At 43.5% G+C, this 247,532-nt stretch overlaps 1 protein-coding gene across 1 annotated transcript; it reads left to right on the forward strand.

The window, feature by feature from the left end:
- Window positions 1–12,347: 12,347 nt before the first annotated feature.
- On the forward strand, window positions 12,348–222,187 carry LAMA3 (laminin subunit alpha 3). The gene is made up of 78 exons (XM_090039823.1): window positions 12,348–12,575; window positions 18,588–18,740; window positions 52,805–52,922; window positions 53,825–53,943; window positions 56,824–56,994; window positions 64,595–64,692; window positions 68,690–68,805; window positions 75,453–75,571; window positions 79,906–79,996; window positions 80,829–80,960; window positions 83,593–83,655; window positions 84,847–84,885; window positions 85,013–85,150; window positions 86,924–87,058; window positions 91,124–91,258; window positions 95,062–95,199; window positions 96,741–96,787; window positions 97,339–97,438; window positions 101,726–101,778; window positions 102,084–102,189; window positions 105,328–105,427; window positions 106,278–106,434; window positions 110,235–110,373; window positions 113,736–113,878; window positions 114,587–114,687; window positions 114,807–114,960; window positions 116,024–116,184; window positions 121,859–121,967; window positions 126,823–126,920; window positions 129,786–129,954; window positions 130,342–130,468; window positions 130,547–130,686; window positions 132,291–132,406; window positions 134,798–135,009; window positions 135,832–136,036; window positions 138,644–138,788; window positions 139,762–139,902; window positions 144,503–144,667; window positions 148,671–148,772; window positions 150,450–150,533; window positions 151,738–151,968; window positions 158,014–158,127; window positions 167,896–168,005; window positions 171,781–171,861; window positions 173,007–173,113; window positions 177,116–177,166; window positions 177,560–177,711; window positions 178,251–178,361; window positions 178,470–178,581; window positions 178,916–179,083; window positions 180,351–180,547; window positions 181,971–182,087; window positions 182,359–182,513; window positions 183,587–183,728; window positions 184,166–184,265; window positions 186,955–187,071; window positions 187,155–187,334; window positions 188,109–188,251; window positions 190,826–191,002; window positions 192,949–193,100; window positions 193,203–193,362; window positions 193,615–193,748; window positions 194,281–194,428; window positions 197,634–197,756; window positions 200,714–200,838; window positions 201,172–201,292; window positions 203,483–203,623; window positions 204,737–204,867; window positions 205,859–205,990; window positions 208,630–208,777; window positions 209,618–209,781; window positions 213,180–213,369; window positions 213,845–213,985; window positions 214,783–214,942; window positions 215,051–215,181; window positions 216,875–216,968; window positions 217,381–217,500; window positions 218,417–222,187. Exons 1-78 carry the CDS (start codon window positions 12,348–12,350, stop codon window positions 218,560–218,562), a joined length of 10,293 nt encoding a protein of 3,430 aa, XP_089895949.1. The 3' UTR covers window positions 218,563–222,187.
- The last annotated feature ends 25,345 nt before the right edge of the window (window positions 222,188–247,532 follow it).

The following is a 247,532-nucleotide window of genomic DNA, read 5'->3' on the forward strand; positions in this document are numbered from 1 at the left end:
TGATTCCTAGGTTAGATCAGTTATAGATAAATTAATCTATACAGTTTTTTGTTTATGAAATGCCACCATCTGTTTCTAGTCATACAGCTGAAAAGTGAAGTGATTTATCACAGACAGAATGATTCCATGTGACTATTTCCTTTCTTTTACATTCCCTATTTTCCTTTTTCCTGTGTATTTTTTCAAACACAATATAGAAGGAGAATGACAATTTACCAGGGTTCAGTTCTCTCATAGATGGACTTCGTTTGGAACAATTTACTCATCAAGTTTAATAAATTACATTAATGGACAGTGGGGAACATCTAGTCCACATGAAACTAAATGATTTTGAAAGCAGGGGAACTTCTTACACTGACATAGCTGCCACCAGAAGACAGCATTAGATAAGACTTTGAAACTTGTTAAGGTGAAGAAGAATAGTCCTATGATTAGGATAACAGCCTTGACCTTGTAAACACCGGTGTTCTGTTTCCTACTCTGCTCATTCTTTCTGTATGACCTTGGGCAAGTCACAAGACCAGATCAAAAACTGTTTTTAGGTGCCTAAAGTAGAAAGGAAGTGACATTTAAATGTCTAATTCCAAGTTGTGATGCTAAAAAAGCCTTGCTCAGTGGACATATAACTGTTTGGGCAATTTATATAAACATTTATATAAACTGGGAGTGGGGGAGGGGAAGTGGGGAAGGAGGAGAAAATTCAGCCTCGTACTAGTTCAGCTAAACAAATTAATGCTCCTATTGTTTAACCAGAGGAACTTTACATAGAGATAATCTTATTTCAGTGTAATTGCAACTATAGGTGATTGGTACCTCCTGAGTTGGGGGGGCTCTTGGCCCCCCAGTGGCCAGTCAGCGGCTGGTGGGGGGGGTTCCCCCATGGCCAATTATGCTGACTGGGTTGGGGGTGTTCCCCCGCAGCCGATCACACCGACCCAATTGTGCTTCTGGGTCAGTGCGATAGGGTGTGGGAAACCCCGCACCCCCAGTAGCCGCGATTGGCCACAGGGATCGCTTCTTCTGGTGCCCCCACTCCCCAGCCAGCACTCTCACAGGGGTCTTGTCTGCCCCTGCTGCCTGTCGCCTAAGCAGGGAACGCTGCTGTCAGGGTGCACACCAGTGCTCTCAGGTGGTGCACGTTCACCCCCATGCACCCCCTACATGTCGCCACTGATTGCAATGTGGTATATTTTCAGTGTAAGATAGAAAAATGGGAGTGGCAGAAACACCATGTCATAGACCAAATAAAAAAATTGAGCACCACCCACCCCACACAGAAACACATGTCTGAGCTGCAGTAGAGTCTGTTGATCCTGGATAGGCATCATCAGTCATCTTTAGACACACAGATAAGGCAATCATGGAACGTAATCATCCTCTACTGTGAAGGATTGCTGAAGAAGCAGCAGCTACTCTGTGAAGACCATCAAAAATACATGATAGTTTAGGACAAGAAATGAAGAATGACTTATGTGATGAAACTACAGGACACAATTAGGGCTTGAGTCTTTCAAGTCATGTGTTCACATCCTAGCCCACCCAAGTGGTCACCTGATAAGAATTCAGTGGGAGATGAAGGAGCTCAGGACTTTGCAGGAGGAACTTAGCACCTTTATCCATAGAAACTTAAAATCACAGCATTGGAAAAGACTTTGAGGGTCATCTAGTTCAATTCCCTGTACAAGTGCAGGATTTGCTAATTCCTAAACTACTCTGGAGAGGTGCCTATCCAGATTCCTTTTGAAAACTTCCAGTGAAGGAGATTCTACAGCTTCCCTAGGTAGCCTGTTCCATTGTGTTTCCTGTTCTTATAAGGATTGTTCCTTAAGGATTTAACCCTTGGAAACGTATAACAGAGAGTGTAGGACTGTCATTTTAAGGGAGATAGAGCCAAGGGAGAGCCCTGCAGAGGAGGCAAGACACAGCTGCAACTGGGTTGCCAGGGAGCCCAGGTAATGAGCCTAACTAGAGGGCACCTCCAGCCAACCCTGGGCAGGGCCTGAGAGAGAGAGAAAAGTCAGGGCAGGAGTCTGGGTAGGCAGTCTGGCTCTGGAGATTGAAGAGGGATGTGGTTTGTGGGGAAGTTGCCCATTGCTGGGAGGCAGACTGTGAGTATGCTATTCTTGGACAGTAAGGGCTTAAGGCTAACAGCGGGCTAAGGCTCATAGATGGGGTAGGAGTTGTGATGTGCAGCCAGGAGGCTAGAGATTTAGTTATAGCTAGAGGGCTTATGCATTGGTTGCAGTTTGTTCTGGTGGCTTGGGTGGGAAGGTGATAGGTGGTTTTTGAGGTCCCATTAGTGCCTGAGAGGTACACAAGCACCTTGAGCCCTGCCTTGGGTAGGATCAAGGCACAGACTGGGGCCAGAGCCCAGAGCAGGGGTATTCTTGGGGGTCAGAGGGCCTGGAGTCTGAGAAGGGCAGACCTGGGGGCCAGAGGGCCCACAGCCCAAGCAGGGCAGAACTTGGGACCAGAGGGTCTAGAAGCCTGAGAGGAGGCACAGGCAAAAGCCCGAGAGGATAAGATGAAATGTTGGAGACCCAGATGCTCAGTCCAGTACAGAGGGCTTGAGCTAGAGGGCTCAGCAAAAAGAAAAGGGAAGAAGCCAAGGAGGGAAACGATTGCATGTAGCAGTTCTTAAAGCTGCGAGTGCTTTGGAGTGGTACAGGAGGTTAGGATAACCCACTGTGCCCAAGAGGGGCAGAGCCAAGGCTAGAGTAGGGTCCTGGAGGGACCTGCCAGCAATTGGGCAGATTAAGTCCAGCTTTGGCACCCTTAGGTAGCTTCCCTCCCAATAAAACAATACATCAGAGCTGTGGCAGGAAAGTAAGGAGGGGAAGGCACCCTAGAGTTGGAGCTGGGCAGGGGTTTCATGGCTACTAGGGCATGTCATGGCCAGCCCTGGAAAATGAACATGCTACAGTAAGCCACACTATAAATACCAGATATGAAATGTGACCAGTACACAAAGCTCAATGAGATGAGAAGTGGTTGGAGCAGGGGTGGCAAAGTCTGGCCTGTGGGCTGGATCAAGTCTATGGTGGACTCCATTTCCTAGCAGCACTTCCCCACGCGGCTGCGGCTGCGGCTGGTTTCTGTGGAGACACCAGGAGCAGCAGGGCCATGATGGTGCAGTGCCAGGATTTCTGTGGAGACCAGCTCCAGCAATACTGGCAGAGTGCACAGCTTGGTGGGGAGCTGCTCCTGGGCTGGGATCTTGCAGCAGTGACAGCGTAGCCTGGAGCTGGGGCTGAGATGCAGTCCACTGGCCGGATGACCAGGGCAGGGGTATGTGGGTAGTGGATCACTGCTCTTTCCTGGCTCTGGACCATGTTGTCACTATTGCCAGATCCAAAGCAGCTCTCTGCCCAGCCGTGCACCCTGCCAGTGCTGCTGGGGCCAGTCTCCATGTAAACCCTGGCCCCATGCTGTCATGGCGCTGCTGCTGCTGCTGCTGCTGCTGTGGTCTCCATGGAAACCAGCGCACTGATACAGGCAGGGGCTGCTGGGAAATGAAGTCCGGCTGCCAGCCGGAGCCACCTCTGCCGACCCCTGAGTTACAGGTTCCTTTGTCTCATCTGAAAGACCTGCAAGTTCCTTGGTTCCCAATTTTTCTCAGAAGGATAAGCATCACTTGCAGAGACCCACTACTTCAACCGCTAACTTGCTGCAAGACTTAAGACAGATCATGTGGTACATTAGTTTAATTTTTCTACATCTTCACATCTGGATAGTTGCTACTTTGTAAACGGTTTTGAGATTTATGTATGCAGAATGTAATCTAGGACTTAAGTATGATTGTTAGTATACTGGAGTCTCTGTCTGCAAATTTCTTTTGTGCAAATTCGCTTGTATGAGGCTACCTTATTTATACCAGAAATTCACTTTGTGCATTGGTCCCCACTACCGCGCACACTTCCAAGGGGAAGGGGCAGATGCTTGGGTACAGTGGGCCCAACTCAGCTCTTTTCCTTCCCTGGTCCCAGAGCCCCACACCTCGCTGCCCTGGCCATGCGCTTCCTGTGTGGTGCCAGGCTGCGCCCCTGAAAGAGGCAGCGCAGGATGAGCTGCCGCCATTCCCTGCCGCCCTGCTTCCCTGCCCCAGGTGCCTCTCCAGCCTGGTGGGCATGATTCAGCATGGCTGGGAACAGTGGGGCTGTGCAGAGAGGCTATGAACCCCCTGCTGCAGCAGGTCATGCCTACTGGGCTGCAGAGGCACCCGGGGCAAGGAAGCAGGAAATGGTGGGGCCACATGAAGAGGTGCTTGCCACGTGCTGCAAGCAGTGGCATGGGCATTGGGTGTCTGGGGGGCCCTGGGCTGGGAATGCAGTGCTGGACTGTCTCGCTCTCCTGTGGCACAGGCAGGGACCCAACTTAATTCATTTGAAAACCTAATGCATGTAAACACAGATTTGATGCTCCAAAGCGTAATTTGTTTGAAAACACAGATGTAATGCTCCAAAATAAACAAGTTTAAATTTTATAAACCTTTTTAATTTAATGAGGATTAAAAGGCATGGAGTATCAAGGCACATGGAGTATCAAGGCACATGGAGACCAGGTCATACAAGGAGCAGTTGAAAAACTTGGGACTGTTCTGCCTGGAAAAGAGAAGATTCAGAGGGGACTTGGTGGCAGAGGATACATCAAGGCCTGGGGGAGCATCTGTTCACCAAGGCCCCCAGGGGAGGAAAAGAATTAATGGGCACAAGCTGACTGAGGATCGCTTTAAGCTAGACATAAGGAAAAACTTCTTTACAAGTCGAGTACTGAGGGCTTGGAACAGGATTCCCCAGATCATTCACCCTGGCAATCTTCAAAAAAGTGTCTTGACGCCTATCTTGCTGGGGTCATATTATCCCAGCAGTCTTTCCTACTCAAGTGCAGGGGGGGTGGACCTGATGATCTGTAAGGCCCCCTCCAGCCCCTAATAACTATGAAACTATTGTAGTCATCTTTACTTATCTATTTCCACTGGGTTCACCTGAACTCTTTGTATGAGTAAGGATAACTCTCGTGATCAAGCTGGATCACTGCTGGGGGGGAGACATGGGGCCCCTGGGACTGATCCCAGTGTACAGGGGTGGTATGGGGCCCAATCTGGCCTGCAGATCAGTACTGTGCCATTCCTTTGGTTTTCAGGGCCAAAACCATGAGCACGATTGTGTTACACCAACCCCTTGGGCCTCTTCAACAACAGGGCACTTGTTAGGTAAAATATGGCCAAATGTCAACACTAAGTAATACTTTCAGGGGTAAAGGAATTCTTCCTGGACACTGCAGGCAATAAGAAGAACACCTAAAGCATTATATTAATGCAACATAATGTGGAGGATGAACAAAGGAAGGAAAGCTAGTCCAGAAAGGCCAGGCAGTCTTTATTTGCTCCTGTGAACTGTAGAACAGCTGTAATCTAAACTAAAGCATGTTTTAAAAATACATCTCTTACCTCAAGATAACTAAAAATCTATTCTTATAAAAATAATGCTAGTTTATGTTTTTTGGCAGGCTGACTTCCAGGATGTTAGCATGGTCAAATTAAAGAAGGTAACAGGGTGCCAGATATTTGTTTGGCATAGTTCCCAATCCTGATATCAAAGATCCCATGTCCTTAAAATCAACAAATCTGCCATTGGAATGAATCACATTTGTAGGAACCTGCAAGTTGCACTGAAAATTAAAAAATAAAAGAATTTTTATCCAAACTTTTGTGCAGATCCCGGTAACAAAGCACACTGAGTCCTCAGTGAAAGGAAGAAATTCAGACAATGTGCTGTAGGAGCAACATTTTTAAAAAACTGGTAGATAAAATGCCTAACCCACAGGATCTGACTGAGCAAAAAGAGCTAGTGATAATTACATAATACTTGAAAGTGGGCATTTCATTAGTGCTTCTTTTTATCCTGCTTGAGAATTATGTGCTGGGTTTCCATAAATCACCCTAGCTGCCATGGCTCACTTGTAGAAGCCTTGCCTGCCATGCAGGAGACCCATGTTCAATTCTGGGATGCATATATAACTACAGCTATTGAGGCACTGAACATCTGGACTTAGTCTGGCCTTTGAATACTGTCTCAGTGGTCTAAAGTGGTGATGGAAGGTCTGAGAAGCCTCAGTTCCTTCATACTCCTGCCTAAGGGTATGTATTGAAGGATATATCTTTGTGATGTGGTAACTGATTCCATAATTTTTGTTGCTTTGAAGTAGCATGCATATTTCACTATTTTTAAGTATACCTTACATGTTTTCTGTCATTACTCACCATATCATTTAGATCAGGAGCATCAAGCTTGTTTAGTTTCATAGGCCAAGTCTGGATCAGAGTCCTTCCTGCAGGCTGGAGAAATGGTGAGTGGCAGGATTAATCTCCATGGCTGCTGAAGCTGCTGTTTCAGTGCAGCTCCAAAACCATGCGAGTCAACACTGCTGTCATTTGCCCTTCCTTTTCCACAGCTGCCAGCCCTAGTCACCAGGAAAAACCCTGATTTTGGCAATGGGTAAAGAGTGGGGTAGGAGGCAAATGGAACTAACTCCCTGTTTTCTAAAGCCATGCTGAAATAACAGCTCCAGAAGTGGGGATTAAGTCTGCTGCCACAGAGGCTCCAACAGCTGTAGTAACAAGGCCTGCAGGCTGAACTGAGCCCTGTGGGCTGGATGACACACCTCCCTGCCTGCTTGACACCCTTGATTTGGAGCTCTCATTCAGGAGCATGTCTAAGAGAAGGAGGATTGGTTTACATGTGGGATTTTCTTAATAATTATGCAGAAACAAGTGTAAGGACATACTGAGGCATAAGATGTAATTGAATAGTGTTTGCCATTACTTTTGAAATGGCAAGTCTATAATAGCCAATAAAAACCGCAGAGAGCGACCAGTAGTTCAGCATCACGTTACAGTTAGGAATTATGCTACCTGATACAGATTTTTATTTTTTCCCATTCCATTTATTAGTACAGTCTTCTGTTTGCATTATTTTATTAGGGAAAGGCTGTGCAAATAATAGGAATCTATTGTATTTTTTCATAAGAAGCTAATACTTTTAGCCTCCAGTACTGTTGGGCCAAGTGGAGTGTCACCAGAGTTTGTACATCATGAACATGTCAGCAGACACCTCTTTCTTTTGAGTGTCAGAATAAAAAGAGTAAAAAAAAAAGTTTGTTTCTCTAGAAACTGACTTTATTGGCAGATAGAAGGACATTAGATTCTGTTGTGGTCAAACGAGCTTCACCCTACATTAAAAAAACAATATTTTTTGTGTGTTAAAGATGCATCCTCTCTCAGAAAACATGCTTTTATGTCATTAGTGCTAAGTTCTATGGCACAAGCCCAAGATACAAGTGTGTGGTGATGTTTGCTCACAGCCAATTTGTTGGTGCTTCCTGATGCCTTGAACTGAGTGTTTTGTCCAGAGTCCTAATGTTGTGTGACATGCAGCAAAATTCTCACAAAGTTGTGAAGGACACCACTCCTTATGAATCACTATTAAAGCATTAGAAACATGCACACATTAAGTATTGAGCAAATGTCTGTGAGAGATACCAGCATATTATTAGTAAAATAAGCATTTTTGTATGAGAGAAATGAAATTAAACTGGGATAAAATACAGCATGGTAATGATACTAATGCAATGGTGACCTATATAACAATATGTTTTTTGCCCCTACAAAAATAAAGTGACTTATACTCCACCTCTGGCCAAATACACTCACAAGATAAAAAAGGCAGAATTCTTGCATTCCTGCTGGATGAGCAAGATTTGCCTGCAGACGGTGCCTGCACAAGACTATGCACCCTCTGTGCACTTGCAGAGTGGTGCACTACCCTCACAACAGCACAATTTTCAGCAGTCTGTTGGAAGAGCAGCAAGCAAAAGGAGTGATGGACAATGTAGCTCTGGGGTAGGGAATTATTTTAGTTGGTGAGCTGTTGAGGGCCATACATGTAAAATACTTCATAAGATACAATTTTAACAAATTATAGATAACAACAGATCATTTACTAAAAATCAAATGTACTATTACACTTCAATTTTATTTCAAAAATATTTTTGTTCTGATTTATGTGCGTTTTGAGTAGTGTATACAGAGGCGATTGCATAATAGCTCAAAATAAAGTCTTAGTCTTGTATATTGTTTGTGTGGGCAGGTGTGTGGAGGGGTGGATATGTGCATATGTGTGGGGGAGCTGCCCATGCACTAGGTCCTGAGAGCCAGCCAGGGAGGGAGGGAGGAGGGAGCAGGGGGCACAGGCAGCAGAGCTCACTTGGGCAGTATGGTGTAAGTATGTTCCACCCCTTTTCCCTCCCCCTCCCTATGGCCCATGGCTGCCCCTGCAGGCCATATTTTGTCCACCCCTGTAATCATGGGCAAAGAGGTAGGCAGTACTGACTCTCAAACAGGAGATGGGATCTCCAGTAAGGTATAGTTTGTACTGTGAAAAAGTGTGACACCCTGTAACACATCAGGGTTCCAGGGGTGGCCATGATGCTCCCTAGTGGCTCCGTGACCATGCTCCACTCCACTCCTAGGGCGCTCTCCTATCTTTCCTGCCATGCCTTTATGTTGTTTATAATATATAGGGAGGCTACCCACAAGCCTTCACCAGACTTTAGTCCCAGTGGACCCTGCCAGTCTCTGCCCGTGTCCTGGGCTTCCCTGGTCTTTAGGCTCCTCACTGGGCCTCATTCTAATCTGCTGCACCCAGCAGGGCACCCAAAACCTTAAGGGTTAATTGGATGGCTTCAAATCTTTCCCTTTACCATGCCCCAGGCCCCTGTCTGCCAGGCCCCTGTGTGGCTGCACCCTCTCTGGCAGTGGACTCCTGGCCACTGCGCATTTGCATTCTCTTCCCACAATGGGCTCAATAAGTGCTAGAGCCTTGAGTCTGTGCTTTGCAGGGCTCAAGGTGGTTGAGTGCCCCCGGGCATTAATGAGGCCTCTATACCTCACCTTCCAGCCTCATCTCAAACCACCAGTAGAAACAGTAACATAACTCATAAACTCCTGGGCTGTAACATAAACAACAGCAATGAAAGCAGCCCTCTGCCCCTTTAAGAAGGCAAACCTTCTTTCTTCTCTTCTGCTGGTACACCTCCTAGCAAAGGCTCCTTGTGAGCTCCCCGAGCCTCAGTGTTCATACAGGCAACAAAGTGATCAGACCAGTGTCCCTGGGTGCTTCTCTTGAGCAGGAGCTCCTAATCCTGCAGCAAGCTCCAAGTTTATATGTACCCAGGGCTCTGCCTACTTCTGGTCAGGTGACTTCCTGGGCTGGCTAATTGCCTCATTAGCCCTGTCCAGAGCTCCCTGGCTGAGCTGCTTTTTGTCTTAAAGGAACAGAGCCCCAGGCTCTCTGTTACAGACCCCCTATTATATGAAGTTTATTTAATAAAGAGGATCAGATTCTAATTGGTGAGGAGTAGATCCTGCTCCATAAGTGGCCTCATTAACCTTGTTCAGAGAGGCATGAGCTTTCTTAAGCAACATTGTCCTGTCTCAGATAGACCTGATAAGCTTGCACCTTTTTGAATCTGTGTCTAAGGTACAACTCTGCCCTGCCATCCTCCTGACTTCAGACTTCACTTTGTTGGTACTGGTCATCCTGGAGTCAGCCATTACTCAGTGAGAATAGAAGTGTCAGAATTTTGGCCAAAATGCATATTGTTGTGGTAGTGGTAGAGTGATATTCATCGGCAGATCTAGGATTTTGAAAAGGGGGGCTCAGATGGTGTAGTGCATCATCATATATAACACAACATGTATTTTCTGTAGTTAACAAGAAACTAAAAGCTAATGCACTAGGGGGCTAGCACAATATTACTCATATGCTAGAGGACTGGCACAGTATTACTCATTTTAAGTTCAAAGCAAAAACAAATGTAATTATTGGCATGTGCACAAATTTGCTACATTATATATAAATGTTTAAAAAAACTGGGCAAAAAATTGTCACAATATCTTGTGACTTTAGTCCTGTCATTATTACAGTTAAATATATATTTCTTATTTAGATTCCTAAAACAAAATCTAGCTGTCTTTAGCATCTTGACAGTGCCTCCAATACTTCACTGTCAGTCATTTCTACACATAAGTTAATATTATAGCACCTGAATAAAAGTTTTTAGCTAGAGCTAAAAGCAGTCTGCGGGGCTGTGAAGTAGGAGAGACACTACTAGGAATAACATTACCAGGACCTGCATCAACAGTGGGGCAATCACTCAATTTAAGGATGATCTCTACCATGGCTCATTGATGGGTTTTGAGGTGGCTTAAAAGTCCAATCCTTGTACCACAGATGTGTCCATAGAAGTTGCAGTTCCTTCTGTAGAGGATAGTAGGCCATAGGCTGGGATTTCTTTCCTTTTTCTTCCTCCATTCCCTCTTTTCTGCTTTGAGGGCAAGACACTTTATCTCAAATTAGGCTGCTGCTTGGTTAAGGTTGTAGCACCATTGGAGTCGGCTGATAGCCAGCTCCTCCCAGTTCTTGATATCGGCATCTGTTTTCTTGAGCTATGCCTTCAATGTATCCTTGTAGCATTTCCCCTGGCCACTGTGAGATCTCAGGCTGTTAGGAAACTGGAAGTAGCAATCTTATTTTTGGGAGTCAAGAGTTGGGCATCTGCACGCAGCATCCAGTCCAGTGATGTTGGTGCTCAAGGATCACCAACTCAATGCTGGTAACACTAGCTGCAGCAAGGAGTTGGTTGTAACTACAGGACTAATGACATAATATCTTTGGGTGATTTTGACTACTGTTGTGGGTTTTTTTGGCCTAAAGTGTTGTGTTTTTTTAATATTATATATAAGCTAGCAAATCTGTGCACCTTCCAGTGATTAGACTGTTTTTTTGCTTTGAACTTAACCTGAAGTATACAGCATTTGCCCTTTAGCTTATTAGTAGAGCTTCTAGTTTCTCTTTTACTGGAGAAAGTGTTGTGCTATCTATCTATTTTTTTCTTGCTTTGATCTTAACCTGAAGGATATAGCACTTGTGCTCTAGCATATTAGTAAAGCTTCTAGTTTCTCTTTCACTGGAGAAAAAAAGTGTTGTTTTAGCTGTGTGGCTGTCTGTCTATAGGTATCTATCAATCTCTGTCTCTCTGTCTCTATATATAATCTATCTATATATCTACCTATATATATGTATCTCTCTCTATACATATATATATCTTCAGTCTCTGCAAGAGGAGACTGAGGGGGGATCTTGCGGCTGCCTACAACCTTATCAGGGGCCACCAGCAGGGACTCGGGGAAAGTCTGTTCACCAGGGCCCCCCTTGGAGTCACCAGGAACAGTGGCCACAAGCTGAGGGAGGGTAGGTTTAGGTTAGATATTAGGAAGAACTACTTCACTGTAAGGGTGGTCAGAGCCCTCCCAGATAGGCTTCCCAGAGGGGTGGTGCTCTCACCTTCCCTGGAGATCTTCAAGAAGAGACTGGACAGGCACCTGGCTGGGGTCTTATGACCCCTCCCACCCCAGTGCTGATTCCTGCCCACAGCAGGGGGTTGGACTCGATGATCTGTCTAGGTCCCTTCCGACTCACTGATTCTATGAGTCAGTGATATCTATATAATCTACCAATATCAATGTAATCTATCTCTACTTCTATATATCTATCAGTATATATTTAAGCATCTATCAATATCTATCCTAAGCATCTATTTATCCATTTCTACCTCTATATCTATCTATATATGAATCTATATATTTATCAATATCTAAGTATCTCTCTATCCATCTCTACCTCTATATTTACCTTATATATATGAATCTATATATCTATCAATATCTATGTAATCTATCAATACCTATCTATAAGTATCAATCTCTCTCTCTATATCTGTATATCTATCGATCAGTATCTATCTATATATCTACCTATATATGTATCTATATCTCTATATATGTAGTTATATAATCTACCAATATCTATCTCTACTATCTCTATAACTATCAGTATATATATCTAAGCATCTATCAATATCTACCCTAAGTATCTATCTATCCATCTCTACCTCTATATTTACCTATACATAAATTTATCTATCAATATCTATCTATCTATAAGTATCTATACATGTATGTATGCATCGATCTATCAACCACCTGTAGCTGTGTATCTATCAGTCTCTCTCCCCCAGGCCTCTTCTCCAACTCTTAGACACCCCGCCCCGCCTCCGGCCGGCTGAAAGTTGCGTGCCCCGGCCCCGGCCCCTGGGGTGGGGGCGGCGGTGCCAGGGGATGCCCACCCCGGCTCGGCTCCCGCGGGCGCCGCCCCGCCCCGCCCCGCCCCGCCCGCCCAGCGCAGCCTGGCTGCGTCCCGTCGGCCGGGCGCGGCAGACAGCGCTCGATGGCAGCGGCGGGGCGGCGCGGCGCGGGGCTGCTGTGGGCGCTGGTGCTGTGCGGGGCGGCCCGGGCGGCGGCGTTGGGGCTCAGCCTGCACCCGCCCTACTTCAACCTGGCGGCGACGGCCGGCATCGGGGCCACGGCCACCTGCGGCGAGGACGAGGGCGGCCGGCCGCGCCCCGAGCTCTACTGCAAGCTGGTGGGGGGCCCCGCCGCCGCCCCCGCCATCCAGGTACCGGGCCCGAGGGGCGCGCGGCGCCCGTATGTTTGACAGGACGTGGGCGGGCAGGTGATGCTGCGGTTGCCTCAGGCCGCCAGGTGCCAGCGACGGGCTTGGGAGCCGTTGGTCCTGGGGTGCCCTGAAGCGGCGTGAGCACCCTTAGGCGCCAAGCCGGCTTCACTGCCTCTGCCCAGAGCTTCCCAGTTGCAAGCCGCAGCCTTGAAAGACTCCTGCCCTGTGTGGGACTTTCTGAGTCCTTTGTGACAGAGGAACAGCTCTGGTAGGTGGGTAGATAGATGAGATACAGATTTATATACCCACATAGATACGTGTAATGGAGCCTGTCTTCTGTCACAAAGATCTCAGCCCCACACAGGACAGATGGGCTAGACACAAGGCAAGTGCAAATCTGTCCACCGCAGAAAATCCCTCAAATGCCAATTACTGTTATCATTGTGAAAATTCAAATTGCCATTACACAGTAAACCTCCCCTCCTGCCCCAGATGGCTTGCAAACCCCCAAGGGTACGTGCACTACAGTTTGGAAACCTTGGGTTTAGAGGAAACCTAAGGCAGTGTTTCTCCACCTTTTTCAGACAGGAGAGACTCCAGGCACCCCTTAGAACATGCCAGCTCCACCTTTTCACTTGATTGTTGACTACAAAATCTGTCTGTCTGTCTATACCCATCTATATCTACCTATGTCTGTCTGTCTACATAGATAGATGTTGTAGTTAACAATCAAGTGAAAATGAGCTGGCATGTTCCAAGGGTGCCTGGAGTCTATCCTGTCTGAAACAGGTGGCGAAACACTGCCTTAGGTTTCCCCTAAACCTGGGGTTCCCAAACTGTGGTACATGTACCCCTGGAGGTATACAAGACATCTCTGGTGGGGGGTATATTGTGTCATAGCAATTGTAATTTTCAGTATAGTTGGCATTTAAGGGGTTAAAATATAAAACATATGCTGGTAGGGGTATGCGGGCAGCTGGTACCTCTGGACCGGAAAACGCAATAAGAAAAAGTTTGGGAGCCTCTTACCTTTAGGCTCCCAAGTAGCCTAATAATTTTGAAATGGGGATGGTTTGGGCAGAAGAGAGAAGAGGAGCCAGGATTACCCAAGCATGTTGTTGCTTGTAGGGCAAGACTTGAACGCAGAGCTGGGGAAAAAGAAGTTTTCCTTCAAGCCTTCCTGTGCTTTTTCTGTGGTGATTGAAGAGTGGACGGATTTGCATTTGTTTCCCACTGGACCCCAGCTTCTGTATAGAAGGGAAGGAGTGCAGCCTGCTGCATTATTAACTTCTGCACATGCCACTTCCTCAGATTTCCTTACAACAGATTGCAGAACAGCTACCCTCACTTGACTGACCTGGAAACCTGCATAGTGCCGAGGGTAGTGTTCTGGGATCACCTGGCATTCCTCACCTTGCACTGAAGAGCTGAGGGGAGGGCAGGGGAGATCAGATGGCTGATGATGACTTTAACCTTTTTCCAGAGTTCTGGTTCCTCAGTATGAGAGGAACTGCTGCATTGTGGATGGCAGTTCTCTGGGCTGTTGAGGTCCACAGGGAAGTTTTTTTCTGATTCAGTGAAAAGACACAGCATATGTTATGGTGTTTGCAACTACTAAATCCTGAGCCTGGTAGTCTGCCTCTGAGCTGCTTGTGAGGGTGATGCCAAACATTTCCCCTGCCCCGCCACTCCCAGCAGAGAGTTTTCAGGTGGTATAAAAGAAAGTTGATGGTGATGAAGCTGCAGCTGTTTTGCTGACCGTAGTTACTCCTGAGATGCACCTAGGTGCATCTTATGGCAATTGGAGGAAGAAAAATAGATAGTGAAATTCCCAGTCATGGGTTAAAAAAATATATATTTCCCCCAGGTGCTGTTGGCAGAAACTTGTATGAACGTGTCTATTAGAAGGGCAAGGAAAAAGTAACATTAAACACTGTGATCTAGTGAAATGGACATGCAGTATCAGCTCTATCAGTACATTAGACAGGGGCAAGAGCATGCCAAACACGCTTCAAACTTTCCAAAGGAATTTGTTTTTGGTGAGAGGGAGGGAGGAAATTGGAAAGGATGTTACAGAAACTTGGGGCCCAGTTTATGATGCTGGGCAATACAGGAGTTTCAGTCCTGTATTGCTTCAGGTGTTCACCACTGATATTTATGAATCATTCCTGTTGGGAGGGAATTTCTCTACATAGTTTTTTGCAGGGGAAAGAGCACGAATAATATGCTACAGGGGTGTGTGTGTGTGTGTGTGTGTGTGTGTGTGTGTGTGTGTGTGTGTGTGTGTGTGTGTGTGTGTGTTGTGTGTGTGTGTGTGTGTGTGTGTGTGTGTGTGTGTGTGTGTGTGTGTGTGTGTGTGTGTGTGTGTGTGTGTGTGTGTGTGTGTGTTTATATATATATAAAAAAATGCCTTTACTGGGAAAAACCTCAATATGCTCTACAAATAGTAACAAGTTGCATAACATTCTGTTTTAATAATGAGTAAACTAGATCACAGTAGGCCAAGATTGCAAAGGAAGTTTTTGTCAGCCAGGAGCAGCTTGGCTCTTAGTCCTGTGCTTTAGGATTGAATGCTGCTGCTTGAAACTTCATTAACACAAACACTTCATCACATGAACAAAAAATACAGCCATCTCTCATTATTTACCAGTAATACTTCACTAGCAGACTGGTTACTGAGATTTCATGCCAACATGCTACCATGCTACAAATAAGCAGAGATCATGAAAAGCAAATGGCAAATAAAGATAATCAAATGAATAGAATTCATTCTAGGAAGCAAGAGTTTGAATTTTTATTTTTTTTGTCTTTGTCTTTTTAGGCAGTTATTGAGGTTTTACAGTAGGTTGGGAGAAGGTACAGAAAAGGAGAATTCCCCTTGTTAAATATTTACCTGACAGGTCCTAGGTTAGAGGCTAGTTGTGGTTTGTTTCTGATCCAAGTTCCGGGAAGGATTACTGATAGCTCAGCCCTGGCACAAGGAAGCATGTGCTGCTTCCAGGCTTTGTATAAACGGGGATACAGCAGCTTCTTTCTCCAGTTTTTAACAAAGCTCCATTGAAGCACATAACATGAATACTTTTGTAGTTTACCAGTGATAGTTGTGGGTCAAGAGGGGTTGAAAATTCTTTCAAGAGGCCAGGGAAATCCAGCCATGGAAACAATGTACACATAAAACCACTCCACCTCTCAAGTTCAAAGATATTTTAAATAAGGGAAGAGAGAGAATCTCTTTCCTCTTGTGTTTGGACTTGCAAAAAATGGATAGAAATGAATTAAATTTCTTGGAAGTTTGGGCTCACATCAAAAGATTTAGCAAGCCTGAGCACACACATGCATGTGCTGCGTCTTAAAAGCCAGAAATCACACCATTTACAGGTAAAATTAAGTCTGATATATATAACAGCTACAATTGCAAGAAAATTCCTAGATAAGGCAATATTATGCACCATTGAGCACTTTCCTATTGAGATATATTCAGGATTGCAAGTAATTGACCCTGCATACACTTGCAGTTTGGGCGTAGAGCACAGGGAGCTGCCTTCACTTCATGAGCCATTCCAAGTAGGGCAAAAAAAGAGAGAATAGCCCTAACCTTATTTTCTATAGTTAGGTTGGCACCTTTGTGCATTTTTTCAGTGGGTAGCATATTTTTTGCTGAAGGCTGTGCTTCTGTGCAACTCTAGAGGGAATTCCTGGTAGCTCACCCAGAATTCTTCTGGTGCAGGGGTCTAAAATATTTGTGTGCACAGAGTGCCAAAAACACCCACAACCTCAATTTGTAAGATGTTGGTGCGCCAGGGGCAGATGTTGGGGAGCTGCGAGGGGCCTAATCCTTGTTGTGGCAGTGCAGCCCCAGCCCGTTTTTGTCATCCGCACTGAGGCACACATGCCAAGCAAAATGCCTTCATGTGCCATGCTTTGGCACCTGTGCTGAAGGTTTCTTACCCCTGCTCTAGTGGCTGTACTGCACACTCAACACAACTCAACCGCTAGGGAGAGGCTGAACCTATAAAACAGTTCCCAACCCATGGTGTTCCTCCTGGTGAGCTTTTTTGTTAAGTTAGAGTCAGAAGGATTTTATCAGAAGGATGTTCAGTGAACATAGTGCAATGAAAGGCATTTCAGTGATTCAAATCATGGATACATGGCATGTCTGGATTTGTCTAAAAATCTGTTCAGATGAGAACTAGTGTTTGGTATCACAAGTATTCTGTTGTGGGACCCAAAACTGCCAGGCATTATTATGGTGTAACCAAATTTTGCAACATGGTACCTCTGTTTTGTAAATGGATCCTTTACCTTTTAATGGGTGTAAGTTGTGAACTTTGGCATATACAGTATATGTATAGACTGCTTATGGCATTTCTCAGTTTTCAACAGATTTTACCATTCAGAGTCAGAACTGTGGGAGACAAGAAAATGGGATCTCTAGAAAATTCACACCTGCTCTGGCAGTGAATTCCAGCCCAGATTAAACAATATCTGGAGACTCCATCTGGTAGAATTGTGGACGTGTACTCTACCAAGCAGGCTTCAGTGTGGCATATCTACAGATATTGCTAGTGGAAAGCAAGGGAGAACGCTATGTCCAACAATTTATTTTCCTTCATTTCTTGCTTGCTGGCTTGTTGGCAGGTCCTGTGGAACGTACTTTAAATAACTGAAACTCCAGCTGTTTCAGGATAATTCTTTGAATCCTGAACTGAAAAACAGTTATGTCTTGAACTTAGATCTTTTAGGTGCTGCAGCTGTTACTTGCACACTTCTAGGTTGTCCACTCTGAAGATTATTTTTCCTAAGAACTTTGTTTTTATAGCACTAGAAAACCATGCAGTAGATCCTAAGGTATCTAGTACAGTTGTGGCACTGGACCAAAGCTGATGTATATGTATGAACAAAAAAGTATTATTTACATTCTGTTGACTGTCCTTTTTGCTTTCAAAGTTTGGGTTTTTTGTACTTAAATTTTGCAACTATGTGATCCTCCAAAAAAAAAAAAAAAATGAACCACACTTTAGAAAATCTGCTGTTAAGGACCTGGGTAAGATAAAGTAGTCGGAAAGCAAAAGGTCCTGGACTTAAAGGGGGAAATAACAAACTAATATCTGAATCAGGAGGAATAAATGAGGGAAGCTGGATATTGTAGACAGAAAAAGCAGATGACTGATAGAGAATGTGATGGTGAAAGAATTGTTTTTGATTATTTAACAGAAATGTTGGTAGATTATGTAATATAGTTTCATAAAAGGAGAAACACTGTGGGTGGGGCTAACCAAATTGTTAAACTAGAAGCCAATTAGGTTTTCTATTACTGCATTGCCATATAAAGGACTTTATATGCCAGAGAGAGACAGACATGGGGAAAGACAAGGCCTCCAGAATGTATCTTTTTAATTATAGAATGAAGTGCTAGAGAGCAGCATCTGTATGTAAATAACTGAAGATACCTTGGAATGCTCTCCTTATCCTAAAAGACAGCTTTCCAGATTTATATGTCCAATGTATTTGTCATGGGGTGTGCTTTTCAAAGTAATTGACTCAGCAGAATGGCATAATATGCTATATAGCATAGGCAAAATTTGAGAGGATATTATGGATGTAAGTCAATACCAACCATAGGTTTTATTTAAGTTCTTTGTCAAGACCAGTTCACCAGTAACCGTGTCATGGTTTTCTTGTATAGGTTATAGTAGAAGTAAGTCTTAATTTTGCTAAGGTAAAGTTATTAATAGTGAAGTGACCTGCTTTGATTTCTTTGAAAAGAGGTTTGTTTCAATTTAATCTCAGTATATAAATGTGAATGCTTACGTGATTTGATTTTTCATTCCATTTTAATTACTGGGCAAATGATCCTTATGATAAAGTTCACAGAAGGAGAAACAAAACTTCACCACTTAACATAAATCAAGATTATCAGTAGTATCCATCATTTGTAATTTACTGGCAAGGTGTGCTGCTTTCTCATACAGATCAAACTACACATAAATCTTTGATTTTATTGTCTTTCAGGGGCAGTTTTGTGATTATTGCAATGCTGCTGATCCCAATAAAGCTCACCCAATAACCAATGCTGTAGATGGAACTGAGCGGTGGTGGCAAAGTCCTCCTCTCTCTTTAGGCTTCAAATACAATGAAGTGAATGTTACTTTAGATCTTGGACAGGTGAGTGTGTAAGCTGCTTGTCATGCCAGGTGGCAATAGTTTTGATAATTTTCTGTGTCTGCATAAAGACTTGGAGATGGAAAATGTTTGAGATAACAATCATAGCTTTGCCTGCCATACTATTTTTTATATTCTGTATTTTAAACTTAAGTGATTAACAGATTTAACTTAAGTGATTATCTTCATCATGAATGGCAACTGTATGGATTCTTGCTGGTTGCTCTGAAATGCTATCACTGGAACTTGATAGTAATTCATGAACCTAAGACTGTCCTGGACCAATTCCATGAAACTCAAGCTCTTTCTCCTATTCCATTTCCTTCTCCTCCTCTTCCATAGTGCTCTTTTCTTTTATGGACAATATTTAGGAAGTACTTACTTCAGTTTCAGGTGGATTCTATTGGTTATTGTCACGGGTGGGGCCTAGGAGTGGCCGTGATCTCACTAGCGCCCTCTGCCGTGTCAATCAGGCAATCCAGCACCCTCTACTCACCTGCCATGTCTTTGATGTTATGAGTTCAGTTATGGGAGGCTGCCTACTTGCACCTTTGACACTGTGCCGATGTTATTCCCCATTCCGAGTGGGGTGCCTCAATGCACCCCTGCCTTACGGGCGTTGAGTGCCTCCTACCTCCCCTTTAGCACGCCCCAAGCCTCAGAGCTCTTTCTGGACATTGTCTGGCTCTTAATCTTCCACACCCTACCTGGCACCCCTGGGCGTGTCTTGCCACCAGTGTCCCTCTCCGGCACCCTTGGGCTCGTCACGCAACCAGTGCCCCTTACTCCCTATTAGCCCAATCGGGCTCCCTAGGGATGTTCTTCCCACTGGGGTTGTTGGCCTAAGCCTTTCCTGGCCCTTTTGGGTTCCTGTCAACACTAATTATCCAAATCCTATCCCCGGTTGGGACTCAGGTGGCCATAGCCATACCTGGCCCCCTGGACCACCATCTGGGTCTATTGCCTCACTAGGGGTCGGCGGCCTAAGCCTTGCCTGGCCCCTCTGGGTTCCTGTCAACACTACTTATCCACTTAGGTTCAGGTGACCTAAGCTTTACCTGGCCCCTCTGGGTCCTGTCAATAATAAATATCCAGATAGCCTCAGGCGGCCAGAGCCTTACCTGGCCCCTTCAGTTCCTCGGGGTTCCCGTTATCCTGGAAACCCTCCGTAACGTTTTCTAGGCCCGCACCCTTCTTGGGGTGACCGTCAATAATCTATGCCCCTCTTGGGGTTGCTTTTTATTACACGTGCCCCGCCTGGGGCCTCTCTTCTACATGTGCCTGCACCCACGGCTTCTCAGCACCTTCTCCAGGCTCTCTATAGCAACTGACTCACCCTCATTGGGCTAGTCGCCTTTACAGCACCCACCCTAGGCTTTTATCTGCGTAGCTCCCACACCTGAAACCCAACACGAGTCCCTACAGGCTTCGTCCTGGTGCTATGACCCTTGGGCGGGGTCCTCTACCCTGCTTGGGCCTCTCACTATTGCCCACACAGAGCTACCCGCTGTGCCACCTCGGCACTGACCAGCTGTGCCGTCCCAGGCACCACTCATCTGCCCACACAGGGCACCGGGAACCCCCCAAACCACTGGGGAGCTCCTGTGAGGCCTCCTCACGCCCCTACAGCCTCACCCAGTCCTCCGATGTAACCATAACCAAACCGTGAGCCAAGCAGCTGCAACACAAACAAGAAGCTTACCGGCTTATAACACAAAGCTTGCACTCACTCGACTCCTTAGTCATGGTCTCTTATAGGGTTACAGTTGCCCGCATCACTGCAGCCGATCAGGCTGCAACTATCAACTAAGGCTGCTCAACTTCCCCGCAGAGCTCCTGCTCCTGCAGTGGCCAGAAGGGAACTGCTTTCTGGGCTCCACCTGGGCTGTTTATAAAGGGCTGGCCCTGCCCCCTTCCGGTCACATGGCCTGCCCAGTTGCCTCAGCAACCGGCACCTGAGCTGCCCCTGGGGACTGGCAGCTCCACTTCTCCACTTCTTAGGAACAGGGCACCTCAGTGCTCCTGTAACAGTTATCTGCCAGAAGTCTTCTGATTTCTCTAGCATTAGAAGAGAAGCTTGAAGCAGACAGTATCTTAAACCAGGGGTTGGCAACCTGCAGCCTGTGGACCAGATTTGCCTTGCCCAAACCATTGTATCCAGCCTGCAGACATGGGGCTTTAGTGACATTTGGTGGGGAGAGGCTTTGGCTGTGGACAGAGGCAACCTGTGCAGGGCCTGCGACAAATCAGCCCTGCCCCCACCCCGATCCCACCTGCTGCAGACCTGAAAAAGCTGCTGCCACCATTGGATGTATAGATACCTGTTCTTGTACCCACCTCTGACTCAGGATGGATCAATCTGGCTTGCAGCCAGAAAAGGTTGCCTACCCCTGTCTTAAACTATGGGGCAGAAAATTGTGGAAACACTTTCTGTCAGGTGGAATTGGAGATAACCAGGAAGCTGAAAAGCACAATAGGCCTTTTCACAATAGTGCTTTTCTCTGAGTTCTGAGAACAGAATGATAGGCCTTGGCTGTACTTATAGACGCATGATTCTCTAAGCTTTTGAATACAGAATTAGGGTTTAGATTCATCAGTATAGACTTAAAATCCTTGCACATGAGATTTACATCTTGAAGAAATCCTCTTAATTTGCAGCTTCACTGATTTGTATGCTTTTTGTATATATTTTTCAAAAGTTTTTTTTTTGCATAAAGCAGGTAAATGTAATAGCCCAAAACAGGACAGGATAATGAGAAAACGCAATTAAATATATTTTAGATAGCAGAGTTTTTTGTGATGCATGAAAACAACTTGAAAGCTAAATATTATATGTTTGAGGTAGGCAAGGTTCTTTGGACAGATATGATATCTTTTATTAGACCAACTAAATAGTTGGAAAGAAGTTCTTTGCAAACTTTCCAGCACAAACACCCTTCCTCAGACATAGGGAGACTCTGCTGGTGTTGTATATTATTCAAGGTAGAAAAGAAAAGAAGCTATTTACAACATACAGGTCTGTGAAAATGCAAAAGTGGAAGTTTGGAGGACAATGGGTACAGATAGGAAGGGAAGGGGGGAAGGGAAGGAGATGTGTGAAAGAATGCAAGTGGTCAGCTGGAGGCAGGTTACCTGGGGTATCAGATGTGAGGCAGGTTATAATACATTTAAGGTGACACTGATCATTTGTGCCTTGATTTCCATATGTCGTGCAAGATAACTGCTGTGAAGACAAGTCATATATACATGTAACTCAATCTCTGCCTTCTATTCCATTTCCTTCTCCTCTTCCATGTTGCTACTTCTTTCACAGCCAATATTTAGCAGATGCCTACTTTAGTTTCAGGTGGATTCTAATGGTCATCTGCAAGAAGCCTTCTGATTTCTCTGTCATTAAAAGAGAAGCTTGAAGTAGGTTGAGATACTTTTGCTCTGCATGTTACTGTTGTTCTGCAATAGAATTCACTGCGTATCCCCATCTATCATTGACTTCATTTGAAGTCGCAGATCTCAGAACTTTGGAAATCAGGTCCAAAAGGTCTCAAGCTAGGGGCTAAAAATCAGTCTTCTCCCTTATTTATGGGAGGTGGAATTGTTGGGTGGTACATAAAATGGTTTTCTTTTGGAATATGGTAGCTGTTCATTGACATTGCTCATATAAGATGTTCAGTTTTCTATTTAGTGAGGTTTCAAGTGGATTGACAAAAGGGGAGTGAGCATACTTCAATAATTAAAGAAAAAAGATAATTTTTATATGAGAGACTGCTTCTGTTTCACTATGTGACCTTGGGGAAATTACTGCATCTTTCTGTGTATTAGGCCTCTGAGGCAAGTGTGGGCCTGCTGCTGAGAATCACACTCTGCCTGATCATTCCTGCTCAGTGCTCGCCAAGTCCTAGGAATTAGACACTGTAGCTGGCTTAGAGTGGCCTTGAACATGTGCCAAAAAGCACTCCCAACAAGTAGCAAAAGAGCACCACTGGCCCACTCAGGACCTTTTTCTGCTGGTAGTATTACCTTTTTCTAGCCACCTAAGTGGAGAGAAATATATAGTTAGTCTTCACTGGAGAGTTTTTGTATGATCAGCACCCAGGTCAGCCTGCAACATTTGAGAGCTGAGCTATACCTGAGTTACTGTGCCCCCATTGATTCTGCATATTTTGTGGTATCCCTTTGTGGTGCTGTCAGCTGAGCTGCTCTGTGATTCTTTTCCAATGAATTACAGAATTTTGTGGGTGGGGGAGGAGTCAGTGGAGGACCATCAGTACTTGACTGGTTTAGCCTGCATCACTGCTGCAAATAAGAAATGAGATCCCAGGTCATGTGAGCGCCTCATTTGAACGTCAGCCTGTACCCCATAAAAGGCCAGCTGTATGCTGTATGAAGATTTTGTGTGGTTGGAAAAATGGGTTAGGGGCAGCAGTTAAGTAAGAGTCTGAGCTCCTTCTGCAATGAAGATATACCCATTTGAAATCTAAGACTTTTGCTGTGCTCTGCTTACTAGTGATAATATTGTCTAATAATTATTCAATTTAAGACTGTATCACAATAATAAAATGGACTGCAGGAGACCTCTATTGAGTGCTGACCCTGAGCTTCCATCTGCTTCTGATATACAGGATTTGTTTCACTCCACCAGATCCATATGCTTGTGAATGTTATAAATATTTCTTATTTTCATTCTTTTCTCTATTTTGTTTTTTTTAAGTTTTAATTAGCTCTTTTTGCTAGACAAATAGTGACTTTGTGAGAAAATTGCATTCTAGCTCTTAGTCCCATCGTTTTCATTTAATAAATTAAACCTCAGTCTTAGGATCATTTTGATCACTTTTAACATTAGGTATACTTCTAACATTCTTTTTTATGATACCCACACACCTGCTCAACATTGGTCTGACTTGTATCAAATCTTTTAACAAACACTATCTGCTGATTGTAGGCCCCATCTACACATTATGCTTAAGACATGTTTAACCAGTTAGTCATGTCTTGTCATCTAGCCACATGTTCAGTCAACTAATGGCATGATAAGAGGAGGAATAAACCACAAAGTTATTCCACATAATTTTGCATAATAACTTTGTGGCTCATTCCTATCATAACATTAATTGAACCTGTAGCCAGGGTTCCCTGTGGCTGGGAGTCCCATCAGCTGATTGGGGCTTTGAGTTGCAGGAGCGCTTATCCCTGTGGCTGGGAGTCCAAAGCTGATGCTGAATTGTCCCTTCAGCTAGGAAGCCTGTGTCAGCTGCAGATGCCCAGCCCCAAGGGTGTCCTAAGCACCCAGGAGCCTATGTCAGCTGTAGACTCTTAGCTGCAGGGACTCCTGGGGTGCCCCTGCTACTGGGAACCTGGGTCAGCTGATAGGACTCCAAGCCATGGCAGTGCATGGTGTGTCCCCACAGAAGGGAACCTTGTAAGCTGAGGGGGCTCTGAACCATGGGAGCTTGCTGCTTGCCAGTGCAGGGGGAGCCCAGGATCATGATTATGATTAATCTTGATCCCAGGCTCCCCCTGCACTGGCAGTAAGGTGTTGATGGGAACTGATTTCTGATTTCACAATTATACCTCCTGCTGTACACATGTGGCTTGGCAGGAAGTACAGCCTGTGTGGATCCCATTGTGCCTTTACCAAAGGTCCAGAGGGGCCTTTAGTAGCAAAAGTTCTTTCACCCCAATATACCAATCTACTTAAGTGTATACAACCTTCAATGTGATTTGATACATTGGTTTCAGTGGGAAAACTCAGTTGCTTAAAGGTAGTCATAGTTTATGTATTGTGTAGGTCTGGTTGCTTGAAAAGAAGGGAGAAATGGAGTTAACCATCCTGGAGAATAGTTTCTGCATCCCTTTTTTTTAACCCAAGGGAAACTTCCTTGCAAATAAGTTGAGAAAAAATAGGTATATTTATATGTGGAACAACAAAACTGTTATAAATTGGCCATCAAATACTTACAATTAGAGGAAGCAGAGTCAAGCATAATACAAAATGCTTTTCAATTGTGTGTTCCTGCAGTTATATCACTTGGACTCTCAGTGGCGTCTCAATAGAATCTGTAGTCAGTTGTGAGTGGACTGGAATTCACCATCCAGCGCAAGGTGGCAAAGGCCTGCAGTAAGGCAGCAGCCCTAGATTTCAGGAGGGCAAACTTCAACGAGCTAAGGAGGATAGTTGGGGAAGCGCTGAGGTCCCAGAGGGGGAGGGGAGCTAGGTGTCCAAGGAGAGTGGTCGCTCCTTAAGGAGGCGATCCTCCAAGCCCAAAGGAAGGTAATCCCAATGAGGATCAAGGGGAGCAGGAGGGCATACAAGCCTCCATGGCTCACCAAAAGCATCCAGGAATGTCTCCTTGCTGAAAGGGTGGCGTACACCCAATGGAAAGAAGGGGACATCACCAGGGATGACTATACTGCAGTCGCTCGGGGATGTAGGGGGGCAGTCAGGAAGGCCAAGGCAGAGATGGAATTAGGGCTAGCTTCCCAGATTAAGGACAATAAGAAGTCCTTTTTTAAATATGTAGGGGGTAAAAAGAAGGTTCCGGGTAATGTGGGGCCCCTGCAGGACACGTTGGGAAATTTGGTCGTCACACCAGACGACAAAGCTAACATGTTTAACAATTTCTTTGCCTCTGTCTTCCTAAGTAGGGACCAGAACAGTCACCTCCCTGATGGGCCCCCCTCGGGCCCCAGGGGAGGCACATCTGGGCCAAGGGTTAGTGAGGAACTAGTTAGGGAACTTCTGGAGGGACTGGACGTATTCAAGTCACCCTAGAGTACTAAAGGAATTGGCCGAGGTCATTGCAGGACCCCTGGCACGGCTTTATGAGCACTCATGGTGTTCTGGTGTGGTGCCAGAGGACTGGAAGAGGGCCAATGTGTTTCCCATCTTCAAAAAGGGGAAGAAGGAGGACCTGGGAAATTATAGGCCAGTTAGTCTTACCTCAATCCTAGGCAAGCTGTTTGAGAAAATTATTCTGGCACACATCCACGAGGGGCCAACTGGGGACTGCATGCTTAGGGGCAACCAACACGGGTTCATCAGTGGCAGGTCCTGTCAGACCAACCTGGTGGCCTTTTACGATGAGATCACCAAATCATTAGATGCAGGGGTAGCAGTGGACATAGTCTTCCTGGACTTCCGGAAGGCTTTCGACACTGTCTCTCACCCCATTCTCATCAAGAAACTGGGGGACTGTGGTGTTGACACCCACACAGTCAAATGGGTCACCAACTGGCTGGAGGGCCGCACCCAGAGGGTGGTAGTGGATGGGTCCTTCTCAACCTGGAAGGACATGGGCAGGGGGGTTCCGCAGGGCTCAGTCCTTGGGCCCTCACAGTTCAACATCTTCATCAGTGACTAGGACGAGGGGGTAAAAAGCACCCTGTTCAAATTTGCTGATGACGCTAAGATGTGGGGGGATGTGGGTACGCTAGAAGGAAGCAACAGACTACAATCGGACCTAGACAGGTTACAAGGGTGGGCGGACAAGAATAGGATGGGATTCAACACAGACAAGTGCAAGGTGATGCACCTTGGGAGGAACAACCGGCACCATACCTACAGGTTGGGGAACTACCCTCTTGTCAGCACAGAGATGGAAAAGGATCTTGGAGTCATCGTTGACTCCAAGATGAACATGGGCCAGCAGTGTGGGGAGGCAGTCAGGAAGGCCAGCTGCACCTTGTCATGCATCCAGAGATGCATCTCAAGCGGGTCCAAGGAGGTGATCTTCCCCCTATAGTTGACACTGGTCAGGCCGCAGTTGGAGTACTGCATCCAGTTCTGGGTGCCGCACTTCAAGAGGGATGTGGACAGCATGGAGAGGGTCCAGAGGAGGGCCACTCGCATGATCAGGGGACAGCAGGGCAGGCCCTATGAGGACAGGCTATGGGACCTGAACCTGTTCAGCCTCCAGAAGAGAAGGCTGAGGGGGGATCTTGTGGCCTGTTATAAACTAGTCAGGGGGGATCAGCAGGCATTGGGGGGTCACTGTTCCCCCAAGCACTGCCAGGAGTGACCAGGAATAATGGTCACAAGCTGGCAGAGGGTAGGTTCAGGTTAGACATCAGGAGGTGCTATTTCACAGTCAGGGCAGCTAGGGCCTGGAACCAACTTCCAAGGGATGTGGTGCAGGCTCCTACACTGGGGGTTTTTAAGAGAAGGGTAGATGAACATCTTGCTGAGGTCGTTTGACCCCAGTATTCTTTTCTGCCATGGCAGGGGGTCGGACTAGATGATTTACTCAGGTCCCTTCCAACCGTAGAAACTATGAAACTATGAAAATAGTTGCATTATGGTAAAATTAGTGATCTAGTTCAAACAGAAAACTTCACTTTGGTGGTTCCATTTCACAAAAGAGTGAGATGAGGATGAAACTCTCTAGGGTCTGCTGTAAAATTTTCTGCAAAAAACATGCTATACTTTCTCCTCTAACTTAATGTATTATAGTTACATAGCTATAAGTCTTCTGACAGTGAACTCTCACTGTTTCCATTCATCACTCCATCAGACAGATTCTTCTAATTTTGTTTTCTCCATATTTTTTTTCCTTCTGAATCCAGAATGTCTGCTCAAAGTTCATGGAGCTGGACATGACTTTCTAGGTTGGCTCTGGATTTAGCGACTTGGATGAGGGGGTGTCATCAGCGACTTGGATGAGGGGGTTTCATCAGCGACTTGGATGAGGGGGTGAAATGTACTCTGTCCAAGTTTGCAGATGACACTAAGCTATGGGGCGAAGTGGACACGCCGGAGGGCAGGGAACAGCTGCAAGCAGACCTGGACAGGTTAGACAAGTGGGCAGAAAACAACAGAATGCAGTTCAACAAGGAGAAATGCAAAGTGCTGCATCTAGGGAGGAAAAATGTCCAGCACACCTACAGCCTAGGAAATGACCTGCTGGGTGGCACGGAAGTGGAAAGGGATCTTGGAGTCCTAGTGGACTCCAAGATGAACATGAGTCGGCAGTGTGACGAAACCATCAGAAAAGCCAATGGCACTTTATCGTGCATCAGCAGATGCATGACAAATAGGTCCAAGGAGGTGATACTTCCCCTCTATCGGGCGCTGGTCAGACCGCAGCTGGAGTACTGCGTGCAATTCTGGGCGCCGCACTTCAAGAAGGATGCGGATAACCTGGAGAGGGTCCAGAGAAGGGCCACTCGTATGGTTAAGGGCCTGCAGGCCAAGCCCTACGAGGAGAGATTAGAGAAACTGGACCTTTTCAGCCTCCGCAAGAGAAGGTTGAGAGGCAACCTGGTGGCTGCCTATAAGTTCGTCAGGGGGGCACAGAAGGGAATTGGTGAGTATTTATTCACCAAGGCGCCCCCGGGGGTTACAAGAAATAATGGCCACAAGCTAGAGGAGAGCAGATTTAGATTGGATATTAGGAGGAACTTCTTCACAGTTCGAGTGGCCAAGGTCTGGAACGGGCTCCCAAGGGAGGTGGTGCTCTCCCCTACCCTGGGGGTATTCAAGAGAAGGTTGGATGTGTATCTAGCTGGGGTAATGTAGGCCCAGCACTCTTTCCTGCTTATGCAGGGGGTCGGACTCAATGATCCATTGAGGTCCCTTCCGACCCTAGCATCTATGAATCTATGAATCTATGCCTTGTGTGGTAGGCCAACAGGGCATGTTTCTGCGCTGAGCCACCCACCTCACTGTGCCGGACCACCTACCAAGCTCCATGTGTCTCCCTGGGGGCACCTCACACCTGGCTGACCCCCTTCCTAGAGCACACCTGCAGTCTGGGGGTAATGCTGCCACCACTCATGAGTCTTGATCTGTTATTGGCTCTGTGCCTTGTGAGGTACACAGGCTTTATAGACCTGAAGGGGGTACTCGACCCACTGTAAGAACTTAAGGTGCTTCTCTTGGTTTGAATCATAAATAGTAGTCTCTCTTCAGACCAAGGGGGCCCCAAGGCATAATCTAGACCCTCTCTCAATAAGTCTCCCATAATAGGTACAGAGGAGAACTTTATTGTTTACAGGAAGTAAGTTCAAAATAGGGTACGGGGTAGAACAATATCTGAGAAATACTTTAGAGCACATGGGTTGGCTGGGTAGCCTTTGATTATGCATCTGTGTTACTGTAAGCTATATCTAGTTAGATTTCAAGTAGCATGCTCACAAGTATCATCCGGAGGCTAATAGAGCTTTTCCCTGGAGGCAGGCAGTTTGTAGGGTGTCCATGTGTTGAGAGAGAGAGCTGCTGAGGTGTGGCTACTCTCAGTGTCTTCATCATGGCTGCTGCCCTTCCTCCTGGGCAGTCTTTAGCTTATATAGATCTAATGATTTCATTTACCTAATCCAATGAAAGCCAGCAGTTGTTGGCTGCCAGCCAGTCAAATTGAAATGCATCACTGGTTGCCGGGTAGACTGTCAGGGTCTGTAGCCCTCCCTCCCAGTCATGATGTCATTGTTTAGGACAATGGAGAGTTTAAGCACCCCCCCCCCCCCCGGTGTGTGAGGCTAGTCATGTTGGCAAAGGTAGCAGGTTCCCCTTTCCCTCAGAAATGTATCCAGCTTAGGTTACAACACAGGGTTACCTGAAGCAGATAGGGGCAGGGGTGCCCCCCCTGCAGTGACCATGGTAACCAAATTGTCAGATGGGTAATAAGCCTGATAGCAGAGTTTGGGGAGAGACTGAGATGGCATTCTGCCACACCTTGTTCCAGAAGGGACTCAACCCTCAGACCAACCCATGACCTTGCCATTATACACAGTGATAAAAGAAAAAAAAGCAATACAAGCAACGAAGCAATTCCATATATCTACCAATCCTAGGGCTGTCGTCAGAGTCAAGAAATGTCTGGCCAGGATGCAGGCTTCACTCTAAGGCACTCTCTTAGGTGTCAGATGTCAGCAGCCTGGTGTGGGATGCTGAGACTCCTCTCCCCACCCCCCGCTGGGGTGGATGAAATGGGCTGGTGGTGTGTCCTCTGTCCATGATGGACACAGGGACCCCTCCTGGGGGATAGGGATGGGGACCCTTCTCAGGGACCCTCTTGGGGAGAAGGATGGGGAGGAGGACCCAGGCCCTTTGTTACTCTCAAGTCTCTGCTTTTGTATTCTTTCCTTCTCCTGGTGACTCTTGATTCATGGCTATTGCTGATTGGTCTCTCTGTAATCATCACACTGTCCACATTCTGTTTCGTCAATACATTCCAAGCTCATCACATGTACACCTTTCCCAAAACAGGAATTTCAGGCCCCACTCTTTGGCCTTGTGAGCTGGTACCACCTTATTTCATATTATAGAACAGTGTGGTACATGCTCCCAGTTTCTCAGGCTGTGTCCTTGTTTGTTAGTCAGTCTGTCTGCTTCTGAAGGCTGAGAAAACTGTGCAAGACCCAGGGGCTCTTAGAAATTAGTTAACCGCTGCTGCCCGTCCTGAACAGACACCTATAAACCAATTTCCCAAAAACAAACCTTTACATACCATTTTCAAGCCATCAACTTTTAGCAAATGTGCTTGTGCTTTATTGACACCAATATCATGCTTAAAAGTTCCAAATTAGTGAGGTTTTATGTTTGTGTATTAAATAAAAAAATGTTGTATAACATGCTATTTAGTGATCCTCTTAATAAACTCCTATGGAAAATAGAAGGTATCCAGTGGTAAATGATCTCCAAAATAGTTTCCTCCCACCCCTTTCTTTGCAAGTAAACTATGATGAAGAGTTTAAACCACAGGTTCTTTACCGCTGATAACAGACAAGTTTCTGAAGGCCATGACCATACACCTTTCCTTTTATGGGTAGATGGGAAAGACGTCCTGAAACTTTTTTCTATTGTAATGAGTTATGGTTTGGATAAGCTGGAGAACCTCTGCTAAAAGCTGATTTCATCTGTTAGTGCTAATCTGTAGAGAATATTTAGAAACAAAACAGTGTATAGTCAGGTTTGGATTAAAACCTGGTCTGATTTATGTTTTATCATTTACACCAGTCTTTCTCAGACTGGCTCTTATATCAGGGGTGGGCAAAATATGTCCCGCAGGCCACATCTGGCCCACAAGGCCATTCTTTCTGGTCTGTGGGACCACTAAAAAATTTAGAAAATTAATATTTATCTGTCCTTGGTTCCTGTCAGAAATGACAGGGGCTTCTGACCTGGGACCATGTGAATGCCCTGGCATGGGAACCTCAGGTAAGGCAGTGGGGAGGGGAGGGGAAAGGGCAGGGAAGGAGTGTGGCTAAAAGAAGCCCCTCCCCCGCCCCGTGGGTGGTGCTCCCTTCTGCAGCCGCTTGCAGCCCACGCGGGGCTGTTCAGAGCAGGCACAAGCAGCCCCAGCGCGGGTCACCGGGTACAGGGCAAGTGAGGATCCGCTTTTCCCCCCTGTGCTCAGCACCAGCTTGTAACCTGCCCCCGCTGCCAGCCTGGGCCCTGTGCTGGCTCTGGGCTCGCCTGTCAGGGCCTGGCTGCAGCAGCTGTGGCCCCCCTGCTTGCTGCGCTGGGGAGTGTTTGCTGCTGCTCCCCACCAGGAGATCACGTGCTGGCCAGCCCAGCAGGGGCCAGTTATAAGCTGGTGCTGAGTGCGAGGGGGAAAAGCAGCCCCTTGCCCACCCCATGTCAGTGTCCTGTGCTGCACTTGCTCGCAGCCCGCCTGGGGCTGCCTGTGCCGGCTCAAAACAAAATGAGGGCAGGGGATACATGCCAGGATGTCCTGCTTGCCAAAACTGGGTAAGCAGTCCTCTGCCTGAAATAATTGCCTGCCCCTGTCTTAAGTGTACCCCAGGAAGTATGTGGTAAATCTGTGGGGGAGTGGTGCTTAACCTTTTGTCCCTGTGAACTGAATGAGTGGAATAGGGCCATTTTAGGGAAATGGTAATGTGTAGGGGGTGCACGTGCACACCCTGAGAGTGCTGGTGTACCTTCTATCAGGCTGCACTCCTTACTTAGGTGATGGCCGGGGGGGCAGGCAGGAGCATCAGTGCACCCCTGTGAGCACCTGTCAGAATGAAACGCTGAATGAAGTGCTGTGGCTGCTACCAGGAGCTCTGCAGCTGCTTTTAGGTGAGTGAAATTGGCCATGGGGGGATCCCCCTCCCCCCACAATTGTCGAGATTGGTTGCAGGGGACCCCCTCCGGTCGCTGACTTGTCACTGTGGGGGACGTGTCCCTCTTGACTCAGATGGCACCAGTCACCCACGGTCTAGGGGCTGGATGGTATGCCATGTGCCATGTTTGGGTCCCTTACCACCTCCATGCAACGTCAAGCATCTGTACCAGGCCTTGCAGTGCCCTCTACCACCCTGCTTGCTGCCCTGCACTACCCTGGGTGGCCCCAGACTCTACCCTGATTTAGTCCCTGTGGACCAGCCTGATCAGCACAGCACAGCACTGCCTGGAACAGCCCTGCATACCTTCCAAGCAGCTCTGCTCCACCCAGATTGGCCTTATGCACTGCCCTGCATGCCACCCTGTGCCTTCCCGATTGTCTGCAAGTGCCCAATTTCAGGCATGAGGTTATGCTGTCTGGCCTGTGAGGCCCTCCATAAGTCTGGAAATTTGGCAGCAAAGGAGTGGCTACTAGCTGTCACAACTTCCTTGCTACTAAATTTCAGATCTGTGGGGAGCCCCAAAGCCTTGATGACATGGCTGTGTTGTCTGGATATTGCCTGTGGGCCATGGGTTGAGCACCCCTGCTCTACAGGGTACACAAGAGGAAGTAATGGAAAAACAGGAGAAGGTAAAGAAAAGTATAAATGGAAAGAAAGAAAAAAATTAAGAAGAAATCTACAATCTCTCCCAGGATGTTGGAGAGATTAGTTTGGTTGTATTCATGTAAAATGGCGATAGGCAACCCCTGGCACCAGGGGCGGTGCTAGGAGAGGGTTTTGGGGAGCTATAGCCACCCCAAAATTTGTCTTATCCCCCATGTAGCTACCCCTCCCAGAGCTACTGCTGCAGTGCCACCTGCCCCGCACAGCTGTGTCTGTAAAGGTGCGGTGCTCCTGGCAGGAGCAGTGCCAGTCTCTTCCTGATGGGGAGACTGGGCTCAGAGTGGGCAGCAGTGGGACAGGCTCAGCTGCACAGGGCGGGCTGGCAGTGGTGGCACAGGGAGGGGTGGTTAGGGAGGGAAGCTGAGGTGAATTTTGGGGTGGCTATGTGCCCACCAAGGCTTCCCTAGTGTTGCCTCTGGCTCCCAGCTCAGCCAAGCCCTGCCCTGGCCCAGCCCCCCCACCAGGAAGAGGCTGGCAGCACCCCTGTCCAGCACATGTGCCAATTAGTGGCACATGGAGACATTTTCCTTGGCATGCCAGGAGGTGTGCTGAGGAAATTGTTTTAAAAAAAATTGTTTTAAGTTGCAGCTCCAGGTTCTCCAGAGCAGCCACATCTCCCAGTACCACGGCAGGCACCAGGGATGGAGAGCAGAGGCAGGGATGCTGCCTCTGTTCTCTTGACCTCACCCCCAGTGCCTGCCACGGCGCTGGGAACTTTTATGAAGCTGCCTTAGGTGTGGGGGAAGAAATGTCACTGACACAGCACCTAGAGCTGACACTGAATGTGGCAAGGTATCATGAGGGGGGCACAGGGGAGCATGTGCCCTTCCACCCCTGTCTCCCCAATTTCCACCAAGGCCTCTGGCAGGGGCCCAAGCACCCTGAGCCACACTGCTGGTCAGGTCTGGAGCTGGGGGTGGGGCTACAGCAAGCTGCTTGAGCCCAGCCACCATGTCACAAAGCAAGATGGCACTGCCTCTGTCCCCACCCTTCTGCCTGCATTGCTGGGGAGCCAGGAGGGGAAGGGAAACAAGTGGCAATACCCATCGCCTCATGGGCCTGATGTCCTTTCTCTCCTTTTTTTTTCTCTCCCCTCTTTTTCTCTTTTTGTCTCTTCTTTTTTCTCTCTCTCTTCTTTCCCCTTTTTTCTCTTTCTCTCTTTTTTCCTCTTTCTTTTCTCTTTTTCTTTCTCTTTTTTCTTTCTTTCCCTTTATTGCTCTTTTTCTCTCTGCTTTCTCTCATCTCCTTTTATCTCTTTCCTCTTTCTCTTTCTTTCTTTCTCCCCATCACTCTTTTCTCTTCTCTCTTTCTTTCTTTTTCCCTCCCATTTTCCTCTTCTTTTTTCTTTCTCTCTCTCTCTCTCCTTTTCTCTTCTCCCCTTTTTTCTCTTTTTTCCTCTTTATCTTTCCCCCTCTCTCTTCTTTCTCTATTTTTCTTTTTTTTCTCTCTGTTATCGTAACATGCTTAACAAAAAAAAGAATATACAACAACAAAGGTAGTGTATGGAGTTTTAGTTATTGTCAACAGGTTTCGAATTTTTTGAAAACTTGGTATTTACTGTAAAAAAAAAAAAACCCCAAAAACCCAAAAACCCAACATTTATGATTATTAACTGTAGTAATATGCAATGCATCCTGCCATGTACCCCCTTTGTTTTTGTGATGGGCTGGCACTACGGCATGTTACATGATAGACGTCATGGTTTTCTCAGCACTCCAGCCAAAAATGTTGCCTACCCCGATGTAAAATGTTACTCTGTTGTCATCTGTAACATAGAATCACAAGTAAACTTAAAAGGGTAAATAACACCCAAAAAGTCAAGAGATCTACTGATCTACTTTAACTCTGTTTTCATCTATGTAGGTTTATTGTAGATTTCCACTGGATCACTTCCCCTGTTCCTCTCCTTCCCTACCCCCCCCACTTCAAGAATTTATTTTATCTATGTGTGCATACACATAGACGTCCTCATCTCCCCCAGGTTAAATGTTAAGGCTGAGTTGAATAAGTAGAGAGACATGGTGGATCTAAATCTTCAGAAAGAGAGCTGATGAGCACTTGGAAGTTTACTCTTAAGTGTGAATTTTAAATTGATGTTCTCCAGATATTATTATGGCACATTTGGCATGTAAAGAAATGCAAAGAAAGAAACACATACAATTTTCACTTTGCACATTGGACAAGTTCGTGTTTTTCTTATTCCTAAGTGCTTTCTGAAAAATCTGTATGTGCCAGCCACCTATGTGAGAGTCCTCTGCAATGAGCAATGCCCCTTCCAGGGGCTGTGGGAAGAGGATGGTGGCTCCTGCCACTATGCATACCCTGGGAAGGCATGGGGGCATGTGCCCCCAGATCTGCATACAGGGCAAGGGCAGGCTGCTGCTGCGGACTGGGGCCAGGGGCAGTGTCGGGCTCTTCTTGGCGGGGGGCTGGGTTGGGGCTACACTTGGGTGGGCGGTGGCTGTGCTGGCAGGGGGGCTATGGTAAATTTTGAGGTGAATGAAGCCCACACCCATAACCTCCCTCCCAGCACTGTCACCACTTGCCCCAAGTGCAGCCTGACCCAACCCCCCCCCACCAGGAAGAGCCCAGCACCACCCTGGCCCCAGCCCACATTGGCAGCCTGCCCTTACCCTGTGCGCACATCTGGAGGCACAAGCCTTCCATGCCCTTCTGACGTACATGCAGTGGCAGAAATCCCGCCCCCCTCCACCTCCACACCCACCAGGCAAGCCACTTGTGCTCCATCCTGCATCCTGCCCTGCCCTGCCCTGTCCCAGCTGTACAGCACCTGCTCCTACCCCAGCCCCAGTCCCACTCCCTCCTTTACTGCAGGGGCCTCAATCTGCTCCCCCCTACACCCCTTCCCCTCCCTCCATGTCTCACAACAGACTTACCAATTGGATGCTGCTCTCCAAGCTGTCTGGCTGCATATTGGCAATCAGACCATTACTGGCCAATATGGTCCGTTAAAAATTGGCCATTGGTGTCTGCCCAAAAAATCTCTATCAGTGCACTGTGTTGCAATACAGCAGTTAGGATTTTAGAGATTTTTTTTTTTGTCAGTGTAGTATCTGAGCCTTTCGTTAACGAATTAACCTTACAATATCCCTAAGAAGTAGGATGTATTATTCTTATTTGTCAAAAAGGAAAAGGAGGCATTGAGAGATGTGAGTAAGTTGCCCAAGGTCATACAAAAGATCTGTAGCAGAGCCAAATACAGGAAAGCTCAGTAACTCAAATTCAGCACTTGGTTTTCACTATGATCTAGTTTTACAGCTGAACAGCAAAATAGTCTATTGATTAGTCATCATACCTATCTGTCATAAGGGGGGAGGTGAAAAAAAAAAGAAAACTGAGCCATGAACTTTAAGCTTTTATGTGATCTGATGATAATTAACTTTTTAAATATTTAAACATTACTCACAAGTTGGCAAATGTTGTGAAGTGCTTTTACATAAAGCATGTCTCATAGATAGAACATGTCTGTATGTTGGTAACCCTTTACTTGCTCGGATTCACAAGACTGCTGAGAATATGAATCAACTATTCCTAGTTGTGGCTATGTGACTTGGTTTAAAACAATCTCTTCTCTTTTGTAACAAATCTGACTTTTTATATTCATTTGTTCCCAAAATTACGATAGCTGTAATAATCATTGTTTCAATAGCAAGTGTCAAACCATGCAGTCTTTCCTCAGGCAAAGATCTCAAGGCACCAGGAGATTTGTCTGGGTGAGAAATATAGGATCCAGTCTATTAAAATAATCATCATATCCACAGTACCTGGCAGCTGAAGATTTCACAGCATTTTTCAAGTAATTAAGCATCACAACTCCTTCATGAAGTAAGTGATAAGTGGGAAGCACCTTGTTCACCACCAAAGTGCAGCCAGTTCTGGTATGGAATCCATTAGTGCTCCATCTGTACAAAGGAATTTATTTTGCATGCTCATTAGGACAGAAATTGAAGAATTTGACATAAATCAGAATGCTCCTTGGGACCTCTTGTGTACCATTGCCTTCCTTTCTGTTTCCATCTTGGTTTGGGATCCACATGGTAGCACTTTTGGAGATAAGAGCAGATCTGGGAAAGCTGTAATATTGCCCCACCTGCACCCAAAAATAGGCAGAAAAGTTTTTTAAAAAATCCTCCCCCTACCTTGTCCCCTTCCTCACTTATCAGGAACATTTGGTTCTGAGAATTTTAATCTGTAGAGGAAACCATGTCAGTGCTTTCCAAGTAGATCATATAAAATGGTATGGTTGAAAGCCAGTTTTTATTTTACCCAATCCTATGTCTCAACCTGGCTCTCTGACATCTCTTCCTGAGCATGAATATTTGTTAATGTAAACTTAAACTGAATGTAATCTTTGATCTTTCCTTTCAAATGTCCTCATGTTGCTGTGCTTTCTCTCAGTGTTAACAACACTTGCGTTACCCCTCTCTCCAGAGCTGAGTCTTCATTATAGAGTCTGCACAAGTATGGGATCAATCCTTCAGATCCTTACTTGTATGAATAGCTTCAATGTTCTCTGAAGGAATAACCAATAGGGAAGAAATTGTGTGCATTGGGTTTGGCCTCAGTCCAGTTTCCAGTGGAAAAGTGCTTGTATAAAAAACTCCACAATGATATTTGACGTTAATTGGCCCATTTGATGGCCAAGGGCTGAATGGACCTGGATACTAAACTATGCCTTCACCTCTAAAAGCATTCCTTCCAGAACATGAGAAAGTCCTATTATCCAGGAAATAAAACTAACTTCACTCTACTGTTGAGTGTGAGTGAAGGACTGCAAGTTGTGAGGCACATTTCACAAGCACTGAATGCACACAACTATATTAAAATAAAGACCGTACATTTTGGCAGGAACAAAGAAATGTCATTTATAATCACTGACTTTATTGCCTACAACATAGCCTGACATGTGCTCCAAAGACAAAGCAAACTGTGCAGCAGCTGCTTCTACTCAGGGCTTTCTTTATTGACCTAGCATCAGCAGCTAGTTTAAGTGGTAAAATGGCATGAAAGTTGCAAGCCTAGTAAATCTTGTAAATGAAAACACAAGTGGGTACTTGAATCCTAATGACAGGAATTTTCTCTTGCTATGGTTTTGGCATATTCTGCTTTGATTTTAGAATTAATTATTTCTGGGTGAAAAAATGTGGTGAGAACACTGGTTCATCTCATCCTGAGTCAGTGCCTTTGTACTATAGCATCATCTGCAAACTTTGTGGTTTGGAATTTGACAAGCATTAATTTTAACCAGTAGTAAACATTTCTTTGGATAGGTGTGGTGATCCTTAGAATTTGATAAGATGTCAACAAAGAAAGATGGAAATAACCCTGGCTCCATCCCAAAGAAAGTTTGGGATATTAACTAAAATGTACAAGATAATAAATGGACTACATTTAAAGAATTATTGTTTTCAAGGACTGATCTTAAAATTAAATTTTGGTAGTGCTGAAGACCTTGATGCCCTGTTTCAGCAAAGCACTTAAACATAGGTCTAAAGATAAGACTATGCCTAATACTCATTGAAATCAGTGGGGCTAAGGTTTATGGTTGGACATCACTGACATTGGAGCCTCAAATCATTTCAGTACTAAGATTCCTTAGCACCTCCCAGGAGGTGCTCATCACTTTTCAAAAAATTTCTTCTACTTGGGTAGTCTGGTCTATGTGTATAAAGAATCAAGGACTAAATATTGTTGATATTGGGTTTATGACACGTTTTTAACCAACTTCTGAATTATTTCAGTACAAGGAAGGTGAGATTGACCCTTCTCCCTTTTGATAGGCATTGATCTTCCAGTAATCCACTTTTCTCCTGCTAATTGTGTGTTTGCTACCCATGGGAATTTCTTACCTTTCTCCTCTGCTTCCTGTGCTGTGGCAGAAGTTATACATAAAACAATTTAAGTGATCAGAAACTGGTTTAAATCTGTAATAGAACAGTTCAGTGCACATAAACCAGTGCAGAACAGAAAAGTTCAGTCCGCATAAACCAGTTTGAAAATGGCCAGAACCAGTTTTAGATAAACCTGGTTGAATGTACTATCAGACTTAACTTATTTTGGTCAAACTGGTTTGTGGAACTTCCAGACCCCTTGATGGTTTAAATCACAGTCCCCCAGCATCCCAGCATGCTCTGCAGCCCTGGGCTGTGCTTTCTGCTCCAGAGAGCAGGGCTGGCCCCACCCCTCTGCTCTCTAGCCAGAGCAGGGGTGGCATGTGGCCAGACACCGATCCAGCATGGCACCCTAGGGTAAAGGGTGGGGGGGTGTTATTCCCTTTTCTGTCCCCCTGGGGGACCCTAAACTGCGTCTGCCTGGCCAGGGTATAGCAGCCCCTGTTAGGCATTCCTGCCCCCCATCACTGCTTGAGCAGAGCAGGCGGGGGGGCATGGCCAGCCTCATCTGCAGTCTCAAGAAACGGGGATAGAGGGTGGTTTAATTCCCTCCTCCTCTGTCCCACCATCACGGAGCTAGCCTGGGGCAAAGCCAAGCTGAGCATGCAGCTGGGGGAGCAGCTCCTGCCTGGCAGCCCCTTCTACCCACTGGAGAGCAGGTCCTGGGCCGGCTCTGGCCCCGGCAGTGGCACGCATGGTGCGAGCTTGCCCTCTCAGCCCAAGTGCTATTACCTGTGGTTGCTGGGCGCTCAGCTGGGTGCACCCTGCTCACTGGTTCCCTATCTGGTGGCAGTGATGGTGGTGCAGCATGGCCCCATGTATCAGGTACCAGGCACAGCGTGCTACCCTTGCCGGTACTGCCATTGCTGTCATGGGGGCCCATTCTGACCATACTAGTAGGTACTGCCTGTGCTGCCGAACTGCGGCTGGCCACTGGGCAGGCAGATGGTGGCTGTTGCAAAACTGAAGGGGTAGCAGTCCGCATCTGGTATATGAGGTTGTGCTGTGCCTACAGCTTTCCTGCTGCTGCTGCTTGCGGTATGGCCAGATACCGGCTTGGCATGGCCCCTCTTAAGGCAAAGGGGGAAAGGAGGATGTTTATTCCCCCTCCATTCCCTCTCTCACCAGGGGACTGCAGCCGGGGTCTGCCAGCCCTGGCCACAGCTGCTGCTGCTCACCCCTGGCCAAGCAAACTCCTGCTGGGGTTCCCAGTGGGGAGAGGAGAGGTAGGGGGAATAAACCTCCTCTCTGCTCTACACTTCTTGGGACACTATGATGGAGGATGCTGCCCTCTCAGGGTCCCCCACTCCCCTAAACTGCTCCAGTGGCAGGGGTGGGGGCATGGCCAGACACCAGCCAGCATGGTGTCCTGAGGCGAAAGGGGCAGGGAGGGGGTTTATTCCACCCTCCATCCTCTCTTCCCTGTGGGACCCCAGGTTGAACCTGCCTGGTGAGGTGCAAGTGGCGGAGGCAGTGGCCAGGGCTGGCAGACTCTGGCTGCAGTTCCCCAGTGGGAGAGGGGATGGAGGGTGGAATAAACGCCCTTCCAGCCCCCTTCATCTCAGGGGGCCATGCTGGGTGGCATCTGGTCACACCTCCGCCCCTGCCACTGACCAGTGAGGGGAGGGACCTTGACAGGGCAGCAGCCTTTGTCATGGTGCCCCTGGAGCTCAAGCAGGGTGGGTGTTTATTTCCCCCTCTCTTCCATGTCCCACTGGGAGCAGCCCCTGCAAGGCATCCCTCCCAGCACCAACGGCGGGGCAGGGATTTGGCCAGACACTGGTCCGGCATGGCCTTCTGAGGCAAAGTGGGCAAGGAGGGTTTATATTCCTCCCTCTGTCCCCTCTCCCACCGAAGGACTGCAACTGGGGTCTGCCTGGGTGGGTGGAGGTGGTGGCTGGGGCTGACAGACCCTGCTTGTGGTCCTCTGGTAGGAGGGGGGATGGATGGGGAAATAAACCCCCTTCTTTCCTCCTTCACTTTAGGGGGCCATGCTGGGCCGGCGTCTGTCCACGTCCCAATCAGCAGTGGCTGGGAAGCTATAGGCACAGCATAGACCCGTGTACCAAGCATGGGCCACTACCCCTATGGCTTCCCCACCTCTTTCTGCCTGCCCAGCAGCCAACCACAGTTGGATGGCATAGGTGGCACCTACCAGTATGGCCAGGGTGGGCCCTCCTGGTGGCGATGGTGGTCGGGAAGCCATAGGGTAGAATCTGGTGCCTGGTACAAGGGCCGTGCTGCACTGCCACCGAGCAGGGTAATGGTGAGCAGGGTGCACTCAGCTTGGCACCTGCCCAGGGGATGCAGGTAGTAACACTGGGACTGATGGGGCAAGCCCATACCATGTGTGCCACTGCAGAGGCCAGGGCTATCCTGGGTATTGCTCTCCAGAGGGCAGAAAGGGCCACTGGGCAGAATCTTTCTTTTATGGAACTTTGCTTCAGGGCCCCTCCCATAATGTCTTGCATTCAAAAACTTGTCTAAATTTATCCCAACTATGTAGTTTGTCCAATAAAAGATATAACCCTAAGAAATTCTTGCTTCTCACATAGAAACTCTTCATACTGTTTTCCCTGTAGACAGTAAATAAAATCAGATCATGCGTCTGCTAGTAACTACTTTTAGCACTACTCTTGGTAGTGTTTGTACAGTGTTGGTAGTGTTTGTCTTTAGTTTGTATGAGCAAGGCACATATGCTGTTGTCTTTCAGGAAGCATACAATGCCAAGTGAAAAATGATCGCTCTACAAATTACAATGATATTGCTGAAAAGAATACAAGAAGAGTTGTGTTTTAGTTTATCCAAAAGTTCTGTTCCTCAAAAGCATACAGTGTATTTTGTTCTCAGTTATTTTCAAATTATATGGTAGAAGTTTCTGTATCATGTTACGCAGTAAACATATTCTGTTGCCCACATATTTAAGCACTATATAGAACTCACATCCTGAAAACAAGAAGTTGTCTCTGATGTCTAACATCAACTTACCTGGTTTGAAATTAGTTTCCTTCTTTCTACTATACGGATCTAGCCAGACCTTTCAGCAGTTCTTATTGTTACTGGAAGGTAAATTGGTGTTGAACTTAAAAAAAAAAAAGTTTGAACTAGTTTAAAGAGAACAGTTGTTACGCCTTTCTTCCAGCACTGTATGAAACAAGTACAATGCTCATTTAATTTATGCCACGTTTTTGTTGTGTAATGTTTTATTTTCAGCATCAAATGAATACAGTTTTTATTATGTTAAATTTCTATATCTGGACAAAGGGTTAGGGATGTAGAAAGGTTTATGCTAAATTTTTGGTACATTGAATTGTAGGAGATCAAAGCCATATATAGCACTTAAGGCTTAATACACACTTGCTTAAATTTACATATGTGAGTAGTCCTATTGATTTTCTTAAGACTATTGAAATGTGTGAAATTTCAAATCTTTTTTTTTCTGTGTCTTTCTGGACTCTCACCTGGCCTTCTGAAGTTTGTCCAAAATGTTTCTGGTTCAACATTTCTTCCCTTTTTGAATCTCTTTGGCCCCTGTGGCCCTGTACTGCCACATCACATTTCTTGTTTTCCATTTCAAGAAACAATCTGTCCCAGTCCCCTCTCTGACCTTATCTCCTACCACATTCCTTCTCTTGCCTTGCCTCTCCTATCTGCAAATTACTCCGTCATTGTTATTGCCTCTTTTTGTTCTCTTGTCTGAGGCTAGGGGCAGAAATTACACACAAACTGGTATAAGTGATTGGAAACCAGTTCAGATATATAACACAAGAGAAAGTCAGTGCATATAAACCACTTTTAGAATGGCTGAAACCAGATTAAGACAAGCCTGGATGGTTGTAGTATCAGACTTCACTGATTTAGGTTAAATTGGTTTATTGAACTTCTGTCCCAGATCTCCTCCAGATTCAAGTTAACTCACAACCCCCCCAGCATCACAGGATGCTTTGTACCTCCCCAACAAACTCCCCTTGCAGGGTGGGCAGGCTAGCCTTGGCCTAAACTGTCTGCCCCAGTTGAGCAGGGAGGTGTGCTCTAGAGCAGTGGTCTCCAAAGTGGGGTGCGCGCACAACAATCCATTGGGGTGTGGGAAGAAAATATTAGAACTTCTATTTCTAGTTCTCTTTATATAAATATACATATATTGGGGGTACGTGCTCAAAAAATTTTTACTGATGGGGGTACGTGAATATAAATATACACATATTGGGGGTGCTTGCTCAAAAATTTTTTACTGGTAGGGGTGCGCGATCAAAAAAGTTTGGAGACCACAGCTCTAGAGCCCCATAGCTTGTGGCCTGAGCCACTGCAGGCATGTGGCTGCATTTCTGGAATCAGAAGTGAATGTCTGTTCACTTGCTTATTGGTTCAGTCTAGTTTAGACTAAACTGCAAAGATTGAATCAATTCATCCGCAGGCTTTTTGACTATCTGTACTTAGCCTAGCTGTTTTACCAAGCCAATCCTTATGCATGGAACTTGGTATCAAAGCCCCAACCTTGTTACTACTGGTCATTCAAACATGGATAGTTTGAATGTTTTAAATTTCACTTGGACTTTTATTAATAAACAAATAATAATAACAACATTCGTTAACATTTATCTATTGGATTGTATCATACAGATCATTAATTCATTCCCCACATCATCATTTATAGAGCTTCTTAATACATTTATTTTCATAGGAATACCTATATTTAGATATGAATTTGTATCTCCAGATGGCTCTTGTCACTACTGAACATATTGCAGTAATACTTGTCCACCCATGTTGATCTGGACAGATTGTCTCTTAAGTAAAAGGGAACTCAAATTACTTACTGAATAATGAATCTGTGAGATTACCAACAAACATGTATCCTCTTTTCAAGCATATTTTTCCAGAGTATATAGTTTCTGATATCAAGAAGCTGTCCAGCTAGGTCACTGGACTACTTTAATGAACTTTCTCTTTAGTGTTTCCACAACAAGCTGCATGAATCCTAGAAGTGATATGTATCATTTTAATGTGCAACTTTCCAGCTGGTGGTTGTTGTAAGAATACAGGTTTCCCTTGCTTTATGCTGTACATGCCAGGGAGGTTTGTAGTGGTGGCAGCAAACATGCACCAGCCACCTGAGCAGCAGGGCTTCTCCATGCCTCCCTGCCTGAGGGCAAAGAGAGGCAGGGTGTCACAACGGTGGTGCCCCCCCGCTGCCCTTCCCCAATGCCCTCCAGAACAGCTGTCAGGGGGTGGGAGGCGGGGTGGGGGGAGATGAAGAGGGGTTCATGCTGGTGGCTGTTGTCAGGGCCAGATGGCAGGGAGTGAAGGAGGGAGGAGATCAGGAAAGGGGCCCCCAACAATGTCTGGTAGGGAGGAGGAGGCGGCAGAGAGGGAGGGAGGCTATGCAGGCCCAGGCAGGCACGGGATGGGGGGAGGTGGAGAGAGGGGGGTCATGGTAGCAGCTGTTGTCAGGGCCGTGCAGCAGGGAAGGAAGGAATGGAGGGGAGTAGGAGGGGAGGAGAGGGAAGCAGGGTCACAGTGGCGGTGCTCTCCCCCCACTGCTTGGCCCCAACAAGAGCCAGCAGGGAGGGGGAGGTGGCGGAGAGGGGGGAAGGGAGGGAGGGAGGCAAGTGGGGTGGGGAGGGGAGACGGGGGGAAGTACCGCTGCAAGGCAGAGGTGGAGGCAAGCCAGGGGAGGGAGCCCCTGAGCCAGAGACTGGAGGAAGAGGCAGCGGCAGAGGGAGTCTTTACATGGCTGGCCCCAAAAGGTGAGTGGGGGGGTGAGGGGAGACCATGTAAGCACTCCCGGAAATCTATCATTCTTGATGGGCAATTAGCTAATATATATATGGATATAGTTAAAATGTACTTAATTCTTCAGGTTCTTTTCTGTTCTGTTCTGTTCTTTTTGTATTTAGTGAATGCAGAAGTTTCTACCTTATTCAGTATTTGGTGTCAGATCACCATTAGGTTTGGGTAGAGGATACTTTTCACCAGTATGCATCATTCTGATTTTGGCCACAACTGCAACTGAGTTCTCCCATTTTGCCCATTTGTAGAGGGTGGGTGCACAGAAGTCTTAGCTGATCTGCAGACTATGGGGCTAAGCAGACATTAGGATTCATATAGAGTCAAAGAGAATTAGGGTTGGGAGGGACCCTAGGACGTCATCTAGTTCCAACCTCCTGCTCAAAGTAGGACCATCCCCAGCTAGATCATCCCAGCCAAGGCTTTGTCTAGGCAGGTCTTAAAAACCTTCAAGGATGGAAATTTCATAACCTCTCTGGGTAACCTGTTCCAGTGTTCTACTATCCTCCTAGTAAGAGAGTTTTAACCTAAACTTCCCTTGTTGCAGCTGGAGACCATTGCTCCTTGTTCTGTCGTCTGCCACAACTGAGAACAGTCTAGCTGCATCCTCTTTGGAACCACCTTTCATGTGGTTGAAAGCTGCTCTTAAATCCCCTCTCAGTCCTATCTTCTCTGGACTAAATAAGCCTACTTCCCTCAGCCTCTCTTCATAAGTCATGTGCGCCAGTCCTCTAATCATTTTCATTGCCCTCCATTGGACTCTCTTCAATTTGTCCACATTCTTTCTGTAGTAGGGGGCCCAAAACTGGACATAATACTCCAGATGTGGCCTCACCAGTGCAGAATAGAGGGGATCTGCTGGCAACACTGGATCTTCGATCTGCTGGCAACACTCGTACCAAAGCAGCCCAGTATGCTGTTGGCTACAAGGGCACACTGTTGACTCGTATTCAGCTTATTGTGCTCAGCAACTCCTAGGTCCTTTTCTCTACAGCTGCTTCCTAGTTAGTCAGTCCCCTGCCTGTTCCATTGCATGGGATTCCCAAGTGCAGGACTTTGGACTTGTTCTTATTGAACCTTGTGAGATTTCTATTGGTCCAATCTTCTAATTTGACTAGTTCTCTCTGAATCATAACTCTAACCTCCAGTGTATTTACTGCTCCCCCCAGCATGGTGTCATCTGCGCATTTGGTGAGGGTGCACTCTGCCATCTTCTAGGTCATTGATGAAAATATTGAACAAAACCAGCCCCAGAACCAACTTCTGGGGCACTCCGCTTGATACCAGCTGCCAACTAGACATCAAGTCATTGACTGCACCCTCTGAGCCTGATGATCCAGCCGGTTTTCTATCTCCGTTACCTCCCACTCATCCAGCCTGTACTTCCTTAGCTTGCCTGCAAGAGTGTTGTAGGAGACCATGTCCAAAGCCTTGCTAAAGTCAAGGTTTATCATATCACCTGGTCTCCCTGCATTCACAGACCCATTCATCTCATCATAGAAGGCAGTCGTGTTGGTCAGTCATGACCAGGGATCCGGGTTTTACGTTTTCTATGGAAAAATGGAGAAAACCATGGATTCTCTGTTTTTATCGGAAAAAATGTGGATTTCCCTTTTTAGCAGAGAAATCCATGGATTCTCCACTTTTGCAAGGAGCTCTTGCAGTCTAGCCCAGCTCCAGCCTGTAAGAGCTGAAGGCAGAAAGGGTGGGAAACCCCCAGCCCTGCCCGGAGTGGGAGAGAGAGGGGGGAGGGTGGCGCCTGAGCCTCTGAGGCAGCCAAGGCTGGGCTCAGGCTCAGACTCACCCTTCGCCTCTGGAGCCTTGAGGTAAGTGGGGCTGTGAGGCAGGGCTGGGAAAGATGGTTGGGGGCTAAGGGAGCAGGTGGTGCTGCCAGCCCAAACGGCACAGCACAGCTGGGACTAGGGCCATGGGGTGAGGGCAGGGTTGCACCTCTGTGGGGGGCTTTGTGGGCAAGCGATGCGGGGCCATGTGCGGGCTGCACACATGCCACCTGGCCACCTGCCCAAGGGAGGAGGAGAGAGACGCTGGCATGTGGCCGGAGCACAGCTCCGTGGCCGGCTCTGCAGCCATGGCGAGGGATGGGGGCGCACACTGAGGGGGTGGCCCTTACCTGCATTGGTAGAGCAGTGGGTTCCAGGGTCCTGATGTAGTACTTACATGGTCAAGTATAGTTGGCTGTCAAGTAGCTGAATGGCACCATGCTGCTATCCACCTTCACTTGCATAGCAGACGGCAAGCATGGACCTTCAGAAGGTTAATGCAGTGACACCCTGTGTTGGGCCAGCTAACTTATTTAAAAGATCATTACTAGACTACTATCTGACTTTGACAGCTCTTTTATTTAGGTTGTGTCAGAAATTACTGGTTCAACGGTAGGTTCAGTTCTTGGGTACGGAGGAGTATTGCAAAGATGGAATACACTTATCATTGTCTTGGTTGCACTTGATTGAAAGTGCCACCTGCTACAGTATTTGTTTGGATTAACCATATTGACATTCAGGGTGGCATCTAGGTCAGAAAATGACCCAGCTTGAGTGCTGAAGTGATATCAACTGTGTAAATGAATTTTGTGAGTAGGTTAGCGAGTGGGTCATTATTGTGAATCTTAAAAAATATAGATACAAGTGCAAACTCCTGTGGAAGAGACTGTTTGTTTGCTTTACCCTGCACTTGCTGTATTCTCCTTTTGTGCTCTAAACTCTCTCTGAAGGAGGAACAGTTCAATAATGTCAGCCACCAACTCTTAACACCTTGAACAACATATCAGATTGTGTTGTAAACAGCTATCAAGGCCAGAATAACAGCTTCAGTCTTTCTGTTTTTTTCTTGAAAGCTATTTGATATGTGTAGTCAGTACTAAAACTTGACCACAGGTGCTATGGCCTTGACAAAATCCAGCTTTTCCAGAACACAAATGTTAATCACCTTTTTGATGATGTGTGTTGAAAGATGAGATGCACCAGCACCTTGGCATGTGTAGAAATTAGTCAATAGTTGGTTGATAGTTTGCTGTGTAGTGTTCATCTTAGCTTGATTTTGTGGCAGAAAAGTGATCACTGATAGATCCCAGATCTTTAACAATTTGCCCTCTTTTATAACACAAATGAAAAGCAAGGCCAGCCAGAAATGAGCATACAGGTCAAGCTACTTCAGAAACTTCAGACATGTATACCTCTGGCAGTCCTAGATATCATATTATTCAGCAGTGTGCCCAGTTCAATGACCACGAATGATTCAGCTCAATTCCAAGAACAGCCCTGCCAGTGGAAATGCTACCATACATTGTGAACATATTGCTTGACACCTTACCTATTGGAGGTTTGCTACACATGAAAGGTGACTGAATACCCGATTTGGCGCAGATGGTTAGTGAATAAGTGACTCTAGGTGTTCCAAGTTGCTTTAGTAAGTTCCAGTGCTTCTTGCTATGTCAGATGAAGTCAAGTATTTCAGTTACCTATTCCTGACAGGCTTACCTGGAAGTGTTCAGCAGAGCATTCAGATGGTTGGCTATGTGAGGGTCACTCCATGATTCATATTGCTGAAACACTTCAGCACCTTCTGAGTCAAAGCGCGGAGCATGGACGTGGCACCATCCCCAAGGGATAGTTGTACGCGCTGCTTTAAAGATGGTACCACAAAACTTGCTATTCTCTTCTTTAGTTGAGAGGCAATGCGGGGGGGCATGGTCAGAATAGTATATTCCAATATGTCCCAATATTTTCTCAGTTTGTTCTTTGAAAGGTTCACCTCAGTTTATTAATGCTCCTGATGACTGGAAGAAATGACTGGCTAGGCTGCAGTACTTCTGAAAAGGGTCTTCTGAAACTAGGGGTAATAAAGCACTGTAATCTCAATATGGTGTACCCTTTTTGCAAAAAAAAAAAATCAATGCTTAGCTTACAGGGTTTTATTGATAGAATTGCCACTTGCCAGTCAAGGAAAGTGATTCTTCTGTTTTATTCAGCACTAGGGAGGACTCACCTGAAGTACTGTGTCCAGTCTTGGCCCCCATGTTTCAAGAAAGCTTTGGACAAATTATAAGGAGTCCAGAAGAGAGCAGCAAAAATGATTAGAGGTCTCAGAATCATGACTGACATGGAAAGGTTGGAAAAACTGGGATCTTTTTAGTTTGGAGAAGAGAAGATTGAAGGAGAGGTGGCTAGCAGTCTTCAAATACCTGAAGGGTTTTTGTACAGAGGATAGTGATAGACTATTCTCTGTGATTGCAGGGCCCAGGACAAAAGTAACATTTTTAGATTGCACCAAGAGAAATTTAGATTTGACTTTGGCATTTCAGTAGTCCTGTTGACTTCAAGTTAGCCAAGGCTGAAGTGCTCAGTGGTTAGCTGAGGCTGAAGTGCTCAATGCTTTTTTTGCCTGTCTTCATAGGCAAGGTCAGCTCCCAGACTGCAACTCTGGGCAATAAAGAGGTGAGCAGCCCCCAGCAGTGAAAGAACAGGCTAGGGACTACCTAGAAAAGCTGGATGTGTACAAGTCTATGGGGCCGGATGGGATGTACCCAAGAGTGCTAAGGGAGTTGGCTGAAGTGATTGAAGAGCCTTTGGCTATCATCTTTGAAAACTTAAGGTGATCAGGAGAGGTCCCAGATGATTGGAAAAGGGCAAACATAATTAAGTATTTCAGAAAGAGAAAAAGGAGGATCCAGGGAACTATACACCAGTCAGCCTCCTTCAGTCCCTGGAAAAAACATGGAGCAGATCCTCAAGGAATCCTTTTCTAAGCACTTGGAGGAGAAGAACATGATTAGGAATAGTCAACATGGATTTACCAGGGGCAAGTCATGCCTGGCCAACCTGATTGCCTTCTATGATGAGACTGGCTCTGTGGATGCTGGGAGACAAGTGGATGTGTACCTTGATTTTAGCAAGGCTTTTGATACACTCTCCCACAGCATTCTTTCAGGCAAGCTAAGGAAGTATGGGCTGGATAAATGAACTGTAAGGTGGATGGAAGACTCGCTTGAGCATCAGGCCCAGAGAGTAGTAATCAATGGCTCAATGTCTAGTTGACAGCTGGTATCAAGTGGAGTACCCCAGGGGTCAGTCCTGGGGCCGATTTTGTTCAATGTCTGTCAGTGACCTGGGAGATGGCATAGAGTGCACCATCAGCAAACCTGCAGATGACACCAAGCTGTGGGGAGCAGTACATATGCTGGAGAGTAGGGCTAGTATTCAGAGTGTTCTAGACAAATTGGAGGATTGGGCCAAAAGAAATCTCATGAAGTTCAACAAGGATAAGTGGCAAAGTCTGGCACTTAGGACAGAACAGTCCCATGCAGCAGTACAGGCTGGGGGCTGACTGGCTGGCAGCAGCTCTGCAGAAAGGGATGTGTGGGTTACAGTGGACGATAAGCTGAATATGAACCAGCAGTGTGCCCTAGTTGCCAAGAAAGCTAACAGCATCCTGGGCTGCGTTGGTAGGTGTGTTACTAGCAGGTCAAGGGAAGTGATAATTCCCCTCTATTCAGCATGGTGAGGCCACCACTCCACCTGGAGTACTGTGTTCACTTTTGGGCCCCCATTACAAAATGGATGTGGACGAATTGGAGAGAGTCTAGTGGAGGGTGACAAAAATGGTGAGGGGGTTGGGGGACATGAATTGTGAGGAAAGAGTGAGGGAATGGGCATATTTAGTTAAGAGAAGAGGAGAGTGGGAGGGGACTTAATAGCCTTCAATTACCTGAATGGGGGTTCGAAAGAGGAGCTAGACTGTTCTCAGTGGTGGCAGATGACAGACCAAGGAGCAATGGTGTCAAGTTGCAGTAAATGAGGTTTAAATTGGATATTAGGAAAAACTTTCTCACTGGGAGGGTGGTGAAACACTGGAATAGGTTACCCAGAGAGGTGGTGGAAGCCCCATCCTTGGAGGTTTTCAAAACCCAGCTAGACAAAGCTTTGGCTGGGATGATCTTGTTGGGGATGGTCCTACTTTGAGCAGGAGGTTGGACTGGATGACCTCCTGAGGTCCCTTCTAACCCTAACTTTCTGTGATTCTATGTACTTATAGCCCTTGCTGAATTTAAGCCTTATTTCATTGTGAATGCACTGCAGCATTTCATTTTACTTAGAGCTGCCATGCTGTCAGTTCTGTGCAGGAAGTTTAGACTGATGATATAGCTAGGGAAATGACAAATGCAGTTCATCATTTGAATGAATGAGAAAAGCAGGTGGTTTTCAAAGTAATCTCAAGAATGAATTCAGTTTTTTAAATGAAAATTAAAAGATTGGTTAAAGTGCATTTTAAATTTTCAAAATGTAAAGAGCAGATTTTACCATATTTCATGGGAAAGCAAGAGATTTTCCAATAGGGATTCCAGGCACTACTTGGGTTTGTGCTTTTGTTCCAAGCTCTCATTATCATTATGATGGAAATGGCATCTTCCATGACTGCTAATTATTCTGCGTGGTGTAAGGTCTGATTCTCCTTTGCCTTACTATTTGTACACTCATTTACACGTGTGCAAAATATGCAACATGTTTCTATTCTGGTTTGTACACTTCTTATTCATCCACTCTGATTTGGTGTAGAGAGCACTTGATGGTGCATTTGGCTGCAATGCTATTGTATGTATGTGGTAATGAGCTTTATTTATGTAAGTGATTTGATCAAAAAGTTCTAAAACTTGATGTTCGGGGTATTGTTCATCAGGAATTTGTACCAAGTGGTCAAACAATCAGGCCTTTTATAAAGAGGTTTTGATTCGATCGAGGGATAAAGTTAGAAGAAACTGCCGCGAGCTGCGTGAAAATCGTCAATGGTTTCTGGACCATGACAACGCTCCTACACACACTGCTGTCTCCATTCAAGAATTTTTGGCTGAAAAAACCATTCTTGTGATACCACACCCTCCGTATTCACCTGACCGTGCCCCATGTGATTTTTTTCTGTTCCCAAAAATCAAAATGAAGCTGAAAGGGATGTGTGGGTTACAGTGGACGATAAGCTGAATATGAACCAGCAGTGTGCCCTAGTTGCCAAGAAAGCTAACAGCATCCTGGGCTGCGTTGGTAGGTGTGTTACTAGCAGGTCAAGGGAAGTGATAATTCCCCTCTATTCAGCATGGTGAGGCCACCACTCCACCTGGAGTACTGTGTTCACTTTTGGGCCCCCATTACAAAATGGATGTGGACAAATTGGAGAGAGTCTAGTGGAGGGTGACAAAAATGGTGAGGGGGTTGGGGGACATGAATTGTGAGGAAAGAGTGAGGGAATGGGCATATTTAGTTTAGAGAAGAGGAGAGTGGGAGGAGATTTGATGACATTGCAGCCATCCATAAGAATGTGAAAGCGGAACTCAAAAAACTCACAGTTGAAGACTTCCAGTGTTGCTTCTGAAAGTGGCAGGAACGTTGGGACAAGTGCATATCATCTGGGGGAGATTCCTTTGAAGGGGACAGCTCATAAAAATGTTGTTTGTACACTATTCTTTAAAATAAAGGCTAAGTCTTAGAACTTTTTGATCACCTCTTGTACATTTAAATAGCATTTTCCTTCATAGAAGACCACAAACCTTAATTTTTTGATTGCCACTTTATTGATGATACTTATATCCACTGTATGAAGTGTTTTATGTTTATATTTTAAATTAACCTTTGAGATAAATGAAGACAGCCCCAGGATATAAATCGTGCTCAACCTTTTGTATAGTGTGAATTTCTTGGAACTTGACATTGTTGAAGTTCCATGACTGTTGACTTTCCCCAGAATTGCTTCACAATATTTAAATTACTTGCAGTAGGGTTTCTTTCCTTTGAATTCCTTTAATTTCTTGTGTCTGTGTGTGTGTGTGTGTGTGTGTGTGTGTGTGGGGTGGGGGGGGGTTGGTATGATGTTTGGGTGCTGAGTATATCCCTCCTTTCTAGTCTTTTGTGGTCTAACTGTACAATCTCTGGCTAAAAAGATGCGTGAGAATCTTTGAAGCTTGGGGAGTTTCACACCTGACTCTTCAAGACCCTTCAAGAGACAAACCTCTTCAAGCTTGGTCTTGGTCTCAGAGTAAGTAAATAGAATGTTGATCATAAGAGTGCATTGGGGAAGAACAGAAGACGTGTCATTATCAGATTGTCTTTATTTCATGGCAGTATCTGGCTCAATGTGCTGTTTTTACACTGAATTTTACTGATTTCATTGTGATTTTGCTTGACTACATTATGATGAAGTTAAGTTGGGATGACATAGTTATTGCAGCAGGATGCTGCTCCATGCTTTGTTATATTGTGACTGTCGATAGCGATGAATCGACCATGCAGTTTTTCAACGTTGAATACCACTACTCGTAACACATCTAAGTAGTTAATCACATGCTAGATTGAATTATTTTGGTATGGAAGAGAGGGCATTTAGCAGTCACATTGCAGCTTCTATCTAAATGTAGTGGGCTATAAGTGATGTAGGTTGATATAGCTCCCTGGAAGTCACCATCTAAGAATCAAGCCTTTTTTCATGGGAACTGAACAGGAAAGCATAAACTTGCTTCTTCTCTACAAAGGAAAACTCCTACTTAACATTAGTTCTTACCTATCCAATTTTACAGAATTTAACAATTTCTGTTTCTTGCTTTCAGCTGTGTTTAATATTTACATGTTTTGTTCCTAGCTCTTCCAAGTTGCATATATCCTTATCAAGTTTGCAAATTCTCCTCGCCCAGATCTCTGGGTGTTGGAAAGATCAGTGGATTTTGGAGGAACTTACATACCTTGGCAGTATTTTGCTTGTGAGTATTTTCTTTAATCACTGCACTTTTATAGGACAAAGCTGTGTTTTACATAATCACAGCAAAATCACCAACAGACTTCTCTAAAGGTTTCAGCTGTAATGAAGTACAGTGATCTGAGATATGTTTGGAAATATTCCTGAGTTGATCCCTTGTTCTAAGGCCTTTTGTTTTCAAGATGATGAGTGAGAGGTTGTGCATAAGCAAAATTTGTAGTTGAAAAATTTAGAATCTTTTTGATGAAATTTGTTCCAAGATTTTTTAATAAAGGACGGTAGAGTAACTTTCACTTGGAGAGCCATCAGAAGAACTATTCTTGAAGGTGTCCTCTCTTCAGAGAGAAATCTTTGACAGGATCCATTTTCAAAGCAGGCCAAAGTAACTTGACAATACAGCTTCTGATTTAAATTGGTGTTGATCACATCATTAAAATGTACTTTGATACTGTGGAAATGTAAACCTGACCTCAGTATTTGTCTTTTTCAATTTGTTCATGTCTTTTGTATATTATAATGGTGCCTTTCATCCCTATACAAAACTAAACCAAAATACAAGCAATCCACCTTGAAAAAAGCCATATTTTCAGTGATATTTCAAAACTGTTGCCAGGACATTATCAACAACTTTTGGGATAGGACGAATTACTTCCTATCCCACCTATTTACCTATTCACCTATTTCTAATATTGTCAGCATTTTTCTATAATAATATTTCTGTTTGCATAAAGAGATAAGTGAGCATTGACATAATTTGATTTAGTGGGATACTTAATTTGAAACCATGAGGGGACAATTCTTTGTCAATTTATGTGAAAACAATATAAAATATTGTGTGTAAAATAAAAAATATAAATGTAAGTAAATATTTCAATATGTCAGAAAATCAAATTCTTACTTTACTAGATTCAAAAGCAGACTGTTTGGAACATTTTGGAAAGGAAGCCAATGCTCCTATTAGGAGGGATGATGATGTCCTTTGCACTACGGAGTATTCTCGGATTGTACCTCTTGAAAATGGGGAGGTAAATGCTATTTAGAAACGGATGAAAATGAACAGCATTATATATGGGTAGCTTAGCATGAAAACTTAATGGCTTTGATTAAAAGGTACAATTTTCAGTCAGTTTACAAACCTGGGTGCTTAAAATTAAATTTGTAAATCCTTAGGCAGTTATGGCAATGGCCTGATTCATATAGAATATGCTGAGAAGTCTACACTTGCATTGCTATCTGAGAGAAGAATGAGTGCTAAGAACCTATAAATTAGTCAACTCATTTAGCTTCTGGACTATGGGTAGGGGCCTTATAAGAGTCTTAGAATTTTGGCCTATCTTTGAATTGCCACACTGAATGTAATGGGCCCAATTGTTTGAGACTTACTTATGAAAATAAAGGTTATAGAGTGATGCATTGACATTTCAGGAGAAATACCTTCTATTGTTAGAAAGATATTTAAAAAGGCTATAAGTGTACACAACAATGTAGTGTCTGTAAAAACTAGTGCAGATTGTATTTCGTTGGTTGTATCAAGCGGCTCCTTAGCGGTGAGAAACATATATTTTTATTTTGCCTGGAACTATTGTGGGTGAGGGGCTGTGTGTATAACGTTTTCTCATATAGGTTTATCTCCAGTTAAACATTATGTCAAATATAAATGCAAACTTCCTTGATATTAATGGTTGTTGGAATTTGTTTTTCATGGATTAAGTCATTACCAGGGATCCTGGTTTTCCATGATATAACGTCACAAATTGTCTGATAAAAAAAATCACAATTTCATAATAAAGCCCCCAAAATCTGTTATTAAAATTAAAGGCTTCCCATAGCCCCCCGCCCAGCCCTGCTTATGCCTCTCATTCCCCCCTACAGCTTTGCTGGTTCCCCTTGCCCCCCACCCACAGCCCCTGCTTCTCTAGCTTGGCTGGAGGGGGCCTCCAGCTGCCAGGGCTACAGACCCGAGTCCTCAGCCCCCTACTTCTGCTCCCCTCTGCTGCAGGGGGAGGGAGGCTGACTCCCTGCCACAGCGCACACTCCTGAGGGGGGCAGAGGGGACCCGGGCAGGTGTGGGCACAGGCTTCTGTCCTGCTGCCCTCCCCTGGGTCCTCTGCAGCCAGGGAGTGCAGCCCGGCATGGCAGGGAACAGTGGGGCCGTGCAGAGAAGCTGCTTGCCGCTGTGAGCTCCATGCTGCCCTGGCGCCACGCCTCCTGCAAGTGGAGCTGCAGAGGGGGCACTGGTGTGGGGTTGTGCCCCTCAAAGTAGGAGGCGCGTTGCCAGGGTAGCGCGGAGCTCGCAGCAGCGAGCAGTTTTTCCGTGCAGCCCCGCTGTGCTCTACGATGCTAGGTCGCACCCACTGGGCTTCAGAGGCCCTGGGAGAGGGCAGCAGGGTGGGAGCCCATGCCTGCAGGCCATGCCTGCTCCGCACACAGATCTGGGGGGTGCAGGTCCCCCCTGCCCACTTCAGGAGTGCACACCATGCAGGGAGCCAGCCCCATCCCACTGCCACCCTGGGGGCCTGTTCTGCTCCCTGCTGGGGCCCTGCAGCCCTGGGCCCCAAGTGCCACCCCCCCACCCCCCCACTCGGCTGGGCAGCAGCCCCAGCCCCAGCCCTACCCAGCTCCCTCCCAATGGGGGCATTAATTCCCCTCTTTCCCTCCCCCCCACTGCCACTTACCTGCAGAAGCTGCTCTCACTGCCTGAGGCCATGTGCATCGTAGATGCATATGGTGCCCTTGTTTCACTGCCCTCCTCCTGCCCCGTCCCTGCTCCATGTAGGCTGAAACTCTGCCAGCCTGCAGGGAGCTTATTGCAAAACTGGAAAGTCCTCGGGTTTCTCTGGTAAAATAATTAATCTGCATTTGCCTCTGACAAAAGGTAGAATCTGCTGTTTACTCTATTTTTCCATGGGAAACTGAAAACCAGAATCCCTGGTCATTGCATAGAGATTCTTTTGATGAAGCTGCTAAACTTCTTTAAAGTTTGGAGGGTTTGGAACTTACTGTTCCAGTTTAGATTTACAATAGTGTTTTCAGTTAACATTTCTGTAGTGATCCAAACCACATTATAAAAATAATTTCTTTAGATATTTGTTGGCACTATTCTTTATTACATGCTATGATTTTCCCTAAAGGAGTTGTGTAGTAATTGGGAACTTCAGCATTCCAGTATTATGTAGTTATAGTTTATAATAGCCAGTTGGAAACCTGAATATGAAGTCCATTCAGTTATAAATAAATAAACAAACTTTTACTCAGTTGCATGCTCATGACTGCTGGGCTGCTGTAATCAGTTCCTTTTTCTTAAGAAGAGTGTGGAAGCACTTGATTTGGGTTAGTAGATAAACCTGCTTCCATATGTAAGGAATTCTAAAGCAACATAATGTACTTTCTTTGAAAAGATCATTAGCATACCACCAGGCATTGGACCTACTAACACTAATTTTTTCCAGAAATATTTATGTCTTAACCTAAAAATGTATGTCCTGAGTAGGGGCCAGCACTTCAAGTTCTGATGTGGGGAAAGCTCATACTGACATCATGGGCTCTTAGCAATGGAATTAATAACTGACTATGACTGATCTTTTCTGTAAAAGAGCATGTATCTCTTCAGTGGCTTGTGAAGTAAGCCATTCAAACAAAATGATTTAGTTTATATAAATGTATAATGTAGTTTATCATGTAATAAGTGTTCAATCATATCTTGGATCACTGAGAATTTATTTAAATATCCAAGTTTCAATATAGATATCACCAGAACATTTTTAATGGAACAATGTGACTGTTGTTGCTCTAGATATAATTAGACAAAATAGTAAATTTTTGGAGCGCCACAAATAATTTGGCTGTGGGCCCATTGCTAATAATGTTTGATGTATTCTGATGAAAAATATTTGGTGTTTTATCAGATTGTGGTGTCCTTGATAAATGGCCGTCCAGGAGCAAAAAACTTCACTTACTCTCCTACTCTTAGAGAATTTACCAAGGCAACAAACATCCGCTTGCATTTTCTTAGAACCAATACACTTCTTGGACACTTGATATCCAAAGCTCAACAAGACCCCACCGTTACCCGCAGAGTGAGTAGCTTTTTCACAGACAGATATTAAACAGCTGTCTTCAACGTGTTATAATGAATAAAATAACTTGAACTTTTCAGATTTGCACAACAGTAACCGCCAAAAACTGGTATGCTCATGCCAATGACTCTTTCCAGGTCTGCTTGTAAAAGAAAAGTAGCTGGAGTGAATCAGAATTGAGAGACACTGAAAAGGGCAGGGAAGATTTGCATATGATGGGGTTGCAGAGCAGGGCATTATGCAAAATGAAATGGGCTGTAGGGAGAAATATCTTTCTCCTTAAACCTGTAAGCATATTACAGCAGAAGATAACCTGGACTATACCAATACTATTTTAATCTGTTTTTCCTCTATTATTTATAGTAAAGAGGGGCTTCAAGGAAATCACTAGTAGGGAGTCTATGGGTCCACAGTCCTTTCTGAAGGAAAGGGAGTCAAGTGGGCTGCTTGTACATGCCATGGGGGTTTAATTCCGTTTAGTTCTCCCTAAATTGAAACAGTGGATTTTTAAAAACACCACTTCAATTTAGGGGGACTTAAACTGAACTGGGGCAAGAGGGCACAAAAGCCTCCATGGCTTACCAAAATCATTTGGGAACGTCTCCTAGCTAAAAGGGAGGTGCACACCCAATGAGAGGGAGGGGCCATCACCAGGGAGGATTATGCTCAGGGCAGCAGGGGAGCAGTCAGGAAGACCAAGGCGGAGATGGAACTGGGACTAGCTACCTGGATGAAGGACAACAAGTAGTCCTTTTTTTAATATATACGGGGCAGAAAGAAGGTACTAGGTAACGTGGGGCAAGACACGCTAGGAAATCTGGTCATCACACCAGATGACAAAGCTAATCTATTTAACAATTTCTTTGCCTCCATTTTCCTGAGCAGAGACCAGATCAGTCCCCCCACTGGGACCCCTGCAGACCCCAGGGGAGGTGCACCCAGGCCAAGGGGCAGTGAGGACCTAATCAGGGAACTTCTGGAGGGACTGGATGTGTTTAAATCAGCTGGTCCTGACGAGCTCCACCCCAGCGTGCTGAGGAAATTAGCAGAGGTCATTGCGGGACCTGTGGCATGGCTGTATGAGCACTCGTGGTGCTCTAGTGTGGTGCCAGAGGACTGGAAGAGGGGCAATGTGGTTCCCATCTTCAAAAAAGGGAGGAAGGAGGACCCAGGAAACTATAGGCCAGTTAGTCTTACCTCGATCCTGGGCAAGCTTTTTGAGAGAATTATCCTGGCGCATGTCCATGAGGCGCCAGCAGGGGAGGTTATGCTTTGGGGCAACCAACAAGGGTTCATTAGAGGCAGGTCCTGTCAGACCAACTTGGTGGCCTTCTATGGCTAGGTCACAAAATCCTTAGACGCAGGGGTAGCAGTGGACGTAGTCTTTCTGGACTTTCGGAAGGCCTTTGACACTGTCTCTCACCCCATTCTCATTACGAAACTGGGGGACTGTGGTGTTGACACCCACACAGTCAAATGTGTCTCCAACTGGCTGGAGGGCCGCACCCAAAGAGTGGTGGTGGCTGAGCCATTTTCGACCTGGAGGGTTGTGGGCAGTGGGGTTCCACAGGGCTTGGTCCTCAGGCCCGCGCTGTTCAACATCTTCTTCAGTGACTTGGACAAAGGAGGTAAAAAGCACCCTGTTCAAATTTGCTGATGACACTAAGATGTGGGGGGATGTGGGCACACTAGAAGGGAGGGACAGGCTGCAATCAGACCTGGACAGATTACAGGGGTGGGCAGATGAGAATAAGATGGGATTCAACATTGACAAGTGCAGGGTACTGCACCTGGGGAGGAAGAACCAGCAGCATACCTACAGGCTGGGGAACTCCCTTCTCGTCAGTGCAGAGACAGAAAAGGATTTTGGAATCACTGTTGATGCCAAGATGAACATGGGCTGGCAGTGTGGGGATGTAGTCAGGAAGGCCAACCGCACCTTATCATGCATCCACAGATGCATCCTGAGCCGGTCCAAGAAGGTGATCCTCCCCCTCTAGGTGACACTGGTCAGGCTGCAGTTGGAGTACTGCATCCAGTTCTGGGTGCCACACTTCAAGAGGGATGTGGACAACATGGAGAGGGTCCAGAGGAGGGCCACTCTCATGATCAGGGGGCAGCAGGGCAGGCCCTATGAGGACAGGCTATGGGACCTGAACCTGTTCAGCCTCCAGAAGAGAAGGCTGAGGGGGGATCTAGTGGCCTGTTACAAACTAGTCAGAGGGGACCAGCAGGCACTGGGGGAGTCCCTGTTCCCCCAAGCACTGGCAGGAGTGGCTAGAAATAAGTCACAAACTGGTAGAGGGTAGATTCAAACTAGATATCAGGAAGCGCTACTTTACTGTCAGGGCGGCTAGGATCTGCAACCAACTTGCAAGCAAAGTGGTGCTGGCTGCTACCCTGGGGGTCTTTAAGAGGAGGCTAGACAAACACCTTGCTGGGGTCGTTCGACCCCAATACTTTTTCCTGCCATGGCAGGGGGTCAGACTTGATGATCTGCTCAGGTCCCTGCCGACCCTACCAACTATGAAACCCTCATGGCATATACGTAAGGGTAGGGGCTCAATCATTACCTGCCTTTCTGATGGCGGGGTAGGGTGGGGTGGAGGACAGAAAGCTGAGGGTGGGCCGAGCAGTCTCTGAGCTGTGCGGGGACCTGGTGCTTTCTTCTGTGGCTGCAGGGAGGCTGGTGCTTCTCTCTGTGGTGACGGCTGCACCCCCCAGGCCGTACCCATCACTGGCACCCAGCCCAGCACCACAGCTGCAGAGGGAAGCACTAGACCCCCATGCAGCTCAGGCAGGCAGTCAGGCTCCAGGAGAAAAAAAAGATCAGGCTCTTTGCCACGTTTTTTTTCTTCAGTCGGCTTTGCTTGCATGAGCTGCAGCCAGGTCACACAGTGGCAGGAAATGTCTGTGAGGATGATGCATGGGGTGCTGGAAGCCTGCCAAGTCCCGGGCATGTCAGTTTCCAGTGCCCAGTGCACTGTTGCACTTTGTAAGGTAGCAAACTAAAACACCTCAAGGGTGTTTTATCTTGCTACGTTATGAAGTCATTAAAAGTGGAATATGTCGCTGACCATGCAAAAAGCAACACCATTAAAGTGGTGCAAAAGGGCATTTATAAAGGCCCATAGAGTTCTGCAGAGACACTGAACTGCCATTCCAGTGCATCAGCAACCCTCCATGGGTTAGGTGAGATTATAGGACTTTCTTGTAGGCCTTGGAAGAAAAAGCCTCTTCCATTTTTTGTGGGGAAACAAGGTACAACAGTTCAAAGGAATCTCTATGAATTACAATTCTCCTGGTTCCATGTGGTCATTATTTTTTTTTAATTTATTTATCTAAACTTATATTGCTGTAACATTTGGGGGATCAGCCCTCCTATCGGCTAAGGAACAGTATAAACTCTTTGTAGGCTTCTTCAGGAAAAAAATTAAACAATTCCAGCACACATTAAGTAAGCTTATTGACTTAAGTGCATCTGTAAGATTTTGCCTCAAGCTATTACTTATAGGCTAAAACAAATGGAGCACTTATGATATTTGGTGAGTAGCATAGCTTCAGCGTAAGAAGCTCCGTCTCATTAGCTAGTCATAGGACATATGATAGGTAAATGAAAGGTAATGTGTTTGGTTAAACAGCTGACACCAAGAGCCAACGTTTTCATCTCCAGTGCGCTCGATAGACAACAGTACTTCAGCATTGCGGTGAAAGGCCATTGTGATAAACTTGGCATGTGGATAAATTAAAATCAACCCAGACAGTAGAAGAACTGAGTGGGAGGGCAAGTGAGGCACAAACCCCAGGTGCCAACTATGAGGGGGTACCAGAATACCCTTCTCCCACTCCAATAGTCTTTACTATAGTGGGTGCAGCCCTGTGCTGCCCAGCCATGAGATCTGGGTAGGCACAACCACACATCTAGCAGTATATCTGGGGGATAGTTTCAGAGTTTCATAGTTGGTGGGGTTAGAAGGGACCTGAGCAGATCATCTAGTCCGACTCCCTGCCATGGTCAGAAAAGAACGCTGGGGTCAAATGACCCTGGCTAGGTGATTATCTAGCCTCCTTTTGAAGACCCCCAGGGTAGGAGTGAGCACCACTTCCCTTGGAAGTTGGTTCCAGATCCTAGTCACAATGATTGAATTAGTGCCTCCTGATATCTAGCCTGAACCTACTCTTGGTCAACTTTTGGCCATTATTCCTTGTTACTCCCAGTAGTGCTCGGGGGAACAGGGACTCTCCCATTGTCTGCTGGTCCCCCTTGACCAGTTTATAGATGGCCACCAAATCCCTGTTCAGCCTTCTCTTGTGGAGGCTGAAAAGGTTCAGGTCTCATAGCCTGTCCTCGTAGGGCCTGCCCTGCTGCCCCCTGATCATGCTAGTGGCCCTCCTCTGGACCCTCTCCATGTTGTCCACATCCCTCCTGAAGTGCGGCGCCCAGAACTGAACACAGTACTCCAACTGCAGCCTGACCAATGCCATATAGAGGGCGAGGATCAACTCCTTGGACCTGTTCATGATGCATCTGTGGATGCATGACAAGGTGCGGTTGGCCTTCCTGACTGTGTTCCCACACTGCCAGCCCATGTTCATCTTGGAATCTATAATGACTCCAAGATCCTCTTCTGCCTCTGTGCTGACAAGAAGGGAGTTCCCCAGCCTGTAGGTATGCTGCTTGTTCTCTCTCCCTAGATGCAGTACCCTGCACTTGTCAGTATTGAATCCCATCTTATTCTCATCTGCCCACCCCTGTAACTTGTCCGGATCCAATTGCAGCCTGTCCCTCCCTTCTAGCACGCCCATTTCACCCCACATCTTAGTGTCATCTGCGAATTTGAACAAGGTGCTTTTCACCCCCTCGTCCAAGTCGCTGATGAAGATGTTGAACAGTGCGGGCCCGAGGACTGAGCCCTGGAGGCCCCCCACTGTCCACATCCCTCCAGGTCAAAAATGGCCTGTCCACCACCACTCTCTGGGTGCAGCCCTCCAGCCAATTGGCAACCCATCTGACTGTGTAGGCATCGACACCACAATTTCCTAATTTTTTAATGAGAACGGGGTGAGAGACAGTGTCAAAGGCCTTCCGAAAGTCCAGAAAGATGATGTCCACTGCAACACCTGCATCCAAGGATTTTGTGACCTGGTCATAGAAAGCCACCGAGTTGGTCTGACAGGACCTGCCTCTAAGGAACCCATGTTGGTTGCCTTTAAGCATAACCTCCCTTGCTTGCCCCTTGCATATGTGCACCTGGATAATTTTCTCAAAGAGCTTCCCCAGGACCACGGTAAGACTAACAGGCCTATAATTTCCTGGGTCCTCCTTCCTCCCTTTTTTGAAAATGGGGACCACATTGGCCCTTTTCCAGTCCTCTGGCACCTCATGAGTGCTCGTGAAGCTGTGCCAGGGGTCCCACTATGACTTTGCTAATTCCCTCAGCACTCTGGGGCAAAGATCATCAGGACCTGCTGATTTGAATATGTCCAGTCCCACCAGAAGTTCCCTGACTAGGTCCTCTCTGACCCTGGGCCTGGCTGTGCCTCCCCTGGGACCATTGGGGAGCCCAGTGGGGGGGATGACCTGCTCATAAAGATGGAGGCAAAGAAATTGTTAAATAGATTAGCTTTGTCGTCTGGTGAGACCACCAGATTTCCAAGCATGTTCTGCAGAGGCCCCACATTACCCAGATAAGTGGGAAGAGTGAAATAATGCTTCCCCCTGCTCCCCACCTCAGTAAACCTTTGCTAGTGCAGACACAGCCCTGTACCCAATATCATATCTTGGGCCTAGGAGGAGCAAATGGCACCATGAGCAGGTCCTAAAGATCCTGCACCATGGGGCTGCTGCTGATGGAGCATATGCTGTTACAGCAGTAGTGACTACCTTCAGTATGTGGAGATCTAGGAGCAGGTAAGACTTCACTCCCCGACTTCTGTCACCTCCTGCCCCAGTTTCCAGTGGTCAGCATAGCCCCACTTCCCTGACCTACCACAGTCACAGCAGAAGCTTGCTTTAAACCCAGCTTTCTGCTCTATCCAAGTAATGCCCATGCTTCTTCAATTTATGAGCTGATTTCATAATGTTGGGAATTATCTTTACTATAGGCAATGATGTTTCTGAATTTTTACAGTTGGACATAGCACAGTCCTATACAATTTAATCCTCCAAATTAATACAGTTTAATCCTCCAAATGGCCTTCTGGAAAAACGTAGAAGTAAATACATTTGCTTACTATGGCATTAACACAATGTCACATACTGTTGGAGAAGGGGGCAGTAACCATTTTTAACTGTGACAAAGACAACCAGATCATACATTTTAAATGTGGAGAATGATAATAAACAGTCAGCACAATTAGACATGAATGCATATGTCCAAAAAGAGCCAGTCCAAAAAGTTAAAAAATAATATGGACCAGATTCTCCAGTCTGCTAAGGTCAATTTATCCCATCCACACAATGCAAAGTAGTCTTAAAACAGCTGGCGATGGCCAGCAGAGAAGTCTTCCTCTACAGGGAGGCGCTGTTCAGCCAATTCTCCTCCTGTCTGGAGAGGGAATGGACATTCTGTGGGTGGTGTGGGCAAGGGGAGTGGGCCTGGTGGAGGAAAACTCTGATATTCCTGACCTTCCATTGATGTAAGGTAGAACTGCCTCTCCAACTTGGCCAGGAGCCAAGTATTTGAGGGACACAAATTTGCAATTGGCTTTCTTCGGCACTCCCATCTACCAAGCAGAGCATGACTGGGGTGGGGAAACTACTCTTAAGTTTCTTAAACATACACACAGGTTACTATAAATAGTCAGTGAGTCACGCCAAATGATTAAATTTTATCTGCGGTAGATAGAGATGGTTGCAAGGTGTGGTGATAAGGTATGAAGTTTTCTCACTCTAGATCATTAGTTCACATCTAGGTCATGTCAGAAGTTATGGTAAGTCAGCTGGGGAGTCTCAGTTTGATTGCTTGAGGTCATATCATGTCATCATTACAACTGGTACCCTTGTTAGCATGTCAGAAAGGTCATCGTAGATGGGAATGGAGATTGAATTAGTAGCGTGGCCATTCCCAAGCACAAATATTGCTCACTGAGATGCACCTGACCTAGCTTTGAACTAGCTGATAGCAGTGGAGCTGTTACAGTACAGGCTTCACTACAAGCTCCACAAGGCTGCTTGGGGCTCTGGGTAAACATCATGCCTCTGCTGCTATTCCACTATCAGGGCTTGCATTAACTAGTTAAAAACTAACTCATGTAAGTCTACAGAGGCTATAGTTGCACGTTTATATTGCAGTGCAGAACTACTTCAAGATGCATGAGCAGGGCAACATGGGGAAAAACGAAGTACCCCTGTGTGTTGTTGCTGGTTAGTGGATAATACTTACCCAAGTAATAATTGGTTTGGTTTCAGTCTGATGGATCTGCTCTTTCAAAACAGATGTCAACAGGAGTTTGACCTTTGGCTAACTGAATTGGGACCTGTGTGAATACATGTGTTTAATAGTCTGATAATCAAACTTTAATGAGACAATAGTATCTTTCTGCTGTTATTATAATGCCCATCATACATGCATATATACTTCTCATTTTTGTTTCATAGTATTATTACAGCATAAAAGACATCAGTGTGGGTGGACGATGTGTTTGCTATGGTCATGCTGAAGTATGCGATGCGAAAAATGTTGAAAACTTGTATCAGTAAGTACTCTGAACAGCATACTTCTTTCACTGGCATTTTCAAAGTAACATTTTGGATTATAGTGAAATGCTGATCTCTTACACACTTTTCTTCATGTTATTTTTAAAGTGAAAGCTTGATAATGCATTTGGTGATATATTGAGTTGTATTGCATTTAAATAGGACAATAAATTACCTTTTTTTCCATGAGAATGAGGGAATTTTTTTGGTTACATTAAACCTGGTTGAGATAAGCATCAAACAACCAAAGACAATAGAGTTACTCTAGTTTAACAGCAGTAGAGCTGAAATCAAAGACGTTCCAGTACCTTGAAAGGTACCAATCAGAAAAGAATGCTCAGTGTCCTATTATCCTTATAGTTAGAGTGATGATATAATCTCTTAACTGAATTACTGATTATAATATCAAAGAAAAGCACGTCCATCTGTACCGTATTCTCAGTGTATTTCTGAGCAAGCAAAAAGCAAATACAAATACTTTTTTGCAGTCATTTGGAAATACATCTAGATGTTTGAGAAGTGTCTTCATTATTATCATAGATTTGAGTGATTAGAACACTTTAGAGGGAAGCTATTTTTGGGGGAATTAAAAGATTTGACAATAAAGACAGGCTTAGTAAATTATCCTTATCTACTTTTCTTTACAAATGTATGTTTCCTGTGGATTAACTTGAATAAAAGAGGTTTAGCAACACCAAGTATTCTATACTCACAAATAGTACTGCAGGAAAGATTCCTTGCTCTATGATACTTTTTGATCCTCAAAAATGTCTCTTTCCCCCAAAGTTAGATTTTACCCCCTGGGAGTCTGTCTGTCCCAGGAAAATGCTTCTGGAACCAGGTTCTTTAAAGCAGGGGTGGCCAACCTGGGGAACCTGTGCCACAAGTGGCATGGGCAACCTCTGTTTATCACATGGCAGATTGGGGAGGGAGCAGGCAATACAGTGATAGATCAAGGAGGGAGCAGAAAGCAGAGCAGTGGATTGATAAAGAGACAGGGATTAGAACGGCACTTGCAGAGGAGGCAGAGCTCAAGTTGTGGCATTCCTGCCAAAAAGGGTGGCCCTTACTGGTCTAAAGCACAGAGCCATAGTGAGGCACTTTGGTGCCTAGTTATGCAGAGTGCCCCCCTAGGTGCTACTATGTAATAGGGATGTCTGATGCTTCAGTCACTGTTTTGATTCAAAAGAGATTTGGCCCAATTCGGTGCCGAATCTATGAATCTGAATCAAACCAGGAGATCCACTGATCTCTCTGAATCAAATCAGAAGCCTCCAAATTGATTCAGAGAGATTCAGAGAGACTCGTTGATTCGGACACAGACACAGCTTTATATGTTTTTTCTACAAACCCCAAGGTACCAGGCAGTTTGTGAACGCTGAGATGCTGGGGTGGATGGAGTGTCCCATGGGAGTGTGTGTGTGTGTGTGTGGGGTGGTCCCCAATGCGCTCAGTGGTGGGCCTGGAAGTGGACCAGAAGCACTTCCGGTCCATTTTCAGGCCCACCCTAGAGCATGCGGGGGACCCTCCACACCCTAGCTCGGTGACTGGTGCCTCCTGGGTCTGGGGGGGGCACTCAGGGTCCCCCCACCCCATGGCTGATCACCAACCAGTTGCTGTGTGGGGAGGGTCATCCATTCCTGAGCATGCCGGGGGAGACCCCCACGCTCCTGTGGGATGCTCCATCTGCCCCACCATCTCAGCATTCATGACCTGTGCCTGGTACCTTGAGGTATGTAGAAAAAACATATAAAGCTGTGTCTATACCCAAATCACTGATTCTCTGAATCAGAATTGAATCTTTAGATTCGGATTTGGCCAAATCAAATCAGGATAGTGATCTGAATCAGTGAATCAAATCACTGTCCCCCAAATCGAGCTGAATACGAATCTGAATCAAATATAGCCCGCTTAGCACACCCCTACTATGTAACATTACTTCCATTTAATTTGGTACTATCTTATGTGAAGATAATGGGTGTCTGCCCACTGGCACTGCCCTTGCTACAGTGCTGCTAAAGCATACTTTTACCCTGTTTATAACACTGCTCCTCCTATTAATCAAGCATTTTGACAGGACCAAGGCATGTTCAACAAAATTCCATGATCAAGTGATGGATATTTTTGTATGTATTTTTATAAAGAAGGAATAAGAAGATAGGACCCTTTCAGTGATTATTTTGTCTTGTACAGATAATTTAACTAGTGAAAAAAATGAGTGCAAAGTGGGTGAAAATATTACCAAATCAGAATAATAATACAGGGAAGTGCCTAACATCTACATTCCTGTCTATGGCACATGGTCACATGTTGTTTCTGAAGTCCAGTTTCTTTCCGTTACTTAACATTCTCTAAAAGTTCTCACTCCTTTTTAATCAGGAAGACTTGCTGTTTGTGACAGCTTGAAAAAATACCTCTTTAAATTCCCTTATGTTATCAAAACACTTTAAAATGCAATCTCTGGGCATGGACAGAAGTAACTTTTTAACCCCTCAAAAGGAATGGAGAAGTTACCACTATGGGACATCAGCTGTCACCCTGTAACTATTACCTCTTGGTACTCTTATAGCAATTCCAAGAGCTAAATCGTTGCAAATTTAACCACGAATGAAAAGGCTGTACAGGTATTGCTGTAGAAGTGTGCAGCAGTAACAGTTACATAATACAGCTTACAGTCAATAGATTTTCTCTGCATAACTGAAAAATTCGGATGCAATTAATGCAGTTCAGCATTCTCTAGTATGTTGTACTCACTAGGTGTGTCTACATGAGATGCTTAATGTGCAGAAGACTAATTCTACTGCACATTAGTGCAGCGGGCAAAGCATGTACTAATGGGCTAATGTGCAGTAGCTTTAATTTAATGCACAGTAGAATCACAAACCCCCCCCCATTAATCTGTGTTAATGAGCAGTAGCACCAATTACTGCACATTAAGTTAGTACCTGTCATTACAGGTACTAAACTTTGTGCCGTAATTACAGCTCATTAATGAACATGTAGACGCGCCCAGTTTGAACTGATGTAAAAAGCCACACCAGGGTCAGAGCGACTATGAATCAAGTCCTCACAGTGTTAGGGCTCTGTTCTTCAAGCATGTACTGTAGTAACTTCAAAAAGACTATCTACTGTAGTGAGATCTAGGTAGTGAGATATAATCATGAGTATTTGCAATTTGTAAGTGAACCTTTTAGGAAAGTTATTTAATTAATCAAAATAAGCACAAAATATTTTTCTTTTGGTAGGTTGTTGTCTGTTGCTTTACTTTTTAATTATTTCTGATTTTCAATATTCCTTTTTGCATTATTTTATGAGAAATATGATGAAGCAATGATCTTAGATATACTACAGAGCTCTTATAAAAAGTAGTAAAAAATAATGGAAACTTTTCAGTGCAGAGTTTAATGGTGACATATGTTTGGACGTACTATTAACAGTGGTTTTCAAGTTGTGTTACACAGAACCCTGATGGTCTGTGATAGGTCATCAGGGATTTCGCAAAGAGATTAATGCAATAGTGGAACAGGCTGGGTCACCTGGCTCCACATCAGGTTACATGGCCCACAGAGCCAGTGGTAGGGGTTCTGCAGCAAATGAAATTATGTGAAAGGGTTTTGTGATTATAAGAAGCTTGAAAACCACTGCTGTAGAACTTTGAGTTTGAGCCTTGGGCTGTGACCTAAATTAAGATTTGTTTTCAATTATTGTCTTTTGAAGTATCAAATTTTTTAATTCAATCTTTATTAATTCTAAGTTAAAAAAGATCTTTTTATATAATTTGTGCTCATAGGTTCAAATTCATTTGGGTGAGGTAATCTACTGTGAAGTATGCTAGAAAAGTTGTGGAAGAATTTGGTGTTACATGTTGACCTCTTTACCCATGGAGTTCAGGTCCTGACATATTTCACATTAGGTGTAAATTTTGGATTGTGATAAAAGAAGAAAAATGTAGTTTACATCTTGTTTTGTTTAACTGAGAATTTATTTGCTCTCCAGGTTTCAGTGTCAATGCCAGCACAACACATGTGGGGAAACCTGCAATCGCTGCTGCCCGGGATATAATCAGAAACAGTGGCAACCTGCAACAGCTGACAGCACAAATGAATGTGAACGTGAGTAGCATAAAAAGGTGCTGCTTTAAAAGCCACAATCCCCGAAGAATTTAATGTATAAATGGAGCTTATCTACAGTGCAAGTGTGTTCATGCATTATAGCAAAGATGCTACAAGTTTAACACCTGTTTTATTTACTGTGAGCATTCTTCCAGTCTAATAGTATAGACTGAACAGTGCACTGAAATATTTTTTGTATTGTCCTCTTGGCCTTGTTAAACAATGACAATAATTATTACTTGAGCTACTGCAGGACATTAGGGTTCTTTTCCTTTGGGAATCTGGAATATAATACAGACCCTTATCTTCCTGAGGATTTTATGGTACTGCAGATGCCGATGGCATGCTGGCCAGGGCTGGGGTCCTCCTATGTAAGAGGGTGGGAGTAAAGTGTGCGGGCTAGGCAGGGTACAATTAATTGGTGGGTGCCAGTGGGCCAGATGAAATCACGTGGTGGGCCGGATTGAGCCCACAGGCCATATTTTGCCTGCCCCTGTCCTAATCACTCAGCTACTGGGGCTAAAACACAGGAAGGTTCTCCCCTCTCTCCCCTGACTTATACTTTAGTACACATGCATGTGCCTAGCTAGTGCATAACCTGATGTACATGCTTAATGCATACTTACACATTTCCATTGCAAGAGTAAGTGTAAAAAATGCCCAGTATGGAGCTAGAATAATATAAATTAGATGCACAAAGGGAAATAAAATTTTGGTCAAAGAGTGCAAATACTATCATCAACATTGGTACAGTTTTCTTGCTGTAAGACTCTGTGGCAGAAATACAAACCCATTAGCATCCAAATGAGGACCCAAGATGTCCTGGCTCTTGATTTTCTTCCAAAAGAATGAAACATCTGAAAGGCAGGAAGTGAGGACCCAGCTGATCATGCCCCTTAGAAGCACAACAGAACTTACGGAGGCAGGAAGGCTGCACCAGGACCTTACATAAGAGAACAGGTTGTCAGAAAGGGTGGCTGGTGCTGCTTTGAAGAGAACAACTCTTCAATCCCCCACGAAGGCATTTCCATGACTGTAGTATTGTTCTAAGTGAGTACATTGAAGATCCAGGAATCTTATGGGATGGGTCTCAAAATAAGAAAGCGTACCCCTTTCCCAAAAGAGGGATTTCCTTCTAATGCACCTGGTCTACAAGATGGGTCATGTAGCCAGTCAACAAGCAAACTTGTGGACCAGGGATTATGATCAGTTAGTGCACCTCAAGACAACCTCAATTGCGAGGCTTTTCTCCACAATTTAAAACAGAGTTTCCCTGACAAAACTCTGGCGTACCTCCTCTAGGGTACATAAGACATTATTGCATTCTTCATTAAGAGGGTATTTGAAGCTGTCTCTCTCTGACTTCTTACCATAATGTGCTAACCACCACAGATTAGGCAGTATCCAGACTCTTCTCCAACAATCCTTTTGAACCTGAATGACTGCCCCTTATATTTAATAGTCATTGAATAAAATGGATGGAGACTAGTGCAGAAGTGTCCACCCCACTGGAAGGAAGTGTCCAAGCTAAAACCTAGGGGCCCTGGGCAGCAGCCATCCCGCTGAGCCACATATTTTTTAGTTTGCACTGTTGTTTCTAGCCTCTGTATTTTTCTTGTCTGCCTAGTGGGCCAGCTTCAAATGGAGAGCTGGAAAATGCCTAAACTGCAGTGTGGTGGTTAGAGCAGCATGCTGGAAAGTCAGAGAAGCACATACTTACATCCCCTGAGTGAGGAGGACCTGGATCCCAGGTCTCCTGCTTCCTGAGGAAGGGCCCTAACCACTAAGTTTAGCTGCATTATTTTATGTAGCTGCACACCTGCCTGGCCAGCGCATAGCCTACAGTGCACACTCAATTTATGGATGCATGCTTACATGTACAAAGTGCAGGAGTAATACAATTTCCATCTGTCCATAAATGCCAAAAATTTCACTGATGTAGTTAGGAGCAGTTAGGAAACTGCCATTAAGGTGCACACATGAGAAATAGAATTCTGCCCTTTGTGTATTTCCCTATTTTGAGCAAACGTAAAAGATCCTCTTCTCCCATATCACTTTGGCAGGCCCAAATACAGGTGTTGTGATTGCAAATCCTGTAATTTAGGCACCCCTGTTCAAAAGTCAGGTGGATGTACATTTATATAATCAAAACAAGCTATAAAAAGGCTGTATTGAGGTGTCATTTTAATCAGAGTTCAGAGATGGCCTGCCAAGATTGCTACAGCAAGAAATCCAAACCAAAAAAGGTGATACAAACTTCTGATGAGAGTTGGACATGTTGGGACTCAGTTAATGAACAATATCTGAATTCCATTCTTTAAAGAGAGAGAAATAATCGAGGATCATAAATAATGTCAGTCTTTTAAAAGAATTAGTGAATAAATTATGATTCACAAGATTCCAAGCCAAAATGTGTTTAGCGTCTAACTACATCAGAAAAGGGGACTCTTACTGCCTGAAAGCTTATGCATGTTTTAAGTTATTAACTGAGGATAGTATTCCCCAGGTGCAGACAGCTTTCATTTCCAGTTTGTAGTGGGAGATTAGTGCACCCTTTCAGCGTTTCACAAAAACTCTATGTCTCTTTGTAGAAACTCTTGACACTTGTATTGAAAATGTCTGGGTCTATAGGAGACTGTGGGTACATTCCATAGCCCTCAGGTTATTTCATGGCTCCCCAGTATTGTACTTTAAAGCATGTAGTTGAAAGCTCCTAAAATTGTATTAGGGAGCACAAAGTTTGTTTATTCACTTGATTGTTAAAATGAATCAAAGCAGGTAACTTCACCGTTCTCACAGGTACACATTGATGGGCTATGGGTCCTAGATGTTTTGGGACATTAATAGCAATGAGACTTTTGGACTCTAGGTAATAGAAAATATTTGTTTCCGTGTCTGTTTCCTCTCACTTTGTTAGTTAGGTGGCTTAACAACAACCAAACCTCCTCTTATTTATATGCCATTTGTTCTGCTCCATCCCCATTTTTTTCTTGTTCATCTCCAGCCTTTTTGAGAACAGCACAGCCAATGACATCTTTTCCATTTTGGCAGTTCTTTGTGTCATGGCCTCTTGCACCTGAATCTTGTTTTCAGTGTCTTGACAAAACTCAGAAAAAAAGGTATAAGCCCTAAGTTTTTGAGCTTGCAAACTGAAGCTGTGGTTTTTGTCAGCCCTTCAAAGATATGGCCCATGGCTCCTCAGCCAGGTTTTGTAGTATCTAAAGGAAAAGCTTCTGGCTCCAGAGACCCTTAAGGTTCAAGAAGCTGGAGGAACGTTAGGATATGGAGGATGGTTCAGTTTCAGTGTATCACTTTCTTTGCTTAGACAAGCAGATAACAACATTTCATAAGAGAGGCTTCATTGTCATTCACTGTATAAAGTCCTGGAAACATTGGATATTTCAATGAAGAGGATGATGAGAAAAACTTTATTTTAAATAACTCAGGAAGATGATGATGGTCCCCTTTTTCCAGGTATGCATAAGTTGAAATACCTAGGGGTTTTAGATATTTTCCACTAGGATAATTCATGGCTTTTTTCTAGCCAAAAAAAGGAGCTTGTGGAAGCTATTGTGGCCTTAGCTTTAGTTTCTAGGCTTCTTTGCAAGGAATCTGTGCCTCTATGACTGACATTTCTTGGCTAAGAGAAAGGGAAGCATTTTCCCATGTATGAAACTGAACCTCTGGAATTCTCCAGGTAGGTTTGCGTGGAGAACTGAATTATCTGTATTTAAGCAGGTCACCTAACTCCACTCATATGTAAATAGAAAAGAGACCATCACAGTCTTTCTGAGTTATTTAAAACAATTTTTTTCTGGTCATTCTCTTCAGTGAAAAAATAACCAAATGGATCTAGGTGGGCTAATAAGGGGTGAAGAATAGGGACTTGACTAAGGCAAAAGTGGAGGCTGGCCTTTGGTTTGTTATATCTTTTTCCTGTTGTAGTAAGTATCTGCTCAGACTAAAGTCACAGTTACAGCTGTTTTCAAAGTGAAGGAAGAAGAGGACAAATCTTTAAATTGGGGTACTCAACCTGTGGCCTGCAGGTCAGATCTGAACCATGGAGCAGTGTCATCTGGCCCACGGGGCTTCCCAAGGGTCTGGAAATTTGGTAGTAGAGTAAGCAATTGCAGTGTTAATTGCTGCTCCCATGCTGCCAAATTTCCAGACCTTTGGGGAGCTCCATGGGTCAGATAACATGACCCTGCTTGTCAGATCAGGTTGGCAGAGGGCCAGATTGGCTGGTACATGGATCAGATTGGAGGTAGTGCATGGCTGGATCAGGTGACACAGATCCAGATTAGAATGATACGTGGCTGAATCGGGCAGCATAGGTACAGATTGGGGAGGGGGGCAGCTGGAGTGGGTGACTGGGGTCGGGATTGGGTAGCACATAGCAGGATCCAGTGGCACAGGTCTGGATTGGGGCAGCATGGGGCCAGATCAGGGCCATACGCAGCTGGATTGGGGTGACAGAGATCTGGGTCAGGCAGCATGCAGCTGGATCTGGCAGCACAGGTCTAGGTCAGGCCGGCACAGGTCTGGATTGGGAGTTGTGGGTCCGAATCAGCGTAGCACGTGACCAGATTGGGGCAACACAGGTGTGGACTGGAGCAGTACATGGCTGGATCTGCTAACACGATTTCAGATGAGGTAGCATGCAGCTGGACCCAGTGGCACAGGTCTGGATTGGGAGGTAGGGGGTCCAGATCAGGGTAGCATGTGGCTGGATTGGGGCAGCTGGGTCCGAATCAGGGTGGTATTTGGCCAAATCAGTCTGTGCAGGTCCAAACCAGAGCATGTTGGATCTGGCCCATGGACTGGTACAACATCACTGATCTGGCCTGCAGAGGCAAAAGGTTAGATACCACTGCTTTAGATGAATGGAGAAAATGGAGATAAGAGATAAGTGTTAGCTGATATTCTGCTAGATGGTCAGTTTAGGATGTGATGATAGGATAATGTTCACATTAAGTTTCACTGCTGTAACAGATCCAAAGGAGACAATTACAGAATATACAATTCTCTCCTGAATAGGTCCATCACCCCTTAGCCAAAATATTTTCAGGAACTATTCAATACTTTGCATCTCTGGCAAATAGGGCCAGAATTTTTTGTCCTGTTGTGGGAATTAGAATGTCATAGACTTTGCCAAAGGGAAAGTAATAAAAGGCTGTTAAACTTACCAACTTCAATAACCAGCTCTGTAATGCTGTTCAGGTTACAAAGGCAGATGTTTATACAAGGCTACAGCAGATCATATTCTGCCTCAGAATCTTTTAAACAAGTGAATAATTCTTGCTGCTCATGATAGTGTGTATTAGGCTGATGTTTGTGGCATAGAGAGGCAGCACATTTATTCTCGTGGTCCATGAAATATTGTCTCCTGCTCTTCTCTTCTGGTATCATGATGTTTGCTAGATGAACAGCAACTTCAGTCAAAAAGATAATAGTACACACTATTTCTAGAGTTAGTGTATATTCAAGACTGGTAGGAGCAAATGCAACTCCGTTGCTTTTTGAGTCAAACAAAGAGAGAGAGAGAGAGAGAGAGAAAACCAACAACCTGCCATGCACCTGAATATGATGCATCACAGCTGAGATATTAAACCAGTACAGAGGAAAGTTTCTACAGGTACTTTACTCATTTCTGGAATAATTGCATCTTTTGTTACATTATCACATAAATCTTCCAGCTGAAGTCACAGTGTTTGTCATCAGCAGGAGTAGAATGAACTCACAATGCTAGTCAATATGATAGTCTCTTTGATTAAACATTTCCATGTAAAGAACATATCCTAGGTAAGAGTAAAACTGTGTGTGCTGTATCATTGCTGTTAGAGCTGTGGGAGTTGCTCATTGTAAGCCTTGGTTCTTGTGTTCAGCTAATCCATAAGTACTTGTTCTCTAAATCAATGGTGCTCAACCTGTAGCCCATAGATCAGTTCCAGCCCATGCAGCTGTGTCATCTAGCTTGTGGGACTCCCCAGGGATCTGGAAATTTGGAAGCAAGGGAGCAGTGGTATCATTAATTATGCTCCCCTGATACCATTTTCTGGACCCATGGGGCACCCCATGGGCCGGATGACATGGCCCTGTATACCGTGATCACACCAGCACACTGTTGGGCCAGTGTGTGGGGTTGCTTAATGGCTGGACCTGGGTGCATTAGGTCAGGCCAGTGTACAACCAGATCTGGGCAAACAGGGTCTGATCACCATGCGGGTATATCGGGGCACATGTGACTGGGCTGATGTGCCAGTTTGCATCCTTGGACCAACTCCACATGCCAACCCCATACTAGATTCAGCCTGTGGACCAGCCCCACATCATTCATCTGGCCCAGAGGCCTGAATAGATTAAGCAGCCCTGTTCTACATTTTTGTAGGCTCTATGTTATACACTTAACTCACAAATACATAGTTTTGAGATGGGGACTACTGGTCATCTGTTGTCTCCCTCTGATGAGCACGGTAGCCTGGTAGGACAAGGGACCAAGTATTTAGAGACTCTCATGTTGGCCCTGATGTGAAAGAACCTGTGATCTGAAAATATCCTTATATCTAAGTTTGATCATGCTTTTTAATGTATATAAAATAAGGTTTTACATCAATATAATAAAAGCTGATGTGTTATTACTTTCCCAGCTTGCAGCTGTCACAGACATGCCACTGATTGTTACTATGATCCTGATGTTGATCGACACAAAGGAAGCTTAAACGTTTATGGGCAGTATGAAGGTGGAGGGGTCTGCATTAACTGCCAGGTAAAAAGGGGCTTTCATCAGTATAAATGAAGGAAAATAGGATGGTGGGCATAGAAGAATTACTATTCCAAAGGTGATCTTTTTGCAGGATCATTACAGTCAAATAATTGGTCATGCTCAAGACAATAAAGAAGAGTTAATAAAAGTAACTCATGTTGTTGAGGCCTAAAAAGCAATCACACAGTTATGACGATCCTGCTTTTAGAAGGATCCCACCACTACAGTCGTTTTGCTCCAATAATTAAAGCCATTTGAAAGAAGGAGGAGATCTGACACTGCAGGAGGAAAGGGAGTTGAGGGGAAGCACTTCCCCCTCGGGCTAAGCACTGGATAGAGGGAGCTCTCACTCTCCATTTGTTTGAAGAGGGAGCTACAGATCCCCTTTACTTTAACACCTGCATTTCTTTAAAAGATAAATGAGACAGTTGCCATGAATTCCACCAAGAATAAGATCAAGGGGGAATAAATTAGACATGATTAAAGTGAGACTGGGGCTTAGAAAACAGTTTCTAACCATCAGAGGAACGCAAGTCTAGAGTGGATTTCTAAACTAAGTACTGAGAGCAAGGAGAACTTAAATCATGTCAGTATGGAGATTAATAAGTTCATGGAAAGGATAGTATGGTACATGGTACAGTGTGGATGATTTTGGAGTCAGGTGCTTGCGTTGTAGGATTGAAACCCAAAGCAGGGGTGGCAAGAAGTGTGTTCAATATGTAGATAGCTCCTATAATAAGGTGTTGCCTAGTGGCATGGATCTTTGGTTTTGTTGCTGCTGCAAGCAGGACCTAAGCCAAAAAATTCAGTCTCAGGGGTGAAACATGGCTTTTCCACCCTGGGTGAGACTGACTGTTGGCAAGGTTTTTCACACGGGATTAGCAGATTTGCAATATTTTAGGGTTTTAAAGGCAAGCTTGTCTTTCAAAGGCAAGCTTTAGATTATAGCAAATTCTGTGGTTTGTTGGTGCAGGTTGGGTACTCACAAGGGCCTTTTCTAAACTGGGGGCCAAATTGACCTTATAGACACCTTCACTTAAGTGTCACAGCATGTAAAAGATAGGCACCTTCTATAGACCAGAGATCCGTATTGACAGGATTGTGCATCTAGGCTCCCTATCCAGTGAATTGGGAGATCAAGGGACTCCCAGTAAGACAATCCAGACTGTTGTAATGTTGAGCAGAGTGTTGAGTCGATAATAGAATGGGGCAAACTTCTGCTTTTTTTGTTTTCTCGAAGTTTAGGTATTTGTCTCAGGGCACCACAGTAGGCTCCCCAGCCATTTCTCAGGATCTACAGCATCAAGAGGGGAGGCAGCATCTCCAATTCCCTCCTGAATGGTGGTGGTAGTGCTCCACATTTGCCTTGTAGCTAAGTAAGAGAACTCTCGTACAGAAAGAAAGTTGTAGGTTTTAGTTCCTAATTACACTGAGCAGACTCAAACCTGCATCTCCCATGTTCTTGGAGAGCTGTCCATGTAGGTTATGCTCTGTAGAGGCAGGCATTCCCCTGGTCAGGGCAGGTGGGAGGTGTTATTTCTGATTTTTAGTTAATGACTGCCTAAGATTCTCACTAGGGTCTGTTTCCTTATTATGTCCCTCATTCAAGACAACTGATTGGTAATTTACACATTACAACTTCAGGTGCTCGGACTGCAATATAGCAATCAATTTAACTACTAATTGATTAGTAATTCAACTAAATTGAGCACAGGGTCAAGAAAATGATCTATAATGAACTCTGCCCTTTCTCCCATTTAATAAAGGGGGAATGTGAGCCTCTTACTGACAGGCCAACTCAGGCCAGTCACATCCTTAAGTAAATCAAAAGCCTTGAGGCTACCTTGCTGGCTCCCATGCTCAATTGGACTGTGTGCGTGCTCGTGCGCGTGTGTGTATGTAACAGCTGCTCACCACAGGGAGTCGGTCCACACCTGAGTACACAGCTTATTCTTACTGCAGAGCCTTGGGCTGGGCTGAATTGACAGGTGATACAAACCTGGAGTTAATAGCCCTCCACTGCAAAGGCTACTACTGAATGTTAACCAGTGGGGAAAGGAGACGGATGTCTGGTATCTTAGACAGCTTTTTCTTTTATCTGCTCAGTTATTCTTGGGGAAGATACAAGCATTAAACTGTTCAGATTGATTTGGAAGACAGTCTTCTCTTTGTTATTATCTGATACACATGCTGACAATCAGCTGAGCAGTTTGACACACAGGGAAAACAATTGTCACCCTACCCAGATTTTCATGAAATAGTTATATTATTGTTGATACATTATCACATTATTAATTAAATATTTATCTTTGCTGCCAACAAATAATGACAAGAAGAGGAAATGTTCAATACAGCTATATAAAATATATCCTGGGGTGGGTAAAATACAGCCTACGAGCTGTATCTGGCCTAGAATTGATCCTATCTGGGCCTCTGGCTACCTCTTAGAGCCCGAAGAGAAAGAGGTGCACCCCTTGCTACTCCACTCTGCTGAAGTCAGGGCTGGGCAGTGCAGCACATAGATTCTGCACCCCCCTCCATCCCATCCTCGGCCCTGCCTGGCTTTCTGTCGGTCCTGTGGCTGTGCGGTCCTGAAATTGTGGCTGCCGGCAGTTGGGTCTGCACAAGACGAGGTGTGATACGGCATGCTGAGTAGCTGTCCTGCCTGCCCACCTCAATGAGCTGCTGCTTCTGTGGCTCCTCTGGGAGGTAAGTCTGTGCTGGCTGTGGAGTTGAGGGGGCTTGGCCTGGGGCAGCAGCTCCTGACTTTCCCATTGTGGCGCAGCAGGTCATCGTGTGTGGTTGGGATGGCTGCTTGGTACCCTGCATTGTGTTCCATCTTGTGCAGGCCTGACTGCTGGTGGTAATGGTGCTGGGACTCGAAAGCACCAACAAAAAGCAGGTGGGGTCTGTGCTGCACAGCCTGGCCTGGCTCCAGCTGCGGCAGAGCAGAGTGGTGCAGGGCTCAGCCCACCCTCCTCAGGCTCCCTGTGGCAGATAGGATCAATTGCCATCTCCCCTCAACACCTCAGCAAAACTCATTAAGTGGCCTTCCAGCCCAAATAATTGCCTGCCCCTGATATATACACTTTTAATCTTATTGCTAAGTTAAAGTTGGATAGTGTACAAAAGTCAGTTAGGAGCAAGCAAAATTATCACTAAAGAGAAGAAAAGCTCTTTGTTTTCCACTGAATATGCGCTATGAGGAGCTTTGTTTTCCCAATATTCTAAGATTTGTCATATTGGTGCTTCCTATTAGTTATTTATTAATGAAAGAACATATTTTCTAATTTCTTTCAGGATATAAAGAGCAAAATTGACCTAAATCTATGAGGCTCAACAGTGGAGCTGATGTTGGTTGTCTGTAATTTGATTTTGTGGAAATTAAAGTGGGTTTAATGAATTAAGCATGAAATCTAATTATAGCATGTTTTTCATAGATTAGGCTCATGGATTTTCCTTTGCTTTTTCCATGTGTCATGGAAAAAGTGCTGGAAATGTATGCCTGAATGAAGAACTAATAGAAACTGAAGGATGACACAAGGATAGATATTGTTTCTTTCAAATCTGATAACAAAGCCCTATATATTCTGTTCTGTATATCTTTGTCAGGCAGTATATTACAGAGTTAGTTAAAAAGGGAGAACTGTACTTTTCATCTCAGCTTGTTACTTTACCCAGTACATTGCTTTAGAAGCAAAAAAAAAGAAGTCTGTAAGGGATTTTGTCTTCTAACACAGAAAATCTATTGCAATTCAGAAGTTGTGACATTTTCTGTGTTCATAGAAGATATTTAAACATTTAAAAGGCTGTCTCTGACTTGTAGAAGAGCATATTTTTGTGTTATTTCTTTTCTTCTAACGTGATCACATTTTGATTTAATATGAAACTCCTATTTTTATTAGAATACTGTATTCACAAAAATACACCTTTCAGTATTCTATATGGAAAAAGCCCTCATGGTGCAATTGTCTGAACTATGTAACGATAAGAAAAGATTATTAAAAAGGAGTTAAATAAACATCCAGTGGTAATCATGGTTAAAAATGGTATCTTTTTCCCTGATTTAAATTAACGTTTTGGCCAACTAGCCTTTTCTGTTGTAAAGTTAACTTTGATCTTGTTTATCTGACACTATCTTGGTTCTTAAAAATATCCACTATTTGGACAGTTAACAAAACCATTTTTGGGAGGCTTTTTTCTCAGGCTGATCATGACTGTTGTGGGGTTTAGGAAGAACCTAAAAAATCCACTTTTAGTTCCTTCTTGGCTTATATATTTTCCTGCTTGTTTTTCTTCCTCATTTCAATATTTTTCTCTTCCTGCATTCTGTACAGCATAACACAGCTGGTATTAACTGTGAGAAATGTGCGGAGGGTTACTATCGTCCTTATGGCATCCCAGTAGAAGCCCCTAATGGCTGCATACGTAAGTCTTTATTGATATTATATCACTGTGGGGTTTTCTGCCTTAATCAGGGCAAGGACTGGGTCTTTTTTTGGGAAAAAATTTCCAAAGTTCTCAATTAATTTAGGAGCCAAGTCAAATTGATTTTTTATGTAGTTTAGTTGCTTTAGAAAATGTTTATACAAAGCCTAAGGTATTTAGTATATTAAGTAAGTGCTGAGGAAGTGGAACTAAGCAGAGGAGAAGAACTGAATTGCGAGTAAGTTTGTAGCAGATGACAGAAGTGTCTGCCACTATGTAAACGCAAGAAGTGGGAGAAAGGTAAAGATAGTCTGTAATGTTAGCTGAAGCAGACCCATGGATGGTTTTAAAACAGCTAGGATAATTTTGCCTTGGAGTGACTAGAAAGCCAGCAGAGCTGACAGAGGGTAGGAGCAATGTACTTGCACTTTTTCACACATAGGAGAATGTGTCCTTCTGCCAGAATCTGGGGCCCTAAAAAGGTTAATTGCTTCAGACAGAGGCAGATAGATGAAGGTTGCAACCCATATGGAGAGGAAGTAGTGACTTCCAAAGAGCAGTAATTTTGAAGTAGTTAGGGAAGGCTTAGCTGCTGTGAATTAAGATATCTGTAAGTCTTTTAATAATGCTACTTTTTATGGCTGTTATAAAATATTTATATAACACTTTCAAGGTGTGAAGTAATATGTAATTGCTCATTTCTAATATTTATTTAAATAATGAGACACATGCAAGTACCATTGAAATTCCTGTATTAACAATGTTATATTGCTTTACCAAAAAATTAATCAAATCATTTCAAGAAAGTGTTTGACTGATGTTATTGACTTAGCTTGCAGTTGTAATCCAGAATATTCAACTGGCTGTGAGGAAGGATCTGGTCACTGTCATTGTAAACAAAATTATCGGGGAGAGAGCTGTGAACAGTGTGCTGAAGGATACTATGGTTTCCCATTGTGTGTCCGTAAGTGAGACACTCCTATCTTTGACAAGGTTCCTGTCATTTTAACGTGCATCTGAACAAGAAGTAAATATGCATTGTCCTGCACTTTCAAAGTATTTTAGTTCAAAAGCGCTCCACTGCCATTTTCTCAGCGCTGACACGCATTTCTCTATTTATACAAATGCCCCAAATGCTCAGCAATAAAACACATGCTAAGTGCCTAAATATCATAGCAAATTTACAACTTTTCATTGGAGGATACCTCCAACTGGTGTTAAGTAACATATGTTTAGCTCTGGTCAATCTTCTCTATGGTGGTAATACAAGTACAAGATTCCAGTGTGGTACAGAGCCTGGGACTGAAAATCTGCTGATTGTTGGTCCCAACTCAGGCACTGTACTGGGGCTGGTTCAGGACTGCCAACAGCAGAGAATCAGCTTGCCCCATGAATGCAGCGATAGGAGTGGCATCTTGTCCCAGATTTAGTTCTCCCTCCTCCCTTTACCAGTTCCAGAGATCTGGCTTGGCCTGGCATGGCAGTGGCAGGCACTTCTGGCCTAGGCAGTGTTGGGCATGCAATGGGGAGGATGTGGGGCTCCAGACATGGGGCATGCATGTTCTCACTTATAGATGTGCAAATTGTGGTGCCCAGTGCTGGGGTCTTTGTGTGTGATTGGAGGTGGGGGTTAACAAGTAAGCAAATAGATAGGTATTAATTATCATCATCTCCATTTTACAGAGAGGTTAAAAAGAGAAGGGAAACTTAGATTCAAATCTCAGCGTTTGAAATGTATTTAAGAAATGGATAGACAGTTTATTTGTAAGTTAAGAAGTCATGAATTCTAATCCTAAAGCTGTGGACAACTCATTTAAGTTTGGCTCAGTTTTCCCAACTGTAAAATGAAGATTATAACACTTTAAACTCATATGACTTCTCACCTGTGGAATGTGACTGAGAGAAAGGGGGCAACTAGCCAGACATTGTCCTTGAGGGCCTCTCAGCATTGGAATTTTTCCCTATTCACCGTGATCCAAAATAACCCTTATTTGTTGACTTTCAGGAGAGACTGAAATTAATTGCTTTACAGTGAAAGATTAGGAAGACACATATTTAAGAAAGATCTTAAATATGTTGGGTTGTTTGGTGTTATAGATACATTAATTAATTATTTGAAGGAGTGGTTACAGCATTGCTAATGAAACATAATGCAAAAGGTGCTTGTATAAATCAATAGAAACAAAAATGGAATGATAAAAATGCAGCTGATTATGTTTTTATTCAAAATTGTAATTAAGTTATGTCTGGATCTATCAGTTATTAAAACAATAAGCTAATATGAGCAGTTACAAAAGTTGAAATATTGTATGGCATCTCAAAATAGCATGGGTTTTTTCTCCAAGAACATGCAAAATATGAATTCACAAAACATAGAATGCCAAAAATGCATATTCATTGCATAAAAGCAATGGTATTAGGAACAGATTCAAACAAAAGAGAATTGTGTTTCTGTTAGTTGATAAGAAAACTTTTGCCTGGGATTTGGGACTTCGGTTCTGATTCACTGCAGTGGTATTCCAGTTTTACACCAGTGTAAAACGATTAAAATCTGTGGAGTTATTCTGCTGCAAAACTGAAGTGAGAAATTGGTCTTTTTTATGAGCAGAATAAGAAGCAATCGTCAAAAATTGAATGGTGATGAGTTCATCTTCTGCAGTAAAACCTCCCAATAAAGTGTAATTTAACCTTTCCAAACATTACTAGTCTAACATCAGGAGATGTGCTGGACAAGCTTTTGGGCATCAAGTACCCAATGTCAGGTCTAAGAAAGTACCTCTTAGACCTGAGGAATGGAACTAGAAGTCTGAAAGTTTTTTTTCAACAGTTTTTTCCAACTATATAGTTGATCCAATAAAAGATGCCACAGAAAATTATCACCTCTTGTACCTTTCTTGTCCCGTCAACGTGGCAGCAACACTCCAATTATGCTAAACTAAAGGTGCCATATTTCTTGACTTTCAAAGACACGTCGCTTAGATGGATCCTGATCCTGGGACACTGAAATTCATAGGTGTCTTTGAGTGAGCTTCAAGTGAGGCCCACAATCAGCTGGTGGAGGTGAATCTTCCTGGGGGGCATATCCTGCATTCCTAACCTCATAAATTTCCAAATGGAAATCTGCCAGGAGTCACTGCAAGCATCTTTACTTCAAGAACGAGGAAGAGAGAAAGGCATAGGCACAGGAAATAGAATTAGTGGCAACAAACAAAGCTGCAACACTGAAGCCTAGAGTTTTGTTTTTTTTCCTAGACAGCAACATTAGAAATCTGTCTATAGAAGGGGGGTCAGCAAGGTAAACTTACTGAATTTGCAGCTGACTTTTGGCCTTCTGAGGCTTTTTTTTTGAGAGGGAACAATCAGATCCTACATTTGGACTTGGATAGGGGACAGAAGGACTGTTTCATCTTATTGCTGGTTCCTTGTTATCACTTCATAGAAAACAAAAATCAAAACTGAACATGGTTTCTGGAGTCTTCTAAAGATGATATAGTATTTTTATTAAAAACAGGTGTGTTTTTGGAATGATCTTACGTGAAATAAATCATCCATTAATTTTTTTAACTGGTATTCCTATTTGCCTTTTTGTTTATAAGGAATTCCTATTTATACTTTTACTACTCCAATTCCAGAAGATCCTTTGGCTGGACATATAATAGGCAAGTTATTTCTCTTTATTAATTTTTAAGAAATATTTGTTCAATACAGTACAGTACAGTATAATGTTGCAATTTTAGTTCTATTGCAATAGCATCTTTCTCAGTATTTTTCTTCTTACCAGACATTCAACACACATTCATGTTTGCATTTAAAAATCTGATAGACTACATTCAGAATGAAATATGGGTAAAAAGAAATCTAGAAAACTTCAGGAAAACACCTGCAAAAGAAGGGGACCTCCTTGCTTGGTGCCTTCATGAACAGACCCATCACAATTTTCTGATAAATATACAGTTTGTCAGCTGCTCACCAGTAGTAATCTCTTTACTTAAGGCCACCTCTTCTCTGCTTATTGAACTGGAAAATATTATGTCATACCCTTAGCAATACAGAACTTTTGTAAGAGCTATGGATTTTTTATTTTAAGATTTTATAAGATTATATATTTCTCGTTTAAAGGTCTCATGCAAAACCCATTGAAATCCATGGAAAAACTCTCAGTAACTTCACTGGTCAAGCCCTAACTGAAGTAATTTTTTTATTTTTCAGTATAGATTTTCACATTTTAGAACTGAGAAATTATCTTAAATGGGCTCACGTGGATAAGTATTTGCACTGCATTTTGCTGCTAGTAATTTTAAAATTCTGATCTTTGCAAAATACTAGAAAAGGTATTTTTTTCCTTATATTTACTAGCATTGTCTGAGCTTCAGTTTGTTTGCATGTAGAACAGGTCTTGTCTCTTTGAAAAGCATTACCTTGTTCGCATATGATTAAACATAAATCCATTTACATGTTTCCAAATCCTAATCATTTTTCTTAAAACTTAGGCAAACTACTAATTCCTGCTGTATTCATGCATAGACTTGTTCATTCACGGCCAGTTTCTTTTTGATCTGACTGGGAAGAATGACTTTAGATGCATACTTGTAATAGCTGCAAGTTTGTATTCCTGACAATTAGGATTATAAAAGAGTTTGTCAGAGAAACGCATGAGTGTACACAGTTATTAAAATGGAACTTATGTATGACTACATGAATGACATGTAGTTAAATATGCTGATTAAAAAGGAAGAGTTTGTTTTAACTAGAAGTGACTCCTGATCAGTTTTACTGCACATACATATAAGGATCTTCATGTGTATTCACTGAATGCATTTAACTTTTTGTTTTTCCTTTTATGTTTGAAGGTGGCTGTAAACCAGGATTTTTTGGCCCTCAGTGTCAGCGTAAGCTCCATCATTTCTTTTGTTTGCTGCCCAAATTCCATACAAATGGCAACGTATTATATCCAAGTGTAATGTGAACTGCAGTACTGTAACACTGTCATTTTTCTTTCTTAAATGTTCTGTGTAGCTTGCCAGTGCTATGGCTCAGGAGTTTTGGATGGTGACTGTAATGAAAAGACTGGACAGTGCAGATGCCGGGCTGGATTTCAGGGATTTTCCTGTGACACTTGTGCAGTGGGGTATTTTCATTACCCTGTCTGTCAGAGTAAGCAACGGTATTCTCTTTCAGTAAATAAGAAGGTGCATCTGCATTCACAAGCATATACCCTTATCTGTGTAGAGTGATTAGGCTGTTTTGGCAAGGTTGGGGCCTTCATCAGTGAATCTGCGTAGACCAGGGACGTCAAACATGTCTTATGGGTCAGAGAATTTGGGGGCATTTGAATTTGAGGAACCCTGCAGTCTGAATATAGCCACTGGCAGAGAGTACTTCTCTGGGCACTTGTACCCGTGATGGGGTTTAGTCCTCAGGGTTTTATTTTATGCCTCCTAAATTGAAACAGTGGGTTTTTAATTGAAACTATAATTTTTGTCATGTTACAGTGAGGGGCCTGTTCCTTTGTTTGGTTTTTTTTTTTGGTGAGAGCTGGAGCCTCCCCCTGGCCAGGGGGCTAACTGCTGGCAAGCCACCCATCCCCTTAACTGCAGGGGGGCCCCAGTTCTTCCCTCCACAGTGGTGGTGCCCCCCAGGGCCACCCAGGTGGGCTGCTAGCAGGCTGGGTGCTGCTCCAGCTCAGAGGCAGCACCTGGTCCAATCCAAGTCTTTCCTGAGCCTGCCTGCTGGAAAGCCCGTGAGCGCTGTTCATTGAGCCCACCTAAGGCACAGCACCTGTCAGTCTTCCAGTGGATGGGGTTGGGAGAGATTTGGGTCAGATCCAGTGCTGCCTCTGAGCTGGAGCAGCACCCAGCCTGCTAGCAGTCCACCGGATCCAGCACTTCCCCGAGCCCACCGGAGCTTCTAGAGCCCTATGCACCATCCCTGCTTCTTTCTTTGGCTGCCAGCACACCCAGCCACCCTCTTGCTGCCTTCCTGCGCTGCCCCAGGGGCAAGCCAGCCCATTCCCAGATGGCCCCAGGTTTTCTGCCAGCTATGGGAACCTGCTGAAGGCAGAAGTGGCAAGGGGCCCGACCCTTTTTTTTCCTGTGGAGTCTGCCTGCTTCTGCCATGACCAGAGGGCGAGCTGCCAGCTGCATCACTGAAATTTGCAGCATTGCAAACTAAACTACATCCTCATGTAGTTTAGTTTGCAATGATGCAAACTCATCTAAACCCCCCAAAACTGGTGCATGTGTAATGCCATTAAGTTACACAAATGACATTTTCGTCATGTGTACATTGTGACGACTGTCATGTGTACAAGCATCCTCTAGGCCTAAACTGATAAGACGGCAAAGGTAGAAAAAGGTATTGAGAAGGGATTTTCTGGTAAATCATAAAAGTTAATTTACAAAACCTTTATTTTGGGCTTAATTTGTCCTGACAACCTCCCTTTGAAGTATTGTGACAATGAGTGCCAGAAAGGTATTAGGTTTTTAAAATACTTTTACTGTCCACTTGTGCCCTAGAGCTTCTTCTTATGTATTTTCCTAGTCCTTCCCAGCTGCAGTTCTGAACCCAGACTATGACTGCTTACTCTGAAAATAGTGGAACTATGGCCAGCATAAAATACTGTTCAATGTGAACAGTAAGGGTGGTGGAATCCATCACAGAATGAGGATGCTGTGGTAGTGCCTTGATAGTGATATTTAAAGTAGTAATCACTCTGGGTCAGATCCTTTCAGGCTTATACAGATAGCCTAGTCTCTCCCTTCATCAATAGTTGTGTTGAGTCACTAGAGCTACTACTGAGTAATTTGAATAAGGGCGATAGAATCTGATTCTTTGTATTGGAAATAAGGCATCTGGGCATGTTTTCAGAAAGGGGGAATAAGAGTGATTGTGCAGATACTGCCCCTGAAATTCTCTTCTTGTTTGTAGTGTGTGAGTGTAATTCAGCTGGTGTCCTTCCTGAGATCTGCAATTCTGCTGGAAAGTGTCTCTGCCGTTTTGGGGTGGGTGGTCCTCAATGTGACAACTGTCATCCTGGCTACCATTCTTTTCCCACCTGTCAAGGTAAGGGCATAGATAATAAGTATAACATTGAATTAACCACTGAATGGCCATACCATCATGATTATACCTCCTGTCTCTTCTTGCCTCGACTAAAAAAGAATTTACTGTTGCAAACATGTAAGAGTCTCTCTGGTTCTTCATGGTGAAAGTTCACAGTTTCCCCATATGGAGTTGCTGCTCCTGAGTTTTCAAAGTAGAGAAGATTCATTTGCTTGCTTTCTTTTTCTGCTCAGCATTCCCTAGACAAATTGAGGCCTACGGGGTGCAGATGAGCATCCTTATAAACGATCAGTTTTGCAAAAACTTACAAATAAGACATTCTTTATTTTGCAAATGAGAAACTTTCATTTTCCCATTATGAGCCATCTCTTGTTTATTCTGAGATCTGGGGAAAGATGCTGGATCAGTCTTTGTTCATATTTATACCCTAAAATCCCTTTGACTTCATAGATAGATGATGTGAGTGAAGTTGTTCATTCAAGGTATAAGTGGGGCAGACCCTCAGTGCTGAGGTGAATTTTACTCTGAGAATGAATAGGTGAAGTCTCTTGTTGCCATAAAATTTCTGATGCATATTTACACACTCACATGAATGCAGGTATGGGCTATAGATGACTGCTTCCTACTGAATTACTTTTCTTGTGTTAATAACTATAAATATAGGGCTGTCAAATTATTTAAAAATGTGATCATGATTAGTTGTGCAATTAAAAAAAATAGGCACAATTGCAATTTTAATCGCACAGGTAAAAACTCAAAATTTTGCAGAATTATGTGCGTACTTTATATGGCTGGGGGTGGGTTTGGGGTGTGTGTGGGGGGAATTTGTGAAGATGTGGGGGGCTGTGGGCATGTATGTGGGGTTTGGACCCTGGAGAAGGGGGACCTCAGCACACCCTGGCAGAATGTGAGATACTTGGGTCAGGAGTGACGAGCAGCAGCAGGGCTGGTGGGGCTGTGGCTTGGGAGTGAGGGACAGGGGCAGGGCATGGGCATATGACTGACCCCTCCCACAGTCATATTACCTGTCCCACAGATGTCCTCTTTTTGGAAACTGGAAATATGGTAACCCTACAGGAATGCAGCCCAGTGGCATATGGAGCAGCACTCAGCAGATAAGTCTGTGGAGGGAAGGGGCAGGGGCAGGGGAGTGATCGAGAACCCCATGGTGAGGGAGGCAGTGGGGCAGGGTAGGGGCTGCAGTGAGTGGGACCATGGCAGCTCATGGGATGGAGCTGCAGGAGGCTTATCCAGGAGTGCAGGGTGGAGGCTGATCCCATGCTGCTGCGCACACCCGTGGGGGAGGCATGGGGAGCATGTGCTCCTTGAGTATGTGTGTGGGATAGAGGTGGGATGCCTGTTGTGGGCTGGGGCTCTGCACCCTGCTGCCTTTGTCCCAGGAGTCGCATGACACCATGTTGTGCCTCCCTCTGCTAGGTGGGCAGGGGTCACACGGCCAGTGCACGGCACCCAGGGCAAAGGCAGCAGGGCATGTAGCTTCAGCCCACAGTGGGCAGCCCACCTCTGCCCTGCACACAAAATGGGGGGGGGCATATGCCCCCCCATACCTCCCCCAGGGATGTGCACAGCAGCAGGGACCCTCCCCCACCGATGCACCCCTGGACAAGCCTCCCATGGCTCCGTCCCACAACCCACCGTAGACCTGGCCCCAGGGTCCCATTCATCCCAGCCCCTGCCCCTGTCCTATTCTTCTCTCTCTCTCACGATGGGAGCCTTGATCTGGCTGCTCCACCTCCTCCCCCCCTCCCCCTCCCCCTTCCTCTCTACAGACTTATCTGTTGGGCACTGCTCTACACACTGCCAGGCTGCATTCCTGGCCATGTGCATGCTGTGGCTGTGCGCCTGCACATGGTGTCCTGATATGGCACCAATATATCAGTACCCCTCCCCACCCCCATTTCCTCCTGCAGCAGCCCAGAGTCCACGTTGCCATGTAGGTCCTCTGCACTGCCATTACCACCCTGCTGGGTGGCCTGGAGGTGGTGATGACAGTGGTGGAGAGAAGCCTGGAGGCAGGCTCCAAAACCACATGCATGATTAACACATTAAAAAAATTAACGTGTTAATTGGTTCTTGTATTAACTGTGAACATTAATGGCAATTTACTTGACAGCCCTAACTATAACTGGAGCCTTCTTTATGGGCTCTGTATATTTGTTATATGCCCTGTGAAAGGACTGCAGAATCCTTTATGCTTTTAGAGAAAAAAATACAAAATAATAAATTTAGTTAAAAAAACAAAATGGATGGAATGAACAATTACTGTACTGCTGTGCCTTTTTGGATCTGGAACACATTAAAATTCTAATGAAAAACATCAAATCAACATTCTTCATTGGTACATGCAGCTCAGTGGTTTTAAAATACTAACCCTGTGCAATATATATTTTTTAACTTGGAAGTGAATCAAGTAGCAATCTAGTAGAGCAAATGAAGCCCATATTGAACTAGTTTGAACTTTTAACACTGAAGCCTGAAATTAAATGTAAAAGGCATAAAATATCATAATAAAAACAAGTCACAGAAGAGACTAAAGAAAGATAATTGAACGGAACAGAGAAAAGTTAAATGAAGATCCCAAGTACACAAAAGGTGTCAATTTCTCCTTTACCATTGATTACTTAAATATAATCATAATACAAAAGTGAGAATAGATGGTAGGACCATAGGCAATAGTTTTCTACATAACATATTAGCAGAAATACTTAAACTGATCATAAAAAGAGTTCTCCTTAGTACCCAGCATTATCCATCTGTGTGCGCACCCCATTTGGAAACACATCACTGTTCTCATCAATTATATGCACTAGTCTGGGCTAGGTTTTCTTCTGTCTTATAGGTTGGTCCTGCCTAATTGAAATCAAAAGGAGCAATTCCCTTATTTTAATGGAAGTAGGATCAGAGTTAAACACTTATATTGATTCAACTCTATTAAAGTGAGATGGAGAGTTTAACCATCTGCCTTTCACCTGATGTACAGCTGCAGGCATTGGTGCTACAGAAGTAGGTGTGTTTTATGTTTTGAGGAGAGGTGGATGTGGATTTGCTGGGGTAGAATTCCTAGCTCTCACTGAGTACGAGCCCTACTACTTTCCTTGAGTATGTGAAGTGAACACAGAGTAAGACAGAATTGGCTTGTGGAGAGAGAGGTACTGAAAGGGGAACCAGAAACAGAGACGTGGAAGCAATACACAAATAGCATGTGCCTTACTTGGTTTCATTTCTATTTGTCAGAACAGCAGCAATGATGGGACTGAATTAAGTCTTTCCACTAATTTGTTTTTGTGGTCTGATATTTGCCAAGTGTTTGAACACGACCCCTTGGCTCAAGCTTATGACCACAGATTCCTAAGTGGTCTTAAATACTAGCTATGTCCAGGACTGTTTTGCTTCTGAGATCAGGCAAGAGCAGGTGCATTGGGTCCAGAATATTAGTAGATCTATAACTGCTGTAAAAGCACCAACCCAGACAACAGTTACAGCCTGACAGTGTGATTCATGCCCTATACAGCAAATAAATCAGCTGTTTTGCACTGTGGCAGCAATTCACATGACATTTTGTTGAAACAAAAGTAGGTCAGCAGTTTTTAATACGTACACTTTGTATCCAGTGCTTAGGCTGATAAATTGCTTGTTAGTCATTATGGCATACCAATCCAGATAGAGTCCTACTTTATGAATACTTATTTTTTTTAAGATTTTAAATACTTAGTCTCATGTTTTCAAAGTAAATTGGTTTCAAAGTAAATTTCTGTCCCTTACATGTAGTTTGCAAAGGATCAGACTAAATGTTTAAACTATAAATTACTGCATCACAGTAAGAACAAGATTATCGCAGTTAAGACGGTAATTGCATTCTAAGTTCCTATTTGAACATGTTTATTTTTTTGCTGGTAAAATTACGGTTTTGGTCAAATTCTTCATGCTTGTTTTTGAGCCAAAGGTGAGGGTTTTTTTTGTGGGGTGGTAGTTTTGTTTTTTAAATAACTGCTGGTTTAGTCAAGTAGCTGTGTGGGTAGTTATTTATTATTTTTACTTTGGCAGAGTGTAGCTGCAATGCACTTGGCTCAGTGGACAATGGATGTGGCCCTAGAGGTCAGTGCCAGTGCCATCCCAATTATGCTGGCCTTAGATGCGACCAATGTACTCTGGGCTATTACAGTTACCCCAGCTGCTTACGTGAGTAACAGCTATTCCTCCTTTTGCTCTGCTTTTCTTTTGTTTGCTGTTACACAGGAAATCAGTAATTCCCTCAAAAGCTTTTCCATATAAAACTTTGAATCAGGTGAAGGTGCAGGTCAGTAGAGGCAGGAAGAGTGACAGTTCTTCTTCCTTCTGTTTACTGTAGGAAACTCTGTAGGCCAGATATAGAGATTATACTTTTACTGGTATAAGTAATTAGAAACCAGTCTATACCCAGAACAGAACAGAAGTGTGGTGCACACAGACTGGTTTAAAAATGGTGGAACCTGATTTAAAATTTGGCCTCCCTGCAACCAAAGTATGAATGTGTGCTCTTTTCGCTACTCGTCTAAAGTGTACCACTTACAGAAAACCGCGTAAGTTAGATCAGCTTCACCTCAGGGTTTTTGAATGTACCTAGCCTGTGGGGCAAGTAGGTGAGGTACCACCTATACTTCCTGAAAACCTCCCTACCTGATCAGGCCTGGTTTCAGCTCTAGGGTTTGTGTTAGTGCCTACATTGCAAAACGAAGGTATGACTGCATCATGTGTAGGCATAGCAGGTTGAGCTTTAAACTAGCAAGCATAGACAGAAATAGCAGTGAAGCCACAGTGACACAGGTATCAGAACTTGCTTGCAACTACAATATGAACTCAGAGTCCCTTCAGGGGTTTCACTCTGCTAGTCTTTGCTGAGGCCTGTGCTGCCATGTCTTCATTGTTGTTACTTGTGTGTGTTGTGTTGTTGCTTATGCTGGATTACAGCAAGCATAAGTTTGCCGGCTGCAAGTGCGCCTTAATTCTATTGTGTAGACCTATTCTGAAAGTCCAGTATAAACAATGGCCACAACCTTTAGCAATTCTACCTTGGTCAACTAAAACCTTAGTCAAGAAGCTAGGTTTAACTCAAATAGTTTGCCTTAAAGTAAATGATGCATTGTAGATTTTTTGAGGTATATTAGTCTGTGGCTAGTTAACACATGCTGTAAACTTTCAGTCATGTCAGTAGCTTTACTGGTATGAGCAGTTCCATTGATTCAGTCCAAAATCAATTACTTGGTTAATATCACACACCCAAGATAAATTACAATTATCAAGTAGATGAATTGTTCAAGCTGTGTTTTTAAAATCAGACTAGCTGCAAATAGTTTTGCATAATTTCATGATGGTTGTCATGGTCCCCATGTTATTTGACCATCATGAACATGAATTTTTTTCTCTTGAGGATCAGCTTATTAATAATTTGTTTGCAATTTGCAATACCTGACAAATTATATTGTTTAAAAGCTTGAATAAACCCACATCTCTGGAAAAAAACCAAACAAAAAAAACAATTGATTTTTTTTTTTTCCCCTGTCTGTATATGGCCCTCTCTATTGAGGAAATGAACTTCTATTTTATAAAAACAATTGTCATTGGCAATTTCATCTTTGTAACCTGGATTTTATAGAGCAGTGGTTCTCAACCCACAGCCCAGCCAGCAGGCTACTGTGGCCCATTTGACAGCCTGTTAAAAAAATGTAAAGATTGTGGCCTGCAGTTTGTTAAAGTAAGACAGAAAAACATAGGAAATGGCAAGTTTCCCCTTGCAGGCTGGCAGAGTTCCAGCTTGCAAGGGGCTGCTTGCAGCTGGGGGGAGGAGGAGGAGGGTGATCAGAGCCAGGGGGAACCACATGCATGTGTGCATGCATACATACATGTGGGAGCCAGACAGTGTGGAGATCAGCTCCTGTAAGCTCCCTTCAGGTGAGTCTGTGTGGGGTGGGGCAGATTGAGGCCCCCATGGTGAAAGGGGGGAGCGAGTAGAGTAGGGTAGGGCTGGGCTGGGGCCAGGGCCAGTGCATGGGGCCCAGGGCCAAGGTGGGAATGTACAGCCACGGGGCCCAGCCAGGGTGCAGGACGAAGCCACAGGCAGCTTGTCCAGGGGCAGAAGGGAGGGCTGGCTCCCTGCTGCTCCACAGTCCCTGGTGAGAGAGACATGGGAGAGCATGGGGGAGCATGTGCCCCTCATATCTGAAGCAGGGGCACAACTCTGCTTCACCAATGCTGCCGGGCAGACAGGGGGCACCTTGCCATGGCAGTGCAGTCGGCTCAGGGTTCCCAGTAGCGGGACCAAGCCTCCCTGCCCACTGATGCTGGGTCCCGCCCACTGATGCTGGGTCCCACCCACTGAGCTGCAGAGGCCCCAGGGGAAGGCAGCAGGGTGAGGAGCCTGGAGCCCGCAGCAGGCAGCTCTTATCCATCCCCTCCCCATCGATTCTGCTTCGGCCATGCCACCAGAGGCTTGAGGGGTGGAGAGCCAGGCTCTGCTTCAGCCCCAGCAACTGCCACCTCATCTGGGACTAGGGGACATCATCTAGACAAAACCACAACCTCAGCTGGGACCAGTACCAGGGCATGGAGCTGGGGGACCCCTCAGCTGTGTGATGTGGCCCACATAACATATTGAGAGCTGTAAATGTGGCCCAATATAGCAAATAGGTTGAGAACCACTGCTGTAGAGAAATGCTATCATTAGTTTTATGAGTTGAGTAGTTACATTCACTTCACTGGGATTACTTATAGGGCATAAACTCAGAAAATGGACAGATGAAGAAATTATACCAAGTCAAAAGCAAAGAATAGCGAAAGACTTTTGGAAGCAAAGAGTTGGGGTAGAAGCGTTAACTCCTATCTGCTAAACCATGGTAATTTAGTCTTATTCTATTCAGGGGAAAGCTGTCCTGCTTTAGGAGCAGACACATGGCAGTTATCATTCTTTATCCCCTTTAATGAGGTATAATTTGTTTGTCTGTCCCTCCTTTAAGTATATGTTAACATTGTGGCAAGACTTGTGTTTTGTGGACAGAAATCTGAAGATAACACCAAACCAAACTGTTTTCATGGTAAAATTCTTCTGTTGCAAAGAACATGGGAACACTACAACAGGCCAGAATGTTTTTAATATTATGGATTCCTATTTGAAAACTTTGTGTCTATCTTATGAATCAAGTTCGCACGCATAATATTGTTGATGTTGCATGGCAACCCCCAACACCCTTGAAAGGATTCTCGAGGCACCTCAGGGTGCCACGGCACCTTGGTTGAAAATCATTGGTCTGGAGTATGATTTAAAGGTGAAAAAAATATTTAGTTTTTTATGCCATGTCCTGCTGTCACCCCTTTAAATCCTCATCTAGACAAAACAGTTGCTTTTGTTTTTCAGTAGCGATATGGAAACACAGGCACACAAACTCTTTTGTTTGCTCTTGGAATGTAAGAAAGAACAGAAAGATGAGTGAACTGAAATTTCTGATAACCCTACCAGTTATTGTTTAGAATAAAAAAGAGTAACCAAATTGATATGTCACCACATGCACAGAATTGCATGCTTTGCATAAGGCACACAGACTTTATGGTGATTAGTACAATATAAATGACTACCTAGAACACTGATTCTCAACCATGGTGCCATTACAGTTGTTGAAGGGTGCCACTGGGAGAGAGGTTCCTGTGACAAGATGAGTGCAAGTTTTTTCCTACCACCTGCTGCTTCTCCTTCCCCAGCCCCTCTTCAAGCAGATGAGCACTATAATAAGTTAATTTTTGACATAGGGTCCACATAATTCACAAAGGCAATGGACAGGTGCCACGAGTCAAAAAACATTGAGCCCATGACCTAGATAGAGCACTATTTTTCAGTGAAAATCCAGAGAAGTAATGATCACAACTTTTAAAGCATCTCAGTCTTGAAACAAGTTATTTCCCATTACAAACAACCTGAATCTTATTATCTCTATAAATAATTTATTTTTGTTCAGCTTGTCAGTGTTCTCCACATGGTTCCTACCATGGCACATGTGACCCAGCAACAGGGCAGTGTGAGTGTCGAAGAGGCATTACAGGACAAAAGTGCGACAGGTGCCTTTCAGGAGCCTATAATTTCCCCTATTGTCAAGGTATGGTTTCTGATGGAAATAAAATTATTTTATTTAGGCAAATTACATAAATGTCTACCACAAAGCACTTTAAAACACTTTATTGTACATAAGTTACATAGAAATCCCACTGAAACATGCAAAGAATACCTTGGGAATATAAATCAATCATGTGAACTAGTGCATCATTTTTTTTTCTCTCTCTCTTCATACACTGGACTTTGTGAATTTGACCTTTTTAACTGGTGGCATAGTTAATTTAAAAAAATAGCCTTAATTCTCAGTGTTCTCTCTTTCCCTTTCACTCCTTGGCTAGGGACAGAAGTTACACAAACTGTTTTAAGTCATCAGAAACTAGTTTAAGACTGTAACAGAACAGAAGTTTAGTGCATATAAACAAGTTTCAAAATGGCTGAAACTGGTTTAAGATAAACCTGGTTGAAGATAGTATCAGACTTAACTGATTTAGGTCAAACCAGTTTATGAAACTTCTGTCCCAAACACCTTCCAGTTTCAAGTTAAATCACAGTCCCCCAGCATCCCAGCATGCTTTGCAGCCCTGGGCTGGGCTGTCTTCTCCAGAGAGCAGGGCTGGCCCTGCCCCTCTGCTCCCCAGTTGGAGCAGTGAGGGCTGCCTCACTGGCTGGCTCACTGGCCCTCCCAGGCAAACCCTGGGGGCATGGGGGGGGCTGGGTCCAGGGATGGGGTTTAAACTCACCTTCCCCTGAGCTGCCCTGTCTGGCTGGCTTACTTAGTGCTGGCTGCAGCTGAGGAATATAAATCCCAGAGGTACCCAGAAGCAGGAAGAGGAAGTGATGAGCAACCCTACAGAGTCCTGCTGCTGTGAGTCTAGACTACAAATCTCAGAGACCTCAGAGGCAGCAAGCATAGGTGGCAGAAGGGTGGGGCTAACGGGGTTTAGCCCCTCAAACTAATTTTGTGGCAGCTGGTGACAGGAGCAGCGTCACTGCCACACCCTGCTGCCACAGTGTTGTGCATAGCACCCTTGCCATGCTGTCCTCTGCAGCTTCCGTGTACATCGTTAGTGCACACCAGCCTCACAATGGCCCAGTGGGAGGGAGGGGCGGGGATTGTCTCCCCCCAGTAATATTTTCTCCTGCCATCTATGGCAGCAGGAAGAGGAAGCAAATGCACAGCCCAGAGAGCCATAATCTAGCACCCCCGTAGCTTCTGACTTGAGCCACTGCAGGCATGTGGCTGCATTTCTTGAATCACAAGTAAATGTCTGTTCATTTACTTATTGGTTCAATCTTTGAAGCTTAGATTAACCTGCAAAGACTGAATTAATTCAGCCTCAGGCTTTTTGACTGTTTGTACTTAGCCATTTAGCCTGACATATCTGTGCAGATGAATGTGATAACATTATATCAAAATAAATATTCTAAACTATTCTAAATACTTACGAATACCATGATCATTAAAATTTTCAATTTGTTTTAAAGTTAAATTTAAGTTTCTAAAGTATACTTGCTTTTGTTGCTTTTGTTTGGTTTTGTGGGTTTTTTTAATACTCAATATGTTTATTTTTTACTTTTGTAAAGGAGCCAGCAGTGACTGTGACCCTGCAGGTACCCTTGATTCTCATTTTGTAAGTATTATATTATTGATGTTAAAATATATGTTAAGAATTGCCCCACCATACGTGTAATTATTGAATACAATGGGTGCATATGTGGTTTGGTTTTATACTGTGAAAAAAGTTGCACAAGTTGATCTGGTAAAACAGGTGTGGGTTTTTGCAGGGGGGGTTGTATCTGAACAGATACATTCTGGTAGGTTTTTGAAATATGTGAAAACATGCTTTTTCCCTCAAGCATCTATTTTCTGATCATTTGTTGAAATCTTCAGCTGATAAAAGTTCTAGGTAGTTCAGATAGCAAAATTTCAAGACCTAGCAGCTGTAGGTTAGCAGAAGTTAGTTTTCTTTTGCATCCTATGTGAAGAAGTATCCTTCCTGAAGATGGAATGCAGCAAAGCAGTGTTACTCATAATTTAATTACCATGGATTCCACGGTAGGGGGAAAAATAATTCTTCAAAGGATATTTCTTTAATGCTATCTATCTAGCTATCTATCTTTATTTATTTATTTAAAATCTGTGCACTGGAACATACCATGTTTGATTCTTTTCTACCATGAGGGCTACTGTCAGTGCTTGCAGCATGTTGAAGGTCCTTCCTGCAGCAGATGCAAACCACTTTACTGGAATCTAGCCAGAGAAAACCCTGATGGATGTATAGGTAAGCCTTGACATGACTTTCTTTCGGTTATTAAAGATATTAATCTCTTATCATTAATCATTAGTTATGATAATGATACAAAACATTGTTAGTTACTGTAACTACTGTTGGTAAGAATGCATTTTTATACTGCTGACACTTTCATACCAGGATTTCTACAGTCATTCTCAACATTCAGCTGGCATTAGTATTTAAAAATGATTTTTATTCTGCTCTCAGTGGGTGTGGTTACATGTGCACTTTACTGTGGAGTAGACTAATTAGCTTTGCAGTAAAGCATTATTGTCTACCCATGCACTGGCAGTAAGGTGCAGTAAACTAATAAACTCCACCATAGGTAGGAGTACTTTACTGCACCAAAATCCATGTGTAGACAGTGACCAAGGGTGTAAAATTGCACCTGATCAGCTCAGTCAGCTGGGGGCCTGCTCCACCCCGGTTCAAATTGCTGCTGTCCCAGGCACATGTGTAGATGCTACACCCAGGAGCAGTTAACTCTGGTACAAACTGCCCCAGAGTTTATTGAGTTCCATTAATTTCACATGTAGATGCATCCACTTACACTGAGATAAATCTGGTGTTAACCCTATTTTTATTTCATTGGAGTTTTGTGTTAAAGTCCTTGACTTCAGAAAAGCCGACTTTGACAAGCTCAAGAGGCTAGTCGGTCAGGCCCTCAGGGACCATGACCCCAGGGAGTTGGGAGTTCAAGAAGAGTGGTTGCTTCTCAAGGAAGAGATCCTCAGTGCACAAGCTAAATCTATTCCAACGCGGAGGAAAGGCAGCAAGAAGGCACAGCAGCCCCCCTGGCTCTCCAGAGACCTAGCGGACCTACTGTGGCTAAAAAGGAAAGCCTACAAAGGATGGAGGACGGGATTCACCTCCAAGGAGGATTACTCCACGCTGGTCCGGTCCTGCAGGGAGCAAACCAGGAAAGCCAAGGCTGCAACTGAACTCCAACTAGCTTCAGGCATCAAGGACAACAAAAAGTCCTTTTTCAGATATGTGGGGAGCCAGAGGAAAAGCCAGGGCAATGTTGGACCCCTGCTAAACCAGATGGGGCAACTGACAACTGACGCCCAGGAAAAAGCCAACCTATTAAATAGGTACTTTGCGTCAGTCTTTCATCAGTCACACGGGATGCCCATGCCTGCTATGGGACAGGGAAATCTGGGTGAGGGGGATCCCCTACCCTCCATCAATGCTGACCTCGTGAAGGAACACCTTGAGAAGCTGGATACCTTCAAGTCAGCCGGCCCTGACAACCTGCACCCCAGGGTACTCAAGGAGCTGGCGAGCGTCATAGCCCAGCCCCTGGCACGGGTCTTTGAAAACTCCTGGTGCTCTGGTGTAGTGCCCGAAGACTGGAAGAAAGCCAATGTGGTGCCGATCTTCAAGAAAGGGAGGAGAGTGGATCCAGCTAACTACAGGCCCATTAGCCTGACTTCTATCCTGGGGAAGATCTTAGAAAAGTTTATTAAGGAGGCCATCCTTGAGGGACTGGCCCAGGCTAACATTCTAAGGGACAGCCAGCATGGGTTTGTTGCGGGTAGGTCTTGTTTGACCAATCTCATTTCCTTCTATGACCAGGTGACCTATCACCTGGACAAGGGAGAAGAGATTGATGTCATATATCTTGACTTCAGAAAAGCTTTTGATCTGGTATCCCATGATCACCTCTTGGCCAAACTGCCCAGTTGTGGCCTTGGCTCCACCACGATCCTCTGGCTGGGAAATTGGCTTCATGGTCGGACCCAGAGGGTTGTGATTGATGGCAGTCACTCATTGTGGTGCCCTGTGACCAGTGGGGTCCCTCAAGGCTCTGTCCTGGGACCCATACTGTTCAACATCTTCATTAACGATGTGGACATTGGAGTCAGGAGTGGACTGGCCAAGTTCGCCGATGACACCAAACTTTGGGGCAAAGCATCCACGCCAGAAGACAGGCGGGTGATCCAGGCTGACCTGGACAAGCTCAGCAAATGGGCAGACGAGAACCTCATGGTGTTTAACACCGAAAAATGCAAGGTTCTCCACCTTGGGAGGAAAAACCTGCAGCACCCTTATAGGCTTGGCAGTGCTACGTTGGTTAGCACTACAGAAGAAAAAGACTTGGGGGTCATCACTGACCACAAGATGAACATGAGCCTGCAATGCGATGCTGCGGCTAGTAAAGCGACCAAAATGCTGGCGTGCATCTATAGATGCTTCTCGAGCAAATCCCGGGACGTCATTCTTCCCTTGTACTCAGCCTTGGTGAGGCCGCAGCTGGAGTACTGCGTCCAGTTTTGGGCTCCACAATTCAAAGGTTGTGGAGAAGCTTGAGAGAGTCCAGAGGAGAGCCACGCGCATGATCAGAGGTCAGGAAAACAGATCTTACGATGACAGGCTGAGAGCCATTGGACTCTTTAGCCTGGAAAAGCGCAGGCGCAGGGGTGATCTGATGGCCACCTATAAGTTTATCAGGGGTGACCACCAGGATCTGGGGGAACATCTGTTCACCAGAGCGCCCCAAGGGATGACGAGGTCGAACGGTCACAAACTCCTGCAAGACCGTTTCAGGCTGGACATAAGGAAGAATTTCTTTACTGTCCGAGCCCCCAAGGTCTGGAACAATCTGCCAGCGGAGGTGGTTCAAGCACCTACATTGAACACCTTCAAGAGTAAATTGGATGCTTATCTTGCTGGGATCCTATGACCCTAGCTGACTTCCTGCCCTTTGGGTAGGGGGCTGGACTCGATGATCTCCTGAGGTCCCTTCCAGCCCTAATGTCTATGAAATCTGTGAAAACTGAGAAAAGACTGTGGCCCAAAAGACTGTGGCCCTTTGTTTGGAGAAAATGTTCCGAGTCATCTGATGGTGAATTCTAACCAATTAAAGTTACCAAGAGTTGAAAAAAAAGTTGTATTGACTTCAGAATTTGGCTGGACTGCTTTGGCTTATGTCTAAGTTAATTTTGATCAATATGTGGTTGCAGCTAGTTCTCAACAGATAGCAATGCTATGGTATGCTCTCTGTTTTTAAATCCTAGAACAATCTCTTATTCAATATGTCTCTTTTCCAGTGGATTATATTGCAGCAGTAATCAACTGGGTGTAAAGATGGGATAAATGGCCAGTTCTAAAACTATTACCAATATTATTGCAGGACTAAATTCAATGCATCTTCTCCCCAGAGGCCAGTTACCTCTGCTTTTTTGGAATGTGTCTGTTCTACCTCCCAGCCAGGGAACAATAGTCCTATCGTCCTAGCTCATCCGTGGCAGCACAAAGCCTCTCTGTCAGCAAGAGCAGTTCCTGTAATATTTGTTTCATTTATATTTCATGAAAAAATGTTGTAATGGTCCCAGGGGTAGTCTTGGAAAGTACAAAATAGTCAGGCAGGCTGGCAGAAACTGTTGTTTACTCCACACAGGCACCACCAATAATCAGAAAAGTTTTGGTATTTGGCAAGAGGAGGAGAAAAGGCAAACAATTACAAAAACTTAAATTTAAGCCTGTTTTGTTTTTTTTTGTAAAATGATTCGGGACTATTCTGTGGATGACACCTGCAGTTACACAAGGGAACAAAGGCTACAAGAAACTGTCACTCTTGGTCCTTTTTTTTTTATCTTTGTCACTTGCTCCAATTCTACCCCTTAAGCTAGGAACAGACACTGCACTTGTCCCTGGGCAAGTTGCGCCTGTGTTTGTCTCAGAACAAACATGTTCTGAGATTGGCATGTACACATACGTTGTGCTTCTAATCAGAGTTTAATGAGTGGCTGAATGCACTGCTGGTTTTCTGCCATTGATTAAAGAATGCAGTCTCAGGAGAACTGTTCCCATGTACTTTGCCATATGATGGGATAAACTATTGCTACTTCTTATCCCATGAACCTTTTTAGGTTTTATTTTAGGACAGTGGACATGGACATCTAAATGATTGCACTTTGTCCCATGATAAAATGGTTTATCCTGGGATAAATGCAATGTTTATTTGTAGCCTCAGGAACTGGCCACCATTGCAGTTTCTGTGTATGGAAGGGATCTCTCCCTGTTAGTGAGGTTTATAGTGCAAGCCTTATTCCTCCTTCCCCCTTTCCTGGCCATAAAGTAGAGTGTATTCTGAATCCCTGTGAGGTGGATTTGTGCTCTTCTGTGCTTTGAAACTCCTGGAGGCATTGTGGCTTCCAGAGTAAAATTTGCATTAATGCTCAGGGCATTGTAATTTTGGGTTCTGCTGACTTTTGTCCAAAGCCTCATATGAAGTTGAAATGTAGCTTATCAGTATGTCTGTCTCTGCAGGTTGCCATTGTGATGTGACTGGAACACTAAGTGGAGTTGGAGAGTGTCGACAGGTGAACAGAAATTAAGTTTGTATACAGTTATATTGTTTTAACCTTCAGGAAGGTTGCAAAGATAGAGTTAAGTGTTACCTTTATATGGGCAAATGACTGGTGACATTCTAGACATATCTGATATAATTTTCCCTGAGAGTTTTTTAAGGCTCTGGAGTATGATGATTTAATTTGTCCGTTGAGTAGGATAGATGGCAGTAGAAATAACTTATTTGGTCAGATCAGGATTTTTGTTTCCTTTCCTTTAAGAATAAGAAATAATGAAAAGAATGTTGAAATAGTTTTGACCAAGTTTTTTTCCCCAGGAGGATGGTCAGTGTTATTGCAAGCCTAATGTTTGTGGTGATCCTTGTGATACTTGTGAAGCTGGCTATTATGCTGTGGAAAACAGGAATTATTTTGGATGTCAAGGTAAAAAGGAAAATGAATATTTCCATTAGCACAGAGTGAATAATAAATAATGTCTAACAGGATGCTTTCATGTCGTGTAAATGTCTTTAGGATTCTATAGGCTGTACTTTTAAAGCATGGTATTTATTTGCACACCAAATTACATTTATGTGTAGTTTTTTTCCACTGTTGCTTGTGATTGCTCATTGTAAATGCACAAGTAAAGATCCCAATTTGTGCACATATAGTGAATAGGCCTGTGCGAAGCGGCTAGTGTTTGCTTTGGCTTTGGCTTTGGCCAATTTGGGGGACAGTGATTGGATTTAGTGATTTGAATCACTGTCCCGAATTGATTCAGCCAAATCTGATTCAGAGATTTGGCTTCAGCTGAATCTCTGATTCACCCAGGCCATGCCCGTTCCCTGCCTGCTCTCCCAGGCCGGCAATGGCTGCCCCAGCTCCCAGCACTTTGAGAAAAAAAAAACCTCAACTCAGCAGGTGCTACCGGGCAAGGGGGTGATCCCAGCTGCCCCTCATCATCCCACACTGGATGGGGGGGGCCTGCTCCCCCAGCCCCTCCCATGGCTGCCCCGCCTGCCACAGCTCCAGCCCTTTAAGGAAAAAAACCCTGAGAACCCCGCCCCCCCGATTCATTGTTCGTGCTGGTGGGGGGAGCAAGCCCCACGCCATGTGGGGGGGCTCTGCTCAAGACCCCTGAAGCCCCAAGCCACTGCAGGGTTTTCTTAGGTTTTTTTTTCTTAAAGGGCTGGAACTGGGGTGGGCAAGTCAGCCTTGGGGGGGCTGAGGGAGTGAGGGGGAAGGTCGGGGGGGTCATGGCAGAGACCCCCACACAGTGTGGGGCAGTGGGGGGCAGCAGGGATTGCCCCACAACCTGGCAGCACCCGGTGAGTGGAACTTTTTTTTAAAACACCAGGAAATGGGGCAGGGCAAGGCTGGGGGAGCGGGCATGGGTTGGGGCCTGGCAGGGGTCCCTCTGTGGTCCCTTCCTCCAGCTTCCCCTCCCTCACCTCCTACTTACCGGCTCCGAGTCTGGCTGCAGCTCCCTGCTGCAGCTACCAGGGACTGTCCGAATCACTGAAGCTCTCCAAATCTTTTCCGAAGATTCTGACCTTTTCATTCAATTCGGATTGGGAGATTTAGCCACTAAATCAGGCCCAATCTCCTCTAAATCGAATCACCACCTGAAGCTTTGCACAGTCCTAATAGTGAGCTAAGAGCTTTGCTTATGAATATTCCCTCACTTTCCCTGAGGACCTCTATACCAATGGTACTCAACCTAAAGTCTGTGGGCCGGATCCACCCCCTAAAGTAACTGCATCTTGCTTGCAGCATGGGGGATCAGCGACAAGCACCTCAGCTTGGTATTTCTCCTTCTTTGTCCTACGCCATGCTACTGATCCCCTCTACAGCCCTTTGTGCTCTTTCCCTAAGCACCTGGCTCACCAATGTAAAAAGGCTGAGCTTCATGGCCCTTTTCAGTCAAGCCCCTTTTGCCCTCTAAAAGAGGTGGCAACAGGGCCAATTTTCCACAGTGCACACTTCCTTTCTGACAAAATCTCTTCCCTCTCTTTTGGAGGAGCAATATGGTTGTAAACAAAGTTGAAAACCTTGCTGTATATCTCTATAACTTGGTTAGTTTATCCTTCAAAATACCTAACTAATCACAAGAAAGTCTTTTTTATAACTAGATATATTTGAAAATTATTTCTTCTTTCACTTTTCTTCTGGGACCTGAGGTCAGAGTTATTTGTTTTTCTTGCAAGAATTAATAATAGCATTGATACCTGCATGAATTGCATTCTGCTCTGTTTAGTTGTTTGTAACATCTGCAGGTGCTGCAGAAAAAAACATAAAAATGCTGTATTCAGGTCCTGGCTAATAATAAACCAAATAATTTTCAGATATAGTTTCTGTTTTAAAGCTTTTCTGTTAGGGCCTAATTCAAAATATACTGGGCTTTGTTAGGTTTTAAATAACATGAGGTTCTAAAACGTAGTTTTGAATCATGTCATTTCTAAAGATCCATAGGCTTACTGTGCAGAGGTAAAAGCTATACCTAAGATTTTCAAACCTAATTTCCAAACCAGGGATCTACATGAGAATAGTCTGAATTTCAAAGTTGCTAAGCACATGCAGCTCCTATTAATTTCAATGATATATCTGAATACTTAGCACTCCTGAAAAACAGGCCCACTCATATTTTAGAGGGAAAATATAGGTTTAGACAGGCACTTAGGGTGCCTATACATGTGACCGAAGCTTGCAGTTATGCATGCATCAGGGCAGACTTGATTAAGCTAATTAGTGCACTCCAGCAACCTTGGTGTTGCATGTATTCAGCATCCTTGTGCTTCAAAATGGCAGCAGGGAGCTTTAACTAAAGCCCCTGCTTCTCCTTTGAAGCCCGGGATGCTGAATACATGAGAGGCTCTGGAAAGCAGCTCTAATTAAAGCACACCCCCTCTCCATCTCTGAACTCCTGTAAAGACACCCATACCTGTGAAAATTTTGACCCAGTGTATTTATTCCTTAGTTTGACATCATACACATCATTTTTAGGGATGTCATTTGTTGTATGACAGAAATCCTTTTTCTGGTATCAGCTCCATATACAATATATTTTGTCCATTTGTTTTTTAAGAAATGTAAGCATGTACTACGATACAAATCTGTAATCGTTGCCTGTGTATAATTTTTGCTCAACAAATCAACATTATAGTTTTAATCCATCAGACATGAACATTCTGAATGTTTCATAAGATGAAAAATAAGTTCCCACTCTTTGTATCACTCATCTCTTTTAAAATCATTTTTTCAGGAGCTGCTCCCACTGAATAGAAAATCTGAATAGTTACACTTTTAAAACTTTATTCATAGCTAAGTATGAGGCATGGCTTTCTTTATTACTTAATGTTTTGACCAGGAAAAGAAATTGCATGTATTAAAACATCCTTATGAAATATTAGAAATAATAGAAATATGCACAAATGTGTTAACTTTGCTTTAAAGTCTCAGGGGAGAGTTCAGAGGGTTTAGGAAGAGAACAGTTAATGGCAGGCTAATTAGAGAACTGTATTTTCTGATAACATTTATTACTCTTTCTGATGAAAGCTTTGGCTTCTGATCTTTGCCTGACAGGCTGCCAATGTGATGTTGGAGGCTCTGTCAGTCCTATGTGCAGTGAGCCATCGGGTGCTTGCCAGTGCAGAAAGCACATAGTGGGGCTGGCCTGTCGAGAGTAAGTCTGGCTGTGATGATTAGTTTGTGTTAAAAAAAAAAAAAAATTAGAACTGTCCAGGGCATTCCATGCTCTCTCTTAGGACATGATCATGAAGTTGTTGGTAATATGAGCCAGTGAGTTACAGTATTAACTACATTACTGTTTTGTTGGTTGTTTTTTTTAGCCCACCAGTTTTGTTTCAACTTATGTACACATTTTAATAATCATGTAGTTAACAATTCCATCTTTTGTGGTAAGATATTGGGTGTTATTTCAAAAGAAAACAAAATGAGCAAAGGTTGCTTCTCTGTTATACCAGTTAAATTTAACTGAGAACAAATTTTAATTTATTAATAGAAACATTGTAAATCCTTCCTATGATCATAACCTGAATTATCAGGACTTAATTGTAAGCCCTTAACTTGGAGCTTCATTTTTATCATACAAAGGTCAGATAGAAATTAGATAATGTCTTCAAATTGCTTTGGAAGGTGAAGATTTTTTCTATTCTGCATAGCAACATGCCTCCTAGATATGGAGGTGATAGCTGGGTGACAAACTGCAAATAAACTGGTGCCATAAATTTATAATGCATTTTTTACTTACATGATGATGTTATTAAAACTAACATCAGAATGAATTTGTGTCTTTTTATGTACTAAGTAATTGAGTGACAAATACATTTGGCAAATAACCTGAAACACAGTTAGTTCCAAAATGAATATTTGAGACGCAATCAGAAATTGCAGTTATATTTTTATTAGTATGATGGCTGACAGCTAGGGCATTAATTTTCTTTGATAAGCACAAACCTAAACACTCAGGGAAACTAAATAGATCACATATGGGGGTTTTTTCTTCTTGAAAGGCCTGAAAAGAATTACTTTTTCCCTGATCTACACCATATGAAGTTTGAGATTGAAGACGGTACCACTCTTAATGGAAGAGGAATTCGGTTTGGCTATGATCCTCAGGAATTTCCCAACTTCAGCTGGAGAGGTTATGCAAGGATGTCTTCTATACAAGTATGTCACTGACTAAATGCTACTGAGTACAAAAGCAGCCTTTGGAGTTTGTTCTCTTGGTATTTCTGTACGAGTGTGATATTATTGGAAGAATTAAAAACAAATGATTCCCATACATCATCACAAAAACCTCCCAGGAACCTTGTAGTTTGCAGTGGGTGAGGAACAGGAAAACTATATATTTCAGCAAGATAGATGCAGCTGCAAAGCAGTAGTATGATCAATAGATTATTGGCAAAAGCAACAGCATCCAAGCAAAAGCGTGAGTGGATGCATATGTTTCTGTCTTGTAATGTTTTACAAGATTGTTGGTCGACAGCAGAGAGAGAGAGTTAAGAAAATGCAGTGAAGAAAGAATATATCCTTTGACATTGTGTTTAGGGCAGAAGATAGAACATTCCAACTGAATTATGGAGCAAAGAAACTGTGAATTACAAAATAGTTTATTTGAGGAATAAGGGCTGGCTGGTCTGTCACTGTTCTTGAATGTGTTCCTTGGGTATCAAAGTGGTGCAAATCAGATTCGCCAGTTCCTGGAACTACTGATGGCTGGAAACCAACTGGGTGCCCATAAACTAAGGGACAAGTACAGAATGACAAGTTTAGCCATTTCATTTCTGCTCTTAATTTTTCAATCTTTTCTTCTTTGTTCCTTTTGCCATCTTAGGGGGTCTTTTGGTTTACTTTCCTTTACATATTCACAAAGAAAACTTTTTTTGAAGATGTGATTTCTTCACTTCCACTCTGAATTTTCATCTGTGTGTTTTCACAAGCTTTTCCTCACCCATCTTGTGTTTCACATGCTTAACATTTTATGAAGAAGGTAGTGGAATGAAGGAATGGTAGTGTGTTCATAACTTGACTTACACACGTAAAGCTATACTTACAGGTAAGTATTTGCAGGATCTGCACTCCAGAGAGTTGGATAGCTGAATTATTCCATCTCTTTATTTCAAGAGCCATTCTAAATTTTGACAAGTTTTCCATGTCTTACAGGACATTGAAACATTCATCTTGAAATTTCTTCAAGGATGACAGTCACAGTGCTTCCCTCAATGTAACAGTTTTTTTTCTTGAAGAAGACAATATAAAAGATTGCATGTTGTTCAGATGAAATAACTAGTCAGTGCGTGACCTCAGTGGGAACTATGGATGCCATTAATATAATTACTTAAATTTTGAGCCAAGGACATAAAATTAGGCACTCAAATTTTAAAGTGGTGATTTGAGTGACTTGGCTAAGCCTGTAGCAAAGCTTGAGGAACTATCAATCGTCTCCCTTCAAAAAATAATTGTAAAAGGTTCCTGCATTTGTCCATACTTTTTGTTGAACTCTTCTCTCTGCTCTAGTACCCTTCTACTATATGCTGTACTTCAAATATACATGGCAAGTGTATAACTTTCCCATCTCTAGCTAGAATTCCACTCTCTTGCTTTCCTTTTTTTAATAAAAGAAAGGGGCGCTATAAAAATACTTGTCCCCTCCAGTGATGACAGATTTTAAAAACATGCACCAAATACACCATAAAAAGCCTCTTCTGTTGGTATTTGCTTTGAACTAACTCTCAGAGAGCCAAAAAGGTGACATCTTCAAAGGGATAAGCTCCCCTGGACTTTGTTCTGAGAGGCAGGGAATGAGAAGGGAGTGTGTCCTTGAGAGAATTAATGTTTTAGAGAGGGTGTGTGGAGGGAGAAGGAATAGGCATGTGACATAGTGAGCAAGAGTGGGTTACGAGGGATTGGTTATGAAGAGAGGAGTGGTAGAGTGGAACAAGAGAAGGCAAATCCTTGAGGTTGTGCCAATTTTTCTCTTTTGGTACCCCACCAAAGATCCCTGAATGCTTACCATCAGGAAGTGTTCCCCCACCCCTTGTTGCCAGTGTTCTGCAAGCACTACATAATGCGTTGTGTAGATTGTATCTTCTGAGGACCTCGCTGCCCAGTGATTTCAGAGAAGTCAGTTCAATTGAAGGACAAAGATTTAATGAGAGCCAGCATGACTGTATAGGCTAGGAGATCTGCTGGAGATCGGAAGAAAATTCAGTGACGTTCTGAGATTTCCATATGCTTTTAGAATTTGTTTGGGATACAGGAACTGGAGAAGCTGCATTATTATCCTGGAATTCACATGTGTGGGCAGCTCTTGTGATAGCAGACCTGCTGTAGGACATTGGCTAAACAGTTAAATGCTTTATGACCTCCCTCTTGTAATAGCCATATGTATCTGGACTCAGCTTTTCTGGCCATTTGTAGATGTGCTCACCCTTTTCTAAACCATGTTACCTGATTTGCATCACACAGTTCAAATTAAGTGTTAATAGAAGATCAATGGGGTTTGCCCCCTTCTTACCAGAGCAGTAGCCTGTGTGCTAGGGCAGGGCTGGGTACTTAGTTAGGATACTGATATTTAGTCACCATGAGGTGTTGTTGGCACATTTGACTTTGTAAACGTTAGGGCTGTGCAAAGCTTTGGTCACTGATTCAATTCAGCAGAGATTTGGCCTGATTCAGCATCTGAATCTCTGAATCCAAATTGAATTGGGAGACCCTTTAATCTCTCCAAATCAAATCGGAACGCTCCAAATCAATTCAGAGATTCAATGATTTGGACACGGACACAGCTTTAAATATTTTTTCTACATACCTCAAGGTACCAGGCGGCTCGTGAATGCTGAGATGGTGGGGTGGATTGAGCGTTCCACAGGAGTGTGGGGGAATCCCCAGCGTGCTTGGCAATGGACCTGGAAGTGGATCAGAGGCACTTCCAGTCCAGTTCTGCATCTGCCATGGAGCATGTGGGGGACCCCCCCAACCCCCAGCTTGGTGACTGGTGTCTCCTGGATCTGGGGGGCACCTGGGGTCCCCCTGCAGCTGATCACCGAGCTGGGGAGGTGTGGGGGAGTCCCCTGTGCGCTCAGTGGCAGACCCAGAAGTGGACCATAAGTACTTCCAGTCCACTTCTGGGTCTGCCACTGAGCGTGCAGAGGGCTCTCCCGCACTCCTGTGGGCCACTCCATCCACCCTACCATCGCAGCATTCACGAGCTGCGCCTGGTACCTTGAGGTATGTAGAAAAAACATTTAAAGCTGTGTCTATAGTCGAATCGCTGATTCTCCACATCAGCATCTTCAGATTCGGATTCAGCCAGATCAAATCAGGACAGTGATCCAAATCAGCTAATCGAATTACTGTCCCTGATTCGGGCCAAATCTGACTTGAATATGGCCTGTTTCACACACTCCTAGTAAACATGTTACTTTGTCCATGGTAGCCTCTGTTGTATTGCAAAAACCCAACTGAGTTTTCCTTGAGGGGACTGATATTTGCAATGTTTATCTGCATTCCTAGGGAATGCTTATCTGAGTTCCTAAAGACTGTTTATTCCTAAAAACAATGCCGTATATACTTGTTAATTAATACTATTTAAATTGCTTAATTCGGACTGTCCTAGGCTACATTAACTTTAATCCTCATTCAATGAGGATTAGTTCATTTGGACTGGAGCCAATTTTAATTCAGACTACAGATGTCCACATGTATATAGTGACAGCTGTAGTCCAGATTAAACCTAGAAAAACATAACATCTGTAAACATCCTCCATGTCTAGCTGGTGAAGAATTATTCAGTATCAGTGTTTTCCCTGAGATTGTTTTGTTCTGTAAGTCCATGTTAACTTTTCTTTCCTGTTATGAGGTTTATCTTTGCCAAATAGTTTCTGTATTTTTTCTCTCTTTGGGTGCTAGTCGTAAATAATGTACTTTCCTTTCCTCCCTTTTCCCCCTCCTTTTATTTTTCCCAGCCAGAGGTGGTTGTACCTGTCACTGTGACTTCCCCTAAGCTCTTCCATCTAGTACTCCGTTATGTCAGCCGGGGTTCAAAAAACTCTAAAGGGAGGATCTCAGTTGCTGAGGGAAAACATTTTGACACTAATTGTACTTGTAAGTGAATTAATTTTCTTGTTAGGCTTGCCTGTCTTCCTCCCTCCTACACCAGCATTGCTGTTTCTCTCTGTATTTATCTGCATGTGTGTGCATTTGTGAGTGTTTATTTCATGTAGGAATTTAGTGGAATGCTTGCATGGCTTCTAACTGTTTGTCTATTCAGCTTTTTATGGCTGTTTCTGTTTATTAACTTCCATTTTACAGAAGGAAGTGAGAATGATTTTGAATGTGGAAAAATCAAACCTCTACTTATTTCGCATTATCCTAAGATACATTAACCCTGGAACTGAAATGGCATCTGGGTGCATAACTGCTTATCAGTCTCGGCCTGAAACAGGTAGGTTCAACTTAGCAGCACAACAGAACAGAGGAATATAAAGCCCAGGGAATGTTCAGCCAAGTTAATAATAATGTCGTTTTAAATGTATGCATTTAATAACAACAAGTGCTGTGTGTGTTTTCTAGCATAATTCACTGTAACTAATGCTGCCCAAGTTTGCATGATTCCCATTGATTTCACTAGCAGTAAATGTTTGTTTTTATATATTTGTTTTACCAATTTTTTTCAGTACTGAGGAAGGTAGCTTAGAATGGCATTTTTTTGTGATGCTTTCAATGAATTTTAACAGGATTTATTCTTAGTTGCTTTGATTCTGAAAATGATTTTTTTACTCAGAAATGGCATCTGTCTTGAATCAGTGAATAAATAGTATTTGTTTAATGACAGACTTGATCCACAAAGATTGGGTCCAATTACAGACCCCTAACACAGTTAGCATTTTGGTTCAATATATTATGGAGTTAAAGGACTCCAGATCCTATGTGTTTTTGGTGAGGGGCACAAGGATAGATCTAATTTGGAGGATTGGCTTAGATCAGGGGCAGGCAATTATTTTGGGCGGGGGGCCGCTTACTCAGTTTTGGCAAGCTGTCAAGGGCTACACGGGTAGCCCTGCCACTTGACAGGTGCCGCACCCCCTGGTCACCATCTTGGGACCAATCTCCCAGTGTCCTGGAACCAAAGTCTCAGGGCCAGCACCAGTGGAGCCCAGAGTGGGGTACAGCCTGGCAGGGGTCTGTGAAGTGAGGCTGGACTGCACCAGCAGGGAGAGCGGGGAGCTAGCCCAGCTCTATGGAGCCCCTGCCAGCCGGGACCCCTGTACTCCTGTCACCCTACTCTGGGCCCCGCCAGCGCTGGCCCAGGGACACTGGTTTGGGCCCTGTGAACCTGCTCACTCCGAGTGCCCCCCATCCCCGCGGTACAGGTTGGGGGGACCATGCAGCCCTGACCCCCTGCTCCCGAGCAGGGAAGGAGCTGGCGCTGGGTGTGGGAAAAAGCAGCCTCTCCCCCACCCTGAGGCCAGCACTCCCTGCTGCAGCTTCTCATAGTCCATGTGGGGCTGTCCTGAGCAGGCACAGGCACAGGCACCCCCATGCAGGCTACAAGCAGCTGCAGTGTGGGGCGCCAGGCATGGGGCAGGCAAGGGGGCACTTTTCCCACGCTCAGCATCAGCTTGTAGCCAGCCCCTGCTGCCAGCCTGGGCCCCATGCCGGCTCCAGGCTTGCCCGTCAGGGCTGTGCAGTGGCAGCAGCTGTGGTCCCCCCACTTGCTGCGCTGGGTGGTGTTTGTTACCACTGCCTCTGGGCTGCCCAATGTGCAAGCTCTGGGTGGGTAGCAGCAGCAAACACCGCCCAGCATGGCAAGGGGGAGGGTCGCAGCTGGTGCCATTGAGGCACATCCCTGATGGGAAAACCCAGAGCCGGCACGAGGCCCAGGCTGGCAGCAGGAGCAGGCTACAAGTTGGTGCTGAGTGCAGGAAAAGTGGCCCCTCTCCCACCCTGGGGCCAGTGCCCCGCACTGCAGCCACTCACAGCCCACATGGGGCTTCCTGTGCCTGCTCAGGACAGCCGTGTGTGGGCTGCTAGTGGCTGCAGCGGGCAGTACCAGCCACGGGGCCGGGGGGTGCTGCTTTTCCCTGGGCTCCGTCCCTGCCCGGAGTCCTGCCCCCCTGTTTCCTTGCCACTTACCTGAGGTTCCTGTGCAGGTGCAACCACATGGTCCCAGGCCAGAAGCCCCTACTGGGGCTCCCGACTGGGGAGGTGTGGCCGTTTGGGCCCTGCTGTTGCAGGAGCCTGCTGGGCTTCCCATGGGTCTTCCTGCCCCTGGTTCCTGTCATTTTTGACAGGAACCAAAGACAGATAAATATTAATTTTCTAAATTTTTGGGGTGGCCCCACAGGCTGGATAGAATGGCCTCATGGACTGGATGCGGCCTGCAGGCCATATTTTGCCCACCCCAGCTTAGATTGAACTCTGATTTATGCTTATGTCTATCATTTGCATTATTTTACAGTAGTTACTATAGTGTAGGCATCAGTCCTTTTTATAACTTGGAGCAGACATATGGGCTGCCTCTATATACATGCTAGGGAGTGGAGTGTGGGGGGGAGCATGTTAATTAGAGCAGTTCCTGAACATCTGCTTTAATTAAAATGGCTCACCATCATGTGTATTAAGCGTCTGCACATTTCAAAATGGCTACGGGATGTTTTATCTGAAGCTAATTTGACAAAGTTTACATAAAGTGTCCCTGTGGACATTTTGAAATGCATGGGGCATAATGGTGAGGCAATGCTGGAGTGTTCTAATTATATGTGAACAAGCACATCTATAGGCATCCTATGGAGACTCTTGTGATATTAGGTAACATAGACTGTGTTAAACAGCTGGAGAGAGAGAACCATAGAGAAGTCCTGTCTCCGTCTAATGGTTTCACTAAAGAAAATCCTTTATAGTTTTTACAGTGAAGGAAAACTACAGTTATGTTTTTGCTGTACATTAACTGCCAGCAGAAGTACTTTTAACTGAGTGTTAGATACTAAAAGATTTAGATGCTTGTCAGAATCTCCTGACTTTTCAAACTTTGCTGGAAAGCTCATGAGAACCAGCTGTCTCAAGATGTCTATTACCTGCTGCTTTGGATCAGCTGAACAAACCACAAGAATGGTCTTTTGCTGTGTTTATGAAGCCCCTGCAGAGACAGATACAGTGAAAAACAATGAAAATGTTTCAAAGCTTTCCAAAACTGGCAAGTGGTCAGAGGAAGAAAGAGATGTTTCTGATTTTTCTGGAACATATTTTCTGAGCCTCATGAGAATGAGTAGGACAATAGTCACATTGATCCATAGCTTAATATGTATTGTAGAATATATTCCAAACGTGTATTGAAAGAGCAGTACTAGTCAGTTGCTGTCAAGTCTAATTTTTGTGAATGAAAGCATTAGTTCTGAGAACTGGGATGGGAAAATGGAGTCATTTGACATAACCCAGTATTTTTATTAATTCATTTTTTGTGACAGGGGCAACACAGAGCAAAGAGATTGTTTTCCCACCCAGCACGGAGCCAGCTTTTGTCACTGTCCCAGGAAACAGCTTTGCGGAAACATTCTCACTTATTCCGGGAACGTGGATTGTCAATATCATGGCAGAGGAAGTCCTGCTGGTAAGCAAATGAATGAGGAAAATAAAGGACTTGTAGTTTCTGAGAATTGGGAAGAGAATGATAGAATTGTCCAGAGTTAGTTGCCAAGTATAGTCTTATAAAGGATGTGAAATTCAGCAGTAGGGGAGAGCAGGAAAATGTTATTTTGAAAAAGAAAAATACAATGTTATAGTTTGGCATTTTACCCCTCTCTCTCATCTGAATTTCACCTGCTTAATTTTGTGTTTCACACTTCATAACTATGCCTAGAGATAAAACTAATACTAATTATACAACTCAATATGCTATGGCTGGATTTTTTAAAATCCACAAATACTAATAAAAAATCAATAATCTTCAGATTTTAGCCAAATCTGAGTGACTTATCCAAAGTTGGCCTCAAGTCCAGTTTGAAACTCTTTCCACAAATAACACTGCCTATATATGTGCTCTGGAGTGGAGGGTGGGGGCTGGGGGGCCTGTGGCTTTTTAATTAGAGCAGCTCACAGGATCCGTTCTAATTAAAATGCCCATTGTGTCTTGTGTATTCAGAGTCCTGTGTTTCAAAATGGCAGTGGGTACTTTTAACTGAAGCTCATTCAACAAACTTCAGTTAAAGCGACTCTGCCACAAAGCTGATTTTGATTTTCCATCAATTCATTGTAAAAATGGAGATACTTACTTACTTTTTGTAATCTTTTGCGTGGTCTGAGCATTCTTTGTTCCTAGGATTACATGGTACTATTACCTAGTGATTACTATGAAGCATCCATCTTGCAGTTACAAGTTACAGAGCCTTGCACTTATTCAAGACGTGCTACAAGAGATAAGTTAATATATACACTTTTATAATAAGCCAATTATTTTAGGTAATTCTAATGTTACTGTTTTAATTTTATAGTTGGTAATCATCGTCATTCCTGTGTTTTTATTTTTGTTTTTTTTTAAGCTGCTTACTTTATCAGCATTTGCCACTGGACAGATTTTCCTGTGTCCTCAGTTCAGAGGCAGCATATTTTATGCATGGGGGAGAATACAGAAAAATAGGTGTTCAACAGCCAACTCCTGAACATCCAGTGATGTCGCATATCTACGGAAGAGAGGTCAGATTCTTGTAGACCTACTAATGGATGTTGATTTTAGTCACATCTGTATTGCTAATTAGAAACCTCTTGGGAGAGATTCTGCTGGAAATTCAGAATAGCTCCTTTGGCTTCTGTGAAGTTACTTGGGATTCACAAAATCAGGACTTAGAATACAGTTCAGTGTACTGACTGTTCTTACACCAGTCCTGCAACAAATATGAAACTATGATTTGAGTCAATATTTTAACCTAATGAAGGTAAAAAGTTTCCTGAGAATTTGTTCTCTGAAATCCCTAAGTTTTAGATGAGGTACTGTCAGATCATTTCCAAAATAATTACAAAGTTTTTCAGAAATCATGGCTTAAAAAGGAAATTTTTTAATTCATAATTTTTCTTAAATGCATGTGTACACAGTTTACTAACATGGGCATTTAAAAAAAACCCAAAAAAGCTGAACAATTATGCCATCATCAACCCCGTAAAACAGTCATGTTTTATCCTATATTGTTTTATTACAGCAATACCATTATGGGAAAAAATAACTTATTTGATCTAATAACTTGTATGGGAATTACACAAAAGACAATGACCAGCTTTGTCTCCTGTTAATGTTCTGTTCTGCAGTTTGTTCTTGAAAATGTGTACTAAAATAGTAACATCCTATATCATAGGCCCCAGTTGCTCATATACTTACGTTTGTAAGTATTCCTGTTGAACTGTGACTAATCAGATAAATAGAAGTGGATGCTTACGTTTTCACAGGATCAGGGGGTTAGAGAACAAGTCTGTTTAGCATTAGGATTATAACTTCAGTTATACAGCATCTTACAACAAAAAGAAAAACACTACAGCTGTATTACATTTTTCACACAGCTTTCCCAAAGCATTATAATAAAAAGATTTTTTTCAAACAATTTGCATGAGAGAACTCGAAAGATGACCGCAAGTTTGGTGGTAGGCAAAGTAATCTTTTATGTACACTTTTAACTCCACAAAGCCAAGTAAAGCTTGTGTAAAGTGTTCTATAAACCTAATGATTGTTTTCAGTGAGATTCAGATTTTTTTGTTCAACCTCTAATAGATCGATTTACAGCTGACACTGAACATTCCCCAAGTTGGTCGCTACGCAGTAGTGCTTGAATATGCCAATGAAGATGATCAGTTATACACTGCTAATGTGGTGATAAACAGCCCTGAGCCTGTTATGGAAGCCAGAGTGAACATTTATAGTTGTAAATACAGGTAGGGATTTCAGAAATAATCATAGAATGATTAAATTATCAGTGGGAATAGTGTGATATACTTTTTAATAACAGATATCTTTCTGATGTATATGAATGTACATTGATGTATAATTTGCTTTTTTTCCCCTAGAAGTTTTAAATCTTCTGTATTACTTGTTCATACATTGAATCATACTTTTTTTTTTCATTCTTTCTCTTTAATCTAGCTTCTCAAGCTACACTCTGTACCCTGGTATCTATGCACTCACTATTTGCTATAGCAAACTGGGAGATGGATATTCACACAAAATTTTGCATCTTAGAATGCTATTGTAAGTCTCTATTAAGTACAGCATCCTAGATTTTGAACACGTACTCACACAAAATGATCTGTGTGTAGAGGAGTCCACCATGTGGCAGGATAGTTGCACTGTCTCAGTTGAACTTATCAGGAACAATTAGTACAGCCAACAGGCTCTAGGCCAGAGGTTCCCAAACTTTTTCTTACTGCATACTCTCTTCCAGATTTGCCAGCTGCCTGTGTACCCCTGCCAGCATATGTTTATATTTTAACACCTTAAATGCCAATTATTATTATAATAAAAATTAAATCATTACACACTTTCTCCCACGTACACCCCGGTCAGGTTTTGTGTATCCCCAGGGATACACGTACCACAGTTTGGGAATCCCTGCTCTAGACTAACAGATTATAAGGGAATGCAGTTTACTTTGGTTGTCATGCGAGAGAGTTCTCTTGGTGCTAGGTGCTTGGACTGGCTATGCCTATTTAACTCAAAGCACATCTAGGTGACACTAGTAAAAATATTAGCAGCCAGTTGACTGTAGGATCCCTCCCAATTCTTACAGCAATGGAGCTTCACCACTGAGTGCCTAAAGATGGACGATTTTCCTGAAATTTTCATTGTAGATGAAATGTTAGGTTACCAGATTCGTATGTATTTATTTATAACAATATAAATATGTATGTGTAACTTCTGAAAGAGTGTGTGTGCTGTGCAACAGGTAAGCTATTCCTGAACTGGAGTATATGGCATATGACATGTAGACTTCATAGATTTCATAGACATTAAGGGTTGGAAGGGACCTCGGAAGATCATCGAGTCCAGCCCCTCGCCCAAAGGGCAGGAAGTCAGCTGGGGTCATAGGATCCCAGCAAGATAAGCATCCAATTTACTCTTGAAGGTGTTCAATGTAGGTGCTTGAACCACCTCCAGTGGCAGGCTGTTCCAGACCTTGGGGGCTCGGACAGTAAAGAAATTCTTCCTTATGTCCAGCCTGAAACGGTCTTGTGGTAGTTTATGATCGTGCGACCTTGTCATCCCTTGGGGCGCTCTGGTGAACAGATGTTCCTCCAGATCCTGGTGGTCACCCCTGATAAACTTATAGGTGGCCATCAGATCACCCCTGCGCCTGCGCTTTTCCAGGCTAAAGAGCCCCATGGCTGTCAGCCTTTCGTCCTAAGGTCTGTTTTCCTGACCTCTGATCATGCGTGTGGCTCTTCTCTGGACTCACTCAAGCTTCTCCACATCCTTTTTGAATTGTGGAGCCCAAAACTGGACACAGTACTCCAGCTGCGGCCTCACCAAGGCCAAGTACAAGGGGAGAAGGACGTCCCAGGATTTGCATGAGAAGCATCTATGGATGCACGCCAGCGTTTTGGTCGCTTTAGTAGCTGCGGCATTGCATTGCAAGCTCATGTTTATCTTGTGGTCAATGGTGACCCCCAAGTCTTTCTTCTGTAGTGCTAGGAAGCATAGCACTGCCGAGCCTATAAGGATGCTGCAGGTTTTTCTTCCCAAGATGGAGAACCTTGCATTTTTCGGTGTTAAACACCATCAGGTTTTCATCTGCCCATTTGCTGAGCCTGTCCAGGTCAGCCTGGATCACCCGCATGTCTTCTGGCGTGGATGCTTTGCCCCAAAGTTTGGTGTCATCGGCGAACTTGGCCAGTCCACTCCTGACTCCAATGTCCACATCATTAATGAAGATGTTGAACAATATGGGTCCAAGGACAGAGCTTTGGGGGACCCCACTGGTCACAGGACACCATGATGAGTAACTGCCATCAATTACAACCCTCTGGGTCTGACCACGGAGCCAATTTCCCAGCCAGCGGATCATGGTAGACCCAAGGCCACCCTATAATTAACTTCAGCCGGTGTTAGTAGTAGATGATACAAACTAGGTCCTGGAAACACTTATTCCCTGGTGACCTACCCAGAAGTGTAACATAACAACTGAATGCTCCAGGTAATACTGCCATGTGGAGCAGCATGACTGACTGCATTGCTGGTGGCAGAGTAGTGGCTGGTCCAGTAGCAGCCACTTGTGTTTTTTCACCGTCCTGCCCTTGGTTACATTACTGTAGAGACCTTCCAACATGCATAAATTTACTCACAAGGGCAAATGTATGCAGAATGTTTGGGTCCCTTTCACTGCAGACAGTTGCCTTATTACAAGCCTGGTATAGAATGAATGCTAATTGAGAGATTAGAAGGATACGTAGTAAAGACATGGTTGCCTCTGAGGTAAGATTTCATGTTTGCTCTGCCAAGTGAATGAGAGAAATTTAAAAACTTTTTCTTTTGGTTTATTTTGGATTCCGGTATGTTTTATATATTTATTTATAGTACATTGGGTACATTCATATTACACTTTAAGGACCTGCTCAAAACATACAGATAAAGCTCTTCAAGCCTTTTAATAGAGCTTGTCCAATAGAAGTAACTGTCTTTTGCTGACACTGTAGGTAGATTGTTGTCATTTACAATCTTTACATTTTAAATTAAAATTTACTCTAGGTAGATTATTATATCATTTACAATGGTTAAAGTAGATTATTATATCATTTACAATGGTTAAACTGTAGGTAGATTGTTATGAATAATTGTACTGAAATATAAAATACTCAGAAAATCACTTTGAAAAGTAATCACAGACTGTCAACAGCTGAAGTGAGTCCTTAGAATCATAAAGGAACCTCAGGAGGTCGTATAGTCCAACCCCATGAATCAAAGCAGGACCATCCCAACTAGATCATCCCAGCCAGGGCATTGTCGAGGCAGGCCTTAAAAACCTCCAAGGATGGAGATTTCACCACCTCTCTAGGTATCCTATTCCAGTGCTTCACCACCCTCCTAGTGAGAGAGTTTTTGCTAATATTCAACCTAAATTTCCCCTGCTGCAACTGGAGACCGTTGCTCCTCGTTCTGTCATCTGACACCACTGAGAACAGTCTAACTCTATTCTCCTTGGAACTGCCCTTCAAGTAGCTGCTATCAAATCTCCCCCTCAGCCTTCTCTTCTGCAGACTAAATAAAAGCCCAGTTTCCTCAGCCTCTCCTCAATAGTCATGTACCCCTACCCCTAATCATTTTTGTTGCCCTCTGCTGGACTCTCTCCAACTTGTCCAAGTCCTTTCTGTAGTCGGGGACCCAGAACAACACAGGACTCCAGATGTGGCCTCACCAGTGCAAAATAGAGGGGAATAATTATTTCCTTTGATCTGCTAGCAATATTTCTACTAATGCAGCCCAGTATGCTGTTAGCTGCCTTGGCAGCAAGGGCACACTGCTGACTAACATCCAGTGTATTGTCCACTGTAACCCCCAAGTCCTTTTCTGCAGAGCTGCTGCTTAGACAATTGGTCCAAAGCCTGTAACAGGCATGGGATTGTTCCATCCTAAGCACAGGCCTTTGCTTTTGTCCTTATTGAGCCTCATGAGATTTCGTTTGATCCAATCCTCCAATTTGTCTAAGTCACTCTGAATCCTAGCACTACCCTCCAGCATATCTATTATTTCCCTCAGCTTGGTGTCATGTACAAACTTGCTAAGGGTCCATTCCACCCCATCTTCCAGAACATTAACACTTGCTGTGGGTGCACTCTGCCATCTTCCAGGTCATAGATGAAAATATTGAACAAAACCAGCCCCAGAACTGACCTGTGGGACACTCCACTTGATACTGGTTGCCAACCAGACATCAAGCCATTGACTACTACCCTCTGAGCCCAATGATCCAGCTAGTTTTCTCTCCACTTTATAGTCTATTCATCCAACCCATACTTCCTTAGCTTGCTTGAGAGAATGTTATGGGAGACTATCAGAAACCTTGCTGAAGTCAAGGTATATCGCATCCACTGGTCTCCCCACATCCAGAGAGCCAGTCATATCATCATAGATGGCAATCAGGTTGGTCAGGCTTAACTTGCCCTTGGTGAATTCATGCTGACTGTTCCTTATCACCTACTTCCCCAAGTGCTTAGAAATGGATTTTTGAGGACCTGCTCCCTGATTTTTCTAGGAACTGAGGTGAGACTAACCAGTCTGTAGCTCTTTGGATCCTCCAACTTCCTTTTCTTAAAGATGGGCACTATATTTGCCTTTTTCAAATTGTTTGACCTCCCCTGATATCTGTAGAGTTTTGAAAGATGATGGCCAGTGGCTCTGCAATCACATTGGCCAGCTCCCTCAGCATCCTCAGGTGCATCCCATCAAGCTCTGTGAACTTGGACACATCCAGCTTTTCTAAATAGTACCTAACTTGTTTTTTCACCACTGAGGACTACTCACCTCCTCCCCAAACTGTGCTGCCAGGTGCAGTAGTCTGGGAGCTGACCTTGCTTATGAAGACAGAGGTAAAAAAGGCATTGAGTAGTTCAGCCTTTTCCTCCTCATCTGTCACTAGGTTGCCTTCCCTGCTCAGTAAGGGACCTACACTTTTCCTGATCTTCCTTTTGTTGCTAACATACTTGTAGAAACCCTTGTTATCCTTCATGTCCCTTACAACTCCAGTTGTGCTTTGGCCTTCCTGATTTCATCCCTACATGCCCAAGCAATATTCGTATTGCTATCCCTAGTCATCTGTTCAACCTTCTTCCATTTCTTTTAAGCTTCTTTTTTGTGTTTAAACTCACTGAAGAGTTATCCGCTAAGCCAAGATGGTCACCTGCCATATTTGTTATTCTTTCTGCACATGGTCTGTTCCTGCACCCTCAGTCAGGTTTGTTTAAAATACAATTAGCTCTCCTTGATGACTTTGCCCCTCAGAGTGGCCTCCTGGGGGTTTTGCCCATCACTTCCCTGAGGGAGTCAAAATATGCTCTTCTGAAGTCCAGGGTCCATACTCTGCTGTTCTCCTTTCTTCCTTTTGTCAGGATCCTGAACTTGATCATCTTCTAGGGGTCACAGTCTAGCTATGTAGGGCCAGATTCTGCTCTTTTTACTCATGTTGCTCTACCACTAATATCAAAGATCACATGGCCTCTGTAGGGTGCTTGGTTCTAGAAAGCAGCAGTGTTCTTTACCACTGAAGAATGGTGGCACTTTAAAATGTATTTACCAAGTACCTGAGTTTTTTTGTTATCTATCCTGTTACATGGCATAAAATACATAAAAAAGACGTGGAATTTTTCAGTCTGCTTACAATGACTGTTCAAGTGGAGACATGAACAGGAATCTAGGTTTCAGTTCTGGATACAGTACACTAAAGTACTGTCTTACATGTGGCTCCTCTCCCCTTTTCTTTATCTGGTCTTATCTGTTGATAAAGGTATTTGTTGCCTTTTGTCTAGGTGAATAGCTGGTATGTTCAAACAATGGACATCAGCATGGGAAATAAAAAAGCATGAAAGAGAGACTAATTTTTAATTCTACTTTCTCCTGCAGCTTTCTTTGTCGTAGTGTGGTGGTTGATAATATGAATCGCATTGCAGTCTTTGACCTTCTAACTGATGCAAGGTTACATCTTATGGCATCATCAGTAAATTTTCTTTTGGTAAGTGGCTTTCTTTTATTCTAAATGTTTTTCTTAGGCAGGAAAGAAAGACCCTTTCCTCAAAGTTTGTGTTTTATACATTGAATATTTAGGGGTGTGATTTAGCTGTTTGGGTTGATGATTTAATAACAAAGGTCAGCAACCTTCTAAAGCTGCCAGCTGGATTGACTCAGTTTTTTTTCAGATGTGGATGAGTGGGCATTAGGACCCAGCTCCCACTTTTCATAGAACAGAATCACAGAAAATTAGGATTGGAAGGGGCCTCAGGAAGTCATCTGGTCCAACCCCCTGCTCAAAGCAGGACCATGTCCAAGCATCCCCAGCTACATCATCCCAGCTAATGCTTTGACTGCCCAGGTCTTAAAAACCTACAAGGATGGAGAGTCCACAGCCTTTCTGGGTATCCTGTTCCAGTACTTTATTACCCTCCTAGTGAGAGAGATTTTCCTAATATTTAGCCTAAACTTCCCTTGCTGCAACTTAAGATCATTGCTCCTTGTTCTGTCATCTGCCGCCACTGAGAGCAGTTTAGCTCCATCCTCTTTGGAACCATACTTTAGGTAGTTGAAGGCTGTAATTAAATCCCCACTCCAGTCTTCTTGTTTCCAGACTAATTAAGCCCAGTATCCTCAGTCTCTCCTCGTAAGTGGGGACCGCTGAAATTCATGTTGGAAGTGTGCTTCATGGTTCCTTTAATCTTGCAATTTCCCCTATGCACCTCCCCCACTGCTGATTGTCAGAGGGGCTGTGCTACTGATCAGCAGGGAGGCAAAAACTGCAGTTTTAAATATGCTGCAGCGTTTGCTTCCTGCTGCTGATTGGCAGAAGGGCCCCAGTGGTCCCATGGCTCACTGCTGACCAGACCATAGGCAAATACTGCAGCATCTTATAAACTGTGGATTTCGCTTCCCAGGCATCAGGGGCAACTGGCAAGCTCCTCTGCCAATCAGCGATGGGGGGACGTATGTGGGAAACTGCAAGAATAAAGGAGCCACCATGTAGTACACTTTCAGCATGAATTCCAGTGGTCCCTACTTATACATCATGTGCCTCAGCCCCCTAAGCATTTTTGTTGCCCTCTGCTGGACTCCACCTTTCCAGTGATGGCACAGGGAAAATGCCCTCAGTCATCTCCCAGCAGTGGGACTTTTCCCAGCAGCGGCATCGGGAGAGAGACTGCTGCAAAAGTATCTTCACCCCTCCCCCCGAACGTCACCAAAACCCCATGTCCTTGGGCCATGTCCAGATGGCATTGTGGGCTGGATCTGGCCTGTAGGCCATAGATTGCTAACCCCTGATTTAGAATACAGTTTGGCAAAGTACTGGCAGTCAAAAATCCTGGGGCTGAAACGATTCAATCTTTGCAGGTTAGTCTAAGGCCATTTGTAGACAAAACAGGAGGCGTGTGTGCGTGACACTTTAAAGTGGGCTAAATGCTTTTGTACCACTCTAATGGTGTTTGCATGCCTTGGCAGTGTATTGCTCATTAATTCTGGCCACTGTAGGAAATTCGGTGGTACAATGTGCCTTAAATTACTGGGGGTGCAGCAAATTAAAACCCCTTTGAGGAGTTTTAGTTTGCTGTCCCTACAGCCGCAGAGCAAAGCACTGGATTCCATGCAGCTCCACAGTTCTGCAGGCACCCCTGCAGGAAGCCAGGCAGCAGCCCAGGAAAGCAGCTCTGCCTAAGAAAAGCAGTGAGTCTGATCTTTTTTTTTCCTGCCCCTGGAGCCTGCCTGAGCTGTGCGGGGGCCCAGTGCTTCCCTCTGTGGTTGCAGTGCCCCCCAGGACTGCTCAAGCCAGGTGCCAGCAGGTGGGTACTGCCTGTGCGGGAGGGCTGCCATTGCCCCGGAGGGAAGCACTGCCTCACCCACCCCCAGCCCAGGAACCACTCCTCCTGCTGGCAGCTTGCCCTCCCCTCCCCATCAGAGAGACAGTTAAGTCAGCGGGGTGTGTGCATGACACAGGGGTTTAATCAGCCCTAAGTTTGAAACAGTGTTTTTTAAAATCCATCACTTGAATTTAGGGCCTCCGATTTGTCTACACTTGCCCTAAACTGCATAGATTGAACTGGTAAGCAAGTGAACACGCATTCACTTTTGATTCTGAAAATGCCTGAAGTGACCAGGCCAGAAACCAAGGAGTACTAGAGTATGCCTCCCTACTTGGGCCAAGACCAGCCCTCCCACACTGTGAAAGAAAGTTCACAGGGAGGTGCAAAGCATCCTGGAGCAGATGGTGAGTTAACTTGAATCTGGAGGGGATCTGGGACAGAAGTTCAGTAAACCAGTTTAACCTAAATCTGTTAAGTCTGATACTACATCCATCCAAGCTTATCTTCAACCTGTTTTGACCATTTTGAAAGTGGTTTATTTGCACTGAACTTCTATATTACAGGTTTGAACCAGTTTCTATCCACTTATTCTGGTTTGTGTGTAATTTCTGTCCCTAGGCTTTGAGAATTGCTAAGATGCATATAACTATCAAACTGAAGCAAAAGCATTTTCCTTTCTTGGCAAAGGCATCACCAGCATGCCTCTGCCTGGTTTCAGTTACCAAATTTCCCTTTTCTGCAAGTACAGTTAAAGGAAACCTCTTCTAGTAGCTTTTATACTTTATCAGGGTATCACTTATTATTCTCCCCTACTTTTTGACCTTTTTTAACATCTTAATGAGATTTTTCCAGTGCTTTCTCAAAATCTCATGGCCTTGCAAGCTTTCACTTTTGAAACAGCCTTTGAAAACTTGTAATTAGAAGTAGAAAGCCTTCACTGCCATCTTTTGGTCATATGTATGTTCTTTTTCCGGGTTGACTTTACTTCCAAGTTGTTTCTTATGTTTCCGATTTTAGGGACAATTTTGACTATACAGCTCATTAAAATCCAGAGTGTAATCACAAGCAGTTCCAAGAAAGTAGTATGAATAACAAAAGAATCTAGCCACAAATTATTGTATGCAGCACAGGATGACACTTTCTTTGTTTACTCTTGTTGTAGGGCATTATTCAGACTTAATTAAGACCGTATGGAATATCTGTTCTCTCTCAGCAGTGATTCCCATGCTATCATGATTGATAGACAAAAGATATGGACTAACATGAACTTCTGTTGTACTGATTTAGAATGCAAACTCCTCTGAGAACAAAAAATACAGACCTTGCCCCATACTTTTGAATATTCTCTTTAAATGCAGGAAATGTGATTTCCAAATACTAAATGTAAGAAGAAAATTCATTAGCAGTTAATCAAGTGGAAGGATGGGCTGCCTTTGCTATGCAGTTAATGCTCTGGAGTTTGTGAGCTGAAGAGCCTGACAAATCAGGTTACAGGGAAGAGAGATACTGGAGAAGCCACTCCCATTTTTTTAATTCAAAGGCTGGTCCAAATAGTAAATGCAAACAGTAGTTATGTGATCAGAGTTCAGAGTTTCTTGTACTCTGTTTTTGTTCCTCCCATAGTGATATGAATGAGGTGTCCAAATCCAGACAGTGACTAATGTCTACAGTTCACTTTTTTACTAGTTCCCCCTAAAGGTGTAGTTCAAAGCAGCTGAGCCTAGCCCTGTTCCACCACTAGCTGTGTTTCCTTCCATCTTTACCAACCAAGGTAGACATCTGCAGCTGACTCTTTGCTTGTGAACAAGGATTTTATTTCTCTGCCTTGTATCTACTTAGAAGGCCTCACATACCCCATTAGTAAATCCTAAAACACTGTCCTAATATTTTCTTTTAAGCTTTATTTTTCACCACATTAAGCAAAGGTGTCATCCTCCTATAAAGTTGTTTTTCATTATTCAAATGCAGTTACCTTACTGCACATCAGGGTATTTTGGTCTTCCTTTTTAGGTAATTCATGTACAAACACATCCTTTACATATTTTTATTAGTTTTTTAATGAAAAACTTAAGTCAGGTTGCTCTAGTTTTGCCTAGAGACAAGCTCTTAATACACAAGAGTGATACTTTAGCCCTATTGAAATAGAGCTTATATGTATATCTAGGCTAAGTACAGACAGCGAGAAGGCCTGAGGTTAAAATGATTCAGTCTTCGCAGGATAGTCTAAGCTGCATAGATTGAACCAATAAGCAAGTGAATAGACATTCACTTTTGATTCTGGAAATGCAGCCACGTGCCTGCAGTGGCTTAGGGAAGAAGCTAGTGGGCACTAGCTGGAGCAGACACCTTGGGCCAAGGTTAGCCTGCCTACCCTGCAGCTACCCTGTGGGGGAGGTGCAAAGTGTCTTGGGAAGCTGAGGGTCTATGAGGTAACTTGAATCTGGAAGAGATCTGGGACAGCAGTTCAATAAACCAATTTAACCTAAATCAGTTAAATCTGATACTACACCCACACAGATTTATCTTAAACCAGTTTCAGACATTTTGAAAGTGTTTTATGTGCACTGACTTTTGTTGTGTTACAAGTTTGAACTGGTTTCTGATCACTTATACTGGTTTATGTGTAATTTTTATCCCTAGCCTAGTGTCCAAAAGGGCATACGACTGCAAGTGAGGGTATTATGTCTTTATGTCCTTTTCTCTCAACCTGTCCTGTGTGCTCATTGGCCGCATAACTGAAGAGTTTTGTCCTGGGTACTTTTTGATTTCATTACTACATGTGTCTTCACAATCCTACTGGGTATATGGGGAAGTAATATCTTCTCAACATTATAGTTAGAGAAGTCAGGCACAGAAATCAAATTCCTGCTAAAAAGCCCTAACCACAGGTCCAAACATTTTTCCCCAGTTTTTGTCATATTGCATATGTGCGAGGAAACAACGTTACGATTTATATGCAGCTGACTAAAAGGGTAAGAGTATTAACTGACTCATACCTGTTTACTATTGTTTGCTTTTCAGCACAAAATCTGTATTATATCAGCTGAAGAATTTTCTCTAGAATACGTGGATCTTGAAGTACGCTGCATAGCTACTTATCAAAGTTCTCTTAATCAAAGGTAATTTGCCTGCCTCTTTCCTCCATTCTTCCTGAAGACCTTGAAAGAGAGACATATGTATAGAGTAATATTTTATTGCCTTTATGACTCAAACTTTGTTCTGTGACACACAGCTGATCCTGAGCCAATATATTTATGGGTAGTGCTTGATAAAGAGATAAAGTCTTTGTGTTAATCTATGCGGTCTTTATTTAGGATTTAGTTAATACCGTCACTGGCAGGTTCCTGGGCTGTCTGCACTGTCTTATGGTATAGCTTTAAGGAAAACATGGCTATGTGTGTATAGATCTGTGTGTATACTGATATAAAATAAAGCTGCAATGCCTAAGTCAGCTTTGTGAATTTAGTTCTCAGATATTTTCTGATATTTTAGCAATGTAATAGGGTATTAAAGTGAGAAAAGCTATAATCAATTTTTTTGGATGGTAGAAAGGAATTGGTGACTAAATCCAATGATTTTCAAATACAGGAATAATATCAAGATACTTGGCATTTAAGACCTTTTAAAACATCTAACATATGACCTTTTTTTGGTTTCCACATAGTGCACAGCATTTATTTCCAATTTTGTTTATCCTGGAGGGATTAGATTATTACACCTGGTACTAATTCTAGCTGCCTAACTACAATTGCTGGCACTCATACATGGTTTAGGATTTTATTTTGCCCTGAAGTAGAATCAGCTTGGACACATACCTGTGGGAAATGAAATGTTGGAAGCACTTCCCACTTTTTAGCTCAGTAGAGCACTGCTTGGGTACTTGGCCAGGAGGAAGGGGAGGAGGAGGGGAAGACCTGTCTAGGCCCATGTCACCCAGATGAGGTTTGACTATACACTTCCTGCTTTCCAGCAAAGTGTTCCAACTACAAGGCCATGGGCCCAGCATTTCCAAGACTCCTTCTCCAGCCTTCCTCTTGAAGATGAGCCATTGGGCAGGCAAGAAGAAGATATGTAGGGTTAGGAGGGTGTGTGGCTTGATAAGATGGCTGCTGCCCTGGAAGGGAGGGGTTTCTGGCTTCTACTGGAGGCCCCTGCGCATCTTATGGTAGAGGCTTTCCCAGTGCTGTTTGCCCAATGAAAAGTGTAGCTGGCCAGCTTAAAATATGTCATAAAATAAGGCAGGTGAAATTATGTGTCTGTACCTTTTATTTGTGGTTTTGTGAATATACATTGCTTTTTATAATTTTCATCCTTACTGCTGTTCCAACATAAATCATTTACTTGAATGGTTTTGTTCTTTTAAAAAGACATTATTAGCTGGCTTTATTTTTAATTTTATGATTGGGTTTATTGTTTACAAAATGGAGAGATTGGCACAGTTTATTCATATTGTAAGCAGATGTTTTGCAAGATTTCCCGCACAGGCCTGGCAAAGGCACCTCAGCTCTGGGCCTGAAACCCACCAGCCATTCTAGTTCTGGGCTGTTCTTGAGCAGTGATTGATGATTGTCACAAGAAGTGAATAAATACTCTGTTGAAATCCAGTTAATTTTCACTTACAGCCATAAATACAATTTTTGGGTCAAAAGTAAATGTACTTAGAAAATGGATATTTAACATATTGTTTCCACTGTGGAGATATGTTGTTCATATTCTTTATCTTTGTTTCAACAAACAGTTAGGCAGAATTCGTACTTGGCTTTTAAATCTATGATTAGCAGGTCTGTGAACAGCTAGTATTTGCTTCAGATTTGGATTCAGCCGATTCGGGGAACAGTGATTTGACTCGGTGATTTGAATCACTGTCCCAAATTGATTCAGCTGAATCTGATTTGGAGATTCAGCTGCTGCTATATCAGCCGCATCTCTGAATCGCACAGGCCCCATCCTGCTCCCGCTCTCCCAGCCCCAGCTGGCCCCAGCTCCCGGCTCTGTGAAAAGAAAAGCCCCTATTTACCGGCTGCTGCCAGGCGGGGGCGGGGATTCCTGCTGCCCCTCACTACCCCACACCACGTGGGGGGGCTCTGTCATGCAGTGGGGGGCAGTGGGGATGCCCCCCTCCACCTGGCAGCAGCCAGTGAATAGGGGTTTGTTTTTTTTTAAACAACCAGGAACTGGGGCTGGGGCTGGGCAGGACAGCTATGGGGGGGAGGGGAGGAGACAGTGGGCAGGGTTCAAGGGGGAGCTTGGGGGTGCCAGGGGGCCTGGCAGAGGTCCCCCCATGGTCCCTTCCCCCCTCCTCCAGCCTCCCCTCCCCTCCCTCCTACTTACCAGCATGGAGTCCAGGTCCAGCTCCCTGCTGCAGCCAGCAGGGACTGCCCAAATCACCAAAGCTCTCCGAATCTTTTCTGAATCGATTCAGACCTTTTAACTGGTCCCCTGATTCAATTCAGATTTGGAGATTCAGCCACCGAATTGCGCCGAATCTCCTTTGAATCAAATCAGTACCTGAAGCTTTGCACAGCCCTAATGATTAGTCCCATTGTTTTTTATGGGGAAATATTTCTAAATTTACAATCATGCACATATGCAAAAATTTGTAGGATCAGGACTTTCAATATTAATTTAGATTCTTTTCTTTGTGACTTGCTTAGATGGCTAAAATTTACTTTATATTGTTAAGACACCACTGGTTATATTTGCATCTTGTTTCACAAATCCTTAACAGTTAACCTATGTATCATATGATAGTTTTGAGTAAATACAACTATTATATTTACATTGATTTAATTCACTGAAAATAATCTTGTTTTTGCTTAATCAATATCAATCATGTAGAATCCCAAAGAGTGACATTAGTTATATTTCATTATTAAGTGTTCACATTCTAATGTATTAACTTCTACCACCATGCCTGATTTCTATTTATTTTACTTGAGAAATTTTCCCCACCCCACAAATAATTAATATAATTCTATTTTTAGTGCTTCATGCATTCCCTCAGTGTATGAAACTCCGCCAATGGCCTTGCTTTTGGACGCACTCAGGGATGGGAAAATTTCAGAAGTGCAGAGAAATGTACTATACGATCCATTGAGTGCTCCTTTACCTTCTGCTAACACAGTTAAAGGAGTAACCTTGACATCGGTACAGGTAGTTCATATTTTGAATGTTATTGTTTCTAGGGAACACAGTCTATTGTGAGTAGTTAAGAAGACTGAGCACAACATGAAAACTAAACTTAAATGATATTTTACAGCCAAAATATGGAGATATGTTATGCCCAGTGGAAAAAGTGCAGAGTAGAAACAAAAGAATTGGAACCAAGCTTAATTCTAAACATAGTATAATAATTTCACAGATTGTGAAAATGGAATATAATCACTCTGAGGATGTTAACATAGGGACTGATCCTGGAGGAGGCCCTTCTACTCCTTAGAGGTTCTGTGCTTTGTCAGCTTTCATTGCAACTGGCCTAGAACATAATGACAATGCATTCACAAAACAAATGCATAAACGTAGCTGATTTTCTTTCTCCAGAACCAGATTACCTTGAGTGGCAGAGTGCCACATGTGGGCAGATATGTATTTGTTATACATTTTTATCAGCCAGACCATCCAACATTTCCTGTGGAGGTACTTGTGGATGGGGGACGTCCCTGGTCAGGTTAGTAGCCCCTTGTATTAATTTAACTTTTTCCCCTTTTCAGCAGTTTAGCACACTAGACCTTAACATTTCTTTTAGGTTTTGTCAATGCTTTGTTCTGCCCTCATGCATTTGGCTGTCGAGACCAGGTGATTGCAGAAAACCAAATAGAACTTGACATTCCTGGACCTGACGTCTCTGTTACTTTGAAGATTCCCAATGGCAAAACATTGGTTTTGGTATGTTTGTTAAATGTATGGGTGTGGTAGTATTCTTTTTACATTTGCTATTTGTTTAGAGAGAGAGAGAACCAAAAATAAGAACCTGTGATATTGGGGAATACATATTTTCCCATATTTTGGTCCAAATATGACCCAAATCCACTTTCTGTCAGTAGACAGGTAAAGAGCACTTATGCAGTTAACTTCAGCAACGCATAGGCATTCAGGGCCACACTCAGATTTTAGATCCTACTTCCCCGTGCAACTTGCCTTGTCCCTCAGGACATAATCAGCAGGAATCCACTCTGCTCCAAAGGACAAGGAGTTAAGCTGGTTTTACTCGGAAAGGAACCACTCCATCTGTTTGTGCCCTATTGCAGTCCTGTTCCATCTAGGAAGACATGTAAGAGTGTAGTTAGACATTACAATTACTCTAAGGAATATTAGGCTGTGTTAAAGTTAGCACATGCTTTGAGCAGTCACACATTAAGATTTAATATCCTCTCTAGTATGCACTGCTCCATCCTGTTCCTGGAGGACTGGTGAGGTGTGGTTAGGAGTTAACTCCATCTTTGTCTTGCTCACCTGCTCTCCAGGGTACTGTATATTCCAGGAATGGCCCCACAGCCTGGATCAGGCCTGCCAGCCCCTGCCTGCCAAGATTGGGTCCTTGCTGGTCCAGATTGGGTCTCTGCCAGCTCTAATCAGAACCACCAGCCCCTATGTGCCTGGATTGTGTCCCTACCAGCCTAGATCAGGCCCGTTGACCCCCTTCCTCCATCCCAGGGCCAGAATCTAGTCTCTGAACACCTGCTTCCTGCCACCCCCAACTCCCCCCAGCTTCCTTGCAACTCTCCACTTTCCTGTGGCTGCTGGTATTGTCCCGGGGAAGCAGACAGAAAAAGGGAAACCATTCTGCCACTGCCATCACCACCACTGTCTCAAGCCTGGAGAGCAGTAGTGGTGGCAGCAAGCAGATGGTTTCCCCTTCTCTGTCTACTCCCCCAGGACAACACTAGCGGGGCAGGGAGTGAACCCTGAGGGACTGGGGGTGGTGGTGGGGGTGACCTCCAAGGGACTGGAGGGGTGGGGAATGAGGAAGCCCCAGGGTGGAGGGGAAGGGAGGAAGAATCCTTACTTCTAGGGCTCCCCCAGCTGCCATTTCTGCTGTCATTCTGTGGCAGGATAGTGTCCATGTAAGGAAGGCTGGGAGCAGGGCCTCCTGGGATAGTGGAGGTCTGTTTCCAACTTGTCCTGGCCCCATGGAGCAATCTAACAGGTCTGCAGCAAGAACTGCCCAAAATTAGAGATAATCCTCTCTGGAAGAGAACTGTCTGTGACAGGCTCAGGTATTCTGTGTTTTCCAGACCTAATGCATGAACATTCCTAATTCAAGAGCCCTTAACAAGTGTGAAAGATAATATGTAACAACACCCTAACTCTCTGTAAATGTTAGTCCTCTAAGTGCTATTTACCCATTTAAAGGGTAGCTAGATTTGTCTCTTAGTGTTTTATAGGAAATCCAAGTAGAGAATGGAAGTACACTTTAATATATAAATATATTAGTTTATTGCTTCTGTTTTTATATGAAATATTAAATCGAATTTTCTTGCTGTTTTAAGGAACATGTTTTAGTCATTCCGGCAGATAGCTACAGCCCTAACATTCTTCAGATAAGAACTGTGGACAAGTCATTTGATTTTATCAACCAATGTGGAGGAAACAGTTTTTATATTGAGTAAGCGTCACTTTCTGAAACGATGAACATTTTACAGAGTGACAAGTTGTTGTTATTGCTATTTCATAATGCAGCTCTTAAAAATTGTGTCATTGTGCTATGTGGGTATGTATTACATAACTGATTCTGGACCATTAAATCTCTATGCGGAATTAAAATATTGCCCTATAGCTCTCCGTGACTTCACACTGTAAATCAAGTCTAAAGGAAGAATGTTATTGTTTAGTGTACAGAAACAGAAAATTGCTGCTGTCTATCTTTCATATTTCTAAAATGTCAGTCACCAGGTACTTTCTTTGTATACATGTACTTCTTTGGAAGAAAAGTATTGGATAAACTGGGTTTTTGGACCAGTTCAAGTATTTTCATGCATGTATATTTATATATTGCTGTTGTTCCAGAGACATATTTTAGAGAGAGGACTTTTAATTAAGCCACTACAGAAAGTAGTGAGGTATTATTCTTTGTGTGATTATCTATGTGAAACTCCTCACTATGGATATGCATGTGTTTCAGGCACTGGTTAAAATAAGTTTTTCCACTGCAATGTCAAATGCATTGTAGACTCACCCCTCCTTGTGCCTTCTGCTGTGGGATTAAAGGGTAGTTTAAACTTCCTACTTAGCAATTCTTTTCAACAGCCTTGGTTAGATCTGGAAAACTCTTCAGCCATTTTTTGTAGCTTACATACCTGCTAGAGGTCTTCCTTTCAAAGTACTGCTTCATTAGGGATGTACTTATTTATTACTCCTTCTCTTTAAGCAAAAGGAAAGAGAGAATATTGTTTTGTTAGCCTACTTTTGCTTTGGTACAGTTTGTCTCCTTTCAGATCCTCCTGTCACACATGCTTTAATTTTGACTCTCTTACTGGTATTGGTATTTTGATTCTCAGTCTTTTCCTCCTGTAAGCCTTCCTGCCCAAACCTTTGATCCTACAAGCATGCTGCGAGAGGAGACAGAGCTCAGTCCAGAGAATCAGCTTAGTCCCTGAGTGGCTGAGACAGTTTTGGTACTAAGTCATTTGGCTGATGTCAGTGAAGAACTGCAAGGTTCTGTCACTGGTCTCAGATCTCATTTCCCAGGTCAGAGGGAGAATGCTTCACATAGCAGGAAGGATTCCACATGATGTGCTTACCTAGCTAAGTGGACCACATTTTTCAGCTGGTCTCAGGCAGAAAACCTTAGCCTTGGCTAGTCTTCTACCGCAGTTACATTAGAACTCTTCCTAGAGCTAAAGCCTGCAGACTTTTCCATAAGTCTGTCAGAGTTCACCTCGAGACTATCTTGGTCCACCTGGTTCATAGGCAGCGCATATTTTTTTCATGTAAACATCTTGAGATTAATCAAGGACCTGACCAGGTTTCTCCCTATTTCACAGTGGGTGCGTCTACGTGAGAGGCTACTGCACAGTGGTTGCTGCTTATTTATTTGGTACTTCTACATATAATACAAGTACTAAATAAATGCACAGTAACCAAAGTTACAGCACAGTAGTGCTGGCAAATGCCATTTAAGTAACACTACTGCACAGTAGCATTTTGGCATGTTTTTTGCCATGCAGTGCTACTGCGCAGTAGTGTCAGGCTACTGCGCAGACAGTGTCTCATGTAGATGTGCCCAGTGAGATCTAAACTTTATCATTAAGGGCATTTTTACACATGTAAGTGCTGGCTCTGCGATGCTTGCAGTTGTATAAGCAGCAAAATGCACATCAGCACTGACAAAATGGCAGCGGCACACATTTGAACTAAAACACCTTGGAGATGCTTTAGTTCAAAAGCACATTACTGCCATTTTATGCACGCTAACGTGCATTTCACCACTTATACAACTGCACACGGCACAGCGCAGTTCTCCTTATCTCACATGCAGAGCAGGCTTGATTTAATAGAGTCTGCTCTGAAGTGGCAGATCTCTCTGGCGCATCGCGGGGAAAAAAAAGTATGAATTTACTCTGCAAGAAAGATAGGTGAAATCCAAACCCTCTTGGCAATTCTTCTGGTACTATCCTTTACCATGACAAGGCATCAGTTGTCAAAGAAGTTGGTTACTAAATTCCACCCCAGCAAACTAGCCAATTTGGTGCTGAACTTTACAAGACATTGTGCGATTGTGGAAGCCTCCTAAGTAGATGCTATGTTTGGTAAGTTGGTCCTTCAATTACTGTTTACCCAGCTCTTCAGACATTTGTAAATTGCTATGATGTCTTCTCTTAATTGCATAAAAGAGGGCTGGGGCTACAGTATATCCTACACACATTGTTAAGGCAAAAAGTCTTGCCAGTGCTTGAAGTATGTGCGCACCCACAGTGATGATGCATAAATAGACAACACATCTCCAGATCCCGGCAAATAACTTCTCTTTATATAATTTATACTTTTATTTCAATAGCCCAGTAACTTCACCATCATTTTGTAAGGATTCTATGAGATCGCTGGTAGCTTTCTACAACAATGGAGCATTGCCTTGTAATTGCCACAGAGCGGGTTCCATTAGTCCAACTTGCAACCCTTGGGGAGGACAGTGTGATTGCAAACCTAATATTATTGGTCGTCAGTGTAGTAGATGCCAAACTGGCTACTATGGATTTCCATTCTGCAAATGTAAGTATATTCTATGAGTATATTGTGATCTTATATATTACATCCTGCAGCTTCATTTTGCACATTAGAGTTTGATTGTACATGGTGCTGATTGATCTAACTCTGATTGAGCAGAGCAGCTGCTTCGCATCAACAAAGGAAAAACCCTATTCACTTTAAACTCATGTCCTTAATATGAAGTAGGCTTTTAAGTGCTTTTCTGGATTGGGGCCAGCGTGTTCATAAACTTGCTATTACAGTCCGTAAAGTCACTCCTCCAGAGATGAATGGTTTATTCTATATTCAATATTAAATAAACTTTCTGAAGTTTATTACCAGCTGTTGTGTCCCAGCTTTCCCCAGCTTTTTCATAAATAAGCATATGTGGCATTAAACTAATAGCATGGACAGATTAATTAGTTACTTTACACAGCCTTGACAGTCTGCCTCTCCTGGATATTATATTATACATTAATTGTATTGAAAACATGGTATCAAGTCCACCAAAACTATTGTTTGGTCAGTGTTTAGCAGACAGTGCCAGAAAATGTAAAACAATACTGGATGTGTTGAACTCGAGGAATCGTTTTAAGGAAAAGTGCAGAGGTTCCAGGTTACTGCTTGAAATTGCAGTTACTGTTACTAGTTTTCACAAGCCTGAAATTCCTCTGACGTAAACCATTGCAGCTGTTGGAGCCAGCTAAGTGACAAAAACATAATGCTGGTAAAATATAGAGAAGAATGAGGCCCCACACACTTGTCTTGTTTTATATATACATTGAGTAAGAGTCATTTGTTTAAATCAAATACAATTAATTTGTAAAACATTTTCTCTTGCCCTAGTATGCAACTGCGGTCGACGTCTTTGTGATGACATAACTGGTAAATGTATTTGCCCCCCTCAAACGGTGAAGCCCAAATGTGAAGTATGTGAGAAACAGTTCTTCAGCTACCATCCTGTTGTTGGCTGTGAAAGCTGCAACTGTTCAAGCAAAGGAGTTGTGAATGTGGCAAACCCAGTATGTGATAAAAACAATGGGCAGTGCAAGTAAGTTTGCACTGTTGGGCAAAACTTGTTTATTACTGATGCATTGGAAAATTATTACAAGTGCTTTGGTTCACTTCTCTTTTTGCAGAAGATGGAAACATATTCTTATGTGGCTATATACAGTTTTATCCCATGCTAACCAATGGTTAGAACATGGGTTTCTCAAGGAATCTGTAAATTTTTAGTTGAAACTTGGTTTGCTCTGGTAGCTGGTTGGTGGGAGTGGGACTCCTGGGCTTTATTTCCCTTGATTACTGACTTGCTGTGTGATTTTTGAGTAAATCATTGAACCCCTGTGTATCTCAAAGGACATGTCTGTACTGCTTCCTCACAAGCCATGTTAGCTCACATACACCATACCTGGAAATGAGGTAGTGAACTCAACCTGAGGGCACAACCCATCACTGCTGTCCAGATCTTTGTCTTTTGTGTGCTTGAAAGTGGTGACAGCAAGGGACACCCTGAGGGCAGTTTTGCTGCCTCATTTCTGTGTTAGATGTGTGAAGTAGGGCTGGAGGGGAGTGCTTCTCAGTTCTGGTCTCAAGAGCACATATAAACCTAATCAACATTACATAGCAAGTTAGTGGCAGATCCAGGACTGTAAACCAGAATTTCTGACTACAGGACATCTACTTTTATCTGGATACATTCCCTTCATATTCTTAAATTGTTAATTTTTTACCCCACATGGTGCTATGAAGCCCAAGTAATGTTTTTAATGCTGATGAAAGGTGTTATATAAGCAGTTTATATTGCTCTGTGGCAGGTGAAGGGGCTAAGCACCTTTGAAATTAGGCCATATATGCTTAATATCCGTTCGCTGACATGAGAGTACACTCCTTAGATCTATCCTCTTATTTAGGTTGTACGAAAGACAACTGTAGAGAATTCTCTTAAATGCTAATGGTTGTCGGTCCTACCATTGTCACAGTTCTTTTCATTTCCCCGGGAAGATAAGAGCTCCTAAAGGCAAGCATGACTCCTTTAATAGGCAGTAGGGTATTTTTCCTAACTCTGATATAAGTGCTGGTGGAATACAGGTGTTCAAAGGCAGCTGAATTTGATTTGTCAATTCTGTATGTTGCTCCCAAGAATGGGTCTGAGCTTTTCCAACCCATAATGGAGTTTCTTAACAGAGCCTTAAGTTTTATAAAGTAACAACATATATCACTAGGGACCTACTTAACTCAAGGCAAGAGAGAACCATTTTTGTGGCTTTGTCACAGCACAAAGAGCAGGGATTTCCCAGTAGCCCCACCCCTTGGCACTGATCGGCAAGTGAGGCCAGAGCAGGGAGGTGGGGCAGCTGCCAGCTTGTCTACTGCCCTTTTTATGCCGACTTGCCAGTCAAAGCCTTCCTGTCCCAGGTGGGCCTGCTCAGGAGGGGAAGACTTAATAAAAAATTATTTTTAAGGGGTTTTTTTTATTTAGTTTTTGGTGGGGTTTTATTGTGGATTTCATGGGTGACCCTGGATTTTGCAGGCAACCCCAGATGTTGCAGTTTCTGTGAAATCTGTGAAACCGTGATCTGGGTTAGTCCCTATATACCATTTCTGAATCTTCTGAATCACTTCATTTTCTGAATCCAAAATTCTGTACCTGGAGTTATAGCCCTTTTTATACCAACATGATTGACCTCAGGACAAAATGGGAAGCTGTATCCTCTATGTCCTTATGAAACTGTATATCTAACAGGTTTTATTAGGGAAACTCCTTTTATTTGAAATAAATTCAGGGTAACTCTTCATTTTGCCAAAGAAGTAACACATTTTTCTGGGTTATCTGGCTGTGATTGTGATTTTTTTTTTTTTTTACTTGGGGCCCAAGTAGTGAAAAGCTAATGAAAATAAATTTTGTAGACAAATTCATTTTGAGGCAAAACCTAATGATTTGTCAGATCTCTCTGCAGAACACTAATCACTGAAGAGCCTGGTTAGCCATTTCCTTCTCATTGAAATGTTAGTTCTGTGGATTGTAGCAAAGTCCAAAGTTCTAATTCTTTATGTAAATTTACTTACTGTTATTGGATATGTGGGCAACATGCCTAGAGATTGTGACAAATGTTGGTTGTTGAGAGCCAGAGGAATTTAATTGCTGCTTGCCAAGGGGTTTTAAAAATGGTTTCAGCCCAGATAGACTCTTAAGATAAAGATATTGGGGGTTTACTTTACAAAGAACATTTGGTCTCTGAAATAATGTATTAGGGTTGTAGAGGAAGACTGTGGTAGGTGGTGGTTAGCATGGAGTTTAGTGACGGGGGGGAAGGTAAGTCACAGGATCCACATTTCTGTAGGTTCAGGTGCTTCACCACACTGTGCAGGTCCACTCCAGAGACTGAATTAGTAGCCACAAGGTAGAAGGAAGTTCTTTATAGTCTCATGTTCTGGTTATGTTTCAAAGTCTGCTGGCAGGCACTTCTGATGACTCAAATTAGAGAAGAGTACTTGCCTGCAGCTGCTGTTCCTGAAGGGTGATGCATTTATTTAATGATCAGAGGCTCACTTCAAATCCAGCTGCTTTATGCTTTACTTTTTTCCCCACCTCTGTGACACCTTCTCCCTACACATTAAAACATAAATGTTCCTGTGTTTTGTTTTGTCAATAAAGATGCAGGGCAGGAATAACAGGGCGACAGTGTGACCGATGTGCTCCTGGTTCTTATGATTTTCCAAATTGTGTTCCCTGTAACTGTAATAGAGATGGAACAGAGCCAAATGTTTGTGATCCACAGATGGGAGTTTGTCTTTGCAAGGTCAGTTAAATCAAGTTACTTGAAGCTTTGTAAAGTTTCCACATCAGTACCTGCTTCATATTTTTAGTAACAGAAATTTGCCATTTACAGAACATACATAAGAATCAAATATAATTATGGCAAAAAGCCTCATAACATTTGCACAGAATTTAAAGAATTTTTAAAAATGCACTTAATTTTAATTAGTTTCACAGAGCAGCAAACACTTGGGCAATGGATTAAGATATGACATTATTTCAGTACATACCTGCTCTGAAACCATATGTACTTGAAATAAATCTGCTTTTTGCAGATGTTTCTTTTTTTTTTTATTTCAGTCAGGCTTCAGGCGTTTTTTGCCACGTGGTGTAGGTTGACATTTCATCACATGGATCCGTAGAGTTTTCTGTTGCTGTGATTTGCATAAATTAAGCCCTATAAATGTGAACTTTCACAAGTATCCTTTTCAAGTATAGGTTTGGAAAAGTCAAGATGAGGATTCTGGCAGGGAAATCACTTAGTTTTATTGAGAGCTGGACCTGACTAATACTCATTACTCAATAATGTGCCATATAGTAATTCCACTACATCTTTTTGCAGATTAAGTTGAAAAAGATGTCTCACAATTTAACATAGTTTGTCATTGTTACACTTCAGTCTAATATGTTTTATATGTACTCCAGCAGCACTGGTAGTGTTCATTTGGGTCATACGTTAGAAAGCAGACCTGTTGTGTATATATAAAAGGTGAAGTTAGGAATAAGTTACTAGAGCAGAAGTTACCTTTCCAAAGGAGGCCATTTCATCTGCATTTGGAATACTAGGTATGCAAGAAGGCCATAAATAACAATTTTAAATCTATATTATCATGTATTTTATAATTATTTAAATAAATGTTGTTGCAGAAACTTTGTTTTATGTGCAGGCTATTTTGGGAGACTCACCAGAAACATTTGAAAACTTTTGCAAACTTCTTTTCATTTTTCTTTAATAGGAGAATGTTGAAGGTGTAAAATGTAGTATTTGCCGTCAAGGTTCATTTTATCTGGATCCTTTCAATCCCAAGGGCTGTACCTCTTGCTTTTGTTTTGGAGCAACCAACAACTGTCGCAGTACAAGTAATCGTAGAACTAAGGTATATTTAATGTGGTTTTTGGTTATCATCATGAACATGTACATATTTTATTAAGAATTTTTTTCCAAAAGTGACAAACTGCATGCTGAAAATATGGAAATGTTCTATGGAAGCCAATGAGAAGTGTTGTTTACCCCAGGAGATCCTACCTCTGCTGGAAACGGTGAAAATTCTGGACATTCTTTAATGAGACTCACTCCAGAGTCATATTAAGGATCACTCCCAGTCAGTGCAGCTATCACTAGATACTTGGTCTTTCAGACTGGAGAAGTCAAATATAGCTCAATGTGATCATCACTTCTTTGCACACTGCTGATTACAGAAGTTGAAGTGCATTAACCATGCTGGTCTGACACACCATCTGGATTAAGATGAACCTTTGCTGGTTTAAGTTAAACCAGACTCCCCCAACATCCCAGTATGCTCTCTGGGCTGGGCTCTTTGCTCCAGACAGCAAAGCTGGCCCTGTCCCCCTGCTCCCTGGCCAGAGCTCTGGCAGAGACTGCAGGTACAGCAGGTCTGCTTGGCTTCCCTCTGCCAAGGTCTGCAGTACCAAGGTCTGCTTGGCTTCCCTCTGCCCCACTCCCCCTTTCTGCTCAAGCGGGGACCTCCCTCCCATTTTTCACAGCATGGACCCTACCAGAGAAGTGGTGCTGGCTCCTACCCTGGGGGTCTTTAAGAGGAGGTTAGATGTACACCTTGCTGGGGTCATTTGACCCCAGTACTCTTTTCTGCCATGGCAGGGAGTCGCTACTCAGGTCCCTTCCGACCCTAGAAACTATGAAACTATGACCCCAGCCCTACGGCCCCTAGGCATGTGGTATGCTAGCTAATGCTGAGAGGTCTGTGTCTCCAATTTCACTGGGACAGCCAGACAGAACAGTGTTCGCTTAAGGGTTTGTGGAGCTAATCAACAGGTCAGCTTGTAATTCCTTCCTTGGAAACAGCTGTTTAAGAAGTGCTGGAACTAATGGAGAGAGGCTATTGTTTTGCTGATGAGGTGATAAACACTGTTATCACCCCCTTGCTGGCTTGCTTTCCTGTCAGTTTGCTGCAGATACTATAAAGAAGCAGGGAAGGAGATTAAAAAGCTCCATATCATCAACAGATGCATGCACTGTACACACCCCGCTTGCCTCAGAGTGCTAGCCCGGGGCTGCCATCTGGCAACACTCCCAACCCTTGAGCAGCCAGCGGGGAAAAGCCTGGGATGATGCAGGCAGACCTCCCTAATCATAGAATCATAGAAGTAGGGTCGGAAGGGATCTTGTAGATCTTCCAGTCTGACCCCCAGCCTGAGCAGGAGAAAAACTGGGCTCAGATGACTCCAGCCAAGTAGGCATCAAGCCTCTTCTTAAAGACCGCCAGGGTAGGAGCCAGCACCACTTCCCTTGGAAGTTGGTTTCAGATCCTAGCTGCCCTAACTGTGAAGTAGTTCTTATGGATGTTTAATCTAAACCTACTCTTCAACAACTTGTGGCTATTATTCCTTGTTATGCCAGGGGGTGCTAGGGGAAACAAGGTTTCTCCCAAACCCTTCTGGTCCCCCCAAGTGAGTTTATAGATGGTCACCAGGTCCCCCCTCAGCCTTCTCTTGTGAAGGCTGAACAGGTTCAGGTCCCGCAGTCTCTCATTGAAGGGTCAGCCCTGTTGTCCCCAGGTCATTCAGGTGGCCCTCCTCTGGACCCTCTCAATGTTGTCCATATCCCTCCTGAAGTGGGGCACACAGAACTTGACACAGTACTCCAGCTGTGGCCTGACCAGTGTCATGTAGAGGGGGAGGATCACTTCCCTGGCCCTACTTGAGATCCACCTGCGGATGCACGACAAGGTCCGGTTAGTCCTGCCAACTGTGACCTTGGATTGTTGCCCCATGTTCATTTTGGAGTCAGTAATGACTCCAAGATCTCTTTCTGCCTCCGTGCTCTCAAGAAGGGAGTTTCCCATCTTGTAAGTATGCTGCTTGTTACTACTGCCCAGTTGCAGCACCCTGCACTTGTCAGTATTGAAACGTATCCTGTTTTTGTTAGCCCACTCCTGCAACCTATCCAGGTCTTGCTGCAATCTTTCCCTCCCTACTAGCGTGCTCACTTCACCCCAAATTTTGGTATCAACAGCAAATTTGAACAGGTTGCTTTTCACCCCGTCGTCCAAATCACTGATAAAGAAATTGAACAGCGTGGGCCCAAGGACCGAGCCCTGGGGGACTCCGCTGTCCTCTTCCCCCCAGGTCGAATATGACCCATCCACCACCACCCTCTGAGTACAGCCCTTCAGCCAATCTGCAATCCACCTGACTGTGTAGGCATCAATGCCACAGTTGCCTAGTTTTTTTAATGAGGATGGGGTGGGAGATGGTGTCAAAGGCCTTGCTGAAGTCCAGAAAGACAATGTCCACAGCGACACCTGCATCCAATGCTTTTGTGACCTGATCATAAAAGGCAGTCAGGTTGGTCTGACATGACCTGGCCCTAATGAAACCGTGCTGGTTGCCCTTGAGCATCATCTCTGAAGCTGGCCCATCACAGATGTGCTCAGTGAGGATCTTCTCAAAGGTTTTCTTAGGATTGAGGTAAGACTGGTGGGCCTATAGTTGCCCAGGTCTTCCCTCCTCCCTTTTTTAAAGATGGGGACCACGTTGGCTATCTTCCAATCAACTGGCACCTGGCCCGAGCACCACGAGCACTCGTAAAGCCGTGCCAAGCGCCCTGCAATAACCCCTGCTGCTCCCTCAACACCCTGGGGTGGAGAGCATCTGGACCCACTGATTTGAACGCATCCAGCTTCTCCAGAAGCTCTCTAACCCAGCTCTCCCCAACCTGAGGTCTGGAGGTGTTCCCCTCAAGTCCGTCTTGCATCATGGTGGGGAAGTCCCAGTCCCTGCACAGGAAAACGGGGGTGAAGTATTGGTTAAAGAGGTCTGCTTTCTCCTCTGGCGTAACCACCAGATTGCCCAGAGAATCTTGCAGGGGCCCCACATTTCCTGGTGCTTTCTTCATCCTCCCTATATATTTGAAAAAGGACTTTTTTTATTATCTTTGATCTTGGATGCTAGTCCTAGCTCTATGTCTGCCTTAGCTTTCCTGACAGCCCCCCTACAACCCTGAGCAGAGGAGGCATACTCCTCTTTGGTGATAGCAACCCCCTTCCACCGGGTGTACACCACCTTTTTGGCAATCAGGCATTCCTGGACACCCTTGGTGAGCCAGGGGGGCTTTCAGGCACTTTTGCCCTCTTTGCTTCTTGTTGGGGTGGTCACCCCTTGGGCCCTGAGTATTGTCTTCTTAAGAAACGACCACTCATCTTGGGCACTTAGTTCTCCTGCTCTCGAGAACCCCAGTGCCTCTCCCACTAATCTCCTCAACTCGTTGAAGTTGGCCCTCTTGAAGTCTAGGGCTACCGCCTTGCTGCAGGCCCTTGACACCCTGGATGGTGAATTCCAGCAAGCCATGATCGCTATCATCCAGGTGGTCAAGAACCTGGAGGCCCCTTATCAGGTCATCGCCTGTGACCAGGACCAGGTCCAACAGGGCATTTCCTCTGGTGGGACTGTGCATATCCTGAATTAAGTGGAGGTCCTGTATCTTGGCCAGGAACCTCCTGGAATGGTCCGACCTGGCTGACTGTTCCTCCCAGAGGTCCTGCCTGGGCTGGCCATGCCCCACCTCAACTCACCACTTGGTAAGGGAATGGAGAGCTGCTCTAGTACCCCCTGGCTTCTAGCCTGAGCCACTGCAGGCATGTGCCTGAATTTCCTCAGTCCAGAGAGAATGTCTATATGGTTACAACCCAGTTCAGCCTAGCCAGATTAGACTAACCTGCAAAAGTTGAATCAGTTCAGGCTCAGGCTTTTTGAATGTCTGTCCCTAGCCTTGATGGCTTTAAGACTCCTAAAAAAAAAATCTGAAATGGCCCTTTTCAGCTGTTAATTTCCAGGTAACTAGATGGAGCAGAAGTGGAACTTGCCCTGTGGCTATAACCACCAAAGGCACTGCTGATATCAGGTGACCAGTTACAGTAGATTTATGAAGCAGCTCTTTTTTATATCTGGCTTGTGGAGAACATGCATTATGGTTATATTTTAACCCTAGAAAATGTTTAAAAGAGCCCTATGCTCATACTCAACTTGAGTTCCCCATGAAAAAAGCCTCCTCTCTTTTCTTTTCCATAGGCAAAACATGCTAAAGGGAGGGAGGAGGGGTGTAATGTTGATGCACTTAAGTGGTAATGAAAAGGAAACATTTCCACTACCTAAAACTACACGGGGTAATATTTATTGAATGTTACAGGAAATATTTTTAGTAACAGCAAACAGGAGAATAATTTTCTAAAGGCAGATCTTAAGTCCTAATATTTCACGATGTTTGGGTGATGCTTTGATGGGACTTCACTTCTGTCCCACTTACACCCTGTTTTGAGGCTTTTTAAATGGGATATGAGTTGTACATAGCTTTGTTCTAGCCATCTGTGCTTGGATGACTTTCACCCTCAGTGAATCGTTGAATCAATACCTTGTGTCCTGTAAATAACTCCGTCCATCAACACAAGAAAAGTTGCAATAAACAAACAAATTTCAGTTCCCACATTTGTTTTTTATTAGTTTTCTGACATGAGGAACTGGCGCTTGGAGACAATGGATAATAAAATTGACGTTCCGGTAACCTTCAATCCAGGCAGCAATAGTGTAGTAGCTGATGTTCAAGAGTTACCTCCCTCTGTGCACAGTTTGTACTGGATAGCACCACAGTCTTACCTAGGAGAGAAGGTAAATGACTCAGCAATTTGTTTTACTAATATTTGTTCTGAGACCACCTGATGATGTTTATGGATGTTTGTTTTCTTTCTAATATATTTGTAACTTTCTTCTCTGACCTTCCTAATATCACAGTACTCGACTTTCAGTGACAGTGTTGAAAATACAGCCAATAATAATTCTGGAGTAATCACTTAGCTGAGTGTCAGGATGTTCACATAAACTATTTGCAGATGGTGTCTTGTTATTTCTAAAACCAAGGACTGTCATAAATATCTTGCAAGTGCCACGCTCATCTGGATGTGCCCAAACAAGGCAATTTCCTTGCTCACAGCCCCAAAGCAGAGCCCTGCTTGCAACCATGCTTTTCATCCTGCTCCAGCCCTGCTCATTTCTCCTGCCTTATCATTTTTTCTTACATTTTTTTCTATTTTCATCTGCAGAAATGGAATTTATTTTTCCTGCTTCTGCCAGCCTGTTGGCAAGTCCCACAGTTCCCAGGGATGTACTGCTTCCCTTGCAGGTCTCTACCACAAGATTCCATCAGGCTGAACCTACCCACCATAGGCGACTGGTAGGGGATGCATGGGGATGGATGTGCCCCCCTGACGGGACCGGTGCCTCCCCTGACAGCTGACACTGAGGCTGTCGGGAGGGCTGGTGCCCCCACCCCCAAACAGGGCTGCCGCCATCAGTGGCTTCTGCGGGTGTCCTCGCTCTCCCAAGATTCAGGAGGCACCAGTCACTCATGTCACCCACAAAACTCTCTCTGAGGGTGAAAATGTCTGGCTTGTCTAAGCCAGTGTTTACCAATCCATGGGTTACAACCCAAAAGTGGGTCACAAGAATATATGGAAGTGTCATGAACAAACTTTAAAAATGGATTCTCTTTTAAAGGAGAAAAATGTGGGAAACTGTGGTTTTTCCCTTTCAGGTTGTCAGAGATCCAGCCTGCAAAGGGCTGCTTAGGCTTCTCCCCACCCCCCATGCCCCACACACACCCCTGTGCCCCACATATCTACCCCCACAATGGGGACAGGGGGCACCAGATTTGGAGCAAGGAGCACGGGGTCAGGACTGGCCATTGATGTTTACAAATGGGTCGTGGCACAAAAAAGGTTGAGAACCACGCTTTTCCTTTCAATGTGTACTTCTGCCTCTTTCCCTTGCCCTCCCACGCAAATACTCTATTCAAATGATACCTATAGAAGCTCTCTGCTTAGATCAGGGGTTTTAAACCTTTTTTAAGGAGTGTACCCCTTCTGGTGGAGCAGGGGGGTAGGGAGTGTGGCGGCAGCAGCTGGACACAGAGCAGGGGGGCACTTGCACATGGTGGCGGCAGTGCAGGATAGTGGATGGCCATGGCAGCCACCACATGTGAGCTCCCCACAGTTGCGTCCGGCTGGCCAGGCAGTGCCTGTACAGCCTGCAGAGGGGAGCCACTGCCCTTGCTGCCCCCCGCCCCGCCCCAGGCTCTGTTTCTGGGATGTGGTGGCACACCATGGTGGGTGGTGGCGCTCCATCCATGCCTGCCCATGTGTACTCCCTAGCCCCTTTCCACATACCCCCAGGGTTACACGTACCTCAGTTGACAACCCCTGGCTTAGATTATTCAAAGTCCTGAGTAGACTTGCCAGTGCCTTTGTTTTGAGCAGTGCCATAAGCACATATTTTATCATATTTACTTGAATTTAAGATGAGATTTTCTTTCCCCATCAGCATGGGGGAAAAGGCTCCTCATCTTACAATCACATACAAGAAAGCCTTATTAAATACACTGTCATTTTTTAAGCCACTGCTAAAAGCAGCATATACTCAGTAATGGAAACCAGCTATGAAATTGATTAAAATATAGCCAACACTAACTGTGGGTATAAAACACAACATCCAGATTTGGCAAACATACTTATGTAACACTTTTTTTTTTCTGTTTTTTTGCACCAGTCCTGGAAGCACTCAATACCAGGTCAATGCACGGAGTGGATGGAGCAAGCTCCGGTTCCACCACCCAACACCAAAAAGAATCTGCTCAATATAGACATCCAATGGAGGACATATCAGAGACAATTACCTGCCCTGGGAAAACCACCTGATTGATCATGGTGTCTCCCCTGCCAGGAACACTTTTTTTTTTTTTTTTTTGGCACCGGTCCTGGAAGCACTGTTATACCAGGTCAATGCATGGAGTAGATGGAGCACGCTCCAGTTCCACCACCCAATACCAAAAAGAATCTGCTCAATATAGAGCAGAATGCAGGGAGAGACTGCAGGGCTTGCCAGGAACACTTTGGACTGGTCCTGGAAGCACTGCAATACCAGGTCAATACATGGAGTGGACAGAGCATGCTCCGGTTTCACCAACCAATACCAAAATCTGCTGTTCAGTCTTTTTTTTTTTTCTGTTTTTTTGCACCGGTCCTGGAAGCACTGTTATACCAGGTCAATGCATGGAGTGGATGGAGCACGCTCCGGTTCCACCACCCAATACCAAAAAGAATCTGCTCAATATAGAGCAGAATGCAGGGAGAGACTGCAGGGCTTGCCAGGAACACTTTGGACTGGTCCTGGAAGCACTGCAATACCAGGTCAATACATGGAGTGGACAGAGCATGCTCCGGTTTCACCAACCAATACCAAATCTGCTGTTCAGTCTTTTTTTTTTTTTTTTTTTTTTTTTTTTATTAAAAACATTTTATTAGTAAAAGCTGTCACTATGAAACACATTAAGAAAAACTACAAGTAAACAAAACGCACCTGAGGTTTCACAAAGTTAATAGAAACTCACTTTTACAAATTTTCCTAACATTCACAGAACAAATAAAATCACTTGTGACTTCCTGAAAACCCATTTAGAAATCATTTAACTTGTTTCTTATATAATTGCAAGTATCTGCTCTTCAGTCACATGGATAAATTAGTGCAGGTCATATGAATAAGATACGTAGTAGTGTTTGTTGAGTGCAGTCCCCCTCAGTGCCAGCTCTTTTAAAAGTAATTGTGAGCCACTATATTGAATACATTTCAACTTCCTTTTTATTCCCACAGCTGAACTGCGTCTTTCTTTCTCTTTTCCAGTGATTCCAGTTTCTTTACCAGCCTTAAATGCCTGCCAAATGATACCAGGCAGGGCCCTAAACAGTTCACCCAGAATCCCTCTGTTGCATATGATTAGTGAAGGTTCGCCCTCCGTAAAGTGAAGTTAGACCAGGTTGCCCTGCACCCCATTTGCATATACATTTTTGGAAGATCCCAGGCCTCATGACCAGAACACCCAGTTTCAGTCATGAGTGGGGAGATAATTACCACATGAATCCTTTGTGTGGTGGGGGAGGTGTATCCAGAGTACATGCACATACTGAGCAGTGCTGAGCTATGGGGTCACCATGGCTTGAAACTCTGACTGCTGGGGCCCAGCCCAATGAACTGTAGGGTAAATCATGAGTCTTTTGGTGTTGTACTAATATCATGCATAGATTGTACGTGATATAAAAAGGCACAAAAGTACTGCTTAAAAGTATGTTGGTGGAGTATGCATCAATTTATCTGACAGTGTTTTCAGATTTACTTTCCATTTCTATATGCTCAGGGAGAGTAAGGTCTGATAGTAAGGAGCAGGGAATGGGCTGCAGAGGGGGACAGGGGGCAAGGGGGCCACCTATCTCTCTTCCCCTATGTTTATCTTCCCTGTTGCACCAGTGGGAGGGGGGCATATTTCAAGGAAAACCTCCAATAATTTGAGGACAAAATCCTTAGATAAAGACACAATTTTCAACTTGATGGAGGCCATTTGAACAAGTGTTATATAAACCAACTATCACAGTAAGCTTGAAAGTGATCTTTTTTTTTTTATTCTTTCCAGTTTTTGTTTCCAAGCAATACCTGTTCAAACATTAAAGGGAAATGAACAAAGAGAGAATATTATTTACAGCAAAGGTGGGGGGGAAGCGGGAGGGGGATACACTGTATTTAGTAATGCTTAGATAAACTCTTTATCACCTTGAACTTGTTGTTACAGCTTTCCTCATATGGTGGCTACCTGAGTTATCAAGTGAAATCTTTTGGCTTGCCTAGTGAAGGAATGGTTCTTCTAGATAAAAGGCCTGATGTACAGCTAACAGTAATTATCATATTCATTCTTTCTTTATTCCCTAATGCTCTAAAATACACTCTTAGAATAGATTGTTCCTTAAAATAGTTTGCTAAAAGTTATAGCATCCTAGTTCTGCATTTCTACAAAAGTTATTTCATTACATTTTGCTCAACATATTTCTGTTGCCAAAGCAACTTATTACACATATCTGACTTAAGAACAAGATAAAAACAGAATTTCCCTGGAAAATTGTACCCAATAAAAAGATAAATTACAGCCCTGCGCTTTTGCTGCACAGATTTGGTTCTGGAAAGATTTATTTGTGTGTTTAATTTTACACATGGGATCAACCTCATTGATTCCAGTGGGATTTTTCATTTATGTAAAGTTAAATGCATTGATAAAACTTTACTGGCTTTGGGTCAGAGTTAACCAGATTTGAATTTAACTACATATGTGCCAAAATTGGAATCTGAAGTTTTCAACTTAACCCCTATATCTGAACTTCTTGGCTGCATCCAGAAAAGTGCAGATGTGTTACATGCTACAGACCCATCTGCTGCACCACACACCACTCATGCAGGTGTTCCCTGCGCTACTACCTTGCAGTACTGGGAAGGAGTGGGGTTTGACTCTGGGAGATGCTGGGGTCGCAAAAACCCACACCAAAAAAAGTGGGGCAGCACACATGGTGCCAGCATGTACCACCCAGAACCAGAGCCTGGCCAGCTGGAGCCATACTCTGGCGGTCAGCCAGGCTTCTTGCCTGCTCCCACAGCTGCAGCTCCCTGAGGCCCCAGCATCCCAGATAAGGTTGCTGGGTCCAGCAACAGTGCTGGCCTCAGCCTTCCCTACCCCACCCAGGGTAACCTGCCATGAACCAGAGTGTATGTGGCATGGGTGTTCCACAGGGACAAGAAGCAGTGGCACAAGGTGTGCTGCTGCTACTTGTCCCTGGGGAAACGCATGTTCCCACTTGTCTGGATGTGGTCCTTGGTTTTATTTCCTGAATCAAAAACTTGGAAGGGAGCTTCTTTTCAGGTTCAAATGCAGCTGAAATTTTGCAAAAGAATCTTTTTTTTTCTCTTGAAATTCCCATTCTATCAAGTCCAAATCAAAATCAAGGTGCTGTCTTAAACGTGACAGGAATCTGATGACAGCCTTGTTAGCTGTTCGGTAATTTGCATTCAGCCTTCTAGTGTTCTAGCTGAGAAATATACTGCATGAAGAAATCTAATAATAACCAATATTTCTGGACATGTCTACGCATGCAGTTGATGATCCTGAATTTACTACATAGCAGTTTGCTCCAGGTCAGTGTCTACACATGCAGTATGGTACGTTAGTTTACTACACCATTTTCTAGTACCTATATCTATCAGAACAAGTAAATGGCACATTAGACTAATCTAATACTCAGTAATTGCTGCATACACGTAGACGGTGACACTTTACTGTGTATTAGATTAATCTTGCTCAGTAACGCATCTTGTTTAGATGCACCATCTGTGCATCAGAATTTAATGCTAATAATGCTTGCTTCTGTGGTATATTTTGGTTTTACTTCCCTGCTTATCAAGACCCCAAACTACCCCATTTCTTTGACCAAATTCCAGAAATTTGCTTCCTCAAATGATACTGCATTTAAACACTATGACCTTAAAAGTATTCAAATAATAGTGTTAAAACATTTCTCTTATACAGGGTCTGCAAATGAAAATAGTTTATGTGGATCCCAACAACCCTTTGCCTGACCGACAGTATTATGGCCGTGTTCAGCTACTCGAAGTAAGACATATGAAAGAAATGCTTTGCTTCCATATTTGTCATTAATAATCTGTTTTCTGTTTCGTGTGTTGTTTATTTTTTTGTATAATGCAAAGATAAGGACATGATATATAACGAAATTACACAAATGAAGCTGAGTTTACAAAATAATTGAACTTACAAAATAGTTGATACGTTTAATGAACACAAAGGTTGCAGATATGATTGTGAAGATCTGGGTTCTGATACAGACTTCTAATGTGATTTTTGAGCAAGTTACTAAATGGAAAGACAAATGTTTTGAAAGCATGAGGAATTATTACTATTATGAAAAACTGTGGTTCTACTTATATGGCTCGATTCTGAAAAGCAACCTGTGAAAACTTATGGGGTAAAAGGGTACCATATTGTCTCTCAGCAGTTTCCAGGTTGAATATATTCCATTTACAGATAAAAATATTCCTTTTTTTCTAACCACCAGCTCTGCAGATTTAGCCAGGGATCCTAGTCTCACCAAAGGGTCTTCAGGCCAAATTCCATCATTGACTAGTGATGATATGGGACCATTAAAGGCTCCTTTTGCAAATGATTCAACATTAAGAAAAGCCTGCATCTATGAAACAGAAACTTTCACGGATATTTTCCTTTTAGAGGAAAACTTCCCTTGGATTCCTATTTGGTCTGGTTGGTTACCCCTTCAGTGAATTTGGATGAGTTTGGCTCTTTAGCTCTTTCCACTTGAGACTGATCCCTAGTTTTCTCAGGTCAACTTCCTTCTAGGCCTCAGCCAACATCAACAGCTCTGTGTTGTGCAGTATTTTTCCATTTCCATTCTTCATGCCCCAGAACTATTTCTGCCCCTTGAACTGGTGCTTGACCATTCCATCATGCATGGGGAAGGCATGTTCTTGCTGATCGTGTGCTTCCCTCCTAGGTCTCTTATATTCAGGTGAGGAATTGACACATGATCTCAATTGCTATAAAATATACAAAAGATGCATCGAGTATTTCTCACCTCCCTTGTCCAGGTTCCCTCATGCCTTTCCCCACCCTTCCTTTCTATATATTCTCCTCTGCCCAGTCACCCAGGTTTGCAGAAAAAATTGCCCTCTGATTTTTTTTTTCCTTTTACTGTATCTTTTTGTTGCAAAGTATCCATTTCCAGCAAGCTGACTGGAGATGAACTACTTCCAGGGCCATATTTACTTTATATCTTAATGTACAGGGAAACTTCAGACATGCAAGCAGCAATAACCATGTATCTAGAGAAGAACTGATGATGGTCCTGTCTAGACTAGACGGCTTACACATCAGAGGCCTTTACTTCACAGAGACTCAGCGGTTAACCCTGGGTGAGGTTGGGCTGGAAGAAGCCAGCAGCACAGGAAGTGGAAGCATTGCATATAATGTAGAGACATGCTCCTGCCCCCCTGAGTATGTAGGTGACTCATGTCAGGTAGGAAATTTTTCTTTGCCTCTTCATTATATCATACTTGGCATGTTACTCAGAGCTGCATTGATGTAATTATAGGAACAAGCCTAATTGTTAGCAGTACACTTTACTGATAAGTATATGTATCGTAATGAAAAGTAAAATCTTTTTCTGTATTCTAAGCTAGGGAGATGTCCATTGTAATTCCTTTTTGTGGAATTTGTGCTCTTAATTGCTGCTCTGCATGGTGCATGTACTATATGAACTGTCGGGCCCTCTGTGATATACAGTGAGAGGCTATAGCTGGTCAGTCTGCGTAGTTTATCTGAGCAGTTGAGTTGCCTTTACCAGAGTTGGTAGGCACCTACATGTGCAGAGTATTTCTGATAACAGAACTTAGTTTTAATGTAGTAAATACATGAGCTGAACATTGTAAAGGGAGCTAAACATTCAGGCTAGAAATAATTTGTACATTTTAACAGTCAAGTAAATTAACATTTGGAACATTTCAGTTAAGGATGTGTTAGTGTTCTACCTCAGGTGAAATCTCTGAATTAAAAGCTGGTGCCTTTCTAAATTTATGTCATAGAAGTAGTTCGGGGCTCCATACAAGAATTACTGGGTGAAATTACATAGTATGTGTTAACTGATCATAGCGAATCAGGGGTTGGCAACATTTTGCCATTCCAGGCTGAAGCTTGTTAGGTGGCTCCCTTCTAATAGGGATATTGACATTTTCTTGTGAATATTTTCAGATTGCTTTGAGATCTTTCTGTGCAAATGCTAAGGAACAAGGCTAGGCAAAGCATTACTGTTACTTGGATAATGAGAAAATGCTACTTTCTGATTGCATTTTGTATCCCAAAAAATGCCCTACAGAAGTGGGGCTCAACCTTTTGGTCCCACAGGCAGGAGGAGTGGCACGGAGCCAGTCCATGAGCCAGACTGGGCTCTGCAGTGCCCCTGCCTGGCTCTGCATGCCCTGATAAGGCCCTGCACCATCCTCACCAGCCCTGCATATCTAGCTTGGGCCCTGTACTGCCTCCACCTGGCCCTGTACACCCAAATCAAGCCCCATGCTGACTCAGTCCAGCCTCGTGCATTGGAATTGGGCCTCATTCCACCCTGTGCATTTGGATCAGTTCTGCACATCCAGATTGGCCCCATGCTGCCCTGTGCACCTGATCTAGTGCATAGGGCTATGCTATCCAGCCCACAGTCCTTCCCCCAAAGTAGGAAATTTTGCAGCATGGAAGTGGCAATTATAGTTTCATAGTTTCATAATTTCTAGGGTCGGAAGGGACCTGAACAGATCATCTAGTCTGACCCCCTGCCATGGCAGGAAAGAGTACTGGGGTCAAACGACCTCAGCAAGATGTTCATCTAAACTCCTCTTAAAAACCCCCAGTGTAGGAGCCTGCACCACATCCCTTGGAAGTTGGTTCCAGGCCCTAGCCCCCCTGACTGTGAAATAGCACCTCCTGATGTCTAACCTGAACCTACCCTCTGCCAGCTTGTGACCGTTATTCCTGGTCACTCCTGGCAGTGCTTGGGGGAACAGTGACCCCCCAATGCCTGCTGATCCCCCCTGACTAGTTTATAACAGGCCACAAGATCCCCCCTCAGCCTTCTCTTCTGGAGGCTGAACAGGTTCAGGTCCCGTAGCCTCTCCTCACAGGGCCTGCCCTGCTGCCCCCTGATCATGCGAGTGGCCCTCCTCTGGACCCTCTTGATGCTGTCCACAGAACTGGATGCAGTACTCCAACTGCGGCCTGACCAGTGCTGCATAGAGGGGGAGGATCACCTCTTTGGACCTGCTCGAGATGCATCTGTGGATGCATGCCAAGGTGCGGTTGGCCTTCCTAACTGCCTCCCCACACTGCCGACCCATGTTCATCTTGGAGTCAATGATGACCCCCAGATCCCTTTCTGCCTCCGTGCTGACAAGAGGGGAGTTCCCTAACCTGTAGGTATGGTGCCGGTTGTTCCTCCCCAGGTGCATCACCTTGTACTTGTCTGTGTTGAATCCCATCCTATTCTCATCCGCCCACCCTTGTAACCTGTCTAGGTCCGATTGTATCCTGTTGCGTCCTTCTAGTGTGCCCACGTCCCCCCGCATCTTAGCGTCATCAGCAAATTGAACAGGGTGCTTTTTACCCCCTCATCCAAATCACTGATGAAGATGTTGAACAGCGCAGGCCCGAGGACCGAGCCCTGGGGGACCCCACTGCCCACGTCCTTCCAGGTTGAGAAGGAAGGACCCATCCACTACCACCCTCTGGGTGCGGCCCTCCAGCCAGTTGGCAATCCATTTGACTGTGTGGGTGTCTACACCATAGCCCTCCAGTTTCTTAATTAGAACGGGGTGAGAGACAGTATCAAAAGCCTTCCGGAAGTCCAGGGAGACTATGTCCGCTGCTACCCCTGCATCTAATGATTTGGTGATCTGATCGTAAAAGGCCACCAGGTTGGTCTGACAGGACCTGCCACTGGTGAACCCATGCTGGTTGCCCCTAAGCATGCAGTCCCATGCTGGCCCTTCCTGGATGTGTGCCAGAATAATTTTCTCGAACAGCTTGCCTAGGATCGAGGTAAGACTAACTGGCCTATAGTTTCCCGGGTCATCCCTCCTCCCTTAATGCTGCCACTGCTTCGCCTCTGCCAAATTTTTGGACCCATGGGAAGCCAGGTGGGCTGGGTGACATGGCAACAGGGGTTGTATCTGGTCTGCAGGCTGGGGGTAGAGCCATTAGCATGACAATGAACCATCCTACTTTCTTGCGCCTTTGTTTTGGGTGTCATTTTGCTTAGCTTGTAGCAACAAGCATTCTGCGCACACAATCATTTGAAACAGCAAAGGGAAATATGGGAGAGAGAAACAAAGAACAGATTCCACAGAATCTGCAGAATTTGTTACTGTAAGAACAGGCTTTAGAGTTACTGTAAGGAAACAATTCCTGTATTAGCCATATCAAATACATCTTAAAATGTAAATGGTGGAATAGCAAATAAGTCAGAGCAACTGCATTTCTGATTTGGTCTAGGTGCTTCTTTTTTTCCCCTGGCCTCCTGTCATGACATTTTATGTATGAATATCATTTTTTAAATATTTTCAGAAATGTATTTTTCATACATTTGATGTTCTGTACCACACATTAAACTGATTAATTTAGACTTGAATTCTCCCACTCCTGCCATAGCACCTGCAATGTGGTGCCTTTATGTGCTGTCTGTTTTTCCTGCACTGATGAAAAAATATAGCCCAGAGGAATCAGTCATACCACTGACTTGCATAGCTCATAAACCCTGCTTGTTTTTGTAGCATTACTCAGTCTGTGATATGCTGCTGTAATTGTCTAGCTCTGTCTGGCTTTGTTAGGTGTGGAGAAGGTGCTTCCTGCCACGCCTGAAGTAAGATATTCACTCATGTACAAGAAGTACAGAGCTGTTTGTTAACCTCAGGAACTGTTATGTGTGTTGTACAACCTGACTCGCATATAAAGTTTAGAGGTGGGGCCCTTCACAGCACACAGCCTCACTTACTCTGAGTCAGAAGCTGAACAATAAAGAGGAGTATAAGAGAGAGGATTGAATAGTGAAAGAAAATTGTACATTGACAGTCAAATTGGGAACCAAGCAAAATGATGGCCAGAACACAGAGGCCGAAGAAAGTAGCATGGTTAATTTTGTCATTTGTAGCTATGGGACATTGTTTGGGACAAGGTGTGCAACAGAGGCTATCATTTCCTAATCCTCAGGAGAGAGGTCAACAGCAACAAACTAATTGGGATTTTAAACCAAGACAGGTAATATTTTCTTACTCTTGTGATTTGTCCTGTTGATTTCAGGGCCTCTTTCTTTCTTTGTTCATTTATTTGTTTGTTTGTTTTTGCTTTTATTTTTAAATGAATTTATTTTATACCATGTTGTGCAGTATTTTAAAGTAAAGCAATAGGAATGCTAATTTCTTTCTCTGTTGAATTGCTTTGCTGCTAATAGTTATTTGGAAGAACTTTCTTCCAAAATGTTACTTATCACTAAACATGAAGAGCTAGAGATTATGTGCACTTTTGAGTGCTTAAGAGCTTTATGTTCATATAGGGTAAATATTGCAAAATGAAGATTATTATCCTTAAGTGTTTGAGTGGTCCAGTATGTATGTTGATGTTGCTTCAAATTTTAAATTTAAAGAGTTAACACTGGTAAAATAAAGAACTGCATAGATTTATTCAAATGCGTGTGAATACACAGCAAAATAAGTTTATTCATTTTTTGCTTTGCCTGTGAAAATATTTGTGATAAATAATCCTTAGCTGAGCTATTTAAAATATTAATGGGACTAGTCTTTCAGAACGTTTGTGGAGTGATTGCCTGTTGAACTGTAATGGAGATTGTGTGTCCAGGAGATAAAGATCCTAATGCTTATTAAAATGTATCTGAAAAATGTCAAGCAGTGATACAAATTATAAATGCAATCTGTGCTCCCACTGAAGTCAGTATTAGAACTCTTTTTTGGCATCACTGGTGCAAGATCGGCTCCTGTGTACATTTGTTTCATTAGTCCCATATATTGCAAAAAACAAGGTTTATTTTTGCAGAAGTAATTGTTTATGTATCATCAGGTTTTTTTGTCTGGTATCCCTTTAAAATCCTATTGCAACTGCTAATATTGTAGGGTTGTGGTTTACCTCTGCCAAATAATTGTGTAATGAATATGCCAGTTAGTTTTCCTAATCCACATGAAGAAACTTGCACTAAATACTCATGGCTAAACTAAACTAAGCACAGTTGACAGCCCTGTTCTATAAACCCTCACTCCTGTGATTTGGTTCTGTTGATCTCAGTGGCAGTCCTGACATGAGCAATTACGTACATGATTTGTAGTTCATATGTTGCTTATTTATTAAAGGTGTTTGGGGCCAGGTTCTGCCTGTTAGGCAAAGGTGTATGGAGGGAAGTATGGAACATATGGGGCAACTTTAGGAGTTATTTTACTGAAGGAAAGCAAAGTTGAGGAAAGTTCTTTGTGCCTTCCCTATTTCTGAATCTGGTCTTGGCATATTCATTACCCCCTAAGTGGTATAAGCTAATGTTTTTGACAATTGTATCTATTATTTCCATTTCATCAGGTCACCTTACTTTAGCTCTCTAGTTTTTTTCTTATTTCAACTTGACTTTAAGCTGATGCACAGTATTTCTGTTCATATCCTTTCAATTGTTGAACATACTTTGCATACTTTATAGGTCTCTAGGACAAGCCTGTACTTAAAATCAGACTGCTATATATTTTATAAGGTTGTCTCTGTCTAAACATGGTTTCATATAGCTTCAGATGCAGCAATTCTGAAATCATCATAACTTAACACAGAAGGTACATCCTCTGAAGTGTTTCTAAAGAACATACTATAGTTAATTTCATAATTGTTTTTATATAACCATTAAGTAATGTTATGAGGCTTTTGTATGTAGCTCTTTAAGAATGCTCTAGTGTAATTCTACATTAAAACCTTCATAAGGCTTAATTTGGCTTGTAAGAAAAGTAGTGAGCAATCCTATTGAGATTAACAGGAGTGTTCCCATCATTCATGTCAAGCACATGCACAGGGTTATGCAGGGTCAGAGCCAAGCATAGGCTCTGGTAATGGCCATTTCCCTCTCCCCAGTGCATGATTTTATGGTTTGGTCAACAGATCTTCCTACAAACATAAACTGGATCTTACTACACCGAGTTCCCAGAATCTGAGAGATGCAATTACATCTTTAAACTGTATTATTTTTATAAAATGAATGGAAATGTTTGACCATGAGCTAATGCACACCTGGAACCTCTTTCAGACAATTAAGTCTCCTTTTAAATTTGCCATTGTATAAGATAAAGCATTCATTAGTAAGAAACTAACAGTTAGCTTTAAAAGTTTCTCTGAAAACATTTGTCACTAGATTTTTCTTGAGTGAGGCAAACAGAAAAATACAGATCCCTAGAACATGTAGAATCCTTCTTCCCCTCGCTTTTACTTACAGATGTGCTTTTTTTGTTTGTTTGTTTTTTTCTCTGCATATACTTATTAGGAATGTAGTTCTGGATTTTATCGTGAGAATAAAGGATTATTTACCAGACGCTGTGTTCCCTGCAATTGCAATGGAAATTCCAATAGATGCCAGGATGGTTCTGGAATATGTATTGTAAGTAAAGCATTAATGCTGTTGAAATTAATGTGGAAAAGGAATAATCTCCAAACTGGGTAATGCATAGTATAGTTGTTTTCCTAATTAGCTATATAATTATCTTTCTATAGGTAATTTAATTATTTCATTAAATTATATTACCTAATTTTGCACTGTATATACATTTAGTCCCCAAACCAGACACTTACACGCATAGGTGAGTATATCCATAAGATTTAGCTCTCATTCCATATCTTCTGTCCCTCATGACATTGGTTACCCATGCCCCCCAGGTCCCCTATATTAAACACATGTAAATGTTTGCTGGCTTGAAACCTTTGCCTTATAACATAGGGGATTTATACACGTGCCCCAGGAGTAGGGGAGGTGGGTGCTTTAACAAGAGTGGCTCCAAGAGCTCCTCTAAATGAAGTGCCTGGAGCATCTCATGTATCAGCATCCCATGCTTCAATATGGTAGCAGGGGCACTTTATCTGAAGCTTGTCAAACATGCTTGTCAAACATTTTGAAGCATGAGGATGCTGATACACGAAACATGGGAGGCTGTTGGAGCAAGGTAATTGCCACACTAGCAAGCTCAATTAATCAAGTCTGCTCTAACGCGCTGGAATTATAGTGCGTCGAAGCAGCCACCCTGCTTGTGTGTAGGCACCCATAGTGTATAATCCTCTCTTGAGTAGTCTTGGCATTATTCATGACTTACCAGTCATAGAAGCTGGCCCACAATCAAGAGAGAGAAAATATTTTTGTATGTTTCTTTTTGCTTGCTTTGCAAACAAAGTAGTAGTAGTAGTAGTGCCTAGCTATTATTTACACCAGTAAATCTCAACTAATCTTAAATTACAGTTATATGGATAATCAATAGTAAACAGGGCCAGGAAAAAAAGGAATTTAGTTAAATTAGAAAATTTTAATTGTATAGAAGATAAGCTGGGGCACATTCTTCTTGCAGATTCCCTATTTTAAAACAGGAGTAGCCCCAGAGACAAAGTGTTACATTTAGCCTGAAGCAATTCTTTAGCTTATAACTCTTGATATTTTTCTGATACTTTCCTTTAAGCTGATGATCTCATGAGGTCCCTTCCAGCCCTAACATCTATGATATCTATCAGATAGTTTATTCTGAAAAATCCCCAGTAATTAATTAATTACTTTCAACAGTGTCTTTGTTACTTAAACAAGCACCTTCCCAAATTCTTTTCCAGAGTTTCTTTTCCCTGATGTTTCTTTTTGTTTGCAATGAATTAATATTGCCTGCAGTGCATTCCTTTGCATTATGAAATTCCCCTTGACTTTGTCTCAACAAATCTTTTTGGTTAAATGGAAGTTTAAGCCAGTTCAGCATGTTCTGGGGAATGATTCACGGTATGCTTTATTGGTGAGACAAGACAGGTCATAACAGGAAAGAGCTGCTGCTGAGATACTGAGATGAGGATGTTTATATTGTGTCAAGATTATAAAGCTAAAATATGAACACTTCACTTTTTCAAGCAAAAATATATAAATTGTCTTCCTTCCTCAGAGCAACATTAGCCGTGCAAAGCAGGATTAGCTTGCACAGGATAGAATATACTGTCCTGAATCACAGAAAATTAGGTTTGGAAGGGACCTCAGGAGGTCATCTAGTTCAACCCACTGCTCAAATCAGAACCATCCCCAGCTATCTCATCCCAGCCACGGCTTTGTTAACCCAGGTCTTAAAAACCTCTAAGAATGAAGACTCTACAACCTCTCTGGGTAGTACTTTACCACCCTCCTAGTAAGAAAGTTGCTTCTAATATCTAACCTAAGCTTCCCTTGCTACAACTTGAGACTGTTGCTCCTTGTTCTGTCATCCACCACTGAGAACAGTTTAGCTCCATCCTCTTTGGAACCACACTTCAGGTAGTTGAAGCCTGTTATTAAATCCCGCCTTTGTCTTCTCTTCTCCAAACTAAATACTCCCAGTTCCCTCAACCTCTCCTCAGAAGTCATGTGCCTCAGCCCCCTCACCATGTTTGTTGCCCTGCACTGGGCTCTCTCTGATTTGTTCATATCCTTTCTGTAGTTGGTGCCCAGAACTGGACACAGGACTCCAGATGTGTCCACGTCTGTGCTGAACAGAGGAGAAGAATCTGTGGCCAGTGCTACTACTAATGCAGCCCATTATGCCATTAGCCACCTTGCAACAAGGGCACACCCTAGGCTCTTATTCAGCTTATTGTCCGTTGTAACCCCCATACCCTTTTCTGCAGAGCTGCTGCTTGCCCTGTCAGTCCCCAGCCTGTACCAGTGCATGGGAGTGTTCCATCCTAAGTGCAGGATGTTGCACTTGTCCTTATTGAACTTCATGGTTTGGTCCAACCCTCCAATTTGTTTAGGTCTCTCTGAATCCTAGCCCTACCCTCCAGCATATCAACTACTCCCCCAAGTTTGGTGTCATCCGCAAACTTTCTGAGGGTAGAATCCATCCCATCTTTCAGATTGTTGAAGATATTCAACAAAAACCAGTCCCGGGACTGACCCCTGGGGCACTCCATTTGCTACCACATTGAGCCACTGAGTTACTAGTCTTTGAGCCTGATGATCCAGCCAGTTTTTTATCCACTTGATCATCCATTCATCTAATTTGGACTTTTAGCTTGCTGACGAGAATGCTGTGAGAGACTGCATCAAAAGCCTTGCTAAAGTCAAGGTATATCACATCCACTGCTCTCCCCACATCCACAGAGACAAGACAGGTTGTTGGATAAGCAACACGATGCAGGAAAACTCAGTGACAATGAAACTTTCAGGGAGTATGATCCAGAACCTATTGAATTTGGTCTTTAGACAAGGGCCCAAAGGTTCCAACTTGTTGACCCCATTGGGAGAAGCAGCAAGAGACAAAATCTCCAGTAGCACAGACATCTCAACATCTGTGCAATAGAACAGTGTTACGTAGTGCTCCATTGACCCTACAGCCACTAACTGCGTAGCTGAAGGGGGTCAGACAAAACCAGTGGAGATGTGGATGACTGGAAGAAGAGGTGGAAAAGGCAGCTGAGCCTGTTGTCCTTTGCATAAAGGAGAATCTCTCTGCTACATTTTGTTCAGCTCTGAACTACAGGAACATGTGTCCAGCTGGCACCTCAGGGCACATCTCACCCAGTATGCTGAGAGAAGGTTAGGAGCCCAATACCTAACTGGGAGAATTGGCACAGGAGTCTATAGCAGTGCTGCTTTACGTCAGCTGAGCACAGCAGGGGCAGGGGTGGCAACTACTACAATACATGCAAGTAATGAATAAGGTTTGTATCCTAGGCCAGTGTTTCTCAAATGTGGTGGGCATTCTCACATCTGCCCTGGGTCCCTCAAGTTGCAACACTCAGATGCCCATTTCCTCCCCAGCGCTCCCTGATTTATACCAATGGCTGCTCTTACACCCCTACTGCAGTCATTGCTTACCTGGCAAGCTGCATGGAATAGGCAGAGGGGGCATCTAGGAGAGTACAAGACTTCCCATTGGGTTTGGAAAGTACTGAACCAGGGCACAAGTAAGTGGAGGGGACTTGGAGGTGCCCCTCTAAATTGCCACCTGGGGCTTGTGCCCCCACCTTGCTCCCTCTAATTATGCCAATGGACCTCCCTTCAGGCTGGGATACAGCAGAGCAACCCCTTCTACAGGAACTGCTTCCCCAAATAGCATCTCCAGAAAACAAGCACTGGGACAGCTCCACGTGGCAGCAGACCTCCAAAAAGGTCTTAAAGAACCCCAGGGTGCCACGGGGCCCCGTTTGAGAATCACTGCACTAGCCAAATGCGTTTTTCCTCCATCCATCTGTTTTCCTGCCAGTACTTCTTCAAAAGTCCTGCTACTGAAGGCCATGTCTCATACACCTGCCCAGAGCCCTTGTCCTCCTGTATTGCTCTCTAATGACCCTCTAATTTGTTCCTCTTATTCAAGTTAAGTCCAGTGTTACCAATAACCCTATGCTATTTAATGAATGGGTCACAAATTGTAGATTTTGCTGCTATGTCTCTGCTTGGGGTAATTTATATTTATCTGGCAGTGAGCAGGGTATGCAATTGACTTTCACTGTGAGGAACTGGACGGGTGGTAGATTGTACTTTGTAACTGCATTGGAAGTGCTTGTGGTAATGACAAGTATGTATGGGTGTTAAGATTTATGATATTTCACTGGTTGGGTATAAGAATAGAGGCTGCTGTGCATGCAAATATTAGTGTTGTTGGTCATCTCCTGGATTTTTAAGGCTGCTAGATAGTGACTTTAAGCAACTTCAGCTGTAAAGTGGAATCTTATTTTGTGTATGAGAATTTTAATTGAAGAAATCAGTGTCATTCCCTCACTATTTTTTCCTAAACATACACTAGATGCTATTGTGAATGTGAATGTCTCTAAAACAAGATGCAAGAGGCAAGGATTTTGGGGGGTGATATCTTTTATTGGGCCAACTATATAGTCAGGATGAAGTCAGGCAAACTTTTGAAGAAGAAAGCCATTGCCTCTGCTTGCATCTGTGAGGTCTGTCCAGGCAGGACCACACATTGTCAAGGCTTCCACTGAGGTCCTGGTTTGGTGCTGTGGAGACTGCAGCTTGCAGTTTCCTTCCAGTGATATCCAGGTGGGGAGTGCATGCGGTGTGAGTGGTGCTTCCTCATGGTGTCCCTCAGGGAGCAGGCAAAGGAGCTACAGGAGGAGGTGACAAAGCTCCAAAGCATCCTCCACCATGAGGACTTCATTGATTTGATGCTGAAGGAGACCTCTAGGACAGTGGAGGAAAGACTGCCAAAGGCAGCGGTAGAGAGGGGGAGAGTACATGGACTCTCACAAGCATGGAAACTGGAAGCTTGTGACCTCTGACAGCAAGCAGAAATCTTCATCACCACCTGCAGAAGTTTGCCTGAAGAACAGACATGGAGTCCTAGCAACAGAGGAGGAAAACATTCCTTGGTGCAGGAGGACAGGACAGGCCTCCCCAAGGTTGGAAGGACCAAGGCCACTGCCCCTAAGAAGAAGCAACAGGTGGTGGTGGTGGTTAAAGACTCCCTTTTGCAGAGGACTGAGGCATTCTTCTGCCAGCCTGACCTGTTGTCTCGGGAGGTCTGTGGTTTTCCCATAGCCCAGATCCAAGATACTGTGGAAGGATTACTGAGACTCATCCAGCCCTTTGACTACTACCCCATGCTGCTCATGTGGGCACCAGTGATACTGCCAGGGGAGACACTGAGCAGATCAAAAGTGACTACAGGTCTCTGGGTGGAAGCATGAAGGGGATGGTGCCTCTGGTGGTGTTCTCAATCCTTCTAGTCAAGGGGCTGGGCAGGAGTGGACTCACCCTGCAGATCAGTGCATAGCTGCACAGATGATGTTGCCAGCAGGGCTTTGACCATGGGACGATGGTCCAAGAAGATTGCTAGGAAGAGATGGGATCCACCTGACAAAGAAAGGGAAGAGCATGTTCATAGACAGGCTTGTTAATTTGGTGAGGAGAGCTTTGAACTAGGTTGTCCAGGGTATGGAGAACAAAACCTTGAGGCAAGTGGGGAAGTGGGTGACGTGGAGGAAGCAAAAGCAGGATGGGGCAACAGGGGAGGCCTTGTGATTCTTCCTGGGAAAGTAGAGTAGTTAACTCAGGTGCTTGTACATGAATTCATGAAGCCTGGGAAACAAGTAGAAGGAATTGCAAGTCATAGTTTCATAGTAGCTAGGGTCAGGAGGGACCTGAACAGACCATCTAGCCTGACCCCCTGCCACAGGCAGGAATGAGTGCTGGGTTCACAAGACCCCAGACAGGTGATCATCCAACCTCCTCTTGAATTTGCCCAAGGTAGGGGTGAGGACCACTTCCCTGGGAAGCTGGTTCCAGATATTGGCCACCCTAACTGTAAAATATTGCCTTCTGATCTCTAACCTAAACCTATTCTACATCAGCTTATTACCATTGTTCCTCATCACCCCAGGTGGTGCTGGGGAGAAAAGAGCTCTACCTATTTGCTGTTGATCTCCCCTGATGAGTTTGTAGGCAGCCACCAGGTCCCCCCTCAATCTCCTCTTGCTGAAGCTGAACAGGTTCAGGTCCCTCAGTCTCTCCTCATAGGGCCTGTCCTACTACTCACTCACCAAGCAGGTGGCCCTCCTCTGAACCCTCTCCAGGCTGGCCACATCCCTCTTGAAGTGCGGCGCCCAGTGCTGGACGCAGTACTCCAACTGTGGCCTGACCGAAGTCATATAGAGGGGGAATATCACCTCCCTGGACCGGCTTGAGATGCATCTTTGGATGCATGACAAGTCCTCGTATAGTCGTGCAACTATGATGTGATTAGAATAACAGAGACTTGGTGGGATAGCTTGCATGACTGGAGCACTGTCATGGATAGGTATAAAATGTTCAAGGAAGACAGGCAGGGGAGAAGAGGAGGGGGAGTTGCACTTTATGTAAAAGAATCATATGATTAATCAGAAGTCCAGTATGAAACTGGAGACAAGCCTGTTGAAAGTCTCTGGGTTAGGGTCAGAGGGGAGAACAACAAGGGTGATGTTGTGATTAGTGTCTGCTATAGACCACCAGACCAGGAGGATATGGTAGATGAGGCTTTCCTCAAACAGCTGGTAGAAGTTTCCTGATCACAGGCCGTAGTTCTCATGGGGGACTTCAGTCACCCTGATGTCCACTGGGAGGGTAATGCAATAATGCACAGGCAACCCAGGAAGTTTCTGGAGAGTGTTGGGGAGAACTTCTAGGTACAGGTGCTGGAGAGCCCAACTAGGGGCCATGCTGCTTGACCTGCTACTCACAAATAGGAAAGAATTGGTGAGGAAGATAGTAGTATATGCTAACTTGGGCAGCGGCGATTATGTGATGAGAAAAGGAAGAAGAGCAGCAGACTATGAACCCTGGACTTCAGAAAGGCAGACTTCAGCAGAGTTTAGGGAACTCATGGGCAGGATCCCCTGGGAGGCCAGTCTGAGGGGGAGAGGAGTCCAGGAGAGTTGGCTGTATTTTAAAGAAACCTTACTGGGGGCACAGGAACAAACCATCCCAATGTGCAGGAAGACTAGCAAGTATGGCAGAAGACCAGCTTGGCTTAGCAAGGAACTCTTCAGTGAGCTAAAACACAAACAGGATGCTTATATAAGAAGCAGAAACATGGACAAACAACTAGGGAGGAGTATAAGAGTGTTACTTGGAAATGCAGAGATGAGATCAGGAAGGCCAGAGCACAACTGAAGTTACAGCTAGTAAGGGACTTGCAGGAAAACAAGAAGGGTTTCTACAAGCATGTCAGCAACAAGAGGAGGATCAGGGAAAGTGTGGGTCCTTTACTAAATGGGGGAGGCAACCTAGTGACATAGGATGCAGAAAAGGCTGAAGTACTTGATGCCTTTTTCACCTCAGTCTTCACAGGCAAGTTCAGCTCCCAGATTACTGAACCAGGCAGCACAGTTTGAGGAGGAGGTGAGCAGCCAACAGTGGCAAAACAATAGGTTAGGGACTATGTAGAAAAGCGGGTTGTGTACAAGTCCATGAGGCCAAACAGGATGCACCTGAGAGGTGGTTGGCCAAGGTGATTGCAGAGCTACTGGCCATCATCTCTGAAAACTCATGAAGATCAGGGGAGGTCCCAAATGATTGTAAAAGGGCAAATGTAGTGCCCACTTTAAGAAAGGGAAGAAGGAGGATCCAGAGAACTACAGATCGGTCAGTCTCACCTCAGTTCCTGGAAAAATCATGGAGCAGTTCCTCAAGGAATCCATTTCTAAGCACTTGGAGGAGAAGAAGGTGGTTAGGAGCAGTCAGCATGGATTCACCAAGGGCAAGTCATGCCTGACTAACATGATTGCCTTTTATGATGAAATGACTGGCTTTGTGGAAGTAGGGTCCAGTGAATGTGATATACCTTGACTTCAGCAAGGTTTTTATAGTCTCTCACAACATTCTCACAAGCAAGCTAAGGAAGTGTACAGGTTGGTTGAATGGACTGTAAAGTGGATAGAAAACTGGCTGGACATTAGGCTCAGATGGTAGTTATCAATGGACTGATGTGTTTTTGGCACCTGGTATCAAATGGAATGCCCTAGGGGTCAGTCCTGGGGCTGGTTTTGTTCAATATTTTCATCAGTGACCTGGAAGTTGGGACAGATTGCACCTTCAGCAAGGTTGCAGATGACACCAAGCTGGGGGGAGTAGTAGATACACTGGAGGGTAGGGCTAATATCCAGAGAGACCTTGACAAATTGGAGGACTGGACCAAAAGAAATCTCATGAGCTTCAGTAAGGACAAGTGCAAAGTCCTGCACTTAGGATGCAACAATTCCATAAACCACTACAGGCTGGGGGCTGACTGGCTGGGCTGGGGACAGTAAGCTGTATATAAGCCACCAGTGTGCCCTTATTGTGAAGAAGGCTAACAGCATACTCGGCTGATTTAGTAAGAGCGTTGCCAGCAGATTGAGGGAAGTGATTATTTCCTTTTAGTCTGCACTGGTGAGACCGCATCTGGAGTCCTCTGCCCAGTTTTGGGCTACCCGCTACAGAAATTGGACAAATTGGAGAGAGTCCAGTGGAGGGCAATGAAAACTGTTAGGAGGCTGGGACACATGACGTATGAGAAGCTGAGAGAACTGGGCTTATTTAGTCTGGAGAAAAGAATACTGATTAGGGATTTAATAGCAGCCTTCAGCTACCTGAAGGGGGTTCAAAAGAGGATGGAGCTAGACTGTTCTCAGTGGTGGCAGATGACAGAACAAGGAGCAATGGTCTCCAGTTGCAGGAAGGAAAGTTTAGGTTGGATATTAGGAAAAATGTTCTCACTAGGAGGTGGTAAAATACTGGAACAGTTTACTGAGAGAGGTTGTGGAAACTCCATCCTTGGTGGGTTTTAAGACCCAGATAGACAAAGCCTTGGCTTGGATGAGATAGTTGGGCATGGTCCTGCTTTGAGCAGGGGTTGGTCTAGATGATCTCCCGAGGTCCCTTCCAAACCTAATTTTCTCTGATTCTGTAATTGAGGTGAATTATCTAAAGCAAGATTTCAGTCTTAGGAACCTCAGTTATGCAAAAAAATTGCTGCTATGGTACATTTTTCTTTGAGCATTCCTTATTAATTATTAATTTCAATTAGCAAATTAAATACAAATTACTTGCACACTGTGGAAAGATACATGGAAAAAAAAGATCTGAATTCCTCAAGGGAACTAGTCTTAAAATTAATTTTATGGTAATTGCATGGAAAATTTCTGGGCTCAGTTAATTGTATATTTTTAAAATTGTGCATAATTATCCATCATTTTTAATTTAAGTTAGAATGTAAATTTTAAAATGGCATTCAAACTGAGTGCATGTTTAATGGATTCACTAGAAAAATAGAGACAGATACACATGTAAGAGAAACATTCATTAACTAAGTACACAGATTATTTGAATGCTGTATTTGCACAAATCCAAGGCAAGGTTCCCTTGTTTAACATGGGGATCCTGTTAAATTCAAAGTCAGCTTGGATTCAGGTAAATACAGATAAGTTTAACAGGATTTGTGTATTCTGTTGTCCTCAAATAGTAATGGGAGAACTCTGTACTCACAGCTAGGCAAGAAGTGGAACAAATGTATTACAGTAACACAGACAGTTTGGCAATACATGGTTCACTGTGAGTAAAAATAAAAGTGTTCTTGTAGTTTTGGAACAGATCAGCTCTAATTTCCTAGTCGTAAAGGTAGTAGTAGCAGTAATACCCTACAAAATAAGGATAGTGTTAATTGTCTGGTTTTTTTTCTCTTTTAAGAACTGTCAACATAATACTGCTGGGGAGAAGTGTGAACGCTGTAAAGAAGGTTACTTTGGAGACGCCACACAGGGTTCCTGTAGGGTGTGCCCCTGCCCTTATACAAACAGGTACTAGACTCCATATAGTATCAAGTTAAAATGAGGCCAAGTTCCAGAAAGTGGGTTGGGACTATGACTTACTCTGTTTGTGTAATATCTAGCACAGTAGGACACCCATCACAGGCACTAGTGCAGTATAAAGAACATTAAGTGAGTGCCTGATGTTATTTCACTGTCATTAGTAAGTTCAACTGACCACATGAGGACACACCACTGATCACATGGGGAAAATACACTGTTACTATGCATTCTCAATAGGCTGTGCACCAGCTGTGTAAGTATGCAGTTAAGTATGCATGTACAGAAGACAGAAAACTGTAGCCAGACAAAAATCCCATGACTACTGGGTGTTAGACACCAGAGGGGAAAAAAAAGCATTTTCCCATGTTTCAGTCTCACTAGCTGAGTACTGTATTTACTCAAATCCAAGACAAGGTTTTTCTCCCCATTGTAATACAGATGGGACCTGTTGTCTTGCATTTAAGTACAAGGTAGGGGGGAGCAAAGTGCCTGCTGAGACACTGGCCTCAACCTGGGGTCAGGGTCAGAGCATCAGCTGCTACCTGCCTCTCTACAGCCTCTGCTTGCCATCTATCCTCCCCCACCATCTCCTCCACAGCCTCTACCCCACCACTGTCTCCTCGACTCACCACTGCTGCCACTTACCCTCTGGCTTCAACAGGGCTCCAACCCTGCTCCAGCTCTGGGTATGGAGCACGGGGTTGCAGGGTGACGGTGGGAAGGTGGGTGGGAAGGAGGGGCACAAAGGTTGTGGGGACAGAGGCAGCAAGGGGAAGAAGGTGGTAGCAGGGGAGACTGCCATTGGAGGAAGGTTCCGGGGGGGTTCAGGCATGGGGATAGCATATAGCAGGGGGTAGACGGGGCAAGTACCAGAAAGAGGCAGGGACTGGGGTTCAGAGGCACAGGGTGGGGCAGGCAGCAGGGGAGGGCAAGTGGTGGGGATGATAGGGGGCAGGCTGCTACCCACTGCCTCTCCTACTGCCTGTCCCCCGAGAGTCCCCCACCATCTTCCCTCTTCACTTGCCCTCTACTCCCTCCTCCACTGCCTCTGCTTTCCTTGCTGCAGAGGTGGTAGGGTGGGGGAATGACAAATTTAAACAATACTCCCAGTAATGAAATTCTATACATAGAAAGTCATAACAAATTTATGCATGTTGTATGTCTAGAATCTCATTACTGGGGGTTGTCTTAAATTTTGTACATATGGTATTTAGGGCACTTGCCTAGGAACAAGGACAGGTTCTAGTTTTCTGTTGCCCAAAGGGGGCTTGAATTTCTAATTTCTCTGACTTTCAACCACAGTACTCTCTCCTGCTTTCCAGAGGTCAGCCATTGTCTCAGTCCCTTGCCAAGACTTCTTTGGAAGATGAGCCACTGTGCCTTGCACTTGCTAATCATTGGATAAAACAGATGGCATACAATGGGGAAGTTTCTGCCCATTAGGAATAGTGGCCCAAGCTAGAACCCAGTGCCTGTAAATTTTCCTCCAGGTAAAAGGAGTCTGGAACTGTGGTCTCCTGGGCAAGTGCCCTAACCACTCATCTGCTGTGGCTAAAATGTAGGATGGCCCTTGTCCTTCCCCGGTGTCTAACACCTGGTAGTCATGGGTCTATGCTGAGTAGAATTTTGTCACTTATGTGTATGTGTAGTTGTGTACCTGCCCAACCCGTATGTTGCCTCTTGAGCATGTGCGATATATGTGTTTACACTTGTATGTCCACACGGCATGGATACTTGTATCACAAATTATACATAAGTTCATAAAAAGCCACATATGTGGCCAAACAGCTGCTATTGAGCAGGTCTCCTTCAGGGTTTTGCATAGGCATGATCGATTACCTATGAACTGTTTTGCTTATAGGCCATATTCAGAGGGTACTCATCTGTATATGTGCTTCTTAGTACTTTACTACATACCATTCACTTTTAAAAACAAATGTGGTTTCAAAAGATTTTCTCCGTCATAATCCAGACTCTTACCCCTCTAATGGGGTGATCAGCAACGTTTTGCAGCAGTGGGTTGGAATGGCCCAGCTCATGTCTTAGGCAGGCCAGGCCAGGCCAAGCCAGGCAGAACACTTCTTCCTGCTGCCACTTCTTACTGCCACCCAGCTGTGACCAGGCATGACAGAGCACACTGCTGTCTAACCACCCAGCTGCAGGGCAGTGCAAGCAAAGTCCCCACTGCTGAGATCCACTGCTGCCAAATGCCACCAAAGCCCCAGCTCTGCAGGCCAGATCCTGTGGTTCTGTGGGCTGGATCTGGCCCACGGACTGTAGGTTGTTGATTTCTGCCCTGATGAAAAGCCATATTCTTGAGTCAGTGCGTGGAAATTACTTTTGCTGTGATATTTAATGTCATTACTCTCAGCTGAATCAAACTGCTGAGGAGATAAGCAGCAATGAGGGAACAGACCTTTATGTGAATGCAGAGAGAATAAATAATCTGCATAGCTCACACCAAGAAATAATTGAAACTTATAAACATGTAAATGTATGTGTATTTATCTGACTATATTTGAAAGATTTCACTGGCTTGTCAGATGAAAGCCACATTCAGAGTAAAAACGGGCTCATCAAACTACAGCTTCAGCAAATGCTGCTGAATGGTAAGAAAAAATGACGTTTTCTAGGATCTTAGTAAGATTGCTGGGAAGTTGTAAGTGTCGTTTTGAGCCCTGTGTTTGTTGGAACATGTACCTTTTAAAGAAGAAATATGCAGCTCTTTTAAAACCTGAGCACCTCTTTGCTAAGAGTATCACATAGCATTTGCCAAGTATAGAAGCAGGGGCTAGTAACCTTTAAGTAAGAACTATTCACTGGCAGTAGATAGGTTTTTCATATATCATAGTATATCTGATGGATCTATTTGTGATAGCTTCTTGTCTACATGTGTTTGCCTGAGGCTGGCTAAACATAGTTAGATGACCTCTGTTAGAACAAAGGACAAATCAAGCTAGGGAAAAATGGAATTTGATACAGAGCTGAGTATTGATTTAGGAGATACTGTTCATCATACAGAAAATAGCTTCCACCCATCATTGCCAGAGTCACCACTTTTCCTCCAAAGTAATATTGATGTATTTTTTTGGTATGGAAATCAGATTGTAGATTTCAAAGATAAACATGCCTGATGCTTCTGGATGGTCAAGTGATGAAAAGGGCCTGCTTCACAAACCTACACTACAGCTAAGCAACTGTAAACCCTTCAGAACATACCTCAAAATTAGCTTAGTGTGCCAGAAAGTTCTCCCAGGTTACTAGGGAGCTCAAGAGCCAGCATCACTCCTAGATCTCTCTCCTGGGATGTTCAAGTCCATACAGCTTCCATGCAAAAAAACGCAAACCACATGGTAGACTTTGATGTCACCCTTTCATATTCATACCAAAAATGCAATCCTGTTAAGCATGAATGTGGAAGGGCTGTGCAGTCGAGAGAGATTTTTTTTTCATAATCTCATTGTTAAGAAGACCAGTTGTATGCATTCCTTCCCAAAATGAGGCATTTGTAATTCTGTCAAGACTGGTTCAGGAAAGTATTTTGAAGAGTGAATTTAGAAGAAGAATTTGAAGCAGCAGAAATATTTGGCTAGTGATTATGGAACTAAATCTTGAGTAATTTGGTGGTACAAGTAATCTTTTTTTCTGAAAGTTCATGAACCCCTGCTTAATTCATTGTAAATCATCTGAACTACTTCAAAATATGCCTTTGAAGTGCAAAACCTATAGATTGTGTTTTCTTCAAAATATTTTTATCTTGTAGTTTTGCAACTGGCTGTGTAGCAAATGGTGAAGAAGTTCAATGTCTATGCAAAAAAGGTTATTCTGGAATTCATTGTGAAAGGTAGGTGATTGTTCTCTAGCTTTCTCAGATGAACCAATCATAGTGCTTATTTACTCAAGCATTTTACTGCTGTTTACTGTATATGTTGTGTTTGTGCCTAAATTATCCATGTCTGTAATGTGCATGCAAATATAAATATATGGGAGAAATACCTGTCTGTATATATATAAGATATACCATACTAATTTGAGTAATTTATCATAAAAAGCATGGAGAACAGAAATACATGAATAATTCTCTTTAGCTTATCTACCTGGCCCATTAATTGTATCAATAAGAAGACTGACGTCACTTTGAATAGACTCATTGTCATAGGTTCATTTTCCATTATTTGTAATAACAGTAATTCCACTTTGTTTTGTTCTGTTTCAAGATGGAAAACATTTTTCTCATTTCTTCTAAGGCAGTAAATTGTTTACTTCATATTTGTACTCTGAGCATCCTCAGTGACATCTGGGAAAATAGACATACTTCTCTGAAGAGGCTGTTACTCAGTGACAATCATGATACTCAAACAGTGCACTTCATCCCAGATGATCCCAACATGTTCTAGAGACAAAGTTTACAAATAGATATCTGCAGCCACCTCCAGTTATAACAATACAAAAGTTTAGCAACACAAAGATGCCAATCAATGGTTTAAAAACAGAAGTGAAGAATACCTTATTCATTTTAAAATATGGAGGAATTTAAGTTGACTGAATGATATTCTGTTTTCCTGTCCTACTGATGGATAGCTAGAATCAAGTAGCCAAGAAATCATGTTGTCTCTCCCGAAAGAGAGTACCCCCAGCAGCGTTCTGTCTTTTACCATGTTGCTGCATTGATTCAGTACTGATTTAAAAAGAAAATGCTCCTTTATGACTCACTTGTATCAAATCATTTTTGACAGGGAAATAGAAGTTTTTTTCTGTTGACAAATATTCTCAGCCATAGGTGGAAGAATATTTTGGTAGGTATTTAGAATGCAGAGAATACGCTGAATCAGAAATATTCTTTTTTGTCTAAATCAAGCCGAGAGATCAAAACTGCTTAATAGTTTCCTTGTAAAGAAAGTTACATTCTTATTAGATGAAAATGCATCTGAGAAAGGGGAGGGAAACAATTTCAGATATTTAAATAATATTTATGTTTGTTTTGTCTAGCTGTGCTCCAGGATATTTTGGGAATCCATTAAAGTATGGGGGCTACTGTCAGAAGTGTAATTGCAATAATAATGGTCAACTGATGAGCTGTGATCATCTGACAGGAGGTATGTGAGGGTATATGGACATGTCATTTGTCTTTCATTGAATGAACAGAGGAATTTTGATAAAACTAAGAGGAATACAGATCAGTTTTAATAAATGTTAAGTTTTGAAATCTTGACACATGAGAACATCGGACACTAAATGGGACTTTCTGGATCGTAGAATCTTTTCCCTTTGCAGGAAACCATATCATGTATTACTTTTCATAATCATGGTTGATATTCTGTTTTTTTATCCTACCATTATAGTTAAGTAAATTATGTTTCCTCTAATGGCATGCTCACATCATATTTTTCTGTATCGTGTTATAAACTTATGAAGCAAGCCTTGTGGAGCAATCTTAGTGTGCCTTTACTTTCAACTTCACAGTGTACAAACTGCATTATTTTTATGTCATTTATGGGGCAAAGAATCTGCCTCTGAGAAACAGGGTAAATTAAGAGCGCCATGTTGCTTCTGATATATGAGCTAGCTGATTTAATGCTCCCTTGCAGTCTGCAGTTCAGCCTTACCATCACTCTCATGTTCATAGTAACTTAGACAACACCAGATTTACAATGGCATAATGGCTTCCTGTTAGTTACCCAGTGGGATTCACAAAAGTGTCTAATTGGTTAAAAGTTAGTTTACTCACTAGGGTCTTTTGTGAATTCAGCCAGGTAACTAGGGACTATCTGGATCTCTAGGCATCCTAAACTTTAGTAGAATATCAATAAAAATAGGGCTCTTTCAAGTACCTAAATTCCTTGAAAATTAGAGAGAGGAGCTCCTAAACCACTTAGGTACTTTTGAGAATGTTACTCCATGCTTGTATTTTTTTGTTTTATCTAGTATCATTCTAAAAGAAGTGTCCAACTAAGGGGTTAATTTGCAGCCTGTCCTGGCTCCAACCCAGGCACTGCTCCCCATATTGCTCCAGTGGCAACAGCAGCATCCAGGATCTCTAGGCTCCCCCTCTTTCCTTTTGGCTTCCATTTTGTGTCCCTGCCCCAGAGAGGCAGTGCAGTGTGGCAGGGGAGCTGAGGGTAGAGGCTAGGATGCCCATATGGTGTGATGGTTGGGTGCTGGGATGCACATGCGACATGGTGTAGCAAGTGACAGGACACCCACGCAACCCAGTTGGGTCCATCGATCATGCTGGTGTGACCCCCACGCTGGTGTGGCCCACAGGGCATGCAGCCACTGGTTGCTTAAAAATTGGACAGCTCTGTTCTAAAAGAAATGGTAAGATCATGTCACCCACACCCCATCTTTAAGTTAATTTATGTTAAACTTTGAAACACTTATAGCAGCTGAGAGATACATAGGACCCTATCCCTGGTGAGTTTCTTAGTTGTGCTGTTTTCGTTCTTTACTGACCTTTTTGTGAGATTAGTAAATTCGTACTTCATCTCCTCCCGAAGGCAGCTTTTTCTTCTCACACTTCGTCAATATGTCAAAACAGTGTCAGACTAAAGCCAAACTAACTCTCATACTCTAGCACATTTTGAGATTCATTGTTCAGGCTATACTCAAACGATCGAGATGGCTGTCTTTTCTTTTAAGGTTTAATCTAAGATATGAAAGAAACAGCTGTGAGTTATTGGCACCTGGTACAGGTTTTTGCTAACAAATGCTAGTTTTCCATTTCATTATTATGGTAATACCACTTTATTAGATTCATATTTTTGATGGAACTGATCTGAAGAGTGTTTTTCCCTTATCCTGCCTTCTTTTTGAAGCAAGAGATTGCAGAAACAAGCTAATTCTTAGGATGGAATTTAGTGAATCAGTCTGTTTTCAGTTTACCTTTACCATTATGTTCTGATCAGCAATCTCTTTTTCCACATTTTTATTAAAAGCTCTTTCAATCAGTAGTACAGCATGTTTTGGCAGGTTATCTGACTTAGGTTCTTCACTAGGCTGTATAATTTTTTTGATTTATCGTTCTTGGGTAATACAGTTACTGCATAGCCTGTAACAATGGTCCTATTTAATTGGCATGCTTGGAGACAGTTGGAAGATGTCTGGGGTAGTTGGGTTATACATCGGCAGGAGTATGCTTGCTTATTGTATCCTGAAGGAATTCCTTTCCTGCAATAGCACCATTAAAAACTCTTGTTTTTTGGCATTGTTGAAGGACCCAATGCCAATTTGTTTAATTGCCTGATGGCCTAAGATGTAATTGAAGGAGAAGTTACAGCAAGTCCATTTGTAGGAGCATGTTGGCTGTTTCTCATCCTAAGAGTGCTAACATTTTGTTCCTCATTGTTTTATATCTTATGCAAAAATATCACTGACTCTTAGCATCAGAGACTTTGCTCCTGAATATTTTCTACAAAGATATAGGACATCTTTAATTCCCTTAAATTTCAGTAGATGATTACACTGAGCATTTCACAATTTACCAATAGACCCAGCTCCACAGAGGGAACAAGGCACCACGATGCTGAGTATTACAACACCCAGCTTAGAGGGAGCTGCCTTCAATAGCAGAACCCACAGTCCTGAGTCAGGTACCAAGACTCCCTGTGCAACCTACTGGGGAGTTGCACACATTAGAATAGTATCCACAAAACCCAGGAAGCTAAATGAGGAGCTACCTAAGACTCTTTTTAAGTTTATCTTTTGAGAAAGCCACTATTCTGACTTTATAGGTCATCAAAGTCTCAGTTCAGGAAAGTATATAAGCATGTATTTAACCTGAAGCACATGCCTAGGCACTCTTTCTGACTACAGATGTTTGCCCCCAACGGGGGCTTTTTAGCGTATTTCTATGCCAGAAAGTGACAACATAAAAATGATGTATGATGCCATGGATTTTTTTACTGTATATATTTTTGTGCCATCATTTCTTTTTCTTGTGACAGAAGTAAGTTTTTGGCATATTTTACACCCACTAGCTCTCAAGAGCAATGGATATGAGCAACAATGTGACAGAGTCTCTTTCCTTCTTATATATCCTCAACGGAGCCTAGGTCCTATTCATAGGATTAAACAATCAGTGTGTTTGTAATTGAATTTAGTGTGGAAACACTAAGCATGGAGTACTGTAGTGCTGTTCTGTGAAAGCAGGTTTTCAGAGCAAAAAAACCCTCAAGTTCAGGCCATTTCTTTGCCCAAGGACTAACATCAGAAGTCAATTATTTCATTTTACTTTTTTCGTACCTTTGATAGCATACCACGTCCAGTGTATCTCTGTTTTGACATTCTTTTAAAAAGTGGCTGAAAACTTATTTTGAAGTCTGTAGCATGGTTCAGATTTACCCTTCCAGTAGTTTGCATATTGCTTAGGGGAAAAGATCTTTAAAATCACCCTTCCTCTGCAGTTACATAAAGCTTTAATGTTTCTAGGTTGTTCCATAGGAGCCACACCAGTGGAACTAAGTGAGCTTATTTAGTCTGGAGAAGAGAAGACTGAAGGTGTATTTAATTTACAGCCTTCATCTACCTGAAGAGTGGTTGCAGTGAGGGATGGCACTGTTCTCAGTGGTGGCAGTTGATGGAACAAGAAGCAATGGTCTTAAGTTACAGCAAGGGAAGCTTACGTTAGATATTAGGAAAAGCTTTCATACTAAAGCTCTGGAACAGGTTACTCACAGAAGTTGTGGAGTCTCCATCCTTAGAGGTTTTTGAGACTCAGGTAGACAAAGCCTTGGCTGGGATGCTACAGTTGGGGAGGTCCTGCTTTGAGAAGGGGGTTGGACAAGATGACCTTGTGAGGTCCTTTCCAACCTTAATTTTCTATGATTCATATGTAGTGCTAGCCTCTTAGAATATTAGGAAAGCATCTAGTTTCTTTGTAACTGGAGAAAAATATGTGTTGTATTAAATGTGATGATGCGCCACTCCTTTTTCCCTCCCCATTTTCAAAATCCTAGATTTGCCCATGTGGTTGCCTGCACCATACATTAATGGCCTAGCATGACAAATTTAATGTCCTTCTTTTAATTAAAAATAAACTAGTGTTGCAAAACTTCAGTCACAATCTTGGCTACTGGATTTTTTTTTTTTTTGATTTTCAGAATGCTTAAACCATGAACCGAAAGATGTGGATCCCAATGAAGATTGTGACAGTAAGTAGTGTTCAGTTGCTTTAGACTTTTGCTTTCTGGCTTTGCCAATAGATTGATGATTGTTTTAAAAGTGATAGAGTAGAAAAAACAACTGTAAAGCCAGTAACCAGCAACTTATCAAATAATCAGTAAAAAACTTAGACGGGGAAAATTATATTACAGGGTAAAAATGCTGGATGGTAACATGAGCAAAACAGGCCTTACTTTTTGTAGATTTGGTCACCTTTTTTAATACTGCGGGCTTTGCTCTTGCCTTTGTTCATGTAGCACCAGGTGACGAAATATCAAAGAGCTTTCATTCCACCTCCTTTGTTAGTGTGCTCAGTGAAATGTTCTCTGCTGAAAATATCTACAATTGATATTGTTTTCCTTTGCTCATTGCTTTTCTTTCAGCTTGTGATAGTTGTGTAATTACTTTGCTGAAGGATTTGGACACAATGAGTGATGAGCTTCAGCTGATTAAGTCTCAGCTGCAAAATGTCAATTCAAGTGCCCACACACTTGAGCAAATGAGGCACTTAGAAACGCGCATCAAGGACTTAAAGGTAAATGGACTTGAAAAAAAAGGCATGGTTTCAAGAAGCGGATTCTGACTAGGTAGAGTTGGATGCAAGCAATAGAACTTCGTGTCAACCTGTTGCCAGCATATAAATATGGATAAATTGCTGATTCCATAATACAGACTTAAAACAATAGGGCTGCTGGTCTTACTTGGAGTAGACCTGTGGAAAGACTGCCTTAAGTTACAACTGAGGCTTGTAAGAACCTCAAAAACCCTGTCCCGTCCTAGGCTTCTCACTTTCACTTTGTAGTCTGTGCCCTCTGGACCCCACTAGAATTCTGCTGCTTTCAGGCAGTGGAAGTGTCTTCAGCACCACCACTAGTCCATTGAACTTCCTTCAGCTGCACTTGTAACTGCTGCTGGAATAAATTGAACTGATCACCTCAAGAGTCCGTAAAACTATCTTGGTTTACACTAGGTGAAGATCTGGCCTTCTGTATTTTAATTCATTCTCTAGAGCTAAGCCTTGTGTGGGTGGCATATTTGGTTTGGTCATGGACATTATTTTTGCTTTATTTTCAGACCTTGCTGCACAGTTACCGTTCAGTTGTTCTGAGTCAGGGGTCAAAAGTGGCTGATCTAGACATTGACTTTATTAACCTTAACCAGGATATAAATGATCTACAAGAAAAGGTACTTTATTAAATCAAGTGACAAATCATCATCACTTTTAACTAAATATTAATTTTCCATCTCATTCTATCTTTAAGCTGACTGCTTAAATTTTTTTTCACATAATAGGCTGAAATGAATTACAGGAAAGCCGAGGTGCTGTTTAATAATTTTGGTGAGACAAATCAAAGAGGAAAAGATTTGCTTTCAAAGGTACAAATTGCCATCACCAATATTCAGGGTAAGAATGAATTTTACCAGTGTATCATGTTTTACTTGAAAACATATTCTTAACAGACCTATAACTTTTTTAATTAACTTAAACTTGAGAAATTTTCAGATATCCACTTTGTAAAAGAAAATGGTAGCCAAAATATGCAGATGTGCAAAATGCAGAACAATTCCACTAGCATGACAGGAAAGACAACAGATTAATTTCAGCAATATGCAATTAATGCAGAATGAGTTTACCTCAGTAATGCAAGATTTGGCTTTAATAGATTTGGGATTTCCCTCTCTCATGTAGATTTAAAGGTCTTCTCTGCTTGACTGTGATACTTCCTTTTTTTTTTCAGTGCTCCTGGAGCAGATAGCTAGTATGAACAGAGGAGATAACACTTTGCCCTTTGGGGATGCCACCAAAGAACAGGCTGAAGCGGAACGGATGATGAGGGAGATGAGAAGCCGCAACTTTGGTCAACTGCAAATAGATGCAGAGAGGGAGAGGAGAGAAGCTCAACTCCGTAAGGGCTTCTTCCTGAGCTATCAGCTCATTATTGTATTCAGTTTACAGTTAGGGGTGAAACGGAAGCGGTTATAAAGAAAAAAGCCTGTGATGGTGCAGATGGCGGGGAATGGTCACTCTGCTTTCTATCACTGTAATACAGTTAAGCACGCAAAAGTCAAGAAGTACAAAAGTAAAGATAGCATCTCAAACTTGCACATTTTTCCATGTGCTTGAACCTTATGATGTAGTCCATGATTACAAGACTGTGTTTATTTTGCAAATAATATGTAGTATAATATCAGGTGTATTTTATTACAACTTTGTGACAGGTATAGAAAGACCCACTGAAGTGAGAATCTGCTCTCCACTGAAGTGAATGTAATAGAAAGATTCCAGTCAGTGTTGGATCATGCCTTGAAAAGGGCTTTATCTGTACATCTGTTGTGCAAATTATATCTAAATGAACTACAAGAAATCTGTCTGGCATGTTGTGGTATATAAATTATCAGAACATGTTACAGTATGTATCCTGGCTTGTTGGGAATAAATCCATAATAGAGGCACAAAATTCCATCCACTGCCCTATTCTCTCCTTCCCACCACAACAGGGGATCTTTAGCCTAACTGGTCCATTCCTTCAAAGGCAAAAGTCTTATCTCTTGATTCATATGATAATATCCTACCTAGGTGGCAATACTTACCACTATACACTTGCCTGTCATCTCTAATGAGGCAACAGGAACAGCCCTTTCTTCCTGTATATTATTCTGTGTTCTGACTTTTGTTGAGAAGGTAGGGTCACAGAGCCTTCTTCTAGAGAGGAGATATAGCCATTGAGCAGGGTAGGCATTACTCATTCTTTTGGGAAAGGATTTTCTTTAGAACAGCTGCTGATAGAGCCCAGATAATGTTTCTGGGAACAATATGCCATAGTTGCAAATTGGACCAGAATGTGGCCTGTTCCTAATATTTTAACCATGACTTATTTCTGAATAGATGATACTCATGGTAAAACCTATAAAACAGATATTAAAGCCTTTACTTCTGCTTATGGCAAAACCTGGACTTGTTTTTACTAGACTTGTTGTAGTTTTTGGACTTAATAACTTTTCCCAACAATTTTACCCTGTGCCCAAAATCCTCAACTAAATCGTGCACTAAGAATGCTGAGTATCTCACAAGGCTGGGCTACCTAATTTTAAAGGTATAAACCTGCAGAATAAGGTTAATTTTTCTCTGCTTCTGCAATTCAGAGGAAAATTGTTTCAATTCTAATCCCACAGTACTGGAACGTGTCAGGAAGGAACTACAAAAACACCAGCAGGAAAATAATGAACTTATTAAAATTGTAAGAGATTCATTAAATGAATACGAATCCAAACTCAGTGATCTTCAGGAAGCTCTGAATGAGGCAAATGGACAAACTAAACAGGCTCAGAATTTAAACAGAGAAAATGGAGTGCTCTTGGACAGCATTAAGGTAATAGCATTTTATTTTTAAAAATATTTAAGCATGTATTAATTGGACAGAATAACTTTTCTTTGCTGCTTTTGGCCTTGCAAAGCCAAGCTGTATTCATTCTGGGCCCAATTCCTATTTACATTAAGATCTCTTTCCCACCACTGTGACAGTATAAAAGGGCTTTTAAATTTGCTCTTACTTAACATGTCTTTACCAAATCAGAATAAAGAGGAGTCGGTATAAATGAGAACTGGAATAATCTCTGTCCAAGTACTTCCTTTTCTGGCTGTAACTATCCATTTTGTGTTCTTTGAGTTCTGGTTCAATTCTTGACCTTTGTTGCATGGCCATTAGCAATACTTTTAACCAGTCTTTCCCTCAGTTGTCCTGTAAAATGGAAAGGGCTACATAAGTGCTTGTTGTTATTTTGTACTGATGTGCAAGTACCATCTGCTCTCATGCCATGTCAGAAACACTACGGATAAAATACTCAGAATCCTTTTTGTGATGCTGTCATAGGTAGCTAAAATACAGTGCAGATTTTCATAAATGTATTTAGTCCTTTAATTCCTGTAGGTGATCTAAGAAATAAATGAACTTGATTTGTTGTGGAGTTAATGCAATGAAATATAAACTTACTTAGGGTGCATTCTCTTGAAAATGGTATTTTTGATTGAAAGGATCTTCACTGTTTCAGCAAAGTTTGGTTTTCACTTAGGTCAATGGACCCTTCTTAGAAATGTTTCTGTCAACTGTACATTAAAACTGTGCATGTGTATATACTGCTTGTGTTTGTCTAGGACATCACATCTGACAAAATGGCTAAAATAATTAAAGGCCATCTTAAATGATGAAGGTACATGTATAGTTCTTTAACTTGCTTTTCCTGTACCTGGTTAAAATGGTCATCAGCTTGTGATAAGCTATGATGGGATGCTGGGCACAAGGTGCTAGATGAAGCATCCTCATTCACTCTCCCCTGAGACCTCTTCAGAGAGGGGAGAACCCTCATTGGCTCAGAGGAGAGAGAGCCTTTGGGGATCTTTTTTTCCTACTTTTGAGAAGGATAGACAGAAGTATAGTATAACATCACACCTTGTTTTGCTCTACTCTAGAGGTGAGAAGAAAGAGTCCCAGTTGGTCAGTGCTGTCAGGCAGTGTGAAGAACTAATAACTGACAAAAGGTTCAATCTGCTTCTCACGCTGTCTGTTGAACTGGGCTTCATTACCATAAACTTCCCAAATATCATGAATATCAATAAGATGGTATTAGATCCCACCCAGATAATACCAATATTGGATAGGGAGGCAGATAATACAGGGATGGGAGCTTTGCAAACATTTCTGCTAGCTAGATTAGACAAATGAAGATTTGCTTTTTCTGCCCCCTCCATAGAAGCTGAACTGATTGAATTTATTGCAACCCTCCCTTCTTCTGTAGAAACGGATTGCAGAGATGAATAGACAACAGAATGATGTCTTGGATCTTCTTAGGTCTACCCAGTCTTCTGTGTCTCAGACGAACAGCATATTTGGATTACTGCGGAAAAGCAAAGAGGTATAGTAAATCAAAATGTGACTTTAAATACAAAAATGTTGAGTAACCGCTTGTATCATTATAAATGGAAACAAAATACAGTGGGATCAGTGGGCAGCCTGTCTCCTGTAAACTGCTGACTATACAAAGAAAAAGGAGTTATTTCCCTTTGCTGTACTCAGGTGTACAAGAAAAGGAGGAATGCTTCACATTTGGAACCTAAGAAAACAGTGACAAAATGTCAGTTCGAATTTGGGTGAATTAAAATGAGATTTCTTTTTATAAACCACAGGAATATGATGTTCTAGCTGCCAAACTAGATGGAGCAAGAAAGGATTTGAATGAAAAATTAAAGAACCATTCCTTGTCTGCCAGCAAAGAGCCTCTTGTGGTGAGGGCAGAGGAACATGCCAAGTTTTTGCAAGACCTGGCAAGACAAATGGATGAGTATGTATTTATTTTTGTCAATGAATGGTTTAAGAACACTGGGCATTTATACATGTGCTCCAGGAGTGGGGTGGGGAAAACTTTAATTAGAGTGGCTCCGAGAACACCTGGAGTGCTCTAATTAAAGTGCCTGGAGTGTCTTGTGTATGAATGTCCCTGTGCTTAAAAATGGTGGTAGGGTCACTTTAACTAAATCTTTTTCAATGAGATTTAGTTCAGGTGCCCCTGCTGCCATTTTTAAGTGTAGAGATGCTGGTACATGTGACTTTGAAGTTTGCTTTGACATACTGTAATTACAGCACATTGGAGCAGCCTCACTGCTTGTGTACAGGCGCCCATTATGTGCGCAATTGTAATGCACTGCATGTATATATTAATCTTTTTCACTTGCTTCTACGGTCACTTGAAAAGTCAGAAAAATTGGATTTGTCCCTCTCTGAGCCTGTCTAGGATGCATAACAAAGGCCTGTCAGTTTTATTTTTTTCAAAACCAGTCTTATTTTTCCTGTGGACATTTTCCTGTATTTTCCTGAAAGAGTCTACGGGATGACACAATGCAGGAGATTGGGATTATGGGTAGGGGTGTCACTGAAGTATTACAAATAAGTACTAATTAAGTGTTTCTGAGTACCAAGGAACTGCATATTAAGAGTGCATATTCCACTGAGCTGTCCGTTAGCTCATAAAAGAGCGGTCCAACAGTTACTCTACTTAATGCTAAGCTATCTATGCCCCCATGGCCTGTTTAGCAGCAAGAGATTAACTGAAAGTTGCTGTCTGTCTGCTGCCCTGCCCTGTGAGCAGGAACTCTGGTATGGGGGGCATATATCCATCCTATCCATATTCATCCTATCCCAAGGGAAACTCCAGGGAGCTTTTTAAATCATTTTAAGTTTGCTATGTACCACTGAAACCTAGAACTTTTTGTTAAATATGCCTTGTAATTGGTCTGCTTTTAGCATGAAATATATTTTTATTGGTAGTAATTAATGAATATTTAATTTCAGTGCTGTTTACAGTTATGCTTATCTATGTTTTTAGCCCACTATTTATGATTGTGTTCTTTTTCTCAGAATTAAGAGAAATGCTAGTAATGACAAGCTTGTTAGCTGTGCTATGGAAGCTGCCACTGCCTATGAAAATATCATTAATGCTGTACAAGCAGCTGAGGAAGCAGCTAACAAAGCCAAAAATGCAGCTGATTCAGCTTTACTGGTAGGTCCATAATGCAACCAAATTATGGTAATTATGTTAAAAGCAGGTGATTTTACAACCAGCTGAGCACTGAAGTTGAAACCTTGCTTGGCTAGTTGTACCTACACAAGATCTGCATTCAAATGCTTTTCTTGCACATTTACTTGAATTTGGAGTCACAAGTTAGATGCTGCCATTGTCTAGATATTGATTCTGAAACTATAGACAAGACAAGGGGCACAGAAGACAATTTCCTGCAGAGAACAAAGAGGGCTGTTAAGGACAAGAGGCTGTGCTAAATGGGGAAAGAGTCTTGTTCTTTGGGGAAAACTTTTTGTTTGTCTCTTTTTTTTTTTAAGTAGGCTGAATGTTATTATTTAATTTTTATTCCTAATTTCTTCCTCTGCCTTGTGTGGAATTATAAAATTAATCTTTCTGTACTGTACTTTTATTACTAGACTGTGGAGAGAGAAGACCTAGCAGGCAAAGCTACAAAATTAAAAGCTGAAAGCAGCACTCTATTGAATCAAGCACAGGTGGCACAACGGACATTACAAGGTACTATAGAAAACAAGACAATGACAGGCATGTTGATAGAGGATTAGGAATTTTTATTTAAAAGTCCCTGTTTCCCTGTTCATGGTCAGACAAGGTTCTTTGGGTAGATGTGATATCTTCTATTAGACCAACTAAATAGTTGGAAACATTGTTCTTTGCTAATTTTGGGGCACAAATACCCTTCTTCAGGCGCAGGGAGAATCTGTTGCTGTTTGTTCTCCTGGGTAGAACAGAAGCCAAAATGTAAAATGCAGGTCTGTGAAAATGCAAATGAGATGGTGGGGCAGATGGGGGCCACAGCACACTCGGCAGCAGACCTGGAAGTGGACCAGAAGCACTTCCGTTCCACTTCCAGGTCCACTGCTGAGCAACCCCCTTCCACCCCGCCCCAGGACTCTGTGGGATGCTCCATCCACCCCACCATCTCAGCATTCATGAGGTGCCCGGTACCTTGAGGTATGTAAAAAAAACATATAAAGTTGCATCCATGGCCGAATCACTGATTCTCCAAATCAGAATTGAATCTTCAGATTTGGATTCGGCCGAATCAAATCAGGACAGTGATCTGAATCAGCGATTTGAATGACTGTCCCCTGAATCAGGCTGAATCTGAATCAAATATGGCCTGCTTTGCACACCCCTAGTAGAAAGCCCAGTTTCCTGAGATTCCTGCTGCCAAAGTCCAGAGACTTAAAGGCTAAAAACAGACATTGTTTTTGTTGTGGCACCAGCAAAACCAGGCATTGCCGTTGTCCTGCAGGATCAGGCTTCTGCTACTATCAGTACTTTAGGGGTGCAGTCCCACGGGAGTTTCCCACTCTGTGTTTCCAGACTGCACCCTGACCTTCCACGGCAATTCCCAGGTGCAAGCACGGAGGGAGGATCCCATACAGATTCACTGCTTTGCACTTGCAGACCACATTCTGAGTTGGGGTACATGTAGGCTGAGAATCTTCCTGCAGAGGGATTCCTGGGGTGTACAGGATAAGGCCTCTGAAGCCCTGGGAGCATTTGTCTGCCCAGGGCAGCTGGAGAACACAGGCAGCCACAAACTAACAGATATTAGTCACAAAAAAGTGGTACAGACTATTAGCACAAATTATCATGCCCACAAATTTGGGCATTTGTGGAATAGCAAAGGGATTAGACATCCATTCAGCTTTTGTTTACTAGTAATTTATAAGCATGCATCACCCTGCAATTTGTGTGCAATTTAGTGGTGTTTATAAACTTTACTTAATTTGAAAAGTTTAAAGAAAATCCTTTGTATTGGAACATATGGCAAGTGAGTCTAATTCATCCATGTTTGGCAGCAGCCAAATCCCTAAAGGAGACATATACAGCTCTAGAAGTGGGCAGCATTGACTTAGCAAGGTATGGCCACCAAGCTCCCGTCCCCCTCCCCCCAAGCAGCCATTACCAGTTGGGCTCCTATAAAAATTAAGGCTCCTTTCCCCTTACATAAATCCTAAGAGAGAGTGACAGTTACACAGGAGAGGTAGCATAATTTCTTGCCATTTCAGGGCAACATACGGTACTGTAGTAAAGCTGCCCATCATCTGTAGTAAAAGTGGAACCATATACTGCATTAGCTTTTGTCCCTTTGTTGTTAGGTACCCTGCACTACATGCAAAATCTACAGTGCAATAATGCCATTCACTCCTGATCTAAATGCACACTATTAGCATATTATGTACCTAAAATGTTAAACTGGACTCTCTGCATTGTCATTCTGATCCGATCCATACTTATTGTCTGTACTAGCAGTGATATAAGAAACATTCAAGATGGATCACTCTTAGTGGGGTACTTATTCCCTCTAAAAAAAATGATATGGTTATACACTCTTGGGCATCCTGTACAAGTTTGTGATGAGTACACACTTATATACACACATGCCCAGAAAGCACACAGAGCTAAATGTTGCAACATATAGATTATCTTGTAATTTTCCCCTGTAATTTCCATGCCCCAGTGTGGTGGTATTATAATCTCTTAGCCCATGACACTGTGGGCTACCATCATTTTATTTTTTCATCTTGCATATGGACATGTAAAAGCATTTACGTCCCCCAAATCAACAAAAATATCTGTCAGCAAACAGATGATGAAAACACTTCAACCAGTGTAACTTTACTCCATGCAGTGGAAAATTACTTTTGAAAGGATCGGCAGTCAAAGTCTATGTAAGTTATACTTGTTTGGGTTTCATTTGTCAGTTGATTACAGGGTAACCATATGCTTAAGGTAATACTCTGTCTGATCCCCTGCAAGATGCCATGATAGCCACCAATTTTGTGAATTACCCCAGTATATTTGCTCATGTGCCTGCTCCTGATTCTTGTTCAGTTTACAACAATATGTGAAGCCAGTGTAAATTGTATTGGGGTACATGTTTGTTTGTTCATGCCTCATAGTTTCTATCAATAATACTACACGAGGTAAATAACAGGGATGAGAAAAGTATGTGCCAAGTTCTCATTACATCCCTCTGTCTCCTAAACCAAAAAATGTAGGTGCAACAGACTGAATGGAGTTACAGCAAGGATGAATTTTGCTGATTATCTCTGCCATACACTAAGCCACTGCTAACAAATGCAGTAGGTGTTCCACACAAAAACCTATCACAAGGGCTAAGGTTGTTTTGTATAAAAGTTACGAAGCTGATACATGATGCACTCTTTTGCAGATATTAATCCAACTCTTGAAGATGTAAAAAAGAGACTTGGAGTTGTTGAAGGGAAGAAGAATATGCTACTGAGTGATCTCCTTACTTCTCAGAGTAGTCTCAGTGGAATAAACAGAGGTCAGTTACTCTTTGAGCACTTCTGCTTCCTTTTATTTTACCATTGTTCAAAGTCTTTACTTTTACTTTTGTATGCATCTTAGATGACATAGCTAGCACCATCACCCAGGCAAAGAATATGGTCAGAAATGCCAGTGATGTCACTACTAATGTACTGGATGAACTAAACCCAATTAAAGCAGATGTAGAAAAAATAAAAGGCAGCTATGGAAGCAAACAAACCACTGACTTCAACAAAGCTTTGACAGAAGCAAACAACTCAGGTGGGTGCAGTCCTGGCTATCTGTATTGTGTGTGGTCAGCACTAGCAAGTCTCTATTTGATGAACCTAGTAAACATGGTGATAGTGATAATTTGTATATGGTGTGAACAAGGGACCATCCAAACCTAGACGGCACAAACAGCTTGCATGCTGTCTCTTTTTTTGCATCTTTAACAATTGCATATGATGACGTAAAATAAAACTGAGTATTTGAAATTAACTGCATATGGAATTATAAGCACACTTAATTTAAAAGTATTTTAAAAACCATCAAGGTTAAAGAAAGTGGGTACTTAAACCATAAAGAAAAATGTCCTCTCTTTTTAGACAGTTTACTTAATGCAGATAAAAATACATGGTTACAAAAACAGTGAGCCTGATTTACCAGTAAACGTGAGAATTACAGTAACCAACCGTAAAGGTCATTGCTAACCCTGAGTATTCAAAAACTATGAGTAAAAAATTAAGATACTGATTTAAAAACCATCCTATTTGAGCTCTTTATTTGGCTTCTGAACTTTAGTGCCCTGTACTTACATCACAATTTTAAGCTTTTTTCTGCAACAAGAAGGGATAGAAACGTTTGTAAAAATCAAAGCTGAGAGTCTCATGTAAACTTCTTCCTCCACAAGGAGAGAAAAAAACAAATATCCACCAAATATTATGAGGATTATGATAAAAACAATGAGGGTTGGCACCACAAACATTTTTTTCTGCATGTGCACCTCTCTTTCCATTCCCCCATGATTTCTTTTCTCTCTCATCACACCAATAGTAATGAAATTAACAAGCAAGCTCCCGGATCTGTTCAACAAGATTGAGAGCATCAACCAACAGCTGATGCCCATAGGCAACATATCTGACAATGTGTACCGCATACGAGAGCTCATTCAACAGGCTAGAGACGCTGCAAACAAGGTCTGTTATGAACAGTTCCCACATTTCCTTGTGTTTACTGATTTGTGCACAGAAGGAGGCTCGTTATCTCCTCCATGAAACATTTTGCTATAATATGCATGAATTAATTCATTAGTACTATCACTATAAATAGATAGTGTCTTGATGGGCACCTTTAATAAAACAGGGATATATGGACAGAGAAGCCTCCATAGCCTGTGGTCCAAGGACTCTGGAGGGTCTGCAGAGTATGCCTAAGGGGTCTGTGAAAGAAGACCGGGGAATATAGTAATCTTTTTATCCATATACAAGATTTAGAAGACAGAAAACAAACAGAAATCACCTTTGTGCCAACATACAGTTTCTAGTCACAAAATCCTTAGATGCAAGGGTAGCAGTGGACGTAGTCTTTCTGGATTTTAGGAAGGCCTTCAACACTCTCTCTCACCCCATTCTCATTAAAAAATTAGGGGACTGTGGCATTGACACCTACACAGTCAAATGGGTCACTAACTGGCTGGAGGGCTGCACCCAGAGAGTGGTAGTGGATGGGTCATTTTCAACCTGGAGGGATGTGGGCAGTGGAGTCCCCCAGGGCTCGGTCCTCGGGCCCGTACTGTTCAACATCTTCATCAGTGACTTGGACGAGGGGGTAAAACACACCCTGTTCAAATCTGAAGACAGCACTAAGATGTGGGGGGATGTGGGCATGCTAGAAGGGAGGAATAGGCTGCAATCGGACCTAGACAGGTTACAGGGGTGGGCGGATGAGAACAGGATGGGTTTCAACACTGACAAGTGCAAGGTGCTACACCTAGGGAGGAAGAACCAGCAGCATACCTACAGGCTGGGGAACTCCCTTCTCATCAGTGCAGAGGCAGAAAAGGATTTTGGAGTCATCATTGATGCCAAGATGAACATGGGCCGACAGTGTGGGGACACAGTCAGGAAGGCCAACCATACCTTGTTATGCATCCACAAATGTATCTTGAGCAGGTACAAGGAGGTGATCTTTCCCCTCTATGCGGCATTGGTCATGCCGCAGTTGGAGTACTGCATCCAGTTCTGGGCTGCACTTCAGGAGGGATGTGGACAACATGGAGAGGATCCAGAGGAGGGCCACTCTCATGATCAGGGGGCAGCAGGGCAGGCCCTATGAGGAGAGGCTAAGAGACCTGAACCTGTTCAGCCTCCACAAGAGAAGGCTGAGGGGGGATTTAGTGGCCTGTTATAAACTAGTCAGAGGGGACCAGCAGGCACTGGGGGGGAGTCCCTGTTCCCCCGAGCACTACCAGGAGTGACCAGGAATAACAGTCACAAGCTGGCAGAGGGTAGATTCAGACTAGACATGGAGGCGCTACTTCACTGTCAGGGTGGCTAGGAGCTGGAACCAACTTCCAAGCGAAGTGGTGCTGGCTCCTACCTTTGGGGGTCTTTAAGAAGAGGCTTGATGTACACCTTGCTGGGGTCGTTTGACCCTAGTACTTTTTCCTGCTATGGCAGGGGGTTGGACTTGATGAACTGCTCAGGTCCCTTCGGACCCTACCAACTATGAAACTATGAAAAGTATTTGAATACCCACACTTACAATTCAGAGGGGTCTGCACCAATATTTGAAGTTTCCAAAGGGGTCTGCACCCTCATTCAAAATTTTTAGGGGTCTGCAAATGACAAAAAGGTTGAAAACCACTGCTCTGTAATTTTCCTGCTGTGCCAATTTAGATGCATCCCATCCTACAAATCTTTTGTTATTTTCTCTCTTCTTTTGAAGGCTGGTTGTTGTGGTGACATTTCTTCTAGCAGAAGATGGTATTCTTTGGAGTCACTTTCTACCCTCAGAATAGATATTCTCCAATTGTGACTGCTTTTCATTGGCAAATTGTAGAGAGATGTTGGTTCCCATAGCTCTGGCTGTCTTTTTTCTAACTGTGATGCAGTCTTAAAAAGTTAGTTACACATTACTTTCCTAGTATTGTTTTTCCATAGAATCAATTTCTGTAGTTGCTACAAAGATAGTGGGTTTACCGATAGTGCCAATAAAAAAGCATTGATTAGACAATCTATCTTTTGAGATGTGTCCTCACTGTGTAAAAGAATGAGCTAAAACCATGGCCAAAAGAAAAGTGACCAAGATGTCTGACACGTATTGTGGTTAGCAATGTAATATTATGCCAGACAGGTAGTAAAGACCAAGTGAAACATCTAGATCCATACATAGTCATCTAAGCAAGAGGTGTGATTTTTTCCAGAGGTGTTGAGCCCTGGCAGTCCTTGTTGGCTGTGATGTACTAACTGCTTGGCTATCTGTAAATGAGGGTAATAATTACTAAATAGAGGTGTTGCTGTGAGGGCTGACTGGTGAATGTCTGAAGAAAAAAGTGCTGTGTAAGTGCTAAGTGGGAGTAGAACAATTCCCACCCTGCTATATTGTTGTGTTGATTTAGGGGCTGGGGCTTGTGCTGTTGTGGTAACCCATGGGTACTCATTTACAGTATGTTTATGTTAACTCTATGCCAGAGGTCACTCAGGACAGACATGAACTAATGTTGTTGGCAGAAAAAATGTTTACTCCCTTGAATTTGTTTTTCCTGATAGGTTGCTATTCCAATGAGGTTCAATGGCCGTTCTGGAGTAGAAGTTCGAGCACCAAGCAACCTTGATGATTTAAAAGGCTACACATCCCTTTCCTTCTTTCTCCAAAGACCTCGACCAAGGCTGGACACTACACTGCAGAGCTCAAATATGTTTGTGATGTATCTGGGTAATAAGGATGTAAGTATTTATTGAGATTTAAATAACACTTAAAACACAAAATACATTTTGAAGCAAGAGATGGGGACATTCTTCTCTGTCAGCAACTTGAATTACCTTTATCTTAATCAGAATTACGTGGGGGGAAAGAATGATTCATTGGCCTTTCTCCCATTGGACCAATAGCTAGCTGGACAAATGTTTTTTCTGAGCTGTTTTTCTGTCACTTCTTGGGAGGGTTCAGCTAGGAGATTGGCAGCTGGTTCTGCAAATAGGCCCTGGGAGGGCAACTAGGAGGTTCAGCAGGGCAGGGTCACAGGTTAGCAGAGTGTCTGGTCAGGGTCTGGATCAGGAGTGGAGTGGAGACCATGAGACTGAGTTCCAGGGGAGCGTAGAGGAGAAATCCAAGAGACATTCCAAGATGTAAGCCAAGGTCAGGAGCCCAGAGTCAGGGACTTGGTACAAGAGTTCCAGGGAAAATCTGAGATCAGCACCAAGGAAGCCAAGGTGAGTCAGGATACTAGGAAAGCCAGAGAGAGCAGTGCCGCTCCAAGTTTCAGGGGAAGTCCAAGATCACGGTCAGGCGAGCCAGGGAGAGTAGTGAAAGGTGAGGTTTGCTGGAACAGACTGAGGCTGTGTCAAGGTGCCCAAAGCTTGAAACTGCAGGTGTGCTTCAAAGGAATGAGAGGTACTTTCAGCAGACAATCTGATTGCAGAGAAATGGGGCAATCACATTAACCAAGAATCAGGAGCAGGTATGATGACTCACATGCTTGGCCTAGCCGGCCTGCTTGATCAGAGTCCCCAACGCTTTACAGTTAAGTCCGGTTGAATTCACCAGCTTGCCCAGCTTCCTACCAGCATCCTATCATTCCCTCCTCCCTCCCCCCAGTTTTCAACTTTTGATACTTCACCATTATTTGTATTCCCTTTGGAGGGACAAATTAAGTAGAGTTTACTGTACTTCCCACTAATGGATACCTCTAGTTAATCTCGTTACTATCCGTAACCTTATAGCCATGGGCTGTATTAAAGAAATGTCTCTTTAGGCTTCCTTTTTGTTTGTGTAGCACCCAGCACAGAGGAGTCCTGATCCTGATTCAGGTCCATAGATGTTAGCACAATATAATTAACACTTTTTTTCTTAATTAGGTTTAACAGTGGTCTTCTCATTCAAAATGTAGCACTAAGCCTCTTCATTTCTGCCTCACTTACATATTTGAAACATGTGCCTGGTCATGCCATCTCCTTAATCAGTTTTCCTAACTACATGTTAATCACTATATATTATGTTCCTAAACTATTCATTTTTACACTCAGCCAAATCTGTCTATGTGTTTGTTATAAATGTGGTGTGCATTAAGCACAGTTATTCTGTGCTGGATCCTACCTTATCTTTCTGAACTTCTGGTTCAGAATGTCTTTTTTGATGACAACAGTTTAATTTTCCTTATTACAATTAGGAAGAGAAGTATATGAGAGAAGTGAAATGTTAATCACATGTGAAATGATTGCTTTAAGGCATGTCAGAGGAGCAGTTGCACTTCAATATTGTTTCTTTCATCTTTCTTATCTCACAGAGGCACTATGAGACTAAACTCTTTATGATGTGCACAGTGGTTTGAAAACCACTGAGGGAAGGCCCCCAGAAATGAAAATTATTGTAATACTATTGTTATAATACTGAAATTAATAGCCAGAATTGGACCTCATTCAATGCAAGTATGAGGGAGTCTTCAATTCATTTAAATTTATTTTTGTTGAATCAGTGCAGCTTAAGAATCTGCAAATATACATTCTAGAACTAGTAAGCCTAATAAAATTTGATTACTGTGCTTCATGCATTATTAGTACAGCTTTTTATGATCATCTAAAGCATTGTCAAGTTCCTGAAGTGACTTTCTAGCTTTTTACTACCATTCACATAAATCATTCCTTTAATTGTTGTTGTGCTTTTCCGGTTGTAGGCTTCCAAGGACTATATTGGTATGGCTGTAAGGTATGGTCGTCTCATTTGTGTTTATAATCTGGGAGGCAATGAAGCTGAAATAGAAGTAGATCCTTCAGTAACTGAGAGTAACCCTGAAGAAGCTATTTTGGATCGAGTAAAATTTGAAAGGTATAAAAATACAGTCCACTTGCCCCCTTTTTTCAGATCCTATCTAAATCTTGCTGTATTAATAAAATGTCTTATTATTTTACTTTTTCTCTTTTGTTTTAGGATTTACCAGTTTGCCAAGCTGAACTATGTCAAAGCAGCCACAGCAAGTCCAAAAGACAAAAGGGATTTTGACAGTAGCAGTGACAATAGTCACACACTCCTGAACTTGGATCCCGACAATGTTGTATTTTACTTTGGAGGATACCCAGATAATTTTACGGTAACTGGAACCATCAGTTTTGCTTATGCAGAAGTTTAGTCACTGCAATTAGAGACTTATCTATTGAGTATTCTTTTGCTAGCAATTCTGAGTTGGTCCAGGCTATGGTACATTTTGGATGATAACAGGTATTCTGAAAAATATTTTTGCATTGGAACCTTTGAACCAATTACATTATTGCTCTTTTTCGTAGTTTGTAAACGTTATTGGATTGCTATTCATATAGAGGGTTTGGTTGGTTTATTTTTGCAGCCTCCCAGAGAACTAGATCTTCCTTTCTATGAAGGCTGCATTGAATTAGACAACCTAAATGAAAACGTCATTAGCCTGTACAACTTCAGGAGAACGTTTAATCTTAATACCACGCAAGTGCAGCCATGCAGAAGGTAACATTACAAATACAGCAGTATTTTACAATAAGAAATTCACACTGGTATTGTTGTTTTACATCACACATTCTTGTATTTATCCAACTCGACAATTAATTTCTCTAGAGTTAAGATCACTGCAGGTACTCAAAGTTTGGGAAACACACTAGGCAGGCAAGCCAGCATTCATAACCACAACCACTCACTTCAAATGTTGTAGTGCCCAGATTCATGCTTAAATTTCTCAGATCAGCAGCATATAGTTTCCAGCTTCTTTATAGTCTAAAATGACATAAGAAAAGACTACTGATCCCTAAAGCCTTTGAAATCAGAGTTTATCTCTCTAAAGACCATATCCCATAGAATTCAAAGAAAAGTTTGCTCCAATTTATATTGGATTTTGTCCTCACTGGAGTCTGGTCACCCTTAGGGCTGAATATCTTGACTGGAGTTTTTTGAAAAAAATCACAGTTATAGTGTTTCTTGATTTGCACACATGGGAGCAAGCAAGGGTCACATTATTCTGACTTGTGATGTTTCATTTTTACAGATACAGGGAAGAGTCTGATAAAATGTATTTTGAAGGAACAGGCTATGCACGTGTAACAGCTGAACAACCAAATTCTCATACTTTACGCTATGAACAGACAATTCAGACTACTTCAGATGAAGGAATAGTGTTTTTTGCAGAAAACCAGGTAACTCATAGAATGGTTGAAATACCTTTTGCATTGTGTATCCTACATAATTTGAAAACTACCATTCATTGAGAAGCTACACTGAAGTGTCACTTGCAGTAGTATCTTTCATAGTCATCTGAGAAATGGATTAGTACATTTCATCCTGTGTTTTATTGCTACTTAATATTAATTATGACATATTTGAGAAGCAGCTGCTCAGTGAATAGATGCTGATTATAGCAATGAACAGAAAATGTGAATTATTGTATGATAACGAGTCGTCCCATTATTCACTCTGACAGTAGCATATCTAACCTGGAAAATGTATAGATGTAGGGAGAACTGTGACTGGCAAATGTTATTATAAGCTGATTTAATGTTAGTGATATGAGATAAATAAGTTTAAATCAATATGTTGAGTTGATAATAACTTTGTCTTTGTTTCAATAAGAAATGTTTGTTTCCAACAAGAAACTGGTATGGTAATGAGCGCCCCAGACATACCTCAAACAGATGGGAGATAAAGAATAATTTGTCAGATTTAAATAATCTCATTTTGCCTAAAGCCATTGGAGGTTCCTACACCAGGAGATGGAAGATGGACTAGTTTTAGTGAAAGTTAAATAATATGATGTCATTATCACTGCTGTTGCCCTTTTTATGAAGAGTTTGGATCAGTGATACTTTGTGTAATCCCAGAAACGCTGGAATACACCCAGTAAAGTGTAAGGAAAATATATTACTGGTATTATGCATCATGTTAAAGACAAATTTGGTAATTCAAACAACCAATCTTTCAGAGGGACTTAGTACACTCTTCTTTTCATCACACTAGGTATTTCTGTCATATTCATACATGACAGAAGCAACTGCTTTACCTGAAAGCTATAACAGTCATGTTTGCATACTTTTTAAAAATGCAAGTCAACTTTCCCTCTTAATTAATCTGTTGCAAAGCCATTGATGCCGGTGAGTTGCACCAGCGTAACTGAAAGAAAAATTATACTGGGATTTCTATTCAATGCCATTTTGATTTAACTGATGTAATAGGTGCTAATCAGAAAAATTCCAGCAAAACCTTTTTGGGGGCAGTTTGCCAAGTCAGCAAAATCAAAAGGCAGAAGTGGTTTCATAGTTTCTAGGGTCAGAAGGGACCTGAGCAGATCATCCAGTCCGACCCCCTGCCATGGTAGGAAAGAATACTGGGGTCAAATGACCCCAGCAAGATGTTCATCTAAACTCCTCTTAAACACCCCCAGGGTAGGGGCCAGTACCACTTCTCTTGGAAGCTGGTTCCAGACCCTAGCCGCCCTGACCGTGAAGTAGCACCTCCTGATATCTAACCTAAACCTACCCTCTGCCAGCTTGTGACCGTTATTCCTGGTCACTCATGGCGGTGCTCGGGGAAACAGTGACTCTCCCAATGCCTGCTGATCCCCCCTGACTAGTTTATAACAGGCCACAAGATCCCCCCTCAGCCTTCTCTTTTGGAGGCTGAACAGGTTCAGGTCCCGCAGCCTGTCCTCATAGGGCCTGCCCTGTTGTCCCCTGATCATACGAGTGGCCCTCCTCTGGACCCTCTCCATGCTGTCCACATCCCTCTTGAAGTGTGGCGCCCAGAACTGGACGCAATACTCCAGCTGCGGCCTGACCAGTGCCGCATAGAGGGGGAGGATCACCTCCTTGGACCTGCTCGAGATGCATCTGTGGATGCATGCCAAGGTGCAGTTGGCCTTCCTTACTGCCTCTCCACACTGCCGGCCCATGTTCATCTTAGAGTCAATGATGTCCCCCAGATCCCTTTCTGCCTCCGTGCTGATAAGACGGGAGTTCCCCAACCTGTAGGTATGGTGCCGGTTGTTCCTCCCAAGGTGCATCACCTTGCACTTGTCTGTGTTGAAGTCCATCCTATTCTCGTCTCTCGTCCGCCCACCCTTGTAACCTGTCTAGGTCTGATTGTAGCCTGTTGTATCCTTCCAATGTGCCCACGTCCCCCCACATCTTAGTGTCATCAGCAAATTTGAACAGGGTGCTTTTTACCCCCTCATCCAAATCGCTGATGAAGATGTTGAACAGTGCGGGCCCAAGGACTGAGCCCTGCGGAACCCCACTGCCCACGTCCTTCCAGGTTGAGAAGGACCCATCCACTACCACCCTCTGGGTGCGGCCCTCCAGCCAGTTGGCGACCCATTTGACTGTGTGGGTGTCTACACCACAGCCCCCCAGTTTCTTAATGAGAACAGGGTGAGAGACAGTGTCAAAAGCCTTCCGGAAGTCCAGGAAGATTATATCCACTGCTACCCCTGCGTCTAATGATCTGGTGATCTGATCATAAAAGGCCACCAGGTTGGTCTGACAGGACCTGCCACTGATGAACCCATGTTGGTTGCCCCTAAGTATGTAGTCTCCTGCTGGCCCCTCCTGGATGCTGGCCAGCATAATTTTCTCGAACAGCTTGCCTAAGATCGAGGTAAGACTAACCGGCCTATAGTTTCCTGGGTCCTCCTTCCTGCCTTTTTTGAAGATGGGGACCACGTTGGCCCTCTTCCAGTCCTCCGGTACCTCACCAGAGTACCACGAGTGCTCATAAAGTTGTGCCAGGGGACTTGCAATGACCTCGGCCAGTTCCTTTAGAACTCTAGGGTGGATATCATCTGGGCCGGCTGACTTGAATACGTCCAAACCCTCCAGAAGCTCCCTAACTAAATCCTTGCTAACCTGTGGCCCAGGTGTGCCTCCCCCGGGGCCCGAGGGGGGCCCAGCAGGGAGGTGGCTGTTCTGGTCCCTACTTAGGAAGATGGAGGCAAAGAAATCATTAAACATGTTAGCTTTGCTGTCTGGTGTAACGACCAAGTTACCCATGTCATCCTGCAAGGGCCCCACATTACCCGGGACCTTCTTTTTACCCCGTACGTATTTAAAAAAAGACTTCTTATTGTCCTTAATCTGGGAAGCTAGTCCCAATTCCATCTCTGCCTTGGCCTTCCTAACTGCCCCCCTACATCCCTGAACAACTACAGAATAGCGCTCCCTGGTGATGACCCCTTCTTTCCACTGGGTATAACCCTCCTTTTTAGCAAGGAGGTTTGATTTTGCCAGAGTTTGACAGAACTTAGGTAAGGTTCTGGAACCTGCCTACAAAGTTTCGTTTTGTTAAAATGACTCAAATGGCACTGAGATGTATATGATTTGTTAAATGGTTTTGTTGTTTTTCTTGTTGCAGGATCACTTCATTAGTGTGATCATTGAAAATGGCCATCTAGTGTTCAGGTACAAACTTGACTCAGAACCAGCAAAGGAAATTGCAAGAAATACAGCAGTTTTAAATGATGGAACATATCAACAAGTATGTCCTTTGAATAAACAAATGATCACATATTAAAAGTATCGTGAACTTCTGAAAATACATCTCATAATACCTGAAATCAATCACCCTATATTAAGCTATTCTGATGTTGAGGTTTGCTTTTATGTTAAGAGGTTCAGGCTAGATGGCATAAGTGTATGTATAAAAATGATAAGAAAATTAATGTTTATGCCACCCACTGTTCTGTTTTCTAGCAAGTCACAACTGGCAGAATAACCACTGAAAAGACTAGCCCTTTACAAGAATACTGTTTTATTTGAGGCTTACATTATTTGGCAGAAATATCAACAGTACTTTAATATTCAGTTTTGTATATTTTCAGACTGGCTCCAAGAAAATCTAGCTGATTTTTTTTTTTATACAACTGCTTAATTTTTTAGCTTGCTTACAGCTATTTTATAGTGCTATTTATTTAAAGTCTGCTACGACTAACTTAAGCAGATCCTTTGATTGATGCTTATTTTGGCCATAAATATTCTAAATTCTTCTGTTAAATGCATAGTATTCAATGATAAAATAAGGTTACTTAAAAATAACTTCAGACTATATGTATGTGCATGTGAATGTACGTATAAATTACAGCTGGGAAAAAAGTTACAAAAATGTGGGAACATTAGTTCAAATTTGGAAATGAGTTATGGGGGTGTCTATTTGTGCCTACTCTGGTATTCATCCTTTTTCATGTGGTTTAACATCTGTTTGATAGTGAGAATGTTTACATATGCAGCAAATTTTAAGAGAAATATTACAGGCTATACACAACAAACACACTTGTAGACTACTTACACAAGAAATCAAATTCTGAGTCACATTCATCCAATCATGCTGTGACTTAATGTGTCCAGTCAAAACAGCTCAACTTTTAAAATATCAAAAATTGAAAGCAGTGTTCAAAGTGTTTTCAGCAATTGATAGGCTGAAATGTGTTTGCCTGAGACATTAATTGAATCATTGAGAGCATCATCTTAATTTGTAGAAATAATGACCTTTCTCCAGATAATTTGCTGACAAAAGACTTTTTTTGATGAATAACCTATTTACTGTGAAAAATTCACCCTGCCAAAAAAGATGGGACATGAGTATCTAACTACAAGTTTTACTGTAGTGATAGAGGCTAGAATTTATGAGCACAATTTTACAGAATCCACTTCATAAAAACAGTACCTCTCCTCAATGAATGCATCTATATTTGGTGCCCAGATTTTTCCAATTAGGACAATGATTTCCTGATTTTATAGGTGCCAAACACCCACAAGTCCCCTATTACAAATGAGCAGTAGGTGTTCAGCACCTTTGGGCACCTACAGACATGCAGCAAGGCTGCTCCAACAGACTGTAATTACTGTATGTCAGAGCAGACTCGATAATAATTGAGTTTGCTGAAGCATGGTAATTACTGCACTCCAGTGGCTCCAGCATCTTGTGTATTAGCATCTCTGCACTGAAAAATGGCAGTGGGGGTGTTTTAACCATAGCTCATTCCATGAGCTTTAGTTAAAGAACTCCCACCACCATTTTTCAGCACAGGGACGCTGATACATGTGATGCTCCTGGAGCTTTAATGAAAGCGGCTCTCTGGGAGCCACTCTCATTAAAGCTCCCTCTCTCCCCACCCCACTTCTGGAGCATGTCTGTAAATGCCCTTTGACTTTGATTCACAGTGAACCATGACCATGAGTAGAACTAGTGTTTCCTAAAGGGGAGGTGTGGTACATTGCCTCTCAGACAATGGAGGGGATATAGGGGCAAAGTATCACTGGAACTCCTGGACTAGCAGAGGGTATGCACATGAAGGGGGTACCCATCCGCTGCTACCTCTGCTGTTATCCCTGGCTGATGCAGCCATGGAGGGAGGACTGGAGTTGCTCCTACCCCACTCCAGCCAGGGCCTGTGGGCAGTGGTTGTTCAGGGTACTAGGCTCAGCAGGGGACAATGGTGATGGCATGCTGGTTACTGCTTCCAGCACCTGCTCCCTTTTCCCCCTTCCCCCTCCCGCCCCCAAATTCACCCCACTGACTGGGAGCAAAGCTGGAAGAAGGAACCTGTGTGCTGCTGCCACTATTCCCAGCCAAGCCTGTCACCTGGGTGCAGCCTGCAGCCAGAGTGGTTCTGGGGGGGCCCCCACTACTTGTGTCAGTCAGTGACAATGGCAAGTGGGTTTCTCCTTGGAGCGCCTGCTCCCAGCCTGTGGGAATCATGGTCGGGGAGGATCAAGGAGCAGGTGCAGAAAGAGGAAACCTGCCAGCTGCCATGGTTGTTCCCTCCCAAGCCAGAATCCCCATGCAGCTGCTCTCTGCAGTCCAGGACTGGAGTGGGACAGGAACAACTCTGCAGCTCCCCCTCTACCTGGGTCACCTGGGGACAGCAACAACAGCAGAAGAAAGGGGATGCAACCTCACCACTGCAAAACCTCCCACCTCCCCCAGATCTGCCCCAGCCATAAAACATGTCAGTATTCAGACTAGGCTTTCAAATTTGTGTGCCTACACTGGGAGGTAATAGATTCTGGTAGAGAGGACTGGAAGTCATGAGATCTCTGTTCCCAGCATTGGCACTGATTCAGACTATAATACTTCCCACTGAATCTCCTTTGCTATAAGATAGACAAAATGATACTTCCCTTCTTTCAAAATTGCTTTATGGTCTGTAAAAAGTACCAAGCTTTATTATTCTACTTTATTCAAGTGCTAGACCACTGAAAACAAAAGTCTTCATAATGTCCTTCCTGTATGCATTTGTTACAGGTAAAAGCCCACATTCTGCTCTGTTACACCTGCATAAATCTAAATCCATTTCAGTTACTCTGTATTGAAGCCATTATTAATAAGAAACAAGAGTAAACCCTGTTTGTGTCCTACTGTGTTTGCTTACTTAGCATGCTAAATTATCCTTGTTTCTTTTGTGTACCCTAAGTCTCATCACTTTTCCATTTCAGGTTAAGTTGTTCATCATTACGAACAACAAATATGTTGCAATTAATTCTGATATAAAAGTCAATGTAAGTATCTTCCAATTCAACACATACTACCTGGGAGGACTTCCATCTTCTCTACGGGAACGGTGAGTTACTATAATGAAGTCAGAAGGCCTTTTTGTGGCATACGCGTACCTGCCAGTAATGTCAGTAGGAGGTTTAGAGAAGAATTCAGTAAGGCTGGGCTCACACTGTATCTTGCAGTTGATAAGTAAATAGCCAGTTTCTAATAAAATGGTAAAAATCTGTTAGTTGTAAAAAATAAAAAGCACCCCAGCTTTTTGCTACTTGGAATGTGCTACAAAGACAGGATTTGACATTAGAAATTTGTATGCAATTAGAATGCATCTCAGAATCTGCTGTTCTGTAATAGCACAGTTGAGGGAACAGATCACTTGACTTTTTCTCTCTCAAACCAGCTTTAACATCTCCACACCTCCATTCCGTGGCTGCATGAAGAATGTGAAAAATCCCAGGACTGCATCTATAACTTTTGATCAGACTGTTGGTGTCAGTAAAAAGTGTTCAGATGATTGGAAGGTAATTTGCAGTTACTTTTTAAAATATTTATTATTCATAGAGATTAATGCCAGAAAGTAGGGGTGCACCAATAGAGATTTTGGGGGCCAATACCGATAGCTGATATTTAAGAAGGCATATCAGCCAATACTGATCTGATATTTGATACAACTGCCTCCAAGTGGTAAGTCTGTTGTGGTGGAAGGGGAGGGAGGGCGTGTAGGGGGGCAGATCAACACCCCTGTGCTGAACAAGGGAGGGGGCAGGCATTCCCCAGGGAGGCGGGGGCATGGGACAGAGACACAGCTTGTGGGGGGGGGCAGCTCCTGCTGCTGCTTGCACCCTGGGAGAGCGAGGGGGGTGTTTCCCCCAGATCTGCACAGGGCAGGTGTGGTGGGGCCTGGAGCCAGCACTGCACAGGCCACTTCTCGGTGGGGGCTGGGCTTGGAGCAGGCACCAGTGGCACTGGGAGGGGCTGCAACCACCCCAGATTTTGCCGTTGCTTTGCTCCTAAGCACAGCCCAGCTCCATATCCCACTTCCCAAGCGCTGCGAAGAGCTGAGGCTGCGCCAGGCAGGTAGCAGCAGTGGTGCTGGGAGCAGAGCCGCAGCAAAATTTGGGGTGGCTAGAGCCCCTCCTAGCGCCACTGGTGCCCTCTCTGAGCCCAGCCCCTGCCAAGAGGTGCCCCTTGCAGTGCCAGCTCCAGCCCCCACACTGCCCCCTGCCTGCCTCACACAGATCCAGGGCGCACACCCCCACCCGCCCTCCTGAGGTGCAAGCAGCAGCGGGATCCCCCGCCTCCCCCCACAAGCTGTGCCTCCATCCCACACCCCCATCTCCCTGGGGAGCACCTGCCCCCTACCTACCTTTCCATGGGGGTGTTGATGTGCCCCCCCATGTCCCTTCCCTGCCTCCTTCCCTTCCAGCTTACCAGCTGGAGGCAGCTTTCCACACTGCCAGCTCTGCTCCATGCTTCACTGCAGCTGCGTGCAGCACAGGCGTTTATTGGCCAAATTATTGACCCCATTGGGCTGACAACCGATACAGAAAATTTTCTTTATATCAGTACCAATCCATATCGGACTGATGTATTGGTGCACCTCTACCAGAAAATGCTATGGAATTATCTAGTCTCATGTCCTGTACAACACTGGCCATACTAAAGCATAGGTGGCACTAAAGCATATTATCCAAGTATTAATCCACTCTTGACTAGAACATTTTAAGAAAGGGAGAATCCATAACTTCCTTTTTTTTAAGTTGATTCTGGGGCTTAATCACCCTCCCTGTTAAAAGCCTGTGCCTTATTTATAATTTAAATATGTGGCTTCAGTTTCCAGCCAGTGGCTCTTGTTTTGCCTTTTTCTACTAGATTAAGGAGCCTTTTAGTACCCCATATTTTCTCCCCCTGAAGGTATTATATCTTGTAAGCAAGTCACTTCTCAATCACCTTCTCAGTTTCTCACCAAATGAGATGAATAGTGTGGATGGATAAGGGTTTACTTACTGAGGATCTTGACTACTCCTGTCACATCTGTAAGAGGTTACATAGGCAGTCGCTTTCCAATTATTCACTCTGTCACTCAGACCCTCTAAATCTGTATGTTCTCCCTGGCTTTCACAACTCTAGGAATACAAACTCATTTCTAGAGTCCTATGCCAAAGCCACTGTTCTTTCTGCTTTACACAGTGAGTGGAATTTTTTTACAATTTTGTGAATGCCACCTTTGTTGATCGGAGAAACCACTTCCTGTCAATTGACTCCTCCTCTTCCCCTGCCATTGAAATTAAATGTGCTCACCCTCTACCTTGGGGATTGATGAAAGGGAATTGAATCCAAGTTTCCTTATCGCAATGCAGAGCACTTTCACTTGGACACTAAGCCTGTCTTCTTGCTTTTACTCTTTGAATTTAAATTCTGCTATGATTTTTCTTGACAACACAGACAGTAAATAGAGTAGTGTATCATACTAAACAGGCTTCACCTCTTCACATTGGTTCAAATCAGAGTAATGTCAATGAAGTTATTCTACTTGTTTTGCCTTGAAAACTCAACTACTCTAATTTTCCATTTTCCTTTTGTAAGCTTTCAGTTAGAACCCATTCATACTTATTAGCTCAAAATAGAAGAATTAAAGCCCAATGTCATCATTTACTGCTGAGATTAGCAAAACAAAAATACATTAAAACTTTTATCTCTTTGCCTTGTAGCTTGTGAGATCTGCAGCTTTCTCTAGGAACGGAATTTTGAGTTTGAACGCCCAGGACTTTCCATATCCCAATGATTTCCAAGTTGGATTTGGCTTTCGTAGCTTGACACCATCTGGAAGGTTACTATATTACAATTTTAGGGTACGGAAAATGTTAATTATGGAATACTTGGTCAGTTTTGTGTCCAGATCTGTTTGAGTATTTCTAGTAGCTTACTCAGCTATCTAGTTTTTCCACCATCAAATTTTAAGGGGAAAAGTAGCTGTTATATTCATCTAGTCCAGGTTCCTGCATACTACTGGCCAAAGAACGTCAACCCAGTAATTTCTGCACATAGCTCATAATTTCTGTTTGAGCTGTAGTGTACCTTCCCAAAAGATCTCTGTTGGGATAATAGTTTATACACTACTAAACTTCAGCTGTATGCAGAAATGGGTATGTATAGTTCATGCTTTTGTGCCCAGTTTTGGAAGCTTGGGTGATCATGAAATGGTGTCTGCTCAGTCTGGTTGAAAACTTTCTGATGGAATATTCCTCTATTTGAGAATACTGTCTTATCAAAATACAAATATTTCGCATACAGAGAGGATGTGATTTTGGTGACAGGCTGACAGAAAGAAGACATAATTCAGTCAGAAACAGACTATTTGGTTAGAAAGTTTTCAATGAAATATTTTTCCCAGGAAAATGCTAGTTAATTGAATCCAAAATCATTCAAGGAGAAGTGTCAATTTTGACAAATTTCTCATTTAAGTATTTTTTTAAATTCAAAATTGTCCAAATTCAATTTTAAATTGGCCATTTCTACATGAAAAGTAGTTTCCATTTACCAACCAACCAAGCCTATTTACCCCACTAGGTCGTGAGTAATCCTAGGCAGAGAGATTTTTGATAATTTCCTTGATAATACAGTGACAGAAGTGATTGACCTAAAGGGGCAGTGTGGGGAAAAAACACCTGGGTGCTTGTGCTCTGGGAAGAAAAAGAATACTATTCAGATAGCCAGGAATTTAACCTCCTACCACTGTTAAAACTCTGTTTGAGTAAAATCACTAAGAGGGTTGCTATGGGGAAAAAACAGGTTGGCAGTGGGAGGAAGGCAAAACTGGTTTGCCATTTTGAATTGCATAGGACTCTGGGACTAGTGCAGGGGATCACATTTTTTTTTAATTGAGAACTAGGTTCATGGTGATCTCAGGAAACTGGAAGCACTCTATGTTTATTAATGATTTTGTATGATTACATCTTTTTTAGAACGATACACTTAAAGTTTACTTGAAAGATGGATTTATAGTCGTAAGCATGGCAGATAAGGAAAAACAATCCAATGCAAAATATGAAGCTGGTTTGATGCATTATGTGTCAGTAATAAAAACTGGTGACAAGTAAGTATAATTCCTTAATTGATTTTAAATGGAATGAAAGCTCAGTTAGAGACTAGAATTTTGATTAGACCTTGTGTTAGTAATAGTTCTTCTTTTCATGTCCTGTCTGAGACAGATATTTAGCAGAATTCACAGATTCATTAGAATCTGAAAGGGCTGCAACATGAGCGCTTTTGTTACGGCTGTTAAGTACACTGTTAAAACTTAATGACAAATTGTGCTAACAGTGGATATACAAATTCTGGAGCAAGAGGATAATTTGCATCCTAGTTCCCAATGGTCTGCTGCTGCACATCACAGCAGTACTGAGGTTTTGAGCCGACACACTGGAAAGTCAAGACCTGGTTTGCTCCGTCTGTCTGTGTGTAAGAAGGTCTGTCTGCGTGTAAGACGGTTAATCAGTTTGCTCCATTATGATAATGAAAGACTTGAGTTTCTACTAGAAGGGTATTTATATAAACAGAGTGTGCTATAATGAGTTTGGATTATTTATTAAAACTGTGATTATTAGAATGCGCTGATTTCTACAGGATTGTATAAAATGAAACTAGTACTGCCTAAAAAGAAGCTTCTGCATTAAAGCCTTATTTTAAGTATAATGTTTTCTGTACAAGAAGTGTCTAACTAACCGAGTGCACCCATTTCATTTTAGCTGAAAGAGGGTGATATTCTGGCCTCTTCACAGTCAATGGAAGTTTTATGATTGATTTCAATGGCACCAGGATTTCTCCTGCTGCATGTATGGCCATAGTCTACTCTCAGTATACCATCTTAAAAAGGGAGAGATTCTGTAAAACTTAGTGAACCTATGCTGGTTTAAGGCCTAGGGATGTAGGAGAGTAAGGCCTTAAGATCCACCAAAATTAAAATCTCACAGGAGTGCACATTCACGTTGGAGTTTTCTTCTTTATAAAAGGCAGATATTCATTTAAATGCCTTGAGCACGTTTTCCATGCTTTTTTTACTCTTCTTTTTATTTGTCTTGTTTCAGCCTAAAGCTGGTGTTTGATGACCAGCCTGTGTTGATGACAGTGGAACGTCTAGGAACATCTAGATTAAGCCAACCTATACAATTGGGTGGAGAGGACTTTGAAGGTTGCATCTCCAATGTCTTTATACAAAGGTACTTGACCTAGGGAAGTTTGCAATTTAGACATTTAGGCTGTTTTCCTTTCTGACTGCATCATTATTTCTTCTCACTGATATGCATTTTCTCTGTATGCATAAAATCCAATGGAACATGACACATGCACTTTTTTATTTAGCCAGCTAATCAGTTTTGTCCAGATGTAATGAAATCTAAAACAGATCCAGATACAAAATTGACCACATATTCCATAATTAATATTTTTGATATATTTAGAAGCTCAGTCTGAATTGTATGACTTTATTAGAAATGTATTTAAAAAGCATCATTCTATAGCTATCAGTTGAATATACTATAAGGGCCAACATTTTCAAACACTTATGCCTGTATTCTGTGCACCAAAAATAAGTATGTGGCCAGATGACTTCATAAGCAGAGTATTTGCATGTGTAAAACAGACAATTACGTAAGCCTTCAGGCTGGATGTGCACTAAAAAATGATTTCACATGTCCTTTAGGCACATGTGTGTCAGGACATCAGCAGTGGGAGGCGTAAAGTGAGTGATAGGTGCATTGAAAACAGCAGCCAGTAGCATGCTGCCCTGCTCTTTCTCTTGTGCCCCCTCATTGCAACCACTGATTCTCACTGTTGAATTGGACTTTGGCAGAAGTTGCTGGCTATTGCAATCAGCAATGAGGATAAGGGGCAGCTGCAGCAGGGGAGTGAGAGAATATTTCTTGGCACAGAGCAGGGAGGGCTGAGACAATAGCAGGCAGCTTCGGCTGAGCAGGCTGAAGGGAGTCACTGGTTCAGGGCACAAAACTTAGTCAGTGGTGGCTGACATTCAGAGCTGTGTTGATTTGGCTAAAAAGCTGCCAACTCTTGATTTAAGCAACCAGGGGTACTTCTGCAAACACCCAATTGCTCATTTCTCATGCCCATTTTCCCCCCCCACACAAGTATTTACCTGGTGGAAAATACATCTTTGCATGTATATCTAAGAAAAGACATTTGGCCCTCATTGTAGTTTCTGTCACAAATGTAGTTTCACCTGGGCTCTGCTTGCTTTTGCTAAGTATTACTGAATATTTGGATGTGCATGCACTATTTCTGGTTTGTATATGTCTTCCTTAAATCTTGGCTTTAGCATTGTGAAGCAAGACAATATGCAAACTAGCCCCTCCATCCATCTGTGAGCTGAAGAACCCAAATCTGGAAAGTTCCCCTTAACCGAAAAAAAAAAATCTGTATGTGTGTGCATGTATTTACATATAGGTAGTGTGGCTTACCCTGATAGAGAACTGGACTGGCACTGAGGAGACTGCCACTCACCTGTTGGATAAAGATAGGCAAAAAATGTCAACTCCCTGTGTTTCAGGTCCCCAGTCTGTAAAACGGGGTAATGGTACTGACTTTTGTAAAATGCTTTGTTATATGCCAATGAAAGGGGCCTCTCCATCATCATCATTATCATTCTTTGGGCTTCTGTACAGTGAAGATTGTTTTAAGGGTTTTTCTGACAACCCAGTGGCACAATAACAGCCTGATAGCGTTTAGCACTACAGCAAGTCCTATTTGAGCACCATAATGACTCCTCCTCTATCATACAAGTATTTAACAAGTCAAATATTCCTACTGTGATCAAGGAGGTTTTGCTCTACCTGCACTGCTGTATCCCAACTCCCTTTCTCAATTGCAGACCTTTTTTTAGAAGCCAGTAGGCTTCTAAATTCAGTCAAGGGTGAAATGGCAGTAGTTCACCTCAGTAGTACAGCTGTTATAATGACAGGAGGCTTCAGGCAAAGATTTCAGAGGACAGGCTACTTTTAGCTACCTCAGTGTGCTTACCCAGCAGGTCATGTAGCATATCTAAGGAAGGGTTTTGGTTTGTTTTTCCCAAGAAAGCTGCTCATACTTTTAATCAGGTGTGGCCCTCCACTATAGTTTGGGCTACTTCACTGTATGATCCATACTAACTAGTATCAGTTGTTAGGATTTCTCACAGATGTCACTCAGTAACACTAAGTATATTAATTCTTATGACAATAACTGGATGTTCCTGTGGCCAAGACTTAAGGATCAGTAGTATAAATTGTAGTATTCCCACCAGTTATGCAAATAATTGGAGGGGAGGGAAAGATACTGTCAGTTCTGAAAAATCAGAAGTATTTCAGTTTTGTCAACTTGCAGTGAAAATATTTCAGAATGTTGGTGATTAAAAATAGGTTGATCAAAGTATTTTTTTCAGTTTCAAATGTTTGAGTAATGTTTATTATTTTTTAAATGAAATTAAAGACATTTTTAGTGGAAAGTTCATGTCAAACTGAAAAATCAAAGCATTTCCTTTAAAAAATGCCACAATTAAACATTTGACATTTTGGAAATATTGGGATTTTCCCAAGACAAACAATTTAGTCAAACCATGATGAATTGGCAGAAATATTTTTGCCACCAAATCTGCTTTTTCCCCACCATAAAACTTTTTAGCAAAACATTTCACCCACCTCCTAATGTGACGTTCAGTTGATATTTGAACATACTGTCCTTGAGAGTTCTACTTTGGGAGGATACATATAAAATATAGTGGTAGCTTGCACAATTGTTTTCATTAAACAGAGGGAAGGAGAATCATAGGGTACGGTTTGCTGTAGCATTCATTATTTTGTCGCTCTAGGATGCACCATCTCCCCCAGGTTCAAAATTTAGTTAATTATACTCGGAAGACAAGTGGTGTATTGGTGGGAGCCTGCAGCACATATAAGCAACGTCAGCCGTTGATGGTGAAAGACTTAGCAGTTCTTAATGGCTATAGGATGTTCAAGGTACGTTTATCCTTACTATAAACCCTACTCCACCTTGATTCATAGGAAGCGTCTAGACCAATAGAGCTGAGGAACTGATGTCATTCCCTTTCCATTTAACCTCTGGAGCTGGTTCAGCATATCACTGCTCAAGAATACTCTTCATTAAAGAAGAGTCTTGACTGAGTAATAGGAACCAAGGCTCCCCCTAAGGTGCGCATGTGAGTGGCTGCGCACAAGTAAAAGGCTGGCTGCACACAAACTGTTTTAGGCTGTGCACCTGCTGGGATAGGAGCTGGGCTCCAGCATGGGACACGGAGCAAGATAAGCTCCTCCCTGAGGCAAAGGTGGGGGCGGGAGCCTGGTGAGGGAGTGAGGAGGCATGTGGCATCAGGGTCCGGGAGTGGAGCCCTTCCCAGGAGCCGGCAGAGCCCGTGGAGCAGTTCCCTGGAGCCAGCGGAGCCTGCGCCAGCCCCAGCCTCCATCCCTGCCTTGCCTCACCTCGGGGAGGAGCTGCCTACCCTGAGTGAGGCTCTGCTGGCTCCAGGGAACTGCTCCACTCCCTGGCCCTGATGCCACGTGTCTCCTTGTTCCCCGAGGCGAAGCAGGGCAGCGGAGCTGTGTCCCAGAGCTGGCAGAGCCCACCCCTGGCCCCCAGGCCCCTAGCCTCAGGCCCCTGCTGCCTGCCCCAGGTGAGGAGTGAGGAGCTTACCTTCAGTAAGTGTCCCATGCTGCTCCGAAGCAGCATGTTCATGGACCACTACTCCTTAGAGGGAACACTGATAGGAACTATAAGATATGTGCAGATGGGATTATTCTTTTACCCATATTAAGTGTTTAAATTCTGTCCTACATCTACAGAAAGAAAAGCACCTTGCTTATATGACAGATGCTCAAGTGCAGCAAGACCAGCAAAGCTGCGTTTCACCTACTCAGTTAAATGTCATCAAAGGAACTTACCAGTTTGGCAACACACCCAACAGTTTCTTGTTGTATACACTTTCCCAACCATCACATCTAGACAGGTAATATGAATATTCTTCTCTCAGCTTCTAAAACTGTATTTTTGATTGTTTCAGTGCTAAGGGTTAGGTTTCATGCTGCTGCTTTGTTTGGAAATCCTGGGATGGGGAGGGCATGACACAACTTTTCCCAGTCATTTTTTATACATAGTAGAACAGGTTACCTGGAATTGCTTGAATCTAGGGCATATTGATGCTTAGTCCAGGAGTCTAAATCTTCCAAGTTCAGTCCTCATTCAGAAATATTTTGATGATGATTAGCAGGGATCCTGGTTCTCTCTGATTTAAAAAAAAAAATCCCCAATTTTTGGTTTAAAAAAAGTAACCCCAAATCCACATTTTTCCTTGATTAAAGTGATAGTGGTGTTTCATTTTAATCATAGAAGAATGTCGATTTGGGGCTACTTTTTAAATCCAAAAATTGGGGATTTTTTTTGTTAGAGAAAACCAGGATCCCTGATGATTACACCTGAAAGCCACTATTGTATCTGCAAATTATTCTACCTCTTTTGCAAGTCAAAAACTCCTGTCTCCCCTTCTATACTAAAATAGAACTATCTGAGAATATAGACAGATGCAACAGTTACATCAGTATCTTTTGATATTGATTAGCACCATCAAACAATTAAAAAATATTATTGTGATTAGTTGTGCAATTAATGAGTTGCAATTAATCACGTTTTAAATCACACAGCTAAAAACTCAAAATTATGCACAGAAAAACTCAAAATTATGTAAAACTATGCAGGTACTTTGTATGATTGGGGGGGTGAGTGTGGAGGGTATGGGGGAGGAAATTTCTGAAAGTGGGGGGGGGCTGTGGGTGTGAGAGGAGGGTTTGGAGCCTGGGGAAGGGGTGTCTAGGCACCCTGTCAGGGTACTGTGGGTCAGGAGTGAGGGGCAGAACCGGGGCTGTGGGGGCTGTGGCTTGGGAGTGAGGGACACACACACACACACACAAACACACACACACACACACACACACACACACAAACACACACACACACACCCTGCAGGTAAGTCTGTGGAGGGAAGCGGCGGGGGGGAGGCAGATCAAGACCAGCACAGTGAGGGAGGGGCTGGGGTGGGTCATGGGAAAGAGCTGCTGGAGGCTCATCCAGGGATGCATGGGGGCATAGCTCCCCACTGCTGTGCACACCCCCAGGCGAGGCATGGCGGGCATGAGCTCCCTGGATTTGTGCACAGAGCAAGGGTGAGGGCAGGCTGCAACGGTGAGGGCAGGCTCTGTGTCCTGCTGCCTTTGCCCTGGGTGTGGCACTCTGGCTACATTGTGTCCTCTACTCGCTTGGCAGTGGGAGGCACAACATGGCATCACGTAGCTCCCAGCGCAAAGGCAGCAGGGCACAGAGCCCCAGCCCACCTCTGCCCCATGCACAGATCTGGGGGGGCACATCCCCCCATGCCTCCCTGCCTCCCGGGGGGTGTGCACAGCAATGGGGAGCTGTGCCTTCCCCCTGTGCCCCTGTGTCCACAGCTCCATCCCATGACCTACCACGGTCCCATTCGCCCCTATCCCTGCCCCATCTCTTTCCCCCACTGTGGGGGCTCCAAAGGCCCATGCACAGTTAACATATTAAAAAAATTAACACAGAACCAATTAACACATTAATTGTGCATTTTTATTGAGATTGACAGCCCTAATATTGATGCAAGCTCATGGGATATAACTATTATATCTGCATGATTCTGTAGAATATAAGCATAGATGAAACTGCTTCAAACTTTATACCTGGATCATTCAGGGTTAAAGTTAGGGTAATTTAGCTCACTTGTATCACTACAGGATTATGCAGACATACCAGTTAAAATATAACAGTTCCTACTAGGCAGGGCTGGTGAACTCAGAATCGCACAGTGGAGCATCTCATGGGGAGGGAGGAGGGTTTGCAGCTGGCCAGGAGTGGTGGGGATGGGGGTGGAGTTTGCAGTTGACTGGGCACTCCGGCTGGTAGTGGGGAGGCTGCAAACCCAACCCCTTGGCTCCCCTGGGATCCTCCACTGCCCCACCAGTCTGAGTTCACCAACCATGCCTGTTCATACATGTTCTCAGCACACCTTCCTTTCCCCTTTAAAGGTGGCTAAAATGGACATTTCTCCCTACCCTGAGATTAATGCTATGGAGTTTTTGGAAGATAGTCCTTGCCTTTCATAGCTGCACCTTTTCTTGGTTTGCCACGGCCAGAGTTTGATGGTCTTTAGAGCACATTGTCAGGCCCCTCTGCTGGGAGAGGAGTTTGAATTTGAATTCAATGACTACCAATCATAGTTTTTTCATAGTTAGTAGGGTCGGAAGGGACCTGAGCAGATCATCAAGTCTGACCCCCTGGTAGGGCAGGAAAGAGTACTGGGGTCAAACGACCCCAGCAAGGTGATTGTCAAGCCTTGTCTTAAAGACCCCCAGGGTAGGAGCCAGCACCACTTTGCTTGGAAGTTGGTTCCAGATCCTAGCCGCCCTGACAGTGAAGTAGCGCCTCCTGATGTCCAACCTGAATTTACCCTCTGCCAGCTTGTGACTGTTATTCCTGGTCACTCCTGGTAGTGCTCGGGGGAACAGGGACTCCCCCAATGCCTGCTGATCCCCCCTGACTAGTTTGTAACAGGCCACTAGATCCCCCCTCAGCTTTCTCTTGTGGAGGCTGAACAGGTTCAGGTCCCGTAGCCTCTCCTCGTAGGGCCTGCCCTGCTGCCCCCTGACCATGCGAGTGGCCCTCCTCTGGACCCTCTCCCTTCCTGACCGTGTCCCCACACTGTCGGCCCATGTTCATCTTGGCATCAGTAATGACTCCAAGATCCTTTTCTGCCTCTGCACTGACTAGAATGGAGTTCCCCAGCCTGTAGGTATGCTGCTGGTTCTTCCTCCCCAGGTGCAATACCTTGCACTTGTCAGTGTTGAAACCCATCCTGTTCTCATCCACCCACCCCTGTAACCTGTCTAGGTCCGATTGTAACCTATTTCTCCCTTCTAGTGTGCCCACATTCCCCCACATCTTAGTGTCATTAAGATATCCATTGGCCTTGTCTGTTCTGTATGCTCTATATTACTGAGTGCATATCAGCATTCAGACACTTAATCTCATTTTATACACAAGTATTTTATTAATATAAATATTTAATGTTTTTCTTCCAGTAGGATTCCAATAGAACTCTTTAAATAGTGAGATTGCAATAAATATAACAGTATTGAACTGTCTTTGGCTCTGGTTCTGATCACACTTAAATGCACACTTACACCAGTGACTCTAATTTCTGATTTGCAGTGGCATAACTGACAGCAGAATCAGGCTTTTTGCACATTTCTGAAGAGTTTTGGGAAAGAAACTACCATAAGCTAAACAAAGCAATGTTTTTATATCTTCTTTATTGCTTTCTTTCCTCTCAAGGTCACATTTTTCTGTAGAAGTGCAGACTGCATCTTCAGGAGGATTGATATTTTTTATGGGAGACAAACCTGAGAGCCCATACATGTCTCTTCACATTTCAAAGGGACGTTTTGTTTTGTCATTCGGTGCTGGAGGAAAGAAAATAAAAATCAAAAGCAAAGCAAAGTATCACGATGGACAGTGGCACACTGTAAGTACTACAGCATTTGGGATAGAATTAATTGTGCGAAATGTGAAACATGAACAGTACTCAACTTCCCTGGTCACAAGTGCTCAACATCCCAAAGAGCAACCATTCACTTTGACCAGTAAGAGACAATGTGGTGAAGCATTACACATTATTCTGAAGCTGGTGAGTGTGTATATATATAGAAAGCCATGTAACTACTTTGCCTGTATGCCAGAGTAATGGGGATCAGAACCTGGATCACCAAGGGATTAGTGAACGTACAAGATCCTTTGTTTACAAACTTGATTCACCATCTTCCTTTATATTTTTGTTTGTTTCAAATTGGCTTGGAAAAGTATTCTAATTTTAAGACTATATGACATATCAGTGGATCTCTGAGATTTTCAAAAGGTACCCAAAATATTTAGGAGCATAAATTCCATTGAAAGTCATTTGTCTTGAGTTTCTAACTGGGCTGTACCTGTTTCCTGCAAAGGTGGTATTCAGTAAGGATGGAAAGAATGGCCGCCTTGTTATTGATGGTCTGCATGCCCGGCAAGGAAGCCTGGCAGGTGATTCCACCTTTAGCAGTAATTCAGTAATCTACCTGGGAGGGATTCCATCATTGAAACCACAGGTAAGGAAGTATAAGTTATGATAAATGAAGATGATAAACTATCAGAATGAGAGATCTTCATTATGAGTAGGATTCAGTAGATTTCCCCAGACATTGAACTAAACCCATCTGTACCTAATGTCCATAAGTTCTTAATTATAAACTCTTTTCTCAACTATGCACCAGTCTTCAGGTACACATGAATTGCTAGCATCTTAGTCAGTATGTTGATTACTGCTATGTGCCAAACCTCATTTCCCTTTACCTACAAAAGTTCAATTCATCTTATCCTTAGGAACCCACCTTTACTGTAAAATGTTGATTCCAGCTGGTAAAGTGTAATATTCAGTACAAAAGGGAGGGATTCCTTCTTCTTCATCACCATGGCAATTCTACAAGGGATTGTATATGTCAGATCTGATTCTAATCTCAAGTGTGCATTATCAATGTTAGCTATTAAAATAACCTAAAACATATGGGTTTTTTTTTACTTTTTTGATGGCTGAGATCCAAACTGAACTGCTGTTGTTTTACTATTCACATTTTCATGCATCTTGCAACATAGCAGTACTGCAGCTAAGATTTTTCTTTAACCTTTTCACAATTACAGTGTTTTTTGAACACTTAATTCTTTCATGATTCACTGGCATTCATGTAATGGCTTTGTACATTTTTACTCCTGCCTTTAGATACAGTTCATACTTGTGTTTTCCACAATTAAATAATGCAGAAGAACTGTTTAACTGATGTATTACTAAAAAAATTGCTGTGATGATTAATATTTATCATTATTATGTATGCTTTTAAATTCCTTTTAGAGTATACCAAAAAACAGTTTTGTGGGTTGCCTGAGAAACTTTATGATGAATGGAAAGCTTATGGATACAGCTCATCAGAACAGTGGTGTTCCTCCATGCCTGAATGGTTCTTTGGAGACAGGGATCTATTTCTTTAATGAAGATGGCCGTATCAAAATTGGTAAGCTATGTAGAGATTACACTACCTGAAACAGTGTCTTTATTACTGATGTGAGATTTTTTTTTCTTTTTTTAACCATGTTTTGCAATTATTCTTAACCATCCACAGATAACTCTTTTGTGATGGACTTGGAATTTAAGATCATATTTAATGTCCGTCTAAGAAGCCTAACTGGTGTACTCCTCCATTCTGGAAGCAAGCAAAACAGCTATTTAGCTGTTTACATGGAAACAGGAAAGGTCAGTACAGGACTTGTCATCATTTCAGCTGCCCTGGCATCATGCAGAAGAACACTAGACTGACTCAGTACAATGTCAAACTTAAAAAATACATATGGGAAAACTATATCACAGTTGTTTATAAACATTCTTTGGGAGATGGATCCTTAAATCTCTCCTATATCAGTATTAGCAGCTTCCAGTGTGTTCACATTGGCTTGCTCAGGTCTTTTCCATATAGTTTAAAGAATCCTCATCTCCTTAGGACAAGGAGCACCTGAAAATTTATAAGATAAATGGAAAGCTCATGTATACCCCTCATAAAAATAGCAGAGTATTTCCATGTCTGGATGACACTTTAGAAACTGAGACAAGGATTTTGGCCCATAGCCACAAAACCAGCAGACATGCTGCCACTCTCTTAGCCTACACAAGCCTGCTAGGAAGAATACAGCTATATGGCACTGTTCTGGTGCAGCTCCCTACGCAGTCTCTCACTTGCTTTTACTGTAGTCTCCCACCCAAGAATTTCAGCAGTTCTGCCCTGTTTTAGTGTCTTCTTCACTCACTGACAAGTGTGTAGTTGTAGGGTTGGAGAATTGTGGCAGTTTTGACAGTCCGGGAAATGTTTGAAAGGCAAAGGGTTTTTTTGCAATATCTTTTATTGGATGCACGGTATATCTGGCAGGGCTACTGGGCAAGCTTTTGGGCATCTAGTGACCTTCCTCTGGTCAAAAATGTGTAGTTGTTTTTCGTGTTAGTGATATGTATTACCATAGTCTAGGAGATTAGTTATGGACCAAAACTCCACTGTGGTCGGAGCTGTACAAATGAAATAAAAGGGGCAGTCACAACCCCAAGCACGATACAAGCATAAAAGAAAAGATTGATACAATCAGAGAGATGAACAGTACAAGGGAACAGAAGCAATATAGATCAGCCTGGTAGGTAGTGGAGTCAGCATACCAGCAGTCAAAACATTTGTCAGCATTATGGCTAAGCAGTTTTAAGAAAGGTTTTAAAGGAGAATAATGTGTTGGTTTTATGTATGTTTGCAGGGAGCTTCTCCCAAACATGAAGGCTAGCAATGGAGAAAGCTAGGCTAGGAATGAAGAAAGATGCTTATTTGAAAATCTAACAAAGGAGAATGGGAGTTAGCAACACAGGATGATCAGAGGAGGAAGATAATAAAAAATGAATGAATGAATCTCTCAATAATGAATGAGAAATTGTGTATAGGGTGGGGGGAAGTTGTGGAAGACCTAGAAAGTGAAGACAAGTAGCTTATGTTTAATAAGCTAGAAGGCAGTTAAAGGGTACCAAAACAGGTATGACATGGTCCCAAAACAACAGGCCACAAAAATGATCTTTGCAGTAACATTTTGAATGGATTATGAGTGTACCCACATGAATTTTGTCAAGGCCAGAGAGAAAGATGTAGCAGCAAATAAGTTCTGAGTTGATGAACAAGTGGACAAAAGCTTCAGCTGTACAAATGGATAGGAAAGACCTTAAATTAGATGCAGAAAGAATCTGCAAGGCTCTACAGGGTGGTAGAGGAAGGAATCAGGAAAGAGAGGCAAGAGGTGAATTTATATGCGTTTAATTTTTTTAAAATATCTTGTCTTTGGACTCCAAATTGAATTTGGAGTAGGATATTTTTTGTCCTCTCCTTTCTTTTTTCCTTGTAACTTGAAAGTTAACTGTTCAATAGCTCACAGCCTCTGGAAAGAATGGTGCTAGAGAATTCAAGACATCGGTCACACTTGAACAGTCACTGTGCGACGGGGAGTGGCACTCCATTTCAGGTACTGTATTGTCATCTCACCAGTTCTTCTGAAACTGGGCTGGAAGGGGAGGGAAGGAGAGGAAAATACTAGATACTGCTACAACCCAGATTTTATGTCAAACCTTTTTTGAACCAAAGACTTCCATTGCTTTTTCTTTTAAAGACACTCTTTGGAACAATAAAAGTATATTTTACACGAATTTAAGGCTGCATATATGAGAACACATTTTTACCTTTTTACACATCTCCATAAACAACAGCTATGTGTGTCTGTTTGATTTTTGAATAGTAATGAAATAAAATTACTTCTCATTTCTGCAAGACAAAAATGACTAAAAGCTAGCATGACTAAAAGCTAGCTAGCTCAGTCATAGTTGGCTGAGGATTAACTAGAGTAGAGCATTCTTACTGATTTACTAAGTTTTTTACAGTAACTCAGAAACAGAACATTGTGCAGCTAGAGGTGGATACCAAGAGTAACTACACTGTTGGATCATCAGCCTCACTTTCCAAACACATGGGTCATCCACTTTACTTTGGAGGACTTCCAGGTAGTATTACCTAATAATTCTTTGCTTGTATTGTTTCTATTTAAAAAAAATCATGTATACATTAAGGGCCATATCTAAGATGTTGTAAAAATAGCTTATCCTACATCTGTGCCAGGGGGCTGAACTAAATGATCCCTCTCATCCCTTCCAACCCTATAAGCCTCTCCATACAAGAGTACCCTTTGGGGACAGAAGAGCAAACTTTGATCACTCTACATGCACATGTATATGCACGCATGTGCACGCAGAGTAAACTTCCATCTCTGCATATACACATGTATGTGCATGTGTGTGCATACACACACACGGTAGGAAATCCTGCTCTGTAATCCCACAGATCTCATTATTTGTGGAGGTGAGCATTTTCACACTGCTTCATAGCCTCTGAAGATGCATCAGAGTCTATAGTGCCAGTATTTGTGGCCCTTGCCCCAACAGCTGGGGTAGGCTTTTCTGTGCTGCATATGTCACCACACAGGGAATCCAAGGGACCAACACAGCTACACTGCGATTCCCTGGAAGGTTTGGGGAGGAATAGGAAAAAGGCTAAGGGAAATGTAGCTATAGACTTTCAGGCCTATATTTACATTTCCTCCTTTTTCATTTACCCAAGCTGAGGAGAAGGTGCTCAGCCTGGGTGAAATTGGGAGGGCTCAGAGCCATCAGCCACTACCTAAATAAAAAGCAAAGCATGGGAAAGTGCACCGTAATCTACCACAGGGAAGTGATGTAGATCAGTATGGAGTGTTAGTATCACCTTACATTCTGACAACCAGGACTAGCCTATCCAATTGTCTGTCATAAATAAGACCTACCAAAGAAAACTTTGTAAGTCCACTAAATATATGAAATATTCAGTGTTTTGCAAAATAGCTTATACCTTATTAATTTGTTCCTTTTCCCCTTATCTTTACAGCAAATTTAAAAACACCATGGCTTCCTGTGCAGGACTCGTTCACTGGCTGTGTAAAGAACATTAATATTAATGACAAGTCCGTCTCTGTCAGCAAAATGTCAGATGTTCACGGTGTAATCAGCTTGCGTGGATGCCCTGTCACTTAACTTTGCCATTTCTTGTTAAGGGAATTACTTGTACACTCATTGGATTGAATCTCCAGACATACTGTGTATATTAATGCAATATGAGTTCACCTTTGCTGATCACTGTGTTACTCTTGTCAATCATTTTGTTAAAAATGACTTATGAATTCTTTTGGAATTGTGGACTATGCCAAAGCTAATTGAAAGTGTTGGCTTTGTAAGATTCCTTATTAAATTGTATTGCTTTCCAAGGTAATTCATTACATGTGTGAGATATATACATAAAATATCAAAGGGAATTGTATATACACACTGTAGGCCAAACTCTGCTTTAGCCACACACAGGTATAATGAAAGTAACTCCATTGACTTAACTTGAGAAATGTGGATATATGCTAGACACAGTGGGAACAGAATCTAGCCTAATATAAACAATTGTATAAAGATATAAATGTCTTTGGGTTGATAGACCTATTGTTTATACTGAAATGTACATTAACATGAAAAATAGTAATAATATAAATGGAATTTAAAGCACTTTAAAGAGTGGAACTCTGGGAATTTGTTGCAGTGCTAGGAGTTCTGGGGCCAAATAAATTCAATATACTTTAAACGTCTTCCATAAATAAAATTAAAGTTTTTATTTGGTTGTTAAGACAGTTTTTTAATGGGGCCTCCTCTTTTCATTGTGTTGGTTATATGTGGCTAGACCCTGCTTGCCTCATGCAAATAGACCTACTGACTTCCATGACATGAGCTGTCTGAGGAAACAGAGCAAAACTGATTTCATACACTTTGCTCAGGAGGATTGAGTTACATGAAACACTTCTAATAGCAAATTTCTCCCTATTGATTTCAAGAACAGGAATGATACTCAGTGTGTTTTCCTAATGAAGTGAAGACAAGATAGATTAATGGAATTAGACAGGCGTAAGTCAACCAGGTGCCCAACGCAGTTGCAATAGATGGAGGCAGCAGTGACTTCGGGGTATGGCTGTGGCTGCAGCTGCTATTTTTCTGGCCCTCAAGTTGGTGCCAAAGGCTGCTACCCCAGTTGCTCTGCCTCAGTTACACTACTGTAATCAGGGCTGTTCAAACCAGCACCTCGGGAGCCGCCTGCAACTATGAATGTCCAGCCTGGCTCCAGCCCAAGTGCTGCTCCTCCTACTGAAGGGTCTCAGGGCTCCCTCTACTTCTTCCAGCTTCCCCATTCCTGCCCCTGCTCCTGGGAGAAAGGGGGGCTACAGCTTGTGGCCCTGGATGTGCACCCCCTGGATGCTCAGAAGTTGGAGAGCCCTGAAGTAAATCAAAAGATCAAAACACATTCTGCAGCTTCTAATATCTGTAAAGAAAATGTTATTGTTACCTTTTATATCTCTAGCAAGCTTTCCCAAAAATTCTTTCCTAGTTCATCTTACAACAGTTTTACATTTTATTTGCCAGAGTTTGTACTCTTTTATTTTCCTCATTAGAAGTTTCCTGCCATCTTTTTTCTGTTTATTTGCTTCTGCAGTTGTGCCAGTAACCATGCTGGCTTTCTTCTGGGCTGGTTTCCGTTTTTTTATTTCTGGTGTGCATTTCCTCTGTGCCTCAAATGGTGTTCTTAAGCAGTTCCCATGCTGCTTACAAATTATTCAGCTCCTCAGGGCCCCTTTTAACTAGCTTCCTCATTTTGGTATTATGTCCTTTTTCAGAGTTAAAGTCTACTGTAGGAGATCCTCTTCTAGTCTCCCCTTCCACATGGATGTCAAACCCAACTGCACTGTGGTCACTACTGCAGAGCAGTTTAGTAACACTTAACCTTTGCACCAAATCCTGTGCACTAAAGACTAGGTCAAGAATGGACTTTCCTTCAAATAACCTGGGAACAAGCAGAGTTAAATCACTCCCAGGAGAATTTTTTCCTGGGAGAATGAATGTCTGTACATGTTCTTAGTTAACAGAAGTCATTTCCCATTTCAGGAGAGAAAAAAGTTAAGTAAATAGAAAACTGTTTGGGGAATGTTTCTAGCGGCTCTCCCAAAGCCTACCATACTATTCCTTGAACAAATCTAGGGTTACAATTCCCCTTGTAGGTAAGTTAATTTTACCAGGGCTAGTCTACTGTTGACTACAATGAGTGGAAATATATTTAGAAAAAGAACTTGAGGGAACGAATGATTTAGTAAGCATTATTTTAGCAGCTGACTGACCCTAACATGTGACATAATTATGTTGTGAAATTACTTCTGTTCTATTATCATTTTGATCCCATAGCATCACATTTTCTAAGCAACTTATGCTAACCAGTAAAATAACCTAGAGCTTGGGGCATATTTACCTAGATGCATGTAAATGTGCACCAGGATAATAAATATCCATTGAAAAGCCTTTAGAAGCAAAAGAGTTGCTAGACAAATCTTTCGTTGGGGAAAATTAAATTTCTAGATCAATTAATTTGGTAATGGAAGAAATATGATTAGCAGGGGAAAAACAAACACTAGACAGAGCTGCAGATCCTCCAACACTTTGTTAGTTTTCCCAAATGGAAACCATCCTCCCTGAAAACAAGAGCATGTTTTGATCTGTTTTTTAAACAGCTCACACTCACAAATTGTGGAGATGATCATAGGATCAAAGGAAGGGAGGTCATTTACTCCAACCTCCTGCTCAAAGCAACATTGTTCCTGACTAAACCATCCCAGTCAAGCATCTAATCTGCTATTGAAAATTTCCAGAGATGAAGATTACCCAACCTCTCTAGGTAGTCTGCTCCAAAACTAAACCACCCTCATAGCAGGAAGTTCTTCATAATCTCCAACCTAAATTTCTTCTGCTGTAGTTTGAGGCTATTACTCCTAGTCCTGTCCCTTTCACCAGCAGAGCAAAGTCTAGCTCCATCTTCTTAATAACTGCTCTTCAGATATTTGAAGTCTGTTATTAAATTACCCCCCTCAGTCTTCAAACTAAATAATCCTCATTCTTTCGTTTTCTCCTGATAAGTCAAACTATGAAATGAGAAAAGATCCTGTTATTAAGCCTACCGATGTTAAAACAAAACAAAACAAAACACTTGTATGCATTATATACAAACCAAGAATGACTTAATCCTACTCATGGATCAGACATTTTCAAAATGCATGGCCACGTGTTGTATGTGACAATCACCCTGCTTCTTCATGGTTGTAATTATTAGAATTAACATTTTGAAACATTTATCAGTATAGCATTTGCACCTGTAGTAATCCTTCCATGGATAATTTACCTCCTTTTAGCTTCAGCTGATCCCCCACATCTATAAATTCCTATATCAGGAATAAAGGACTCTCCCACAGGCAAACACTGCAGTGTTACTTTCTGCTTAGTGGCTGTTACTTCTATTTTTATTGTTTGTTCTTCAGTTCTTGAGGCAACGATAACATTTTTAATAATGAAGATGTTTTAAACTAAGTAATTCTTGCTCATCCTACATTATTATTCATTGGTCTTGTTCAATTTTACAAGGCTTAAAGCTTGCATTTTAAATCAGACCATCACTTAAATTTAACATTAAATTCATAACCAAACATTTTTTATTTTTTTGCCTATTGTGTTCTTTTTTAAAATTCAAGCTTCAGAAGGAGATTCAGAAGAAAGTTTATTTATGAAAAAGTATGGAATAAAAAAAAATCAATAAACTGAGTATATACAGTGTTTAGTTGTCCTCTGTTGTGTTACGATACTTTAGACTGCCACCAGTAAAGAATCTGAGCTCCAGACTAAACATATAATAGAACCAGAAGATTTTCTCTTTGGCTTAAATTGTGTGCGGGCGGGCGGGGGGGGGGGGGGCATTTCCTGCCACCAAACTTCTCTTTTATCTGCATACTGCATAAAGTACAAAGGGTGTAGGGCTTCCCCTGCACCTATGTGTCTTCATTAGATCTAATACGATCATGAAATTTGAGAAAGGCAATGCCAAGGTCCATCTCTTCCTAATCATTCTCACCAGAAAAAAACCCAACAGATTACTGGGGGACCAAAACATAAGTTTAATAAACCTAACAGCTAAACCTACAGGCAGAACAGAGGCTGGTGTTATTAAAGAAAAGCATTTATATATGTGAGAGAACTTTTTTTTTTTACACTTACTCTATACAGAAATGCTTACTGGTTCCTATCCAAGTTGCTGCTGTGAAGAGAATTTCACATCCCTTTGCTTACCCTAGCAACATCCTCCAGATCGTCCATTGGATGATCTGGACATTTTTTTTTTTTTTTTTTTTTTTTGTTCTCCTCAGTGTGGGAAGAGCTTCAGGAAAAAAACCCCAAACTTCACATCCTGAAGCTTATCAAGTTACCCTTTACATTGCACACAGACACGTGGATTTTTCCCCAGCTTCCAGCCTATAATCACATATCTGGTCTGTTTTCTTGCTGCCATGCTGGAGGTTTTTTTGTCTCCTCCAATGTGTGCATTAGTCCTACTATTCATATGTGCTACAGCTTCCCCAAACCTTTTTATCAACCCATTTTCCCCCTCCATTCAAACCTCTCCTTTAAGAAACACTCTGCCATGTCCATTCTCTTCTTCAGTTCCACCATTTCTAGGTCATAACAGCTATCCCTTGATCAGCATGGAAATCTTATGCAGCTAGAGAACCCTCTGCACAAACTCTGCCCCTCACTTTTGCCTTCCAAATAATCCACCTCAAATGATGGAATAAGTTGACTGGTTCAGGTCCCTGCCTCTAGGACTTCATGTCTTTTGGACCCTCCAGTGAAGTATTTCTTCCCCAGGTACCACATTGCACCCACCACACAATGCTTAGAAGACACTAGAATCAGTGAACAGATTCTGTATTATCTTAAGACTTTGCAAGAAGCTTCTGCTGTGCTTTAAAGCCCTTCTTAATTATTTTTCCTTGTGGTTACTTGTTATGAAAACTCCCATAAGACAAAGTATAACAAAGTGGTTCATTTCTCCATAAATCTCTACCCCAGCCCCCGTAAAAGTACAATAGATGGTGGAGGGGGTACCCGATCAAAAAAACCCAGCAACATCTTTAAATGAGATAACTCACTATATCATTGTATAGTATTGCTAAAGACACTGTCAGAAGACATCAGTACATTCTTCTTTCTCTGTAGCAGGGACTCAGGCATATCAAGACCATACAAGACTGTGGGATATCAAGGAAAGCAATAAAGCATGATACCACAGCAAAGAACTTAAACCACAATGACCTGGGACTGATGCTTTTCTCCTGTGTTTGTGTCAGCTGGATGACATTTATTACACATAATCCCAAGCTCTGATCATATAGTGCTTGCTCCTCTTGTTTAATATTGATTAATACTAATCAATCAGTGCAACTAAAAATATCTTAATTAGCCTTGTTACATTATTGTGCCATGTAAACGATTGTTGTATTCCCAAAGAGATGTTATGATTGTATAGCAAAAGAGGTGATCCATGAAAAAAAAAATATTTACTTAAAAAAGGACTATAAACTATTGGGAATTATAATTACATGGATAGAAATCTCTTCAGTTTTATGCATAGATATGGGGACATAATTCAGATATTACCACTCCAGAGAGCTGTTCAACAGAATTTTGAAGCCCAACTTCACACTAAAGAAAATAATTTAGAAGGACAAGGACCCTCTAGTTTATAAGCCTGTGTGTCTAGCTCTTGTAGTTACTATTTTAATTAGCAGTGACTCAATGTAATGAGCCAAATCTATCAGTATAATATATCATTTCATATAAATTACTCAGTAACAGCACTTACCGCAGACCTTACTTGTAGACCATTTGATTACTTTTTCCTGAAGTTACCAATTAGAAGTTATAATTATAGGGAGTGTATGAGATATATGGACACCAAATCATTTGCCAAAGACAAGTTTTTGAACAAACATCATGAAGAAATCTCATCTGTGAAAACAAGGTGCCAAATCTAGCTTTCTTTTAAGGAGGTTAGTTAGATAAAAGATAAATAAATGATGTGTGAAGATGCAGTAAGATGAAATACCGTGGAGGCAAAGGTTGTCCCATACAATTGTCCAAGAACATATTTGGGTCTGGTGTGACCTGAACTCCTAGGGTCAGATCTTCTTCTCAGACTACTTCTAGTTGTAATTATTTTGCACTTGCTGAGTGCTATGGGTGGCCATGTTCGCACGTGTTTAGTGTTTGTGTGGCAGGTGCTGGGTGGATGGGAGGTTCTGGGGCTGCAGCGTGGAAGCAGCATGCGGCTGGAATTTTCCGCACGGGGTCTCTCGTGGGCTTGTCAATAATGTGACGGTCACCGCCCCAGGCAAATGAGAAAGCGCCGCATGTAATTAGACCGCCCCGCATCACAGAGAGTATAAAAATCATCGCGCTGTGAACTTCGGGGTCTTTGTGCGCCCGACGGAATGAAACGTACCCCACGACGACCGACACGGAGCAACCTTCAGCCTGATCAGCCGGAGGGAAGGACGCCAGACCCGCCTGATCCCGGCGACCCCTCCCCGGTTCCACACGAGTGTGAGTGGGTGCTTCTTGGTGCACCCAGCATAGTTATTTTGTTTGTTTAGTAATAAAATCAAGCCTGACCCTGTAAATCGAGTGTGATCTGCATAAGTCCGGCCATTATAAAAGATCCTGCTCGCATGGCGTCACGAACAGGATGGTCGGCTGCAGATCATGACAGGGATGATCAGTCCCGCTGTCAGGCATGTCCTTGGGCGTCCGGCTGCAGGCAGCTAGTGGACGCTGATGAACTGTGGCGCCATCTCCAATTTCATCAGGCCCCCAGCCACACTGATAATGACAGGACCCAAGCATTTTGTGTGTGGCTTGGGGAAAACCCCAGGAGACCTTGGGAGGCCCGTCTTACAGGCCGCGCTCTCGGCTGTATATTGAGAGATCCCGCGGTCGCGTTCTCTATCCCGTCGGCCCAAGGGGAGCAGGTCGCCGCAGCCAGCGAGTTCCCCCCTCCCGAGTGGGACGTTACCCCCTCCCAGGACTGGGACAGTTGTGTAGAGGCGATCGCAGTGCTTGCGGGTGACAAGGGGTGCCTGCAGGGAATCGCTCCCCCCTCTCCATCTATGATCCCCGGCGGCGTCAGTCACCGGCAGCTGCACGCCCTGGCCGAAGATCTCGGGGTGTTAAAAGAAGGGAGAAAGAGGGGAAGGAAAGTCGCGTGCCTGCGTGCTTGTTGTCAAACCCTCGTAGCCACCCTCAACCGCTTGAATGATCACGAAGTAGCAGTTGTGACTATGAGCCGCGCCAGCAAAGATGGCGCCTGTCAGCAGCGGCCGAGCGGTGGAGACACGCCGGAGCCCCCGCCCACTGCTCCGCCCACCGTACCACCCCCACCACCATATTTGGGAGACAAGGCACCACCTCCACCGGTGACGTCACTATACCCCCCACTCCTTGAAGGGCGGGGCAAGACTCGTCCTCCTCCAGCCCCTCCTCCAGCTCCTCCTCCAGCAGCCAACTCTGTGTTAACCCCTCCGCTTCAGGTTTATCCTATTGAAATTGTGAAGACCCGTCAGGACAATGACGGTAACATTATCACTGAGCGAACTACTAGAGACCGTGATCATGGTGAAATGAATGAACTCATAAGTAGGACAGTCCGCCAAAGCGATGAGATGCCAACCCAGTGGCTAGGACGCCTGGTTTTGGAATGCGATCATGAAACGCTCAGCCATCGCGAGGCTGTAGTTCTGACCACACATGGCAGTTACAGCTTAGGACTTCTACCCGGATCTAATGTCCTAGAAATTGCACGTACTCCGTGGCCTATTTCGCTTCCCGCTCTAGTGGCAGGAGCCATTCACAAGAAGCCACATCAAGCGCACGAGGGGTCCCAGCCGATGCACACTCCGCATTCACAGCCGTTTGCTAACGCATTGGCTGGCGCAGTGTATCTCTCTATCCCGAAGAGACGTTCCATGATTGATGCCAGCATATCTGTTCTCACCCGAGCAGGAAACAAGGGCGATAATGACGACAGCGACGATGATGACAGGGACGAACATCACTCCAGTGATGACATACCTACCTCTTCCAGGCCACCGGATTCCACATCCACCGGATCAGAGGCATCACCTAATCGACCAACGCAACAGCCTCGTTGTGGTTATGACCCATGGCCTCAGCGGCATTGCAAGGACCCTCTCCAACTTCAGATTTCCCCAGCAATTTTACAAGCCGTGATTGACATCTGTGCAGATAATCCAGAGGTCGCAGAGCTTCAAGTTAGCTCTCTTCATCATCAGCCCATTGCAGCGTTGTACCGGTTCCAACACAGACGACGACAACGACAGCATGAGCACGGAGCACCAAAACACCCTGCACAAGCCCTGCTAGCCAAAATCACCAACTTCGTCCGTGAAGATCCACGTCGGTATCCCGAATGTACCCTGGAGGAACATGCCCGTTTTGGGTTCCTCCTAAATCACGCCGGCATAAGAAAGGAGATGCTTCGTCACCTAGATGAGGAGACTCAGAGACAGTTAGCGGTTAAGCTTGGCTTCCAGTTCACCCCCAAGCCAAAAAACTAGTATGGGCAGACGCTGATACTGCGGATCCAAGCGCCCGCCGGTGCAGTGATATTAGTGATCCTCCGCAGCCACAAGACATCCCCAACTTGGAAAAGCCTCCTTACCAAGTGCTTAACAATGCTACCTTGGATTCTCGCCCCTACACAGTCGTACCAGTTGTCCACCCCATCACGAGACAACAACTGCCAATTCGTTTCTTGTTAGATACTGGTGCAGAGATTACCGTTATCGATCCTGCCACCACCCCCCACACTCCCACTCGACGTACCATTCATGTTGCTGGCGTTAATGCTACCTCTACAGTCCCACTAGTTAAGGTACATCTCGGCAATCCAATAATAACCGTAGTCGCCGCATTGGGACATCTCAATCTGCTCGGTGTATTGGAATTACGAGCACTACACATGAAAGATCTCGTGTGCAGCGCCCTCCCAGTTACCGGGAATGTATCCCGCCTGCCACCTCCGTTCACACCGCGACTGAAAGACCCGACAGCCCCTCCGTGGCGGTTCACCCCTATCCGTACCAAACCTCATCTGATCCCATCTTTGCTTGCTCTCCTCGATAGCCTTACGGCGGAAGGAAAAATCGAACCAGTGCAGTACAGCCATTATGTATCCCCTGGCTGGGGAATCCCTAAACCGAAAAATCCCTCTGAAGCTCGCTTGGTTGTTGACTACCGTCAGGCCAATAAACACTCAGACCTAGTCCAGCTTGTCCCAGTTGTAACGCTACCGGACCTCCAGGTGGAACTCTTACAGGCCATGACCCAAGGCTCTTGGACTGCTACCACCATTGACCTGTCAAATATGTTCTTCACCCTTCCTCTTTTTGATCCTGAGGGAATCCTGTGTATGGGCATCCAAGGCCGCATATTCTGCTGGAAGGTTTGCCCTCAGGGATATTGTAACTCACCTGCGCTTGCTACGGCCGCCATGAATCAATCCCTTCAGTGTTTTCCCAACTCCCATTGCAACGTGAAATTCTTCAACTATGTAGATGACATCTTGGTCGTGGGGACTCCACCAGAACTTGTTAAACGTGTCACCGCCGACCTCATCAACCATCTACAGGAGGAAGGCTGGGATATCAATATTGCCAAGTCCCAGTTGGAACCCTCCTCCAGCTGTGTATTTCTGGGCACTCAATACACTCCTCAGGGTCGCGTCGCATCACCAACTGCAGTGCCTACCCCGCCATGGGATATAGCCTCTGATACAGGTCCTACGGCAAAGCAAGCCCAGCAATTTTTAGGCAGCATCAATTGGCTCCGCCATCACGTTGCGCCCGAACACCTCGGTACACTTGCGATATTGCAGCGTCGATTGCGAAAGAGGACGACAAGTCATCAACCCTGGACACGGCGGGATAATCGCTTAAGTCCACGACCTTATCCAAGCTGCCACTACCACACCCCTAGTGCCATATAGCCCAACGACACTGCTTCGTGTTACCGTCGGTTGGACTCCTACACATCTTTGGGTCACAGCGCACACCTCTAATGGCCCGGCAACATTTCTTAACCGGACCCTCCATAAGGAGCAACATCGTTATGGACACCTGGGCAAATTATTGCTCTGCCTATGTTTAGCGTCTGAACATCATCTTCACCACAGCGTTCACGACTTCTACGGCCCAGGTGCCACCCTACTCACACACCTCGATCCTACACGAATTCCAGGAGACTTCCATGGGGCTCCTTCCACCTGGCATACGCTGGTGACACACACCCAATACGATTGGGCTGCATGGACGTGTCACGACAGTGCCACCGTTACCCCGACTGTCTCTTCCCGTCCTATCTTGTACGGGACTTCGCTTTCAGGAAACGTGGCCAGTGATGGTACGTCGCAATTCGGTGGTGGGTTTGCTTGGAAGTGTTCGCTATGCGATGCCAGCCACATAGAATGGGCGAACCCCAACTGGCATGACACACCAGACACACCCCTTACACATCAGGCACAGGAGCTCGAGCTGCGAGGAGCCATCAGCGCACTTAAACATATCGCTATCACACATGATCAGCCGTTCACGACAGTGGTCCTTGTCCTGGATTCTCGCTGGGTCTGTGATGTCCTTACGGGAGTAGCTGAACCAGAACGTTTTCGTTCCCAATGGGATGACATCTTTCAAGTACTTCACTGCATGAATCATCTCCCGATGATCCGACATACTAATTCTCACGTGCCGGACACCGACCCATTGCATCAGGTTGTTGATGACTGGTTGGCTCTAGGTCCAAAGTCAACATCACCTGATTGTATGGATGACGTTATTCATCCAGCCGCCGAAGTACATAGGTCGCTTAAACCGGTCTGCGATCCGTACCTTAAATGGCTTCATGACTTATGGGGCCATCCCGGCTCAGACACCACCATGCGGCGTTATTGTAATGTAGGCAGCTGGCAATATACCACTCGTAATGGCCTACCCACACCACGCTATTGGCGACATGTGCTTCAAGCCTGCCACCAATGTGCCCAGATTAAACCTTTTAGAAAGAAATTTTTCCAGGGAGCTTACAATGCCGAACAACATCAACCTGGCGCATTTTGGCAGGTTGACCTAATAGGCCCACTTCCCAATGCGCGCCAGCATCCTAAGGCGCTTGTTGTTGTCGACCTCGGTTCCCGTATGGTCGGTGCGATTCCCATGACTAAAACCGACGGGCCTCGGTGCGCTCAAGCTCTGTTGCACCAATTTTCTCAATGGCAGACTCCACGAGAAATACAATCTGATGGTGGGCCACCTTTCAACAGTCACCATATTCGCAATTTTCTCACGATGCATAATATTCGTCATCACATACACCTACCATATCATCCCCAGTCTAATGGCGTCGTGGAGCGCGCCATTGGAGAATTAAAGCGTAAACTCTTATTGGAACTGAGACAAACCGATTTCAAGGGATGGTCGAAAGTACTTTCGCAAACCCTGCTCAACCTCAACAGTGGAAAACACCTCTGGGCCATAGGGCCTCTTCAGACTCTAGAGGGATGGGACCCAGACTTTAAACCTGGGGACCCTATATGGGTTGCCTTCCCAACCTCGACTCCCACCAAGTATCCACCCACATTTCCTGGCGTGGTCGTTGAACCCACGGCTTTAGCCCATACCTACAAGCTCCGTTTAATTGACTCAGTCGATGATCGTGAACATTTAGTACATTTCAACTGGTTAAAGCCTCGCAGTGTTTTGTTAAGTTAACAACTGTTTGTTTTCTAAGTCAGGTAACTCCTCGCGACGTCCACCCGTCGACAGGATGAGGAGGCCGCTACCGAACCTCTCATCTGCCCACCCATCACGCTGCCACTGCGAGACCCACGGGCACTCCCCATGTCATTTGTGGGGCTATGGGTGAGGCTTGTGGGGAAACCAAGGGGATCAGGAGCAACTGCCCCCACATCGGGACCGAGTGTAATCCCACACCGACGTCGGAAGCTATGGTTACTGTTTTTGATCTATTTCTTGTTGTTAACTAATGTCATTGTAATGCTTTCCTTTACAAAACGCGCAAAGCGAAGTTTAGATTTATCCCCATTACCTGCTGCGGATAACTTATTCCTCCGCACCTCACGGGAGTGGATGTTACTTACTGGACACACCTCAGGCTCGGTTTGTGCCCATGCACCTAACTCAGCTGCAGATAGCCCTTTTCGTATAGCTGTTATCCCTGTTAATTACATGGAGTTATTTTTGAGTTTTACACGTAATTCTTCCAGTAACAAAACTATCCACTATTTAGCATGTAGAACGACTTGTTCCGTTAAAATCCTTACTTATGCATGGAAGTGGAATGGTACCCACCCGATTAATTGCACGGTCCAAGATGTGCCACAGGGTTGCTTTAATCTTACCCATGGGCCACCGTGGGGAGCACCGCACTCCATCGTGCCCGACCCCAATAATGTCACTCTTTCTATCCCGTCACTTCCTCAAGCCGTTTTACAAGCAGTAAAGGTTAAACTCTCTACCCTTGACACCCAGTGTTTTTGGCTGGGGTGTCACACTATTCCGTGTACCTTCAAAATGTCCATATCCAGGAGGGCTTTTGAAGATATTACGGCATTCCGTTTGTTCTCCACAAAAGCTTTTATGACAACAGGGAGCAATTTTGGTTTACCTGCTCACCGTAAGGCATTTAAAACCTTTACCAACCACTTTAGCTCGGATCTCAAGTCATTATTGAGATGGCTCTTTTCAATACCAACCCCCCCCCCAGTGGGGCTAATTCCAGCTCCCCATGACACCATGTTTTATTGCCAGCGGGATGAAAATTCAACCCAGGCCATTTTATATAGTCATTTTCCATATCACTTGAACGTTTGTTGTATCTTAGTGCAGGTTACCCTATGCCCTTATCAGTTTTCCAATGTCACTCATTGGACCGCCCCACTCACCCTCCCAAGTAACGCTCGGAAACGCCGCGATGTAGTTTCCACTGACCAAATCACAGGTGTCATGGGAGAACCCAAATTCTGGTCCAATATGACCCACACTGAGCGTAGAAAGTTTGCTACCGGATGGACTTTATATGGCATGTTCGCCACTGGTGCTTCTGCCTCTGCTTTAGCCATTCAGCAGTTACAGACTTTAGAATTGTTAGCAAGACTCGCCAACGGTACGGCAGATGCTTTAAAAGTGTTTAACCGCCAGTTGCAGGACACCTCTAAAATGGCGTTCCAAAACCGTCTTGTATTGGATTTTATGCTAGCTAAAGAGGGTGGGTTCTGCGCGACGTTGAACCTCACTGCACCACATGAGACTGGCTGTCTCGTCATTTATAATGCCTCAGAACCCCTCTCCAAAGCTATCAGCCAAATCCGCAAGGTAGCAGAAGACACACGCACAATCGTTCAGACCCGTTTTAATTGGTTAACAAGCACATTTGAATCACTATTTAACCTTCGGCTTTCGCCGTCGTTAGTAAATCTGTTGACCCCCCTGTTTACAATCTTGATTGTGATTTTAGTTGGGTCTTGTTGTATTGGCCTAGTTGCCCATTGTATCCGACGTCAGGTTACATCTGTTATGCTTATTACACATCACAAGCACTTTCCCCAGACAAATGTTTACCCTCAAGAAATAAGGTGAAGCGCATTATAGAGCTAGTTCAGTAGCCAAGTTCCATTTCTGTTTAACTAGTTATACTTACCTTGAACTGAACTAGACCTGTTAAGGTTTCTGTTCAACTGCGCTTTGAGTGTTTGGGCCGTTGCCCCATTTTCCCTCTAAGGTTTCGAGTGTGTTAAGTAACGGAAGCAACTCCAATGTTTACAGCTGTTTAATGTTCCTTTTGTTATCTTATTATTGTAGTGGTTCGTTTATCAATTTGTTGTAAGCCACTTGGCTCACATGGCCAGGGGGGCATGTTGTAATTATTTTGCACTTGCTGAGTGCTATGGGTGGCCATGTTCGCACGTGTTTAGTGTTTGTGTGGCAGGTGCTGGGTGGATGGGAGGTTCTGGGGCTGCAGCGTGGAAGCAGCATGCGGCTGGAATTTTCCGCACGGGGGTCTCTCGTGGGCTTGTCAATAATGTGACGGTCACCGCCCCAGGCAAATGAGAAAGCGCCGCATGTAATTAGACCGCCCTGCATCACAGAGAGTATAAAAATCATCGCGCTGTGAACTTCGGGGTCTTTGTGCGCCTGACGGAACGAAACGTACCCCACGACGACCGACACGGAGCGACCTTCGGCCTGATCAGCCGGAGGGAAGGACGCCAGACCCGCCTGATTCCGGCGACCCCTCCCCGGTTCCACACGAGTGTGAGTGGGTGCTTCTTGGTGCACCCAGCATAGTTATTTTGTTTGTTTAGTAATAAAATCAAGCCTGACCCTGTAAATCGAGCGTGATCTGCATAAGTCCGGCCATTATAAAAGATCCTGCTCGCACTAGTCTGGAGTAACTTCCTTGCTTTCAACAGGGCTATGCCCATCTGAAATAAATGAAGCAACTGATTCTGTTTTCCACTGCCCAGAATCGGACCCTAAATGGAAAAGTTAAAAAATGTTTTAAACTTCACATTAATATGCTAGAAGAGGTATTTGTTTCCACACAGTTGATAAAGGAGACTTATGACCCCTGGGCATTCTTGGAGATAAAGTGACTCATGAATACTTAGAACCACAGTGCTAAATGGGTGCTGCAAAGATTGCTAATAATCTTCACCATTATTTAATTAAAAATTGATGAGCAGTGTAATGGGGCCTCTTTTGCCATCATTAGGGGAACACCATAATGTTGAGTGGTATCTCTTTAACCCTATGGTCACAACCGCTTCCAGCTCCTCCCACATTTCAGGATTATAACAGCTGGAGAGCTAGCAGCTAGAAGTAGTTGTAGTCTAGTGATGGAAAGGGGCGGATTTCCCAGTCATTGACAGCTCCTAGTAGCGTATCCAGGGTGTTAGTGAAGCCTGTCAGAACACAGAGTAATAAGACAAGCTCCTAGAGATTGGCTACAGAAGGCTGAGGGACACAATCTAATACAAGGGAAAGGCAGAAAAGAGAGGCAATAGGCATGGTATTTGTATTGGGAAGGGTGATTTGAATGTGAGAGGTTAGGTCTTCAAGTAGGGCAAAGAAGTGACTATAAATAGGTTAAACCTTCCAAAAGTAGAATGAAATACAGTGGAGCCTCCACTTAAATCAAAATACCTATGTTGCTTTACACAGATAAGAACCTAACTCAATGTATCTTGATTATTAGTGGGACCCTGGCCTCTTTTTGGAAATAAGCATTACACATCTAAAATTATTGTAATGTCTTTCATATGAAGAACCAAAATGAACAGCACTTTGGTTCCCTTCTTGCAGAATGCAATATTGCTCTTATTGGCAGAAAATTGCATTTATGACATACAAGTGCCTATGTCGGTGGATATAAACAAAAACACTTTCAAGTAAACGAGAAGCACTCACTATGGTTGTAAAGCTAGTCAGAAAGATTCGCCATACCTGTGCAATAGTGTTAGAGCATGAGTTTTAAACCCTTTTTGGTCGGGATATCCTCAGCAGCCGGTCAAGAAGTGGGGAGTTCCCTGATGGCCGGTCAATGAGCAGGGGGGTGTCCCCTGGCAGCTGGTCGACATGGGGGGCAGAGTCCCCACATGCAGCAGCAAAACCGGAAGTGCCACCGGCTTCTTCATGCCCTTGCTGTGTACCCCCCACACCGACCTTCCAAAGTACCCCAGCAGTACACATATCCCCGGTTGAAAACCCCTGTGTCAGAGGATTCATAGATGTAGGGTTGGAAGGGACCTTGTGGATCTTCTAGTCTGACCCCCCACCCTGGGCAGGAGAGACAACTGGGCTCAAATGACCCCAGCTAGGTAATCGTCAAGCCTTCTCTTAAAGACCCCCAGGGTAGGAGCCAGCACCACTTCCCTTGGAAGTTGGTTCCAGATCCTAGCCACCCTGACTGTGAAGTAGTGCCTTGGGATGTCTAGTCTGAACCTACTCTCCAACAACTTCTTTTGAAAAGGCTGAACAGGTTAAGGTTCCGTAGCTTCTCCTCATAGGGTCTGCCCTGCTGTCCCCGGATCATGCAGGTGGCCCTTCTTTGGACCCTCTCAATGCTGTCCAGATCCCTCCTGAAGTGGGGCGCCCAGAACTGGATGCAGTACTCCAGCTGTGGCCTGACCAGTGCCACATAGAGGGGGAGGATCACCTCCTTGGCCCTGTTTGTGATGCATCTGTGGATGCATGACAAGGTGCAGTTACCCCTACTGACCGTGTCCTCGCATTGTCATTCCATGTTCATCTTGGAGTCAATAATGACTCCAAGACCTCTTTCTGCCATCGTGCTTTCAAGAAGGGAGTTCCCCAGCCTATAGGTATGCTGCTGGTTCCTACTGCCTAAGTGCAGCACCCTGCACTTGTCAGTATTGAATCCTGTCCTATTTTCATTTGCCCTCTCCTGTAACCTGTCCAGGTCCTGTTGTAATCTGCCCTTCCCTTCTAGTGTGCCCACCTCACCCCAAGTCTTGGTATTTCACTTAAATGCAGTGACTGATTCAATGACCAACTGCAGATGCTTCCTCAGCCTGACAAAGGGTATTTATACCCAAAAGCTTGCAAAGAAGAATTTTTCCAACTATTTGAGTTGGTCTAATAAAATATGCCAGATTTACCCAAAGAACCTTGGCTGCCTATGTCTTTAGACCAACATGGCTACAATGAGGAGTGTGTGAAGCTTCAGTCACTGATTTGATTTGGAGAAGATTTGGCCCAATTTGGAGGCCAAATTGCCGAATCCAAATTGAATTGGGAGACCAAAAAAACCCTCCAAGTCGATTCAGAAAAGATTATAAGAAAGAGTCAGAGATTTGGAAGACAGTATTTCAGGGAATAGAAACTGAGAAGGGGGAAAAGGAGCAGAGGGGGAAAGACTGACATCTGTAGGTGGCCAGTGACTGTGATCTTTCCCTAAGTCCCCTTCTAATCACAGTGCTCTGCGGGAGGGACATAGAAATGGGACATAAGCCTCTGTCTGCAGCCTTTCTGTGCCTTTTGTGAGCTGTTTCTGCCAGAGCAAAAGAGGGGCAGGTGGCTGGCCCAGAAACAGATGGGCAGGCAAAGATCTAACTGGCACCAAGAAGGTCTCCTGTTACAGGCCACCATCCCTGCTGTGTTCATCCAAATCTGCCAAAAAATTACAAAGTTATAGGTATTTCAGTGATTCTCCGTTATCGTCTATGGCCAAATCACCGAATCTCTCCAAATCAGTGCCAAATCTTCCAAAACCAATTTGGCCAAATCAATTCGGGACAGGGATCTGAATCTCCGAATCAAATCACTGTCCACTGAATTGGCCAAATCCCAATCCAAATTAAATACTTCCCTGTTCTCACAGGCCTATCTACAACCTATACCCCTGTAATTGATTCATGCATCTTTAAGGGTAGTGATTGCAGGCTGCCTGGAGATCACAAGAGGTACATATGTGTCTGCAAAAGAAAAAAAAATACAAACAAAAGTCAGATCTTGATCTAGTGCTTCTTCCTCCCTCTCCTTAATTATTAATTGAACAGCACTAATTCCTGCCAGTTTTCCCAGTAGCATTTACATTGTGTTGTTAGGGAAGCTGCATAAAACAGTTTTTATCTGGCCAGATGTGCCTCCTTTCCCCCGTCCCCACCATACTTGCAAAGCTCCATCTGTGTTGTTTTCCACAGAGTATTTCGTAAGATGCCAGGGTGGGGAAGAGAAAGGAAAAGAGTGTGGACCTGTTCCACCCCCTTCACTCTTCTTTTGCTTTCTGACCCTTTTTTCAGTTCCATGCTCCTCTTTGCATGGTAGAGAGGAACATCTGGGCTCTAAAGATGGATAACCAAATTTACATGCGTATAGCAGATAATTAAACAGGTGTCTATCCACAGCTGCAAATAGCAATTAATACCCAAATAGCTTTTGACTCCTCTTTCTGCCTATGTTCTCTCCTTGTTAAGGATTCCAGCTGAAGCACATATCTCCTGTTTGGCACGTTGAGAGCTGAGCTGCTTAGGCTTATGAAGAATGTTATGTGACTAAGTTTAAACCCTTTGATGCAAACCTGGTTTGGCTGAACCTCTGTTTACTTAAGTAAATTCTGGGAACCACAGTGCTTTCTGTTTTAAGAGTTGAAATAATCAATTCAAACCCAAGCATCCAACTTCATCCAGATTAAGTGCTTTAATTTGAAAGAAAAGAGGGATCTGGGCATTTTGACTTTGTTCCCACACTTCTAAACTCCCATCTGAGGAAATTAACTTGTTTATCAGAATTTTGTCATTGAGCTCCATCTCCCCATGACCACTCAAAATAAAAACCTGGCTCTGAACACATTCAGCTTTTGGGAAATGTAAAGATATGTTGTTAAACTAGCTCACAGTTGCATCAAGTAAATAAATGTCCTACCACTGCCACCTCAGCTGTAAACTAGCTGCACAAAGAAAAGGAGCATACAGGGTCCTGACTTCCTTTGTAACAGTACTCAACTCTTAGGATGGGTAAAGTGAGAGTTCTTCAGAGTTACAAGTAAGAGATTAAAATAAATAATTTGCAGTTCAACAGAAACCAGAACACTTGCAGTGAGATACCATATAATGTTTAGGGGTTTCAATAAAGCTCCAATTATGGTAGGCTTCATTTATGTTTATAATATCTTCTGTGTAAGGGAAGGACCCAAGGTCACTTTTCTTGCTACACCAGTGCTGATGTAATGGAGGGTTTTCAGCCCATGCCAACCAGATCCTGTATAACAGCCCTCTTCACTGACTATGGCAGTAAAGCTAGTCAGAAAGATTCGCCATACCTGTGCAATAGTGTTAGAGCATGAGTCTAATGCTCTAATGAATATTCATTCATGAGTCCTCTGTCTCTCTTATTTTGTTTTCTTTATGTTGGCTTTAATCTGGCTCATTTTCTTTCCAATCACTTTTTTTGGTCAATGTTCCTTTCCCCTCTCACTTTCTCACTAGTATATCTTCCTGGCCTCTACCTACTTGGGGAAAGCAGGGTGTACAGTGAAGGGAGTGAAAGGTATATTGCTCCAGCCCAACTGATCTCACAATGCAATGGTTCTAATAGCATCAACAGACCTGCTGTATTAACTTCTTGAAGACAGATGGAAACTTCACCCCCCTCAGTTGTAAATAATTATTAGTATGCCCTAATACATATCTACAGACATACTTTTAAACTGGGGGGAGGGGAAGAGGAGAAATGGAGTTGTTGTCTATTGAGATAAACTGAACGATGCATAAAAGACAGGTGCATGCCAGTGAATTATACTCTATTTCTAGTTACAAGGGAAACTTAATGCTTTTACTCATACTTTTTTATTATTGATTTACATAAATGTAGTGTGCATGGCTGCAGGCATCTCTGCTGCTGATATAATAGATCCTTACGAGGCTAATATGAGGCTTAATGCAGGTGAAATGGCTCTCACTGACCACACTAAGTTTGCCAGCAGTTCCCTATCAACTCTCTTCAGGATCCCAGTTCTAACTTAAGCAAGGATCCTCTGTCAAACACATTGTCCATCTGATTAATTGAACAGATTGGTGGGCACACAACAGATTCTCTTGCTCTTCACTCCAAAGTCAATAACACTATATTCCTTGTATAACAGGGAGAATGGCAACTGGACAACATAAGGGAAGGATATAAAAGGGGGATATTATGAAGTGTATGTGGTTGAAAAAACACTTAAAACCACTAATGTGCAAAACCTATGAAAACAAAGAGGGTAGCAGGGGGAAAAAGGAGGCAGTTGGCTGGACAAGGTACAGTAGACAAGGGTCACTTATGATAACACTTTTTCCTCAGCTCAGCTGTTTCCTCTTTGTTAATGAAGTAAAAAATGAAGGGTCATGGGAACAGAAAAGATTACTGTTTTTTCCTGTATTATATATGAAAGAGCTACTAAACCCTCCCCCCCTGAAAAAGAGGGTCATCAATGAAACAATAACTTCCCTCATCCTAAAATTGTGGTTAACTGCCATGTATAACTCACAATGGCTACAACTGTACAAACTATGCAAGCTTAGTATACGGCACAAAGCTTCACCAAGTGATGGTGGTACAACATGGAGTAGTAGCCTGAGCCTTGACAAGTTACAGTTTCATTTAAAATCCAGTGTGCATTCAGAATCCAAAGTAATTTTAAAAGATCATATAGTAAGATCTGTTGGTCACACCTGTAATTTACCTGTGGGGGAAATGGTCCTCTTACAGAAAGGATATTAAGTTCCACCTCACTGAAAATAATACTTTTACTAAGTTTTAAACTGTTTCTGGTATTCTTCACTTTCAAAGGCAACTTCATGCATTTAATCTGATGAGTGACAAATTTGACAAGTAGTATGTCCACAGAGGGCAAAATTCTACCCACTGGTGTCCAAACTTATGCATCCATCAAACAAGGCACTCAAAGTATGCATATTAGCCTAAATGCCCTTAAGTCCTGTTAGCTAAAAGAGAGATAACAATAAAATGTTTTGGTGGAACAGTCAGGGAAAGACAATGGGAGTTTTACCACTGGCTTCTTCAGAGGAAGGATTTCATCCTAAGTGCAAAAGCCTCCAAATAAAATTAAATTATTCTCAGGACTCTTGAAATAAAAAAATATTCTGACTGATCAAATATTAGCATCCTACAGTGTTAAAATCAGATCTTGTAGAAAGAAAAATTATTAAGTGACAAAATGTTAAGATTTACTCTGCTATATATTTATGGTCAAAATTCAGGGAATGTTGGGTAAAATATTCAATAAAATACTTATTTTAGCATTCTACAAGAGTAAATGAAGGCAGAAAATACCTAAGTATAAAGATTATCTAAACATGATTAACTCTTCTTGGCTGTTGCCTCTGGATAATCCTATCACTTGACTGCGCATGAAAATTATCCTGCGTGAATGCATATTTAATAGAGGAAGATCCTTTCACTTTGTACTTACAAAGAAAAATGGTGGCTTTCCTTAGACCCCTTTGAAGTATATAGTGCAAGCAATCGTTTTCCCTAAGCACATGTGGCAGAACCTTTCAGAGCATGACACTGAGTTTCATAGATGATAAACAAGAAGCAGCAATTCTGACAGTATGGAAACATCTTTTGATTCTCAGAATGTTTTTGAGCTTTATCTTGCCTTGTGATGTACCCAGCTTTTTGCAGATGCCATCTACTGTGTATGTGTGAGCCCCAGAGATGATTCCTTTTTTAAATATGTAAATTTGGACAGAGCACCATGTCCTAGAGGACAGGATCACTTTCTTGAAATGTGGGGAGTTGATGTAGTGCAGGGACTTGGACTTTAGTAGTTTAAATTCCTGCTTAAACAAAAAGGAAGTTCACCAGCTTCACTAATTTAGTTTTCTGGAAATGCACTGTTAACAAGACTGCCCGATAAAACAAGATCTCTGCAGATGGCCTATTCCAAAGATAACTATTAATTTCAATAAAAACAAATATCTTGGCTACCATTTTTGATAGATGTCTGTAATCCCTGAATACAAGAAGAGTAAGACTGAAAATAAGTAAAAGTGGGGAGAAGGAGGCTGCTCATAAGGGTGTTCAGGAATCAGCCTGAGTGAGGTAAACTACTAGGCTGTATTCAATAATGGCATATGAATTATGCATACAATCACAAAAGGCAGTAGGGCAAGAACCAAAAATAGCAATTAGTGTTTCAAATGTAAAGAATTAGCAGCAATAATTTCTACTTATGTATAGTATATTGCACCCCCATTTCTTGACATATTTAAGTACTGATGTAGCCTGAGGCCACACCTGTGAGGTCGGGAAATAATGAGGCCAACTGAAGTCAGGCTTTCCACAGGAAGCAAACACTGCATTTAAAAGTTTGTTCTTCTAGTACAGCAGTGAATACTTAGGTATCCTGTCTTGGTACTGCCTTGAGAACCAAACACTGACATTGGGCTGATGTCAGTTATAATTGCCATTTTGAAGATGGGGAAATAGATGCACAGAAGAGTTCAGTACTTTACCCAGGGCAGCTGTGCAGGAATCTCTTGCCTATGAGTTGAGCAAGTTCTCTCATCCCATCCCTGCTTCTAAGAACAGAGTTGCCACTTACAACTATATTGTAGGGAAAGAGAAAGGAAGTACTCTTAGCTGTTTTCAGGAGAAAAAATTATTGCTGCTTTGAATAAAGCCTTGGCTTTCCATCAGGGAAAGGTATGAGAGGTCAATAGATTAAGGAGGTTCCCTTTCCTTACCAAAACAAACACTTAGCTTTTGAACCTATGTAGTCTCTCATTTGTGCCTTCACTTTTAAATACCTCAGTGAGTGGCCTCATTGTTTTTTTAGTTTTTTCTCCTAAAATTAAATAAAGCCTAAGTCAGTTCTTTCAGTTAGATCCATAGAAATGTTGCCCTGAGGGGTCAGGCCAATGCTCAGGATCTCAATATTGCGTTGTTAGATAGGAGGGCGTGGCATACAATTGCACATATACAAACACACACAAATCAGTTAGATGCATACACATACACACTACCAGCTCAGGCACATACACATTCAAACCAGCCTAGGTACATGCATACCTATTACCAATTTAAGCACATATACTATACACCCCAGAAGTTAGACACAGATCACTGATTCGTATATCATGCACATAATGCCATACACACACTAACAACATAGATACACACACGTTCAAAATAACTAGTCTAGGGTCATGCACACCTATCACCAGTTTATGCCCATACACACTACACACACCAAATTTAGACAGAATCAGTTACCAACACCTGTACATCCAATACACATACATGGATTACTAACTTATATACCATACACACACAATGATATCTATATGTGTATATATATGTGCATATTCACTACTTTACACACATACCACCCACCTACACATACACACAAGTGAGTTCCTAAGTTGGGTATTGTGATATGTATGTATGTGCTTGGTGTACTTGGGATACCTGGGGAAAGGTTAAGGTAAGAAAGTAGAAGTGTAGGGAGTTAAAGTTATCAGGACCGGGATTAGAACTGGTAGACTACACGGGCCTCAGCTGAAGAACTGAGGCCCTGGGGTAACTTTAGGTTAATTAATCTTAATTGATTAAAAGACAATGTCAAAGTCTGCAGAACAGGGAAGCAATGCTGGCACAGAGGGACTGGAGCCAGAGCTATGGGGGGATGAAAAGATAGATGGGGAGACGGAAAATGGGACTAAGGGAAAGTGTGGGTGTTAAAGAGGGGCTCTGGGTGTGGGGAGCCAGAGGATGGCTCCAGGGCAGCTAGAGAAGTTGCAGGGAGCGGCAGAAGGTGCTGGAAGCTGAAGAAAGGCTCCAGGTACTGGAGAAAACTGCAGGACAGTTAAGAGGAGCTGAGAAGCTGCAGGAGTGGGTGGGGGGGAGGATTACAGAAGGTGCAAGGGAAGCTTGAAAACAGAGAGATGGACAGGAGAAAATCACAGGAAAAGCAGCAGGTAGCAGGGCAGCAGGAAAGCAGAGAAAGGTAGCAGAAAGTCACAGGGAAAAGGCAGTAGGAACAGGGGAGGCTGAGAGGTGGCAGAAAAGAGGAGATGGAATTGGGAGGAGATCAGGAAACTAGCAGAGAGGGTGGGGACTGGAGCTGAGAGAGAGAGAATGAGGCTGGAATTTAAGATAGGGAAGAGACTGGAATTCAGTAAAACATGACCCAACTCAGGGTTGCAAATGACAGTGGTTTTATTGCACAGGGGAGATAGTGACACAATGTCTTATTGGTTCTCTTGTACCCACACACACACACACACACACAAAATGATAGCAGGGGTTAGAGAGGCTTGGTGCAGGGGCCAAAGTCCATTGAAGTCCAGGAGGAGAGAGAGACAGAGAGAGAGAGTCCAAATTGTAGGAGGAGGTGTGCAGGTAATATCTACCTATCCAGGCTGGAAAGGGATCCTTGTCTATTAGGTGTTGTCCAGAGGGGGGTCACCTGCAGGGCCTCTGGGTGAATGGGTGGTATGGTGCTGGTCCAGATGGAGAGAGAGCATCCCACTGGGTCCATCTTCACTACCTCTTTTTATAGGGGCAGACCTTGCGTGACCCTAGTGACAGGAGACATGCCCAGACAAGGGTCAGCCCCTGGTGTACTGAGCATGTGTGCTCCATGCAGGGATGTACAGTTTTGGGTATCTGTAATGGTGAGAGTTGCTGGTTCTGCAGGGTCTTTTGTCTTTCAAATGCTGGGTTCTTGTCTCTGTTCCTGGGTGAGATCCATGGTTCCTGGATGAATCAATGCAAGGTGATGGCCCAGTTGAGGCCTGCTACCATTGTATTTCAATCATTCCCAATCACACTCGTTCATTGGGGAATCAATTTACATGGGAGGGATACACGACTCATACAGCTGCAACACAGGGGATGCCCAGGCAGAGGACACAAGATGGAGACTTGACATATAAAATGGAAACTTGACATGACTTTGGTTCACTTACAAACACAGGCCTAAACCATACAATATCCATATGAAACAATAAAAATCAATACGAAAATGATAATAATACACTATACAACAGTAAAAATCAATACAAACCTAAAAAAAATACACTATAAAACAGTGGATATTCAAAACCAAAAACTTGCTACCAAAATAAAAATGTTTAAAGCTTATCCTAGCTTATACTTATCTACAGGGAATAGAGAGGGAGAAAAAATCAGAAATGGTTAGGGAAGGGGAGCTAATGCAATAATAATAATAAAAAAGAAAAACTGGGAGTTTTGCTACAGAAGAGTAGTTTGAATTTAGGGAATAAGACTAGCATGCATCAGTGTTGTAATATGACCAAAAAACTGCTGTTTGTTGTGCTTGCTGTCTGGCTGGTTTTGACATGACTAGTTTTGACCCTGAAAAGATATCAGATTTACCCAAAGAACCTTGTCTGCTGTAGTTTGGAACTTGAAATTTCCAACAAAATATTCCCAGCCCTTCCATATAATCAAGAACAGCAGGTGCTAGTAGTACCTAAATCTGACTTCAGATCACAGAAACAAAGCTAAAATGCCAAAATAAGAGGAAAAAACCTAAGAGGGGAAGAAATAGATGTCTCAAAGGTAGAAATCCATTATGACAAGCAAGGGTTGTTTCCAGTTATTATTGCAGGGTTATTTGGCAATGGGAAAATGATAGTAATACCCAATGTTAGCCTCCCCTACAGGTTTTGGACTGCTTAGTGTAAAAATACACCGTATTTTGTTGTCTTTGAATACATGCATGATTTAACTGCAATAACAACTGACTTCATGTATGTGCCCTATGCCAGAATTAAGCACTAAAAATGACAAGACTCATTGTCATGTGGAGAAAATAAAGAGAGCCAGCTACGAAGATGAGTTAATTTTTGTAGAAATTACTTGGCTGTTCTGCTAAATGAAAAAACACATGGCGATAACAGATGTAAGGCTCACCTCTCATAAATATTTAAGTGATAAGACACAAAAGATAATGACTTTCATTATTTCATGCATCAGTGATATATTATGAGGCACAAAGCCAAAGACCAAGTGACATTAAATACTTACAGACTACCATGATTCCTTAGAATCAATGGAGGGGCTTGTGCATCTGTTTATGAGTAGGCTCCTGGTTTTCCACAGGGCGTTCCTGAAGCAGGAAATGAATTGATTGAAGTAGGTTATTGGGGGTCCCTGCTGCTTGGTCAGGCGACTGAAAAGCACCGCTTCTCTGGCAAGGGTCTTGACCCTTGTTGCCATCAGGAAGAGTACAGTTACTCTCCTCCACACCTCTCTGGAAAAGGGGCAGCATCAGAGGACGTGGTTGATTGTTTCCACCTTCCATGGCCAATGTTCAAGTCTCATCTGAATCCCTCCTCTGAGGGGTCCAGTGATATCTAGGCAGATAGGCTGCTGCAAACATGAGAATCCCAGCCCAAACACTAGACAACTACGGAGGTGTATCCAGCACCCCCGTCCTCTTTGATTCTTGCTCCACCCCAAGTTTAACACCAAATGCCTGGCAGCGGCAGTAGCATTTCTAGTCTGGCAGAGCTGAGGGGTCACTTGGCTTCATCACTCATTATCATTTATCTGATCCCTTCTCAGCTCTTCATTCCCAGGGTATAAATCTCTTCTTTTTAATGGTCTTGATGGTCAAGCTAGACAAGGTTCTTTGGGTGAATCTAAGACCTTTTATTAGACCAACTTAAATAGTTGGGCAAAAATGTTTAGCAAGCTTTTGGGTTTAAAAACCCTTTGTCAGGCTGAGGAAGTCTCTGCAGTTGGTGCATGCTCTTCCTAGATAGAATGAAAAGTAAAGAAGCCAGAGGCTGGGCTGGTATGCATGCAAGATAGGCAGTCAGTGAAGATGTAAACTGAGGAGTCAGTGGGCAAGAGACAGGTTGGGGATGAATGTAGTATAATTAAATAGTGAAGAGGTACCTGGGTAGTCAGATGTCAGGCATGTTAATGTGTTGTAGCAGGGTGGGGTCCCTAGGGGTGGCTGTGTTACCCCTAGGCCCCTTAACTGTGCCAGTCTTGCCCTACAGGCATGCTCTCTCACCCGCCATGTCTTGTTGGAATAATTGATATAGTGAGGCTGGCCTTGAACTTGGGGTTTAGACACAGTTTGGCTAGATCTTACAGAACCCTGTGGTTCATAGACCCCTTGGTGTCCCACGCTATGGTAAATGGTTCCCTAGTCTCTCAGCCTTATGGGCTCTTTGCATGGCTCCAGTCACACTTTACCATGCCCCGAGTCTCACAGATGGTATTGGCGTTGTCTTGCCTAGGCCTCATTATAAATTCAGCCCCTCATTGGCACCAGGGTCTGTGCATGGCAAGTGCCATGCCCTCGTTGGGGCTGGGGTCCCCATGCTGTGGTGGACCCCCAGTGAGGCCCCCTCCTTCCCCAGATAGCCACACCCAAACCACTGGTGTTCATAGATTCCATAGCATTAGGGCTGGAAGCGACCTCAGAAGATCATTGAGTCCAGCCCCCCACCCAAAGGGCAGGAAGTCAGCTGGGGTCATAGGACCACAGCAAGATAAGCATCCAATTTGCTCTTGAAGGTGTTCAATGTAGGTGCTTGAACCACCTCCACTGGCAGACTGTTCCAGACCTTGGGGGCTCAGACAGTAAAGAAATTCTTCCTTATGCCCAGCCTGAAATGGTCTTGCTGAAGTTTATAACTATTCAACCTCATCATCCCTTGGGGCACTCTGGTGAACAAACGTTCCCCCAGATCCTGGTGGTCACCCCTGATAAACTTATAGGGGGCCATCAGATCACCCCTGAGCCTGTGCTTTTCCAAGCTAAAGAGCCCCATGGTTCTCAACCTGTCATCATAAGGTCCGTTTTCCTGACCTCCAATCATGTGCACGGCTCTTCTCTGGACTCTCTCAAGCTTCTCCACACCCATTTTGAATTGCAGAGCCCAGAACTGGGCAGCACTCCAGCTGCAGCCTCACCAAGGCTAAGTACAAAGGGAGAATGATATCCTGGGATTTGCTTGAGAAGCATCTATGGATGCAAGCCAGTGTTTTGGTCATCAGTCAGCAAACAAACAGCAATCAAACCTGAGCCCCAGGGCTATAACAGAACACAAAGTTTGGGGCACACTCTGCCCCTTTAAAAGAGTAAAACCTCTTCTCTAACACTGGATGCCTGTAGGCAAGGGTACCTCATGAGCTCCTGGTACCCCATTAGCACTAAGGATGGCATATTCAGTAGCTAGAGCAGCTCAAAACCCTTCCTTACCAAACACTCCTTCCCCTTCAACTGTTAGCAGAGAACTAAACTACCTAGCCCCAGCCCTAGGGTTTATATGGGCCTAGGGCCCTGCATCTTCAGCCAGCTAACCAGGTACAGGTGCAGGCAATTCCTTCATTAGCCAGTTGTCATGACAACCTGCACCTGGGCTCTTATCTGGCCCTCTGATCTCTCCCTAGGCAATCTTTGCTCTAAGAGCAGCAGGCACCTTAGTCTCCTCCAACATGTCATGAATCCAATGTCTATATTTAGTCCATGATTTTTCATATCCAGGAGGCTGATGAAATGAAGTTCATAGGCTTGTCTCTGAGAAGTGTTTTGTAAGTTTCCTTTGAGGATTTGAACTGAGAGATTGGAGAGAGAGTGGTTTTCTTGTGAGAAATGTGCCTTCATGGGTAATATTTCTGGTGTGTGTTCTTTCTGGTGCGCAGCTGTTGTTTGGTCTCTCCTACGTATTTTCCATCAGGGTATTTGGTGCATTGGATGAGACATTACATTTCTGGAGGTGCTGCTGTAAGATGCAGGGATGCTGATGATTACTGACTGCCTACCTTGTATGCATACCAGCCCAGCCTCTGGCTTCTTTACTATTTATTCCACCCAGGAAGAGCACACACCAACTGCAAAGACTTTCTTAGTCTGACAAATAGTTTTTAAACCTGAAAGCTTGATAATTTTTTCCCCCCAACTATTTAAGCTGGTCTAATGAAAGATACCAGATTCACCCAAAGAACCTTGTCTGCCTATGCCCTTAGGCCAACATGGCTACAACCTACACCCCTGTAACCAGTCACGCTAGCCTTTCTCCTGCGATTCTGCTGGCTCTTCACTGCTCCTAGTAATGGAGCTCCTATTTCACAGCCTTGCAGACTGTTTTAAACTCATTTCAATGAAGTGATATGTATTTTTGCATCAGTCTTGGAACTGAATCATTACAGCCCAGGTATGAGTGAAGTTTCTAATTGATTGTTAATGGGAGAAAAATAGGTGTTGTTTCATATATGAAAATGTACCTCCCCCTTTTCAAAATTGTAGTCACCCATGGACAACAAGTGATATAGCCATTTAACATTTTTGAAAATGTTTCAAACTACCAGAAAACAAAAGAACAGCTCCTATAGTAACACCATTAGCACAGTCTGGAAAGCCCCCAAAGTTTAAGTACAAGCAAACCTATCTATCTTTAGAGTAGGTACAGGCTGAGTGCTATACCACACCTTACC

This window comes from Crocodylus siamensis, chromosome 3, assembly GCF_052110815.1.
Source record: "Crocodylus siamensis isolate JL-2025a chromosome 3, ASM5211081v1, whole genome shotgun sequence".
NCBI lineage: Eukaryota > Metazoa > Chordata > Crocodylia > Crocodylidae > Crocodylus > Crocodylus siamensis.

What these genes read in the sequence shown, in the direction of transcription:
- LAMA3 (XM_090039823.1), top strand. Translation starts at nt 12,348, where the DNA reads ATGGCAGCGGCGGGGCGGCGCGGCGCGGGGCTGCTGTGGGCGCTGGTG. An exon ending in TACCTCTTGAAAATGGGGAG is followed by an intron (nt 53,944 to 56,823) that starts GTAAATGCTATT and finishes GTGTTTTATCAG; the next exon opens with ATTGTGGTGTCCTTGATAAA. An exon ending in TACTGCGGAAAAGCAAAGAG is followed by an intron (nt 182,088 to 182,358) that starts GTATAGTAAATC and finishes TATAAACCACAG; the next exon opens with GAATATGATGTTCTAGCTGC.